The sequence below is a fragment of the Cygnus atratus genome, chromosome 1 (assembly GCF_013377495.2).
Source record: "Cygnus atratus isolate AKBS03 ecotype Queensland, Australia chromosome 1, CAtr_DNAZoo_HiC_assembly, whole genome shotgun sequence".
Lineage (NCBI taxonomy): Eukaryota > Metazoa > Chordata > Aves > Anseriformes > Anatidae > Cygnus > Cygnus atratus.
The window spans coordinates 144,538,535-144,826,892 of NC_066362.1; the positions used below are offsets into that span (position 1 = coordinate 144,538,535).

Consider the following 288,358-nt stretch of genomic DNA (forward strand, 5'->3'; position numbering starts at 1 on the left):
CGACTCAAAATCTGCTGGTCGGTGCAGAATGCAAGATTAATTTTATGCTGCTTGTAGGCGTCAAAGACAGAGATAAGAAAGAGCAAAAAACTTTCTCCTTTGTTTTTGGGTTCTTTTTATCAGATTCCTAAAGGGCTCAAAAGTTACAAGAAAACACTGCAGAAAGGTAGCTGTGATTTACTTCACAGCTTCCATCTCTGTTTTTACTGAAGGAGGTTTTTCTTTCTGTATTAATATATATATATCTCAGACTTCTCAGGTTGAAAAAATGTCATCATCATTTAAATATATACACATTTGTAATCAAATGGCTACTTGCTTATGGTTTTTAGTAATATTCTCCCTGTTTTCAGGTAGGTAATATAACACATCACCTCCACATACATATATAGTGGCAGTAACCTTTGCTCTTGAGCTTCCGTGTTTTGCTACAGATTTGGCCTGATTTTGCATTAATTAAAAAATAAAGAATCTGCTGATTCAAAGGAAAATACCGCAGTGAACCAAATCTGGGTTATATTTGGCTGGTGAGGAAACAGAGGATGACGCCGGATGTGGAGGTGACCAGGACGTTCCATCCCAGCTTTCCTTCCTCATTTAACTTTTCTTTGGCTGCTCTGGCTAGAAATGATGCACGAGGGCTGGAACAACAGTAGGTAGGGAGGTTTTTCCTTGCCAGCCCCTCTGACACAGTAGCAGAGCGATTACAATTCCTCCATCTTCCTTCCTGCAGGCTCCTTCCTTCCCATCCCGGGGACGTTCTTTCTCCTGATGCCCACTCTCTTCCCCCATTAGCCAGTTTCCTACCTCTTAACCCCGCAGGGCAGGGCAGGCGGAAGTCTTGCACGGGCACCACGTGCTGCATCATCTGCTCCTGAGACACCCCTGGTCCTGCCTATTTGTGCACACAGCTGTGTGCACAAATGTGTGCCACCCCATTCACCTGGCCCAGCCGTCTCTGCCTGTGGGAAAGAAGATGCTGCACTGGCAATAAAATCGGGATGGTTTTTATAGGTGCTGTTTGCAAAGTCCCCGTAGAAGTTAGCTTGTAAATTGGAGAGCTGTAACAATACTTCAGGGTGACAAATTCTGTAGTGTCTTCCTGCAGCCCAGCAAACCCGAGTGCTTCCCCGCAGCGTGGTTCATATGTTTGTTCAGACACGGGCTTTTCATCTGTAGAAAAGCAAAAGAATAATTGGACCTCTTGCTGGCAAGGATGTGGCATCCACAAATGGGATTTTGAGCACCAGACTCACTGACTTGAGAACCTCGGCCTTGAACTCCATGGTTGTCTGTCTGCAGACTTCAGTAAATGTGCCTGAATTTGCAGAATCAAGTGGCTGGGCCCAGCTGAATTTCTTTTACATTTAAGAGCAGAGTTTGAATTCTTCTACCAGAGCTCCTTGCTTGGCAAACTAGCAGGCTTGTACTGAAATGCAAACGGACCTTCAAGAAGCGTGTGTGAATGGAGAGCGTGGAGTCGGGTGCAAAGGTGACCCTCAGCCGAATGCGACAGCAGCCCTTCAGCTGGATTTCCTTGGGTCGGTGGTGGAGAGTTTGAAACGTAGGGCAATTAAGCTGACTTCAGTGAGGTTAGCAGTAAGAGTCAAACCTGAGTGTTAGGGAGGAACAAAGATCCTCATTGTTACGGCTTTATTACAACATTTGTGGTGTTTCCTTCCTTCCTTCCTTCCTTCCTTCCTTCCTTCTTCCTTTCTTTCTTTCTTTCTTTCTTTTTTTTTTCTTTCTTTCTTTCTTTCTTTCTTTCTTTCTTTCTTTCTTTCTTTCTTTCTTTTTTTCTTTCTTTCTTTCTTTCTTTCTTTCTTTTTCTCTTTCTTTCTTTCTTTCTTTCTTTCTTTCTTTCTTTTTTTCTTTCTTTCTTTCTTTTTTTCTTTCTTTCTTTCTTTCTTTCTTTCTTTCTTTCTTTCTTTCTTTCTTTCTTTTTCTTTCTTTCTCTTCCTTCAAGTTCCTGCCGGGCCATCAAGTGAAAACCCTTCAAGAGGGGATTTCTTAGCTTCATTAAGAGCAAACTGGAAAACGTGAGCGCTACATGTTCTGTAACTACAAAGCTAAAAAAAAGGTTAACAATTCAGTTTTCAGTGTAACAGATTTTAATTCAATATTACAATCACAACACTTTTGGAAAGCCTGATTAATTGTTTTAAACTACCAGCAATATGGATGCAGCTTGTTATTCCTGCTTACATCCAGGGCCTGGAAATCCGGATGAATACTTTTCTCCTGAAATCATAAAAACTCTGTTTTTCAAAAAAACCAAACTGACAGAAAATAATAATTTGGGAATATTTAAGTAATGTTCCATTTCTGTATTGTGATAAATTTAAAGAAATAATGATGAATACCCTCAAATTTGGTGTTTGTCCAGTTAAAAGGGGGGTGGGGTGGTGAATACCAGATTACTCATTTCTCACTTGGACAAGCCCTGCTTGTGTCTATAGTCGTAACTTTGCCATGGAAACCAGCAGGGATTATTGAGTGGTGACAGTTCTTGCCGTGCTCCATGTGTTTCTGCTGACCCTTAGGAGAGCTGTTTTGGTGTCAAATACTGCCAGGGGGTGAGTAACCATTTCCCACTTTACCGAAGGAGTTTGTGGCTTTACTTCTTCCTTGCATCAGCTGGGGCCTTAAACGTAAATTCATCTTCAGTGACCTGCTTCAGCTCATTAACCCAGTGGAAAACTATTCCCCTCTCCTTTTTAAAAACAAAACAAAACCCACAATCTTTTCTTTTGTCATGGTTTCTTCATATAAGGTTTTTGTATCCAAACCAATTGCAATCAAGGCTGTTGGCCTGGATTTGCAGTAGTTGAGAACAGAAGCAGAATTTGGCCCTCAGATTAGCATTTCTGGTAACTCAACACATATTTTTTTTTCATAATAGTACTTTAATTCTGTTTTGTTTCAAGTGTTTGGCTTACAATCATACTGGTGTTTCAGTAGCAAAGTGTTTCAACTTTGGAGCCAGGGATTTGAAGACAGTAACATACCTGCTTAATTATAAGGTGGTAGCATTCAGTCAAACATTTTAGGTTATTATCATCCAACACGAAGCTTTTAAAGAAGAAAAGGACACAGGAATTCAGGACGCAGTTCTCTTTCAATCCATATAACTTGTTAAGGACAGCTTGTCCCTTACAGAATGCCCTGAAATCCAACCTGGAACCATGCAAAGTGGGACGCTTTGTGAGTGTTTGATTTCAGCCATAAGGGCGCAGGACATTTTCATTAAAAAAAAATAAAAATAGAATTGTTATGAAAGCTGAGCTGGCCTCTTCCTTCTGCTATTGAAGGGAGCTTTGATTCACTGAATTACTGTCCTTTTGGCTCACGTTTAAAGGGTGCGTTACCTTCTTTTAGAAACAAACCTCCGTGGGATGGAGCTGCTGACTTGTGCTTGCCTGGTGTGACCGCTGCAACAGGCACGAAGGACCAGCTTGCCTGTCCTGGCACTCTCCTGTCATGGCTGGTGGCAAGAGATGAGCTCCAGCCAGCGGGTGCTCGCCCCGTCTGCGCCAGATCTGGGTGTACTCGACACGTCTGGGGCATGTATCGCCACAGCTACTGTGGGGCAAACAAGGATCCTCTCTCACCTTTGGCACAGGTACTCGGGTAAAATGAAGCTTTTCTCTGTAGTGTGATGGCATTTGGGGTCCTGCCATGGGAAGCTGTGAATTTTCTGAAGTGTGGAGACCCCAGTTCTATGGCACATTCACTGGCTGCAGGAGCTGTAATTCCTTCCATCGGTTCAGTACGATAAAGGTACAGTTTTATATTTCAGAATTTCACAAAAGAAGTTGCCATCACCAGTGCTTCAGACGTTATTCGCTGAACTGGATTGCAGATGAGAAAGGAGAAAACATCACAGAAAGCATTCCCAAGTTCCAGGAGGTAAACAGTTATCGCTGGGATGCCTGTTTAGAAAGTTGGCAGCCTCCAGGATGATTACAGCCGAAATCCTACTTCAAATAAAGCGAGAGCTGATATTTATTCCTTCCTGCTTGGTTTCATTTGATACATCTCCTGAGAGAACTGGGGCCACCTTGCGCGTCTATGCTGAGCTCAGTTTGTGATTTTAATACATATTTTCTTTTGAAGAATTAAAGAAATAACAATAATAATACAGAATTTATGTTCCAGAACATAAGTTTCTGTCCCCTGACCAGTGAATCATTGATGGTCTAAGAGGGGTAGCTTGTAGCACGCAGAGAGCCGATGGGTCACGCGGTGCTGTTTCTCCTTTCAAGCTGCTAAATCCCATTAAAAGGGAAGCTAGAAACAAATCTTGTGTATTTTTAGTATTTTCTCTCTGGGAATGTAATTACTGTGACTGACACAAAAATTGCATGAAATCATGACGAAGGAAGGAAGTGGCTGTGCTGGGAGGGTGCTGCTCCACCGAGTCTTCTCCCTCATAGGAAGAGGCTCAGGGCCTTCAGGGAGCCTCTGAAGACATTTCAAAGCCCTCACTCTGAAGTATTTGTTGTCATCCAGCTGGGTCTTCACTGGGAAGTCTTCGGGTACTAAGATGAAAGTCATCACGTGGCGAAACAAAAGCCCTAATCTTACGCAGATTAATTTATTAGTTACGCTACAGTTCCTCGGTGATGGTCCTCTTCCCAGTAAGGCTCCTCTCTTGTCAGCTTTTCTAAATGCAAAGTAGTTTTTTGGTAATTATAAGAGGAAATGGCTTTAACCCCTGTTTGCTTTATGCTTTTTTTCCACTCTACTGAAAACACAGCGTGTTTAATAGCTACACTCTTACTTAAAACCACAGTATCGTAAGATGGATGGCTCCTCCACCTGCTTTGCCCAGGCACCCCAGCTGGTGCTGGATTTCTGCTCACAATTTCTGCTGTGGTAGCTGCATAGTTGAAAAGTTACCGACCTCACAAGTCCAGTCTTCTCTGTTGGTAGAAGTTATCACCCGCGTAGGAGCAGTATTTTTACTTGAACCACAGAACTCAAAGTGTGCGGACGCGAAGGGTTGCGGTCCCCAGAAGGACTCGCAGTCCCCTGTTGTGCTGGTCCACCATGCCAGAAAAGGAAGGACTTCCAGAACAAGGGCAAAGCAGAAGGCTGAGGACAGCAGCATTTCCAAATGCCATAGTAAGCCAAGAGGGAGTATGAGTAAGAGCCCTTTGCTACTTCCTAAATTGCTTTCACAGGAGACTACTGGAATAATGCTATTTCTGGAGCAGCGTCCTGTTCTCATTGATCTTTTCCCTTTCCACGATGGACGTGATGTCTTTCTTTTTCCCTCATCTTACTTTTCACACCTTCTTCTTTCAGCTGCTTTTCTCTTTTTCTGTCTTGTTCAGGTGTTTTCTTCTTAAATGGCTCTTTCTGCCAGAAAAGAGAAAAATCAGGAATAAGGAACCTGACAGTGCTTTGACATGATAACCCTCCATGATTTATTTTCAGGATTATTCCCTTGGCAGCAGAGCTCAGTTAGCAATTACAGGTGACAAGCGTTTGTTGGTGATGTTGCTCTTCTCCTTTTCGAGAGCAAAGGAAGGGAATTCTTCCTTTCTCGTGCTCCTTAGAGCTGCCTGAGCCACCAGAGTCGGAGCAATTTCCGTTGGGCAGGCCAGTGGGCAAGCTGGTTCGGTTAACATATTTATTCAGTAAAGAATGTCACTTTACTTTTTTTTTTCTTTATCTCCTGCTATTATAGCATATCTACAACCAGGAAAAAAATTTCAATTGCAACAGAGGGAGAGAAGAATGGTTGATGAGAAGAAGCAGGACTTGTCATTGTCATTTATTAAAGATTGACCCTGGACTGGTGAACTATAAAAGCGTAGAGAGATCACAATTTTAAATTAACACAATTTTAAATTAACACAATTTATTGCAGATCTTGCCAAATACTTCCAGTGATCCTATTTTGGCTACAACTTTACTGTATTTCGTCTGTTCAGCTGAAGAACTCTGTGGAAGGTATCTCCATCAGGCTTGCTTATTTATCTTTTACATGTCGTTCAAAATGGCTCAACCATTTCTGAAGTGGGGACTTGGAAAAAGGGTTTTCTAGGGACTACTTCTTACGGATGCTTCTATTACCTATTAATTATGGAGCACAGATGTAACAGATGATATGGGGAAGGTTGCAGGATGTGTTTACTTCTCTATGAGATTTTGTTTATGCATTTATGAAAATGTGCCAAACTCAAAATCCGGCCAAAATAGAAATCCCTGAAAAAAAATCTTAAAACCATAATTCTTATACTTTCTAACTATGGAACACCTGGCATTACCACGTTACTATTTTTAATGTAATTCTTTGGTTTGTAATGATACCTCCGTAGTAATTATCTCTGCCGAATATTTTCTATTATAGAAGTCTCTTTTAGTTGCTTATTTCATTGTTGCGACTTAACTGTTTGGGTTGACACTTCCTATACTTGCTTTCTGCCTCAGACTGAATAGTTTGGGGAAGCTTTAGTATAAGTGATGTAGCTGCATTCAAGAATGGTCTCAGGACAGAAGATGGTGAGAAGTTCTGTTTCTTGTTTGCAATGCTAAACATTTTTTTTTGCATTTTCCTTCAACTGTCTTGCCTCTCCTGAGCAAATAAATCCTCTGGAATTAGAATTAGGACCAAATCCTATGGCAAAAGGATAGTCCTGGGATGGAAGAAATACCACTTACTGTCCTCAGGAAGCCTCAGAGAGATGTGGGTGAGCTACATCTTTGAAAATCTTTTTACATATGTTCAGAAAGTACAGGCCTCAGAAAGATTTAATTCAGTGGCCCCAGGCTAGCGGTAAAGGGCCGGGCAGTGGATGAGGGGGCCGAGCCCATGTGGGGTCATCCTCAGTATGGCAGAGGCCATACCTCCCAAATCACCGCGTACCGCCTGGAGGCCCAGCAGCCCAAGGTGATGCAGAGGATGGGTAAAGACAGAGCTGATGCCATCTCCCTGCCTGGCGGGCAGTGCTGCAGCTTCCCTCTGGTTTTTGAGGAAAGCTGGGAGTCTGTGAGTTGGCAGGCTCAAAGCCAGGGAGTTTGGACATGGAAAGTTAAAAAGACGATAGGTTTGATCAATTTTCTTTTTCTGGGAAAGCTTGCTAATGCCACATAAAACTGTTTTTATTTATTTATTTTTTTATTATTATTTTAAAAATTTATTTATTATCATAAATGTTGCTACAGTGTTTGGCTTTTTCTCTCGGGGAGCTGTTAAGTCACTGCTTTAATGAATGAATGAGTTAATTCATTGATTTCTATTTCTGAGAGCTGTCTTTCTGCGGTGGAGGGTCTGACTGTAGAAACTGCAGCACTTAAGATCACATAATAAAGTCTGAAAACCACTCTGGGATTCGCCTGATAAAGGGGGCTGTGTAAATTAGAGGCTGCTGATGGTGCAGCAGTAACTCTCTCGCGCAAAAGCACAGCAAGACGCACCCTACGGACACTTCCCATCCAGAAATAACCAGGAAGGAAAGAAGAGGAGCTGGGGGCTACCTTTCGGCTCTGCGATTTACACTGCCCACAGGGATGTCTCGCCATGTTGGCCATGTATTTTTCAGCTCGTTGCCAGTCCTCGTGCCACGTCCAAACTCGATAGCGAGGCTCAGACTTTGTAACCCTACCCAGAATGGCACGGTTCTCTTGGGTCACTCTCCGCTTCTCCTGCTTTCGTTTTTCTCTGTTTAAACTAGTGGGGGAAAAACACATAAACAGAATCAAACTTCTCATCAATTGCTCACGTTCCCACGCCTGGGAAGCCAGAATATGAAACATCTGTCCATCTTGTGTCAGAGGAACACTTGCCTAAGCTGTTAGACCTCTCCTACAGGGACTTTCTCCTCCGTGATCTGCATTAACCAACCCTTACAACCCAATCCTTTTGTCCTCTGTAAGAGGACAGGTTTTTGGTCTTCCAAATGGAGCCCTGCCTATACGGAGCTCTGGTACATTTTACAGGAGGAAAAATGCTAGTTTTAATCTTGTACCTTGAATAAATGCCAGCCCTCCGGTTTTGGAATTGCTTTAGTGTAGGGGAGGGCATGGCTGGTGTCCGAGATGCTTAATGATCTGTTCCAGTTGCTTTGGTTTATGCCTTTGATTTGTTTACAAACCTGATGAAGCAACTTGGGAAATACAAAGATAACCAAGATAAGCATGCTGTCTCAAAACTCCTTGGAAGCCTTCTATGGTTTCTTAGACTGTAATTTCCCAGGCAGCTAAGCTGATCTCATAGCAGCTTCCTGCCACCAGAAAAGGAACGGCTTGCTCTTTCCCCTTCTCTCCCTGCTCATCTCCCCGCTGCTGCCAGCTGTGTGGTCTTCTCTCTCCCTTGCGGCAGCCCTGGAATTCATCATTTGTCTCTGCAGAAAGTGGCAGAAAAGCTATCCAGGTTTGTTTGCTTTTGTTGGGTTAGTTTTCTGCTGCTTTCTCAAGTTTAATTAGTGGTGGAGAGGTCTGATGAAAACCAGAGTTGATCCAAAGAAAACAACGCGAGTCTGCCACTTGAATCAGGAAGGGAGAGAAGGATTGAAAAGGGGGAGCATGCTCTTCCCCTTCCATATCTTAGGGGATCGTACCTCCGGCAGTATAGTTAACTGATGCTTGTCGATGCCTGCACTGATCTGGATATTAGTCACTAGGGACAAGTGCGTGATGTGCAAGACGTGATGTGGATTTGCAGGATATGGCCATGACAAACTCTATTTCAAATCGTTTCTGCCTTTCCAAGGAACTGTGCAAACGTCAGGATATTCGTGACCATGAGGCTCAGCGAGTTCGACCTAGGTCACTGGCACATGAGCTGCGTTTTGCCATCTGGAGGCACTTTAGGACCTGATGAGCAGCCAGTATGTCATGAAGTAGTCTGTAAATGAATCACAAGAGGTAACAACCACCACCTAAGCTGTATAAACCATTCTCTGTTGTACCATCCGGATTTTTCCTTCGCTTCAGGAGCCTGTCCCTGCTGTTGACTAGTTTACTGTACCCTTTTAGGGGTGTGAATTGCCTTGTGAATCCAAAACATGTAAGCTGGTTCTCCCTAGTGATAAGCCTTCAAGGTGTCTTTTGCTTAGTCTCCTCTGAACGGTAAATTATATCTTGATTTCTCTGCTTCCTGCTCCAACTTTTTTTTTTTTTAAATTTTAATTCTATTTTTTGCTCTGTTTTAATATCATCTCTGAGCTTTGGATCTCCCTCTTTCCAGTGGTGTCTGTAGGAACAACTGGCAAAGTCAGCAGCAATGACTCACTTAGCAGCAACAACAGCTTTGCTGAGACATAATAGGTTTGCTTCATTTATTTCCCTTAAAGTAGGGCAACGTTCTCTCCCTCTTCCTTTTTTTTTTTCTTTGCATTCCCTCAGTTGTTAAACTGAAAAACTAATTTAAAGGCATCTTCTCCTCAACAGAGGGTAGGAGGAAAATGACCTGGCATTGGATTTAGTGCGACAGGGCAAGCAAGTGGCATGCTGAAGTGCTGATTATACCTAAGGCTGCCTTTTAAAATACACGTCCTCACAGAGCAGTTTGTCCTTAGCTATGCTAGTCCCTGGGAAGGTAACTTGATAGCTAAATAGAGATAGTGCTGCTGATGTTACCTTTTGGCCTCGTAATCATTTTTGCTGTCGATTTGTCCTTTGGTTCTCATGATGCAGGACACCTTCTCCAGCAGCAAACGGTTGTATCTCCTGATGACCGAAAGCCGATCTTCCTCCAACTTTGCATACAGAAGGAATGAAGAAATGCTTCTGTTTGTACAAGGCCATAGCAAACAGCAGGGATGTATTGTGTGTGCCTGATTTGTGCTAGCATTGAGAGAACCTCTCTTTCACCATTGTACTGGTGACCCAATGAGAAAAGACCCATTGCAATACTGTGGATTTGACCCTAAAACACTTCCCTCCGATCACATCAAATGCATTTCATCAGTGTAAGCACAATTTCTAAAATTATTTGCCAGTGTATACTGGTCATTGTTATCATTTGTGTCTACAGCAGTGTTCACAGACTCTCACCAGGATCTAGGATTGTGATGGACACTGTACAGGAACATAATGGGACTCATCAGACTCCTCTGAAGTCAACGGGAGTCTTTTTGTTACCTTCAGTGGGCCTTTGGAGCATACTAATTCACTCTTCTGTTTTCCCTTTTTTTATCAGATTGGATTCTGGGCACTGCAAAGATGTAGCGTGTCCTGTATAAACTGACTCATCCTGCTCTGATAGTTCTGAATGGCTGATCTTAGAGTTGTAAGTTACTGTAAGTTACTACTACTAGATGTAGTGCATCTGCCTCATGCACTAGGGTTTGTACTCAAAGCAGGCCAGGTACTGTAGTACACTGCCATGCTGTAGTATAAACGTCCCTAAAAGTGGTGCATTAAGTAATCCCATCAGGCTCTGAGTTACCCTGGGGAGAACGATTGTAAGGAAGACAACTGGTTACTGGCAGGTTGCAGCCCTAGAAGATTTTTTTTTTCTTTATAGAGCACATTGGGAAGAAGCAGGATGAGAAAGAGATCAGGTCTCACTTCCAGGTAGCAGGACCTGTAGTTCAGAGGAACACGCCTAAGAATAGAGGGTTCCTATTTTTCTGTTTTGCCTTTTTTTTTTTTTTTAATTATTAACATGGGGACTGCCGTTGTTGGTGGTGATTATGTACACATGCAATTTTCCATTTTCAGAGGAACTTTGTCAGTGTTATTTTTGCAGTTATAGGAAAAATATAACGACAGCAATTGAATCCACACCCTAATATAGCATATGATTTTATGCACAGGGAAGAAGCGAATTGTTTTGATAGTGAAATGATTTTAAGGTGCCTGGGGATTATTATGTCACACAGTGAGACGATAAACTATTTTAAGGAAAGTAATTCTGAAGTCCTTACGTGGGCTCTGCTCCCGCTGCCTGCGGGGCACTGTGCCGTAAATTAAGCCTGTGACTGGGTTTAGCTGCACGTATTTTTTGCCGTGCTTGTTTTTTTTTTAATTATTATTTTTTAATTGTTGTTATTTCCTTAGTTAATTAGGTAACAAATTTATTTTCCACTCTCATCTTTTAATAAAAATTTGCCTCTTGGGAGCAGTAAGCTTGTGAATGATAACTGCCAGTCAAGGTTACCCATTGTTATTTCTTGTGCTTTGAATATGTTAACATCCTATTAATCAGTTCATTGCTCTGCGTGCATCATGATGATTGGGTTATTCCTGTTACATGAAAATAAAAATTGTGATTTTTTTCGTGGTTGTGCAAAGTTATCTTTAAAAAGGATACTCGAATACTTTACTACTTGTCAGTCTGAAGCAGTTTGCTGAAATCAATAATCAAAAAGATAAAATAATGTGTATTATGTGTACTTAATACAGCATGCTACCCATGGATCCTGATAGTCCTGTTGCAGCAGTCACTGCAAGGAGAAAAAAAATGGCTCTGAAATTTAGCCCATCTGGTGGTCTCTTTGTTTGCATTGAGAGGAGACTCGAAGGTAAGCCTGCTGGTGCTCAGGGAAATATCCGATACAAACCTTCAGCTTCCCTAACTTCAGATGGAGGTGGCTGCATGTTGCAGGGGCACTCGTATCCACTAAGGGTTTTGCCGCTTGGATCTGCAACAGAACAGGAATGTTTATCCATTTTTTGTTGGAAATACCCTCGCATATCATTACAGGAAATCTTTTAATTGCCTTGTTCTGTTTTGCTAGCCAGCAGTAACACTGCTAAACATATGATTCATTATATCAGCAAAGCCAGACTTGCCCAGAAGGAGAGTAGTGGGAAATTAAAATGGTAAAGGCAGCTGTTGGAAAGCCTGCGGGAGATGCAGAATGCTCTTTGTGTTGGAGAAACGTAAAAAGACATGCAGTCAGGTTACACTGGTGGTGATGTTACGATAAAGACTGTCTAGGAGAAGGCAGGCAGTTTTTGTTAGGCATCCAGCAGAAAAAAATAAATAAAGTTAGTAGTAAAAAGCCCCAGGTTTGCTGAGCTGTGCAGAGTCTTCCAAGGGGATGCAAATTCAGGATGCTGACAGCAAGAAGCGAGCAATATTGGAAAAGGACTTCTTGTGTTGAAAGTGTTGGTGGATACTTGATGGAGTTGGGAGTTCAGTGGCACAATAATAATATTAATCTCCAGCCTGACCCAAGCAGCCACGCAGCACCTGGGGAGGAGGAATAATCTGTGAGTGCTCTTGGGCTGAAGAAACCACATGGAAGAAGTGATGGTGATGGGGAGTGGAGAGAGACAAGGTTTATGGGAGAGACCGCTCTGGCTGGGGTCCTGCAGGGAGCCAGACTGGAAGGATGCTGTGGCTTTGCTGCTGCTACCTCTTCTGCTTCTTCGGGCACTCTGAGTAACTGTTCTATCAAATTACATTAAAATAAAATTAATTTTAAGGGGACGTGCAATTTGTTAATGTATCAGTCAGTGGAAAACAGCAGTGTGAAGAGTAGCACGTGATAACTATGCGAGCTGTGATTTTAATGTACAGATATGCAATTTGTTTCAAACTTGGAACAGCAAAAGGTGCTTTTAGAAACAAAATTCACTCTGTGGAGTTCATATCAGTGTAATTTCACTTTCTGGGAAGTGATATGATTAACTTCTCTCCTGTCCTTATAGGCACAAGTGTAAAAAGTAAAAGCAGGTATTTTTTAAGCCCGCCATAATCTGTGTTGAGGCACTTCCATGGTGTTTTGGGGCTATTTTATATTAAATTCTATGCAGGATGTTGCAGAGAGGAGACAAAGCTCTGGTTTTTCCCCCAACCTTTTCTTCCGTTAAGAAAATAAAATGATTCCGGCTGAAATTATTTGCTCTTGTGCACATGAAAAACACGCTGGTGCTTCCTGCTGGCTTCAGATACCCTGGCACAAAGGTACCGGTGCTCCAGCAGCTGGCATTCACCAGGGCAAGCTTGAATTTGTGCCAGCCGTCGGCTCGGTGAAACTCCGGGCAGCGGGTGCGGGAGCTGAGGAGCCCGCTCCTCGGCCGCTGCTCGACTCGGGCACGGTTCCCAAAACCTGGGAAATCGAGTAGCTGTGCTTGGGGACCAGCAAGCCTCTCGAGGCTAACTCGCGCAGAAGGAAGTGGAATTATTTATTTCAATATGGTCAATTCGGTTAGGAAAAATATCTCGAGTTCAGTTCCCTGCCTCGTCTCTAACTTTTTTCCACCTGCGAGTCAAATTAGGGGAACAATGGAGGGAAGGAAGGAAGGAAGATATTTTTATCCAGTTAATGAAACAGACACGGTCTGGAAATAATGAAGCACTATTTCTTCGTATTAAAGCTAATTACATTGCGATACAATCTTCCTAAGGTAGCAATTCAGTTGAATCATCACTGATGGCACTCACTACTTAGGGATTTTCGAAAGGGAGCAGTCCTGCGTTACGGGGCAGAGGACTGCCCAAATTTTTTTTACTTCTGAATTTGGTGAACATCATTCGGATAATTTTAGATGGACACAAAAAAGCGCAACTATATTTGCAGGATATTCTCAGAACGTGTCTCTTGTAACTTGCAGCTGATCACCAGCTTCCGTAACAGTACTAAGAAGGAATCGGGATGAGCTGGAGCTTTTTGGGACAAACTTATTCTTTCAGGAAAGTCTCCTCTGTGTATCAAGCAGTCGTACCTACCCTTTTCTTGTGCTCTTCGTACTTTGCTGTGTCCCATTTTAGCTGAAGATATTTGCTGCCACATGGTAAAATCGGCTGGTAGGCTCGATGCATCTCGTACAACATAAAGTATCACCGAATCTGGGCTTTGCGGAAAAAAAAATAAATAAAAAAGCGTGAGTAATATCAGGCCGAGCCTTCCTAAAGCAAAGCCCTGGAGACTTGTGGTATGTTTGTAGCCGGTCATGTGGTGGTTGTCATGGCATTTCTGCTAAGAAAAAGAATGAATAGCTGGTGGTAGCTTTTCAAACAATACATTTAACGAACAGCAAACAGGAGCTGAACATTACAGCAGAGCACTCCGAAGAGTATTCTGTTGGTGCATAGAATAGATGACCGAGCACACTTCGCTCACCAGCCCTGCCTCCCGTTGTTTAGGGAAAGGCGGCGGTGCGAGCTGTTCATAATGCTTCATACAGCACTGTACATGTGCGAAGGGCTGTGTAATAGGCCGTATTTCCCGAGCTTTTAATTGAAAGGCATGCCTCAGTAATGCGCTGAGCACACCCACGGCACGAGGTGTCATCGCTCGTGCCTCAATAACTTGTGTAAAACATTCTTTTTTTCACCGATAAATATGCACTGTGCAAAAGCCACAGCAAATGTGTTTATAGCAAAATGTTTCTGTTTTTTAATGGCCTTTTCTCCTTTATCCATGTGCTGTCTGACTGCTAACGAGTTATGGAAGGCTCAAACCAACTTGCCGAGGCCAGTCATTTACAGAGGTGACCACTGGCTCTCATGAGGGGCTGTTTTGAATTTCCCTCTTCGTTGGTTGTGTTCGGCAGGGAGCCAAGGGGGCAAAGATGTTTCCTCAGGCCCACACAAACCTGGAAAAGTTTCTTCTGCTCCTTCCAGCTCAGCTTGGCCTCCTCCAAAGCTGGGCCTGAGCTGGCATGATGTACTTGAGGTTTGGCTGGCAGAACCAAAACTCACACTGGTCTGCACCGGGACGGACCACGGGCAGCCCGTTTTAGCACAAGGCTCTTCGTGTCGGGCGCTCTTACACGTAGCATTTCGTGTGGGTTCAAGAGAAGAGCAACCCTTCTATCTCCTCACTAGCCAAGGTAACTATCGCTGCAGTCAGGGCCAGTGCTCTCTCGAATCCTTATCTTGATTAAATGTGGTGTTTTGGTAACAAAGCGAGGTTGGATACGAGGGGCTGTGCTTTTCTTAAAGTTGCTGTGAATTGGTGCTTAAACGACAGGAGCAGACATGACGTTAAAGCCTTGATGCATACTAATTTTGATCTGTAAAGCCAACACTTAATTTTCAGACGAACGATGGAAGGAGTTGAAGAGTGTTTTCTTCCATCTGCTGGGGTTTTTGTTATTTTCCCGTTGAAGTAGCAGGAAGACGTGAAGAATATCAGTAAAATAATAGACTGTCGAGAGTTGAAATGCATCTCCTCAAATATGTCCAAAATCTAACCGTACACAGTAATACAACATTGTATTTCACCCTTGAACAAGTGGAAATACTTAGGCCCTCGTTTGTTTGGCAGGGTCTCAGCCTCTGTCTTTTAAAAATGGTACGTGTCTAATGACCTGCTATGGAGAGATCCAAAGGGTAGCGCCATCAAAGGATTCTTTTGATTGATTTTGATGAATCCCTTAAAAAAATAGGGAAAACTTAGCTCCTTATGTTGATAGCAGCATGGCCCATCAAGGAATTGAAATCACTGGAAATAGTTTCTCTGCTGTTTCCGAATTAAAGTTTGTGACAGCAGGGAAGTGGCTTTAAACTTCCTTGGTGGTTGCCTGTTGTCTCTCTGCCCTCAAGAGCTGCGGACCGTGTATGTGTTCATTCAAACTTGGTTTTGGGTGGGGTTTTGTCGGTGGTTGTTTTTGTTGATGGTAGTTTTTGTTTTGTTTGGGGCTAAGGAAAGCAAAATACGACATTTTCAAAACTGGCTGTCTTCCCGTCCAGCTACCCAAGGTCCAGGAGGTCTTTTCTGTCAGGGGATGATGCTGGAAGACAGGATCAGCCGTGCAGTACCTCAATTTCTAATGTCATGGTCTAAATATAGCTTCAGCCAACCTGAGGGGATTCTTCAGCATTTCACTGCTTACTGAAAGCAGACTCATGAAGTATCCTTAACAAACCAGAGGACTGGACCTATGATCTCTACAAGATGAAGCAGATATTTATGAAACGTTTGCTCTGTAAATTCTACAATTGTATCAAGTAATGGCCATGGGAATTTCCATGTTCTGTGCAAGACTTGCATATGGTTTCTTGATAGCAAAGGTACTTGCTGAAGGACAGATGAGAAATAAATAGATAATGAACATAAGATTTTTGCAAAAAATGCATTTTCCAGTGTATCGAGACACGTATACATGCAGCTTTCACACCTAGCATAGAGAATTGTGTATCTGCAGCATAAAATCAAGGTGGTCAATAGCAGTCTGCCTCTTGAACATGGCCGTCTTGGGGTGTGCTGAGCTCCTTTCCTGAGATCTCAGCACCCTACGGCTCTCATAGGTTTCTGGTCTCTTTTTTAATCTCCTTTTTTTTTGTTTTTGTCTGATTTTTGAGCAAACCTCTTCATGTAATATGTAAGGCTGTAAGCTCTGCAGGGTGATATCAATGCTAGGATTTTGAATATTGACCTAGGTCTCTTTGGATTCTCTTGCAAGGTTAGTGAGGTGCTGCCCCTTCCCCTCCCGCTGCCTTTGCAGAAGAAGCGATGGGCTGGCTCAGGAGCTGCAGCAGCTGCTTACGCTTATGGCCAGATACAGAAAAAGCTAAAGATGATGTTCGTCTCCCACTGCTCCCCCAGCATGCACCGTGCCTTTGGAGATACTATTGTTAACTGTGAGCAGAAGTGCCTTTTCTGTTGTTTGCTTTGACCTTTGTATATATAGTAAGAAAATGTAAGAGTTTGAGCATACATTTTCTGAAATGTAAAGGTTTTCTGTAGATATAAAGAGGAATATATATATATATTATTGACAGCTTTCCTGTTTGTTTTAAAGTCATGACAATTCCTCGCTTTACTTTATGTCTTAATGTGACCAACTTTGGCCACGTGCACGGACTGATCTACGTGATTGAAGTCACTCATGGGTGTGCTTGAGGGCCCAGTCTCCATTCATTCACTGCCTTTCCCTCGACAGGCATTTGGAGGTGCTGAGAGAAGCCAAAACATTCTCCTGCCAGTTCAGCGTGTTACCTGATAGGATCCAAAGCGGTGACTTTGACCCTGCAAACACACACCCTTATCATATAACCCATAAGCAAACCACCCGACTGAGCGGCTGAGGAGTCCATCTGTAGTCAGGGGGATAAAAAAAGCAGCTGCAAAAAGCTGCTGGGGGAGAGGGACCCGCTCTGTCCCTGGGTGCCATGTACCTGGGCGCCTCCATCTCGTGTCCTCGTGCACGCGTGTGCAGCAGAGCGAGCCCCCTGCGGGGTGGCACCAGCGCTCGCTGTGCGAAGGGAGGGCTCGGGAGGGCCGCTGCGATACAAAAGCCGATTTGCCAGATGCTTCCTTTATGTTTGACCCTTTATGGAAGCTTTGAGCAGGAACTAATTTGGGGCTGGGGAAAAAAAAAAAAAAGTTTGTTTCCCACTTACTGTCTGAGAAATTGAGAGGAGGGAAAGGGGGGTGGGAAGAGAGGAAGAGGAATGGAAAAACATTGCTGTAATTAAAATGAGTTTTATTTGTATATTTATAGGACGTTGGTAGACACCTACCTGGCTTTCAATCTTTTGGACAATGTTTGCTAAGATCCAGCACACTTTTCTGTGCATCTGTAGGTGGGGGCACAGCAGAAGGCACGTGTTGTGGGAGTGGGCTGTGGTTTGTGCTCGCTGCTGGGAAGCAACCCGCTGCAAGAAGACCTCAGGCAGGTCCGTCTGTCCGTCCATCCTGCGGGAGGCTGGCGGGGGCAGATGTCAGTGTTAATCCTTGCTGATGTGTTGCTCCGTATTTTAGATTTTGCTAAATACTGTTAGATACTGCTTATACTCCACCTTCCTGCTCTGAACATCTGACTGCTTTATGGAGGTTAAAACAAGTCAGTGGAGAAAATTAGGAATTAATTATAATTTTATTAGGTGCTTGGACGTGAGTATTATTTGGCAGAGTGCTTCTCTTCTTCTCTTTCATTCTCCACTCCATCCCACAGACCTGGATAGCCTTCAGAAATCACTTGTATCCCAGTCTTCATTTTTGATTCTCCTTCTTTGGCCCTAGAAATAACTGAAAGATACCCAGGGAAAGGCACCGTGTTTCCCTGAATGCAAGCACTATCTAAACATGAACCCTTGGCTGTTCTCCTAGACCTGCTAGGCACAAGGAAGTCATCTGCTTAAGGGCCTGGGTATGATTTTTTTGGGGAAAAAAAAAGGCTGCAACTCTAACCCAGCTGTAGCTGCCTCCCTCTCCCTGCTGGCGTGGGGAGACCTGCCAAGTGCAAGTCACACCAGTGCCTTCAGTCCCCTCCTCGGCCGGTCGGGTGCAATAACCCAGCTCACCGACGGGAACTGCTGGTCTTACCTGTGTGTCCTGCCCCAGCCAGCCCGCTCCACATGAGCCAGAGAGGCAGGCGAGTCCTGCAGCGCTGCCTTTGGGTTTGCCCTCTGGCTTACTTGGACTCCTTGCTCTGGTTTTACTGGCATGGAGGCAGCAAGCTGCAAGGTTCTGGCGCTCGGAGAAATACCTCATCCAGATCCAAACCCTCTCTCTCTTTCTTTATTTTTAATTTATTTATTTTTTTGAGTGAGAGCAGATGTCTTGGACAGGCAGGTTTTGTTCCCCTTAAGGGTGCTGTGGGCCGGCCACACAGCCAGAAGGCCCTGCCTCTTCAGACGGAGCTCGAAGCCAGTGCTAGATCATCCTGGGTAGGGGAAGAAACCCTTTGGGAGCATGGTGCAAGAGGACCGACCACTGTGCCACTGAGAACACGGTGGCAAGAGCCCTACGGCAGGTTGAGATCCTAGTAGCCAGCTGCTTCAATTTCGGCTTGTACATCTTTCTTTCTGGTCAGATACAGAAAATAACATTATTCTCTGCAGATTCAATATCTGTTTGTTGAAACAGTGTCAAGTTATGGCTTCTACGTGAATGCACACAAAGCCTCCCGTACAACTTAACCTTTCCCACTGGGTGCAAGAGGAACCTGCTCCTGGGTGTAAGGAGGATATTTTGCTCTCTGACATCTGTGCGTGCTTGATGAGTGACCAGACCTTGCGTCTGTGGGCCTAAGCCGAGATATCACAGCTATTTCCAGCAGGTGGCAGATGATAATCGTGCTAGTAACTGAATCTGGGTACAAATGATGTGTTTTCCAGACTGTTTACTCAGATATTGACTTAAATATACACATTATATAGTGGCTACAAATGTGTTTCCAACATCAATAAAATCAGATTGCATAATTGGAGTGGATTGGTAGTTACCCGTGATAATATGTAATTAAATACTTGGGAATCGAGCGTGGTATGATTTTTTTTTTAAAAATTCAGCTTTGATTTTTTTTATCTCCCAGATCAGAGAAATTGCTTCTATTCCAAAAACCTCCAAATAACCATCTGGCTAATTGTGTTCCGTGGTGTAAGATTATCTTTGCTCATGCACTGTGATGGGAGAGAGCTCCTCTGCGCAGTCATGCCTGGATAATTAGCTTGAAAGAATCACATGCTAGAAACGAGGTGCCAAATTGTGCTGTGTTGTCTTTCTTAGGTAGCACCTCACCGACAGCGTTCCCTGCTCGGGCGGCCCTACCGACAGAGCAAGGTATGTTTCAGCTTAGCAGCCCCTAATGAGGACCGGATTTCGCTCCTCTTGCCCTTGTTGGAAGTTACTCACGCACATGAGTAATCCCAGGGAGCTGAATGGGAGCTATTCACCGAGGAGAGCCAGCCCGGCGTTCACACGCTGACCCGCCAGCGTTGACTTCAATGGGATTTTTGACCAAATGGAAGACAACAGGATCTGACCCACGGTAGATGTGTGACTACATGGAAAAGGCTATTAAAAGCTCAGAGCTGCGCGTGGGGTAGCTGCGTTACTCACGGCGCTGGCTGTGCGTAAATTAGGCAGGGCTTCTCCCAGTCCATATAAACTTCACAGCATCTGTCGTGTATCTTACTTGTACCACAAAACTGGGGCATATCTGGGCAGAGGAGTGTTTGTTTTATGGGTGTTTCCAGGTAGATGCTGGCAGTATAATCCCAGCGGCTTCCCTCTGGGTGCTGTAAACCCCCCTGGGGTCCATAGGAGGGAGAAGCTGGGCTAAGAGCTCTCCTTACAGCCCACTTGGAAGAGATACTACTGGTGCCGCTAAATTAAGGGAGCTTGAAGCTTTGCCTGGGAGTTGGAGAATGAGGATAAAGTCCTGTGTTGTCAAACTAATCCTCATAAAGAACAGAGAAGACTGCAGATGAGTTGATGACAGGTAAACAGAGGAGATATGGAAGTGATGGTTACGGCTGCCAATATGCAGCGACTTGTGAAATATGAGCATTTATGTCCCTGTTTGCATAACCACATATTTATTGTAAACAGCAGCACCCACTATTAAAAAAAAAAGGCAGGAAGTCCCATTGCTGCTCAGTTTTCTTTTTCTCAAGATTATTTGCTGCTTTCACTTAGAGCAGTTTGACAAGGAGCTAATGTGGGAGATGAGAATGGATGCCTACTTACTCAACTGCAGTAAAATTCACATTTCATTTTTGTGCAGAATCACTGGGTTTTTTTTTGTTATTTTTTATTTTTTATTCCTGTAAGGTTTTAATGCAATTTTATTACATTATCATCTTTTATAGAAAAAGAAAGGGATTTGTTCCTTAATAGGAAAGCAAAGTTTATGGGCTCAAATAAAGCAGATAGGAGCCAGAACACAATGCCTCTACCAGTTGAACTCGGAGGTATTTCGTGTTGGTAAACCTCATCAGGATCCTGAACGTTCTGTGCTGGCCGGCTGCAATGACTTGGATTTTTACAAGGTTACATTTTTTAGAAGGACACCGGGCTGACAGATTTTTAGAAGTGATGAACAAGAATTAGAAGAGCAAAGTGTTCTTTTTTTTTTTTTTTTTAAAGTGATTAAAAACCATACATCATGAAAATGAGTTGTATTGTCTCAGCTATTGTAACAAACAGTTCTCACTGGTCCCTTTTTCCTGTAACTAAAGCCATTTTCTTTCCCCTTTCTGGCCTCTTCCTGGCCCAGTGTTCCAGCAACAACCAGCAAAAATGTGAGACTTTTTGTAAAGGCAAGTAGTAGGAAGAACAGGTAGACCTGCTTTTCCTTCAGCACCCATTTTCAGGGACCATCGTGGAGATCTTTGCTTTCTGTACGTGTAGTAACTGCAGTGCAAAGCCCAATTTTTCTGCTTCTGATGCACAGGTCTATTTTTATCCCATATATGCCCATATATATCCCATATATGCCCATACATATCCCGTATGTGTGTATGGCATGCACAGAGCTCGGTAACAGCCGGTAGTTTCCCCATTTCCTATCTTTCTCCTTCAATTAAACTTTGTCACTTCCGTACTTTTGTGAAATCCGTGTTTTCTCATGTCAGTGTTGCTGACTCCCTTGCTAATTAAAACCCTGTCATCATCCTCTTCCTTTCCTTCTTTCATTTAGCGTAATGGCCAAAGCATTTCTCTTTGCCAGACTGATCATACAGGCTATTTCTTTCCTCTTTCTTCATTCCTCCATCGTTAAGTCAGATGCAAACTCCTAATCTGTAGAAACACCCATAATCACAGGCTGATTCTTAATTTCCTACTTTCATGGGTTCATTATATTTCTGCCATACTCTCTGTGCCTGAAGCCTGGGGGAAGGACTGCAGCACTTTCCGGACCAGTCGGTTCTACGACTTCTGGAGCAGATTTTTTATTATTATTATTTATTTTTTTTACTTTTTTACTTCTGGAGCCAGGCAGCTGTAGGTCAAATCTTATATTCCCCTATGTTCCATATATCCACACTTCTCTCAAGACCAATATCTTGGTAGTATATTATTATTAAGAGATCTTGACAAAAAGACTAAAAAATCAATTTAGATGCATTATTATCAGATTACTCTGATTTGATATTGTCACCGCTTAACATAATCAAGTTTAAAACCATAAACAGTGAATATCTGCTGTAAAAGACAACTTCTTTGCCACTGCCATTTATTTATTGTTTACCCCCCTGCTATTTTCTGTTTGTTTGTTTATCTTTGTTTTTCTTTTCTGATAGCGTTCTGGAGATGTAGGACTTCACTATAATAGTATGGCAACAAAAGCATGTTCTTTGGAAAAAAGTCAGTATGATGTTCAGTGTCACTGATGCGGTCAGTAGGATGTTAGGAATTACTAGAAAAGGAAAAAAGACCAAAGAAATGAAGAATCATCATGCCATTCCATCCACTGGTGGCATCCCCCTATCTGAATGCTACTTATGTTTCTTGTTCTCTGCACCTTAAATAATGATAACTGTAGTGACAAAGATAGAAGGTGATCAGAGTCTTCTGTAAAAGAAAAATAACGAGGCTTTCAGGTCAGAGAAGATGTGTTTGGGAATGAAAAGTAAGTATAGAAATGGCCTACAAGTTCATGACTGGAGCAGGCGAATATAAATGACTTGGTTATTGGCCAACAAACACGTAAAGACACAGAGAAGAAGCATCTTTTCGTACAGTTCACAGTTAAATTGGGGAGCTTGTTCTGGGAAGGCAAAAACTGTAAATAAATTCAAAAAGTGATCGCATACACTCACAAGAAAAGCTCTCTCACGAGCTGCTAAGGTAAATATGCAAAAACAACCTTAGATGAAGAAATGGTTAATCTATAGGTTACTGAAAGCTAGGTGGCAGGCTGGCCATCTATTGGGAAGCACCTGACAAAATGGAGCCCTGTGGGCTGTGCTGCTCAAAAGGGCCATGGTTTCCCCAGCTAAAAGTGCTCGTCGTGTTGACAATGTGTTAGCCTTTGAGACTTTCTTTTTTTTTTTTTTTTTCCCAGATTAAAATGATTTGTAGTTCTATAGCATAATGCAGATGTACAGCATAAAACACTTCACATAAGCAAGGGAGTTGCCACTGTTGCCACTTCATTTATGGGAAAATGAACTGCACATAAATTTCCCTAAAATTGTTTAGCAACTCAGGGGCATAATTGAGAGTAGATTCATGAGGTTTCCATTAGCCTCTCTATTAATTGTGCGCTTTATTTTCTCTCTATCTCCAGAGCACTTTATCTTTTCCTTTAAATGAAAACATCCCTGATGTGGTTTTGGGTTTTTGTTTGTTTTAATGCCCCATTCCTTTTTTTGGTTTTGTCTTGTTTTGAATGAAAGTTTGGTAATGCAGGTGCTATGGGCTGATCTGGTATGAGCCTTTTGCTTTCGAGCGTTCATAATAAGAAGAACCTACAGAAATGTCAAGAAGCCATAATACCACATAAATATAGGTAGCAACTTCGTGGTACCCAGAGGGATAATAGGTTCATATTTTGTTAGTTTCTTGCGTAATGCAAAAGGAGATTAGCAAGCTTCTTATATTCTGTTTCCTCCCGAGAGAAAGCTATCATGAAGATCAAGAGAGGAAATGATTTCCTTGCCTGGCACAAATGAGTCACAGAAAATGACCTTCTTTGTAGTCTAATTTAGACCCAAGAATCCTCTGAAGAGCTGATAATATAAACCCATATGGCTTGGATGAAGAAAAGTTGGAAGAGATATAGTCATTAACAGACTCATCCACATCTTAAAAAGCAGCATTTCGCTTTGCCTGGATTTTTTGATCAAACTGCTAGCAGCTGCAAACCTCATGTTGCACGCACATGTTATCTGTAATACGCAGATACACATGTGATATGCTGGTGTTGAGGTTTTATTTCAACAATGGAGATATTGACAAAGGAATGCACATTCCTTGGCTGCTTCTTTCATGCATTTAGTGTCTTTAAAAATACATATTCATGCAGTTTTGAAACATTGATTTCATTTATGTTGTTGGACTACACCGCGTGTAGGTTTGGAGGCAGATGTTTGTTACAGCGGAAGCAAAAAGCTTTTTAGCCTTCTGTCAAGAAAACAGAGAGAACAGAAAATAAACTAACACCCTGATACACAGAAGCACTGTCAAAGAGCTTCAGGAAAAAAAAGGGCTGGTAGGAAACCAGAAGAGGAGCTGGACAGCGCAGTGAGCTGTAAGTTGCAACAATTTGTAGGTTCTCGTGTGGAGAAGCTGAATTATTCCGTAGTGAAGAGTGTAAGAAGGTGCCAGCCTTTTTTTTATATACTTTCTCTCTCTATTTTTTTTTTAATTACCAGGGTGGGTTTTTCTGTAGGCATTTTGATAGTTTCTTTTATGCTGAAGTGCAGAAGTTGGTGGCACTTGACTGTTTTAGAGAAAAAGCTGTCTCTTGTTTAATTTTGCCACAGCCTCCGTGGACATATCCACGCTCTTGGTAAAGCAAGGCCATCCCGAAAAACAGCCTTTGCACTACCCCTTAAGCGAGCCTGGAAGCGTAGCCTCGGGTAAGCACACAGCCCTAAAGCTGCCCAACGCGCCCCTGTGACCCAGATGCACCTTTGGATTGGGATCCTTTCCTTTCAGGCTGCTTATGATCGTGAGCAAGGCATTTCAAAGTGTCATAGCTGAAGGGCCTCTTGCTTTTCATAATAAAAAAATGGGAGTCGTGACAGGTTTTGTTTCTCTTTTTTACCAATGACTGTGGTACACCACACACCCTCATAAGCACCACTGCTAGCAAAGAGAGTTGCAAGCAACACCTAAGGTCAGGGTGTGAAGGGGGCAACCATCACTCTAGGCAACAGTGTGAATTTGTCCTGGGTCAAAATTTACGAGTTCTGACTGCAAATTTGGGTGCACAAGAAGGGGTGGGAAGTTTATGTATTGTCTGGTTTTGTGAAGATAGAATAAATGGGTTATAGGTAGATAGATCATTTCTTTGCTGGACATAAAGGAGATAGGAGTGCCATGGCTATCTGAGAAGAGCACAACTGCAAATTGGGAAGGATAGTCCATCTGCTGAGAGTAACTCTTACAGCAGCAAATGCTGGGAACAGAATTGATTTTTTGTAATGACTATTTTGGGGTCAACTTTCTGCAGATGAAAAAAGCTTTGACTGGAAAATGAGGTCAATTGAAGTCTTTATGTACCAAAGGCAAGCACAGCAATCAAAGAGAAGTAAAATATTTTATCTGGGATGTCTATAATATTTAGAGCAAGGAAACAGGTTTCTCCCCAATCTTGTTCGGGAAGACTTATCAGTTCCCAGTATCAGCATGTAGAAGAAGGGTTTTTTTTTTGATTACTGAATCATCACAGGTACAAAGATAGCTTTTTTTTTTTTCTTCTTTTTTCTTTTTTTTTTTTTAAGAGGTCTGTGAGCTCCATTTGTGAGCTTGATTGGAGTCAGGTTATAGAGATCCTGACAATAGGGAAAGCAAATCCACTTGCTTATAGCCAAAATGTTTATTTCTGCCTGTGTACAGCATTGTGCATAAGAGTTGTTTGTTCTTCTTCAGTGAGGTGACTCTGGGCCCACATTTATTTTGTGCAAACATGTTCAAGATGTGTGCATGTGTGGTGAAGGAGCAAAATCAGCAACTGCTGTGTATCCCCTTTTATTTGTGAGCATGTACTGAGTGTTAAAGCAGGCCTGTAGAACATGCATTTTCTAAAACTGTTTGCTTGCTGCATCCAGCATCTAAGAGGCAAGAACAGGATGGCCAGTGAGTGTCCTCGTTAAAATGTGAGCTATTTTATCAGTGTACTTGCAGCTCCTGTTCAGGCTGGAAGGTGAGACAAAAATAGGGGAGGTAGAAGGATCGTGACAGGTGGAATTGGGATTAAAACGGGAAAATGCTAGAGAGAGATGAGGGTATCACAGGGGGATACAAAGGACCAGCAGGCAGAGGAGCTCAGGCATTGCAGTGAGCTGGAAGCATTAGGGGGAAGACGATATATGTGGTAGGTCCGACTGGGATAACGTAAAGGAGGGTACAGCAGACATTGGGCATATTGCAGCTGGGAGGAGGGAATTATGGCAGGGATGTTGGCAAGTGGCAAGCCTGTGCTTTATTACATCCCTTCAGAGCCTCGTGCTATAAAAATATTTTTGCCAAATGATCGACGTTGCTTGGCTATGCAGCCAGCGAGCGCACAGTAAGGCAGGCAGCTCCTGGCGATAACTCATGGCTCCCCTTGCTAGCTGTGAGCTGCAAAACCCACACGCCTCAGGCTTTCCTATAAGCTGACCTCCACGGCCGCTGTAGCTCCTTCTTGAGTTGTCATTTGCTCTTCTAGCTCGCCTGGACAACTTCTCCCCTACAGACTGCCTAAGAATTTACTTGGGATCTCCCCCACAGACTGTATACCTTGTGGGATTTACTTGGGATCTGCCTTCTGATTTCTTGCTGTGCTTTGACAGTTTGCTTCCACTTAGTATATATGTATATATTCTTAATATACAAGGTGTATATTCTTAATATATGTGAAGTTGTCCTTAACCTGCTTGCCTTTCTCTCCTGAAATTCACAGCTAGGGCGGGAAGGCACTTAGTGGTGGGTTTGTTTGCTTGTGCTTGGCTTTTATTTCCATTTTTTTCTTCCCTGCGGGCTGGAGAAGCAGCCTTTGGCTGCGCTTCTCCGCTGAGCTGGAGGGCGAGGCGAGGGGGCCGGTGAGGGGGAGAGGGCTGAGGTGGACGTGGCTGAGGGGACTCAGGGCTGAGGAGACTCAGGGCTGAGGGGGCACAGGGCTGAGGGGGAGCCCGCGGCCCCCTGCCGGCGGCGGCGGGCTGAGCGGCAGGCAGCGGCCCAATGAGCGGCGCCGCCGGCCGCCCGCTGGCCAATGAGGCGGCGGCGGCGGGGCGGGGGGCGGGCGCTGGCGGCGGGCGCCGCGCCGCGCTGCGCTCGGCTCGGTTGGGCTCCGCTCGGCTCCGCTGCCGGCCCCGCGCTGCCCGCCGCTGCCCCCCGGGGAGCAGGAGCAGGAGGAAGAGGAGGAGGAGGAGGAGGAGGAGGAAGAGCGCTGCGGCGGCACCATGGCGGTGGAGGAAGAGGGGCTGCGGGTCTTCCAGAGCGTCAGGATTAAAATCGGTGAGGTGCCCGCGGGGGCAGTGCGGTGCCTCGCTGCGGGGCACGCTTTCAGGGCAGGCAGCACGGGCGCGTCCCAAAGGCGGCGGCGGGCGGGGGGGGGGGGGGGGGGGGTTCGGGGTGGGAATTTTTTTCGGGAAAAAATTGGCTAATGGGGTTTGTGGGCGGGAGGGGGGATCGGGGGGGCGAGCAGCGGGCAGCGGCTCGGGGCTGAGCTCGTGGAGGCGCTGCCGAGAGTTAACGCGGGTGCGGGGTAGTGAGGACGGGGGTGAGGACGGGTTTCAGCGGGGGGTGCGAGGAGGAGAAGCCCCTCTCCCGGCTCCTCGGGGGCGGCGAGGCGAGGCTGCGGTGGCGGGATGCCGGCTGCGGCCGGCCGTGCCGCTGGGCTGCGGCAGGGGGCGGTAAGCGGTGCGGGCACGGCGCCCCGCCGCTGCCTGCCGCCTGCCGGGGGGCTCCTCGGCACCCCCGGCCGGGCTGAGGGGGCGGGTGCCCCGAAGTCGGGCGGTGTCCCGCAGCTGGGTGCCTTCTGTGGTGTTTTCCTCCTCGGTCCGCTTGGGTTCGGCGTGCCCTCCGAGCGGTCGGGCTCACCAGCCACTTTCCGTCCTTCCGAAGAGCGTTTTGCGGCCGGGTTCTGACTGATCTCCGGCTTTCAGATAGATCCTTTCCTTGCCTGTGTGCAGCCTCTCTGCTGCAGCCCGTGAGTGGGGGCCCCAGCACGTAAGTACGCTCGGTGTCAGCCCGAAGCAGTGCAGGACTGATGCCCTGAAGGATCAGTGCCAACGCGCCGCCAGATCGGGGTGGAGCACCCGCGGCGGCACCCCTTTCTTTACGGGGAGGCTGAGGCAGCCCGGAGGATCCAGGCTGTCCGCAAGGTTGGTAGCCCAGAAGCGCTTGGATGCCCTGGTGTCGTATTATTGCCGTGGCTGGGTCCTGCGCTTCCAAGAAGCTGCAGGTAAATGCAGGTGTTTTATGCCACCGGTGTTACTTGCTCTTCTAGGACTGATGGGCCGCATTTTTAGGTAGATGGGGAATAATATCCCAGATTTTCCCAATGCTTCCCCGTTCTGAATAGTGCTGGTTTTAGCCTTGCTTGGATTTGGCTCGAGCCGTCTGTTTCATCTGCTGAAAACGTGAACCCTGAGCTGCTTAGGAGCCCGCCTTTCCCTCGTCTGTTTCCCACTGCCACCGGTGGGCTGTTTCCAAAAAAATGCCCCATTGAGACACGGAGGTCGCGGAGCAGCAGTACGAACTCTGCCGCGGCAGTGTTAGGAGGGTTTGTTCCTGCGCCACCTCTTGTCCAATTTCTGGTTTCTTCTGTGGTTTGTTGAATTGAAAGAACTCGGTGCCTGGCTACTTCTGCTCACGTCTGTTGCGAGGAAGTGACATACTGTGAAAAGCAAAAAGTAATGCCTGCGCTAAGGACCGCGCTCTTCAGATGTCTATTCGAAATTGATTTATTTTGGCTTCCCTTCGCTGAAACCGTTGTCCTCTTGTCTTTTTCTCCGTAATTGAAAATTATTTTTGCCGGAATTCCTTATGCGTAAACAAAACAATGTGTCATGTAAGACTAAACAAACACTTCCTATAAGATTGCCACTTTGAGGAAGTGTGCAGTGCTGATATTTCCATGAGTCAGTGTTTCAAAACCTGCAAGGAAACAACATAGGACTCTATGCCTGGTGATTGGCTGGAAAAACTACAAAGAGAGTGCTTCTGCTTGACAACATGACTGGGGTTGTGCTGTTAATAGTATTTAGTAAACATACTGTACTTAATTGCTCCTTTTTTCTCCTTAAATGGCATCAGCTAGTAAGCTTTCAGTTGAAAAAATTAAGGCTCACGTTCAGCGTTTCGTCAGGAAGGCTAGCGGGGAACTTTCTGGCAGGTTGTACTTCGTGCATTGATTTGTACTTGGACATCTGAAGAAACTGCTCACTTGTGAATTCTTGCAGTAAAGTAATGGGCTTTCTGTGTCCTCAGAAATCTTGAATTCTTGTCTCTAGGGGTAGGAGGCTCTGCTCTAAAACTGTTTCTAGCTGTGGCTAGGCTTGTCATATAGGTTTAACTCTCCCATAGCTTTGCAAGAATCTGTGGTACAGGAGGAAGCTGCCCTTGACAAGGCTGATGGAGCCCCCCGTTTACTGAATGGGACCCGTTTGCTCATCGTTTGGTTCATCTCGGAGGTCACAGTGGTCCCCCTGATACAGCACAAGTGCTCACAGCAGTTTAAGATGCTCACCAGCTTGTAAAGCTCCTTGGAAAGGGCCACGAATGGACCTTGGTGGTTGCAGGTGTTGAGGTCACAGTCTAAAATGTGGGGCTTCTGGCAGCCTAGACTCTCCATAGTGCTACGTGTGATCAGAGACATGAAGCTGTAAATTTTTTGTGATAAACGTTGGCTACTACCATGTATAGGCTGGTGCTGCATTCGCAACTTATCCCTTTTCAAAGGATAAAACCGAAAATCTCATTTATGTTGTGCCGGTCCTGGTGACTAGATGAGGATTGTTTGTCTGTAGACTGTGCTGCCTCTTTGGCTCTTAGTTTTGCTGTGCCTTCTTTGCTAATTCATAGAGAGCTGTGTGGTTTAAGACGTTGTGAAAGGAATTAAGCTTTTCTGTGGGAAGCTGAGAGTCTTAGGTGAAATCAGGCAATGAGTATTTGCTTAAGTGCTAGTGTACTAGTCCTTAAGCAGATTGATTGCCAAGAGAGAAAGTAGTTACTGCCCTTCCACCATTAAGCTTGGTACAGAATAAATGTTTGGGAGGATTGCCTCTCTGCATTTCTGTGAGGGTAAGGAGGGGCTATCTTGTCTCTGAAAAACTTCAGGCCTCCCTCAGTCTGATAATTCTAAGGCTGATCAGGGAAATCCATTTTGCCGTGAGAAGATGTCCTTCTTAATGTTGTCTGTTGGGATTTAGTGCCTTGTCTTCAGTGGTTACTCATGGAAGTAAGTAAGTGCAACTAAACGTGCTCACCGCGTAATGCTGTAAAAGGATTTATCCCCACTTAAATGGGGCATAAGGTTGTTGCACAGATATTTTTAGAATAAGTGAGTTTTCCCACTTACGTCTTTCTATATATAGACAAATATCGTAGTCAACAATTATTTAGGAATTGAAAGATCTTTCTTATTAAGATGTCAGTGATCTTTTAGTGTTTCAAAGTTAGTGGAGCAACAAGTAAAGAAAGGAAGAAAAGTTATTTGCATCTCACCCTGAATATATTCGCGACTTCTCAAGATTGTTTCTGCACCTTAAGAAGTTAACAAGTACAGTTTAAACTGATGCTGTGTAGGTAAAATAAAGTGGCAAATTGCACTGTTATTAATTGTAATGCTAAAGTCTATTTAAGGCTCGAGCCTGACAGACTCTAGAGGGTGCAGAATAGATTATGCAGATTTTTCACCACTGCTTTAATATTTCAACTCAGCAGGGGTTGGTAGCTGTTGTGTTGGGCGTGCTGAGTGGAAAAGACCTGGGACCAGTGCTGTCCCTCGAGAAGGGAGTGCTGCCATCACTCTTCATGTGTCAGGAACAGCCGTTCTTGGAGCGAGTGTGGAGACCAAAGCAGAGTTTCTCCAAGTCAGAGAAAGAAACCAAGGTAGCAGTGGAAAATACTTCAGTGAACTTGGTTTTTGAAGAAATGGAAGATGCTTGCATTTGGGGTTGCCAGCCTGACATGACATTATCCATGAATTAATCATTTTTTACTTAAAAGAAAGTTTATATATGGAATCACAGAATCATTAGGGTTGGAAGAGCCCTCCAAGATCACCTGGTCCAACCATCCCCCTACCACCAATGTCACCCACTGAACCATGTCCCTGAGCACCACGTCCAACCTCTCCTTGAACACCCCCAGGGACGGTGACTCCACCACCTCCCTGGGCAACCCGTCCCAGTGCCTGACTGCTCTTTCTGAGAAGAAATGGCTCCTCAGTTCCAGCCTAAAGACAGTGACTTGGCTTTTAGAGTGTGTGGAGATAAATACTCATGAGTGAAACCATTAAACGTATGCTCAAAGCCTCTGATACCAGGAAGCAATTTTTTTTCCCCCCCTGTTTTGGAATTAATACATTTGGAAAAAAAAAAAAAGCGTTCTCTAATCTCTGCCACGAGAGCTAATAGTGTTTTCTTGCCTTCTCATGGAGGTGATTATCTGCTGGTCAAAGTACCAAATGCTCTTACATCAGGACGTTATGTAAGTGCTGGATGCCTTAGCTTTACGGTTTCCCAGCAAACGCTCTTGAAAACTTTTAACTTCGTTGAAACACTCTCCATTCTCTTAAAAAAAATGGCTGAAAATGCATTCTCTATTCCTTAAATTTGCTAAATCACTGGGTCCTGTGTTTGTGGGTCTCTCTTCGTCCTGATGCTGACCTCCCTGGGTCCCGTGCACGGCCCTGGGGCTGTCTTGGCACGGGTGGGTGCCCCAGGCTCAGCTCCTGGACACCTTCACCCAGGTTGGTTTGTGGCTCCTGGTGAAGGAAGGCTTTCCATGCAAACACTGAAAGGGGTTTTCAGCCTACAGCAAGACTAGAAAATACAATCTTAAAACAAAAAACTTCTAAAATACCATTGGTTTTGTACATCAGGTTAAAATTCGTAAAGCAGATGGGCACAGTGGACTGCGGATGGACCTTCAGGTATTCCCTCTGTCCTTTCTCCATCCGTGACCGATGAGGGACCTACGGATGTCCATTGTAGAAGTACAAATTCTGTTTGAATTCTGTTTGAAGTTCTGTTGAAGGCAGCACTTACACTTCAGTGAGAGCCGAATTAAATCTCCGAGTAGCTCACGTAGCAATTCCTCTCTTGGGGAGGAGCGGAAGGATGAGGCAAAATCCACTTAGGGTTGTTAAAGGGTACTTAATACCTTTAATTTTGTGACAATTCACTTGTGGGTAAATCCTCTGCAAACTGGTGGTTGGAGAATAAATCTTACACTTTTCCTGTGTGCGAGAGGAAGAGGCCTGGAATAAAGACAGAGGACTGTAGCCTTTGCTGAATACGGGAAAAGATGTAAAAAGATGTAAAAATCACACGGTTAGGTTACTCGTAATCATTTCAACCCAGCAAGTGTTTAGCCATGTATGTCGAGGAAAAATGAATGTTTGTGTGCTGGTGGACTGGTAATGCATCTGGGGAGCAAGTCAGCCAAATCAGCCAAGGCATATATTAATTTTAATTAAAACATGCACTAAGACTGCTTTATGTCTTAAGGTTGGGTTTTTGAACCTTCTAGTACCGGGGGTTTATCTGTCTTGGGGCAGAATCAAGGAGAAGGTTGAGAGGTGGTGGAGGTGGTAACAGGTTATGTTTTATTAAACCTAAAAGCTGGTTGCACGTTCTGGATGGCTATCTTAGCTTCTCATTTTAACAACATTTACTGAAATTTACAAAGTGTCTTTGGCTTCTTCAGCCTAGTGGACTGGTGACCGTATTTAGGATCCCACTAAAAGCTTTGTTTCGGAATAAAACCAAAACAAATCCAGCTTCCTTCCTCCCCCTTCCTAACCTCTACCAAGGGAAAGCAACTTCCCTGAAACTTCAGATGTTGTTTTCCTCCTATAGAAGAACTTTTCTGGGTGAAAGTTTTGCAAAACAAAATGTGAATCTTTAAAATTACGAAGAGCTGGATTTTCTTTCCCCCCTATTTTCATTTCTCGAATTTTTCATGGATCATTGCCAAGTGTTAAATACTTTACAGATTTAGTGGAAAGTGTGAGGGCTTTGGGTTTTCCTTTTATTTTTCTCCCTTTTTCTGTCTGAAAGGGAAAAAAGGCGTAGCATATCTGTATTTTTGAGGTCTTCCAAGGAAAGAACGAAAATATTGAAGACTTCATAGGCTGGTCTGACTTGCTCTCCTTCTGAGTTTGGTCGGGAGTGCCGCTCTTCAGATTTACCTTCTGGACCTCAGATATCTTCTTTAACCTTTTTCGTTCTGGCTAGAGACTCAGCATTTGCTGGTTGTTCCCTCTCCCCTGGGGAGCACTGGGACAAAATGCAGATCCCTTCAGTAGCCCAGCGACTGTGCCTTGCTGTTCCCTACTTGCTGGGGTGTGTAACCGTGTGGCTGCATCACCAGTATCCAAAAAGGATTCGTAGGATGTGATGGGGAATTGCGGCAGTGCCAAAGGGGAGGAAGGTTCGTGTCTGTGTGAACGGCTGGTGGGTTTCAGCAGGTAGCGCCCATTGCAATGTTCAGTGTGTGCCAGTGTTAGTGGACAAACATTAGATGAAACTTCTCATTTTAGCCACGTGCAACATATTTCTAAAAATCCTTGAAGTTCAGTTGGGAAGACCAAGTATTTTTGCAATAACGGGAGGAGGGGGACTCTGCTAATAATGTAGGTCTACGTCCCGTAAGATGTGACCTTGAACTTTTTTTTTTTTTTTCACAATGACTTTAGGAGGAAATGCACGTTTGTCATCGTACTTGTTACTCAAAGGCATTTCAAAATCCATTTAAAAGAAATCTGCCTTGCAAGGCCCGAGCTGGTGTTTCAAAAAAGGAACTTCAGGCTTCGGAGACCTTGGGTTACATAAAGAGCAGAAGCGTTTGAACTCGTGAAGGATTTTCGTTTCCCAGGGTCTTACCACTCTTTATTTTCTAATTTGGAACTGGAGGAATGAAGTTTGAGTGACTGCTAACTGATTTGCCTTGCGTTTAAGTTTCACAGGGCTCTAACAGTCCGAGTATTGAACGACTGAGAACTTGAAGCACTCAGTTTACAGTCGTGCTTCTGTTACGGCTGCCTCTGTGGAGTTCTTGTGTTTAAAAAAGCAGCTCCAACAAGCCAGATGCTCTGACACTGGGGTTTTAAACTCCTTAAAAATAAGAGAGAGGCGACGAAGTTTGTTTTTCCTACTGTTTCCAATTTCTTCTAAAAATATTTCTGTTTACAAATTGTTTACAGCTACTTACTTTTGTTCGAGAGCTCCAGAAGAAAACGGTTAGCGGGAGCCTTTTACAAGGCCTTAGCTGACTGTTGCTTGTATTTCCCAGCTGGTGTTGGAGTACATCTGGAATCTATGAAATTCCTTTCTTTGTTCCTCATTTCCTGTCTCATTCAGGACTACGCTGCAGCTCTCTGAAAGCTATGGCTCTTAGGATCTTCTCCCGAGCTGTGTGTTTCAAAGCATTTCCCAAGTTCCTGAAGGTGGCTGTAAGTTCCTTGTGTCTTAACAGCGTAATTGAACCGTGTCCTGAAACTCCTAAGACGGGCAGTTTCAGTGTTTGGACGACAAATAGTTTCACTGGTTTTTCTGGCAGTCGTTCAGCTCGGAGAATTGTAGGAAGGAGGGTGTTAGGAAGAGCAGAAAAATCTGCTAGATGGTATAAAAGCTCCCTTTCTTCGCCGCTCTCTCTTCCCCCCCGGAACAATCACCGGCTTGTGATACAAAACGAGATCTATTTTGCAGGAGACACGGGGTGTGACATTTTACAGTTGCTTTCAGAGTCTGGCTGGAGGAGCTGGTGGCTGCTGCCGAGCACAGGGACACAGCCTCGGAAAATCGAGCTCGGGGAGCGTGACAAAATGTGAGAGCCATGTGTGCCTGAAACAAAAACAAGCCGTTCCCCAGCCCGGCAGTGTTTAAATTAAAGACTCACTGGCGTGAATTGCATTGTTGCAATTCGCCTAGCAGCGGCCGAGCGAGAGGGAACGCGGCCGTCTAACAGAATTGCGCTTATTTTTGGCAAGACCGCTTGTTGTTTTTTTTTCTAACCAACAAAGCATCTGACAAAAAATGCGTTTTTATGAATGCTCACATCCTGAAGCTATCGGAGCGGCTGGCCAAGTTCTCCAGAGCAAGAGGAAGCCCTCTGTCATCCAGTGGTTGCCGCCACCTGCCAGCTGTGACATCTCCGAGGTAGAGACGAGCTGCTGCCTGCTAGCTGCACCCGCGTCGGATCTGTTGTGGTAGGATGCCCGTTCAAAGCCTTCTTCGTGAGACACCTGCTGCTGGATGCAGCTTGCATTGCGAGCCTTGCTCCTCCTCTTTATACACGCACCGGCTGTTTTCCCTTCCATTTTTGAGCGGTAGAGGATCTCTGAAATGGCAGCAGTTGCCCTCACGGAGAACTTTAATTTTGAGCTGCCTCTTTTATGCAATTTAGCAGATAGAAACAAGTACCACTGTAGCACTGTGAGACCTGTCAGGTCTCTAGAGATTGGATTTTCAGATTTGCCAACGCCAGTTTCTTTTTTATCTTCTGATTTTTTTTTTAAATGTCACTAACAGAAAGTATATCATTGATTACATTAAAAGCCTTGTAAATACGTGTAGCTTCACATTATATTTATTCCATGTTCTTCTAAGTAAACCCCAAGAATTGCTGCTTGTCTTCCCCAAAGTTTGCAAAAGTAGTGGAAGAACTGTGAATCCAGCAGTTGGCTGAAATACATCTTTCAGCAGAGCGTGTGGGTGCGGTGTAAGGTGGCACATCTCCTTTTGTAAGGTTCTCAGGTCTTCTGCAGCTGTATAAAAGTGACAGTACTGCTCAGTGTGGCTGTGAACTGGGTAAAACTGAAGTTATTTTGCTCTGTAGGTGATTATCGTTTCTTACGGGCTGTGTTGTGCTCTGTTTTAGGGAGGCAGAAAGCTTGCACCTGCCCTGTTCAAGTCATAGAGGAGTAGTGCTCCTGTAAGATTTATGCCCCGCACTGACCAGCATTAAGGTCCTTCTCGTGGTCTGGGCAGACTCTCAGTAGCCTAGACCCAGCCTGGTCATAGAGACCTCCTTCAGGCCATGTTTCCCTGCTGCACTGAGACCTTGACTCTACTCTTGCCTGCTTCCAGAGATCAGGAGGAGTTGGGTTTTGCCTCCATAAACACGGTGGTGAAGTTTGGACCTCCCTTTCCCTTTCCCTTTCCCTTTCCCTTTCCCTTTCCCTTTCCCTTTCCCTTTCCCTTTCCCTTTCCCTTTCCCTTTCCCTTTCCCTTTCCCTTTCCCTTTCCCTTTCCCTTTCCCTTTCCCTTTCCCTTTCCCTTTCCCTTTCCCTTTCCCTTTCCCTTTCCCTTTCCCTTTCCCTTTCCCTTTCCCTTTCCCTTTCCCTTTCCCTTTCCCTTTCCCTTTCCCTAAAATTGCTTGAGAGGAGGGGGAAGGAAAGCCAAGAAACAACTAATTTTTATTCAGACCCATACTCCTTGCTGTCTGTCTTTGAGCAGTGAGGCAGGAGCTTTTGACAGGGAATAAAAAGTGCCTGGGGGAATTTGGGATGTTGGGATAGAGCAAAGTAAGTTCAGTGCAAATGAAGCTCTAGCAGGCTGATAATCAGTTTGCTTTGACACCTGCTTTTGTGACAGCGTTCCAGAAAGATGTGGGTTTGAAAGTAAAAAATAAAAAATTAACTGAACGACTGTTTTAAGTCAACTTCAGGACTGAATGTAACTAATCTCTGTAACAGTCTAGGTGGAAATGTTATTGCTATTAGAGTTCTGTGGTAACACCAACGAATTTTTGGTGTGCTGTTGCCCTGCTTCTGGTAACGGGAGTAGGTAATGTGGTCCTTCAGGTAACAGAAAGTTGGTATTTCATCCTCTTGAATGTAGGCTTTTCTTTCTTGTACAAAGCAAATCTCTGGAACTGGGAGAGTATTTTTCTCCTAGTTCCGCGACATCTTACTTAGGTATAATTGAACCATGTCAAAATTGCGTTTTTATTTTATTTTATTTTTATTGTTTGTGTCTCTTTGTGCCAGTTGCTTTAAGGTGGGGTCCCTAATTCAGCACTACCTTGCAGACTGCATTGGGAGCGCCGCGGGAGCACACGGTCTGCTTAACAGACCACGCACAGTGCCAAAACGAAATATCTTCTCCAAAAAGGGCTTAGATCTGAACGCGAGCTTAAATGTCTGTGAGTTAGTGCCAGGCTGCAGGGATGCCAAAAATCCTCTTGTAGTGCAGGGGCTTAACTAGGTGCTTCAGAATACGATCCAAAAAAGCCTCTACCTGTGGGGGTGACGTGCCTGGAGGAAATACTGAACGCAGGGCTCAGCCTGAGCTCCTGCTGCTCTCCAGAGCTCCAGCGTGCGAGTGGGAGAGCGCTGCCACCCGCCCCCGAGAGCACTACGGCGGGACCCCGGAGCTGTGCTTTGAAGGTGGGATTTGGTTCCCTTCACGCTTCTGGAGGAGGCGGTGGTGGTGATTTATTGCTGCCTTTGTTGTTCCCTAGGCCAAGTATTTGATGGTCTTGGGTGTCATGCCCAAAACGCTGATGTATTTTGCAGCGTGTGCGTCCCGTAGGGTGTCAGGCTGGGCTATTTGCGGTGGGGCAGCTGGGGCTCGGACAGAAGGAAAGCACGATGGAGCGTTCTGCTCATAAATTTGGATTCAATATTTTGTATTTATGTCATTGTTTTGGACATGGATGCACGTTTCTAAGTGTCTGGTGGTGGCTTTTTGTCTGTCTTGCCCTCTCAATTCTCCCCCAAAGTTAAAATTTACACAGTGAATGAGGCAGAGCATGCCTCAGAGTGTCTTGTGCTGTGCATCTAGAAAATCCTGGGAGGAGCATGCTCTTCACCTGCTGCAGGCATCCTCTGAAGAGAAGAAGCCTGTTTGTGTTGGTCAGCAGCCCCGATAAGGTTTCCTGCTTCTCTGCCCTAAGTTGGTGCACTTGAAAGTGCCTGTGCCGGCGTGCTGAGCACTCAGAGCTGCCTGGGGAGCAGGCTGTGGGAAGGATGAGCCGCAGCCCACCCACCGTGCGCTAGATTGCTGGCTTTGTGGTGCTTCGGATGTTGGATGATAGCTTTCTGTGGAGAACATGAGATTAACGCTAAAATAGGCCAGCATGGGATGAGGGTGACGACAGCAGAAAGCTGCGAAACATCGTTTTGAGCCAGTGGGTTGGCTTCATTTTAATCGGGATTTTATTTATTTATTTATTTAAACAGATATTAAAGTTCCTGGAACAGAATAGCATCTTATCAAGAACATGCTTAAAGTGTTTCTTGGAGGAGTGGAGCATTTACTTGGCTGTTGATGGAGGGGAACGTGGATTTTTTTGCAAGGCCGTGGACTGAGAGCTTCTGGGGGAGAGGGGGAAGGATGTTGAGGCTTTTCTAAACTAAAACACAAGAAGGTGCTGCTGCAAGTCTTCCGTGGTATTGTTGGTGTCTCTGAAAGGCCTTCAGTTCACCCAGACTTCAGGATCACGTCAGCATTTTATAGGCTTAGCCATGCTCAGTGTACTCATGCTGCTGTTGGCTTGCACTCTCTGAATAATCCAGACTAGATGATTCAGCCCCAAGCCTTCAAGACATGAAACAGTAAGCTTGACCTGGCCCACTTAGTTCATTTTATAGTCTTCTCAGGTCTCTATGTTTTTTTCCTCAGTTCATTAATTCCATAATTAACCTTAATAAGTTTTTATACTAATTATTTGAAAGGCAGCCTGATTTGGGAAAGTCACCGAAGCACTTAGCTGCTGATCTGCCTGTAAGGCTGCCCAGGCAGTCATCTGAGATGATGTGATGCTCTCAGACGCGTATCGTCATTCCCATCTATGAGCCACTCTGGGGCCACGAGGGGTTTGCGTTGCCTACCCCCTGTGCTGAGCATCCAGGAGCTTCCAAAATCAAACACGTGAAACTGAGGGCTACCACCGTGACGTCTACAAACACACGGGACTGGGTACCCCTGTTTCACTATGGCAGTCCTTTCTGCCTACCTCGTCTGCTGTGCAGCTTCCCCCTGCTGAGAGGTGAGGGGCAGGTGCCCCACGGACAGGTCTCCCAGCTGGAATGGACCTGCCTTGGTCAAGCCCAGGGTGGTGAGAGAGCCCTGCTGCCATGGGGAGGGACAGCAGAGGGCAAGGAGGATCCTGTTTCTCTGCCTGGCCAAGTCCTGCTTCCTTCCTTTCGAGATCCTGTTCTTGTCAATCTGCACTTTGAGTCAAATGCCTCACGGGAGGGCTCTCGCAGTGGAAGCCCTGCCAGGCATGTTCAGTACCACGGAAATGAGATGCAGTGCCAGAGCAAGGAGCTCTCACAAGGATCAGAAAGGCCCCCGATTTCTGTTTTTTTTTTGGATTTTTGTTTTGTCTTTATGAAATCCCTGTTCTAAGGGCTGCCTAATCCTCCTTTACACCTTTGACACCTGCAGGACCAGCAGACTTCTCCTGGGTCCATGGAGCTGCTTCAGCCGAAGCACTTGAGGAGAGTAGGAAGAGTTTAGGAGAAAACAATCTTAGTGACCGTTTGGGTCTGAAGAATAGAAACTAAGGAGGAAGCTATTATTAAGAAACCAGTACTAAATTGGTTGCTTTCCCTTTTCTTCCCCAGTGTGCCTCCCTCCCCTGACGGGCCTCAGTCAGGCCCTTCCTGCTCTTCTGCGGGGTTTAACACCCGCTATCGCCCTTCTGTGGGCTGGCAGCAATGCGATTTATGGCTTTGTGCTGCCACACAAAGATCCCCATGCAGGCGTAGAGCATGGGTTTGTGTGAGTGGAGAACACCTACTGCAGCTTCTCTTCGACTTGCTTGGAGCCTGAACAATGCAGAGGAGTCTGCTGTAGCCTTAAGAATAAATCTGTCTTTGTACTCAAGCTGCTTCCCCGTCTGAGGAGCTGCTGGTCACTTCTGTTTTGAATACAACCTTTTGCTTAGCCCCGACAATGTAGCCCCGTCCTGGATAGCAGTGATTAAATACTGGAGCAGTTCTTGTGCCCTTAGTACCTGCACTCCCAGTGCCCCGCTGAAGTCAAGTCGCAGGTCAGGACCAGTGAGGTAAAAGGCTGCAAACTTGAGAGGAAGGAGTGGGGAGCTGGGGGTCGGCCTCTTCTCACAGGTAACCAGTGATAGGACTGGAGGGAATGGCCTCAAGTTGCGCCAGGGGAGGTTCAGGTCAGAAATGAGGAGCCATTTCTTCTCAGAAAGAGCAGTCAGGCACTGGGACGGGTTGCCCAGGGAGGTGGTGGAGTCACCGTCCCTGGGGGTGTTCAAGGAGAGGTTGGACGTGGTGCTTAGGGACATGGTTCAGTGGGTGACATTGGTGGTAGGGGGGTGGTTGGACCAGGTGATCTTGGAGGGCTCTTCCAACCCTAATGATTCTGTGCGGGGCCCAAAGGTGAGAGCCTGATCTGACACGCAGCTCCCAGGTGGAGAAAGGGGCCTAGTGAAGCTTCGTCCTCCGGGGCTTCTCTCACAGCTCCGGTCCCAACAGATCAGTGCTGATGGAGCTTCACCATCACAGCTGGCCTCCAGCTGAGGCCCTCAGCCCCCTGAGGGGTCAGGGAGAACTGGCCTTCAGGTCCTGGCCCCTCTCTGGTGGCAGCCAGCTCTTTGTTTAGCCCCTCACCCATCAAATCTTGCCACTCCTGGTGCGGGGGTAGCTGTGGTGGGAATCCCGAGGGGTGGAAAGGGGAAGTGCAGCTGCAATAACAGAAAACGGGGCCGCAGTTTTGTAACGCTAACTGTGGCAATAAAACGCATCCTGTGTGCCGGGGCAGGCAGCCTCCAACTGTGATTCTCGAGGTCGCTGTGACTGGCTTTGTGAGGAGAGCATTGCCAGGGCCCTCTGTGGGTAAAGGGGGGTGTGGGAGGCACGAGGTATTAGGTAGCTATTGCGACAATATGTAACTGATTGCTAAGTGCACTGCTGGGATGGCAGGAAAACAAATTCTCGTGAAGACTGGCTAACCTTTTGCAGCTGCGTTTTGTCCCTACATTCATCCATGTATTTTGGCTCCTGTCTAGCTCTCGCTCTGTGACATTTTTAGTGATTTATTCTTCTTCCCTTTTTCTGCGGTTTGAAAGCCATGTCCGATTTTGTGAAGTTTCTGGTGCGTGTTCCTACTTCTTTCCAGGCTGTGGCAAGTCTGCTCTTACATCATGTCAGCACCACGCTGGCGATTAGCAGAAGGGAACTATTAGCGTAATGGCCCTTTTGTTTCTCCTCTCTTCTCTCCTCCCCTACCCCAGACAGAGAGTAGCAAGGCTTTTTTTAGGCGTTTCTGCAGTGTTTCAGTGGGAGCTGTGCTGAGGGAGTTCTCACAACAGGCAGTGCATGCAAAATGCTGTAGTCTGAATGCGTAGTGTGGAAGATTCACTTCAGAAATTATCAGATGCTATTAAATATATTTGACCTTTGGTCTGTATCGATAAATTGCTCTGATGTTTATCCTCACTTAAGATGCAGGGTAAGTCTGCGCTGTGTGAGTTTAGTAATCTCTTGCTGCAGACCTTAATGTCTTGCTGTATACTTAGGGTTATCTTGTTTGTGTAAGAGCAGGGCAATGACAGAGTCAAGCAAAGAAGTAAGGAGACAGCACTTGGATAGGAAAAAGCTTTTCACTATCGCCACATAAAGAATGTGGCAGAGGATCTCCCTAAACCAAGAAGCAGGAAGAGAGAATTAGCAGCGTACAAGCCGTTATTGACCATTCCTTCCCAGAGTGGCCTTCCCAGCAGTACTGGGGCTTTTTGTGAGCTCTTTCCCTGAAGTGCAGTTCTGCTTCTGGCACTGTCTGGGTTCGTTTAGGTGCTCCTTCCAGCTGAAGGGCACAGCCAGGAGGTGGAAGTGGAGAGAGCCGAAAGGACAAGCTTATCTGGTTAAGTGGCTTTTTCCTCCCTGCTGGGAAGACCGCAGAGCTGTGCTATCTCTTCATTAGATGTCTTCCGTTGGGTGTGAGCTATTTGTAATTTGCACTTCTTAATGATAACAAGCGAGAGAACTTTATTTGAGATAGCCCACATGATATAGGCAATTGTCATCAAGCATTTCTAATGGGGATCTGTCAGGGGAGGGAAGGAATGAGGAAAGAAGCTTGTTGTTAAATGGGTGTCCTTTTTCCTGTAAGCACTGTAGCTGGTTAAAGCTCCTTTATGCAACTGGAGTCCTTGGCAGATGGTTCGAGGTGGTTATTTTGCAGGTCTTAGCTGTACGTGTGCCCTGTCTCTTTCCTTCTGAATATAGGCTTGACTGGCAGCATACCTCTGCTTCTGGAAGAAAAGAAGGTAGGTAGGGTCTGTGCTTAAAATTAGAAAGCTTCTAATCTACGAGACAGGCTTTGGATAAAGTTGTTTACATCTTCCATGCCTTTACAAAAAGAAACAAGCTGAAGGAGGAGGAGGTACCATGTAATCTGGTCTGGAAGTGGGACTGATAGTGGGGAATGGAAGTCTCAACACCACTTGAGTTCCACAGTTGGCAGGAGCATAAGGATTTGTGGGGTTTTAGCTCTGCAATGTGGACATGCGTCAAGTTGGGTTAGCCATGCCAGCGGGAGTTACACAACTCAGTTGGAATGGCAGACTGTTGGACGGAGGATATCCCGTGAATTTGAGAATGAAGCTTGTGGATGATAAATGCCAAGGCAAGAGTTAATTTAATACCCGCTTTCCATAAATAGAGGGAGTTGATTCATACAGTCATGGTTAGAGAATACATGAGCATGTCTGAGGCTTCACTGTCCTCTTGCTTGAGATCCCAAATGCGCTATATCAAGTGCTGATCAGGCTGCAGAATTTGATCATCTTCTACCCCTAGAATGGAGGTCACAAGGACGAAATGGTGCAGGAGGAAGTGTCTTTGTCTCTGTAATTCTTCTCTTCACAGCTTGGATTTTAGTACTTCAGAAAATTTCACTGTTCTGGACACTTCACATTTACTTATGATCCAGTACAAAAATTAAAGATTAGCAGCATGTGATATTTCATAATGCTTATAGAAGGAAAAAAACCCTCTCTGTTCTGTAACTCAGACAAAGCTGTATGCAAAAGCAGCAGAATAAGTATTGGCGGAAATGAAATCAAAGTTAAAACGTTAGCTGAACAAAGCTTCCGATTTTAAAGTTGCTCGAAAGTTGTGTTTTTAAGGGTTTTTATACATCTCTATATAATGTATGGGCATACTATATATCTGCATCATATTATAATTACATAATAGTAATGTATGATCAGACAATTTATATACGTAGTACATATTATAAGGACATATTATATGTTATTTATAATAAAGTATATATGCAGATTTATGTATATATATATTTACCACAAGCTCTGCAGTTTTGAGGCATATTTGCTACAGATTACTACAGTGAAACAGTATATGTGGAAGACCAGAGCCTGAGTTACAGCAGCAATGATATGGTTGAGTTTATCCAGAGAAGAGTTTACGACTATCTTCATCTTTGTTTTTAAATGTGCTAGCTGTTTGGCATGCCTTGGCTCTTTTTATCTTCTTAGGGATGAACAGGTAGGTACGTGAACACCAAGGCTAAGTTTTCTTTTGGATGAATTTTGCTGACTGACAGTTCTGGTTATTTACACCCTGGTTGTCTAGAAATGGTGTTAGGATGGGCAGCGGAGACTCACCTGCTGTGTTTGTGGAGTAGGAGAACAGAAATGGAGGCAGCTCTGCAGATCTTCAGTGGGGTTTGGAGAGGTGCTGGGACTGGCAGATACTACTTTGTTCAAAAAATGAATTCCTCTGCATTGCTTAAAAAAAAAGACACAATCGAAAGTTCTTTAGTGCGTACCAAACCAAGTAGTTACTTCCGGGACACAGTCTGCCCACAAAAATGGTGAAGTGTAGCTTTTTTTCCTGTACTCCTCAAAACGTGAGTCCAGTATGTTGGTAGGACTTGCAGCTTGGGCTTTTCTGAAAAGAAAAAAGAAACCCTTCACTCTACCCTAAACTTTGTTTCCTTAAAGCGTGGGGTGAGAAGCATAGCTTGCGTTCCTATCCGAAATTTTTCATCCTGCTCTTCAGAGGTCCTGTTGAAGGAGCAACCAGTTGAGTACTCGCTGTTGCCTGTCAAGAAATGCTGCTGTTTTGGTAGGAATTTTTAGAAACTTTCAAACAGTTGTTTCGACATGTGGTGGCTCAACAATATAGTCTCCCTCAGCCTGTGTTTAAAATGTAATAGCGATGTATTTATAGTTTCTTCGGTTCTGCTCATAAGGAATGTGCGTGAAGTGCAGTTGTTGGGCTGCCAGCCCGACAAATAAGATCCCCTGGTTAGGTTCACAAGGATAATTCGTATGGCTTTAAATGTTTTCCATGCTATTTTCCATCCTTATGAATCTCGAACATGAATACTGAAAAGAATACGCCCATCTTTTGCACACCCCTAATTGCCCTGTCTTAGGGCTGGCAGACTTCGCGGGTGGTTGGGAGAGATGATAAACCGTGTCCTGAGTGTCCTGGTGGGGAATCTGGAGCAGCAGCCGTGTCATCTAGGGTGCTGTGCAGCCTGCAATTTCTCTGTGCAGTTTGATGCATTCTTTGTTCCGCCCTGTGTTAATTATGCTATCAAGCTGTTGTATATTCTGCTAGCAAAATAACATTTGGCAGCGATTTTTTTATTTTTATTTTTTAACTATCCCATTTGGAAATGCATGAGTGGAAGAAATCCTGTACGAGTGCCATGTTTTGGAGTTAATTTTTAAAAATTATCGAGCTCTTGTTATGTTGCCATCTGTTTTCCCCTAGCCTGAAGAGGAAACAGCTGTTGTGAATAATCTCAAGACCGTATTTTTAATAAAGTCTAATAGGTCTGCTTACCTTCGGCTTGCATGTGCGCACCAGAGTGAATAACGGCTTCCATTTAGGAAGAAAACGTGGTTTTCTGGTAGGAACCCTGATGAGTTTTGGTTTGGCAGCACAGTGATGCTTCTGGGGGCTCTCCATCCTAGCAGGGCGCCCTAACTGGTGGTGGCTGCTCCCTGCTGCCTCTGTCCTCCCGATGTGGTGGCTGGGGGCAACTGGCTGGGCTTGTCTGTGGCTAGCAAAAGCTGCCTGATGGCTCTGCTCTTGCCTTCAGTGCTCTGGTCAAGCGGAGGTGACAGCTAGCTGCCTCTGACCTAAGGAACGCACTGGCCTCCTTGGCTGGCACAGCAAGGGCACCAAGAAACGGGGAGAAAACCACTCGATTCTCACATGGAGAGGTGAGTAGGGTATGGGCACGCTTGATGTGGCCGGCAGATGATTCCCTTGTGGGTTTCCTGGTGGTATTCTAGATTTCACGTTGGTGGGGAGCGAGGGACCTCATGAAAGAGATGCTGCAGTCAGAGTGGTGGCTGCGATTCAGCGGCATTAAAGGGAAGGGTAAATGAAAGTAGACGAGTTGACTGTCAGAGAAACCCTCGTGAAAACATGTTTTAATTGCTCTGTTTGAGCTTAAACAGTGCAGCGTGGACAAGACTTAGCACTGTTTTGCACAGAGAGGGGGCCTTCAGTCATTCCTAGCTGAGTATCTTATTAGGTCTGGAAATACACGGTGGATAAATAGTTATTTGGAGGTATTTGAGAGGGCTCAACAGTAAAGCGAGTGGAGGAGAGTAACTGGCAAAGAGCATAATGTGGTGCCGGGGTGGTGTAGAGCTGAAGCAAGCCATGGGCTTTCCTTGGGAGCCTCTTCCTTGCTAGAGCTGCCGGGTGCGGAGCTCTGCTCCGGCTGAATCTGCTCTGCAAAATGGGTTCGTGGAGCACACGTGAGCCTACGTGGGGGAATTTGGGCAGCGAGCAGCCAGCTGGCTTATGGTGGCTTGAAAGTGAGTGGCTGTGAAACTACAGGGTTATGGAAACGACTGAGGAAATGTCTCCTGCCTGCTGGAACCCCCCGTCTAACCTTTTTGGGGCCCGAAGGAGCGTGCTGGAGTTCAAGCGAGTCGGAGGCACTGACTTGCAATTCATTTAATGTTAAAAATGAGGTATAATGCTTGCCTTTGAGCTTCCTTGCCAATTTTATGTGATTAGTGTTTGCTATCTTCCTCTAGAGGAATATCCTATATGTGCCAAGAACAGAGTATTACACAAACCTGTTCTATTTGGCTTTCAAAGGAGAGAAGTTCAGATTAATGCCTGCAAAAACTCTGAAGGAAACATGCAAATAACGGTGACCCAGGATGCTGTCACCCAAGTGGATGTGTCTTTTAAACAGAGTTCTTTTGGCTTATCTTTGTGGGCAATTCCTTTGGTTGAAAAGCAAACTTGGATTTGTTCTCCTGCTTGCAGGTGTATCCTCTGCTTCGCTTCGGAGCTTGCAGTGGGAGTGCTTCAGTTTCAGAGCAAGTTAGACCTGGAGCCAAGAAACGAGTGATTTCTCTTGTGGAAGCAGCCACTAATCAAGTGACGTGCAAAAGTCAAAAAAAAAAATAACACGTTTTCCTGTGCTGAAGGCTTTAATGTTCATATTCAGTTTGCCTTCCGGGAAGGTGGCGTCTTGCTTCAGACCTGGTGAATCTCTTGCTGGTGGTGGCTAGAGCGTGGCTGTTTGGGATGCGAAGGAGTACGTAGGGGTGATCTTACACCTTGCTGGGAACCCGTGCTTCTGATCTGAGCGCCTTTGCCTCTTCGCTTGGAGTTGCTCTGCCCCAGCATTTTGGTACAGCGTGCCTCGGGCAGCTTCCCGTGCAGGGCAAGACACATCCGAGTGATTTCTGTCGTGAAGCCTTCTTTGCCAATTTGTTTTCTGACTGCTCCGGTACCTTTTCCATGCCCGAATCATTGTTCTTTGTCCAGTAAAGCCTTTGGGAGCTATTTCCCCTCTCTTTATGCATGTGGCAGTGCTGCTGGGAGCATATACTGCCAGCAATAAGATATTTCCTCTCTTGGTTACTGGGAGCTATTCGACTGCCTTACCTTTTGGTAAACGGGCCAGATGCTTTCCCTCTCCTGCTCTGTGTCGGTGTGCCCTGGTTTGTGCCTGGTTTTTCTCCCCGTGTGCTGTCACAGAAGTAGGTGAGAGGCTTCGGAGATGTGGCGAGTGTTGATCTTCGCTCGCTGCACGAGTGCCCGTTGGTGTAAGGCGTGTTAAGGGTTAGCTTCCCTGGCCTCCCTGTAGCTCGCCCCCAAATGCAGCTCCTGCAACGTGTCAGGCGGTTGCACTAGCAAATCCTGAAACGCGGTAACTCCAGTGCAGTCCCTCAGCTGAGGAGCCGAAGCAGTGTTTCGAATACAAAGTGCTGCCGATGGGAGGGAGGTGGCGCGAGCGCAGGAGTGAGCTGGCTGGCTTGTTATGCACGAGCACAGATGGAGTCTGCAGCAGGGCTGGGATGGAGCCCAGATCTTGAGCTGAAGGAGCGAACTTCTTGCATGGCAACACAAACTTCTTGCACAGAAGAGCTCCGCAGTTTTCTGTTGCTTTGTGAAAACAAGCAGGACCGTTTTTGAAACTATATGGGCATGAGTCAAGGGGTAACTGAAGCTAAAGGGCTTTTCATCCTTGGTGATTTTCCTAAAGAAGCTTTGGGCTCTGCAGCTAGCCGAGTGTCTGGTGTGGGCATCCCCGTCCCCCAGCATTAAAAGCACTGACCACAGCACGCACACGGATTTGTGTCTCTGTGGCCTGTAACTTCTCTTCTACCCTACAAGGTAAAAGTGGCACCTTTTTACCCAGCAAATAGCCTTCGGACATGCATGCCTATTTACACCCTTCAAGTTTTACAGCTGCTTTTTGTAAACGTCGGGGAGAAACTTTCCCGCTGTCAGTGGAAGTGCGTGATGTAACCCAGAAATCAACCTTGGCTTACGCACGAGTATCAGAAGCGTTCCCTGACTCCTGTCTGCCGTTCTGCTGTAAGCCACGAATTCACACAGGGGGCTGGGGACATTATTTAATGACAAGTGGATGTGGCACAGGTAGAATTTGGCCAGTAGAGTCTTATTGACACTGCATGTGACACCATAGCTTCACTTGACCCTCTGAATAAATGCGATGGACTTGTTGCTTTGTACTTTAAAATGAGTGTTAAAACTAGTATGTGCTATATCTGCAAGGAGAACGTGGTGTGTATTATATCACGTCTGTTGAGCTCTGGAAAGGAGAATGTTGACTTAATGCGTGGGGGCAGCTTTTATCCCTGTTTGCCCTCTTGATGTGTTCTGTAAACTGCTGAGGACAGGGCTGATCTAGGTTTTGTATCTAGCTTTTGGTGACATGCAGCTGTGGGCTTAAAGCTCTGAGTTTTTAGGATGGATTGTGTTGTCCTTGCTAGTCACTGGGTTGAGGAATAAACTTGACTGCAGTGGTGACTCCACCTGTGTGTCTCTAAAGCAAACCATTGCTCCTAACTAGCTGTATAGCCTTAAGACTGAAGTTGGACCTTGGTTTGATCTGGAAAAGCTTTCAGGGTAAGACTTAAAATGAGCATCAGCAGTTCCATGCATACTTTGTATTGCGTCATCTTTGGGTGTGCTGTGCATTTATACCTCCGTCCTATGAAATATCCTTCACCGGTCCTTCCCTTTTTGAAGCTGGAGCTTGCCTTTTCAGTTACAAACCCTTGAGCAGACTCAAGCATTTCAAGAAAGAGAACATCATCTCCACTTGCGCAGATCTCACTGCATTCAGACCTTTGCTATTGAAGATGTCAAAGCAGGTTTGTGCTGTCATGGACAGATTTATGGGGCTGGTTGCGCTCCTAAAAATGCAAGTTTGTGTGTGTATTTCAGAACGGCTGCCAGTTGTCCCTCCTGTACATGGTTTTTGAGTTCCCTCACTTCTGTATAGGTAATTGAATTGTGCTTTGTCACTGGCTGTAAGTATGCAAAATACTTGACGTTTCCAGAGTGCTTTACAGACAGTAAGCCTTGCTCACCCCTTCTTCTGCAGCTGATGTGACTAACTCGTAAACTGAAACTGGAAGGATAAAAGAAAACTGACATTGATTGAGTTTCATTACATTAGCACTTCACATAGCTTAGAAAAAGCAGGTCACTTTCCCTTTTTAATACCCCGCTTTATACTTTGCATAAAAAACCAACAGCTGGATTGTAGACATTTCGTGGAAAGTTAAAATCTGTATTTACAGGGAAATTTATAATCACGCGAGGGTTTTAAGACATTACAAGGGAAAATTGTACTCATGGCTTAGACGTTTTGTGAAAATCTCAACTGCATATACTAATAACATGCTTTGGGTGCACATCTACGCTAACTTCTGAACCCCGTGGTTTTGGTCACTATTTTAAAAATAAATGACTGGGCTCAGCTCGGCTTTGTTTTTCTGCGCTATTGTGCCTGCGTAATCTACACTCGGTGCTGAGGAGTGAAGAAGTAAACATTTTTGTCCTCTTCCCGCAGCTATTGAGGTTGGATAATCCAGCATTTGGTTCTCATCACGTTGCCTCCGCGATGAGTCATTCGCTCTTGGTTGGGTTTGTTCCTCAGACCAAGATTCATGTGATGTTCCCGCTCTCAGGGAGATCAGATTAGTCACTGCTTGAAACCTCGTTTAAGAAATAAATTGTACCGCAGGTCCATGCCTTGCTTACCAGTTACATGTTGTGTTTTTTTTTTTCTTTTTCTGTCCCGTTTGCCTCCTCTTGCTGTTTGAGTTCAGCAGCATCGTTATATTGAGAAATGGTTTTTAGTCACGGTGATTGATACGTTATTGGAGTCCCACTGAAATGAGCATGTTAAATTCAGGACTCTTTTGGTACTAGCATGGAATCAACTATAAGGCAGGTGAATTTGTAACAGCTCGGTGTGCTAAGATAAATCAAGCTTACAATTGGACTCCCTTCATTTTACTGGTAAGGACAACAAAAAATGCATTGCAGTCGGAGCGGTGGCATGAACTTTGTGATATAAATTTTAAAAAAGTGGTAATAACAAGAGTGTTTAATCCTCCCTACATTCTTACAGTGATACTTGAATCAAACAAGAAGTATTTGGGACAAAAACTCTCCCTGCAGAAATCTTGGTGCCTGGAAATGTTTGACGGAGCTGAGATCCAATGGAGGATGCGGGCGATGTTAGGGCAGTGGCAGAGTTTCCAGTCCCTGTTGTAAGACGTGTTGTTATGAAGGCTCTCAAACTCCTTTGTTTTGGTACCGTAAGATTTTAGGGCTGGTGGTTCCTTGTGGGAAGTAGCAGCCTGAAAGACTAGCTCTGCCGAAAACGTGATGCGACTAGATGGCGAGTAGGAAGAGAGAGGACAACATGTGCTGTGGGGTTGGTTGTAAACACTCAACGTGGGCTCTGACGGCAGCTGGCTGGGCTCCCTGGCTAGTCAACGGGCAGCAAGAGGAACTCCTCCAAAGAGTAATTCAGAAAAACAAAGTTGTGTTCGTGCTCCGAATCCTTTCGTGGGAAGATGTGAACAGTTGAATGGTGCGAACGTGGCCGGGAGCAACATCAGTTTTGTGCCTGTAAAAGCAGTAAGGGCTGCGATAGGGTGGAGGATTGGAAGTTGCTGAAATAATGGTTATTAATAATGGCTAAACACTGTCACGGTTCACAGATGAAAGTCTGAGAAGAAGGAAAGATGAGTTAATGTTCCACATTAAGCTTGGATTCTGGCTCTTGAACAGCATCATTTTCCATCTTCCAGGTTGCTGACGGTGTTTTGATAAGAAAAATCCATGAATTAGGCAAAGGTGCAGACCACTGGGGTAGAAAATGAGATTATGAGTTCAAACAGGGGTTATTTTCTGTAGCTTTTGGTGAGTCCTTGTTGTGCCTCCAGTTCTCAGTTGATTTTTGCAGACACTCACAACCGTTACAAGTTTTAATTCAGATTACCAGCTTTCCTCTCATTCGTTGTGAAACAGATGCATGTAGTGTCTGAGCAGAGATATTACAAAATTCAACTTTGGATGAACTTCGTGGGTGTGGATGAGCGACTCGTAGGGAATGCCCGGCTTCCAAAAGTCATCGGCAGTTTTGAAAAATGCTCAGCCTCTGGGTGAGTACGTACACACACTGCTTCTTCAGGCTTTCTCTTTGAGCCCTGCTCCCCTTTCTACAAGAATAACCACTGCGACGGAACAAGCCTGTGTTTCTTCGAAATTCATTTGCCTTTACTTCATTGGCTTCTTCTGGAAGACGATCGGACCGTGTGTTTTGGCAGGTGCTCTTCTGGTGCCGAGATGAGTGTGCTGGGCCAAAGCTTCAGCTGAAGTGAGTCAGGTTGTGTGCTGTGAGATGGGGCTCTGGCCCTGTGACTTCAGGTCAGGCAAAAGAAACCAAACGCTTTGGCACCCTGTTGTGCACCTTAACTTGATCTGCAGGAAAGATTCTCCCCCCAGCCACCACCACGCAGCAGGCTGGGAGCTTGCAGCATGCTTTTTAGTTTGTTTTTCCCCAGTTTTGCTTGCCCAGTCAGTCCCGTACACTGCACAAGATTTGTGGGTGGAACGTTATAGCTCATAACTAAAAGTTAGCAGGTACATGATAAGCTCACAGCTCTGACATTTTCAGAGACTTAAGCTCAAGGCTGTTCATGCGCACATATTTTAGACTTGCGTGGGCTTTAGCACTGTGAAGAGTGGACGCTGTTGGGAAAGGAGGAGCAAACTGCTCCATTACACTAACTCACAAGCAAAAGGGCTTAGTAATACTTTCCAATTTGTATAAAACTGAAAGAATTTAAATATTTTTGATGTATTTTTTTCTCCTTCCAGAATGGAGTAGCCTGTTTGGATCTAAAGTTGTTTACAGTACTTTTTTGCTTTCCCTGTGACATACAGTAGATAACTGCTCCTTTGTTACTCCAGCGTCCACATGTCTGAAAGTATTTTAGGATGTTCTTAAAACTTCTCTTGCTAAACACCGCTTCCGGCCATCAGTGTGTTCCTTTAACATCGTCGTCTCGTTTTTCTCCCGCTGAGGAAATCTGCAGTTGCCTTTTGTCTCAAAGGTGCTTTGGCAGGGTGGAAATAGGGCTTGCCCTCTATAGCTCAGCTTGCTAGTTAAACAGTCTGGCTGCTGTTAACCCTGTTAAAGGAGCACCAGATGGAAGATGTTGAGTGAGCACTAATGGGGGAATAATATTCCATGCAAGAAGCCAGGGAGAACACTGATTGTTTTTTCTTAAAAGTGAAAATAATAAATAGTCATGTATATATAATAATGTCAAACTGGAAATTGAAAATACTAAGAGATGAGCTGAACATCGTATGTGGTGCTCTTGTAAGGAGAGATGGCAAAGCTCATTTTGAGAGAGGGCTTTTAGCTTCTTCTGATTTGTGAAGAAAAGGTACTTTAATAAAGTCATGCCGAAATACCCCCATTTTTCTTCAAGTACGCTTCGTATGTGAACTGGCAAAGCATTTCTGTCCTCTGGAAGGAAGAAACAATTAAGAATTTGAGCAGACAGAATCACACAGAAGTGCTTGCACTTTGGAGCTAAGCTCCTGCCTGAAGTTACTGCAGCGTGCTTGATCCTCGTGCAGCCCTGGCAGGGGAGCTCCCGTTGGGCTTCTCGGGGGAATTGTGCTGGTGGGCTTGTGGGGTGGCAAAGCGGTAGGACAGCTCAGCACAGCAGAGCTTTTGGAGGACACCCGCAAAGAGCAAGCACAGAAGACATCCTTTCCTTCCCATGCGTAGGTCAGTCCGTCTCCCTTCAACTGCATTTTCCAACCCCAAATTCAATTTCAGCAACAAGTCGGGAATCTTACGCTGATGGGTTGTTTTAAAAATAAATCTCTGCCGAGTCCGCTGACACGGCAAATTGAATGTTTAGGATCTCGGATGGCAGCAGTCCAGTTCTATCAGCGTGTGGCTCTTCTGGAGCTGGTTGTTTTTAGAAATGCGTGTGGCAAACTGCATGGTGGCAGTAGTTAAGGCAGCCTGGGCTTCGGAGTGGGGGCACGTTGTCCTTTTTCTCCCCACAGTGAAATCAACGGGTCTGTAGGTCAGTTGCAGTGGGTCCCTGCTAATTTGCAGTCTCAGAGTTTAATTGCACAGCATCGCAAACTGACAAGTGATCAATTTGTTAGTCAAGCTCAAGCACTTCTAACCAGCTTGAAATGTAGAAAGGAGAGGTGAGACTGCAAGCTAGCAAGAAGAAATTAGCATCTACCTAAAATCTTGTGTGTTGTCAGCATGCTTCTGTGCAATGCAGGTATTTGACAGTGGAAATAAATCTTCCATTTACTGGAAGAAGTGCTTTGTAGATGAAGATGCAGTAACTAAAGCAAAACAAATATTGTGAATGATTTATGTAATGCCTTAATCAGAGCACCGCGTTCAGTACCAAGGCGTCTCTGCGATACAGCATTTGTCAGCCAAGATGACAACTAGAAATTTTAGACTCTTCTTGAATTAATATTTTCATTCAACCCCCCAAATAAGCATATAGTTCGAGAGCTGCTTATGTCCTCGCTTTTTTTAAAAAATAAAGGATTTCTTCTTTTTTTTTTTTTCCTTACACACAATGCTCTTTGTGCATGAAGGAATGCCTGGGGCGTAGGTGGACTAACAGTATCAAGACCATGTCAAGCTGTAATTAGGTGTAGTCTTGCCTGTTACTGGGCTTACAGGAAGCTGCTAATTACTGCAGGAGGATGTTTCTGGGTTTGGGTCTTTACAGGGAAAATGAATTTGACCTCTGTATAGCAAAGTACCTGTTTTCACTGGTTTTGAGGAAAGGCTGAAGTTAAGCAAGCTGGGGAGGAGATTTCAAAAACTTTCTCTTTCCCTCCTGATAGTAAATATTGTAATGGGAAGTGTTGTGTGTATGAAGGAAGATGCTCTTTGCTCGGTTAATTCCTGAATTTTTGGGACTTTTTAAGATTGCCTTGAACTGCTGCGCTCTGAGTCACTCCGTTTCTCAATAGCAAGATTTTCTTTTGTTTTTGAACACTGTAAGGTCAAATGGCCAAAACGATCTCCATCTAAAGTTGATGCTGTGAAACTTCCAGTTAGTGAAGGCATTTCTAACCGAGCAGTTGTAAAGTAAGAGCAATTGTGGACAACAGAGCCATTCATTAGAGGAAACAGTTAGGGTTTCTTAACATCGCCGCTAAAGCTCCAACTCCCCAGCAATTACTCCTTTTTGTTATTAGCTTTTAATCTAAGCAAGACAGAGCCATTGACAGATTCATCTTTTTCATGTTACTGTAAAAGCTTTTAGCCGCTTGCTGTTGGTGATAGAAGTGATTAATGGCTGGGAAGAGAGGGCATTATGCCTTTTTCAGTGCTTGCTTTTTTTTTCCCACACAGCTGTGGCTTTCTGATGTACACCAAAAGGAAAAAAAAAAAAAAGGAATACACAGATGTATTAAACTGTCCTTTTTTGGTCATCTGGATTTTGGTTTTGTGTGCAAATCAAGTAAATGAAGAAGGGTAAGGGCAGACACTTACTTTGACAAACTTTTGCTCATGCTGATGTATTTGAGACCATTTCTTTTTTTTTCTTAGTGATGAGCAGGCTCCTCACTCAAAAGCGACCACCCCAAGATAGTTACACCAGAATGCAGAATCGCTGAAAAGGGAGCGGTTGAACCGATGTTGGATTTCGGTCACGTTTTGTTTGATGTTGTAAATCATTTGCTTACATTTCCTGTCTCATACTGTTCTTCTAAAAATAGCTGGAAGTGCTAGCTGCTCGCCCAGCACCGCTCCGGGATGGAGCAGCCTGTGCAAAGCTTCTTCTCTCCGCGGCTCTGCCCCTCCTGCAGCCTCTGTTCTCCCCCATGGCCTCCCACAACAGATGTTCAGTGACTTCAGCTTTGCTGAGAGAAGGTCTTTAATAACTTTAGGAAGCTGATTTCTTTTTGGTAAGAAATAGTAACAAAAAATAACAGCACGAGCCACCAGTCCAAGTGAAGGTCGTGATTCAGAGGCGCAGAACAACCTGTAGCCAACCCCTATGTTACTGAAACTGGTAGGAAAAAAACCTCAAGAGCCTCCAGTGAACACAGCTGGGAAGTCACATGTTTTGATCCAAAATATCATCTTCAAAATACAAGCTGGGTTGAAAAGCAGTAGATGGAGAACTGACTCTAAGATTGTATCGACAGCGGTAAAGGGGCCGCTTGGTTCCTGCATCTGTTTTTCTGCAGAAATACAAGAAAGGCTCCTCAAAGAAACTTGGAGTGCTTACCTCAGCATGCAACAGGAAAGCTGTGAATTTGGATGAAAACTCCTTGATCACCTCTTTCCTGGCAGTATCCCACTTTAAAACGATCTCTTCAAGTGTCCTTTTACACAAAATAGCTTCCATTTTGTTAGAAAGCAGCTGGACTCGTACATTTTTTTTGTTTTGTGGGATTAAGTTACCATCCCAAGGGAATCTTCAGAGAAACTCGATTCCCCATGTTTAACATATATTGGCAAGTAGCATGCGACCCGTTACATTAATGAGATGAGGAGTTTTTCTTCTCTTGTACAAAATCAAATCAGCTTGCAGTTCCTCATTTTGAGAGCAGCTCTTGTGGAACTTTTCTCCCCGGCTCTGGGATTTGGTTAACAGCCCTTGTGCTGCGGGCACTTCAGTGTTTGATATCGTTACAGGATCTTTTGAGCCCCCTCAGTGTTCACTGCCTTGTACAAGAAAAGCCAGGATGTCAGCCTGGAGCTTCTCATTGCTCTCCAACGAGAATACCCTCAGCTGCTTCTGTTATGCCCAGGACTGCAAAAACAAGGTATTTGGAGGGTTTGTTGGACCTTCAGGGCTGCAGAAGGCCTGGAAATTGGTGGTGTAGAACTGAGATGTTTACACACAAACAGGAAAGAGGGAATTTGGATATCTGCCATTCTGAGCCATAGGTCTGAAACTATCCCCTGTGGGGGCTTGTTACAGGTTATAGAAATCCCTGTAATTTTCTGCCTTGAAACAGGTTTCAGATCAGAGGAAGATCTCAGTGAAGGCTTCTAACCGGTATAGCGTAAGTTTAGGGAAACGAGTGCACGGCACTGGTGGCACCACACCTTGAATATTGTGTTCAGTTTTGGGCCTGTCACTAGAAGAAGGCCATTGAGATGTTTAAGCATGGGCAGAGAAGAGCGGTGAAGCTGGTGAAGGGACTAGAAAGCAAGGCACGTGAGGAGGAGCTGAGGGACCTGGGCCTGTTTAGTCTGGAGAAAAGGAGGCCGAGGGGAGACCTCATTGCTCTTGGCAACTACCTGAAAGGAGGCTGCAGCAGCAGGGACGGTGTTGGTCTCTTTTCTTAAGTGGTAGGTGATAGGATGTGAGGCAAAGGCCTCAAGTTGCTCCAGGGGAGGTTTAGGTGGGATGTCAGGAAGAATTTCTTCACGGAGAGGGTGGATAGGCCATCCTGTGGTGGAGTGGAGTCACCGTCTCTGGAGGTATTTGAGACATGTAGACATAGCACCAAGGGATGAGGTTTAGTGGTGGGACTCGCTAGGACAGGTTGATGGTTGGACTTGGTGGTCTTGAAGGCCTTTTCTAGCCTCGAACATTCATGATCCACAACAACTCCACTGTAAGTACTAGGTCTAAGTAAGTGTAAGTAGTCTTTGGCAATGAGATATCATCTTGTATCAGCACAGGTCTTTGATTTAGTGCCAAAGGGTTTGGGGTTTCCTCATGATGCCCTCATCTATAAGGTTGTAATTAATACAGCGTGCTTTGTTTCCTTGCTGAAGCAGTGGTGTGGTATCACCTTGTTCTGGGGTTGTTGCACGGGCCCAGCTCATCAATATTGTTTTGTGGAGGAAGGGCTTGCCCTGAGTTTTCTAACATAAGCGTCATTTCTCACTGAAAGAGGCTGGCAGGCAAGGGCTTACATTAAGAACAGGTCGTCTAAAAATCTCATTTTCCAGGTCACCAAAATCCGTTCACAGATGGCTATTTTTGACCTGGTTTAGAAATCTAATGCAATCTGTCTCTTCGTCAGAGCAAAGCATGCGTGTACACCCGCATAAATGGCTACGGTTTAAGCAAAGAGAGATTCTTGGGCAGATAGAGTATTTCTAATCACATCTGTTTTAAAACAAATCTCATTTTATTAATATATGAGTATCTGATGAGGCAAATTGATGAATTCGGTGGTTTTATTTTATTTTCAGGCTGAGTGACCTATATAGATACACGTGAAGGGAGAGAACATCTTTTGACACTTGGCATATGTTGCCCAAAAAGCATACATTGATTTTAGCTTATTAAAAAAGTACACTAGAGTACACTTACGTAACTCTGTAGTCGTACACTGTGTGTATCTGTCTGTGGGACTTCACATGTGATTTTCATTGCCTTTTCCTATCTGGAAAGGCAAAAATAAACATTTTCCCTTTGTGATGTGTACACGGTATATCTACATGTAAGAATTATGTGCAAACAGAATTGTATACTCTGCTTTCAAACATCGTTAACTTTAGATTAGTTCAGTAGAAAGAATGGTTTCCTATGTAAACAGAAGCTTTCCAACCCTTTTAATATTAAAAGGGCTTATTTTTTCAGTGTATCCCTGTTGTGGTGTTGTAGTCACCTCTCCCTTTACCTTCCACCTCGCCCCCCAGAATCACACCTTGTACGAAAATGATGAACTGCTTGCTGTCATTGAGTAGTATTATATTTTTAATTAAACTTACAGTAAATATTAATTATAAATTTGCTGACATCCTAATGTTTTACGTATATGCTGGGATTATTCTGATAGAGAATGAGATTTGTGTGTGTACGCATTTTCCTTTTTCTGTTTTTGCTTGTTTAGTGGATGTTGAAGGAATGATGCTTTTTTTCAGAAGAAAGAAAACTTGAAGAGTGCTTGAGATAGTGTGTTTTTGTTCCTCACCCCATTAACCAGCGTCTTTATCACTGTAGAGAGCTTAGGGTAAAATGGGAGCAGTTTTTCATTCTTGGCGTACATCGTTGCTCTGTTTTTGTTCTTGACATGCTTGCCCAAGAGCTTGTTTGGAGAGTGGTTCCTGAACATGGCAGGAACAAAATGAATTGTTGTTGCCGGTTTAGATATGTTGCCCTTTTCAGATTTTTCTTTTATTTTTCCTGTACTGAAGTCTCTGTGTTTTCCCTGAAGTCAAATGCTGCAGTATGGAAAGCTCAGCTGCTTTTACCAAGTTTATTTTTTGGATGTGGGTTTTTTGTTTGACTTTTTAAGTACTTTTTTCTTTGAAGTGATTCTGCTGTGACATTTTGAAAAAATCAAATATGTTGCAGCTGGAAGACAGTAAGGTAAATTTGTTGACACAAGGTTTTTACTAACGTGCTCAGATTGGCAGCTATGTGCAGGTGACCCAATGCCAATACTGAGAAGCATAGGACCAGCAAATTTTGTTTCAAAAGGGAGAAATAATGTCTGTCTGTCATGCGTTTTCTTCTCTTCAGAAAGTTACACGTAGGGAAATACTCCAAAGCAAAAGTGACACATTGCCAAGCATTTAAATTCAGTGAAAAATACCAGGTGCTTCAGGGAGTTTAAGATGTCAAAATTGTAAGGAAATGTATTCATACATGTACGTATATGTTTGTTTCTTCGTAGAAACATCTTCAAACCTTTTCTTGTTTTCACCAGTTATGCTCCCAAGCATCTAAGCAGTGCCCTTCTCTATCGTATTTGCAGGAGAGCCCCTTTTTCTTGCTTCCTTTTATTGCTGGTGTCTTAGTAGGGCAGGAACATACAACGTTGGAAGAAACGAGGAAGATGAATACAGATCTAAGTCTTTTCCTTCTTCTTGTTCCAGCCTTTCGAGTACCCTGCGCCTTGCTGTGCCACAGCAGTCCATTTTGAGCCTGTAGTAATCCATTCATGAGGAGAAAATAGCACGTCAGTGAGGTATTCAGAATGGAACAGTCTATCCTTTAAAGACTTGTCCAAAATACCCCATGGTAACTATTAGCAAAGCTAAGTTTAGCTACGCAAAGTTCAAATACTTGGTGCTAAGCTGAGCACAGTTCAGTTAGGACCATCTATATTAGAAGTGTACAGTACCAGGGATAGAGGGAAAACTCTTGCAAACTTAAATTGGTTATTTTATTTCTAGGCCTTCCGAATGGAAGCCTTATGCCCCGAAACGAAGTGCATATATTTTAGATTGTCAAGGTCTTAGACATCTAAAGAAATATTTTGTTTCTTGTTAGCAGAAGACAGGAGGTCTTAAAGGTGGGTGTTTTGACCTTTTGTCTGCAAACCCTCCCTCCAGTCTCTATCGTGCTGGTGCCTCACAAAGAGGAAGACAGAATGGAGCTGCCTCTTGAAAATACAGTTGGTGAAGATGCCTACTCTACACAGATAGGTTAAACGAGGGAATTCTTGCCCAAATTAATTGATCTCATTAGATTTTGTAGTTGAAAATATGGAAATGGTGCATGACTATATCAAGTGTTTTGGCCTTTCTTTTTTTTTTTTTTTCTTAATTTCAATAGCAGCAGGACCAAGAAATACTGACCAAATTGTTCAGCTTTGTTGCGGATAGCAAAGCTGTGCCATAGAGGGAACGTTTTTGTCTTGGCGGAATCTGAGGAGCAACTGAAGCTCTTAACAGAGCGCGTTTGTTGACATAAAATGTCTGGCTAGAGAGTTAGTCTTTAGCTGTGCTTGAAAGCTTGACAAGTTTTTCTTTCTCAACTGCTCAGTGCTGGAGGAATCTAAACAGCCATTGGTTGCTGTCAGTGTTGGGGAGAAACCACATTTTTATGCAAGCTCCTTCTCAAGTCAGTAACGTGATTAATACATTGGGTTGGTCAATTAATCCCTTGTTCTGGCCTCCGTGGCATTTCAGGGCCTTTTACAGTCATTTCTTTCTTCCAACTGGAAAAAATGTCTTCTCCCTCTGTCTTTCTCCCTGTGTGTCCCATTTTCTAATTGTGGTGGTGATCTTTCATTTGCTTTACAGACTGCGTAGGCAGTCGTTTGCTGGTGACACTGGTATCCTCCTTTGCACTGCATTTGTTTTAATATTGCGGGGTTTCCTTCTGCAAGTCTGCTAACACAGAGAAGGATTGAGCTTTAAAATAGGGTTCTTACAGAGCACTCTTGAGGCGATGAAGTATTGGCTTTGAGCACTGAAATGCCTATCGTGTGGCATCAGAGAGCATCAAGAACGTGGAATCCAGGAGTAGTTTTGTGTGCACATTGGCGGTTGAAGTAGGAAGTGGGAAAAGTGCAGAAAAAGGGAAAGTGTGTTATTTTTCCTTAATTTTGACCTTGAAAAGTTTTGACCAGCTGTCTTGGAAGAGCTGGGAGAGTAGCACGGCAGCCCCAGGTGAAGACTTCCTGACCACTCCTCGATTGAAACTCTTCCTGTCGACAGGGATCCTCACCCAGTCATCCAGAAAAGAGCCTGATTTCATGTGATTTTAGTGTGAAAACACAGCATTTTGGATGTTCAGGGCCTGGGGAGAAAAGACAGACGCTCAGAGCTCAGCCTGTTTGATATGCAATTTGCTCAAATGCAGATAACGAGTAAAAGCTGGAGGTTTACCACAGCAGACTAGACTCCGGTGCAGGTTGTACAAAAGCCATCAGTAATACTTGATATATTTTTGGCCAGAGCTGCTGCAGTTGAACTGTTGATTACACTTCAGCTGAATTTAAAGCCACGCCGGGCACGCTAAGAGATGTTCCAGTCACACCTTTGAATTACGTGGAGCCAGCTTTTTAAACACCGTGTCTCGCAGCTCTGAAGGAAGTGGGAAGAAAGCTTTCAAGTTGCATCAGCTGAGTTGGGAGTGGACTTACGCAGAAGTGCTCTGAAGTGAGCATTGATACATGAAGTATTGTTTTCGTGCACTTACCAATGCCTCTTTGTATGTTCTGTGGTTAGCTTTAGAAAGCGTGTGCGATCACCCATACCTGGACAGTCTGTGAGAAGTGTGGATGCGTGGATTTTCTAAGGGCATGCCATGACAGAAGTGTGTGCAAGAGGTCGTGTATGGAAGACGTGAAGTCCTGTGTCATTTCATGCTCGTCCTTGAAAGCTGAGGATGCTGGTGGGCTTGATATTTCTTTGCTGCAGCCCTTCAGTGTTGACATGCACATTGCATCAGATTCGCTGTTAAACAAAGCTGCAGAAGGGAAAAAGTACATTTTGACTGAGGACAGATTTGTAACATGCGAGATGGTTCTGTTAATAGTAAAGCTGTTTGGGAGCTGGAGACTGGGAAAGGCATGTGCCTAGTGAGATGCGCTTAGGCTGAACCGCAGACATCTGATAAAAAGTTATATTTGTTACTGTCAAGTTATATTTGTTACTGTCATTTGGAGTTCCTTTCCCTATTGGCAGACAAACTTTTGTTCTCTTGGTGTGTGCTTCTTTCGTTTTATTTATTTATTTTTTTTATTTTTACTCCATGTATTATTACCAGGAGAGAACAGTGTAGTTCCCATGGCATCTGCTAATAGTCTCTGGCCAGGGAAAAAGTGAAGGTGAATAAGACCACGCGCGTTGTGGCCTTAGCGTGCTATCAGAGTACTAGGTTTCATCCCTAGAATGAAAAACACTCATCCAGGTAATGCTAAGGTGCTTCAGCAAAGCCGTGGGGAGCCATACCCAGTTTTAAAACATTTATTTTGAAGGGTATTCAACTTTCATGGTACCTTTGTGTGAGGACCTTAGGCTGCTTCATCAGTGCTAGGTGCCTCATCCAAGTGCTCGGATGTCCAGTGTGCGGTGTATGGCTGCTCGTGCCAACTGCAGTGACTATTTTCCATCTCAACATCCGGGCGAGCAAAGGAGCTGGGGATCAGCCCTCATTTGCTGTCTTCTGATAACGTCTTTAGGATAAAATCAATGGGCTGTATCTGGAAGCTCTATTACCACGTTATTGTGCTCTGGGTATCTTTCTGGCGGACTAATTAAAAGCAAAAATTCGGAAGGAAGCAATACCCACCCAAACACATGCAAATAGAGCGGGGGCAACAAACTGTTGAATTGTTGCAGATCTTGGTTCCTGCTGAGCTCTGAACTCCGTGGCTGTCGGGAGCTGCTGCCTTGGAAACAGAATGCCCTGCTCGGTTTAATAGAGACTGATCGCTTGGGAAGAAAAATATAACATAGCATTTTGCTTTAGCCGTGTTGCTGATGCTGCATTAGTTGATAGCTGACGTATATGTTTAACTTCTTAATATGTAATCGTGTTTTGTTTTTTCTTTCTTGTCTTTAGGCGAAGCCAAAAATCTTCCTACGTATCCGGGGCCAAACAAGATGAGGGATTGCTACTGTACTGTAAACCTGGACCAGGAGGAGGTTTTCAGGACCAAAATAGTGGAGAAGTCATTATGGTAATAAATACATGCATACACGTGTTTTGTTAACTCTTCTCAATACTCTAGACTATTTTTCTGCTTCCTGTGTTTGTGTAATGTGCCATAGATACTTTTTAGGGGAGTTCAGGGGGTGCATGGTCATTTTTCCACTTTTAAGAACTCTCTGTTGGTAAAAGTGTTAGTGTCATGATTCCGATCTGTGTATATGGGAAAACGTCTTCACCGAGGCAAGCCATATAAACTGTTCTCCAAAGAATGTACAGCTGGTGCTCCTTTCTTTCTGCAGTATTTGTTTTGAGCTTCCCTAAGCTCTTTAGTTCTGAACTCTGTTTTGCAGCTGTGTGTAAAGTTTTGCATTGGTCTAGCTACCCTAATGGCTGAAGTTAGGGATTTTTTTCTGTCATGCAGCTGCAACTAATGCAAACAGGTATCTGTTGTTCCAGCCTCTCCTTATCTTGGATGCTTCCTGTGAGATTATAGTAGCTAAACGTAGAAAGAAACAGAACAAGAAGAGTGTAGCAAAAGTTAGAACACTTTCTCCTGGAAATCCCCCTAGATTAAAAATCTAAAGGGAACAAGGCTGGGCATATACAATACGTGTATGCTCTGACAAATGAAATTCTTGATAATGCTTTTTTGTTGCGGGTAAAGTAGCAGCAGGGAAAAGTCACTTTTATCTTACGAGATAAAGTGGGAAAAGAGTGAGAGTTGAGTAGTATAGTTAGGAATCTATTATTTGTCTTGTTATTGCAAAGAATTTACTCTGGGAAATAGAGTAAATAATTCCCCCCCAGTCTCCAAGTACCTAACACACTTAAGAATGTTAGTCTGAGTAGCTTGAAGTGGAATTTAGTCCCTTAAGTCGCTTTTTCTCTCGCATATATTTTTCCCCTTTAAGTCTTTATTCCTTAGCTTATTTTCTGATGTGGTGTACTGGTGTCCATAATTGCGACTTCTGATTCTTGAGGTATTTAGATTGGCTGAAGATAATTATAGGAAGTGTTTTTCTATGATGATGCCAACACTTCCCTGTTTGTAGTGTACCTAATTAACAAAAAAAAAAGAAAAGTGAAAAGCCATTGACTCTATGCTTTTTACAATAACTGACGTGCAATGTCCCTGAACCAGTTGTTCCTCCAGAACTGACTTCATAACTCGTTTAAATTCAGTCCTGATTCAAGTGACTGTAGCCCCACTGCTCACAACCAGGAGCCGCACAGTGGGTGTTTTTGCTTGCTGATCATTAAAGTCCTTCACTGGGAGGACGAAGGTGGGGGGGAGAGGGCTGTACGATACTAATTGATGTCATTTCCTTGAACTAACCCAATTATTTTTCTATTGAGAAAATAACTTTCAGTAGTAGGCATAAGCAACAAGTGTAATTCTTGTAGTGGGAAAAATTCCATCTGCCTTTAGATATCATTAAAAAGCTTGAGGAGGTGTGCTGAGGCTGTGCAGAAACTGGAAGGTTTCTGGTTTCCTGTGGAGCTGAGTTCTTTTCATCATTTGCGGTGAATTCAGTGCAGAGCAACACAACGGTCAGAGGTCAGGAGAACATAACTGATGAGGAAAGGTTAAAAGATAGGAGCTGTTTAATCTGGAGAAGAGGGATGAGAGTTGATATAAACATGTAAATAAAAAAAAAATGAGAGAGGGGGAATTGCTCTGTATGTCCAGTATGGATATTGCAAGTAATAATGGACTTAGATTGCAGTGGGGAAGGAAGTTTAGGTTAGTTTTGTTGTGCAGAAAAGCTTCCTATTAAAGATTCTGAAGCACTGGGGTAGATTCCTGTGTTTATGGCTGAAGTCTTTAAACAGGTCATATGTAACCGATGACTAAAGGGTTGACTAACGATGATCTTCATGGTCACTATTTCTTCTCCCAGTGAATTCCTCTCTTCAGTGGTTGTCTGTGAGCTTCTATTTGCAAGTACTGTTTCTGAAATACATGCTTCTTCAGTCCTTGAATATCCACACCTGAATTCTGCATGTATCCAAATTTTTTTTTTCATCAAAAAATAACAAACCGACAGAAATCCCAGATACATCAATGACTAAATTGAGATATATTCCCAATCTGTTGATGGGGATTGCTCTCATTTAGTGAGGCACATGTAAAAAGCTGCATAATACTTTATATGATTATGTTTAAATGTATTTAAACTTCCAGAGGAAGGCATTTTTCAAACGATTTCAGACCGTGCTATGGGTAACCTGTTGTTTTTTGTAAGACTCTCGGATGAGCGCACAGCTGAGAAGCCAGTAACGCTGTTACGTTCTTTAATACTTGTTTGTAAATGGATTCAGCCCATTGAGTACCGGTGAATTACTGGCCCAGGCAAGGTTTATGTGCCCGAAGGCCCGTGTAATTTGTGTGCAGCAGAGGAATACCTGCTGCTCTCATGTACAGTGCTCGCGAGGCACTCGCACATGCATTAAGTGAAGCCTGTGCTGGGTGCCTCTTCCTGCGGTGTCGCTGCTGTGATACACGAGGTGAGCTGGGAGCAGGGATATGAATCTGGTCCAAAGCATGGCTAAAATAGCCGAGTCCTGCCTGGCCACCTGTGTGGCTGGCACACAAGGCCATGCTGTCCGTGCCCATCTTCTGTTCCCGTCACTTCGTGGCTGACATGGGGTTGGCTTGCTCTGGTCACAGGCCGCCAAAGTAAGCTTTAAGTGTTTGCGTTTTCACTCATAGTGGTAACTCCCCTGTCTTTTATTTAGCTCAAAAATTGATTTTCATATAGTCTGGAAAGTAGAATCTTTTGTGTGAATGTCTAAATCGAAAGGTGCTTCGTGTGCAGCTCTAGTGTTTCTGAAATAGCATCTTCTCATACAGATTTATTTGTCCTGGGGAAGCCAGTCTTTTCCAGCATGTCTGCATAAAATGAGTTTGTTTTTTTTTTTTTATCTGCATGAGAAGACTTGTAATTAAAGTCACATTAAAACACTGTCTTCCGTACTTAGGGATTCGATGAGTACATGCTTTTTTTTTTTTCTTTCCCCTTCTCATTAAGCTTCTGTTAAGCACTGCAGAAATCTATGTTTCTCCAGGCAGCCCTTCACCTGATGTGAAGTTTAAATACGTTTCTTAAATGTGAGGGAGAACACAGGTCCTTCTCCTTCCCAGAAGGACTTGGATGAATGACCAATTCTGGTTTGCATGGGATACCCGTGGCAGAGCCTTCAGCCTCTGACTCACGATCTCCTGCGTTTTACGCTGGGACAGTGTAAGAAGTTACCTCCCTGAGCTCTGTCCTAATCTTCTGCAACATGTTTTTATTTTATCGGGCTGTGGCAGAGGCATGGGAAGACAGCTGAGAGCAGTAACCTCTTAAATCAACGAAACATAAATCATGCAGAGCTTTAAGAACTGAACCAGCACATCCTGTTGCCCGGTCCAGTGCCCTTACCAGCGCTTTCCGTGAGCCTGGTGCCCTTTATCTAAGTTTGTATCTTAAAAACTGACAGCAGCCAGCATGGTGAACCTTAACTTCTCTGTTCAGCAGTCAGGTGGGACTCATAAATTACAATCAGGAACTTAAGTCATTCCTGCCATCTAGCCTCTCTTGGCTCCAGTTAAGCTGGTGGTGGCACTGGTGCCTTGAGGGCTGCTGTGAGGATTGCTTGGTAGCATCTGACTGAAGGAAATGGGGGTTATGACATGGGCTGGTCTTTCTATGAAATCACAGAGCAATGTGAAAGTCCTCTTTATGTTCAGAGTCATCCGGCTTCCCTGGGGATCTTTGGACAAGCACGATTAGCACGTGGGTCGGTCAGAGCAAGCTCTCCAGGTTCCCAGGAAGAGAATCTCGAACTCTTCAAGCAGCACTGTTTTCATAAACTACTTGGCACGAGCCTTTAGGAAATTCTGAGAAGGTCACATGCAAGTCATAAGATACGAGGGAGAGGGCAGTTAGAGCTGGGATTTAATGCAATTTTCTGTTTTGTATGGTCAATATTTATATTGCTATCATAAATAAAGGCGCTGAATATAATTGGATCCATTCCACTGAACCTAGCAGAGATGTATGTGAAGTCAATCACAGGTTTTATGTCCTAAGGAATGTGTGAGATTTTTCTTTTTTAAAAAATGCATAGATCTACAACTTTTCTTTAGGTCTGAGCTGCAAGTAAACAGCCTGACAGGAATTCTGCCTGTTAATCTCCTTTGCTGAAACAACTACTTACCTTTCCCAGAGAGCAGCCCCAGACTTGAGGCTCCACCGTCCAGGGCTTGTTCTAACTGCAGGTCGTCCCTGAGGATAAATTTTCTTGGCCTGCTGGCATTAAGACTGACTTTGCCTTTGCTGTTTGCATCAGATGTTTCCATTCACTTAAAGGGCAGTGTCAGCTGCAACAGGAAATCAAGGCAGCTTCTCAAATCATAGGTGAAGAATGGAAGGAATGTGACATCTCTAAATTTGTTTCAAGGATATGAATAAAGGCAAAAACCGTCGCACGTTAAGAATCAAATGGCAGACGCTGTGTGCTTTAGAGAGATGAGCCAAGCATCTTGAGTCTGTCATTATTTAGTTCTCGGCTATTTCACCAAGGAATTTTTCACCTGCTAAACATAGTGATCAAAGCCTGAATGAAACAGAAAATGAAGCCAGAGGCACTTTCTCCACCCGCAGTCTTTTTTTTTTTCTTTTACCTCCCTATAGTCACCAGTGAAGGAAAGTGTGCTTGTGAGCGTACAGTGAACAGTGCTGTAAATTCATAGCCAAGGCTGTTCTCTTCAACAGGAGGATGTTGTGTCTTTGTCTCAGTCTCAGATCTGGTAACAAATTCAGTCAGTAACTCTCAGAACTTTCTCTAAGCGATTCTGCTGCCATATTTAATGTTTTTTAATTCCAGGCTTGCTCGAACACTGTATTTTCCTATCTTTGGAGTCCGTGGCTGCATAGCTAAACTTCTCTTGTGTTCTGATAACATCTTGGCTGCAGGCCAGTTCTCAAATTTTAAACACATAGCTGTTTCCCTTAGTTGGAGCGTGGCCAAGATTAGCCGTCCTGTCTGAGTTAGCTCCATTAGCTGCTTCCATCTCCTGAAGTTGCCAGCTCACCTCCTTGAAATAACAGCTTTCCCCAGCCCAGAGGTGATGCACGGGGTGCTGCAGCACATCGTCTGCTCTCCACATGCTCTGTAGCTCCTCTCCCACACTCAGTGTGCTGTCAGCCTCTGGGGTCTGCCATCATCTGTGCTCAATTGCATCTGACTGTGGCTTCAAATTCCTAGTATCAATGGATTTCAGTTCTGAAGCATCCCAAGGCTTTAAGGGAACGGGGTAGGATGGGTATGGATGCAACTTCAGCCCAGTTGGGGATATTATTGAAGGCGAGGACTGCACGGCTGTGTAGGGAAGTAAGACAGCTGGGAAGAGCGCCAGGAAGGGAAGCAAGACTTAATGGACAGAGGAGAGTGAAGTGAGCCTTGAGACCCAAGGCAGGGTTTATGAATGAGAGCGTTTATTCACACGAAAAGCCACCCATGTGAGTAACAATTGTTGGTGTTGTAGGCTGCTTCGAGTGATTTAAAAAAAAAATAATAATGCAGCTGTAATGTGACTTCTGTTGTTTGTGTGTGTCGTCTTACAGAATATTTTGGGAGGTGACTAGGGGCCAAGCGGCTGCTGCTTAAAGTTATCATAATCCCTGTAAGCCTCGTTGAGCCAAACCAGCAACTGTCAAGTGCGGATGATAACTATAGCTAGTGTGTTTGTGTCTCTGCTCTGATATTAGGGTAGAGAAAACGCATACCACTTTACTTGTTTCTCTGTGTAGCAGGGGTGTTTGTGGCTATAGCACAGCACTGTCCATCTCTGCACAAGGACACGAGGAACAATTTGCTTGGGCTCAGCAGATGTCTGGAAGACTGCAGCCTGCGCTCTCACAATGGCCATGGGGGATATGTTTGGATTTAGGTGTTGCCTTGTGTGCCATATACTTCCTGCTGCAAGTAGCCTGCCAAATCTGTGCTGCAAATACACAACTTCTTAAAAATACCTCGTGCTGTAAGGAAGCTACTGTGACATCTGCCAACTTTGGCTCTTAAAGAGCCTGTCTTACTTGCCTGCCTTCTCGTAGCTCCCTGTCTAGTAGGAGACTGAAGTGTATTCAGATTTTATTTGGCTTGCTGTATCTGCTCTGAATAAACCTTCTCTTCTCCTTCCCCCCACCCCATCCCTTTACATAGGCTGCAAAGCATAGCATAAGATGTATTAGCCAAGCAGCAGAAAAACCTTAGCAGAAGAAACAAACAAACGTACTCCTTTGTGCAGACTGATTTTGCTTCCAGCTCACACTGAGATGTGAACTCTGGTCTTCAGTTCACGCAACAGAATGAATCCAGTATTTCTAAACCATTTAAAACAGTCAGAGGATGTGGAGTTGTCTGTGGCATGTTAATAGTCCTTACTTACAAGCTCAAAAGCAGTTTAGAAAAAAAAAATTGATATACAAAGAATTTTGGTTTGAAGGGTTTCATTATTATTCATCATGCAACCCTTTCACTTCATCCACTGAAGTACCAGTGCCAAACAAAAACAAAACTACTTCAGTGAATCCTCAAATATTGAGAAACAAGCACGAGGTTTTGCAACGCAGCCTAAAACTAAAGAAATGCTTCTACTTTGAGATTTACTTTGTGAAGTTAACCTCCCAGTTAATACTATTTGCAGTGATTTCGGTAGATACGTGAGGGTATGGAATTAAAGTTGCAACTTTGCCTCTGGAGGTTAGTAAAACAGCTAAAAGTGAACAAAATTAGATTATTATTTTTTTTTTTTTTCAGAAAAAGTCCCCATTCATCGTGTTTGAAATTAGAATTCTCTTCCGTATTTGCTTTCATTCTACTTGGTTTACACAGTAATTTCTCTTCTCCTTCCCAGTCTCCTCCTTGAAAATATCCATTGCCAAAATATACATCGGAGGACATTCAGAAATAGATACCTTAGAATGGGAAGGGCTTGAAGTTGGATAGTTTTATGAGGGAAACAGGACTTGGAGGGAACTTTCTGTTTTTGATTTCCTGGTATTCCTGCTCCCTGGAGCATTCAGAACAAGTAAGTGCTTGGTGAGCGGAGAACATGCTTGAAGGTCCAAATCCATTTGGCTATTCTTGATGGTTTTCTTTTCTTTTTTTCTTTTTTTTCCACAACAAAGCTTTACATCTCTTCTGTCTCAGCAGATGTGGAAGCTCCTAGGGAAAGTGCCCTGAGGAGGGACCAGGTAGTGTATGTGTCTGTGGAAGGTGCTGTATGAAAGATGTAAACTGTTCTAAATTCAGTGCTCTTCACTGAAGAAGCTAGGTTTGAAAATGCTTCTATATTCAGCTTGGAAGAAGGCTGATTTGCCCTTACAGTGGACGTCAACTGCTTCTGTCCTTGCAAAATCCTAACCTCAGCAGCTCTTTCACCACTTGATTGAAGTCTTAGAAGAACCTGAAATAACGGCAACACTGGTGTTGGCCACGACGTGTTGATGTGCAGCCTACCTGATGTGCAACCTGCGCTGTAAGGCTGAGGAAGGGCCCCCTCACTATTCATCCTCCTCCCTGAATGAATAACGTTTCTCCTGAGAATAGGGTTAATCTCCAGTGAAAGCTTAACTCAGGACAGAATCACAGAATCATCTAGGTTGGAAGAGACCTCCATGATCACCGAGTCCAACCTCTGACCTAACACCAACAAGTCCTCCACTAAACCACATCACTAAGCTCTACATCTATACGTCTTTTAAAGACCTGAACTCCTTTGGTTCAGAAAGGTTCTTGAGTTTTCAGCAGGGCTTTTGTAGTATTTTTTGTAGTATTTGTTTTGGAGGATCTTGTCAGAAGATGGAGGGCTGTGTGGGCAGAGGCTGCTGCTTTTCGTTAATTGCCACGTCAAAATAAAAGCACTCACTGGAGCTGTTGGGGCAGAGGGGTCAGGGAGGGAGGCATTTACATGTTCTTTCAGAAGAAAAAATTCAGGAGCCCTGGGGCTCATGCTTACAATAAGTTGGCTTGGGAAATAAATCATGGGGTTTGACTGCTGCAACCTCTTGCTCGTCATGTGGGTGGGAGACAAGGCCAGTACTGTTCTGAAGAGATACATGGGAGATGAGCACACATTTAACTGGAAGCTCAAAGCGTTCATGTGGTGACTTTTGATTCCTTCAAGAAGAAGATTCTGTTTCTGCATAGCTCCACAAGGTTGGGGCAGAAGAGGATCAGATTTATCTCCCTGTTTCCTTACAGTTTTAACTTCTCTGGGGAGTTACCCAGTGGAAAGTGAGTGTATTTGGGTTGGAGATCTGCTTGCTTTCATTAGAATCACAGAATCATTAGGGTTGGAAAAGACCTCCAAGATCACCTGGTCCAACCATCCCCCTACCACCAATGTCACCCACTGAACCATGTCCCTAAGCACCAGGTCCAACCTCTCCTTGAACACCTCCAGGGACGGTGACGCCACCACCTCCCTGGGCAACCCGTCCCAGTGCCTGACTGCTCTTTCTGAGAAGAAATGGCTCCTCATTTCCAACCTGAGCCTCCCCTGGTGCAACTTGAGGCCATTCCTGCAATGCAGCGTGACTCGGGGGTGTTACCTGAGTGATGGAAGGCTGCAAATCTACAAGGGCTACAAGGTCTTGGAGGGTTAAAACCGAGCACAGAACAAAGCTTCTCTTCTGTGGGCAGCAGCTGTGAGTAGCACATTGCATGAGAAGTACCAGCCCGCGGGCGCTGCTCGGACTAATAAGCCTTGTGCCCAACCGTAGTAACAAGATGTGGTCTCGCCATGGCTAGGGCAGACTTGATAACATTTCTTTTGTTAATTAGTCTCTTTCGGATAGCATGCATTGGACCAGACACTTCCTGTTGTCCAGTCTGCTTTTCCAAATGTCATGGGTGTTTTGCTGGGGTGTGGTCTTAGATATCTTCTGCCCCTGGCCAGCGCTTGTGACAATGATTAGCAGGGGACTTGCCAAAGGACCCAGCTGATGTCTCTTTCCTGCTCCTTCTGCCAGGATCAGTTGAGCTGAATTAAAGCAAGCTTTATAGTATTTACGCGTGTGTTTTTTCCAGCATACTGAAGCTTCACTAATATGGTTGATAGAGAAACGTGTATATATAATCCACAGTTCATTAAGTATCATCTCATACAAAGGTCATTAGTGAGTAAATTCATCTGTCGTGTTCTTCCAGCAGAAAGGGCAATGTTATGGCTGAACAGACTATTAGGGCTCGGAACAATGCAAGTATATATATATATATATATATATATATATATATATATTTGCATGTATAGAGCACTGAATATATGGGCAGTGTTTAAGCATTTGTCTAGCCCCACTGGGTTAAGCCTGTGCTTGAAAACGTGTGCCATGTGCACAGAGCGAGGCATTTGGGGCTGCCAGCAGAAACGTGGCTGCTGGGACAGTCGGGCAGCCCTCGGTTTAGTAGAAGCTGCTGAGTTCTTGATTCCAAATAAAATCTCTCGGAGGAGAATATGACCTAACACAGAGTGCTGACTTGGTAGCTGGGATGAATATAACAGTCAAACCAGCTGCCATTTCCAGCCGTTAGATATTTCTCCCATTCTCACATAGATTCTTCTCCCATCCTCGCAGTGGGGATAACTTCGTGGGTCTCAGTGCCTTGGCTTACGCCTGGATGCATTTATTTCAAGGAATGGGAGACTATTTCAGTGGGGAAACGTGACCCATGGGTGCATCTTGGGCTTCAGTGTTCATCCAGCATGTGTTCTTCCGTGTGGCTGGGGGAGTAGTGGCTCCACCATAACGTTCTGTGTCTTGAGTGATGTCTCTGGACTTCATGTGGCAAGTATCTCTTCAAACACAGTGGTTAGCTGATTTGCGGTGCCTGCGTGCTTTGAGATTTGCCATCTAGCTTGTGAGGCAATGAGGGAATTTGGGGGCAGTGTATTTTTACTGTAGGCAGAAATGCAAGCAAAAGTGTACGGGTGATGTAAAATTCCTTTTGCTGCGGTTTCCCAAAAGACACCAAGGAAATGACCTCTGCTGACAAGAGGCTGAAAAATCAAAAGTTAATGCAGGGACACTTAAACTTCTGTCTATGTAATTTTCTAACACCAAAAGCCTTCAGTAATGATCTCCCATGGCTGTGCTTAGCCGAGACAATAAGGAGGTCTGTATTTAAGGGGGGAAGAAAAACCTGCTGGCTTTGAGCTTGTTAAAATGAGAGATTTATTTTTAAGTCTACCTCTGCCATGCTTGCTGTATTTGTCTGTATGACTCAAATGGCATCCACCAATTTAGATCTACTTAAGCATGAGTGACTTGGAATTAGAAATCTGTGGTAAAATGGTAGGCCTGTTGATGAATAAATAGTGTTGATGTATGCTTATAGCTCTTAGAAATAATTCCTTAACCATGTAATTGGACAGAGAGAAACTGAAAGGGTTGCTATTAGGAGTCAGAGACTTTATTTTCTGGTTAAATTGGTAGGATCCAAAGAAAGCCCCCTAAATCTCTAAAGAGCTTTTCATGCTGAGATAATGTGTTTGTTTTTTTTTTTTCTTAAAAACCTTGTCTTACTGTAAAAAAAACAACAGAAACAACCCATATTCTATAGAATTCCAGGAAGCAAGAATAGAAACACAAATGCAGGGCTCCCAGGTCACAAGTGTCATGTCAACTCCAAGGCTTAGTTACTATCACTTGACTGCATCTGGCTTTAAATTTAATACTTTGGAGGGGATGAGAAAAGAGGTGATGGCTGCAGGTATTAAAATAAACAAAATCCTTTTAAAATATGTATATATTACTTGATCTGTGCTATATTTTGCTCATCCTGATCATCTGTATGCTTTTGTGACCTCTGTTGTACATTAAGCACTGTGTGGCAGCAGGGACCTCTTTCCATTTTTGAGGCAGGGTGTATTAACAAATAATGGTGTCTCTGCCCTCTTTCTTTAGGGCTTTCTGTTTCTCCAAATAAAAATAAGTACCTGCTCCTTTTCGTACAGTAGGAAATCTTGTTCTGTGGGCAGTTAAGGTGGGAAGAGCAGGAGGTGTGCTTGAAGGTGCACCTGCATGGGAGGGAGTGAGCATCGCGGTCCAGAGAGACGTTCTGGGTGTGAAATGTAAGCACGCTGGCTCCTCCGGGATACCAACACTAATTTCTTTCTTTTTGTGTGTGTGTGTGTATGTGTGTGTTTATGTGTGTGTTTTTTTACCCAGCCCCTTCTATGGAGAAGACTTTTACTGTGAAATTCCTCGGACCTTTCGCCATCTGTCATTTTATATTTTTGACAGAGATGTTTTTCGAAGGGATTCCATCATAGGTATGTGTTCATAAATTACTATTTTCCTTATAGCTTACTTCTCTTGGACTTGTAACTGTTGGATCATAAATAGTCTTAAGAGTTTGGGTCTTGATATGGCTGAAAGTGACAATGGTAAGTAATGCTCTGTATTTTTCTTCCTGTCAAACAACAAAAGTACCTTCAGTATTACATACTGTAAAGAAGGCTGGCAGATAAATGCTGTTATGACAGCAAATACAGGTAGCAGTTTAATTGAAATAGACAGTGAAGCTCCATTTAAACGTTGGCAACATCATTTGTTACTGTATATTTTTTAATATGCAAGGCTTTCAGTCATGCTGTACTCTAGGGCTCACTATATTCACCTGCATGAAATACTGTTAAATGATGACTACAGTAATCACATGCAGAGTAATAGATACTGTTCATAGGTACAGCACAATGACAGATGAATTTTATAAACAGTGTTAGAGCAAGCTGTTGCTTACTCTGGGCAGACCTTTGCCAGATATTATTTGCCTTGCATTTCACTTGTGGCAAACTCCATAACACTCAGTTCATCTCTTTAGGGATAAAAGTCTTGTTAAAAACAAAACAAAACAAAACAAAAGTTGGGAAGTTTAATAATTATTTTTGAGCGGAACAGTTTCCATTTTAAGTCACTTTAATGGTTTGGGGTTTTTCTGTTGTTTTTTGTTTGTTTTGGTTTTTGTTTTGTTGTGGGGCTTTTTTTTCAGTTTCTCATCTTTTAATTTTGAGGTTGTGTTTGACTCATTTTTTTAAAAAATTCCAATATAACGTGACTACAGCTGTCATTATGTGTTTATGCTTTGTCAGAACTTGTATTGAGGAAATTATCTAATGTTGAGCGATAGTTTATGTAATACTGTAAAATGCATTATCTTAACGGGCATAAAATGGTGGTGCTGATCTCTTCGTATGTACCTTTACATTACACTAGTATGTCATACAGTTGCTATTTTTTTCCTTTCTTTAATTTTTGTTTTATGTTTTGTATTTATTTTTTGTTTTATTTTTGTTACACGTGAGTTAGGAAATTCTGTGTCCCTAAAGGAGCACATCTGTGTACAGAATCTAGCAAACTTTTTTTTTTTTTTTTTTTTTTTTAATAAAAAGACCTACTTGGTCAAGGACATGGTTTTTGAGAACCTGGTAAGAGCCTTAGCTTTGAATTTTTCTTTTTTTTTGGATTTTGCATTTAACGTTACAGCGAGAATTTGACTTGTGGTTTTATTCACTGTCCTGTGTCAGGTGTTGTATAGCCCGATTCAAAGTTTCCACCAACTTTGCTGAGTTTTGAATTAACCTTCATTAAACGAATTTTTAAACAAGAAATTGTTCTGTTTTATTTAATGCCTTAGTCTGCTGTCAGGTATTCCATTCTTTTCAGATACAGCAACTTACTTTAAGCTGAGGTTTCCTCTTAGTTGTGTATCTTAATGTGTATTTATTTAAAACAAGTAAATATATATTTCCTTCAGTCACTAACAAATGGTAATTACCATGATTTTTAAGGACTTCCTTGTTTCCTGATCTGTTTAGATTCTGCTGAATTTCCAAAGTAAAACTGACAGTTGAACCAAACTTCCCAGTTGGTAGGTTGAATTACTTAAGCATTAGATTACTTTTTGATTTAAACTGGAAAATTAGGAATGCTTATTAAGTTTCTTTCAAGCTTGTAACTTTTTTTTTTTCTTGAGGCAGGGAGTTACACTTACTCTTTTGGTGTGTTAAGCCAATCTGGAATTACCTAAATGGGTTTCTTAACACTTGTAAAATTTGTGTTTCTTTCTGAGAAAAAGAGCACAAGACACACAGTGAAAGATCTTAAAGGCAGAACTACAGGTAAATACAGCGCAGTAACAGACAAAGCTGTGGGGCCAAAGCACTTTCCTTAGGAAGCAAGAATTTCATCTTCCAGGTATCATGAAATAATTCAGCTTTGCTCTGCAGAACTATGTGGCAGCAACTTAAACTACCCATTCCTGAGAAAACGCTGTTACACAGCCAGAATCCACAGCTGTGTCCAGATACACGTGTACTCTGCAGGAGAAGCATTAGGTAAAGCACTAGGGTGGAGGTGAGATCATTGAGAACTGATGTTTAGCTCTGGCATATGCGTGCTGGGGAGGAAGGGGGTCAGGTTCTGATTTTTTTGAGGGAGCTTTTGGAAAGCTTTTTGGTCTCGCTGATCTCCAGTTTCCTGTAATATGAAAGCAATACCTCCTTTCTTTCAGCTGCTCAGCTTTTTGTTGTTGAATTTGCCTTATCTCCCGTGTGTGACTAGTTTCCTGTAGCTGCAATGTCCTACAAACTGGCAGGCTGTGGACTGGGATTTTTCTTGGTAAGGGTTTTACTCTCTCTCTCCGAACAGGGGTCTTTGAACACTTGACACAAGCCAGACCCATGAAATTGTTGGTAGAGAAGTGCAAATTGTTTCCTTTTCACCATGTTCTCTAAGTTCCTGTTTTAATAATCAAGCTCTGACACTGGAGGGGAATTCTTCAGGAGCTGCTGGAGTAATCTCACCCTAAAGCTTCTGGGAGTAGTTCATGGAAGGAAAGACTTGCAGAAGATACAGAGGGGCCTTTGTTTGGATTTTTGAATGATCGATCTGGTGGTTTTTTCCACTACCTCTTCAGGAAAAAGAGGTAGTGTGCTTGCAACGTGGGATTTTTTTTTCAAGTTTTTTAAATTTATTTTTGTATGCATTGCAGAACCCGTATGTAGGCGGACTGATTTGTTACTCCCCTGATGTAGCACTAAAAGGCAAAACTCCAGCGTTACCAATCTACATTGACATTTTACAGTGCATATAGCTATTGTAGTCCGAGTCTTCCCTATTCTTCCCCTACTTTTCTCCTCTCTCCTTATCACAGGTGTATTTTGAAGAGCATTTCAAAGATGTGGAAGTGTTATCAAAAGCCAAAAGGCAGTGGAGAGAAGAACAAATTGTAGAGTTACTGTCACCTTGTGATATTAATTCTATAACTTTTGCTTGTAATTGGAAATGCTCTGGAAAGAGAGCAGTGCTCTGGAGTAACTGCAAGTGGTTATTTTCAGTAATTCATAATGAGCAGGAATCATCAGCAGCAAAGCTAAGCAGTGGAGTTTTTGTGATGACAGCAACTCTTACATAGGAACAAAGTGCATAACGTTTAAAAGGAATAGCTGCTCTACATGTATCATTTCAACTTAGTCTTAAGAGACCTTTTCTTGAAGAGGCTTGAGCAAGGGAGGTTAGGAAGAGGTCCCTACTGAAACAGTTTGGTTAGCGTAGTGCTAGAATGAGCTCGTTTCCACTGAACTGCTCAGTTCTCCAAAGAGGGGCCCTTTGTTTGCATTACAGAGATTTCTTGTTATATTATGTCATCATGAGACACTTCTGCTGAAAAAAATGTGGTTATCCATGCTCATCCAGCAGTGAACTTTCTCAGAGAAGGGAATTGGGGGCCGTGTCTTCCTTCCAGGGAGAATAATTTTAAGTTCAGATGTTACTGAGCTCGTGAATTTGCCTGTGTTTCCTGTGTGATATGGTACATTTAAGACATCTGTTTGCATTGTTTGTTTGGCTGGTTTTGAGGGGGGTTTCGAGAGAGAAAGAGAGAGAACACAGTGTGCATGTGTGATAAAATGGTGAGAATTTGACAAGTAGCTATTTTTTTTGAAGATGGCTGGCTAGCAAAGTTCCTTTTGAGTCACTATTTAGTATTGCCAAAACTTTCTCTTGGTGTTGTAATACTGATTTCCAGGTTGACTGGAGCTCAGAGCAGGCACAATCTTATTTATTCAAATGTGAAGTACAAGTTTGTGATGGTAAAAACATCCGAAATGCAACTCAAATGTGTGACAGATGAGAATGCTCAAGCCACCAAAAACGGAAAGAGTGGGGGCGAGAAAATGAAAAACAAGAACCCCCGAAACCTCTGACAGAAACTTCCGAGGAGAACCAAACAAATTCAGAAACTGGAACCCGTGTAGCAGATATGTTTTTGGAACAGACTGTAGTGTTGTGGCATACAGGATGGGAGGGTTGTTCAGATAAAGATATCTTTGAGTTTGCATGTTTGTTTATTACATTTGCATTTTCCTAGTGACAATTTGCTAAGTCATGTAGGATTTTGGTTAGCTAAACGTACAGCTCTGGAACAACCGTGTCTTGGAAGAACCTTGGGTGCCAGTCGAGGTGTAAACTTAATGAAGAAATGCACATCTCAGTGGATCTGAAATATAATTAATCTTTTTTAGCTAAAACATGAAGTATACAGTCACTGTGGAAAGAAATCAGCCTTAAGTTTACCGTTGATAATGTGTGCCTTGACTGTTACTGCCTGGAGTTTAATATAGTGATTTATATAGTGTGTGGAGATGCTTTGAGTAGGAAATGTACTCCTGAAAGTAATGGAAATCCCATTTAAATTTACATATTCTTTCTACTTCCAAATTATCAAGTAGGAATTGTAGGCCAATTTAATTGAACATGTGTCTGTATAATAAATGGCATAGCTATTTCCATCAAGTCGTTACAAGGAAAAAAACATTGACGAGATGGCATTAGCTTGAAAAACTGGCGATTGGTGTCTTCACCAATGACGGGGAAGACAAGATATCACCATGTGGAAGCAGCAGAAGGAATATTAGGACAGTAATGCTGTTAAATACAGCAAATGTAAAAATGTGTTCTGTAACAATTATATTTTAATATTTAGTTTGGGGCTTTTTAGAGGTGTTAAATGAGACTAAAATGTGGCAAGCTGTTCCAATGCATTGGGACAGAAGGCTTTTCTTACCCTTTAATGATTGAGCTAGATTTACCGAAGAAAACCATCTCCACGATATGCCCTCAGCTGCTATTCTCCTAGGTGTGTAATGAACACTTCAGAGGCGCGAGACCGTGACCTTGAGTATGTAGATCAGTTAAAAACAGGAAATGTGCCACACCAAGTTGTTTAACGCTGCATTGAAAACATAGTTAATATCATCTGGCCTTCAGGTGATAAGTATACAATTATTTATCCTCAACTTAAATCCCAAATCACGTGCCCATCGCACTTCGTAAGTGTGGGTTACTCCTGACAGAGGGGTTTGCAGTCCTGGTGGGGGGGGAATGGCACTGAAAAAGACACGGGTGCCACATGCCTGAGCTCTTCAGTGAAGGGGCAGACGGCCAGTGAGGGGCAAACTAATAAGTCATTTTGTTAATTACATTTCCTATAACTCACTGCTCTAAGTCATCTTTATAGGGGTTATTAGGTGTGCTGTACAACAAATTGAAACTCTTGAGGCCACTGTGTCCTGTCAGGTTATAACTGTTTTCCTGCTTAATGCTAGATGAGCTGAAGCAAATAAGGCAATAGAACAAATTTGCCTGCAGAGGTAATTAAACTTAGCTGCTCTGGACTAAATTAGATGAAACCAAATCGTAGCTCACAGACATTCTTACAGAATGAAAACAGCCTGGAATTGAAAATTGTTTGAGGTGACTGTACCTTTGTTAATGAGTGCTACCAAAGCTGAGGAAGTGTATTCGTTGAGTTGCCATCATTTATTACCCAAGGCCCAAACAAAGCATCTATTGTTATTAGGTAATTGTTGCCAAATATGGATGAAACATCACCATTTGATTATTTTATTCGATTTAAAGGAAAAGTGAAAAAGGTTTCTCTGCTAAACTATGCTTCTTGCTAGGTAAGTAGAGGAAAGATCTTCAAATACAACACAAAACAGAGATCAATACTGTAATAAAAAACTGTGTTCCTCTAATTCTTTCACCCCTAACTATGGCTTAGGCAGAAGTCAAAACTTGGTTTACTGTTTCCATGCCATACTGTTGGATGACATGGAAAAGATATCTACTCAGTATGGTATAAATATAGCTACTAATGAAATAAAGGAAACAGATGACCGTGTCCCACAATGACAAGTCTCGAGAAGCTATAAACTAGAATTATAAAGAGAAGATTCTCTACGGTTCCATAGAGAGCCTAAAATAAATACTTTCTGCACAGAATAATTTGTTGGGCTGCACTCACAATATGTTTTAACATAATGGATGATGACAAAAGCAGGAAAACAAAGTCGAGCTTTCAAAAAATACATATTTTCCTTTTTCCTGCTACAAGTACTCATATTATAAACAAAATTACTGAGCATAATGTGCTAGAACCTTGACTGTTCTTTTACACAGCCTCCATCCTTATCAAATGACAGTGTTAATAGTGTCTGTATTTGGGATATAATCAGATTTATCCTCCCATCACAAGCTTACTTCTGGCTGCTATAGTTTGAGCTGGGCTTGCTGTGTTTTCTTCAGTACTTGACTCATCTCCAGACCAGAAGCTATTAAACAGTGTCTGTTGGGTTTATGTCTTGCTTGAGCTAAGTACAGACAGGGCCTGTGAAGTTAATGCAATAGCAGTGGCTGCCGGTTGCAGTACCTGGAAGGGTCTGATGATGGAGGAAATGGTTGTCCAGTGCAGGCAGCGTGCTCAGGGGTTTGAGTGCCTGTGCTAAGGCAGACGACAGTGACTGCTGTCCCACTGGGATGAGCCATGGGCTAGCTATACCTCTTTTCTCAAACGTAGGTACATTTAAAGGGCCAGATAGCAGCTGGCAGAGAGCTGATAGCAAAGCTGTGGTTATGTAGGTCTTCATTTTTAATGGGGAGGGAGAGGAGAAATTGTGATATAAGCCAGGAGAGATCTTTAGGATTGTGGCCAGCAAAACTAATGTTAGAGGGTAGTCATAATCTATGCAATGTATTACCTTGTTGCTTAAGGTTGGAAGCTAAGTTTTAATCACAAGCCTACTTTTCTTTGCCTTACTGTTCAAGATAAATCCCAAGGAGGGGAAAATGGGTGGTGGAAGTGATGTATTCTTCCATTTGCACGAGTTATTCAAAAACAGATGAAACTGGGGTTATGAATATAGTACACCTCAGTCCTGTATGTAGGATGCACCGCTGCTGTGTTGGAAGTGTTCTGCCATTGTCACCACTAATTCGTACAATGGCAGCAGATGGTCTGGTAGTGCTTGTGCTTCATGGGGCACTGCACCCAAGCTAGGAAGGAGCCATTTTGCTGCTTTTGAGCCTCTGAGACCTTCTCATGCCCCTAATTCCCATCGTTACCTTTCTGATCCTCAACTAGGTAGTTATTTTTTTTTTCAGTCTTTTTCCATGTTGTGGGAGGGCTAAGCAGATTTGTGCTGTTCTTGAACAAGGCAGGCATGTGCCCCTTTTTGTCTTAGAAAGTTTCTGTTGTTTTATTTGGTGACAAATAATATTTCACATGCACAGTGACAAAATTCCGCAGTCCGTAGTGGAATAGTAGTACTTGGTTGGAGATTTCAAGGTGATGGAAGTCTTGTAAGCCTTTCACAGGCTAAAATGTTGATTGAAATCAATTCTTATTTGTCCTTAGTCTTCCCAGCTACTGAAAGTGATTCTCCTTGTGCACCTTCATACCAGTTATTTTAAATGAATTCAGTGATATGCTGGGTCTGTGCACTTACTATGCTAGCACAATGCAACTTCTGATCTGGCTTCCATGACCTCTTACTGCCTGATATTGCAGCACATAGGAGGCAAAGTAATCTCTGCTTGGACCTGAGAGATGACTGAATTAATTAGGCATTTGGGACCTTGTAACATGTGACTCGGACCTAACCCTTTGCTAGAGATCGTATATGTGATAACAATACTGCAGCTAGTGTTAATGGAGGATGGTGTATTAAAAACTATTGCATTTTATTGCTTCAGCTCACTTGGCAGTTGTTTCCAAAGTTTCATGGTTTTCAACGTTTAAGTGTCCCAAGATAAATTAAAGATAAGATTCTGGAGCTCCTGAAATGCTATCTTTACAGGGTTCTGTGAAATAAATGTCAGGTGGTTTTTCAAGTAGAGCCTTGTGCCCTTTTAAAATGACAAACTCCAGTCTTAGTGCTGTCTGACTTCTTTTTCTGCAAAGGAATGTATCTTTTATTAGTCTAGGAGCTGACATAAATTTTCAGATCCCTCAGCTGTGAAGCAAACACTCTACAAACCAGCAAACAAGTATTAAAAGGTGAGGTATAATCCTCAAGTTGGTGCCTAGTCCTTTCATTGCCAGCAGGTAGCCCAGAGAGGAGGTAGCTGTGACTGGATGGAGAGTGCCAGAGGCAAGTTATAACTCCGTGCTAGTCTTTGTATGGAAATGTTAAGCCCTGAATTAAGCTAATATGTGTCCCAGGACAAGCTACTGGCCTGCATTGGTTCACCTGGGAGGAGCATTTGAAAGTCCATCGAGGGAAGGGACAGGCATAAAGCATGCAGCATTCTCACGACACCTTCTCAAGTGGTGAGGCCAGAAATCGGCACCTGTCTCTGCTGCATATTTCTGCCTGCGTGCCCAAATTACTGACCTCCTGCCGTCCCCTGCCTTCCCGCTGTGTCAACGTGACTGAGCGGGGAAGCTGTCAGACAGGTCAGTTGAAGTGATCTGTGTGTTAAAAATGAAAACAACACCCACGCATGACCCCAGAAACTTACTTGCTCCTCCCTTCTCCTCCTCCAGAATGTTTATTTACATTTTTTGGTGTTCTTAAAGTTGACTCCATTTCCTCAACGGTTTCGGGGCACAGGGACAGAGGTGTACAGGTGGGGAAAGCAGGAGGCTTTGCACCCTTGGGACCATAAAGGGCCCTTTTGTAGTAACTTCATTCACCCGTGCCCTGGCCCTGTGTTTGGCAGAACAGCTTGCTGGTGGTTTGGTTTCTTCTGAAGGAGAGAGGGGGTTGGGTTTGGCATTCACGTTTGCTTTGAACACAGGGTGTAGGATTTAAATATGCCACTGCAGGTCTGTTCAGTGTGAATTTGGGGGATATAGGGAAAACACTGCCAAGTGGGTGACAGAAGTGTGGAAGTGTGTGTGTGGATTGCCTCACATTGCCCCAGCCTGAGGACTCGATGAGTGTCAGACCTGGAAAATGGATTAGTTCAGATGAGAAGAATGCTTTTACCTAATCTTTGCTGGTATTATTGCTGAGCAGATTACTTGCTTTAAAAATCACGCAACTTAACTACGTTTTGAAGTAACACCGTATATCACTCAGCATGCTCTTCTGTTTCCTGCCTGCTCCCAGACGCTGTCTAAAAGCTTTAAGTAACAGAGCCGGGCTTTCCGCAGCCCTGGGTGGCTCTGAGGAAACCGGCATTAGTGGCTGCTTGCCTCAGAGATGAGCTCTGGAGTCTAGCACTGCCGCCTGGCAGCAGCCCAAGTTTTGCGAAGGAGCACTGTGCTATGGGGTCGAGCTGGGGAGCGAGCCGAAGAGCCTCTGAGAGGAAAAGTCCTCTAGATGAGAGGCGGTAAACCTTGCCGACCTCTGGCGTCAGGTTTATCTTCAAGGAGAGCTGTGGGCCTTTACCGGGCGGTATCGGTTCAAATGACAGGTGCCGACAGCTTGTGCTTTTTGGCCTAGAGTTAACCTAATTCTTCCAAGTCTTGAAGTTGTCTGAGGCTGAGTGGCTGTGGTGAAGAGGGCAGGGCCCGGTGGCATTCAGTGATGCCAGAGCCTGGAGTGGCTGAGCGTATGGACGTGGCCTCTGCAGGCCGAGAGTTACAAATCCTGCAGGCTGCTACCTTATGTAGACAATCATTTAACAGGACAGATAAAACAGTCTGCCCTATCAGTAATATGCTCTTACACGTGTTTAGACTAGCCAAAGCGTTGGCCATTTCTTTACCCCCGCCAACACACACACGTGCACTTTATCCCACTGGATTTTTCTTCTCTGCGGATCGCTTGGTCTACAGCGAAAAACCCTGGATCCCAGCCAGCCCGGTCAATAAGTTTCACTCATTAATAAGAATTGCTTGTGTGCAGAGCAAACAGTGCTGTTCAAACAGTTTCCTAATCAAAACAGTTGTGCCACCAGGTTAACCCTCTTGGAGCTAGAGGCGTGTGTTGCTGTCTCCAAAGCTGCGGTTACCTCCTGATCATACAGTCAGACCCGGCTGGGTTGGTTTTGCAGTCCTGGGTTTAGAGAGCAGTGGGACCCCCTGCTGAAAGAGGGGTCACTGGTAACACCTTTTCTGCTGTGTAAAGGTGCTGATGTCGCTGAAATTGTCCTTCGGCTTACCACAAGGAATGTGCCTGCAAGAGAGGTGACTGAATAAAAGTGATGGAAAGATGCAGGTGGCACAGTCTGTGGTGTGCGTTACCTTGCGGTCGGGTGGAGGATTTCTGCGAGAGACTGAAGGGTACAGCAAGCAGTGAAAGTAAACAATTTCAGATAAGGTCCACAGCAATTATTGGAAGGTCATGGATTTAAGCATAGCCCTCTGAAAAATGTTTTAGAGAACCTACAACAGGAAAACAACAACAACAACAACAAACAACAGAGAAACTGCCCACATACTGCTGTGGTTGGAGAATAAAAGCAATAGCTGTGAAAATACCCAGCCATCAGTACGGAGGTTCTTAGCAGAGTAACTTCACCTCTTCTGTTCAGCACAGTTAAAATGTCTTATGGTTTATTTACCCTTTCTGCCATATTACATTGTAGGTTTGTGTAATTTAGTTACTCTTTTTCTAAGAAGTTTCAATCACTAGCTCTGCACATCCAGTGAAGAGCCTGGCAATGAATCTGCTCTGTGTTAATCTCTAGTTTAATGCTTGCAAGGAGATGGATCTGGTAATCTCCAAAGGACAAGAAGGGGGAGGAGAGCGCCGAGGGCAGAGGGAGCAAGACTTGGCAGCGGTGGCTCAGAAGCTCTGCAGAAGCCAGAGCAGAAATCCTGGCAGATGCTGCAGAGGGCAGCTGTGGAAGGATGGCAGAGCTGTTCAGAAACCGGGCCTGCAAGTCTGGAAAGTGTCACTAGAAGCAGCCTGAGGGTGAGAGGAGAACGCAATGCAGCAGCAGCTACCACAGAGAGCATGGGAGCAGCCCAGCAGGCAGGAGGGCTGGGGGAGCCCTCCAAGCACAGCTAAAGGCAAAGGCCAAAATTTCAGGGGACAGAGTTGTGTAATGCTAAACTTACAGTTGGGACTCCTAGAAGGTCTCGATTTCAGAAGGGAGAATGCTTTGTGTTTGTGATTTTCGTAGTTCATCATGTGGATGATGTAAACGTGTTCTAGTAACATTTGCTGAGGTGATGTGTTATGATCCCTGGCCAAACTGCATGGATTTGGGGAGCCTTCAAAACCCATGTTCTACTAAGACTGTGTCAGTCATATTTTGTCCAGCAGGATTTGGTTAAAGAAAGTCCGTGTTTCTGTAGCGATGCAGTGGTTGTGAACCGTATGTGAGCAACTCTCTCAAGCAGAGAGGTCTGCTACCAAACCACGCTGCTGAAAAGTGGCTTTCTCGAGCCTCACAAACATCTCTGGCTGTCCTGGATTCTTTCATTTTGAACATGCTGCTTTCCTCGGTGCCTGGGGAACCACCCAGCCCAAAGCTGCTTTCGGAGGAGCACGTGATCCTCAGGCATGCCATGCTCTGCTTTGTATATACAAAGAAAGAAGCTTGGAAAAAGTTTCGTTACCTCTCGGAGAGTGCTTTACGTAATGCCTGAGAGGCTGGCAAGATGAAAGTTTTAGCTTTATGTACAAGTTAGCCCGTAGCATGCATATACATTAGTTCATGGCATAAAACTGGCTGCTGTTGCTATAACTACCAAAAAAGCTAATTGGGTAGAGGTAAGGGGGTTTGAAAAAGGTCAGGGGAAAAGCTCTGCTGTGTTTTCTGTCTGAACAGAGGTGGTACGTGAGTGGTATCACTCGGATGGTTCTGGGCTGTGGGATACGAGCTCTGCGAGGCTTTGAGTGAGCTCAGTCAGTAGATCTCCTACCACTTAGAGTGGCGAAGTGACCGGACCTCAAAATGCAGGTCTGGGAATCAGCTGTGACTTGATCTCTAGTTGCTGCACTTCTACAAAAATATAATAAAGAGCCTCATCCTGAAATGTTGTTTACAATAACCCCATGCTCGGAAGTTTCTTCTGGGATTGTTACAGGCATCTACCTCAAACATCTGAAACAAACAGTTTTCAAACTTTTCCCACCACAAGTTTAACTGTAATGTTATATCAAAAAAAGTAATAGTGGTATTTTTACTATAAGCATACTTGCAAACTCATCCACACAGTGCTCAGTGCTTCAGTCTGTTAAGTGAGTATGATGTTAGGAATTTCAGTCTTTCACAATATGAAGTGGAAAAAACTGTTCATCTGAAAGAATTAAGTATTGTGTTTAAAAAAAAAAAAAAGTATGCCCTGAAGAAATCTTTCCTTTATCTGAAGCCTTTCTTGAATAGGATAGTCCTTTAATCATTGTTTTAAAACCTGTTTTTGATTGAAATGTATTTTTGGGGAGCTATAGCATGTCTTAAACTGTGCTTCTGATTTGTTTTGTTTCCAGGAAAGGTAGCTATACAGAAGGAAGATCTGCAGAAGTATCATAACAGAGACACCTGGTTTCAACTCCAGCATGTTGATGCTGATTCAGAAGTACAGGTGAGATTACCTTGGCAAAGGAGCATTTGTAACAGTGCCATGGTAGCTTCGTGGGTTCCATGGCTCGAGGTGTGTTGTGTCCCTGCCGAAGGGAAGTATTGCTCATTAGTGTGGTTTAGGTTTCATTGGTATTTGCAATTTCTGAGGGTATTTGTGTGTAGGGTGAATTACGAGTGTGCTTAAGTCAACAAAGGCTGGGATTCTGCCTGCAGAAATAATTAAAACTATGTGAACTACCAGAGTCACTGATACAAAGAGGGGTGTGGTTGTCTGCTAGGTATCAAATAACTTCAAAACTATAAATAACTGTTGATTCCACATGGAGCTGAACCACCTTGAAAATAGTATCTGTGCAGTACTGTCTTTAATTATGTAGGCAGGTTGTCACAGGAATGGCAGCAAGTACATCTCAGACAAAAAAACCGCAACAGAACAACAAAAAACTTGCCAGATTTCTAGGCCCTGCTCCAAACCATGGGAATGCTAATGATAGTATCACTTTAGCTCAATGTAGGGTTTGGTACTTTGCAGATTTTGGTACACAGTGTGACTCCTTTTTTTTTCTACTTAGCCTCTTTTGAAGCAGGCTCTAATTTCTATTACAGTGTCAGGTCTTGTGAAAACAGTCATTATAACAAAACAAGAAATTAAAATGACGTAGCTGGATATCAAGTGAATACAAATCAGATACTTAACTGTTTTATTTTCTATTAAAAAAAAAAACAACAAAACACACACACAAAAACCCACAACGCTTTTGAAACACAGTATTTGCTTAGGAGCTTGGATACTGTCTGACCTGTTCAACAATCTCCAATAAATGCAGGGGGAAATGCTGCTTAGGTAACTGAGGTAGGGTTAGAAATAATGTGCTGGCTTTTCAGTCTGCAAGCAAGTCTGTCCGTACTAGGTCAGAAAATGACACATGCATTGCACATCCATTCCAATATGTAGTGCGGTTACGTATAGTGAAGCATTTGTGAAAATATATTCAAGACTAGTTTTTTCATTTATTTGGAGTGAGAAATAACATACTGTTGTGCATGTGATCCAAAGAAGGCTTCCTGACAGCCTGTTCAGTCTGTAACATTCTCTTGTAAAACATTGATCCTCTTTAATGCCACATTTTGATGCCAGTGGTGATTGAAAGGCTTTTAATAGCCTTTTAACACTGAAGTCTGTTCTGTTTACCCTTGTCTCCCTTTCCTCTTATCCCAAAGCCTCTTATGACAGTGACTTTAAAACAGTAGATGTAGTGTTTATTTCCTGCAGGATATGAAAACTTTCCCTTTATAATTTATCAGTTGAAGAAGGTCAATATTTGGATAAGCTTCTGCATAGTTTATTTTGGTATAATATTTACACAGAGTGAGCTTGTGGAAGCTTTTTAGACCCAGGGTACTTTCTAGGACAGCATTGGTAATTTAGGCTGTGAACTGAAAGGTTTGCAAACAGTTCTACCTTTTTGGAGAGATGACGAGCACGATGTTTGCTCGAAAAGCATGTTCTCTGTTTGTAATTGCACAGTTCATCACTTCCACAGTTCATCACTTCCACTGTTTGTATCTTTACAAGAGCACAACGTTAAAAGCTCCTTCTGGGCTACATGATAAACATTTATTACAACTAGTATAAATACGAATAGCCCTCTGATTTTATCCATTTACTTAAATGTTCCACAGTCTTTATGTTAAGTAGTCTGTACAAGGGCTTTATGTTTCCCATAATAGTGCGAGCAGATTGGTAAATATTTTGTGGGAATTCTTATACATGGGAAGATAGACGAATGAAAGTGTATTTTTGTTTGTCTTTTATACTTGTGGTATCTCAGTTGTATCTTGTTTTTCTAAACATTTACTTTTTCATTCGTAAGAGCAAAAAGAATATTTGTAGTAAGTATGGATTGTTACTCAGTTTTTCTCCAAATTTAAGGAAATTATTTGAGACATTTTAAGAGTTTAACATTTGCAATGAATCGTGCAAATACTAGTAACCAAAAAACAAATTTCTTGTGCCAGCTATCCGTCTATCATTCTAGCAATTATCCTAATTGGCCACATATCTAGTGGATTAAGCATTGAGCCATGTGCCAGGGAATGCCTGCATCTTACTTCTGTTTTTGCTAGTCAGTGGCCTTAATGCTATTTTCCATGTCATAAATACTGTTTTCCATGTCATAGAGCACTTTGTGGCTATTCAGTTATGCATCACAGCACTGCACTGAGGCAAGCGACTGTCCCTACTGTCAACTCAATACTTTGAACAGAATGAGAAATAAGTATCAAAAAGAACGTGACTTGCTTGAGGTCAGAGTGGGTAATTAATAAATAAACGGACAAACAAAAACAAGCAAACAAAGAACAGACAAACCAGATTGGCTTCTGATTCTTTCTAATCATTAGGCCGTGATATGAAAGAAACTGAGCGACAGTGTTAAGCCCATAGAGAACTGTTCTTTACCATATGCAAAGCCTGAAAATGTCCAGGTTTTAAGCAAGACCAACCAGCCCAGTCGGAAATTGCGAATCAGCTTACAATCAGTGGATTATGGAAATATTAATGAAACATTAATGATCTTGGGTGCCTTGGTTCCCAGATGCCCAGTTCTGGGATACATTTGGCCGTATTTTTGAGAACAGAAGGATTGACTTGAAATTATGGAAAATAGCATTTCTGATGTAAGAACTGGTATTTTTAGCTGGCTGTCTGCAGTTTAATGTGTGTAATTAAAATTTCGGTACTGACATGGTTTGGACCTCACTTAGGAGGTTCAGAAATGGTACAAATTTTTCAGATGGAAATACTGGTTTTTTTTTTCATATATATAGAGGGGCTAGTATGTGAAGATTACTCTCTTTTTTTTACAAATGCAGAACAGTAAAAATTAGTGTTAATAGAAGTTGAGTGCATTTATTTATATTTTTGTGCTATTTTCTCAAATTTTATTCAGAAGCTACAACTAATTATTCCGATGCTGTAATCAAAATTATGTGGTAATGTGAAACACCATTGGACATAGTTACTGAGATGCTTAGCTTGAGGCTTTGCATTCAGTCTTACGGCTTTCCAACACTGCTAATTCTTACTAACTTGTAAAGATGTTTTGTATTGTCAGGAGTGCGAGCTGAGGCTGTGACTTGATAAACCTTATTGTAGATGAAAATATTACTGACAGCAGGACTACGTGAATCAACAACTTGCACAGTTTTGTTGTTGGATGCCTTAATGCCACATCCATTTGTTGCTTGACAGCAAGACATAACCAAGTCCTGCATGACTTCTTATCTTGAAGGAAAAAGAGGGCATTGTCCTTCTAGGCAAAGAGTGGCCAAGAAGCCTGGCATCTCGCCCCTGCCCCTGTTCAACGTGGTGCACAGTCCCGCACCGAGTGGTAGAGATGTTGTCCAGCTCCCCAGTCCACAGGTGCAGATTGAGCATTACCTACTCACACGTCCTTTGTGGCTTTGGTTCAGCCTCTGGTTCAACGTTCACCATCTGTTCTAGCAAACTAGCTCGTTGAGATCAGCGTGATCGGAGGCACCTGAATTTCCCTTCATTTGGGTAGGTGTGTAACAACAGCCACCAGAACACAGCGGTGTGTAGTTCAGCAGTGGACAGTAGTCACCCCTTGGGGTCACGAGGATTTTATTCTCTTAGTAAATCAGTGCCCCTGCAGCTCACTGGCTGTTTTTGCTCTGGATAGTTTTATAAACCTGTATTGCATCTTCTGCTACGGTCCTGTCAGTGCATATTCCACATGCAATTTAGGTATAACCTGGGTGATCAGACTGTTTTACTGCAAGTGGTTTAAGTTCAAGCTGCTCTGTGGAGCATGAACTATTAAAGTTCAGCAAAATGACATTTGTTTGGCATATGAATGTGAAATTATATGATTTCTGAACATTCATTTTTTTAAATATACTAAAACATATTAAATGCTGTCTGGAAGATTTATTATACAGAGTGTGGAATGAAACTCGACAGGAGCTGTTAAATGCATAATTCATGGCTTACTTTTCCACACTGGAAAACTTGTTCTGAAAGAATGAAGCTGTAACCAGGTGGGTTTGTGTGCATTTAGTTACAGGAGTTTTAAGTTCCCATCTTGTGCTGGAGCCTGCCGGCTCCTCACTGGGATGCTACCATGCCCAGGACTAAATACGCAGTCTCTGACAGCACAAATGCTCAAGCGTTTCTGTGGAAAGTAAAGCCATTGAACCATTACTGAAAATGTTCATAATCTATCTCAATGCAAAAATTAAGGGCAGAGGGATTTGCAACAGAAGACAGAACTTGCTCAGCTGTTTAAGCTCAGTAAGAGCGTGATCTTGCATGCTTTCCATGGGATGTGTCTCTTTTCCACTAGTCGTGTGTCTTTCAGGATTTGCTGTTTCCTCATTTTCCTGCTTTTTGAGAACTGGAAGCAAAACTTGCCATGCTGCCGTGTGTACATCTCTCTCGAATGACTGCCTTTCCTTCACATGCAGGGCTTTATTTGACAATAACTGATTCAGGTGTTTGCCTGGGGCAGTAGATGACAGGTGCTCCCTATGTCCATATGTTCTCAGTGGAGCCTAAGCCCAAGTGCACATCCAGCCTTCAAAAGGCCTTTTCTGCTTTTGAGCAGGTTTGTTTGTTTATTTTTTTTTCCACAGCAACTTCAGCCCTCCACAGTTAACTTTGTTTGGTGGAATTCGAGCTTTGCAACCCAAATACCTTTTGTGTACATGTAATCAGCGAGTGGTTAAAGATCCAGAAACATTCTGATTAATATCAAAACGCACGAGCATATTCCAAACCATGTAGTCTGTGTATGCCAAACAGGGGGAGAAATAAAAGGAGAGTCAGTTATATTCTGACGTGTTTTCCTGTGCAGGCTCTTGCTTTCAAATGTTCCTGTTTTCAAGTGTCCTTTGAGTTGCTTCCTCCACAGCAATGACAAATGTAAAATGGTCACATTCGCTCGCAACTGAGTTCTCAGTATTAACTTTGAGAGTATTTAACCTGAGTTCTCAGTATGAACCATGAGAGCTTTTCCAAAGCTCAGTCTTAGGTAAAATTCGTTGTTGGGGGAGTGGAGCAAAAAAAAACCTGACATAAAAGCTTGAAAATTGCTCATTTCCCCTTCTTCCTCGTAAGAGCTTTGATATGTCTGAAACATACCTATTTAGCTATCAACTTAAACAAAAAATACAAACTTGCATGTAAAGGGCAGATAACCAGCACCGAGGAAGCAGATTGTCTCAATTTTAACCTTCTGTACTCAAAGTTCTTTGTGAAAAAATTACCAATGTTAAGAAATGCTTTCTTCAGACACCAGAATCCCTTCCTTCTTCTTCTGCTCCGTTAGCATTTTGCTTACACAGGCCTTTGATTATTGTTGAAGTGTGCCTGTTCTTGGGTGTGAAGCCATACATCCGTTGGTGGACCTTACAGCGTTAGTGGAACTCATTGCTTGCAGGTATGTTTAGAGAGTGCCCCTACAATCAATCCTTTTGTCTTGCTGGAAGTCACTGCTGGCTCTGAAATGCTTTCTGTATTTTAGCTAGAAGGATATATTCGAGGCGTTCTGTGCTGCTCAGAAAAACTCTACTCCTTTGTCAGCACCTTCCCACTGAATGCAGGATCTGTATTCCCCGTGTCAGGCTTCGTGAATGAAACCCTGCCCTTGCCAGGGTGGGAGGTTTGCCACGACTTCAGCAGAGCCAGGATTTCACCACAAGCTTTTGAATTAGCTCTCCTAAATTCAGTCCTGTTTGACAGTTAGAGAAGTTTATCCCAGATCTCCAGAGGAAGCTAGAAATTGGTTGCTCTGTTGTTTTCTTTTGCCCTCCCTTCATAATATTGTGGAAGTTGCCATGGTCTTTCCCATATCTGTCTGCTTCCTGTTCTATAAAAAGCATTGATTTGTATATGTGTAGAGCAAACTGTACTGAACTTGAACGGCTCTGATGTTCATTGTTATTTTCTGAAATACACGGGTTCGAAAATAAACTAGGTTGAACAAATTGTCTTCAGGAGCAACTGTACAGGGTGATAGCCCTCCGGTGACTGACAGAAATATCTGCTCTGTTAAACAATTAAGAGCACTGCATGCCCACTGTCCAACACTGCATTAGCTGTGTTCCTGTAGGTATTTAAATGCTTCTAGCATGAAGATGAGTCACTGACACATTTTGTGTAACCCACTGTAAGCACAGCTACATGCAAATTTGAAAAAGAAGAAGCTGCTTCCAGGTTTGGTATCAGCTTTCCACCACATACAGGAAATAAATGGGTGTTACCCTCTTTTTTTTTTGTGAACAGTGGCTTTTAGGTTTCCCTCTTTCAGTTGTTTTGAAATGATATGAAATCTCTGTTTTGATAGAGTGAGAAGATTCTCAAGGCTACGTGCCTACTGATAAAATTATTTCGGAGAACTGACGCGTGTGTCAACACTGGCGAATGTTTCATAATAATGTTTGTGATAATCAAAAAGACTGCTAATTGACCAGATCCTGCTTTGTGGCAAGGCCTCCTCCTTCCCACACGAATGTAAGGGTGTTCAGTGCTCAGAGGGGTAAGACAGTCTATCCCAGTTTGGTTTGTTGCTTCTAAAAAGCTAGCCTGAAATAATAGAGTGAAATAAAGAGCACCTACTGCTGAATACTAAATTCACGTTGTTTCAGAGTTCTTTGTGCATTTACTAGAGCTTGGGATACAGCCCAGGGGTTCCTAGTGTTTGTTAGTGGTTTTTTTTTTAACTTTTTCCCTGAAAAATCGGATCACATCTGCCTTGAGTTAGATCAGATGTCGCATCCGAAGTGGCATTCAGTCGCTGGGCCACGTGATGTGTGTTAGGTTCCAGCCCAAAACGTGTGCACGTAACCGCACCAAGAAATGTCTCCTAGGGGTGTCCTGGTGACTTGAGGAACGCTGCCTGTAAGGTCCACCACTTGTTAAAAATGCTCAAAGTGGCTCATGCCAGCACAGCAGAACTCTGTCAAAGCAATAACCTCAGGATAATCTGCTGTCGTGTGTTTTCTTTCCTACTTCCACATGCTGTGTTTAAATGAAACCACAAATTTGCAACTGCTGGAAACGTGAGACAAGTAAGTAGTGTGTGTATGCTTGCTGTACAACTGCCTTCTGGTGTTTCAGTCTGCAGTAGCTTATAGTTTCCAAGGAAAATGAAATTGTGTAGACAAACTTTTCCTGTACCTATCAAAACAGAACTTTGATTGTGATTTTTTTTCTTTTTTCCTTTGCATGCTTACAATTAGCCTCCCTTTTATTTTTGAGACAGCGGTGTGGAGTAGTTCTTCCTGATACCTGTTAGTATTACGAGTATCTTAACAAGACTGGAACATGATTCTATTATTTTTTTTTTTAGTAAAGGCAATATTTAACAAGCAGTTATTTTTTTTCTTAATAAGGCCTTTTAAAAGTTTTGTTTGTTACTGACTTCCTTTTGAGTACTTGCTCCTTGCCTACATGAAATTGAATCTGCTGATGACTTCTTTGATCAAGAATGGAAAAGTAGAACCTGTCTGTTCCCATGATGGTGTTTTGGATGTAATTAGGAAGGACATCTGACCTATGAACCCACCCATACATATTGCTCCGTGTGTATGAAAAAGGAAGTGTTATTCAGCAATTGGGTTGGCACTCCTTCAGCAGCTTGTTCCTTGAAAAAATCCTACTCTTCCAAATGTGAAGGGTACGCTAATGAACATCTCTGCTTCTAGGAATATTCTGATTTATTTTTATGTAAATGCTTTAGTCATTAATGCATTCTGCTTCAAAACTGTCAAACATCCAGCTGCTTCTCTGAGTTTGCTTGCTGTGCTAAAGGGGAAAGTAAAACTTTGTGGTTAGGACACAGGCCTGGGACTCATCCCAGATTCAGTCCCTGGCTCCACAACAGGGATTCTCTCTGAACAGAACCAAGCCACAGTGTTTCAGCTGAAAATGGGGGCACCGTGCTTTTTATCCTGCCCCGTTATCTGATATTTCCTGCTTGTAAATGCTGTCATCAAATGTGGGTGCCTAATACAATTGGAGGCTCTAGGTAATATCACACTAGTTCTTTTAATAATTAAAATATTGTTGTTGTTTAGTTGTGTAGTCTGGGGAAGAGGAGGCTCAGGGGAGACCTCATTGCTCTCTACAGCTACCTGAAAGGAAGGAGTGGGGAGCTGGGGGTCAGCCTCTTCTCACAGGTAACCAGTGATAGGACTGGAGGGAATGGCCTCAAGCTGCGCCTGGGGAGGTTCAGGTTGGAACTGAGGAGCCATTTCTTCTCAGAAAGAGCAGTCAGGCACTGGGACGGGTTGCCCAGGGAGGTGGTGGAGTCTCCGTCCCTGGGGGTGTTCAAGGAGAGGTTGGGCCTGGTGCTTAGGGACATGGTTCAGTGGGTGACATTGGTGGTAGGGGGATGGTTGGACCAGGTGATCTTGCAGGGCTCTTCCAACCCTAATGATTCCATATGAATGTCTTTGGTGTTGTAAGTAAATTGTTAAATTGTTAAATTTTGTTAAATTGTAAGTAAATATTTTAGCAGCTTCTTGCTTCTTTGGTGCATTTAGTCTAGTATAGATGATCAGTTGACCCTCCGTTGGTTAGATGAGGTCTTGATTTTATAATCCTGATTTATTGCACAGTTTTCTGTCTTCTCTTTGAGAAGTGCATTACCCAGTATATCATAAACCAGTGAATGACACTGTGAAGGAATGCTCTCAGACACAGGGTTTGATTTTTGGGTGGTCCTGTGTGGAGCCAGGAGCTGGACTCGATGATCTGTGTGGGTCCCTTCCAACTCTTCCATGATTCCAAGGAGAAAATTTGTTCAGATGAATCCATATGTACTGCCTAATGGTAGAGTTGACTTGGGAAAAAGCGTTCAGTTTACGTAGGAGTTACATTTTCTGTGAATTAAACCTGCGAGTATGCTGCTGTAGCCTTATTTTAATGTATTTGTGTAACTGAGCTTTTAACTGGAAGTGATGAGGTATTCTGGGAATAGTCGGCGGGGCTGCCAGTCCAAGTGATCCCGTGACCTTTGTTTTGCTGTCTGAAGCTTTGAGTCACTTTCTGAGCAGCTGGCCGCTCGCTAAGTCTTCAGAAGAGAAAAATGAGAGCTACAAGAAGAATTGGCTTTCAGCCCAAAGGAGGCTGCACTATATTTTGTTCTTAATGTAGCTGGGAAAATGTGCGAGGTACTGCTGACTTGAGAGCATTTTTGGAGCTTAATTTATAAAGTAGGGAGCTTTCATCTTAATTACTCAGTTTGAGTGAGATCTATCAAACTGGCACTGTAAATTAAGTTTACATTCAGGCTCACCTAAGTGTATTGAAGCATTCTTTCTTTCCTGAGAGAGACCAGTCTTGCCTTTGTTTAAGATCAGTGGAAGCATTTCTCTAAAAACATCTTTACCTTCTTGGTGTTTTTCTAGAAGGGTATATTTTCTGTAAAGTTCCTAAATCTCATTTCATGTTTCTTAACTCCTTCAAAACTCATACCAGTGTTGATTTCTCTAATAAAGGAAATATGTAGGATATCAACAAGGATGGCAGCAGTGGTTTTACAGGTTGATGATCTAAATTTATTCTCCAGAGGTCCATTGTTTAGCTCCTACATTAAAATATGTGGAAGAGAGAACATGGAAATTAAAGGGGAACGCCGTAAAATAAAGCCATAAAACTGCCCTTTGTAACTTGATTTCTCAGCTGATGGTGTGCTTAGCCTCTCTTACGGCCTGTACAATGGTCACTGGAGCAAGACTGAGTTTGAAAGAGGTGGGTCTAGAAGTGGCTTTATGCATTTGTGCAGGGAAATGCTTCCCTCGCCCATAAGGATAGGCTTAGGGTTGGGAGGAAATGACAGATGTTGAGATTTGGGTACACTGATGGGGTAAAGGAGGGGATTCGTTTCTCAGCGAAACAGACATGAAGAGTCAGCAGTCAGAGCCAAATTCAATATGGGATTTCATTTTATATAACTCAGAGGAATCTTTTTTCTTGTTTTCTGGATGAACACCAGTGCCATCTGCCAAGTGGACTGGAAGGGCCCGTGTTCCAGCCCCTGGACGGAAAAAAAAAAGGCTATGGACTCAGTACTGAATGTGCAAATGGCTGACAGAGGTTTGAAGGATGAAAGTGCAGTCAGAATGGTCCCTAGGAGGGGGTTTGCAAGGAAGGGGAGAGGGAATGGCTGTCGCAGTAAGAAACTTTATCATTCATTGATTTCTTCATGACAAGCATTCCGGCACTGGCTTCAGAGTTTGTTTGTACTACTAAGTGTAGGAGTGTCGGGGAATGAGCTTGAACCCAACTTCTGAGCATTCATGCTGTTATTGCACTCCCTGCTCTGCTTTGGACTGCTTTCACCAGCTTTTGTCCAGACAAAAGTGTGGAGGAAGTTGAACGTAATGGCATAGAGCAACTTGGTTTGATCTTCACTCCCTTCTGTTAGGCGGGATGGACATCCTTTGGCAAGAGTTCTGGTGATGTGGAGAAAGAGGAAAGGTCAAATCTGGAAGATATTATGAAAGGACTTTTGCATGAGTCGAGACAAACTGAGTCAATAATGACACCCACATTAGAGCTCTGACTAACTAGCGGGGTGGGTTTTAGGGTCCTTTGGTAAAAAAAAAAAAAAAAAAAGGTGGAGAGGAGGTAGTTATGAAGGTAAATGACTCAATTTTGGCCAACGTGATTTACAAATTACTATGTGGCAGCATTGAAATGTTAGAATACATCAATAACAAAATTTATTTTACTATAGATGTTGTAAGAGTTTTTGCCAGTGCTTGTGTTTTGGAACATAATAGAGTTAATGAGAGTAATGCAGTTTGTATTCATGATCACCTTTATTTTCCTGGCATATCTGAGCATAGATTTTTGACCCAAGTCACAATAAAGTCAATGTGATGGTGAGGAGTTGAAGACTGCATAACAGTAGATGCTATGAATGCTGGTGACATGTTGGACATTTATTTTTCTTTAGTTGCCCAGTGTAGTTTTACTGATACTGGTCTCAAAGTTTATCGTCATAACTTTATAGCTATTAGCCCGTTCAGTTTTCCAGACTTCAAAGCATAGAGGTATTTCTTTATAACGCACCGATGTGATACTTTTTCAGTGGTTGCGTGGGATATCTTAGCTTGGTGTTTCAAATGCTAAATATAAATAAAGCGACAAGAAAACATTTTTGTTCCAGACCACAGAAACTCCATATCAGTCAACTAGTAAAACACGCAGAGAGAGATAAGATAATGGGGGAGTAATTATGCACTGCAACTGAGTGAAATGTCTACTTATCTGGATTCTTTAGCAAGTGAAATAGCTCACCTGTACAACTGTTAACTAGTCTTTAAACTCCTTCTGTAATTGCTCGTGTTAACTGACTTGCTTTGTTTTAAGCTGGAATGGGGTGGCTGGCTTTGCATAACACCGATTTTTCATGTGTTTTTTTTTTTTTGTTTGTTTGTTTCAGGGAAAGGTCCACCTTGAGCTGAGACTGAGTGAAGTCATAACAGACACTGGTGTCGTCTGCCATAAACTCGCAACACGGTAGGATTTAAAGTGTAACTGCAGAGTGATGAGAAACATAACAGTTAAATATAGTGTGCAGTGCCTCATTTAAAAATAGTTGGAGGGATCAAAACATTGACTGGAAATTAAATGTTCTTATGCTCTGAACTTATTTACTAATTGTCCTTAATCAGTGGTATCCTTAAAAATTTATAGGATGAGATGTTTTTTCATTCTCCTTTTCTCCCTATAATCTACATAATTTTCTTCCTAATACTTTTAGATGAAACAATTTGGCAATTGTTTCAATAGAAAAATGCTCTCCTAGTGAAGTTCTGACCAGCCCTGTTTTCAGACCGGTACGTGACATTGCTTCGTTATTGCCTTTGCCGAAGCTTTGTCAATAAGCTGTTGTGGTAGTCTTTACAGCTGGGACCTGTTAACAAGTGTACGAGAGCCACGTGGTTGATCTCCATCCTTCTAGGCTCGCTAGAGGCTCACTAGGTTGGTGAGGAGGTGCTGGAGTATGCAATCTTTGCATGCCTGTGCATATATCCTCTAGCCATCCAGTCCCACCAGAGCTCTGTGAGTAGGTGTCTTTGAAATATTTCTCCCGGCAGTCTGATGATTTTAAAAAACTGTGGTGAGGCATAGTGAATGGCAGGCATGGTCTGGTGAAAGTTGCTGTGTAGGCTCTGATCTCCAGTGAATTTATTAACCAGGGCACAGAGCCACTTGAACAGAGCTGTACCTCCTTCAGGTCAGAAGCTATGTCAGAATGGCTCTGCAGCACTTGAAGGGCCCAGCCTTCACTTAACTGCTACCCAAGGACACTTTTTGTCATTTTTTTGGCAAATTGCCATTGTGCAATTTGCATATGACCAAGTGATGATGATCAAATGCGTTCTGAGAAACCAGGTTCAAACCTGCAACTACCAAGTCCTAGGCCAGCATCTTTTGTTGGAGTGTCATTTCTGTAGCCATAGGTCCTCAGGCTTTGCAGAAGAGGGGAAAATACGAAGTGGAAAAAGATGGTTTATTGTCTTTCTACCCTGCTCTGTGTCTGCTGTGTGAGAGAACATATGTGTATGGGACATACAGGACATTGGGCTTATCATTAGGCTTTAGCCTTTCTGAAGGTGTGCAATGCACTCCTTAGCGATATAATACCGCAGCAAAGGCCTCTGCCTATATCTTCTGAACTCCAACTGTGAGGTAAAAGCCTGTGATGTCTGGTTCTCTGCCAACACTTCAACAGGAACATCCTTCCACTCTCCCCACGGTCTGTTTTGAATAGTTAGGTGATGCACTGAAGGACCTTCAGAAGTGTTTGCCTCGCTTCGTTTTGTTCTGAGGGAGTACGCCATACTACAGCCAGCTTTCTTTTAAAGGTTTTGTCTTCAGTCAAATAAGATCTGGTGGCATTGTAATCCCAGTGCTTTTTTTTTCAGTGAAATTCTTGAAATGCTACAAATAGGTGTCAGAAAAGGTCCTTCTTAACATGTTACACATACAGCTTCTTGCTTCATGAAAAGCAATAAGGTAATGTCGACCTTTACACTGTGGCAGTGTGCAGTGTTTTTCTCTATCTTTCTATTCATTTGACCAGACAGGTTTTAAATCTTTATTCATATTCTTGCTGCTGTGGCCTTGATTTGAAGATTATTCCTTTCACTCTGTACAATACAAAGGAAATACCTAGATTGGCTTGTGAAGCATTCTGCAACTTTGATGTGGGAGGTATTGTTCGGTAAATACAATGTGTTAGTTCAAATGTGTAGACAATTTTTGAGGTCTTAAGCGCTGAATTGTAATGCTCAGAGTTTTTCTTGATTTAAAGCTAGCTCTTGGCTCTTAGAAACAACCTGAAAATCAGAGCCCAAGCAATCTTTTGTCTGCTGAAGTCAACTTTTCCGCTGTCTTCTGCTTTCTGCAGCCTACCTGAGCACTGTGTTTGGCTCTGGCCAATTTCCACAGCTATTTGTGATAGATACAGAAGCTGTAGATAAGGGAAATCAGAAGTAGAAATATTTCTAGAATATGTAGTTCCATTGGTGCAGGTTTTTATGGCAGTGGGTCTTAGAAGTGAGAAAGCAAAAGGGAAGAAGAAAGAAAAGGTATGGGGAATGATAACAGGAAAAAAACCCGCTACATTTAAATGTAGTCTGGCAATTTCTTCATCCTGCACCTTCTGTTTAGGAAGGTACACAGCAAACTGCATCTCTGTAACATTTTTCTACACTATCTGAAATCTCATTCAGGTTTGTTCATAGGCAGTTTGGCTCTAGTGTGTAGGCATGTAAGAAAAGACAGCAGTAATTAAGCAATGCTTGACTGAATGTCTGTGAAGCCAGAAGTTGCCAGTGAGAAGAATGGCACAGGTGGGTGAGGCAGAACCTTTGTTTCAGGTAGTTCATTAATGCAAAGTAGAGGCTGGGTGAATTAGAGGAGGGCAGCTACCAACTGAACTTTGTGAAAATAACTGATTCTTTTTTTTGTGGACAGCTTCTGAGTTTATTGCAGTGAACAAGTAAGACAAAACTGTAAAAGCATGAGCAAGAACTTGTAAATTGTCATCCTGTGGACTCCCTTGATTTCCTTTTTTTTTCCCTTAAATTAATTTGGAGACTCTTCGCTGCAGAAAGATGAATGCTATCCTGCAAATTGGCACATAGATATAGCCAATTAAACAATTTGGGTCTGCAAGGAGAACAGAAACTACTTCCAGTGGGCAGCTTTCAGTTTAAAAGCACGTATGTGGGCTGAATGGAAACTAGGACTAATTGGAAGCTTTTTTTTTTTTTTTTTTTTGCCTGTCCAGAAAATGAATAAAGATGGGGTTTCTTACCAGCCAGTGCACAGCTCAGGTCTTCAGTACTGTGCCCTCTGTGCCTGCAGGCATTGCCACCACCTCTGTATTCCAGAAAGCCTCAGCAGCAGCTGAAGCCTTGCTCAGCCAGTCTGCAGCCCTGTGGAGCACTGGGAACAGTCAGCTGGATGGGAAAACTCATCGGAATGGGAAGGCAAATTAAAATTGCAAAGTGCTGAGCTCTTGAACGTTAAGTAGTAGATTATTTAAAATGCTAAAGGTATGTGATCTTCCTTAGCCTCTGCAGAGGAAGCGGAAAAAAAAAAAGAGTTTAACAACTGTTACCTAATAGCTTCTCCCTAGGAAGCATTCAGTACTTCCATTTAGCCCTAAACCAGTAAGCTGCTGTGCTTCATCAGAGCCCTTCAGAGGCCCTAGATCTCTGCCAGCTGCTACAGCACCATCTCCCAGACTGAATCTCTGCAAAAGAGCTAATGATGAGAAGCATTAGTGAATTTACAAGTTAGCCTGACAATACAGATGCAGGCAGCGCATTCCGACTTGTGTCCCCAGGCGGCTCCTGCTGTCATCCCCTGTAAAAACCAGAACTCTCCCTTTTTGCATCCTTCATCTGGGAGCGCTTTGCTACGTGTGGTTTCCCTCTGTGGAATTGCTGCAAAACCTGGTGGTTCGAGTGAGTGAGCGGGACAGTGTCAGCTGGGTCTCTGGGAGTCTCTCGTGTCCCTGTTACAGGACTTGGGGTGCAGAGTTTTGATAGAATAGTTCTGGAAGGGACCTTCAGGGATCATCTAGTCCAAATGATGTACGTTCGTGTCGTATAGAGAGAGGATGCCTACAGCTTAGCAAGCACAGCCCTTTGCCAAAGTGCTTATCAGATAAAAGAAAACGTGGACTTTGCAGCCTGGTACCTTCATGTAACTATTTACACTATGGCTGTGCCATAAAGTGAGTCATCATGAGTACACAGGGTGCTAGGGAAAAGTCTTATTCCTTAGGGTCTGTTCTCCTCCTCTGTAGGGTCTGGTTCTCCATGCTCTGTCCTTCACTCTCAGAAGATCTCGAGTTGTCTTCCTCCATGCTATTTACAGCTACAGCCTTCCCGGCCCTCTGCACGGTCAGCAGGGATCAGGGAAAGGTGCTCCTTCTGCAGCCATGCTAGGCCGAAGAGTTTGAGCTAAGTCTTGAACAGTGTGTACACAGATAGCCTTCCTGCTTCACAACAGTAGGTGCTCAGAAGGAAGCCCTGGATCTTCTGGAAAGCTTTCCCCACCATCTTCAGAGCAGATTCTGTGCAGCACACTTGGCTTTAACACAGAAGGGTGGTCCCCCAGAGGCTTTAAGACCTCTGAGCTCATTGAGACACGGTTCTGTCACCTCACAGAGCAACAAACGCTAGGATCAGTGGATATGTACACATTTTTATCTAATTAATAAAAAGGAGGGATCCATATATACTGTTTAATATAAAGAGAGGGGTTCCTGCAGATAACTTTGTAGAAATCTGTAGGCTTCACATGGGTTATGCTAGCAGGGGAAACATTTGGAAGCGGCGTTCTGTATTTAGCACGATGACATCTGACTGCCAGAATGCCGAAAGGAGCGGGCCGCTGAGCTCCTGGTGAAAGTCAGCGTGAGCTGGGAGCCTGGCTCCCCGATCTTCCTCTGTGAATTCCAGCCTGGGTGTGTAATTAGTCACATTTAAATGTCTGCGTTTATTCAGTGTCCCCAGCTGCTCCTTCAAGTGTTGTCTTATGTCTTGTCTCCGAGGTTTAAAAAAGCTCAGAAACATCTGCTCTGGAGAGCTTTCCCCCAGCTCTGCTCCTCCTTTTGTTCTTTCTCCCCCATGGTAAAACTCCACAGCTGCAGCAGCCACCACTGTCTTGCATATGCAGTTTATGTACAGTTTTCCAGAGCGATGCATGAGTCTGCAAAGACATTAGCAATGCCAAAGTTTTATTTGATAAATGAAGCATTCGTGGCCCTGGTGCGGAGGCGGGGCTGCTCGGCATTAATTTATGAATTAAATGTAAACGCTGTGCAACTCTCTTGAGAGCTCTGTGAGATGCCTTCTGACCATGCGGAACAGAGTTAAACGGGCTGTTTGCGAGGGCAAGCAGGAAAGGAAACAATAAGCAGATACTACATCTCTAAGATAAACACTTCAAGGGTCATTAAGAGAGCGGCGACTGAGCTGTGGGTATTGAAGAGCTTTGAAAGCCCTTCTGGAGAGGAAGGTAAGGAGGAAGGAGTCATTTGTCAAGCATGGTTAAAGCAGAAGGTCTCTGCTTAGGGTTGGGCGTGCCGGGACGTGGTGGTGGCTCCCCAGCCTTGTCCACCATGCGAGTAGAGCACACACCATGCGGTGGGCAGCACCTGACTTGGCTTTCTAACTGCTCACGTGAGCGTTGCTGGGAAGTGGTGTGGGCAGCCCATTGCTCACAGATGGGCAACCAATGCCCTAAAACCAGCCTGACTTGAAACTGTTTAAACTAAACTGCTTAAAATTCTCTTGCACGAAGTGACATTCCTCATGTTAACGTAAATGGTGCTCTCTTCTGAAAATTCGAGTCTCCGTGTTTTGCTAGTCACAGTTCCTGAAGGGCAAAGCCACGTGTGTCGTGTCTAGTTGGAGGCGCTGAGATAAAGGCTATTCCTGTTTGTGGATTAGCAGTCTGAATCCTAATTTAAGAGTTAGAGGAAAACATGATCCCATCTTGACCAGCGAAGGTTTGCTGTTGTCACCAGTGATTGCATTTGCAGACACCTTGAAAAACTACGGGAGTACAGCTAGTCCTTCAGACCTTTGTATAAAATTAAAACAGACAGGCATCATCTTTGAGTCATCCGAGAATTTTTCTTTACTAATTAGGTTGCTTCCTGCTTTTCTTGTTTATGTTGGAGCTGGTTTACTTTCCTTCAGATAACTATCTTCATCGGTTCCCGGGAAGAAGTAAAGAAAGTATCAACAGGCTTGGATCGGTGAGGGACTCTGAAATGCACAGCTATAATGTGTCTATGACACGGAAGACGGGTGCTGCGCCGTCCAGTATTCTTCTTTCCCAAATTGGAAGAATTCATTAGAATTCTGTTCAAAGTCAGTCCGTGAGCCACCTTGCCACATGGGTTTGATGATTCTGGGTTTAGAGAACATATGCTTGTGTGCTGCTTTAGATGCATTTCTACTCCTTTGCAGAGAAATACAGCCTGCAGCCAGCTTTGAACTCGCTTCAGGGTCAAATGAAGCTTATTTTCCTGCTTGAATTATGAGCTGAATCAGCTAGGAGAAAATGGTATTGCTGACTACAAGCAAGATAGTTTAATGTATGTGTTGATCAGTGCACCCCACAGGATTTTGAAGAAAATCAACTTTTGTTTGCTGCTGGTAAGGAATACTAATGAGGGTGTAAAGTAGTTTCAAGGCTTAATTTTCAATAAATGTATGCATCCATTAAAATGCATCACAGTCTCCTTTCTCTAGAGAGCATACCCTGCATCAAGCTATGCCTTTTCCTGCAGGATGGCATCTTGGTCGTGCTTTTAATCCTGTATGCATTTCATAACAAACTCATGGGGGAAAATTGCTCACAGATGAAACCGTATCGTTTCTGGTATTTTATCACGTAGTGCTGCAATGCTGTGGGTTTGGGGGAGTAGGGAGGGAAGAGAGAAGGAATTCATATGTATTGTTAGCACAATACATGGATTTTCCTTTCTCCCAGCTCTTGTGGTGTTGAGGTTAAACTGCCTGCCGTCCAAGTAGTTCTCTCCCCTTTGCTCCTCTATCCCCACCAGAACTTGTCTCGACTGTTTTGTAGCCTAAACCATATTAAAATTGTTCACTCTCCATCAAACCACCCCACATCTATAAATATCACCTCTTACTGCTGCCGAATTTCCCACTAAATGAAATTTCTGCTTCACCCTTCTTTCTTTTTTTTTGCTTTATTGAGTACTTCTTCGGTGCTTCTCCTCTGTTGCTGAAATTCTTTCAGTTTACTCAAGAGCAGGTATCTTCATCTGCAACCCTAATTAAGAGCAACATCTTTGATTAGGGCTCTTGGCAGTAGTCCACCTCAGGCAGAGCATGTTTTAAGACGCTCCCCATTTTGAGATCGAATTGTCGCGTGACTCCGCGGGATACGTCTAGGACCGATTTTGTAATGCAAGACTGGAATGTGACTATTCCAAGTCAGTCTATTTCAGCAGTAAGTGCCACTTTTTAAATAACACGAGGGGACTTCCCGTTTTAGCTAGAGTAAACATAGCCAGGGATTATACATTGAGGCAGATTGTTCAAGCATAAATCCTGCTAATAAGTGATTTTTAACTTTGAACTGAACTCGAGGTCACAGTGTTAGGGTGGACTGGGGCTGATGTTCTAGGGTAAAATAGTGAGCTGTCTTGCAACATGACCTATATCAAAAGTTTCTTTGACGTACACAGTATTTAGCGTAATACGAAGGTAAATTTATGTGCTGCTTCATTCCGAATGATTGTTGGAATTCTGTGGCAGGTACCATCCAAAACCAATGCTAGCAAAGCTTCTAGAGGAATCACAGAATGGCCGAGGTTGGAAGGACCTCTGAAAATCACCCAGCCCAACCCCTCTGCTGAGCAGGATCACCTAGAGCACGTTGCGCAGGATGGCATCCAGGCAGGGTTTGAATATCTCCAGAGAAGGAGACCCCACAGCCTCTCTGGGCAACCTGTTCCAGTGCTCTGTCACCCTCACAGTAAAGAAGTGCCCCCTCATATTGAGGCAGAACCTCCTGCGCTTCAGTTTGTGCCCGTTGCCTCTCGTCCTTTCATTGGACACAACTAGAAAGAGCCTGGAAGGAGCAATGTGGCAGGATATGATGAAACGTAGAAATCACACTTTTCTCTGAAAGTGTTTTGTCTGTTGCTGCAAGAGCAGCACTTGCAAGGTAGCAGCACAGGGAGCTGAGGGCATCAAAGTAAGATCAGTAATAGGGGAAGCTGCAGGGTGAAGGGGAAGTCACAGGTGTTGAAGTTGTTTTTTTTGTTTTGTTTTGTTTTTTAGTAAGTATAAAGAGAGTTAAGACAGTACACAATACATAGGAAACACCCTTCATTAGCTCTATTCTTCACGGAACTATTTGTTGAGAGGAAACCATTGCAAGAAATCTGCCTGTGTATGTGACAATAATGAGAAAATACCTCCATCGCCGTGAGCTAGAAATGGTGTGCATGTTGCTGGGTACACTGTTGCACTGGGAGCTTAGCTGGTTATGTACTGTGACCGAGAGCTGGTATCACCAGCTGTCTCCTGCATTGTTTTGTTGGTTTTGGTCTTCTTGGTGTAGACCTTTGTCATGGATGCCATTTTCTGGCATTGTCAGAGTTTGATTATGAAATACTTTAGCTGTGTTGATAATTACATATTTGAAATGTGCCAAGCACTTGTAAGCTGGAGAGATTAAGTCTTTTAGTGTGTTTTTTTTTTTAATATAATAACACTTTTAGATCAGTTGCTTTTGCTGTCCCACTCTTCTCACTGTGCGCGGTAGTTTGCTGGTTCCTCCTCGTTTTGCTCCCTGAAATAAAACGAGAAAAGGGAAATGCTTTGAAAGAAAATGCAAGGCACCCTTTGAAGAAGAACAGAAATTGGCAAGGGGGCTGTGCTCTTGGAGGCGGCAGCGCCTGCAATTAATTTTAACTCATTCTGCGGTTGACTCGCTTCCAAGCTGATGGTTTTGTAGTAATTTTGAATGAGCTTCAAACAGAAGCAATAATTCGGTTTAGGCTCTGCACAACTGCAGATGTCCCAGCTGCGCTTGGCGTTGCCCTTGTCGTTTGACAGTCTCTGCTCAGTCTGATGGCCCAGTTTCCTGCCCTGCTAGCCTAACCACACTGGTGAGAGGCGTGATGGCAGGATCTCGCCGTGTGGGCACCGGCGGGTGAGCCAAAGGCTCCAGAGATTCACTGAACCTCTGTCATCTGCAGCCCTTTCCTCCCTGGGGATCTCTCCTGGGGATCTCTTCTCTGCCCAGCCAGAGGATTTATCAAAATGCATAAAACCAGGGTATCTCATGACATCTCTGCCACTCTTTCATGTTTTGTGGGAATCACCAGCTGATTCCCAAAAAATCACTGTGGGGGGTTTGGCTAAATATAGACAAATACGCTTTTCTCAGAGCCTGTATCTTTAGGATGCCCTGCTAAAAAGGATCCTGTTAACTTGAAAGAGTCTCTGGAAGAGCTACAAGAAGACCTGAAGACCTGGTAAATGTGCCTTACAGTGACAGTGTTTGATTTATGCAAGAAAAACCTCTAAGTGATGAAACCCTGGCATGTACTGTATTCAGAGGAGGGCCCTTCTGATTGTATGATATACTTATTCTTACCAGAGTGATACTCAATGGTTGGGAGCTGAAGGCTAATCTAGTGGGAAACAAGTATTAAAGCACTTTTTTTTTTTTTATTTCATTATCATTAATCAGCGAACAATTTCCTGTAGAACATTGTGAGGATGTTTTAATCATTGCAAGTCCTTTGAGTTTGGTCTGGATTTATATCAAGTAGGTGCTCTGGGGATGCTGTAGACATCATGAGCTCAGCACACAACTTCAGTTGAGAGATTTCATCGCTGTAATGAAGGAGGTCAGACTATGTGATTCAGATGTTTCCTTTTGGTCCCAGAATACAAGGAGAAGCTTAATGCAAGTATGAACCGTTTGTGTAATAACTGGGCTTATAAAGCTGGTGCGGGCTACTAATTACAGCTGGTTCTACCAGAGTGCCTACCTGACCATGCCCTCATTTGCATCTTGTTTTGCCTTGAGAAGATGTAAAGTGACAAGACACTGTAAACTTCTTTTAAAGAGAGCCTGCTTTGCATTGTGTCTCATCACCGCGGATCTCAGCGCTGCACAAACAACCATATAACCACATTTTGGGAAGCAGAGCCGCCTTTGGGATGGACTGTCACAGGTTTTAGCTGAGCTTAAGATATGACTGCCCTTTCAGGGTAGAAAGAACGGTGTGCCAGCAGAAACTGTCCATGATACATGTAATGCATTGCTCCTCCTAAAATAACCAAGTTTACTGGTATTTTAGGAGGTTTCACTGCTAATGGGATAGGGGATAGGCTGTAGGAGGAACACAGGGTACCAACAATCATACCAGTATATACCAGTACCGATCAGAAGAAGGGACAGCAGTTGATCTGTGAAAGTGTTAGGCTAGCTCTGAAAAGCTGCACGTGTTTCGCCTTGTGTGAGATGTTTCAGTGCATCTGAATTTTATTAATTTTAGCATAATCAAGTGTCACAATGAAGTAAGTGGCCTTGAAGGACCAGGGAAACAATTTAAATTAAGTCAACGTTTTGTGACAGCTGTTTTTTACATGAATGGTTTATGAACCTCTATGTGATCTCACTTCTTGCCAAATCAGAGACATTAAGGATTTTTTTTTTAAAGTTAATTTCATGGGAAAGTTTATTCCAAACTGTGTCTTCCGATGCCTGTGATGCTTGTGCTTCTTGGAACGAATAGCTCCATCTGCCTTACTGTAAAAATGGAGACAAATGGAACTTAGCAAGCCTGATCTGGGGGTTGCTGTTTGGATAACTAGAGAAGACTCCGCAGTTCTGCTTGAACATATTTAATGTGCTTTATTTTTTAATAAAAAAGTGGTTCTTGAGGATACAATTTTACTGTTAAGTACCCAATACTCTATGACTTGCTTTTTCTTTTTTTTTTCTCTCCCCTGCTTGGTTACTGCATAGTCTGTAACCACAGTGGGATATGTTAAGGTCTTTTTAGTTTCCTAAACCTGGACAGCATCAAGGTATCAATATTATTTCTCGAATTCTACTTAGAAGAGAGCACTGTGCCGTAAGTTACGTAACCTTAGTCCAGTTCTCTTATCAAAATGAATTTGGTGCCTCAGCGTTACTTTGGGACCTGGTTGGCAACTTAACTGTCCTCAGGTTTCAGCAGTGGTGATGAATCAGCCTAATTTGAATTCCTTGATGCAAGTACTGCATCTGCAGGGAAGATCAAAACCCTTTAATTATAGGTACTGTTAATCAAGATCACAGATTTATCTGATTATTCATATAAATGAATGCCAAAAGTTGTTCTGAACTGTTTAAAATTATGTTTTTAAAGTATTAAAAGTTAGCACCTCCCTGAGGTGAGCCAAGGCATGTCCAATGCAGAAGGTTGTAGCCTCCATGCAGTTCGAAGGCACTTTTGTTTGCTTTTCAGATCCACGAATAACTACTAATTTTGTTTTTAACTCTGAGCTATTCGATCTTTTCATTTAGAAAGATATATTTGCTGCTATCATACATCTAATTAGAAATAAAAATGGTGTGGGAATCCGTGTAAAAGAGTCATCAGGGCTTTATTTAGTAGAGAAAACATTATCCTTGGACTAGGTAGTGATGAGAAGAAGCTTGCTGGGCTTTCACTCTGTCACTGCTTTTGTTTAAACCCTCTCATTCCCTTGCCTTTCCTCCCTGTGCTCTCCCTTGTGCCCTGCTGCCACCCCAAGAATTGCTGAGATTGGATCCAGCTGGGTTATTGTGCCCCGTGGTTGAAGTGTGTTGGTGGCACGACGTTTAGATGCTTCCCTCCAATCTGCTGTACTTCGTGCTCGACCAGTTATTGCAGATGAAGGTCTATTAAGGTTGCTCACCAGCGTGTCAAAAATGTTACGTACGACATTACCGCCTATGGCCGACCTGGGATAGCTGCTTGGCTTGCCTGTCCTCAGCCCTTAGGAGGAAATCCTTACTCACCGGTTAGAGAGGGAAGGGAGCCTTTGGGTAAGTTAAGGGTATGCTGCTCCTGTTGTGCTCTTTTTTTGTTGTTTCTTATAGCTGAAAATTTCCGTCCCTGTCTCCCACAAGGTGCCTCATTTTCTTCTGTCTTGAGTTCTGTAAAGCTTCTGGTTTTAGTCTCTTCCCTCTTTCTTAACTTTACTTACCACATAGTCAGGTCCCTGCCAGTAGGCTCAAAAGCTTTTTATTTGGGAGCTTCCTAAATTGCCTTTTTGGTAATGTTTGCCTTGCCACATATCACACTTAATCTCCGAAATAATTCCAGTCATCCCCAAACTAGCTTCTTCATTTTGTCATCCTTCATTTCATAACATTATCAGTCTGTCCAGTGGTGGGAGATGTTTGTGGCCGTGGTTCGATGGCGGAGGGGAAAATGGGCATGTTCATGCAGCTCGTTTTGTTTGCTGATGTGCTCATGCATGTACACAGTGACACGCCTGCATGTCCTGAACTGCAATTGTGCCAAGTGCACGCAGTTCCTTCCTGGCAGCAGATTAAACTTGAGCAGAGCTCTACTCGGAGGTCATCGGGTTTGCTTTCCATAAACCCTGCAAGCAGCACACAGGGCATCATCCTGAGACCAGCCTGTGTTTCCAAGCAAAGGAAAAGAGCATGGGAGACTTTGGTGTCACCGTCCAGCTTCGTTATACAGGCCCTAACAGCCTTCGTGGGTCTCAGACTTGCACGCTGTGTTTTGGTCTTTGATCTTCTTTCTTCCCTTACGTGTCTGTACAGACAGTATCTCACTTCTTCCATCTGATACTGCCTTGGGCCACAGTCAGCTGAGCTATCACTGCTGACTAGGCTTTAATCATTTGCTGCATATCCTAATAGCTGTCGCTTTGTGCTGTCCTCCTCTTGCAGCCCTCACCATGCTGCCTTAACACAAATGCTTCTGCAGCTCCCTTGACGTGTTGACCCGCTCCTTGGCTTCCTGCCATGCTGTATCAAATCGAGATTTCTTCCCTTTCCTTAAAAGAACCAATATAGTGCTGTCCTTAAAGCAAATTCATCCTTTCCTGATAGCATTTACTGTTTTGTGTTGCCGTTCCCTTACAATTTTTACATCCTTCTTGCTTTGCTGCAACTTGTGTTTGGGTCTTCTATCTCCTCTGAAAATCATAACGTTGATAGCAATAACTCCTATATAGAGTTGCTCCTATACTATAGTTGCTAGAAATAACTCCTTCCCCTTACCATTTTCCTTTGCTCTCCCATAGCTCAGCGCTTGCTCCCTGTTAATAATTAAGGCTGCAAGTCAGAGACCAAGGCAGGAGGAAATGATGATGTGAGTGCCAGTAAGAGTCACTAAATCAGTGCAATTCATAATTTCAGCAAGCTTGTGTCTTTGTTGAAGCCCTCAGGGTCCTGTCACCGAAGATAATTTAACCCTTTTTTTTTTTTTTTTAATTTAACTAAGAATTTTTCTGAAGTGGCTTTTACGAAACTTAGAGCTCTTGTGTGATTGACTCATAAACAGGATGAGCTGCTCATGAATTAACTCCTTGTCCTTTGAGAGCGGCAGGGCTAACACCCTCTTTTTCTTCGGTTTTCTTTATTTGGTACAGAGTACAGATGGTACTCTGTAAATGTGTGTTTTCACAAGTCCTTCCACAACTCTTACTGGGAAGCGATTTCGATGGTTTGAACTGCAGGACAGCTCCCCATATTAATAGCAGAGGAAAATCCATGTGATTTTAAATTATTGAGAAATATTTAGACTTCTACCGACATGGTAATTTTTTTGCAGCTTGTTTGAAGTGATAGTGGTTTGAGGGATATGTATGTATTGACAGGATTTCTTTATAATTAATGAGACGGTTTTTGCACTGCCTCCAGTTTTCCCATAATATCTCTAATATTATTCACTTGGGGAAGTGGGGGCTGCACTCATTAGCTTTCATTTGCTTTCTAGTTATTATCGGTTGGCTTTGTACAAACATTTGTTCCTGTTTTGCTGTAAGATGTCCTCAGCAAATATCTGGGAAAGAAATTGTTGCTCGAGCCCAAACAATCAATTCCCCTTCCTCTGCCGTGCCTGAAGGAAATCACCGCTAGCAGTCGTGTGCTGAGGAGAGGCGTGCGTGCGTGCGTGCCACGAGTGCTGCACCCACCGAGCTTCCCAGTTAAGGCCAAAAGCTGATCCGGGTGTTGTGAGAGGCTGCAAAAGCTGTGTGGGCCAGCTCAGGAAGGAACCTGGGGTAATGCAAGTTAAGAATCTGTTTAAATGCTTTTTCTCGATTATAACTGTTACAAACTTATCTGGGAGTAGGCAAGAAAAGGCAGTCCTAGTGTGGGGTTGCAGCTGTCATCTCAGAATTTCAGGGTTTCTGTTGTGCTTTTGGTGTGGAGGCCTCAGAGAGCATTTCAGAGAGGAAAACCAAAATAGTTGCCTGCACAGCCTGTTCCTGTGACTTGGATAAGCTCTATCGAGATTTCAAAAGCTGCAATGGGGGTGGTTTTGAGCGTTTAATGTATGCTGTGTAGAAGTGTTTCAGAGCCCATGTATCAAATGCAGTACAACCTTTATTTTAAGTGAATACACATGGGGTGAAGTGCTTGTCCTAGGTACAGTTTTGCCATTTATTTGGAAAGAACAAGATTTCATTTAGTGCCACAGATCTGTGTGGCAAAGTGAGTTGTCACATGAATGGCAAAAAAGTAGCTCCAGCTAAGCTTTAATCCTCTCGGAGGTTAAGGGGATGGCATGGGTTTTACTGTTTGTAAGCCAGAACGTGTTTGTTCACCAAAAACTCAACAGAACTCCCTATGGGAGAGTGCTTTCCTGGAGGCAAGTAAAAGAGATGGAAGGGCAGACTGGAGAGAGGCTGTGGGGCTGAGGATTCGTTCTGTTAAAGATTAGAGAGAGAGAGAGAAATAAATGCACGGGGGAAATGGCTTGAAAAATTACAATAATAAAGCAAATACTGATGTACTTTGTTCAATATTGCTCTATCTGCTGGGACTTTGTCCCGTCCTTTCCCCAGTTCTTTCTTCCAGGCACAACCAGTGGTCACCAGACACTCCGTGGTGCTGTAACATAATTGTGTCTGAGCAGGACGTACGACGAAGGTGAACCAGGGCACATCTCTGTGGGACGTAAATAATTATTTCCAATATATTAGAACCGCTTCCAGAGGCAGCTGGTCCCTTCCCAGCGCAAAAAGCACGCTGGTGAAAAGAATACTAAGAAACTGTGTGTGAAATGAGCTTTGGTGCAAGCAGATCACTTCCAAAAGTCAAGCGATAGGTACTTTTGAATCATTTATTCCTACTGTTAACTTACCAGGAGTGGACACAATCTTGTGGCTTCAAGTGTTCATCCAGAGGACAAAGGCTGGGCTCTTATGTCGATGCAGTACTGTCAGCATCCTTATTTCCTGAGGACAGCGTCGAAGCAGAGCCCATGTATGGGTTGGTAGAGAAATTTTCACGATGTTGGGACATTATCGTAGTGTTTTTGACGATGGAGGCAGAGTGTAATTTATCACCAGGATTGAGTAAATTGTGAAAATGTATGCCTTCCTCCAGAGGATCTAGGCCACTCGGTCAGCACAGTGGCAAAAAAGGTAGTGCATTTGTTCTGTCCTGAATGAAGACCCAGTAGATTACTGCTGGGAAGCGAGCAGTTGCAACATTTGGTCAGACCAAAGCCCAGGAAGCTGTGAGTATGTCTGATGAGGAATTACAAGAACAGTCATGCGGTGATACACTCTGCTGGCCTCTAGAAATTTATGGTTCGGGGACTTCCCAAGCTAGATGTAGCGCCTTTGTGCCCGGTAGTGGTGGATGCAGACACATCCCCTTTGAAACACACGAATATGATCGGCTTAGCAAGGTCCTGGCCCCAGGCAGATCAAGGAGGAGGCCGTGGAGCAGTTCCTGCTGGCAGTGGCAGGAAGAAGGTGGTGCTGTCTGAGAGCAGCAGCCGTGTGCTGGCACAGATATGAGGCTGGCCAAGGTACTTTTGGGAGTCTGGCATGCAGCATTACCTCAATATTACCCTTAGACCACTGGTGAGGAGTGAGGGGCTCAGGTCGTGATGCAAGTCTGCACCGAAAGAAAAGGACATCCAAGAGTGAACTGAATGCGAGGTGTTTGGTTACCCCAGAAAGACCAAGTACTCAGAATAGTACGTACGTTACAAGATGACCCTACAGTCAGTAGGAAAAAAAAAAGAGATGCAGCAAGACCTAAGCAGATAAGTCGCGTAGCCAGAACTGGGGAAGGTGCCGTACCAAACAAGTACCCAGCACAGAGATTTATCTCAGGAACCTTGTGTCTCAGGAACAATTTGGGAAGAAGGAATGGGAAGGCTGTAGTGTTCCTTAGGTTGAGCTGAGCATGGCTAGGTACGCTGGAAGTACCTTGGGGTACCGTTTCTTGAGGAAGTGGTTTAGTTTGGAAAGTCTCAAGTACGGCTACGTCCCTTCTGACTTCTTTTCTCTGCGCCTGGCCTTGCACTGGTTGCGCGTTCTGGCTCACGAGGATGCCGATGACACACATGCATCCTCGACTGATCAGAAAGCCTGTAATTTTCAAGTAATTTTTGTGATTCCAAGGAAGGGGTGGGGAACGCCCACAGGCTTGGATCCCCCCTGATGTTGCTTGCCTGCGTTACGCCTGTTCCTGAAGTACGGTTGTGCAGGGGCCGTCTCGGAGCCTACAGCCTACAGCTCTTGGTTGGCAGCCCAGAGGCAGGAGGAGTGCCTGAGCAGCTGTGAGTGCCTTAGTCTTTGGTGAAAAACCTTCTTTTTCTTTCAAACTGTCTACCCCTGCCTCCCTCTCAGCTTCTGTAATCATGTAATTTAAAGGCGAGGGGACGTGCTCGTGGCGTGTTTGGGTCTGAGGTTTTCTTTTGCCCTCTGGGAATCTTCCGTAGCGTATGTGCTCTTGTGAAGGCTTGGTTGTGAACCACACTGAAAACTGAAATCTCTTGTTCCTTGAAACCTGTTAATTTTATCAACCACAAGCAAAATATAGCCAGGCAGCTGCATTAAGAGCTTTCCCATACGAACCACCACCAGCCTTATACCCAGCCACGCTGGCCGTGAGGGATAGCTAGCTCTGTCCCAGCTGGGCTCTAGGCAGAGGATGATCAGAAACTACCGGTTGGGCACAAAAGGCTCTAGCAGCCGCCAGACATTTTCGCTCTGGGGGCTGATGAGTCAACGTGTAATTCTTGAATCAGCTTGATTGCCTAGGCTTTTTTTTTATTATTATTATCCAAGTACACGTATATTAAATTAATTCTGCAGATGATTAGAGCAAGAGCTCTAATCATTTTTACTGGCTTTTTTCCACCGCTTCCTAGTCTGTACACCCCTTTTGTAGAGAAAGTATTATATGCTGCTTTTCATTTTTTCCCATATAATCCAGATCTGGACTATCAGTATTAACAGTGATACCCACATGGGAGAACTGGAGCTCCATTTTATTCTGTCTCTCAGTAGCTGTAGCTTTGTTCTAGCTCTTTCCCTGCTTGCAAATGAAAGCAAATATTTTGGTACCAGGTTGGGAGGGGAGGGGTGTTAATCTACCCAACAGCTCTCCCGTGACTGAAGAAAATGACCATAACGAAAGCAGGTCTGGAATTAAAACTGCTAGGTTCCTGCAGCTAACGAGACTGTGTTAACATGAGTACATCAGGCTTGGGTTTTGCTGAATTTTATCTCCGCACAATACTTAGTAAGATACAAGAACCAGAATGGAGCTCTCTCCAGACATGGCCTTCCTTCCTCAAAGTCCTGAGTCATCAGTCTTTGCCTGCTTTCTCCAACACCCGCACACAATAACTCTTTTTAGATTACCTGAAGGGCTTTGGATACAGTTTGTGTCAGCGTCTGTTTCCTGTTTTTTCCACGTTTTGTTTCTTTCAAGGTTGCTTTTGCTTTTCTTGTTCCCACTGCACACAAAGAAACGTCTTACTCTAAGTCGTCCTGACTACAAGAGTATTCTGTTTTCGTTGTTTTGCTTTTTTGGTTGGTTTGGTTCTCATTTTTGTTTCCCAGAGAACGTAAAAAACTACCCTACTGTTTTAAACACAGCTCTGGTCTAGCCTACTGCTCTTCCTGATATTTGCTGGTGAGTGATGCTTCAAATGGTTGTGTTTTAATAGCTCCCCCCAAACCTCCCCTGCGTTATTTGTGTATATTCTTCTGGCCTCCATGACATCTGGTGGCAAGAAGTTTCACAATCTCATTATGCGTTGTGTGGAAAAAGTACTTCCTTTTGTTTATTTTAAACCTGCTGCCTGGTAATTTCATTGCGTGCCCCCTAATGCTTGTTTTGCGAGGAAACGTCCTGCCCATCATTCATGATTTGATAAGCTGTTCATGAATGGATAACTTCTGTCTTCTGCGTTAGATAGCACAAGCGCGAGAGCGCGAGATGAGGAGCCATGCTGTTGTATTTCTCCGTAAGAGCACACCCAACTCGAGAGGCAAGTGCCCAGGGATTCGTGTGGCTGTGTTCTCCCTGACCAGCTAATGACACTGCTTGGCATTTTAAGCATCGGGGACGGCTGAAGTGGTAGCAGCAGAGCTCTGCCCACAAAAACACAAAGATTTCTTCAACATGGCAGTATTAGAACAGACCCTGTCACTGTCGATGTGTATAGTTCTGGTACCCTTTTGTGTGCCTGTGGATAACTTCACACTTCCCAGCATTCAGATTCACCCGTGATTTTATTGTGCAGTGATTTTTATCGTCTACATGTCCTCAACTTCGGATCACGCTGCCTGGCAGCGCTTTCTATTGTCTGCATGTTCTGGGAGGGCTGCTTTTATTAAAACAGGAATAATACTCTCTCTGAACATGCTTTCACTGTGTTTAACTTTCAAATGGTTCTTCCTGTATGGATAAGAGCGGGCTTGGAAGCCATTCATGAACAGTAGAAAGTTGGCTGCCTGCTCTGAAGCCATTGAGTGAGGATTTCATTTCAAGGAACTGACAGGCTGCCCTGAGGAAGCAGTGGAAGGGGTGTGGGGTTTGGTGCTGACACGTGGTGAACAATTCTTCCCTTCACATGTGAATGTGTTTAAGCCATGTTTGCTATCTAGAAGAACGACCAGCAGTCGTGCTGGAGCTTACTGACCAAGCGTTTCTGCTGCAAACGTAGCCGTGTTGGGGCGAAGAGAAGCCATCTCTCCTGTACTCACAAGAAAATCAAGCTGGAACTGACTCTTCTTAAAGGCTTTCTGCTGCTCCTTGTGGGTTTTCCTCCTGCACGTCTAGCTACTCCACCAGAAGGGTTTGTGGAGCTTGCAGATTTCATTTCTGGCTGGTGCAGGGATGGAATTTGTGGCCTGAATTGTGCTGTTTGCGCGGCAGCACCCTGCAATGTCACATACCTGCTAAGCCAGGCGTATACGAAAGAGGCTTCTAACTTCTGTCTGTGCGGGAGGTAACCTTGTAGTGAACTAATACAATCCAGAAATAAAAGCTGCAGAGTGCCTGCGTAATCCAAGGTTTTCATAACTTTCTCTGTGGTTTCGATCTGTGATTTCACGGGAGTATCCACAATAAGGAACACATTTCTCGTGTGCGCTGGTATTAGTGAATCAGCAATGAGAAGAAGGGCCATCTAGGTCAACAACTGAGTTATTATGTTCTCTGCATATCGGGGCTGTGCAAATGGGAAGCTTGTGAGCGAGTGCATTAGTGGGAACCCTTCATTCAGCCAGGTATTTAGCCTTCATTCTGTGAATAGGTCTGGGAATCCAACGTAAATGAAACGTACCACTTCAGCTGCCTGCATGTGCCACCTTAGTGGGATCTTCAGGCTTTGTGTACTTTCTAGGGCTGTGTGAACCTATCTAGATTGGTTTAGGGCAGAACCTCCTCTGGCACAAACCAGATTGCTATATTGGTGCAGAACATGAAATTTTTCATCCCCTTATGCAGAGTAAGTAAAAACCCGGTGGTTAAGCCCTGTTTGAAGTCCATGCCGTATGTTACAAAATATTTTCTTTGTGAATAAAATTGCGGAGCACTATCTGTTACTGAATTTTTGTCTTTTTTTTTTGTATCAAAGTTGCTGTCATTGAAAGCAGTAAAACAAATCTTTTCTTGCTGGTTTATTTTATTGTATAAAATAAGAAAATCTTATTTTCTTGCACACCGAGAAGTGTGCAAGGTATTTCACCCTGCAAGTATAGTGCTGATCTCCTGTGCAAAGAGCTTCAGAGTTTGTCTTCATCAAAATTTTCCAGTTTTAATCGTTTAAACACATCAGACCACCAGGCTTACCTGGTTGAAGCAGAACTTGTTTCAGGAGGGAGAGCCCTGGCAATTGGCCTCTCTGCTTTTATTTCCAGTCGGTGCTGCTGCATTCCTCAGGAGGTTTTAGCTTATGAAACATTTTTTCAATGGTTTGTTGATGTTGTTTTCTGCCAAAGAGATTTTGAAATGAGAGCGCTGAAGTGCAAATTTCTCACCTTGGCTTGCAACAGAAACTAATTTGTTCCATTTTGTCCCTCCAGTGTGTTCTCTTGACTCCTTCAGTGCAGAGCTGCTGAATGTATTTCTGCTTTCAATTTTGTTATTTAAAAGTTGTATGGAGAAAGTTGGATATGTCATGCTGACTCTTGGTCCATAGTTAACCCACCTTAACAAATAAGCCCGTGCCAAATCTTGTCAAAAACACAGAGGCCTTCATAGACATGATTCTGATGAATTATTTGACTACTGCAGGGGTCTATGTCTGTGATTTTCTTCTTAATCCTTTGTTACAGAAGCAAGTTCTGGCTATTACCATTTTTGGTGAATAAATTGTTACAGAAATTTCAAGTGGTGACAGTTCCCATCTTGACAGCATACTCTTTTTTCATGAAACTTAAGCTGTCGTACTTGCATAATAAGAGTCCTTCAAGTTAAGGTTCCTCTGTAATTTTACAGTATTTTTGACCCTGTTAAAGTTAGTATTTGAGACGCAGTTTCAAGTTTAGGTATAAATTAAAGACTTGTTCTTAGTGGCATTGCAATTCTGTAGTAATAACTGTTGTGAAAATGGAACAGGCTAAAGATGCATTGCTTTTTATTTTCTCTCCCATCTCTTCCTATTTTATTGATTTGTTTGTCTGCACTTGTTTTTGTTTTCTAGAGTTCTCGAATGCCAAGGCCTGCCCATCGTGAATGGGCAATGTGATCCCTATGCCACCGTTACCTTAGCCGGACCTTCCAGGCAAGTATTGCACGTGCAACAGCTCCCATTTCATAAGGATGGTTTCTCTTTCCTTGTCTAGAAATGGCCATTCTCAGATGGACGGAATATTTAGGCACCACTGAAATATATTAATTATTTGTGTGTACATGTATGAACCACTGAAGTATACTAGAGTAAGTAATTTGAGGCTTACTTCAGTTTTCATTTATGTGTTGGTCTGAATAATTAGAATATCCTGGAGTATGTAATTTGTGGTTAGGTTTAATTTGTGCATCTTCTCACCTCACAGTTGGAGGCCAGTTTTTGAGCAAATTTATTGCCTAATTTTGGGCAGGGGAGAGAAGAAAAAGCTGAATACATCAACGTCTTGCAGAATTTGCACATTAGTTTGTGAATATTTAGGGTCTTGTCACTTTCAATTTGTGGCAAATTAATGGGAGTGTAGGAAACTCTAGGTGGTTCAGTTCTGTAGTTCACTATACGTGGACATAATAGTGTGAATAAAATTTGGAATGTGGTTTTAGTAATTAGATTCTGCGTAACAATCTTCAGTTTAAATACTGGATTAAATTTTCTGGTCCTGTTACAAAATTTCCCATGCTGTTGGATGCCACAGTTTTGTTTCTAGTTATGTAGAGTGTCATCTTTTTTGTCTGTGCCATGTTAGAAAAAGGAAAGCTCTCTTGTGACCTCAAAAAGTCAGATTTTGTAGCATAGGCTACAAAAACTATAATATTTTACAATAGCTTCTTAAAAATGCCATAAATAAGACGCGTTCTTGACAAATACCTTGCACACAGAGGAGTCTTTGAGACTGGTCTGGATTCCTCATCTTTTCCTGGGTGTGTTATGTCTTACGTCCTGTAATGAGCTGTGTGTTTGGATTGTATGCTTTGACATTTTAAGCATGTAACTCGTTTCAGATGGTGCTTGCTGTTTATAACTGGAACTGTTACGGAGATTTTGTGACTAATGCTGGTATCCTTGAATGTCCAAACTTCCCTCTCTTCGCTCCCCCTCCCCTGCCCAGTCTGGGTAACGTAGGACAACTGATAACGTGTTCCCCTTTAAAATGAGGCTCTATCCCATTCCTATCTGGTTTTGTTGGGTTTTTTTTTGTTTGTTTGTTTTGGCTGGGAGAGATACCTCCTATCTTCTGCAGGCAGCGCGCAGCATATGCCCATCCAGTGCATTAATTGCCCAATAACCGTGTTTGCCTTAATCATCTGCTCTACGTCCCGCTTCCCAGTCCCCTCCCCGATGGGCTTATCCGTAAATAGCTTGATTGGCAAGTGTGACTGACGAGATGGGATAGGCAGGCTGCCCCACGTCCTGCAGGCAATTAGCATCTCTCTTCTCTCTCATCTCCTCCTAGGAATAGTGAGGCCGTTTTAATCTGTGCATCGGTCTGCTCTCTGGATTTTACAATGCCTCTCCTTTGGGGAGTGGGAAAGCTGCTTTCTGCTGCTGGATTTTATGCGATGCCGAGCATAAAAACGTCAAACAAATGTGCTGCTGTTTGTTCTGTAGTGTGTACTTACCGAGCCAACAGATTTCTCAACTGGAGCTGTTTCTGTGGCTGTATTATAGGTGGGGAAGCAGTGTGTGCTGGTGGGCTGGTCCATTCAAGTCACACAGGAAATATGTAGCAGCACTGGGAATTTAACACAGTTTTGCTTGCCCATTGTATAAGAATACCTATTGTTGTCCAGTCGATAAAAACAGTTACAAGCTATCTAAGCAGCTTTCCTGCGTGAGAAATAGGGAGTAGATTTTGGGATGAGATGATTAATAGGTCAGTTTTCCACATGGTTGATGCAGCTCTCCATCTGTGGCTGTTTTATCTGTGCCTTCTTATTACCGGAGAGCTTTAGGGGAAGACATGACACAGGATCATCCAGTCCTTCTCACAGAGCTTTTCACTTGTAGGTATCTAGAACAAATCAAGGATAGGTTCATAGCATTTGGAAATCATCAAAGAGCTGTTGACTGGCCGATGTGAAGCACATTGGCTGCCCTTAGCCCTATACCAAGCAGTTAGATTTCTGTATTCTAAACTGCAGACACAGGTGGATGCTGCTGCCCAGAGAGGAATGGACGGGCAGTGCTAAATGTTGTCAGGCCTCTTCCGCAGTGAGTGGTTTGAGGGAGGTCTGCCATGTGTCGTTCCTGCAGAACAATAGGAATTAGAGGCTTCTGCTCAGCACTGATGTTTACACTGATAATGTTTACTAGGAGATGGTGGGTCTGCAGGGGATGAGTGATATATAGCAATTAAAATACGGCTTCTTAAGCTTACAGAAAGTAAAGCTAAAAAAAAAAAAAAAGGCTTGAAGTACTTGTATGCTGAACTGTTCCTTTGAAAAACTTCATTTTTTGCTGAGAAAATCAATTTTTTTTTCCTGATTGGTTTAACACCACTGAAAAGCATGCATTGATTCCTCAGGCCAAGATTATAAAATAGACAATACAGAAATATCTCCATCAGTCCTTACGTCTCCTGTGGTTTTAGGGTATGAGAAATTCTTGTGTTCACTTTCCCCCCCCCAGATATTGCTGGTCAAAGCCCCATTCCTGCAAATCACTTTGTACAGTTGTAAGATGCTGCTGGATCAAGAAAGTGATAAAATCAGGGTTCAAGGACCTAGTTTAAGAAAGGATAGCAAACTGTGATTAGTGCCACTTGAGAGAAATAGGCATGCAGTGAATCTCTCCCTTAAACGTGTGCGAGTGTGTGTGCCTTGCTGTGCTGGAGGCACATGGCATTCTGGCTTTATCAAATGTGTTCCTCGGTGGCTCTGTTCTGGGATCGCACTTCTGCTAATGTTTTCTCACACTCTTTTTCTTTCCTTTATTCAGATCGGAAGCCAAAAAGACTAAAGTTAAAAAGAAGACCAACAATCCCCATTTTGATGAAGTGTTTTATTTTGAGGTTGGTATTTCAAAGGAACGGGTGATAAGCTGAAATACTACACTGTAGATAGTTGGCACGGCATCCTGTTCCATGGTGTGCCAGCTGTCTTCTTTGAAGGCTGTTTGAAAGCACAGCACAGGGGAAAGAAGTATCCAGGATCAGACTGGCTGCCTGCTGAGGCAGCACGGTGTTGCTTCAGCCCAGGTGCTCCGAAGGAGAAGCTTGAAGGTGGGCACTTCTCCTGAGCAGCAGGCTTTGCACTTGATCAAAACTCAGCCCAGATGGGTTTTGAAAAAGGACAGTTAAGAATGGGATTTTAAAAAGACGTGTGCATATATGTATGCTTTTTTAGCCTGTGGTTTTGTAGCTGTTCCACCCTTCTTCCCCAAACAATGGGAGGAAGGTTATCTCATGGGAATGCAGTAGAGGAAAAACGTATTTAAAACTGGATGTTTCAGCTGTCTACCAGTCTGCTGCAATACCAGTGGGTGAAACCTCTAAGCTTTATTTAACACAGAATATTTTCAACGAGTCCAGTTAAGACAAAGTATAACTCATAAAAGTGCTCATTTTGGTTCTTTTGGCAAAAGTAGCAGTAATTGTGGTGTGTCCGTATGTATATGTGCATGTGTTTATAATTTGCAATTTTTCATTCTGTCTGCAAAGTATGTGTATCTTTCTCTTTTCCTCTTGGACATTTTAGTCTTGGTCTATGCTGAACTGTTCTATTTTGATAGATACCTCAAAAACATATCTGGCATAACTGAGTGAAAAGCCAGAACAGGACAATGCAGCTGGCGTATCACTGGAAAGCCCTTTTCGTTCGTGTGTCTTGCATCATCCATGTTACATCCTCATCAGAAGTTGTTGCTGGCATAGGAAGGACACCTAGGGATGTGATTTCTAGAGCCACTTCGGGGACACAGGCACCCGTGTCAGAAAGGAGATGTGAGGAGAGCGTGCTGCTGCGTCATGCAGATCTGAAGTACAGGCATCCTTCTTGCAGTGCCAGTCAGGGGTCTTACTGCTGTCATCCTCCTTGCTCTGCAGACTACTGTGACAGTTGTACCAACCGATCTGAAGTCTGCCATACCAGCAGCAGTGTGCTCTTGTTGCTGTGACATTTAGATTGGAGGAACAGATACTCAAGTTCTTTGTTGGCAGGAGCGCTTTCTCACCACCCATCTGGGTGGAAGCCCTGCAGGTTGGCCAGGGAAGCTATCTCAGGTAATCTTTCCTCTGGTAATCCATCAAATCTCTTCCTAGGGTGTAAGTTCACTGCAGCCTTACCTTTGGCTAGCGGTGAGCCTTCATGCCTGACTGCGTGCAGCTACGGAGGTGCTGCACCGGCGTGGGTGGGGTGGGAGAGATCCCATGGCACTGAGTACTGAAACCCACTGTGCTGGCTGTGCTCAGGATTTCAGTCTGTCACCTTGCCCAGAGCTGCAGCCTTTGGCAGTGACACGGGAGGGATGCTCTATGTAGATAAACCAGAAGGGGCTTCCTCATTCTTAATGTAGGCGGTTGTGGAGGTGTCTGACAGCGAGAGCTTTTTAATGAGCCTAATTGAGGAATTCAGCCTGTCTACCACAGAGCTTCACCTGTCTGATTCCTCTGCCTTCTGTGTGCTGCAGGAGCAGTGAACATTTGGTGTTTAAACACTGAACTTGGCAGGTGGTGCCAGACGGGGAGAGGAAGGAGAGAAACAGAAAGCACCTTCCAAGCGGAGTTGTGGAAGGGGGCGCGTGGCTTGCTTAGCTTGACTTTATCCTAAGAGCCAGGTTGCACGCAAGTATTGTTCTTCTAAGTTGGAGTAAAAGGGTTTCTGTATGGGTAAGAACAGAGCTTGGGCAGTATCCGAATCAGCCAGAATAATCCTACCCCCAGCGCAGACAGAGCCATCATAAATTTATGTCATCTTGAGTAGTTAGTACAGACCAGGCTCAGTGTCTCCAAGGGACAAGGTTCAGCAGCACTGCTACGACTGGGAAATGCATTCACTAACGAGATGTGGGCAGGCCTGTAGCTAACCCGATTCCTGTGGAGCTGCACAGATTCGGGCTGTTGACAGACATGTCATTTACTGCTTCCAAACAGCTTCCTCAGCTTTCCTGCAGTCTGCTAGCACAGCAATTGGCCAGGACTCCAAGGAAGAAGAGAAATCTGTAAAACGTCAGTGAAGAGATGCTTTCCTTTCTACAACAAAGTCACGTAGGTTTAAGGTGCTAAATGGAAAATAGCTTATGATCGGTTTGAGAAATCTAAGGGCTTATTTAAAGGGTGCTACGAGCGAAACTTGCACCTGATGGTTTGGAGCCGTTTTCACCACCACTCCAGCTGCAGCACGGTGAAGGGGCTCGGAGCTACAGGAAAATCTCCCTCTTACGGGAACTGAATAAGATAGTGCTGGGGACCTGTCTGCAAACCTGCATGTGCTGGAAAAAAAAAAAAGGGCAACTGATAAAGAGCTTGTCAGCTTTGCCATGTCAGTCCCTGTCTTTAGGCAGAGTTTTACACCCTTTCTTGTAAAATGGTACAGGGCAGCTTGCTGGGCACTGTGGGCTGACAGTTCCCTAATACCTAATTCCATCCTTGGAACTGATGGACCTCATAGAGCTATCTTTCCAGCATTTAGTTTAATCTGCACACTAAGCAGTCACACAAGCGAACAGACAGACCTTGTGCATACAGGCTCCAGCAAAACTTCTCAGAAAAGTGTTTCACTTATGGCACAGCCCTTTTGAGTACACTTATGCTGTGACTTTTTATAACAACTCATGTCTTACAGGTAATAAAAACTGAAGTTTACTTCCCTATTCAGAACTACACCATCAGCTTCACAATGGTAAAAGAAAAGTAAATCATTTTCAATTAAGTAGGATGATTTCTTGAAGCCACAGTGAAGATGGTTGCAATAGCAGGGTGAGAAAATTTGTGCTGAGCTGCTGAAGTTATATGATTTATTTAAATCATGATGTTAGCCTCACAGGTGCATTTGATTCAATTATAGGCTAGAGCATTTGGTCTCCAATGCTGCTAATCACCTGGAAAATGGAGCCAGTGGTCACACACACAAGACTGTTACACGTCACATGCTGAAGATTCTTTGGTTTCTCTCTTTCTGTGCACCTACATCTTTGCCTCCCTTGTTTGTACCATCCTCATCTGACGTACAGTACAAAACCAAGTAGTCAAAGTTACAATAAAAGCCAGTTTTTGTGAGTGGGAAGCATTAAGCCACAAGAGTATTTAAACCTACAATAAGGTTGAGCTTCTGTGTGCAACCAGGAGCTGAACCCACACATCATACGCACTTGCGTTTGATCAGTTCCTGCTGTGGTTTCAGCTGGGTGGGGTGGCCTTGTTCTCAAGTTTCTGACACGCTCTGAAAAAATACAAATATCAAAGTCTTTTTTTTTTTAAATCTTGCTAGAAAAGAAATTTTAAGAAATGTTTGTACAAAAGCTTTCTTTTGCTAATGCTCTACACTTGCAGCTATCTTCCCATTATTTTCTACCTATGCTAAACTCAGAGTACTGTAGTAATATTAAAGAAATCCTTTCTCTGATAAATAAAGTGTGGTGTATGTAGTTATTCTTGAATATGGTTGTTACTGCTTCTGTATAGTGAGGAGTCTGTTCAGTCAACAGGTTTGTTGCCATGCATGAATGTTTTCAGAACCAGGACTGAAGACACTGTTGATAGTAGATGACAGCAGTCTTCCAGAGCTTTGTATAAGTAACTCAGAAATGCTTTTGTATCAGTTCAATTTGTTAAAGATTCCTCTTTTTTATTAGGTTACAAGACCCAGTAGCTACAACAAGAAATCCCATTTTGATATTGAAGATGTTGATGAAGTTGACAAAATGGAGATTAGGTGAGAACATTTTCCACTAACGAATTTGTCTTCCAAAGCTGTGCACCTTTGTAGTAGACTCTTCTTTCAAAATGATGAGCATGGTTTCAATGTTGATAACTCAAGAGGAATCTTCCATGACTGTGTCTGTTCATTTACCTGCATGGTCCTGTAGATCATATCTGAATTTGTGACAGTTCTGCTGTGGGAGAGATGGTCATTACTTTCCTTGGTATCATGTGTGCGTGTATGCTAATGTGCATTTGCCGTTAAGCTCAGATTTTTCTGTCTGGGTTCCCCTTCCCTCCCTCCCTCAGTTTCCCAAGAGAGCTCAGGAGCTCTGTGATGCTCTCAGTTGAAGGATCTGTTTTTTTTTTTTTTCATCGCTTAATTTTGGTAACCCAGATAAGGTCCTCCTTCCCTGAAAGGAAACTCTTGAGTTCAGAGTTTCTCTGGGGTGAGGCAGTTTCCCTTCTCTTTTCCCCGCCAGACAGGCAAGGGAAGGCAGAATGGCAGCGTTCTTGTGAGGCTGGGTATGACCCATTGCACAGGAAAGAAGCAGCTCTGATTTCAAAACCAAAACAACCCCTTGACTTACTACTGTCTTAAAACTTGCTGAGGCCTGTCAACAATGTCTGTGGGAATGGGTGAATAGAAAGAGTGGGGAGGAATCAATAGGGGGTGCAAAGCTTTGAGATACCACGTGTGGGGTACCATCACAGACTTGAAACTTAGAGATTTAGGCCGCCTGGTGATGGGGATGCACAGTAGGTGAAAACTGCTGTATCCACATCAAGTGACGTGGTATTTCCCCTCTCCTGTACTCTCTAGGATTTGGAGGAAGAAGGGTTGAGGAAGAATGGTGGCCTCCCTTCCGCCCCTTTCTCCCCAGGTGTCCCTGCTGGAGAAGCAGGGAGGGCTTCTCTCTCTAAATAGTCCCTAGGGCCTTCACAAACAGGGCTGGCAGTAAGCAAAAGAGGGGAGACAAGGCAGGAAGAACAATACTTACTCCAAACAGGGAAGATGCATTTATGGTAATGATGGAGGAGGGCTGCCATATTACCCTCTGCTTTGACACTCAGCTGCTGGTTCATGTAGCCTGTTACTGTGGTACCACAGCACTGTGTGAGGCTTGTAAATTAGTAGTTGGGAAAAGCTTAAGCACGTAAATAATAAATGAAAGTAGATAAAGAGTTAGTTTTCGTCCGGCAAACTCTTTGCTCGGAGGGTTTGTCCCATACAGGACAGAGTGTTTTTGTTTCCATCTCGGGCCCCCCTCCCACCCCCCCCTCTCTTCCTTCGGCCTGTTCAGTCAGAGTTGGATTGCCCCCGTGCCCTCTAGCTGGATCGCACAATTAATGGGTTCGGGGGTTTGTTTTCTTTTTCCCTCCTGAGAAAATACCATTCCACAGGGTACAGAGGAGGCTCAGTCTCTCATGGTTTTTCTCTACAGCTATGAAAGTTGCTCTTTTCTGAGTGGGTGTAGGAAGTTGAGGCAGGGCATATCAACACTAAAGGACCAGATGTTCTGGTGAAATTCATTGTTTCTCCTCCCCCTCTCTGTTGTTCTTTTTTTCTTTCTGTGACTAGAGTCTGACCATTTCAGAATAACACTTGCCATGCTTTTGCCTTTTAAAAAGCTTGGGAAACAGTAATCTGTTAGACGCTCGGGTTGGTGTATAATATGTTTTTTAATGCTGCTTATTCTTTTTGCTCCAAGCATCCAAAACAATAATGTCAGAATTTGCATGCCTGCTTTGCTTATTGTGTAGTGTGAGATCTACCTTGAGTTCTTAGTTCCTCTCCTGCAGAGTCTTTATACTGTGGGTTTGGTTTTTTTAGGTTGTTGGGGTGTCTTTTTTTGTTTGTTTGTTTGTTTTCTGTAACTGAAGTTGCTGTACTGGTACAGCCTTTGGAAGTGTGTGAGGCTGTGTGTGTTTGAAAGTGTTATTGGTAGTGTGCGTCTTGAAAAAATTTGGATAAACTAGAAACCAGGAGCCTGTAAATACTTGGTAAATGCTAAGTTTGACTCTGTGTAAATAAGCTTCTAAAGATTCCATCTCCTCCTGAATCTGCATCTGAGCCATTTGAATTAGTAAGATAGTAATGAACCTGATATGGAGAAAGAGGAGAGAAGGTAGAGTTCTCAGAGATTTTTCCTTGTGGGGAATTGTTGCCCTGCAGAAATACTCTCAAAATATCAGAGTTTGAAGAACTTAAACCAGTAGACCTGCAGTGTGAGCTGTTGGTATGTCTAGCATATGAAACTTGATGCATGAGACTCTGTTGAGAGATACAGGGCTCAGGGGATTTGGAAGTGACGTCCTCTGCACTTGCATAAGGTAAGGTAAACCTTTAGCAGGACTATCAAGCCTCATTCCTTGACAAGCCTACTGTGACTTGCTGGAGACTAGGAAGGTGGTGTAAATATGTCCATAATTAGATGACTTTGCACCTTACCCAAATTACAGTTACAGTTCTCCTAAAAGTCTCAGTTATTCAAAAACCTGTATATTTTCTGCATATAGCTTTTTTTCCCCAAGCTTAAGGCCCATTTTTAGTTGAGCTTGTTTTAAAATGAAAGTGCCTCACAAAGGAAACCTTAAAATATGTACAGAAACATCTGTCCTAGAGTTTGAAATCCTTACTCTGAGGTGGGTATTGCAGCATTTATCCACAACGGCCAAGTTAGATGCCAGTACTTCTACTCCGAATCTCAGTGCAGTTGTTTTACATCCTAGTGTTAAAGAGCACATGAAAGGGAAGGAAGTGTCATCTAGTCAGCCATACCAGAACTTCCATGTGTGAGGGACAGAGTGCTGGAAATTGTGTAGATTTCAGACAATGCACACGTTATAGGGTGGTAAAGTTTCTGAGTATCTGTACAGAAATACCTTAGGTGCAACAGATTTGTAAGCTTGACAAGTGATTCTTCCCAGAAGCTAGAGGAGGGGAAGGACTGTGAGGAAATTCAGCCTCAGTCTGTAATGCTGCTGCTTATGCTGCTGATAAATCCAGACAAGGCTGAGACTAGAAGTGTGGAGTCCTTAAATGTCTGTGCAGTTTTTTCCTCTGGTCTTCATTTTATCTGTATTTTTCATTATCTGGGATATCCAGAGAGCCCCTGGATCTTTATCAGTATCGGTATTTGGAAACAATACAAATGAGGAAAAGGTAGTCTAGGTGATTTTTGGTGCTGTTTAATGGAGGTGAATTGCAAGACTCCAGAGATCCAACGTTGTCTCTTGACTGCTGGGAAACCCATATAGTACAGTTTTGGAACTTTATAACTCATGGGCTTGGGGGGGGGGGGGGGGGGGGGGGGGGTGCGGAATTGAAAACAAATTTCTATCCATCTATGTGTTTATTTATGAGGAATTTCCTAAAATTATGTTTTTATTACAGAGTTGATCTTTGGAATGCCAGTAACTTGAAGTTTGGAGACGAGTTTCTAGGAGAACTGAGGCTTCCTTTGAAATTTCTCCGACAGTCTAGCTCTTATGAAGCATGGTACTTGACATTTTTCTTTTGGAGTGTATAAGTAGAAACATATGTCTTCTGTGAAGTCTTTGAATAATTACTGCTATGTGATAAAGTTTAAATGGATTTAATTTGTATCTAATTTTTTTTTTGTAAGCAAGCCAGAATAATCCTAGCAAATGTAAGAACAAGAAGTTGTGATGATATGATTAGAGATTTCAGTCTGCCTCTCTGTTGTGTGTGGGAGTTCTAATACTTTGACTCCATGATATTATTTACTGCAGTTCAGGAGCAATGGTATAATTTTATGAATATGTGATTTTTTTATATATCATACATAAATCTTAATGTTCAGAACTTTCCACGTTGCAGTTGGTGCAAAATAGACTGGCAAACATGATTAAAAAAATCTGAGTCAGAACTCTCAAGAAATGTGATAGGTATATAGAGGTTGTGTGTATCTTTAGCTTTTCTATATGTTCATGTATAGCCTGAGATAATTTTGTGTTTCAGCACAAACTTTGTCTTTTTTTCTTTGCATATCAGGTATTTCCTGCAGCCCAGAGATAATGGAAACAAGTCTTTGAAACCTGATGACCTTGGTTCCTTAAGGTTAAATGTGGTTTACACTGAGGACCATGTTTTTTCCTCAGACTATTACAGTCCACTTAGAGATCTCCTGCTAAAATCTGCAGATGTTGAGGTAATTTGCTTGCACTGCTGGTTGTTTACCTATGGATCATCCTCACAGGGGTCTCCCTGAACGTTGGTTACAATCTTGTTGGCACCATAGGTGTGTAACTACCAGAATATTCATCATCTTCCTTCTTCCATGCGAGGGTCTTGTTAAGCTCTGCATATCCTTCATACTTGTTTTCTGTCCTTGCAGAAAAGATCTTTATCTGCCTACAGTATGGTGGGTGAAGGCACACCCAGGAACACCAGTGGTTTTAAAAAGCAGCATATTCTCTGTGGCTTTCTAATTTTACATAGGAAAATGCAAAGTAAACTAAAGTTTGATCGATTGGTTTTCCTTTACTAGAGAGGAACAGGTTTACTTGTACAATTTAAAAACAAAACAAAATGACAAAAACAAAACAACCCCAAACCAAGAACTAACTCTGAAATGTGAGAGGGATGGACCACATCTGCCATTGTGTATAGTTTTAGCAGTTGGTTTGGATTTGGGGTTGTTTGTTTGTTTGTTTCAGTACAAGAACTGGGTTCTGTTCTTACTGGGACTTGAAAATGAGAAGGTTTAGAGTTCTTCCTCTTCGGTTGCTTCCCAGGCAACAGTCACATTCAGTGAAAAGTTGGCTATTAAAAATGAGGGAAAAATACCGTAGCGCAATAGTTTTTAAATTGCTGCCCTCTTGTGATCAAAACTTAAAGCCAACAAAAACCAGGATGTGAGGCCCAACCGTGTTATGTACAGGCATGTTTAAGTAACTGGCTGCTGCAACTGTTTTGTGGGGTTATGTACCAAGGAGCTAAGGGGAAAAGAAGGGAATTATGCTTGTGCTATAATGATCTCTCAAAGGTTTTATTTCTTTCCGCTGTTCAGCCTGTTTCAGCATCAGCTGCACACATTTTGGGTGAAGTTTGCAGAGAAAAACAGGAAGCAGCCATACCTCTTGTCAGGCTTTTCTTACACTATGGCAGAATTGTGCCTTTCATAAGTGCCATTGCGAACGCTGAAGTGAAGAGAACTCAGTAAGTACCACTGAACCACTTGCTATTAACATACCTACTCTGTGTTGGCTAGTGTTAGGATCTTCCACTCAGTTTCTGGAACTGTATGCAATTTCAAAAGAAACTGTTGGAGTTGCTCCTGTTCTTCCCAGCTGGTGTCAGAGTTTTTTACAGAAGCTCTGAAAATCTGTTGTGCTTGGTTTGAGGAGGAATTCCCATCGTGTTTTGCAAGGTCTACTTGCAAAACTGTTTTAAGGTCTGAGAGCAGGGATTTTGTGTGTTCTCTGTCTTGATTGTTTGATGATAACTTTAAAATTCTACGTTATCTTCAACTGTTCATATGAAATCATCTCAGCTTTATAGTGTGCTAATAAGCCATCTAGTGCTGAGTAGAAGTGTTTGCTGAATTTGTTCAAAACAAAAGGCAAGTTTCTTCCTAGACATGAATATTTAAGGCAAGCTGTGTGACTAATCTTTCCAATTAGAGGTCTGAGGAACGAAGATGGGATTGGATCTGGCAGTGGATGGCAGAAAACAGAATCTTTTATCACTTTTTATAAGTCCCTTGTTTGACTTACTGGTGTGCTGACAGTTTAGCAATGTAAGATACAGCATTTCCACCAAGCAGGTCCTAAAGAACATACGTTGCAACAAGCCTTGTGCCTGCTTAACCGTGCTCTTGACTGACAGTAGCAGAGATGATTGGGAACCAAGGGGAATGGCAGATATTAACTCTAAAGTAACAGTTCCTCGGTACCAAATAAAGTCTTTGTATGGGTTGGCTTTTTTCAGAGTCTTAGAGTGTTTTTCCTCATGTAGGCAGGTGTATTTTTCTATGCTGAAGGTTGGCAGAAACAGTTTGGTTGATACAGTATGAGGAAATTTGCTGCTCTGTAGTCAGTCACATTCCTGTGATAAGACAGCAAATATGTGTTTTCAAGACTTTCAGGTGTTTGTAACAGGCAGGGAGCTTACTTCTTTATTTAAAAAATAAATAAAATCCAGCAAAGTAATTCATCCTGTAACGTATGAGTTCATATCCAAGTTTGATCTGCTGTCCGTAGGCACAGTTTTTGATCATACAGGTGTAGATGGTAGTGTTGATTACGTACATGTCTGCATAACTGAAATTGATATGCAAGGAATTGCATGTGCAAAATTAATTGAATATGTAATTTTCAATTGCATTCTCAAAATGCAAGTAATACTTTAAAAAAAGTGCATGTGACAGTGCAAATAGGTAGTCTTAACAAATTGCAGTAGCCGTGTCTGGTACAAGAAGAATTCTGTGGAGGCGGGTCGTTCAGGAAGATACGAAAGTCTGCAGAGCATCAGCTATCCATGCAGTTCTTTGCCCAGAATTGGGATCTGAACTATGTTTAACGGTATTATCACAGAACAGTGCTGGAAGCCAGAAAGGATGGCTGTGTCATTGGAGCTGGTGTTTTCATCTCTCTTCCAGTTTAAACGTACATATTTTGTAGGAGGTCACTTGTAATGTCCAGTGTTGTTGCAAGACTTGAGTCACCCCCTCCTTCCCTTACTGAAATTAATGCTGTTCAGTAGCGTGTGAAAGCAGGTGCAGCTTGCCTCACTGGTATTGCAAACCCTTTTGATTTGAGCCTGCATTGTTGCCATGTGTTCGGATGGTGCACTGAGGCTTCTACACACTATTCTAATACAAAAAAGATGATCTTTGGTCCCTCAGGACTTAATATGACTGCTGCTTTTCTGTTACAACCTGGGAGTGCACTAAATGCTACATGACTGCATTTACTGACAGGCTGGTGTTGAAAGGAATTTTTGTTTGTGTGTTGAAAACATATTTCCATCACCTTTCACTGCTTCTATTTCTGCATGTTAGCAGTTTATTACAAAGAGACTAAATTACAGAAAATTGTTCACTTCCAGAGATCCAAACACCATTTTCAGAGGAAACTCATTAACTTCCAAGTGCATTGATGAGACAATGAAACTGGCAGGGATGCATTATCTGCAAGTTACACTAAAGCCAATTATAGATGAGGTAAGAGCAGTTTAGACTGTTTATTTGACTTGAAATGTCACTGCAAAAGGCCTTCAGGGAGCAAGTACTGTTTATTCCTTCTCGTTTTAAGGTGACTTGTAGGAATAACACTTACAAGCCTGTTTCTACATTAAAATCTTGTGTTAGTTTAGCCAAAGCTGAGTCACCCAGTTCAGCAACAGTTGCATTGTATTAAAGTTAATGAATTTAGACAAATGGAAACTTCCAAATTATTCCATTTCATAAAATCTATTGTGTATTGTTTCTGAGAAGTTAATAAACTAATAACTTAGATGAACAAATAATATTTCTATAGCAGAAAGCTGCTGGGAAGCTCTAAGTAATACATTTCATCTAGTGGCTTTAAATGAATAAAATTATTCTTAGATAATTGTGTATGTGATGTATGTGTTGTGGAAATGGTTTATTATCTGTCCGGTCCAGAACGGTGGGTGTGGGGTTCTTCGTGCAGTAATTGAGCAATGCTTTCAGACCACAGACTTCCTTTAAATGATTTGACAATTTCTTCAGCTGTCGTTTTACTGTTTCATTAAAAAAAACAAAACAAAAAAAATGTTTTTGAAGAATATAGATATACTTTCAAAGTTGGCTCTTTTGGCAAAATAGGACTTTTCTTGAACAGTCTTGCCTGAGAGTGTCTGATCAATTCTTCATCTCAGTTGAAAGAAAAGGTAGAATAAATTAGTGATACCTTTTGGAAAAAAAAAATGAAGATCACTTGTAATTTACCTTTGATGCTTTGTCAAGAAAAAAGTACAAATTATACTGTTGGCTTTTTATCCGAAAATCAGATGAGGCATTTTACAAAACTTTTCCAGCTTGAAGGTAAACTAATATATTAATTGCTCAATATTTTTTTTCTAGATCTGCCAGGTACATAAACCTTGTGAAATTGATCCCGTGAAATTAAAAGATGGTGAAAACTTGGAAAATAACAGGGTATGCATTAGATTTTGAAGATAGGATCTCTGTTTACACTGTCTTGTGTAGCTTAGGTCTTCAGACATTTAATGTTGCAAATAAATCTGTCATTTATTAGAATACATTGGAAGCTTTCTTAACATCAAAAATTGTGTGTAATTATTTTATGTCAGTTCTGCATTACGCTATAAATACAGTATCTGTCAAATGTTACATTCCCTGCCTTCCTGAAAGATTAAGGCTTGATGACAAATGGCCGAATATTCAGTGTTAACGTTGGGAGCAAGGATAACTTAGCCTGTGGCTTCAGTGATGTCATAGAAAACAGGGCTGTGAAAAGAAATAATATGTCATGCAACCACATCACTCGATGTTTTTGATAGGGATAACATTTTTACTCTTAAATATGTGCATTTATTGAAGAGAGTATCACTGAGCATGAGATTGTTTTGCAAGTATATGATGTTGGAAGTGAGAATCTCTTAATGATGCCATTATGAATAAAACCAGGAATAATACTGCTTTCCACAACAGAAAATGGTACCAATTTTGTCATAATCATTGTATTTTTCAGGAAAATCTGAGGCAGTATGTTGATCGCATTTTTACTGTAATTACTAAGTCTGGTGTAAGCTGTCCTACAGTGATGTGTGATATTTTCTTTTCACTGAGAGAATCAGCTGCCAAACGTTTTCAAGGTGAGTTTTTCTGTATTGCTTCATTTTGTATCTCTGATAGCTTTTAAACGTAGGTGTAATCTAGAAGTCTGCATGGTCCGTGATAGATTTAGTCATTGAACATGATATTATCCCAAGTACAGTTTGGGGTGTGGTTTTTTTCCTGATTATAAATGCTGTTTTTTCCTTGATTATTCATTCCATGAAAAACAGCACTTCTGATGATTATGAGTTTTTCTTAAATATTCAAAGGAAAACAATATTTTAAAAGAGTTTATGTTGGTGTATATTTATGGTTTCAGTATTTACGAAGTATGCTGTTTTTAAATGTTCCATTTTTCATAATGGCTCATTCTGCGGGCTCCATGCAACCGAATTATTTTCTTCTCATACATCAACTTGTAATAAAGGCCAATTTATTGGAGTCATTGCAAGCTCATAGTCCTGGGAGACCCATGTGCTGCAAAGTTTTTTTTGGCTGTCAAGAGAGCTCTTTCCACTGCCTCCTAGTTGTTTCGGCTCTGTGAGAATGGGTGGGCAATATCAAACTAGGATCAAGCAAAACAACTAACCTATGTACTTTCATGGAAGGAAGCAGATTAGAATAATGATTTAACTTGTAGATAGGTACATTTCCAGCACACGTTTGAGTTAGCTTTCTGAAGGCATTCTGGCAATTGCAGAAGGCTTTAAAGGAGGGATTATTGAAATACTCAGTAGAAATATATATTATTTTTTTTCAATAGGTGACCTGGATGTGAGGTATACAGCTGTCAGCAGCTTTATTTTCCTGAGATTCTTTGCTCCTGCCATTCTTTCTCCAAACCTCTTTCAGCTTACACCACACCATCCTGTAAGTATTGTATCAATTTTTTCGAGCTGTGTATATGGTTCTGTCACTGCAGTCAGTCTAGCAAGATTCTTTCTTCAATTCTTTTAATAGCCTCTAGGAGAAATAGCTTTGTTAGTTCAAAGATCTGCTATGTCTGTCTTGCATATGGAGAATGACTGTATGTGAAGAATTTGGGAGGTATGGGAGGAACAGTGAACTTTAAGGTCAAACAAGGTAGATGGTCTCATTTTTACTGCCTTACATTAATGCTAGGTTGATTGTCAGCAACAATTGGAGATGTTTTGGATGTTAAGCAACTTATCCAAAACTTTCAGTAGTTGTTTTTACTGGGAGTGGAGAGGACCTGAACAGAAAGTCTTTAAGATAGACTTTAGTTTTGCAAGTGATTAGTTTTCAGAAAACCAAGGCAATGGGGTAGCTTAAGCTCTTTAGCTTTGGGAGTGATTGGTCTTCAGAGAACCAAAAGCAATGAGGTGGCTAAAGAGTTGAAAACCTTTAAAAGAAGCAATGCTTTTCCTATAGTGTTTTATTGGGCCTTTTCTAATTTTATGTTAATTTTCTACAAGGAGAATAAGAAACAGGATGTTTTATATATCCAATCCATACTATACTGTTGTTCTCTTTGCTAGGACCCTCAGACTTCTCGAACTTTGACACTTATCTCTAAGACCATTCAAACACTGGGCAGCCTATCAAAATCTAAATCTGTAAGTATGTCTTTTTCATTTAAAGGTTTAATTCAGGAAAGTGATTTCTTTTTCAAAGCTTTTATCACTCATTTTAATTAAGCCTTTAAAATTCTTGAGTAGCACTAGTTTTAGGCAAAACTACTTTCATCTGCTTTGATTATAAGCCTCACATGCTCACAGGAAAAATAAGCCTGTCTTAATCTGAACTACATTTTAGTAAAGCAAAATTGTGTGCCCAGCCTAGAAGACTGTTCCAGGGCTTTTCATTCGTTCCTTCTGGAAGAACAGATAGTGATCAGGAAAACCTGTGAAATTCTCTATTTGCATCTGATACATGATAGCAGCTCTACAGGGTTTTTCAGATTGTCTCCGCATTTTAAAGCCTTAATTGATAAGAATATCCCAGTAAAGGGAAAGGCAGTGCTTTTCCTTTCATACCGGTTCTGTTTATTGCCAGTCATTGGTGAAATGAGATCTGCATGCCTGTGCTCTGTACTTCTAAATGAAGTAAAACTTGTTTAAATAAGGTACCAAACTGCTATATCTGGTGATAATTTGGGGTTGCTGGTGGTCTAGTTACGATTAACACAGGCAATTGTAGATGAATTTGTACCTCAATTAAGAGTCCTTTGAGGCAATAGAATTCATACACTTTTTGTCAGCTGTTAGGACCAGGATTAAAAGCCAAAGCAGAAGCTTGAAGCTTTTGAATAATGCATTATTAACTGTATTAATTGAGCATCTGGGATGTGTTCTATTACCATTTGAAATAAGAATTTGGTACTCCTGAGTGTGTGCTGTACAATGGGAAAGTAGCTTTTTGTTTATTTTACCTCTGGCCAGAAAGACAAAACTCCTGTCTGCGGTGGTTTGTCTCATTGTCTGCTACTGTTAACAACAATATTTTAGGTATAAACTGTATTACGATATGCATGGTTTTGGTTTTGTATTTCAGGCTAATTTCAAGGAATCCTACATGGCTTCTTTTTATGACTATTTCAATGAGCAGAAATACGCAGATGCAGTAAAAAATGTACGTAATGTAAATGTTCTGAATCATCCTTGCGTGTTGTTGGAGCTGATGCTCAAACCTAGAATGTACTGTTTGTGAACTAGGGTGTGTGTACTGGAAAAGGCAGGCTCCCAATTATTGTAGTTTTGAGAATGCATTAAATTATGTCCGTGCCAATATTATAATCTCTTTGGGTCTGCTTCTATTTAATAATTAGGTTGGATCAATAAGCTGCTGCTTATTGCTCGAGTCATGGGCATGCTTCATAGGACGCTGCAGGTCTGTCTGAAAATTGCTTAATCCAAAAGAAATTGAAAGATACGTGTAACAAAGGAGAAACAGGAAAAGAAGGGCTGGTCATCTGCAGCTTTTCTGCTTAGGAGCATTTGTGCTATTTTTAGTTTACAGCCCAGGAAACCTCCCGGATTCCTCAAGTATCTGCCAGTACCCTTCTGTTTAACGACTTTTACAGTATGTCCTTGTAGCACCATGTTGGACTAACGTTAAAGATTTTAATTTGGGTAGTGCTGTACTGTCATTTTATTTATGCTTTTTGTTCACCTTTTAGTTTCTAGATTTAATTTCATCTTCAGGAAGGAGAGATCACAAGAGCATAGAGCAACCTATATTGCTTAAAGAAGGGTAAGCATGCATGTGAAACAAAACCCTCTGAATGTGTGCTTGCTGCAATTCTAAGGCAGCTATCTTTTACCCCACCCCTATTCCATCTGTGTGTTCAGAAAAGAACGTAGGGCAATGATTGTATTGCTGTTTCTACTCTCTGTGGCTGCTGTAGTTGATTTTAACATCCTTTTGTTTGTTTTAAACACCTTATATTAAGTGTGTTTTGAAATATATGGAGGAAAAAGAAGCCTGTAGACCTTAATTAGCACAGTTAATGCAAAATAAATTTAAATCAGCCCTGTGTTAAGATCAAGTTTTATTTTTCTTTTTTTTAAACCACAGTGAACAAAAGCTGTAAAATTTCACTGTGAATGCTGATACTGAATATCTTAGTGAGGGCAAAGCCTGCAAATAGGATATGCTTTTGCTGCCCTTTAAAACACATATGCTAATCAGGGCCACTTTGAAGAAAATTTGTGTTACATTTGGAACAGTTTCTGGTTTTAGTACCTTTCTGTTTTACGGAACCATGTTCTATATGCCATACTAGTTTTAGAGACTAAACGTTGGCATTTTTTGTGTTAAAAAATGAGTTAAGATCATCTAAGTGCACTGTTCTTTGGGCTGGGAGGAGGAAAGTAAAAATCCAAATTCCTCCAGTCAGAACTTAGTAAGCTGAACTCTTGCTGAAAGTAAGCTTTCATTGTAGCTCTAAGTCACGTAAAAATTAGATTTTCAGTAAAAACATGACTGCCGCTTCCAGTTAGCCTCAGCAGTTCAGTTCTCTGATGAGGGTCTGTCCCTAGAAGCAAGTTTGTCTGTTTTAATTCTGTACATTTATCATTCTTTAGTTTCTGAAAAGAATTGTATCGTTTGTAACATTTTCCCTCTAACTCTAAAACATTATTTTTTTTTCTGCCTCTGTCTTTCTTTTGCTCCTGTCTGATTTTTTTCTGTCTTTTCTTGCTCGGCCTGTGGCTGCTGTTGTAAGGACTCTTAAACTAACAGTAAAGAAAGTTGATGGTAATAGTTCGTGCAGGTAAGATGGTAGGGGCAGTTGGTGCTTTGCTGTAGCTACCGGCTGACAGCATGTCCTTCCTTCACAGCAGTAGACTTGTCTGACTTAACTTCGGGAAGGAAGTAGTCTGTTTAACAATCCTGAAATGCCTGTGTAAAACCAGCAGAAAACATTTAAACATTTTGTTATTTATTTCTTACATGTTGACCGAGTCCTTTTTTTTTTTTCCTCCTTAAAACAAAAACCTGCTGAAAGTAGAGAATTAGGGACTTTTATCTGTAGGGAGAGGCTCCGAGAAGCACTGAAATTTGCATAATATTCAGTGTATACATCCTGAAGAATTCACTGTAGTTAAGTAGAAATCACAAGTAGTTAAGAAGTTGCACTTCAAGTAGCATTCATGTAACTCGTTCTCAAGGCTGCAGAGTAGGCTTCAGCTACTTCAGTCTTTCGGGATGTTTGCATTATTGCCATGCCGTGTCATGGAGAGTGGGTGGGAATTTTCACAGCCTTTTGTTTGATTATTCTCCAGATTCATTGGCTGGTTAGTGGGGTGTCTCCTTGTCTTTGCAATGCTTTTATTTGATTTCCTTTTCTTTTTTTTTTTTTTTTTTAATCTATCCTTCTATTAAGAGTTTCTAGATGGAAAGCTATAGCGTATGTACTTTTCAATGGATGCGTAGTACCAAAGATTTTAGTCACTGGCACTTGGGTTTGCTGGCATTGGTCATGCCATCACTGCTTGGTAGCTGTCTGCCTGGTTCTTTGCAAAAGGAGGAGAACTCCAAGGAGAACCAGTCCTGCCATTCTTGTGGGTGAAAGCTGCATGCTGGTGCTTCCAAGCAAAGCTAAGGCAGATCCAAAGTCAGGTCCACCATAACCACAAGAAGAAAAAGTTTCTCTGGCCATCCAGCCCTGGAATGGGGTTCATCTTCAACTGTTTGTTTTTTTCCTTCATGCTTCTGACTGTTTGCTCTGACTTCTCACACATTCTGCTAATATTAGAAACATTTTTTTTAAATTGGCCTTGAAACTTCAGTGGTTTTGAACACTTGACACCTATCTGTGGGAAATCAAAGCACATTCTTCCCTCAGCTATGTCAGCTCTGAAAAATTTAATTAGAAATTAAATAATACTGCTCTTAGCTCTGCAGTACGGAGTTCGCATTTCTCAGATAGGGAAGCTTAGTAGGAGTCTTCACTTCTAAGTCACCTTTTAAGTGTTGGCATGAAAAAAAAAAAAGAGAAACCAACTTGCAGAGCATATTGTCCACCCCAAGGATATCTGCTCTTCCCTTGAAATTTGTTTTAACCTTGAAATATACAAAGACTGCCACCCCACCAGTGGGGCCTGGTAATGATCTGAATAATATGGTTGTATTAAATCTTTCTCATGGAATCCAAGAACAAGGACTGAGACAGCAAATGACCATTTTAAAAATGGGATGAGTGTGTAACTATAACTGAATAACAAAATATATCTTTTGCTCTATACAGTGCTTGTCAGCTTTTGCCCATACTGCTTGGAATGGGCAGCAGGCACCAGCCCAGCTGGTCACAAAATAGTTAAAGTCTGAAGGAACTTGGTTTTCTGTTTGAGCTTTGAACAGCCCTGCTGTTCAGTTGGATGCAATGCAATTGTTTCTGACTGAAGATACCCAAAGCAAGAAATAGGATTGGCTGTTCGACGCATTTTAGCTCTGCTATTGAAAATCTTCAACCAAATCACTCGCTGTTCAATCTGTATGCTCTTTGTGCTGTGTAGCGCTTTCCTACGTGATAAAAACTACTCTGTAGTAAGTAGTTTTTACTGCCTCCATTGTACAATTCTGTATTTCGCACAATAGTTAATGTGTAGAGTAGCTGTTATCAAATCCCTACTGCATATGCATACACATTTTACACCAAAAGTGAGGCCGAGCAGTATGAAGTCACCAGGCTTTCCAAAGTCACCTTGAAACTTTTGGATTGATTTAGTGGTTAGGAAGGCGGCGGATGCATCACAGTTCCTTGTAAGCTAATTCAAGTTTGAAATTAATTAAAACTGACAACTCACTAAACGAATGCCTCTCCTCTGCCAAAAAAAAGGGGGTTGTCCTAGCTTTCAATCATCAAATTGCTTTGAATTGCTTATTGAGAACCCATTTCTAACTGCAGCATCAATGTGCAATTGCAAATGGCGTTGTGGAGCATCCTGATTTTTTCTGAAGCATGAGAGTGACTAAAGCATGGCAAGACACAATCCCTGTGCTCCAGAAGCCTTACACTTACCTTTAATAATTAAACATACTCTAAACATTTTGAGCTTAAAAAAAAAGAAAACTGGTAGAGTTGTGTCAGGCTTAACAGAACCTTTTTCTGCTGTAGTAGGAAATCCTTTAGCTGGGTTTGGAACAGAGGAAAGAGCACATGCTGCAGTTCAGCTAATTAACTAGAGTCCCTGTATCCACTACAAATCAAGCTACTTGTCTTGCTCCATATCTAGATCTGGAAAAAGGACAGGCTTAACTAACTGATGCACTAAGCCTATCCAAATGTGACTTTCCTTTCCTTGTCAAGACAAGGCCTCAATAATGAGAAAACATGTATGCATATATATATATATGCACGTGAGTGTAAATTCTGGTCTGTTGTAACAACCATTGTCCTGTTTACTAGGTTCATGATCAAGAGAGCACAAGGAAGAAAACGATTTGGTATGAAAAACTTCAAGAAGAGATGGTTTCGCCTGACAAATCATGAGTTCACCTATCAGAAAAGCAAAGGTAACAAAGGTTTGCCAGGCTTTTATTTTTAAACCATACTTTAAAGTGAAGATTAAATACGAAGATAATGTAAGAACTGAACACTGATACCTAATCCGTAACTGTAGAAGGCACGGCGCAGAGAAGTTTGTCAGCCTTTATTTTCTTCCCCTTTTTTGAGTATATCTGTACTGACTGCTAGAGTAGGCTCTTGGATAGCCCAAGATGATATAAATTAGCAGAATATTTGATAGTTTTTGTTTAATATTAATTATTAGCATTATCTGTAGGTTTCACAGTTACCTAGGAAATTGTCTTAGGAAACAAAACTCAGGGGCTCAAATATTTTACCCTGGGATTTGGATTTGGATTGAATATTGTCAGGTGCATTTCTGCTAGTTCTTATAAATTCTGCAGCATTAGCACAACTGACTGCAGTCAGGGATTTGCAGCTTTGAACCTGCAAATATTTGTTCACTTAATGCTGCCTAATATCAAGAATTTTGCTTTTCACAAATCGTTTCTGTTGGTTCAGTAGTAGGCACCAAGTATCACTCCCTTCTATCAAATAAATAAATTTGGGGTGAGAAAGATGAGGAAAGATGCTCAGATCATACTGGTCATCATTTCACACTCAGCTTTGGAATCTTACGTCACCACCATCAAAATACTTCAGCTCGCCTGATAAGAATGATTTCTTTCACCTCCTCAGTAAATATTCTGTGTCCTGCTGCAGCAGTCAGTTTCTCAGAGATTTGCTAGCATAATGTAGTGCTGCTGAAAGCAGAAATGAAATTAAGGTAATGCTTCAGGACCATGCTGGTAAATCCCTGCTGAGGGAAAGATTTTTTTTCTATGCAGTCAACATGATCTTCAAAGGAACTGAATCAGCCCTAAGAAGTAAGGGCAGAGGGTGAAGTTGAATTTTGAATAAGTTGCTCAGCGTCTATGTATTCGTTCTGCAGGTGATCACCCTCTGTGTAGCATTCCAATTGAAAACATTTTGGCAGTGGAAAGACTGGAGGAGGAATCCTTTAAAATGAAAAATGTAAGTAGGTCATCTTCATTAACTTACTTATTAGGCTGGTCTGGATCCATCAGCCTAATTGCCTTTTTCCCTTTTGTAACGTGGATTGGGTTTCTATTGAAAGATGTACAACCACAGCTGCTTGTTCTGTATATAGTAGCAGGAGTTTCCAAAAGTACAGCCCATTCAGATTCTTATCAGTCCAGTCAGCAGTCCTTGGGTTTCGTGATCCGCAGCACACTCAGTACTGACCACTGCTGATCAGCTGTCTGGGCTCCACAGTGTTGGGCACAGGTAAGGTAATCGAGTCCCTGCCCTGTCTGTCAGACCTCTCTGCTGGGAAGGAACTGACTGCTTGTGCTTGTGAACGATTACAGGCATACACTTGAGATAAAACTTACTGTGTATGGAGAGGAGCTGAGCTCTAATTCTGATTAACTCTTCAGTGAAAACATTCCTTAACTTACGCTGAGTCTGCTGGGCTAAAATGCATTCAGAATCTCTCCTTATTTAAAAGACTTATTATAGGGAAAATATCCCGTTATTGTTAACAATAGAAGATAGTATTGTGAGCATGAACAGAAACTGTGCCGTTTTTTGGCTGCTTGAAGTCAGTATTACCTAGGAAATGAAGGTGACTACGTCCATTCCAGAAAGTAAGGTTCAGAATCTTTCCATAAGCAGTAGAAAATACCATTGTCACCTTCTCCTGGTGACGTTTATGTTCCCATTTATCTTGCCATACATAAATAGAAAGCTGCAGCAAGAACAGAATTCTCAAGACACCACAGCAGATGTATTTGCGATGGATATTCCATCGTGGGTACTAAGTGTGATTAAAGATACATGTTTTCTATAAATATTCTCTGTGTATCTGTGCTCTGAATTGTACCAAATCTATTTTTATTACTCTGATAAAGCTGCGTGTCTGGCAGTAAGGCTAGTAAGGCTGTGCATCGCCTTTCAAGCGGCCTTCATCTTCCTTAAGCACACTTTGGCCTAGAGAGTGCCTCTGAGTATTTCTCAGGTCTTCTGTGTTGTATGAGAAGCAACTGGTGGTTTTGATAGTGTAAAGGTCTTGCGACCACTCGAAATTCTTGGCTTAGTTGTTGCCATATGCTAGTTCACTTAGCTTGGTGTCCCCTTACACAAAGCCATACCCCTTAAGTCTGTCCCTTTGTTGTAATGCAGCAGGCTCCATTTACCCCTTCAGGACATTGAAATTCTCTTCCCTGTAGCTGTGTGTTAACAGAGAGTTGAGCTGCACACTGCCATCTTCCTCTTTCCTTCCTTCCCCATTCCCCAAACTCAGATTGCCAGTCATGTCCTGAAAAGTCTTATTAAAAGGCCTCTTTGTGCATTTTGGCAGTGCTGGACTGACACTAGCAGCTCATCCACGGCTGTTACGTGGAGGCCTTTGTGCCTTTCTAATTACTGTCTAGTGTCTGTGGGGATACTAAATCCAGGGAAATGACTGTTGGAGCTTCTGTTTCCTGCTGTAAGTGATGTTGTAATTACAAGACAGCTGTTCATTCGCAAATTAGCAAGTATATTTGCAAGCAGTTTTGAAGGATGTGCACCTGAAAGTGTACCAAGGGAAGGAGAGATGGTGCCTGGTGCCAGCCTGCAACATTCTCCTGACCTGCCAGGTGCAGAATTCAGGCCAATATTTCAGCTCTTTGTAATACACCAAGGTGAATCTCAGTTTTCTTAGAATATCCTGAGTTGGAAGAGACCCATGGCGATCATAGAATCCAACTCCTGGCTCTACACAGGACCAACCCACACCCCCAAAATTGATGTTTTATGCCTTTTTGTTTTTCTTTCTGAAGTAGAAGAGAAGAACCAGCTGTTTGGAAAATAATATTGCAAATTATGTGGGCAGTGCAATGACTAATGGCTTGAATAATCAAATGGGAAAGTAGAATGGGAAAAGGATAATTTAAGAATATCTGACAGAGGAAAAACCATTAAAATTAAGTATTTGCAGAAGGTAAAGGAAATGATAAGTGTTCATCATCAGCGTAATCAAGCAGTAAGGCTGGACATCAGAAACTTGCCTCTTCAAGGGGAAGAAAATGAAGGCAATTATGCCATCTTGGAGAAGAAGCAGTTTTGGACAGGCAGGGGAAACTTTATTTTAGATTTTGAGTGCCCAAGCCATAAGGCAGAATTAACATGTAGCAATTCGAACCACCCCCAGGCAATTAAAGAGAATCAGAGAAAATGCATTGCTGTGATTTGCTAATTGCAGCTGTGGTTGGATGCAGAAGTGTGGAAGTTACTAAAACGAAAGAATCGTGCTGAAGTAAGTGTTAAAAAGACTACAGATAAAGCAAAGTTAAAGTTACAGTTAAAGCAAAGCCGTCCCAAAGGTCAGATCCAGATTCTCATTTTTAGTCTTTCCTGCCTCCTTCTGACTAGCATTTCCTTTCAGCCCTGCATTGCTTCCTTCTGCCAGCCATCCAAAACTTAGAGCTGCGACATTACTAAAATTGTGTCCCCGAGGCTTGCGGAGGCCCAACCAGCAAGTTGATATTAGCTGCTTATAAATCATCACCTCAAGGAACAGTATCTTATTCCTTGTACCAGGTGAAAGGTCTTGTTGTTTTAAGGGCACATTCGCTTTCTTGATTTTGTGTTGAACTGTATTTATTGGCGCGTTCTGCACGCTGTTTTTACTTCAGTAAATCCATCGGTCTGAGCCCAGTCCTAGGTTCGCCAACTCAGTCGGGTGGTTTATTCTGTGGTTGACTTCTCTGTTTGCAGATGTTCCAGGTGATCCAGCCTGAAAGAAGAGTCCTGTATATCCAAGCAAATAACTGTGTGGAGGCCAAGGACTGGATCGATATACTCACCAAAGTCAGCCAGTGCAACAAGAAACGCCTCACGGTCTACCACCCCTCCGCCTACCTTAACGGCCACTGGCTTTGCTGTAAAGCTACTGCAGATAACACTCCTGGCTGCACACCCTGCACAGGGTAAGGATCGGTACCGTGCCGCTGCTCTGGATACTGCCAGGGCCACGTGTGTCAGTGCGCCAGACGTGCAGGCAGTGTCGTGTTTTCAAAGGCCCTTTTTGGTGTCACTTCTGATGCTGTCAGTATCTGCAAACCTCGGTCAAAATGTTGAAATTTTTAGAGTTCAAAACATTGATAAGAGTTGACCGTGGGATAAAATATTTTCATTCTGATCGTCTACCATTAGTAAATATGCCAGACATCCCTTCAATGTTTTGTTTGTAAATTTCTGAAACAAAGATCTGCTTCTGGATTTAATTCTAAACTGATCTTTTCTGAGGAGGCTACTCAGGGTCTCTGTTAAATGAAGAGGTACAGTCTGCTTCCCAGGAAACTATTTTCGTCTAAACTGAGAGAAGCAACAAGTCTGCAGTGGTAGTTAGTCTCAGAATAGAAGACCTGTATAGCTGGGAATTCAGTGCTTTGGCTCCTCCATCTGGTTATAATAGATTAATTCACCAAAATGTTTGGCTACAGGTACAGTCTTCTCTTTCAAGTCAGAGCGAAAGCACGCTGGATAAATCCAGGCATTAAGAAGTTTGAACTTGGCTACCTTTTCTCTTGGGAACAGTAGGAAGTTTTGTGCTCCGTTCCATATATTTTGTTGGCTTTCATGAGTACTTGCTTTTCAACATGGAAGTCACATATTTTCATCCTCGTTAAGTGTTTTTTTGTGCCATAATACACCGTTTAACATCTAACTTCTGCCTCTCTTCCTGACCCTTACAGAGGCCTGCCAGCAAATATACAACTGGATATAGATGGAGATAGAGAAACTGAGCGCATCTACTCTCTTTTCAACTTGTATATGCCAAAATTGGAGAAAATGCAAGGTAAGGGGGAAAGATCTTTGCACCTCTGACACCTAGCAAGGCAAAAATACCTTTGAAAAATTGGATGTTTCAATTAGACCAACCTTGCGGATCAAATCCTGATTAACCGTTACTTAACGTTTCCCCTTCTGCTGCCTTGAGGCAGTTTTATGGATTATTTTTGTAGCAGCGTGCAGCCTCATAGTCTGTACAAAGTTCTTTGCATAATAAACAGTTGTTTGAAATACGGTCTTAACCGCAGCATCCTAAAATAGCATGGTCGGAGAGCATAACTTGGATGCTCTGAATTGACAAATCGGAGCGTGGACTAAACCAGAAGTTTACTGAACCCGAAAAGAAGCACAAGCAAAGTTGAGGTGTCGGTGGAACATGGGTTTATATTACCAGAAGCCACGTGCACATTCCCTGATTCAGATCCCCAGAACAGGCTGGATCCAAACGGATTCCCTCGACAGGCTCTTCCGGAATTATCAACAAAAGATGACCTTTGGGTGTCCGGAGTGAGGAGGAGTGAAGTTTGGGCTGAGAAACCCTTAAGAGCTAGGGGGAACGAAGATGCGATATAAAGGATAAAAGAAAGAAGAGACAGCAGAGGAAGTTAATACTGGTAGGCATGCCAAGGAAAGTATCTGGTGTACGCAGTGCCAGACGTAAAATCCCAGTTTAGCACAGGGAGTGGCAGGGAAGCCTTCGCTGTGGCACTGATCTTTAAATAGCACTGTTTTATAATACGAGATAAGTTGGCGGTGTCAAACGCGGATTGGAAAGCACTTTAATCCAGTCCTGGCCACCAGGCAATTGCAAACTGAAGATCCTCCACCACTTCCGAGCTGTCTGAACCAGTGCCCAGCCTGCCCCTGTTCCGAATCCTCCCTGCCAGAGCCAGCGTCCAGTTTCAGCGTCAGGGGAAAGGACGCGGGCCTGGCGCAGGCAGTGCAGCAAGGGGAAGGTAACTCGACAGCTGAGACTGGAAGAGCAGCACAGCTAGAAAGCTAAGGCGAAAGAGTAAAATTCTCTCTTCCTAACGTGCTCACCTACAATGCCAAAGCAGATCACATAATGAATGTGTTGCAATTGTCCATGTAAGCAGCGTCCTGATGTCTTAGCCAGGAAGGCTCCCTGGTAGGGTAAGAAGGTAATATTACGACTTGCCCTTCTTAGAATATTTCCTTAAGCAGGCAGCAATCATGGCATATTGTCCTTGTGCTTGTTGTGCAAATCTTTTGGGGGTAAAGTTGTAAAAACATCTTCCGTGACTACTTCAGACTGAAAGTGTTTTGAATTTGGTCTGCTGCGAAGTGCCATACGTGCTGCTCAGCTGCTGCGCGTGAATGTAACCTGTCCTTCTGACACAAAAACACTAGATGTCATACAGCCCAGTCCTGCAGCGAAGGGGCAGAGTTAGGCCTGGCTCAGAGTTGCCCAGATGTTTGCATGGTACTGCTAGCGGTAATTTGGGTAAAAGCGCTGCCTGTGCAGCAGAGGACAGCTTTGCACAAAGGCAGGCCTGCTCCCCTTTCCTTGTGAGACTAGGAGGCAGGAATGGGCATGAGCCAGCCTCTGTGCCTGCAAACAGCCCAGCAAAAGGACAGGGACCTGCTCCTTCTGCTCTTGCTGTCAGCGTTGGCCTCGGTTCTGTGGTAGTTCTACTGAATCAAACCGAGGAGAATTGCTGGCCTGCGTGGACCCCAGACTGAGTATTTTTAGTCTGCTTGTCCCACTTTTCCTTTTCTCCTACCTGCCTGATACCTATTCCTGTACTTTTTATTTTTCCCCAGAGGCCTGCGGCAGCAAATCTGTGTATGATGGACCCGAAGAGGAAGAATATTCTACATTCATCATTGATGACCCTAAAGAGACATATAAAACACTAAAGCTGATTATTGAAGGTGTTGGAACTTTAGAGCAGGAGCACGCTCAGTATAAGAGGGATAAATTTAAGAAGACAAAGTATGGAAGCCAGTAAGTATGGGTTGTCACAACAGGTTAACAGTCCCAGGAAATGATATTTCCCTTGCTTGTGTTCTGGCCTTCACATTCATGTTCAGAAAAGATCCTGAAAATACCTACAAAGTAAGATTTTGACTTCGGATATCACAATATTTTAAATATTTAAAGCAGAAGGAATTTTTAAATGCTTATTTTTCAGTTCATAAAAGAAACTCATAAAAATAAGTGTGATTATTTTTTATTTTGAGCCCATGCTCATGAAACGTGCAGTAAATACCAGAAGGGACGTGTATTTATGGGTTTGTTTTTGAGTGTTGGTTTAAAGGTGCGAAGAATGTACAGCCACATGACCTTAGTTTGTGTCCACATAAATAAAGGAGTGCTCTTCGCATCTCTGACAAAATAAATAAATAAATAAAAGCAGGGAACAATTCAGCAATCAGTCAGTTCTTCCAGTTCAAGGAAGGTGCAGTATATAATTACAACTTTGATAATCAAACTTAAGGTTTTGTCTGTTTCTTTCTGTTCTGACATTCTGGTTCCTTGGTAGAAAATTCTCTATATAATCTGTTGTTGTTGTTGTTAACTCTAGAGAACATCCCATTGGTGACAAGAGCTTCCAGACTTACATCAGGCAGCAGTCAGAGATCTCAGCGCATTCCATATGAAGTGCAAAGGACACCACAGACAGTGCTGAAGGGTTGATCGGTGAAGCTGAACAGCAAAACAAAAGGGAAGCCACACATGTAGCAAAACGTATGGATAAGTGTCAAGCTTACAAACTTGGAGACTTGCTAAACATACTGTCTTTTCAAGAAACTGTTCTAATAGTTGCTATGCACTTTATTCATCTGGTTATTGACAGATGATGAAACTCTGCCTTCTAGGCAGTTGTTGTCATGTGTATTTTTAAATTTGCTTTGGTTTCTTGGAATCTAGTGATCAGTTCAATGATCAAGGTGTGTGGACTTCATCTTGACAACTCCCATGCAACTCCTTACGTTTCAGAAACCAAGCGTGCTGCTAATATGCAGCATTTTCTAGAATTGTTGTTTGTTACTGTTTTTGTTCCTGATTAATGTATATTATGCCACACCCCGCGTGCTCTCTTAGGAACAGCTTAGTAACACTTGGCTTTTAATGCCTGCATTTAGAACAGAAGCAGAGGGAAAAAAACCTCTGGTGTAATCTCTTTCATTGTAGCTTGTATTATGAGCAGGCCAAGGAGCAGACCTTTTGTTTTTACAGCAGCATAATGTTTTGCTAAATGTGCACAGTTTTTAATAGAAATTCAGATCTGAATGGTACTCTTGATATTTTTGAGATACAAAGTCATTTCTCCAGACACAGTCGGCAGACTTTGGTTCTGAAGATGAAATCTCAGTGGTGTAATAGAACTGACTCTCATAAATGTGAGCAAGAAAGAAACGAACTAATGTCAGAGCTACTTGTCTCTTTTTATACAGTCCAACAGTGGCAATGTTTGAAAGTCTGCCAGCCGAAAGGTGAAGTGAGCTGATTTTGATGACCTTTTTACTGCCGCAGCACGAAGGCTGAATGGAACACGGGTCTGGCAGCTGAGACACGCTGAGTCCCAGGCACAAAAGCTGTCAAGATGGCTTTTATGTGAAAGGATGTTTAAGCACTGGAGTCCACGTTATCCTAGTACCACTTGCTTTTCTGGAAAATAGATTTCTAGCTTTCCCAAACTGTTTTTAAATACTTTTTTTTTTTTTTGAGAGAGAGAGAGACCTGTTAAAGGATACTTAGTGTATTAACACATGTAAAGGTAACTTGTTATTGTTCTGAGTGTATTAAAAACAGAATGAGCTGTGTATCTCACTAATACCAACACAAGTCGTTAGGGAGGGGAATAAAGATCTGCTAAATATAAGATATATATTTATGTAAGCCGTTTAGTTGTACTCAGTAACTTTCCTCTGTATAAGGGTCTGATTTACAAAACGTCTAGCTTTGATGTCGCGGAAGCCTGCATGATGGACTTGAAGCTTCTGTGGGCTGGAAGCTAGTTCTGGTTTGAAGCTGAATTGGGACAGAAAGCATTCACCTGTCAGTTTAATGTGAAGGTATCTGTATCTTTGCTTAAGGTCTTACGGAGTAACTCTCAACTGTGTCCTTGCACCCGATGTGATTTGAGATGGCTGAATTACCTTGAATGCCTCTGTTTCTTAGTGATGCTCTTAGGAATGAGGTTTTCTTTTTGTTTGAGTATATAGTAGACCACCTCCTAGCAGACAATAAACGATCTTTTATTCGTCTTCGCCCAGCAGACTGGGGAAAGGGAAATAACGCGTCGCAGAGGTGCATTTTGGACTCTGAGCTTTTCGCTGCCATGAACTGCAATTTTTAACCTGTATTTGTAACTTAATATTGTTTATAAAATACTAATGACCTGTTATGTGTGTTCTACTTGCCAATTAAAAGAAATGTTTTATTTCTGAAGGCTGCGTGTGCATTTGGAGTCTGTTTAGGTTCCTAATGGTCACCGGGGGTGCTGTTGGCTGGCACAGCGTCAGCTGTTTGGAGTTGGGCTGTGGATGGAGATCCTTGTGAGTGCACACCAAGGTCTGCCGGGCTGCTGAGTCCCATCTTCACTTCTTCCCATCTCCACCCCTTCCTTTGCGTCAGCGTGGCATCGCAGTGAACCAGATTGGGTACCTGAGCCCACCATAAACTGATCTAGCAATGAAAACAGTTTTTGCCCAGCTACAGATCGGCCTTTTCAACTGGTTCCTTGTGTTATCACATAGTTGCTGGTGCATGGAGCATGCCACTGTGTTTGCAGTAGTTTTCTTTAGTGTCTGCTGAAAGTTTCCAGAATTTATCAGTCCTCCCTGGAGACTCACGTGAATGAAGCTTTGGCTCTGAGATGTTCTCTGACGAGCTGCACTTCACCGTCACCCAAACAGACACGTGCATTTCTGAGAAACGTCTGGAGAAAGCCTTCTGCAGACACACACCAGCTGAGTGACAGTAGTGGTTTAGCAGGTAGACCACAGCTGAAAAAGAAAACCAAGCTGACGGTGGACAGCACGACACCGGCCTCTTTATGAAGGTGAACTTGACCACAATATGCAAGTGTGTGTTTCTGCCGAGGAATTTTCAACCATTCTATAAAAACGAGGTTTTTAGTAAATCTGGTAGTACACTGACACAGGATTTGTAAGAAATCAGAAGATCTATAAATGCGGAATTACTGTAACACTGTTCTCAGGTCTGTCTGCTTTCCACTCGATCTCATTCAGTGTGTACAAAGATTTCCTGCTAACCTGTCTTGGCTTGCTGCTGCTTATTCCTTGCAGTGATGTTTCCGTCTATCGTATAGGCTCTGATTTTCCCACTCCAGTTTGGGTCCCCCCCATCTGTTGGACACGAAGAGGCGCGGACGTGATGGCTCTCTATTGCAGAGCTGGCCCACGCTGTCATCCATCCCTTTTTCCTACAGCACATCTGCAGCCTGCAGCAAGGTTAGTGATCACAAAGCTTTAGATCCAGGGAGGCACAGCTGGCGCCCAGGAGAGTCAGAAACTTTAACCAGTGGAATCGTGGAGACCGAGAGAGCTTAAAATGAGCATCTTGATTTCCAGGTACTGCATTAGGGCACAGTGCAGCCCCCTTGCTGTCTGGTTTCTGTGTTTGAGTTTCCTAAGGTGATTTTCAGCACTCAGATTCTTAGCCTTGGCAAACATCTGGAAATCTTTTTCTAAAGAGCACAAATTGCTTGGTGTCATTCAGCAGAGACCAGCCATAGTTCATTCTTGTGGAGGTTCTCCTGGTGTCACACAGCCACGCCAGTGTTTAAGTCAACGGGAAATCTTTGGAAGATGCTTTTCTATGGCATGACACAGTTGGTTGATGAGAGGGTTGTGTTAAAAACAGGTTTTTCCCCAGAAGTACACAGCAAATCCTGCTGCTGAGACGGATGATTTGATAGGGACAACCGAGACAGCATCCCTTATATGTGGGAATAAAGGGGAGGAAAAAAGGAAAGAAAAAGGAAAGCATTTCTTGTCAGGTCAGTTTTCTTTTCTCCTCTCTTGTCCTATATCCCAGCTTGAAAGGCAAAAATGATTCTTGATAGAAAAAAGAAACCAGCCTGTTCTCTGCGGGGACTCCTGATGCCAGGGAAGAATCTCATGCCTGTTTTCTCCACAGCTGGCACCAGAGCAGGGCTTGCGTGCTGACAGGATTCAAGAGGCCCTGGTCTGTCCCCATTCCTGCTCAGAGGAGGCGATGTATCTGGCCAGGCAGATCTCTGTGTGCATTTCAGAAATAAAGAATTCTGAATGGGCCATTCGGTGACGCTGCACACCTGAGGAATGAATATTCCTGTTAGGTTTTCCAAAGGCAATGGACAGGAGCTCAGCTGGCAGATAACTCGCGTGTCTGTGCGAGATGCTGATTTGGGGCTGAGAGGGCTGGCTCTGCGATGTAGCTCTCAGACACCTGTTTTGACACGATTCCCAGATCCAGCCCTTCTCTGCAACACTCTGCACTATCACAAGGAGGTAATTTCAATTTGTAATCCTGTATGGCTGTATAAGAAGCTGGCCTGGGTACCAGCAGCAGTGCGAACCCTGCCAGACCCTGTTATAAGCTTCAGGAAACGACTGCAGCGGGAGGCGTAGGGCGACGTGCTGCCAGGGGCTGGGGTGCTGGGTACTGCCTGGAGATAAAGGGCAGCAGCTTTTCCTGAGCCACCTCCTGTATTTGCTGCTGCTGGAGGCAAAGACTAGCAAGCTGACAGGAGATTTGCTTCTGGCTCTGTCCAGAAGACCAGAAGAAGCCATCGTGGAGCAAACAATCGTTTTGGGTTCCTAAAATAACCGAAGATAAAGCAGGTTCCTGGGATTCATCCTGAGGCTAGAAACCGGCTTCTTACCTGAAGACAATAAAGTCTTGCCGGAGGTGGGAATGGTGCAGGGTGGCCATCAGGTACCAGAGGTTTGGATAAATCACAAGGGCAGTTTGGATAGGTGGAAGGGTCTGTTTCTCTGGGGATGGAAACTGAAGCTGTAGCAGCCGTGGTTGTGTGGAGAAATCTGAACAGAATGAAGGAAGAGCATTTCACGAATTACAGGGGAAAAGAAGGGGAGATGTTCACTCGATGAAAACAGCAGCTGTGCTCAAAAAAAAAAAAAGAAGAAAATGAGACCACGAAACGCTTTGTGTTTTGCTTTCTTTAGCACGGTTTTCTGTGCTGTAGCTCGGCTGTAATTCCTGCTTCTCTGCAGAAGCCCCGCTCTTGGCAGCTGTGACATCCTATGCCTGTGATGGAAATGACTGGAGAGGCTCGCAGCTGAGGAAAGCAACTTTAAAAATAGCCGGGCTCATCCGTGATGTCTGGAGATGCACGCGCTCCGTCTCCTGCTGCGGCGCGGTGCGATGAGGGCAGCGCCGTGGTCTTCGTTAGTCAGAAGCGGGCTCTCCTTTGCAGGGGACGGGGAAGGCTGCTCCTGCGAGCGTGGTTGTGCGTGACTGACAGCGCTCCGCTGCCGAACCAGTCAGTCCCTGACGTGCTCAGTGGCACCCGCAGGAAACAAGCTCTGTGCCCCAAGTCAACTCGGAGACAACCCCGAGACGAAGGAGACGGGATCCGGCCCTCCGAAGGTGCCTCCTGCCTGTGGTGCCACGGGGACTCCTCGGGCCGCTAGGTGGGGGTGCTCTCACGCAGGATCTGTCCCGCAGCCCCACGGCACTGCTCAGCACCGCTCTCCTTTGCCGTGCTCCCAACCTGGAGAAGCTGGTGAGAGCCCTTCTGTGAGCGTCAGCACTGGCCCTGCGCCCTTCTGCCTCACCTGGCGCGACGTGGTGGGCCCAGGTGGGGTGCGAGCGCTCGCTGCCTTCCTCCTGCACTCACCTCAGCACGCTCTGTGGGCTCGTACTGGCTCCTTGTGTTCGTGCTGCTGCAGCAGGTGGACAAAACCTGGTCGGGTACAATCTCTGCTCCCTCAAGGGGCTTATTCTGCCCTCTTTTCCAACACGGGAAGGGAAGCCTGCCCGGCTGGGTGAGCTGCACATCCTTATCATTAAATTGTGCTGGAGAACAGCTGCCTACTGACCCCCTCAGTGCCACCGGTGATTCCCGTGGCTGCTCGGTGCGGATCAGATATCTTTTTGTTTGCACCGTGCGCTTTTCCCTGGGAGCCGCCTTGGGGCAGGGCTGGCTGGAGGTGTGCTGGCCGAGCTGGCTGCTCGTGGCACGGGACGCTTGCCCTGGCTGGCTGCTGGTGCTGCAGCACCCGACCGTTGGCCACGAGGGCTGACGAGGACCAGCTGAGAAGCAGATGCTAATTAAAACTGGAAAGCAGAGCTTCAGCCTGGTTTGCTCATACATCGCTTCACCCAGAGGACAAACACCTGTTAACATGACACAGTGGTCAGTGAGGATGGAGGGGCTACGTCTCAGCCCAAACCGCTACTTGGGTTCCTGCTGCCGGTCTGTCTCACGCTTGTTTTCTGTAGGCTAAATGTCCCCGTGCTCTTTCACCAGGGGATTTTTATAACAGAAAGCGACAGTTTCGGTGGGAAGTGCTGGGGAAATGCAGGAAGTTCGTCTCGCAGCAGAGAAGTGAGTGTGTGCCCAGGCTGCTCTTCTCAGCATGCAAAAGCCTGTGAGAGGGAGAAGAGGCCAGCGTTAAACATGCTATCCCTTCTTCTGCCATCTGCTTTGGTTTTCCTATGATAGGCAGAGGTGAGATTGCACCAGAAGATTTCCGCTCAGCAGCAAGTAAAGAGGCCATGGCCCGCTAACAACAGCTCTCCGCGTACCTCACATGTTTCCAAAGGCTGTGGAAGCTCTCCTGGGCTAAAACTCGGCAGAAAGCTTTTCCCCGAATGCAAAGCTCTCCAGGTTTAGCAACTGAAAAGGACAAGAGAAATTTTATTTCCAGGAAACCTGCTGGAGCATAAATCTTTGCCCTTGATGCCCTCAGTACCTCGCTGCTTTCATGGGCGAGTGAGAGCAGAGCTGTGCGTTCTACGAGCAGGCTGGGTTTTGCTTTAAACACTCAGCATGACGCACTGGATAAATCTTTCCCTTGGGCAGTGAGAGCCCCACAGCCAACGCTCACCATCCTGATGTACTTCAGGCTGCTCCGTGGGATCCAGAATGTCCTGGTAGTCATCCATACTGAAGAGAGACGTGTGATTTGGGAAGAGGACTAAGGTCTTCCCAAGCTGGGCAGGTACATGGGAAGCAGCGCTGAATGACTGCCTTCTGAAGGACCCAGCAGTGGAGAGCTTCTGGGGCTTCCTTCAGCTCGCTCAGGAAAAAGGATCAGGATGGTGGCCCTGAGAGACTTTTTTAGTACAGCGAGTGAATACAAGGTGTACATCAGCCCAAGAGGCACACATATTTTTCTTTTGGTAAATGGGTTTAAAGAAACATTATCCCCAGGGTTTTGAGCTCTCGGCAAACAAAGGGAGAGTTAAATTCAGTGATGGGGTGGTTGTTGTTTTGCCCCCAAGCAATCCCCCAGCACCCTGTCTCCTCCTCTCCTCTATCCTACTCTCCTGCCTGAGGTCTTTGAGAGATGCATGGGGAGCACGTCCACCCTCTCCACCAGATACAAAGGAAGGACCAAGCCAGCCACAGACTCCTTCCTGAGCTGCACTGTTGCCACTGTGAGCCCAAATTCAGTAGAGCCAGATGTAGGAAAATAGCCTGATAGGGGACATTTATGCCCCCTCAACATAGACATGCATTCAGTGATGCCACTCACTGCCTCTGCTGCCCACACCAGCCACCTATCAGCTGCATCAGGGGAAGCTGCTGCAGTGTTTCAGCTGGAGGGTTGTTTTTCCCCGAGGTGTTTGGAGGGTTGGAAGGAATCAGTGCGAGATTTTCACTTGGCTCTTTGCTGAGAGTGATCTGAAGACGCTCTCTCTGTCAAGGGTAGAAATTGTGAAAGAAATGACAGCGCTGCCTTCCTCCACAGCCTCCCACTGAACCCTCTCACAGACCGGCTGCCAGAGGGCTGAGGGGCCTGAGCAGCAGTGCTGACCCCGAGGGCTGCCCCTTAGTCTGCTGCGATGGAGGTCTGTCTGCAGCACAGCTGCTCCAGCTCAGGCTGAGACACCCAAAAAGTATTCCAAGGTCACCATAGCTTTCCTACCCATCAGCCTTGCTTCCACGTCAGCAGCCCTGTGGTGCTTTCTGGAGTTCATTTTCCATCTTAAAAAGCATAAGGCTAAGTATTTGAGGGGCTGGCTAAAACCCCCCGTCTCCACCGTGGTTCTCTGGTTGCATTTCCCCCTCCCTGCCCTGCCCCTATCAATGGGACTGAAAAGTTTTCTTCCAGGTTATTTGGGTACAGCTTCTCACGCTCGTGGGAAACCTTGATATATTCCTCAAAAGCACATTGCTATCTCTTGCTGCAACCAAAGCAGTCCATGCTGATGTCAAACCAACTGTATATCAGCCACACCATTAACATAGACTGAGTAGTGCTGCTCGGGGACGTACATCTCACCAGACCCCAGTGCAGTCTGCATCCCTAGAAACTCTTCCTTCTCCTGATGCAAATGTCTTCCAGGACTGGAGAATTTCACCCCACGTTCATGCAGCCTTCTTGAAATGCGAGGGGCAGCGCTGCTCTTACCGCCCCTGAATAGCTCTAATCAGCCTTGCAGCTGCCGATGGAAAGAGCTTTTCACAAGGCAGCCTTTCTTTTTCTATTCTTCTCCCTGAGATCATTTTTCCCGGAGGAAACGTGTCATTCACAGCGCTGGGCTTGCAGGGGGCCGGCCAGGCGTCTCTGCAGGCTGGATTTCCTCACCCTATTCTGAGCGACCGATCTGCTTGGCAACTGCCTGCAAAAAAACAAGGCTGAGAGGCTGCCATGGAGGAAAGTGGACGTCCTGTAGGCCATTATCTGATGTTTTCCAGACGACGTCTCTGTCTGGCAGCAAGCTGCACTCCTCTCCGATCCTTCAGCATCTTCAAAAGGCGGATAAAGTAATTGGGCCCACTTCTCCAGGGGCAGGTTTGCCAATTCTTCTGTTTCCAACTATTTCATCACGGGCCTAACTAGCAACCACGTTAACCCCTTGGGCTACGGCCTGGAGCTAGGAGCTCCCGGCCTGCTGCCCATTCGAGCTTGTAAATTTTATTTCAAGCCCTTGCTTTCCACTTCCCTGCCCTCTGAGCCTGTCCAGCTTTGTGTGTTCGTCCCCCTGCCATGGGGAGCTGTGCAGACAGGATCAGCTCAGGGCCAGCAGCTCGCCAGCACTGGGGCACCGTGCTGAAAGGCACGATGTGAGCATTCTCAGTCAGACGCTGGATGTCATGTAGGAGCCTAGAGGGGGAAAGAAAAGACCAAGAAACACAGGCATGGCCTGACTCATCAGCACAACTTAATCAGCGCAGTGGTTAACCCGATCTCTTGTTCTCCTCAATGAAAAATGAAGGCTTGTGCCTCTGGAAGCACCGCTTGTGAGATTGAGGCAGATTAGTTTTGGGTTGTGCTGTGAGTAGCTCAACGGTGCTACCTCATGGCCAGAGGGAAAACTACTTTGGCCTCCTGGTCTCACTTTAAATTTTGTTATTTCTCTTGCAAGTGGCCGCCAGGGATTCGCTGACCTCTGGAGTGAGAGGCTTACTCTGAAAGGTCTTGTGCTGCTGGACGCACACTCCGGGCACACCCACTGTAACAACCAGCATACACTGGGATATTTGGGGGGGAGGAGGGAGACTTAAAAGTTGCTTGAGCAAGTTCACCAAGGACTTTTGTCAAATATGAAGTCTCTGCTTGTCCCTCTTCCACTATCTGGAGCGGTGCCGTGTGCGTGACACGCACCCACCCCAGACGGGGAGCACAGGGACCGCTTCTTCACTCTGTGGCCCAGATACTGCTAAAGGAAAGCTGACCAGCGACCCATCCTGAGGCCAGAGCCCTGTGTCAGGCGGGTTCAGCCCACAGGGGTTGCTTTCACACCGTATCACACCTGGCCGGGGTCTCCTCTGAACCACAGGTGGTGCCTCTTCGGCCCAAAGACGCTTTTTTGTGTTGCTGTCTCCTTTCAGCACACGGGGCCAGAAACAACATGAGGCCCTGTGGTGCTGTACAGCCAGAAAACGAAGGTACGAGTGTGGAACCCCCCTTTCGATGCTTTTATGAGCTAGTTGTGGTTGCTGCAGAGGCACAGCCTGTGGCAACCAGAGAGCTGAAACCTGTGGAGAGAAGCCTGGTGTGGCTCCCCACCAACCGAGACTGGCTGCTGCTGTTCCGGGGGCAGCCATCACCTCTCCTTCATCCAGTTACCTGTTGTGAGACCCCTGTCAGGAGATCTTCTCCCAAGAGCAGCAGACAGGGCAATCATTGCTCACCTTGCGCACAAGGGATCACCTCTGGTGGCTGGAAGCCTCCTTGGGGGGGGTCCTGTGAAAGAGCAGAGCAGCATCTTGCCAAACCAGTGCAATACACACAGCGTTGGGTCTGATATGAGGCAAGATTTTGGGATCCTGGTGACAGAGACATGCCAGGTATGTAGGAGGAGAAAACAGTCACTGTTTAGGGGATGGCTGTGTTGAGACGAGCCTTCTCCAACTGGTGTCCCGCAGCTGCTTTCGTTCTGGGATGTGGCACACACGGTTTGTCAGCTGAGCTGGGCTAGAGAATGATCCCACTGAGGTCCACAGCTGAGTATCTGTAACAAACTGTTGAAACTCTTAATTTACCATATGCTTTTGTTTTCCAGCACGTAGGAGCTAGATGGGGTAGACGACTGTGTGTCAATATCACCATTTTCCTTGGAGCTGGTTTGGAGAACACTTCCTCCTGTGAGGGGTTCCGATTTTTCTATCAGTCTTTCCATCGATGTCAAAAATACGAGGTGGCTGGGCCCAGAGCAATCTGAATTCGCGAGCAACCCTCCGAGCAGGCACACACAGCAGGAGCTGTTATGAGCAGGAACAGGTCTGAGGACAAAGCACCAGCTGCTTTGGCACTCATCGCTTTGGCAGGAGGTAAGCAAGCGCTCCTGTTTATCAGGCACCTCGTGGTATATCGCAGAAGTGGCAGACAGCCCCAAGCCCTGGAGATGCTCGCCCCGATCCAGAGGCTGCTGGAGCATCAGCACCAGAAGTCAGGACCCATAGAGGGCAGGGAAAGGTGCCCATGCAGCTAAACACGAACGGAGGCTTATTCCGCCCAGGGAGGCTCCTCCCCTCCCTGCTTTTGGGACCTCGAAGGAGCTTTCAGTGACCTACAGGAGAATTTACACGATCTCCCAGCGCTGTTTACTTCCTGCCCGTGGCTTCACATGGTTTCCAAGAATCCCACAAGCACGCGTGACATGTCCGAGCTGCCACCGGGCAGGAGAGGTGCTGGCTCTTCAAGCCTGTGCAGGCAGCGAGAGAGAGGAGCCCGGCCAAATTACTTTCTTGGCAAGGTTTTCTTTCAAAAAAAATAATTCAGAAATATAAATTTTAAACTGAGACGTTTAAGTCATTAGAAAGCCCCATGGAAGAGCATCGGTATTGCTCAGGGGGCAACACGAGGCTGGTATTTGGAGCAGAAAACTTCACTCTTCTGGGAGGACTATGATACTGTTCGCTTGACTTCTTTTTTTTTTTTCTGTGGCGTTGATGTGTGCTAATTGTGCTGTGCTTTCACAAGTGCAAAATTCTGACAGCCCCAGCTTAAGAAAATGCAACACTAAACCTTAGATTTCAAAATCTGATCCAGCTGCTCTTGGCATAAAAAAAAAAATGCTCAGGATGTTAAAGTTGAGAAAGGGTCTCTCCTGTTTTCTCTGTTTGTCTGTTTTTATGTGTTCACAGCTACTGAAACACAACTGCGTGTTCCATGACTGTGTGTGCACGCAAGCTGTCTGGGTGTGCAGATGCATCTTTGTTTCCCACCCACCGTCTGCCAGCAGGGCCTATTGCATACCCTCAGCCGAGCGATAGTCAAAACAAACCAGGTGTGGTATTGCATGTAAAAATAAAAATAAAGAAATAAAATAAAATAAAGCCCACAGGATAAACCACACTGCACAAGCAGCCAGAAATACAAACAGTGTGTTCTTCAGCACTGCTTGCCAATGTCTCACACGTCTCTGACTCCTAATGCATGGGTTCCCTGTAGTTACTTCCACTGACAATAGCTCTTCTTTTCTTAGCTGCCTTTCCTGGATCTTTTAAAGGTGATCATCCTCTGAAAGCCATCACCCTCTGGAAGAGACCTATTTAGATGAGATGCTGCTTGACCCAGGCGTACTAGCTGCAATGCTGCAGAATAAAGGTCTCACCCGTGGGAGCTGGAAATCCCATTTTTCAAGACTGTTCCAGCTGTTACCTACACCAGCAACTTCCAGAGAAGGAAGAAAATAGTTTTAAAATATTTTTTCTGATTTCTTTTGTGAAGCAGAAAAAGCATCCAGGGGAAGTGTCCTATGCTAGAGGGCATGAAGCTAGCACAGCCAGGCTCTATCAGTGAGTCTCCAGCAATTAAAAAGACTTTTCTTGTTATATTCCCTGTCTGTGCTGTGACGAATTCATGTGTGGTGCTGCCCAAGGACAGCTTTGGCCACTTCTTCAAGCACACAGAGCCGTCACACTTTCTCGCAGCCCAGCAACGTTGGGCTGCATTGTGATGGACCAGTGGGAGCAAGCCTTCGGAAGCTTTTTGGTATTTTGGCTGAGGAACAGCGGGTGACTGTCCTTTCTCTTTTGGTTTTTACATCAGCAAAACTCCCTTTTCAAACTGCTGCTGCCCCTGCAATGCTCAATGAGGAAAACCCCTCTCAGAGCCTCCAGCTTTCTCTCCCGGCCCCAATTCTTGCGATTTGGTATGCAGTGTTTTCAGCAAACCATCAGCTAGGGTTGAGGCATATTCCTGTTAGCATGAGAGCTGACATCTTGCTCACCTTCTTCCCCTGGACACTACACTTACGTGCGTGATGATCACTTTGAGATGTCATCCCAGCTCATGGCTTGTGTTCCAAGTTCATTGTAGATACTCAAAATCAGATCAGATATTCAAAATCGGCAGATTTTACAGCCTAAATCTCCAAAAAGCTGCCATCCCTTCAGGTATTGTTCTGACATCAACTCCCTCATAATCTCCTTTGAATCTTTTTGAATCTCTCTCTGGGAAGCTCGCAGAGATGATGCCAAAAACAAATGTGGTGGGATATATGAACTCAAACCAAAACATAAACAGAGGAGGAGTGGCAGAAAAAGCCTAGAAAATACAACAAAGATTGAGAGACCTACATACTGATGAAAAATTGAACGTCCAAAACTCTTTCAGCCACAAAAACCTACACAGTGAGAGGGACTGGCAGATCAAGTAACGTAAAGAATATAAGGAAAACCCATCAGTTAGCCTTCATCCAAAGTACATTGCAGTACCCGAGACAGATGAACAGCACTGTGTTTTTAGGAGCATAAAGTGTGAAATCTCTTGACGCAACAGTCCCTACCAGTGGCAGCTGTGCCAGACACACCGCCAAGCCTCTCTTTCTACTGTACATCCATTTATCATCCACTACTGCTTTACATTTTTATCCTTTTACCAGATGTTCTTTGCATACCTTACAGACACTCACAGTACTGTCAACCCCCCCCGCCCCTTGCAAATCTCCATCCTGCCTGTGCATCCCATTTGGTTTCAGAAACGAGTTGGGGAAAACCGTGGGGAAAGAAAAAGCATGCCATGGGCAAGCAAAAATGCATGAACAGAGAGACCTCCCGCTCAGCAAATGCTTTGTCTGCCAGTTGATGGGGGAGTGCTGCAGGGACGTATGCTCACCTGTTCCTACACTCTTTCCCTGCATCTTCTAGCGGCTGTGCCAGCAATGGTATTGGGCTGGATGGACGTTGATTTGACATGTTTCAACCATTCTGACGTGCCCAAGAATAGCGTGGATATCCAGCCCCCTCTTGTCCATGTTATTTCCAGTAGGTCTTTCCCAGAGCCCCGGTACGAGACCCTCTCCCCTGGTTCAGAAGTCCTTTCAGCCTCCCTTCCCTTGCGAGAGGGCATTTCTTTGCCAGGGGCTCTTGCCAGCTCTCCCAAGTGGGAGAGTTCTTCAGCCTGCCGATCACTTCAAAGCTTCAAACCGCTTTTCTGGGTATTTTTCATATGATTATTTTCAAATTACTGCCCTGTATGAAAGCTATTGCTCCACTCATTCTTTGAAACACTGTGACAGTTCCGGGAATATGGGTGATGCAAAGAAGTTTCTGAACCAGAGGCACATCAGTCATAGACAAAGCTCACAAAAACTTTAGGTCCAAGGGGGAAAAATGCTCCTTGAAAACCTCTCCCCTTCCTCCCTGTGCCAGGATCATCGCTGCTGTGAGGGGTTGTCTGATGCCCATCCTGGGCACACTGCTGCTGTCTAATATCCACCCTGGGCACATCAGGATCTGCTCTTCCTACTCAGTACCCTGGTTCCTGGTGCATACTAGATTTCTTCACAGGCTTGAGAAGGTCTGGCTTTGGGAATATTTCTGGCCTCTTTTCTTTCCTCTGCCAGAGTACCTCCAGGCCACCTTTGGACACCCCAAATACAGGTCCTGTGAGAGCAGCCAGGAAAATGGATGCCCTACACTGCAGACAGGCAACTGCTCTAGGCTTGTTGCTGGTGGTCACTGAAGTTTAAGCCACTTGATCAAAGTTGAGAGCACTTTTCTTCTGCTTTTCAAATTCTTTGTTCTACTGCAGGACAGAAGTGAGGCTTCCCAAAGTTTTCCGTGAGAGCTCCTTGTTCCCAGCAGAGATAATACCTCTAAGGAAAACACAGATTCAAACCAGTTCAGAGATGTTAATCATTTCCGTGTAGACGAATTCCCCTCTGGATGAGAAATGCAATGGCTACAGGAGTAAGGACTCCGTGCTGCCTGCACCCTCTTGACTGGCTCAGGTGGTTTCCTTCAGGTCACGGCAGGAAACTGCAACCCTGCAAGAGGGCACAGTGCTGGGCTCTTACCTGTGGGAGATCCTGGAGGTTGGTCAGGAGAGAGTCCTCAGGCTGCCTTCATATGTACACCAAGTATAAAAGAAACATGGAAAATAAGGACATGCTTGACTGCAGCATGTAAATGCATTTGTATCTTCAGCAATTGTATTGAGAAAGGTCATTAATCTTCGGCAGATTTTATTAGGACTAAGCTGTCTTCTGTGAAAAATTGTTTGTCTTTCCCTTGTTCAGTTACCAGATGCAATACTTAGCAAAATTCCCTCCATACCTGTGGGTTGGCAGCTGCAGTGGACTGTGTTCCCCTCCATCTGCATGACTTTTGGGTCATTTGGCAGGTTTCAAGTCTGAGCCCTTTTTTTAAAGATGTGCAACACAGCTGATTCCCTCCGGGCTAAGAAGTGTCTAAAAAAAACATCCTTCCAAATTTGTACTTAGTATTACTGCTGCCGTCAGCTTTATTTCCATGTGTAGTTTCATTTATACTCACTAAAGTGACCTTTCCCCTTATCACATTCAAGTGAAACAGGCAGCAGTCCAGGTTATGACAAGGTGTTAACTGCCCAGCATTTCCTCAGCACCAGACAGTCACCGCTCACCTGCCTTAAAACATGTAGCTAATTCTCAGATAAAGCCCAAGCGAGCAGCCTGCAAGGGTCATCCATGGAAGGTGCCTTCATGACCGTGTCACGCATGCAGCACCATCACAGGTGCCTTGCAGAGCCGTGCGGATGAATACTGGAACCGAGACCTCTCGGTGAGTCCAAGTGAAGTGGTGCCACGTGGATGTAAAAACAGGAAAGAGAAGTTTTAGCCAATGTACGTGTTCTCCCTCCCCCATTGTGAAAACTGGATCTGGTGCATCTTCTGTCTTGGACTGGAGAAAGCCCAAAGGTGATGGGAGCATCTCAGTCTCACTGGTCCCATTCCACACACCACCATCTCACTCCTCTGCTCCCTGAGGAGGTGAAGGATTGGCTGGTTTGAGTTTAAGCTTAACTTAGCAAAAAATGGCCTTTTGTCATGAAAGACCATTCTGTTCATCTCACTGTTGCAAAATCAGCTCTGCTTGGGCCAAAAGGCAGCGTCCCACCGAACGACACCATTTAAAACTGTAGGAAAACCAAGCTCATGATGTACCTTAAGCTCTGTTTGTGAGCTGATTATTTTTGCAAAACACAATATTATTTCCTACTAAGGACAGAATCTGCTTTTTTTGTTTTGTTTTGTTTTGTTTTGTCTCTTGTGCTAATTGTGCTTTGTTTTGCTGCATGCTTGTGGCTCTTTGTCCTGTGCTCTTATTTTCATATTGCCCCTCTTGGCAAAGGCACTGGGTCTGTGGTGCCGAGTATTTATCTTCAGCTCCCTGATAGCTGTGGTTTTCTAGTATCTGTTATGGTCCTGAGAGGAGAGAAAACGCTAATACCTACGGGGTGAAGTCACAGCTCTGTGGACAGCGATGGCAGCATTCCCACTGGCTTCACCCCGGCCGCGCGTGGGGGGCAGCTTATCTTCATGGCCTCCTGCCTCACGGCCGGGTGAGGAGCCACAGAAATGTCCCTTTGGTTCTGCCTCAACTCGGCCCCAAAAGAAAGGGGAAGGAGGTCTGGCTCCTGGGCAGGGCTACTCCCCTCTTTAAACCCTCAACAATGGCTTTTGTTTCTTTTTGTCCCCTGATTAGCTATACCAATGGTGATAGCGAGGCTTGGCTCCCTCTCCTTGGGCTGGGAGGAGGCTGCCTGTAAGTGCCTTGATGGTGGCGAAGGGCCTCTGAGTCTGAGACCTTCCCCCTTGGCCAAGCTCTTCTCATCGTGTGGAAGAAGCAGTCAGCAAAGAAGAACAGGACTGGAAGGAAAAAATGAAGCTTTTCTGTCTGGGATTTTTTTTTCTTCATTTCTGAGGTCTTCTCTGCATGCAGCCAGCAATTAAACTGTGCAGGAGACAGGAAAGACCCTGTTGCAGAAAAATTTTCAGTGATGTCTGTACCTAAATATGATTTTTTCCAAATGGGATAGAAATGTGACTTCCAAAATAACTGTCTCCACCCTTCATTCCCTATAGTCCATGCCCCCATATCCAGTGTGGTATGTGATACCTCAGTCTTCAGCATCCCAGTCCTTCACCCAGGACAGTTTGTGTGAACGTAAATCAAACAACGGTTTTAGAGAGCTAATATCTTCTCTAGTCAGCTATTTTGGTACTTTTGGTAAGATTATAGCCATTCACCAGTTTGTAGGATACAGTTTCATGATCAGCTCAAGCAAGTTTGCATGGCTGCTGAAGACATAAATTATTAAATTGCTGGGACTCCATTTGCCACATCCATAAAAAGTTTATCGCCCCAGCCTTGAATGATCAGCATTTTCTCCTGTTTATCCCTGTGTCGTGCAGCTCTAGGCATCCCATCTGTTGCAGAGTTGTTTGCCCTCCACTGCAAGAGTCGGGATTTCACCTTTACTTTTTGCATGGACAAGCAGAAGGACCGATCACAACCTGCAGTTCAGGCTGTATTTCTGCAATGCCACTGAAGGGTCAGTCCCTCCAAAGCGGGTATTCCTCTTCTGGGCCTGGGGCTTGTGAGGTTGAACATCAAAATCAGACAGAGTGAAAAAAGATTATTTAGGAATGGGAGCATCCAGGACCAGGTGATGCCCAGCCATCACCTCTACTGGGGGTTAGGGCCTACACCCTCAGCTCCACATTGTAGACCTGTGCATCTGGGCAGACAGGGCGTCTGTGTGGACACACCTGAAAAGCCACCTTTAACCTCACAGGGCATTTTGGCACTTACTGCTGGAGAACGGGTCTTTTTGGCACCTAAAACGCACGTGCGAGCGTGCTACCTAAATTAGGCAAACTGGATCCCATCCCTTCCTCCTGTGCTTTCTTCGGCAGATGTTTTCAGTGAGACAGTGAGGTAGGAGGCGGCTTGCACGGCTCTCTTTGCTGGAAACCATAAGGTTAAATACCGTAAACTGTTGGCCAAAGCAGGCCAGAGCCTCCTATGGGACCAATCCTGCCCTCGCTGAAGTCAGTGGGAACTTTGTCTGATTTTGCTGGCTGTTGTGAATTATTGTTTAAGTTATTGCATCATTTGGGGATTGAATTTACCGCATCCATAAAGAGTTTATTATCCTGTGCTGGAATGACAGCAATCATATTTTCTATTCTATCATTGCACTGCTAGGCTTTTAAAATTACAACCTATCATCTCTTGTGTACAGGGACTTCTTGCCATTTATTACCATAAAATCAGGATTTCAGCCATATTTTAGCACTGAGGGTTGGAAGGACTGATCTCAAATTGCAGTTCATGTTTTACCGCTTAAGACTCTACGGCTTGGACCTTGTCTACCCACTCGGAAAAGATGAGATTTGCGCACAACCAGCTCACCTGGGTGGCTGATACTGAAGTGGGAAAGATGCTACTTGTGGGAAAGGTACCTGTTTGACCTGACTCTGTGACTGGTGTGCCTCGCATCTTCACTGTTTTCCAGAAATGAAGCATAGTGACTTGGGAGGGTTCGTGCCCTGGACGATATATATCTGCATATATATAAATGTAATGGAAAAATGAGATACAGGCACTTGTTCCTCTCCTGTGCTTTTGTTGAAAATTATCTCATCCTTTAATCACTGACATTGAAGGGCCTGATCCAAAAACCTCACTGGGACAAAGTGGAATTTTACTAGGCTTTGAAAAAGGCTTCTAGTAAGTATGAAACCTTGGAGAGACTGGGTAATAATCCAGCATTTTATCCAAAGGAGGGTTATCCCACTGGGCGCCCTGGGCTAGCAACCCCTGCTGGGCAGGACCTGAAGCCAGAGCACCTCCTGAGGGTGTGATTCTCCTATACAGTACCTCTGCCTTGTGGGTGTTTAATTTTTGTGTTATTTGCTCATATTTTGGCATTGCTGCAAAAACTTTCCTGGCCTTTGAAACGTGAAGATGTGTACCACACAAAGAATAAATCAATAATCTGGGTCGAGACTCGTCATGAGCTGGGCTTGTCTGGAGTTGCCTCCTGGCAACCATTTAAATTAACTTCTTTTAACACATCTGTCATTGCACTTCATAGAGCCCAGAAAAACGTTTGCAAACACAAGGAGGTGCAGCTTTGCACCTGATGTGTCCTCTGCATGTCAAGAAAGCTTGTCACGAAAAGGCAAGTGCTGGCAGCAGACACTCGCTTCCCTTGTGTTCAGCACTGCATGAAAGCATTTTGTGGCTTCAGAGCAAAGGCCTGGAAGGTTATCAGGAGAAAAAAATAACTCTCTGGGTGGGTTAGTTGTGGCACTCCTACTTCAGGGGCAGGGCACACAGGAACACTGGTTGAAGTGACTGAGCCAAGGGCATGAGGCTGTTTTTTTCCTTGACTGAACTCCAGCTCTTCTGCCTCTGGCCCCCAAGAGTCCTTTCTGAAGGTCCTTTCAGCGACGCGTTGGCAGTGAGATATGTGTGTGTGCTTGTGTGTGCTTGTGTCCTTCCAACTTCAGCAAGACTCTCAGGCAGCAACTCTGAGAAGCAGCAGGCATCAAGGGGAGCGGGTGATGTTAAGAAACTTGTAGGCATCAAGCCCTAACCAAGGTGGACATCACCAGGCACTTGCTGGTTACCTCTTCCCTTGGGGATCAGCACTCACAGTTTCAGGAATGGCACAGCTGGGAAGGAGCAAACACCCAGGCCTAGCAAAAGAGGACATTTCCTGACGGTATTAAAGCTTAAGCTCAGAAAGTGTATTCAGATTTTTAGTTTCTATGGTTACAGGCAAAGTTTCTTCACATGATCACAGCAGCTCAAACATGCAAGTCCTTCCAGAGACAGTTTCATGCTGAAATTTTTGGCTCCATCAAAGAGAAAACTGGTTGGGTTCAAGCCCCCCCAAGACAAAAAGGGTTTTGTATATAGAACATTGAATCAAAATTATTGCTTTTCACACCTCTTTGCAATTAATTCTGGCAGAGATCTACCAGATCTTCAGCCTCCTGAGCCTTGTTTCTTTAAAAATCAAGCATGCCATGGTCAAGCCGCACTTCAAACTGCACTTTGACGAGTTTCAAAACGAGTGAAGCTGTGGTAGGAAAACCTCGAGAACAAATAGCACTTGAGTACAAGATAGTTTCCAAGAGTCCCCTACAACTGCTGTGCCTCTGGAGACTGTCTGCTACAGCAGGATGTGCCAAACTGGAAAATGGGGATGTAGGTTTCTACTGACCCCCATCCAAGCTCAGCACTCTTTGGGCCACAGTTTTTTATCTGGCTCATCCTTGCTTATTACTCTTGAAAAATACAATGAAACCTTCTAAGATAGTCTTAAAATAGCTCAAGTGTGACTCAAGCTCAGCAAAATCTTGTCATTTTAAGCTTAAAGAAAACGCTTTATCCTTAATTTGCTCTGTAACGTTCAAATCCACAAGATGAGGTGCTATTTGCACCACCAGCCCCGCGTGACTCTTCTGGGCCGGGGCCAGGAGCAGATCCAGGTTTCCATGGGTGGAGGCAGGGACCAGCATTTCATTTATTCAGCATTTGCTCCACAGCCAAGTCAAAGAGTGGAGGAAGCAACGTGCGGCTGGGCGAGGCATGCAGCCCTGTCACCACGTTTCGCCAATTTGCTGAAATTTTCAGCCATGCCCCTGAGTGCCCATGAGAGCCAAAGGGCGTACCATACCCAAAGCAATCAACTTTACCAGGGCTTGGTGGCAACCACGGGCAGCTTAGCCAGACCTCATGCTTCATACACTTCATTTTCTGGTCACTGAAGAAAAGACAAAATCACGAATGCCTCCTGAACAGGCATCAGCATTCAGAATAGCTGAGAGAGGTGAGCTGTAAACATCCCCCAAGCAGACAGGCACAAGCTGGGCATGGGGACATAGAGGCAATCGCTGTGACGCTGCTCAGCAAACGTGGCTAATCACTCTCGCATGTTTCCTCTAGGCAGCCTGGAGATTTCCATGAAGAGTCTGCTTTACAGTCTCCCTGAAGGGTAATTAGCAGCAATAAAAATGTTTTTGGAATTGCTGGCTGGTTTATAGCATGTGCAACATAGGAGAGCTTCGAATCCCAGCATCAGCTATGATGAGGCTTCACGCCTCCAAACCCACGAGCAGTCCAAATCAAAAGCCTGTGTTTGGCCTTTCCATCATGCAGCAGCAGCAGCCTGGGACATGCTGGGGAGGCGTTGCTGCAGGCAGGACAAATACAGAAAACCCAGACATTGTCTTTAACCACCGTCCAAATAAAAGAAGCAGAAATCTCCCTTGTGGAAACTGAATTCGGAGCTGTGCTCCTACGCAGAGACGGCTGGAGCCAGCAGGAGACAGTCATTTTGCATCTTTACTTATTTGAGGAAATTTTCAAGGGGAAGAAGCTCACTGTGATGGTGTTTCACTGACCAGGCTTGTGTCCTCTGCTGAACCCCTCAGCTGCCTCTTAACGTTCAGATTTCAAAATGTTCCCCATCTGCTCAGAGGTCCCTTCGATGAGCCAGGAGGGAAGAGCTTGAAAGGAGTGTGAGCTGCAGGACATGCGAGGGGCTCTCTGCTGAGTCCTACAGGCTTGCAGAGCTCCCAGCCAAGCTGCTTGTGCTGCTGGGGACTCGCCACCTTCACCTCTTGGGGACAGCGTGTTTTTCTTCCCAAGCAGATCAAAAGAAAGGGCTAAGGGAAATCCCATTAACTGTACCGTAACTGAAGATCTGGGGTTGTTGGTAATGAACATGCAAGAGTCGATGGCAATTGGTGATCCTGACTGAGCTCCACGTGTACTCTTTTCCTTGCTCCCTCCAGTGGATTTTGGGACTTGCATGTGCCAAACCCCAACACAGGCAGCTTTGAACCTGCGTCCTACATGTTATGGGCAGCACGTTACCACTGCCACCTTGACAGTGAAGGTAAATGTTATATGCAAGAGAGCTGTGACTAACAGTGAAACAGACTGTTTCTAAAGGTTTGCATGGAGATCTTTTCCCTTTAAAGCATTTTTAAACTGCACAATGTTTGGCGGTAGGTATATGAACAGTCAGCCATGACCACTACATTAGTATCGATTAGCTGGGAGTTGGTAGCTTGCTCAGTCATACGTTATCAGGAATCAAAGTCTGTGTGAGAAATCACTAGAGTGGTACAGTAAAAGTCTGATCCTACAAATTCATTGGGGCATTATAAAGTGTTGTGTTTAAAGACCTCTTGCTCTCAATCATTCTTTACTGCATTGTTATTCATATCTGTTAATGTCATATATATACATGGAAAAGAGAGGTTTCAATTCACAATTCAGAAATCAGTTGCAATTTTTCATTGATTGGAAAATATTTACCCATTAAAATCATCACTGAAATTATCCTCCTTTCACTAACTAATACCTCATTGTAAAACTGACTACTGGTTTGGCTTAGATGGATATTGTGAATCTCCTAATAAAATGATATGCATATACAAAGAGTTAGGAGTTCCTGCATGTATCCCGAATGAATAAGGCTTCATTTATATTCCTTCCGTTGGTGGCAAGGGCTAGTTTTAAAAAAAAAAAGGAGTTTTATTTTAAACCTGGTATATTAACAGTATTCAATATTAAATTACGCCCAAAGACTGCAAAATTATAGAGGAGACATTTTTCAGAAGAGATACAATGCCTGAATAATGTTCACAAGAGTGCTCTGAATGGAAATAAATTTCTGCAAGGAAAATATTTAGACAAAGGAATTGGTCCGTGTTTCTTGGCTTAAATTCCCAAATAATATTCTTACTCAAGTACTTTAAGAGCTTCAATGGGCCTCTGGTTGGCATTAAATGCTAAACATCAAGTGGGTTGTGCTTGAAACTGCATCAAATAGGTTTTGATCATTTACTGCAAGGCTGCTGCCTCTCTTTAGCTCATTATTGACAAAATTTACTTCTACAGGGATGGCTTTGGCAGCAGGTCACCTTCTGCTTTGCTGAGTTGATGCTTTGTCATCTAGCTATAACAAACGTTTTACAGATTTTAGGTTTGAATTGTTTCTAGCTCTACCCTGTGCCGGAGCTGACACTGGAGAGCAGGCCCTTCCTTCCCTCAGCACCACCCAGAGCATGTCCACCACCGTCCTTCATGTAGCACGTGGCCTCAGAACCTGCAAGGATACTGGGGATTTAGGGACCCTGAGGAGTCCTGAGCAGCCAGGCAACTCTGGACAGTCAACGGGACATGCTCGGAGCTCTCCCCTCCCTCCTGTTCAGGGAGAAGAGGATGGGCAGGCATCATCACCCAGCCCAGTCCAAACTCCAGTCTCATATTTCTGCCTGGGGCTAGGCTGGAAAAGGGGCTCACTCACACACATACAGAAATGGAGTCTGATTGCTTTTGGTCACTGAAGCCATGGACAGCGCGATGATGTGGCATGTACATCCCTGGCTAACCCTTGCCCCCCGTACTGGGGCATTGTGCAGAGCTGCTCTTCCCTCCTGGAGGGAGGAGGCTGCATTCCCAGCACATAATTGGGGGCCTCACCTCACCACCTCCACGCCTGGTCCTCTCCTTGTGAGAAGAGAAACCAATCCTGAGGATGAGGATGTGGACGAACAGATCTCTTTACTTTCACACAGCCTTGGGCTGATCAACCCAAGTCCTTCCAGGGAGAGCATGGCAGTGACAACCAGTGTGACCTTCAAAACAAACCTCTCCAGCACACCTCAGTGTTTCCCAGGACACACCTCTGCTGCTCTCCAGCCAAGCGTCCATGCACAGGGCTAACACAGTGTGCAAGAGCAGCCGGGGAAATCACACCTTGCCGGTTTGATGAGGGATCAAAATGTAATGAGCGGAAGTAGGTCAAGAAGTGTTGCCAGAGAGACCCAAGAGCGCACTGTTATTAAATACAAACCACCACCAAAGCTCTACAATGTTTGGTATGCACAGATGATGAGAAAGTAGTTGCTACTTGGCAATATCAGAGCTTGGAAGCTATCAGATGACGGCCTGTTTTTCCAAAGGCATTTCTCATTGAGGGATGCAAGCCATTCTCATAAAGTTAATATCTGCAGGCCAGCTCAGCCTGGGCTGAGCCAGATATGGGAGCCAGATCCCACTCATTTTCCTCGTGATTATAACATGAAAGAACAAAGGGCTATATCCTGCCATTGATACTTTTTCAGAACGCTCAATGGCATAGCTTGGAGCCCCAGATATAGATCAGTGGCAGGATGCAGTCATAATGCCCCAAGCTGAGCTACAAGAATGGTGTCTTCCTATTTCAGCTTAATATGAGATAGAACTTGCACATAATGAAGGCCAGATTTTACATTTGAACAAGTTGTCAAAGTATCTATTGCATCCTGATGAAGGAATTCTTGAATAGCAAATCCCAAACCCGGCACTGCAATAAATCTAGCAAATTTGTTATACTACACCATGCTGTGAAGTCTTTTCAAATCCTTTCAGCTCGGTCTTTGCAGGTATAAAATTTTGATTGAGACTGCAGATGGAGTTGTTACCAATAAAATGAGCCACCTTAAAAAATGATAGATGATGCTTCTCCATAGCACTCAGTAGGAGCTTTGCCATGTCTTTCAGTTTATGCAGGTCAAAAGCTCTGCAATGAAATTGTATTTTAGAGCTTGCTAGCTACCTATCAAATCAGTGAATGTCTATCTAGCCTTTCTTTATAGTATGTACATTACTGTGTGGATCAGTAAAAAAGTCAGCCACAGAGGTCTCAGATGAACAATATTTTTAGAAGCTAGCTTATTCTTCTACCAGCAGTTATTAGTCCAAACAACTCATGACAGCTCAATTTCTCTTCAAGCTTTTTCTGCCTCGCAGTTGGAGGTAGCGTTTCAAAATATCTGGAAGGGTGCTATTTGTTTTTCTTCCCAAATTCTCCGCAGTGATGTTGTGGATAACCACAAAAGTATCATCCACATTCCTTTATGGTAGTACATGGGGATATGATTTATTCAAAACCAGAGTGTACTTTAAACACGCGCCAAGTCAAAGCGCGCCGAGTCCCAGAATGGAGCCCTGGAGAATCCACCTCGGCTGTTGACAAACCTGGCTCCGAAAAGCAACGTCTCAGTCGTCCAAGATTAACAGGGTATGTGACAGCGCTGTGAAAAGCCTAGGAGGCTAGGGCAAACCAACCGGGCCATCTGGGACTGTTTAGCTGTTCTTACTGTGTGATACCATAACCTGGCGTGAAGGGCTGGAGCCTCCAGCAAAATCAGACATGACAAAATCTTCTGAGCTTAGTCAGAAACAATAATTATTCTTTTCTCTGCAAAGAAGCAGAAACCACTGACTTTTGCATATCTGAGAGCAGTTTGACAGATAGGAGTGGCTGGACAGCAATGTCTTTTTCTTACTGATCACCTTGAAATGCTGGGGAAAGAAGGGCTTTTTAGGCTTTATTGCAGAGTAAATATTTACAGCCACAGCACTGGTTCTTGTTCCTGTAAATGAGGTCACATCTACGTTGAAAATGAGGGCCAACTACTGAAGCAGTTGGGATCAGGCCCTCCCCTCCTGTGCAGTTTGGCCTATCTTCGGGCATGCAGTGTCCGGCTCACACAGGTCCCAGAAGAAGCTGTCAAAGATTAGGTGGCCCTGAGATGAAACACATAATATTGTAATAATCTCTCTTTTCCCTTTATGGAGGCAAACTGTGAACCGGGGAGTCTTTTGGTTAAAATCTCGGAGGGATATAACTGTTCCTCCTGCCTGCTGGGATGAGACAAACTCGCCCTGGTGCTACTACTCGTGACAGGGGCACATGGGGAATGGGAGCCCAGATGCCATAGCTACAGATCACCACACAGGCAGAAATACCGGTGGCGTTAGCAGGGCAGGAACCATGGGGACCAGATGCCCAGCATGATGCCCAGCATGATGCTCCAGTGCATGAGACGACAGCTCCTCTAAATTGGATCTGCTGCGATTGTCTGTGCCTGAGGGAATAGATGTTTGAAATTACACAATGAGGTAGCCTGAGGTAATGCTGGACTTACTTTTTTGCTGGGTCGCTGAAGGATAAGGGTTTGGGGACCCCAGGAGAAAGCTGAGTAACTCCTGCAAGTTCAGCTGAGCATACCTGGCACCTGCCAGATGAGAGGAACAAGTCTGATACCATCATACGGGATATCCCTGAGAGCAAACTTCCCTTGAACTTATAGCCATGTCCACCTCACTGTGGGTCAGCTGGGCAAACCTAAATCTTCTTTTACATGTTGCTTCTTTAAGACTTCTGTGAGCGTCCCCTGTAAACACCGCCCCATAAATGCTGTCATTCAGGGTTAATTTTTGCTGTAGGTTTAAGAGAAGGTAAGCTCAGGACTGCCTGTGGAACAACAGATGAAAGTGCTCCTCAGAAGAGGTGTAGGTCCTCCCCCAGGCTGTCAACTTCCCTGTCACCTGGGGGGTAGGGTTGGGGTTCTGGTTTGGTAACATTTTTTCCCTCCCTCTATGGGGTGCACATGACTACCCACAATGCAAGATAATGATGCCTCGAGCAGCCTTTTTTTAATTTCATTTTCCACTGACACCTTCATGTAAAAGATAGCCTCCGGCTTGCATATGCTGAATGGTGCAAAAATTCAAGCAATGCCCTAAACTTTGTGACTTAGGACTGCTGAAAAGTAATAGGAGGGGAAAAGATCCCAGAAAGAACCCAGCTGGTCCTGGTGTCAGGAGAACCAATGAAGTCTGGTTTCTGCATCCTATGACAATAACCCCAACAACTGCCTCTGCATTGTCTGTTCTTTTTTATTATTATTTTATTTTAATGACTATGCTTACTGCCTATCCCATATACAATTGAATTCATAAGTCATTAGTTTCAAAAAAGAAAAAACAGAAAGCCTAAGAGGGAAGAGACCTACAACTCTGAAATAAAAAAGGGGAAAGGAATATCTTCGTGTCTTTCCCAAGACTCCCAGCCTTTCCCCACAATATCTCCATTTCCTTCCCATGTCACCTATACCAGCCTGTGTCACCTCACCAGCTCTGCTGCCTGGTGCCATGCACATGCTGGCTGTTGCAACACAGCTGGTAATGATGGAGATTTCCCTCTTTTTCCTTTCATGATATCTTTTATTTGAATTTTTCTCCTCTACATGGCTGCTGATCTTGTAAGCATGTGGTATCTATGAAATTGCTACCTGCAGCCATGTCTAACCAAAACTGGCAAGGGTTTGTGTGCCAGAATTGGTTTGAAAGGAGGTTAAAGATAGAAAGGCACTATGGCTGCGCAGGTCACACTGCATTTAGAAATCAGGCTAATACATACTTTAATATTTTTGTGTGTAAGAGCTTTTGTCTTTAAATAACTGCTGTTCCAGAATTCTGTTTTCTTTGGCTGCTTTAATTATAGTATTGCAGATTTTTCTTCCCCTCATTTGACTCTTTTGCTTACTGTACTTCGCTGGATTCCCTCATGCATGTGGGAGAATGTGTTAGCTGCTAAAAGACTGTCCTTTGGATGAGCAGTGATCCTTGATTTGTAAGCTTGTCTAGTCATTAAGGACTGACCTGTAGGATTTATGCAGAGCTGGACTGCTGGGAGAACAGCTCTCCACTTTACAGCCATGAAATCTGCAAAACAAATTGTGAGATCAAAACCTGCATTCAGCCTTAAAAGCCAAAGTTAACACAAGGTGAAATCCCAGAGGCATGAACTCAGAAAAAAAAAAAAAAAAGATTTGGAAAGCAGCAAAGCCTAGGGGCATCTGAACACAGCACAGAGATGAGTGACTCAGATACAGGCTTTTAAAGTGTTGTAGTAGCAGAAACATGAGCCAGATGGTAGTGTCCCTTGATTATGCATGTCTGAGATTTGGGACATAGCTCCCCTCCCCTGTGTATGCTTCTGGGGAAACCACTCTGCAGATGGGATGGGTGAAACTCCTCCTGGTGCAGTCCCTCAGGTGGTGGGATATTGTCCCAGTAATCCTCCTGCTGAAGAAATGGAAAGCTTTCAAAACCCACTGCAGAGCATTATCCTGTTTTGGCCAGGATGATGGGCAGAAGGAGAGCCTGACTGGTCTTTATGGTCTGTAACTATTGTCCTAACATTACGTGGGAGAACAGTCCCACAGCAGGAATTTTATGGTGCTAGTTTCAGCCAAAATGTGTGTTGCAGGTCTCGCTTGGTCTGGTGACATAAAACAACTTCTGTTTATAAATTCCTCTGCGATTGCAGCATCACTGCCAGGACTGAAGGTGATTTCGGACCAAGTCAAGTCATCCTAGACTATACTAATACTGCTGTGTTTCTGGGATCAGTAGTCTACCTTTTTTTCCTCTGGCTTGGAACATGTGTGCTCCTCTTCCTGTGTCTTGTACAATCATGAAATTAGCCACCCAGCCCTTCAGATACATGCATGGCACACAGATATCACAAGCAAAACACTGTCTTGACAAATGCATCACTGAGTAGTGAACTAGCTTGGATTCCCTAAGTTTAAGTACTGAAGAGCCATATGTTTCATCAGGGTACTGAACTGCAGTATGAAAAAAAACATGGCCATTAACCCAATATCCTCCATGCCCATGTCAGAGCTCACTGCATTCAAAAGAAATTAAGAATTTTTGGAATTCTTGGAAAAATTTGGAATTTTTGGAATTTTTAAGAATTTCCCTAACTGCCATGAATATGCCATGAATATTGCTGTGGAGACTGTGGATGTTCAGCTTTTCCAGAGAAACAGAACTTGCCAGATAGCTCTTCACAGCTAAACTAAAGAGGGCCATGCCCCAACCACAAGAAGCACTGAAGAGCTATAGGTGTTGATGCTTATAGCTTTTAACAGTACAGGAGCCTTTCCACCTGACAGCAGAGGTTTAACTAAGCAGTACATGCCTCTGAAGCCTATAAACTGGCCACGTGTTTTATTTGTGGCTATGCCTTTTTGTTCAAATTGAATTTGGACAGAATTTTGCACTGATTTCCAGAAAATCTTGTTCTTCATCCTGCTGGAATTTTTAAGGAGATATTTGCCCAGCTGTCCACATGAGTGTCTCTTGTAATGTTTGATCCCTTGGAGAACAATCATGGATGAAATCGCACAAAATATTGTGCAATTCTGTTTTTCTCAATTAGGAGCTTGGAAATAACAAATATACTGGCATGTGATTTCAGCCCATTCCCTTCTTTCTTTGACTTCCTATGAAGAAGAAATAATATATTCATTTTCTGGAATATAGGAGCTGTGTCAGCCAGTATATTGACACATCTGTGAAACATACAGGCTCACTTCAAAACAATGTTTTCTCTCAGAAAGAAAATTGAACTAAATTTCTTCTTAAGTCATTGGCCAACCACGCAATGACAGGATGGGAATTTATCCTGCTTTTCACCAGATCTCTGCAGTCCTCAGATGACTGGAGCCCTTCGATGGCTCTGTGGGTACCCGGCACCTGATCGGCAGCATTGGGTTGCAGCTCCTCACCTCTGAGTTTGCCAAGAGCGGAGGGGAAGAGGCAGAGAGGAGGGCCAGGAAAAGGGGGTAGAACCAAAGAGTCTCCCCACAGCTGCCTGCACCTTCTCCTAGGAGGTATTTTGCAATTCCCACATGAGGAGACATCCCTCCTCCATTGGTGGACACCGCTTGAAGCAATGACAGGTCCCTTCTTGGGTGGCTCAGCAAGCTCACCATCCTCAGAGGCACCCCACGCCATGGCCATGCAGACACCAGCCCCCTTAGATCTGCCCAAAATACCTCCAACCCTGCATTCATCTATTCCCACCGGCAGCACTTGTTTCAGTTCTCCTTACTTTCCTCTGGCCGCTGTGGAAACTTGTTACCTGAGTCAAATGGCGTGAAGAAATAAATGGCCAGGGTGTCTGGGCTGCCGCATGGAGATTCCTTGCTCGCCTGTGAGGACGCACAGGCAGTCACTGCCGAGGCATTTCAGGAATGGAGAGAGATGAGGACTGAGAAGGAGGTGGGAGGATTATGTCTAGACAAGCAATTGATGATGGCGTTTGGCTTGCTGATTTTGCAGTTGTCTTCCTAATGGACTGGCAGGACTCTGTAGTGGGGCTTTTAAAAGCTCACAGAGGCCATATTTAGTCTATGGCTATTTTTTTTCATCCCAATGCTCAGTTTGCTTATAAAACATCACCAAATAACAAATCATTTAATCTTTTGTGAAGTCTACTCGTCCTCCCATTTAAGACACATTCTTCGAGCATCACAGTCTGATTATTAATGATCAAACTGGGAAAATGTTTGTGTTGCTAATATCGTACTTTGTCTGTTGAATAATGGAATAGAAATTGTGCTTGCATAAGGTAAGTATTCAAAATAAATCTGATTAGACAAGCCACACACATAGCCCACATGTTCATAGACTCCTGGATTGCTAGGAAAGGGGATTTCATCACCAGCCTGATTTCTGAACCAGCAAAACTCTGCCTACAGTTCATTACAAGGCTATTTAAAAAGCACTGACTTCTGCCTGAAAAGCCTGAGTGTTAGCAGAAGAAAATGGAGCTGAAATAACCCAGAGAAGAACCACAACCGCCTATTTACACAGTTCATCCACCCTAATTAGCCTCTCAATCTGACCAGCATATAGGAGCTGATGTAACAGTCCTGAAATCCACCACGGACGTAATTGAAACCTGGTGCAAAACTCGGCTTTTCTTACAGAGTGCTTGGGGAGTGTAACTGCGAAGTTTCAAAATTTTACAAGTATGTTCTATTGCTTGTCCTGTATAGTAAATAAAATGTTGAAAAACTGGCTTTCTCCTCAGGTTTGTTGGTTTTGTAATGATTCCAGTAACTACTACATCACTGAATATCTTTTAATACACTTGCACAGACATAAGAATTTATGATAAACAGATGGATTTGGAGAAAAAGTACAACTGCAGTAACTCACAGCCTTGTCTTTCCATGTTCAGCTGCATACTTCTTTATTATTATTCTCTGTATGCTTTTTTCCAACTGCCTGGATATGTGCTCCTAAAGAAACACACATTTTTTTCAACTTGGAACCATGCAAGTGTAGCAAGTAACCTAATAGGAATATATAGGTCACAATATTACAAAACTCACTAAACTCCAATTCAGTGATTTATGCTTTTACGATTACTTCATCACCACTAGCTGCTGTTGAAGGAGCCAAAAATGAATACAAATGATTATGGTTTGAAATAACAAAAAGGAAAGGTATTTTTCATGACCTAAACATCTATTCTAGATTAATTTTCTAAGACGCTATTCCCATTTATTTCCAGAAGGAAAATGTTATGTTTATTTTATTTCTGTTAAATCAAATAAATGAGCTATGCTCACTCGCTACCAAGGGGAGTATTTAGTACTATGATTAGTTCTCTTCAAGTCAGAAATACGCTTGCAGTGACCTGCAGAAGGGAGCACTTTGCTGTATAACAAAAATGGAAAAATTCTGCTGGCTCTGATGCACATAAGCAAGCTATGTCCCTCTTCAGGTGTACAAAATACAGATTACACTGTCTGTGACCTGCCACAGTACCCCTGTGTAATGTGTGTTGTGGTATCAGCTTTGTCAGGTCTGGTTTGGAGGGGACAGCAAATCATCAAGATGTCATTGGCAGGGATGGTTTGACAACAAGCGGCCATGCCTTTTTGCATTTTCAGTCCGTCTACTCTAAAAATTAACCTTGACTAGGGATGAAAGACCTAATCCAATGATGAGACATTATTTAATGTATATACTTCTTATTTGTATTTAATGTATATATTTTTCAGTGAGTTAATTGAGTGGATCAAATACAAAATGGCATTCAAACACACTCAGAGGACACCCAACTTGGCTTTCACCGAAGTCAGCAATTTTACCAGAGCAGAGGGATGGGAAGGCTGCAGAGCTTTGAAATCCTTCTCATGCAGTGCATCTTCAAACCATGGGCTTCAATTTGAAAGCCAAAAAAAATCAAATAACATCAAGCCATGAGGAATTTTTGTCTTTTGGTAAATACTAAATTATCATGTGCAGTCTGCTTTAACAAATATTTAAGCCCTGAGGAGGTACAGATGAAGGGATGACTTTTGGCATCAGCACTTGCTCTGCTTCCTCATCCCCAAATCGTGCATTATAGGAAGAATCTCAGGAGAAAATGACCTGTGCGAGAGCAAGAGGATCCTTAGAGACACCTTGTCCAGTGAAGGAGCAACACACCAGGTGGTATAACCTGGATTCCCTTCCATTCCTAGACATTTCTTTAGATCTACTCAAAGTAACTTCACTAATGACCGAAGGACCTTGTTCTCTGTGTTGAGAGACTTTAAAATAAGCAAGGTCTGCTTTAAAGCAGCTCATTTCCCATTCTTACATTTCACCCCTTCATCCAGCTTTTTAATACGGCCATCAGCGACTTGAGGTTGCTCAAAATGGAAACATGCATGATCCAAATATATATTATATATATAATATATATATCACTCAGTCCATCCCTTCTCTATTGTGTCATCCAGAAAGGACAAAGTCACCATGTGGAGGTCAAATGTGATGCCTGCCTATTGCCTATTGGAAAGTGCATTGAGACCATCTTGCTTATTTTGCATAATTTGCTCAATTCACATATCGTTAAACTTTCCATTAATTTCTGAATGGCTTTGAATTGGCAATTTCATTTCCTTATGAAAGGCTTTACAGGCAGACACAAACCAGCCATTTTTAAGTCTCAGAAAACAACAACAGCAAAACAAAACCAAGAAAACAAGGACAAAAGTATTAATTAGCACAGATTTCCCAAGGACAGGTTATGCCAAAATAAGGCAACGTCCTTCCAAGAGAAGGAAAGAGATTTATTTAATTTTTTTCCAACAGATTTGTAGATAGAGGAGGAGCAATATCTCTTCAATTTGGTAAGATATTGCAACCAGTTCACATGATGTCCTCATCATCTAGGTTACATAGAACATATCATAGAATAGTTTGGGTTGGAAGGGACCTTAAAGATCATCTAATTCCAAAACCCCTGCCAGGGGAAGGTACACCTCCCACCAGACCAGGTTGCTCGAAAATAATCAAGGGAAGTAAAAAAGTGGTTGGAGAACAGTATTCAGAATGTTATCAGTAATTCATGATCAGAATAGAAGGATGTGTGACATGGACATTTCCAAGGAGTCTTTTACTATTCAATACTTTCAAGAATAACTTGAATAATGCATTGAAGAGTATGCTTAGTACTTACTACTTCCAATTTTGTAGACCAGGCAGGAGAGCAAGCACTTTGGTGAACAGGATTGAAATTCAAAAAGATCTTGATAAATGAACATTACAATTTGAAAAAATAATTCAGTAAGGGGAATGTGAAGTTTCACAGTTAGGTTTGCAACTTCTAGTGGCTTGTAAGATGCAATGATTCAATATTGTCAAGCTGTTATGAAAAATAGTAGAATATGCTGGCCTGTACATGTCTCTTCTGCAGAACAGATGACACACTCCTCATTTTCTCCGGAGTCACGCACTGTGAGAGAAAAGAAAGTAAAATAGAGGCAGAAGGGGAAAGGGAAGTACATTTTGCATATTGCAGATGGATAAGAGGAAGAGGGGAGACAGCACAGTAAAACAAGTTTCAAAAGAGAATTAAGTAAGGATGAAAATAATGTTCCTTGTAAAGAAGGCAGAAGCTGAAAGCTTTGTGTTAAGGTACATTTTTTTTCAACAAAGGGTTGAAATATATTTCAATTTCAGATCTTTGCTTGCATTGTGAGAATGTCAGAAAGACCTTGATTTGTGTGTTCTGAGCCTGATTATTTCTATTGGCTTTGATGGAATACCAGTGGAAAGGCTGTCAGACAGAGGAGAACCCAACAATGAAGAAATTACCTCAATTTTGCTGGCATAACTAATTGTCATAGGTTTAGTAGAAACACATTTATCTCTTTTAGATGTTCTTTATTACTGGAGAATTATTTTTTTTTATAATGGGAGAAGTACATGTTTCTGTCACTTCATTTTTTTTGGATAGCAAGTCAACTTTAAAAACAAGAAGTCAAAAGAAAAATTAGCTGTTCAAAATGAAAAGATAGATCTGAACTTCATGACTAGTCAGAGGTCCCTGATCGCTGTCATAGAGGCAACTGAAAAGAGATGCTTGCTATATGCTGTCTGAAAAATAAAATGGCTTCAAAACCTTGCTATTTGACCATGACACTGACACGCAACTTCCATACCAATGTAAAGCCTTGTAGGAAAGGTTTTTGTGTCTGTGATGGAAGGAAGAGTTGGGAAATCAGTCGTTGCATACAGATGTTCAGGAGACTATGAAGACACAAACACATTTTAGCAATGCCCCAAACTCTACTGTTTCCCTCAACAACAACAAAAATTGCCTAAACAGTAGAGAGTTTCCTGGAGGACTTGAGGATTTCCCCTCCATAAAAAACAGATATAAATTTATCATTCTTTGTTTGTAGGAAAGAGAGTGCTTAGAATAATCCTAGGCGGTCACTGTTGTCTTCTGTAGATATAACTGACATTTCAGGTTATTTTGTTTTGTTTTTCAAATACTCTGCAGTCACAAAGACAAAACAAAAAGGACCCACAAAAACAAAAGAAGCAATTTTCAACCAGACAGGAATGTGTAAATATAAACAAGGTTTGCTGAAAACTTCAGTCGGTCCCATCTGCAGTTGCAGGGAGCCATAAGGTCTTTTGAGTCAAGACACACTGCATAGGTCTTGAGCCTACAAATAACAGCAACCCCGAGCACACTATTATTGCTGTTTGTAAGAATATCTTGATTTGATACTGGAATCTGATTCAGCATGTATGTTTCTATGCGTGTCCCAGCCTTTCCGCTTTAAGATGTGTCTGTGCCACACTACTCTCAAAGTCCCAGATAATGAGGAAAAAGGAAAAAGGAGTGGATGTAAACAAAGCTGAAGTCTTTCAAACTGGTCAGCTTCCCCTGGGCTTTTTTTTAATTATTATTTTTAATTATTTTCCTCACTGCAAACCCTTTGATTCCAGTTGTAGATTTCCCACAGATGAAGAAACAAAAGCATTTAGGTTTCCTACTGCTCTCACCCCTGTCACCATTATGCCAATGGGTGAGAGCAGATGTGATGCTGGGCACAGCAGTGCTGGCCTGCTGGTGTTATAACTGCATCCATGAAACACCTTACTAAGGTTGACTGTGTCAAAATCAAAAGATGTCTGAAGAGGTGTATTCTCCATGCCTACCTCCTGCCTCCGTGTCAGCTCTGAACTGCAGGAGTCAGCAGACTTGCTTGTGCTCGATGCTCCACTGCAGATGCCGCTGCCGCTGCTGCCTGACGCACGCCTCCATTCCTGCTCTTTCCACAGCGTCTTTCTGGATGCTATATCTAGCAGGTGGAGCCTGGCAAGCTGGGATGAGCTGTTTCAGTGTGGGTTCAATTGCCATGTCCCCACTGAAACAGCGAGCAACTTCTGTGCAATGCAATCTGCCTGTTGGTTTGTTTGGTTTAATTTTATTTCGGTTCTGCTCACAGAACTGCTGGTGTTCACAAGACTCAGTTTTAGATGTGACATGGACATGCCAACAAGCACACTAGGAAAATGATTATGCAGCTGGATATCCACATACTGTTTATCCTACCTTGTCCTACTGAGATGAGTCCCATCACAGCCTACTGCACACTAACAAATTTCTGAGACTTGGAGCCTTTTACCAGAGGTAAAGAGCTTTTTCCAACCTAAATTCTGTATGTTAACTAAAGAAATCCCCTGAAAGAGAAGTAGAGATTGCTTAGACTAAGCTTTTATATTCAGAGTCATAGATTCACAGAATAGTTTGGTTTGGAAGGGACTTTAAAGATTGGCTAGTTCCACCCCCCTGCCATGGGCAGGGACACCTCCCACCAGACCAAAGCCCCATCCAGCCTGGCCTTATATTGCTGAGTTTGTTTCTGAATGAGTTTTAAGATTCTTAGTAACATAGGCACTTTCTGCAGATTTCACCATACTTTCCATTCTTGATAAAAGAAGAGTGTTTGGTTTAGACTGTAAGCTCATTAGACAGCATTTAGATTCACAGGGTCTTTTTTGGTTACTTTCTTTTTTAATTTTAGGTTTTGAGGGTTGTTTACAAGAAAATATCCAGGAGTCAACCAAGAGCTTTAATGCCAGAAAGGCACTGAAATTCCATGTTCTTATTTAGGATCTGGATCTGGGAATCTAGACTTACAGCTCCACACCATGAAAGACCATAAGCAGCTTGGCTAAATTCATAAAGGACTTTTGGCATGCCTAAAGTAATACGCACTTGTGTGTGCTTTTCTGGACTGGGCCTAGTTCAGAAAGCCCAATAAAATATAACTTCATACCACTGTGGGACAATGTAATGAAATGCAAAGCACTGCTTCCTACCAGAGACTCATCGGTGATTGATCTCATTCAGAATCAATGCCTCTTGACTTTCAAGATCATGAATTTAAACTGTGACTCTCATATGTATGCTGGTAAACATATAAATGCTTATATATATATATAGTTATATATAGTATAGTATATAGGTATATAGTTATATATAGTATAGTGTTCCTTTAGACTTATATGTAGGCTACCAAGATACAGTCTTCTGTACGTTGCTTTTCAGGTTCCACACACATGGATGTCTGCAAGTGCTTCTTTTGCTAATTCTCATTTCCAACTGAACTGGACTTGAGGATCCACAGGTGATTTTGGGTGATGTCCAGAGACTGCTGGCAGTGAATGAGATGACTCTACCACCCTCTGTTCAGCCTTGAGGTCCCTTGGAACCTTCTGCAGAACACTGTATCGCCATCAGCACATTTGATGCGCATAAGGGTTAGCAAACACATCTTTTTCCTGCCATGCCAATGAACGTGAAAGCTTGTGAATCAGTATATGCTATTGGAAGGGGCTGTGTCTCACCAGCATCACTGAAATGGGTAGGCAGGAGCTGGGACTTCACATGCCAAAGCACATTTTTATGTGCAAACAAGGCCCCTTAGGGATAATCTGTGATGAAGTGACGCCTCAGGTCACAGCTCAGTCTCTGGGCAGGAAGATGGGCAGCAGGGTTCCGCCACAGCCTTACCAGAGACAGCCCTGAAGGCAGCTGAGCCTTCATTACTCTTTCACATTTCACAACCCATGCCCTGTTCTGGATATTCAGCCAAAGCTTTTCTTTCATAATCCCACATAACGCACCATCCTCACCTGTTAAGGGCGCTTGGATCTGCTCCTCGCGGAGATAATGGGGCGTTACAGCACAAAAACTGTCTCGGCCACCCAGAGCTATTTCATCTCTTCGTCTTGGAAAACCCCTTTGGCTCTTTGAATACTATCTTTGCAGCAATAAAATTTTATGCTCCTAACAAACCGAGCCAAAGCAAAGCTGTTATGCTGAAGACTGGATTATGGTGGTACTTCTGCTTTAAAGGTTATATATAATGGTCACTGCACTACTCGTACGTTTGGTTACTGCACCGTATCCCTTCTCTTCTAAGTATTTCTGTAGGTGCTGTTTTGCTCCTGGCCTGGTGTGCACCAGAATTATCTAGATACCTCAACTATCCATTTTTAGGATTCAAGGATGGAAGGATAACTGTGAAACTGCAGCAGGTATCTGGGGAGATAATCCTTGCCACTCCTCATGGCACAGTACAGCTTTATGCTTTTGCTTTGAGGACTTTATTTGTAGGAAGGAAGTCTGGTTTCCACCCCTCCCTTTGCCACTCTGGTGGACAAAGCCTTACAGCTCCCAGTGGCCAAAGATGACGGCTGATGGGAACTGCCACGAGGAGTCCTTGTGCCGATCTGAGGGCTCGCCTGATGAAATACTGATGTGTGCAACACAGACATCCACCTTGGAGTAATCTCTTCTTGGCTGATGATTGTGTATTCAGGGCATGAATCATTTCATCCCACAGCAGACATCTGAAACACCTCAGGCACACTGCACCCCTGAAGGTGTCTACATCCCTCTGCTTGCCATATAGCAAGCCAGGGGTGAGTGGATCAGACGTAAACGTCTGCTCCAGACATGTCTGAAGACAGGTGAGATGATTGCTTCCTCGCACATGCATTTCCCAGGCCAGGAGCTGGAGATGTGTCTCCCTGAGCCACCAGCCCAGCCCCGTGCCCATGTTTTGCAACAAACCTGGCTTCCGTGAGAGCCTTTGGCTGCCAGGCAGCCACTCGCTCTGCGCCTTGTGCCTTCTTCTCTGCTTTAGGAAATTCCAGCACAGAAAGCATTAGTTGGGCTTTCTGAGGAAGGCTTAATTTTATCTCCTCCTCCCACCCCCGCTCCCCACCACGGTAAGCAAAAATAGTTAAATGTTTGGGGTTTGGTTGCATGCATTGTTTATCCATACTTGCTCCTGCTTCTATGTTTAACAGAGGAAATAACTCGCTACGATAAAGTATCACTACACGCTGGTAACATCAGATAAGCAAAGCTGGACAAAAATGTTTGCTTTGGCACTTCTCCATTTTCTTTAATTTGGCCGGAGAACCCACTTTACTTCTGGAAATGTGAAGGCCCTGGTTACGTTTCACAGTAACACAAAGAGTTTCACAGTTTTTCTAGTTAAAGTCTACCTAAGACAAGGAGAAAAATCCCATCATTTCTTCCCCTCATGCACAATTGGCCTGGTAAGCATCAAGCTGCACATATCAAAAAATCACAGTGAATGGCATTCACGTTACTTTTTTGCCTTTCCAGAAAAAAAGAGCCTTTGCAATCTGCTTATCTGCCACAATCAGAAGGTGCACAACACCGATGCGATAAACACTTCAGGTTCAACACAGCGGAGAAAGAAGGGAGCACACCTAGAGGGAGGACATCTGCTCACCACGCTGCAAAGATCATCTTTACATCTTATGTACAAACTGGAAGTCTTAAATAGGCTGGATTTATTTCTTGGTTTCTTTTCCCACCCATCTCTCCATTCTCTTCCTCCCTATATAAAAACATTTATGCAATAAAAATATTTCTAGGGCACAATGTTAAAAAATACACACCTAATGATAATAAAAACTTTTAACTGGAAAACTTTAGTAAGAAAAGGTAAAGCTAATTTTCTAACCAGATAATGACGGAAGGATTTTTTTTTTCGGATATTGGGGTGTTTTCACTTGTAACAGAGTGACATAGTCAGCAGATTTCTGTTTAACACTGGCTCCTTAATGGGATACTTGAAAATTTTTTTCTTAGCTATAACCAGTGTGTAATTTCTGGGACTTAGAATTTGAATTTCTGGTTAAACAATGTAGAAGCCAGCTACAATTTCATGCAAGTCATGCCTTTTTGCGGTGCAGCGGGTGCCAAACCACGGCTGAAAGCAAAGCGATGACAGACAAAGGGAACCCACTGGCTAACTGGGTGGCTGCGTTTCGCTTGGGGAGAGTCCATACAAGCCATTTATCAGGAAATCGAGGGCAGAATCTGCAGCAAAGTCCAGTACCCGGTCCTATACACGATGTACAGGGAACGTGTTCATATTGCACAGTGAGCGGATAAAATGCTGAACAAAATCTAACACACCAGGTTCCCTGTTCCCTGCTGGGTGCCCTGCCCACGCGCTGCAGCCTCACCGTCCCTTTCCCTTGCAGACCCAGCTGGAGTCGGTGGTATCAAAACCACATTGCTTTCTGAACAATCACACCTCCACTTTTAACTTAAATTGGGTTGATACAGTCTAACATAAGGAAAATCTCTCGAAAGAAAAGAATAATTCTCTCTTTTTGTTTGTATGCTATCCTACCTATTCTTCTTCTCTCTTTGCCACAGAAATTTGGAGATGAAGTCCAACACTGGAAAGAAAAGATGGTATTGTAAACCCTGCACTTAAGAAAATAAAGCCAAATCCAGCTCTTCCGGGGTTTTACGTCTGAACTTCCTCACCTCCAGGCTTCAGCTTTCTGGTCTGTAAACAGGAATAATGCTTTCCTGTCTCAGAGCAGTATTGTAAGAAGCTTAAGTGATTCATGTTTGTTGGATGCTGGGACATGGCAATGTGTTTGAGGATATGGACATACGTACACATGCATGTTCCTGCATAGTTATGGATGGAGATGTGGACTTTTTTCTATTATTTTTGTGTATGCCTGCTGTTTTCTCTCTTTACCATATCACTATCTTCCTAGAACACAAAGCTTTGTTATAGGCAAGACTGGCTCAATATGTTTAAGTGAAGACCAGCTTGCACAGGAATGAAATGCTGCACTTTCTTGATGTATATTTCATGCTTATTTCAAGTGCCAATGCTAGAAAGTTTTGTATTTGACAACAGTAGCAGAACACAGGCTCAAAACAAGCTTTCCTTTGCAGTGTACTCTCATATTACCATATCTTCTGGAGCAATCTATAACTGAGAAGCGAAGCAACACTTCACCTAGGTCTCTTCCTCTGTAATTTTCTGCTTTAAATAACATGTTACTGAACAATGACATTTTGAACTTAAGCAAAAAAGGATCATCTTTCCTTTCTGTTGCCAGCACCCTCAGACACAGTTCACACAAGCTCCATGAGAAGCTCTTTGTCAGCCTGACTCCCACACCAAAGCCCACATCAATACCACCTTTTGTTCCAGGGCCGTGTAAGCCCTTCTGTATACCTCAGACCTTCTTTTTAGTGTTGTTTTTTTTTTTTTAATTATTTTTTTTAAAGTGTTCCCCTTTCATCCAGTTTTGGGAGATGGGAACTTCACAGCAGTCAGGCTGACCAACAACATGACATCTGGAAAACACTTTCCCCATTGATGGCAGGCTTGCAGCGTGATAACTCTGGCCCAACTTCCACTTCCATGTTGCTGTTAGAAGGCCTGATTCACTTCTTACTTCCTCCCAACCTGGACAGCTAGAATTTCCCTTCCAGAAACAAAACAAAACAAAACAGAACAAAACGAAACGCCACCTATTTCAGAATTAAGCTCAGAACTCTAGCTTTACTTACCCTGTAGAAATCCTCATTTTGTTGTTATTAAAAAAACAGAAGTCAGCACACTGGGTACTCTATCCTCCATTCAAATTTAATTTTTTAAATTATTTTCAAGTATTTATTTCTCTATTTATAAATGTATTTTTATACATATCTTTGCATGTACTTTCAGAAAACGACTTCTCAGTTTCTCAGACACATCTATGGCTTGTCCTGCTCTGGTCCCCTCCCCTCCACCGCTACCTTTTCCCCATCCTTCACACTTGCCAAAGGTTGCAGCATCACACCGACAAACCCTGTTGGAACAAGTAGCTAATCGATAAAAGATAACAGAAAGCCCTGTTGTATTTTGCAATGTGAACCTGCTGCAACTCTGCTGCAAATACCTGTGTCTTTTGAACACAAAATAATAAAGATTTAGTCCAGAGGGCAAAATGCCTTCTTCATCATATTTAGTAAATATGTTTTTAGCCACTGAATCCGTACAAACAGGATGGCAGGGGTGTGTGGGTACGTAATATGGCAACTAGCAACTTACTTCGGTTGAAGACTCTACATTTGTGGAATTTCATTTATGTTACCCCTTTTGTTTGCCTTTTCATTAGGGACAAATCAAGAATGGACACACTTGGCTTCAACAAGGGGATAGGTATTTCCTGCTGCTAATAGGAAAAAGGTGAGTGACAAAAACAAAGCACTACAGCACGGATCAGCACTGGAGTGTACCAATGACTTACCAGCTTTTTAACCTGCTTAAAATAAAACCCATCCGCAGGAGAAATGTTGATTGTGCCAAAAGGTGGAACCGTTTCTCCTTACTTTGCCAGTGATGAACTGTTACCCTGGTAAACAATGTGAGAGGGCTCCGAGCATTTGCCAGAGCCACATCTCGCGAAAACCAACCACGGCTTCCTCACTCACCATCCCTTTGCATCGTGGTACAGCTGGGAGTTTAGCCAGTGACTTCCAATAAGCCAACTTTTTTCCATCAACAAGCAGTTTTTAAGTTGCATCCTCATTGCTCCGCGTTAACGAGCACGATAAAGAATACATTGTGCTCTTCTGATAAGAAGCCCATTTCAAAGGCAGTAATGGAAATATCAGTACACTCCCTGCTGCTTCAGGGACAGCTCACGCTCACGTTATCTCTCCACACATCCATTCACCAGCTAGTGCTCCTCTTATCCCTGCTGGTATTTTGTAGGGCATAACACGTTGTACGGGCTTATATTTGTTCTTACTATTTGGCCACAATATTCTTTGACTCCTTATGTCACCACTGTACTTATATTTATTTCAGGCTTTATTCAATCAATTAAAATTCCCTAAAAAACAAGCTCAAGTGGAATGCATAAGAATAGAAACCATGAAGAAAACCCCCTAAGGGCCATAATACCTTAATATACAGCTGGCCTAATGAAAGACAAATCACATCCACTCACACTGTTGATGAAATACCTTGTGCCACTCAAAAGTTCCTTCATGTTCAGAGAGTGCGCTTTGGGATTCTGGCTTGTTGGACTCTTGTCTTCACCGTTAAGTCAGAAATGAGCTCCATATGTCTACACTGGGATGCCCCAAGCTGTTAACCCAGCACACGGTTATCCTATCCACAGGGATGAGAATCAGAATAATTAAGGTTGGAAATGAGCTCCAAGATTATCTGGTCCAGCCATCCCCCTACCACCAATGTCACCCACTAAACCATGTCCCTAAGCACCACCTCCAACCTTTCCTTGCACACCCCCAGGGACGGTGATGCCAGGGAAGAGAGAAAACATCTCCTTTTGCGTTGGTGCAATGCTTCAATGCGAGATTCAGTTATCTCAGCTGCAGAGGAGCACTCAGCAGGCAAAGCGGTGGCCCTGAGGAGAAGCTGATCCCTTGCAAGACTTACTCTTGTGGTCATTCAGTCCAGCATATATGTGGATGTCTGGGCATGACAAGGGCCGGCAGGAGGAGCCTTTCTCTTCTCCTCCCCAGACCCTCCAGCACAATGCCCCACTCTCAGAAAACGTGTCTTGGACTTCTTTTTGAAGAGAGATGCCAGCTACAGGGTCTGTTACGAAGTTCAGTTTGAGTAAATTACGTGTGAAAGGTAACTAACCTTTCTCCCATATCTTCCTCCGTGCATCCAGCTCCATTTCTTTATCCAAGTGCTTTTCTTTCCCTTTAGCCTATATTTGCTTAGTCTTTCCATCCATTCCTTCCTCTAGCAAAATTAAGTATATTTTGAAAATTAACACACACTATTTGCTCAGAAGAGTTAAATGGTATAAAGGGACTTTTCCTGCGTTTGTTTTTTATTAGGAAATGTTTAATTCGAACACGCTGGATAAGAGGTATTTATGCCATTAGCATTATTAGAGATCTCTTCGTGAAATTTCACATCCTCCCTCAAAAACATTGGCCTAATCTAAACAATCGTACATGGCTGTGTGGTTCCAGCAAGGATTTATATTTGGAAGAGGGGAGAAGGGAGCGATTTTTCATATTTATCCAGGGATCTGAGAAAAGCCTGAATGAAACCATGGGTTCTTCTAATAGCTTTCAGTTCAAGTTTCTCAGCTTTCTGACAGATCTTTTTTCATCCCTGTCCTCATTCTACACCAAACTGTATCTGTGAATAAGGTTTCACACACGCATTAGTACAACCTTTCAGTGGAGCTGCACGACCACCCGTTGTTATGCTGAGAGCCTTGAAATCTTCTTAGAAGGCTCACATCCCTTTTTTTTTTAACTCTTTCAGCCTGCTCTTCTTGACAGTGCAAACACTTCACACTTTTGGTTTGCTTTGATTCATTTCCCACCCAGACATTAAGTGCAGCTGACACGTTTCAAGCTCTATTTTTAAAAAGGAAATCAAGGGCTGTGCTAAAAGCCCAGCTCTTCTGCATCAGTAGTTGTCTCAGGATCCTCTGGGGCTGTCCTTAACTGGGTAATGCATGTGCAAAGGCAGGTGTGTGGTAAAGGAACTGGGCTTCCTCGTCAAAGCAGCTAACTCCCCAGTCCAATGGCTGGATCCCGGGGGTCCAAGAGAGATTTTCCCGAAACGGAGGAAAGCAAAGCCATTCTTTTTAAAGAAGTGAAAAGCAGACTGAGTTACGCAAGGACCTCCTGCCGTTCCTCCTCCTTATCTGCAACCTCTTCTTCAGCTTGGGGCAGGAGATTCGCTGCTTTTGCTTGGTGCCATTTAGTCCGAGGGATGGCCAGTGCAGGACGGTGGTGCATCGTGCCTGGGAGTTTGCACAGCTCCTCGCTTGCAGTAGAGGGAGTGCCACTGCCTAGGTTAGCATGTGGGTTTGCTGGTGCCTTAAGCCATTTTCAGTCACAATTCTGACCTCTAATGAAAGGAAATCCCACTGAGCTGGAACCAAGGCAGACACGGAGGAGATGGCAGTTCAGAGCTTCCCATCCTTGAAAACTCCATTAAATTGCCTGGCGTCAGGCTTGCTAGGCAGCAGCTCCCCAAGATCTTCATGTGCTGAGCGCACTGGCATGTGCCCAGCCTGCAGGGCAGTCGGGGGAAGGATCCTGGAAACAGCTTTCCTACCCTCACAGGGGTTAAGCATGTTGTCTTCCACAGCCATCTATGCTATAAAATATTCTGATGTAATCAGGATCAATCAAAATATTCTCATGTAATCTCACATCCTTTTACTCCTCCTACTTGTAGAAGGAGGGAAGGAGGGAAGGAAGGAGGGAAGGAACAAGGAAGGAAGGAAGGAAGTTGCAGGAACTTTTCTTGTTTATAACTAATTTTGCTGCACTCCATAGCAATGACTTCTCTCTAACCTCTTCTCTCTAACACCTTCTTGCGGTATTTTTTTATCACTTTTCTCAAGTGATATATTAAGTCTGTGATATTTGGAGCATATTTCTTATTAGTAGTGCCAGTAATCAATAGAATCTAACCCTACAAGTTCAGATTTACATCTGGAAATCTCTGTGCCAAGATAACACTACTTGAAAGTTAAGAGGGGGTCGAAAATGATCATGTGCTGAGAGTACAAGCAGTTCCTGTAATGTTCTTTAAGTATTTTCTGCAGTATTTTTCTATCCTGACTTTTACATTCCCTGAGACCTTGCGGCAGTAGCTGAGATCAGATGGCATTAACCTGTGAATCCTGAAGAAAACGAAGCTTTGCTTTGTGTAACTCACTGCTTAAATCTGCCTTAAATCCCACGGCGCCAGAAGAATGGAAGGTGGAAAATGTGACTGTTACAAGGACCTCAGGGCACGTCCAAGTCAGTTTTTGAGGTCTGCGCCAAGCAACTTACTGGAAACTATAATAAAGAGTAGGATTGATAGCCTCAATGACATGTTGGAGAAGAATCAGCATTACACGTCAAGGAGGAAATCATGTTTTTCAAATCCATTAGAGGTTCAAGGAGTGACTTCTTTATGTGGAGAAGGATGATTCTGATAATATTATATACCTGAATTTTCAAAAAGCTTTTGACCTGGTCTTTCGCCATAGTGTCCTTATGAATAAAAGGATAAAAAACTGACTAAAAGAAAGGAAAGTCACCATTAGATTACACAATATAAAGCAGTTTCCAGAACCCACAAAAATCTCTGCTGCTTAACATATTCAGAAACTTTATGGAGAAGTTCACCGCCATGATGACAGTTTGCAGATCACACAAAATTCCTCTGAACAGTTGAGCTTAAGCTGGCAATCAAGAATTGTGAAAGACTCTTAGAAAAAGGAAGACTTTTCTGCTGGCTTAGTGAGCTGAATTGGTTTGCTGAGAGGAGGTCAGATCGGTGACAAAACCTTACAAAGGGTGGGCAGAAAATTGTGCATCCAGGGATGGGGGAGAAGTGTAGAGGGAAGGAAGAGTGGGATGACCTGTTTTGGTAGCAAGTAGCTGTTAGCTTAGCTTGGCACTATCGCTTGATAGCACTTTTAAAGTGGCAGGGTGATAAAAGACAAATGAAAAGTAATATATGTACATACAAAGTGATGCTCCCACAGAAGGCAACCCTCACCGTATGTATCCATGGCAAAACAGCATCTCCACTCAGGAAAGAGGTCTCAGACCTTTTGTTCATAGCTCTTTGAAAATAACAGGTCTGGAGGTAAAAAGGAACCCATTGAAATAGTAAGGAAAAAAAACAGAGACAAAAGCAGCACAGTGACATTGCTTAAATACAGTAAATCTTGAATGTAGTTTTGCATCTTGCATGTAGTTTTGTCCACTTCAACTGAAGAGAAATATAAGTGGAAAAGAGAAGAAGAAAGATGAAAACAAAGATGGGGAATGCTGACTCAGTATGAGAAGTACAGGCTGCAGTCCTACAGCAACCTATGTAGTTACTGCTGCAGTGGCACTCTTCATCATTCCTTTGCCCTTTCCCAGAGATGATTCAGCACAGTAACCTGGCAGAAAATATACACATACTAAAAAGGGTGGAGAGCTCCTGCCACGTGAGTGAAATGAAGAGGCACAGCCCCATAGCTGGACATGGACAGGGGGACACACAATCGAGGGAGGTGGAGGGCAGGACTGTGGCAGCCGATCAGAATTAGAATTAAATATTGTTGCTGGGTTGCTCTGATCAGGTTTGCTGCATGCCAGCACAAGAAGCAGATGTGGCAAGAGGACAGGAACATATAGCTGGTGGGACTGCTGCTTTCAGCAATGCCAGTGTTTTGGGAACTATGTCCCAAACAGACCAAAGCTCTACTGCTTAGGAAAGGAGATGGTTCAGAGAGCATATGACAGAAGTCTATCAGGTGACACAGTGAAGACAAAAAGGACATGATAATTCACTCTTAGAAGACAGAACTTCAAGGTACCTTATGGAATTATTAGGCACTGGATTTAAAATTGTTGGGAAAAAGCTCCTGTCTAGACTTTGCGTACATCTGGGACCTTGCTGCCACTCCTAGAGGCCAGAAGTACAAATGGATCCAAAAGCTATTTGACAAATTGATGGAGAAGTACATTTGTCAGCATGACAGTGACCACAATTTTTACCCAAGGGAGCTCCTCCTCTGCCCTTCAGATGCTGAAAACAGAAAGAAAAGAGCACTCAGTGCTGGTTTATATTTTGTATCTCTCATGTGTCAGCACTTGGCCATTGCCAGGCAGAGGACACCAGCCTAGGGGTGCTTCCTTTGAGCTAGTAGGCTGCCGCTTGTGTTTCTATTTAATTTACTTCAACTATATGTCATGTAAATATATTGTTTATGTTAGTTATATTCTATATGCCACAAATTGTTGTGGAGACACAAAGTGTCTATTAGATATACCAAAATACTAAAATTACGTTGGAAAAATTCATGGAATCATAGAATCATAAAATCATAGAATGGCTTGGGTTGGAAGGGACCCTAAAGCCCATCCAGTTCCACCCCCCTGCCACGGGCAGGGACACCTCCCACCAGCCCAGGCTGCCCAAAGCCCCATCCAGCCTGGCCTTGAACACCTCCAGGGATGGGGCATCCACAGCTTCTCTGAGCAACCTATGCCAGGGCCTCACCACCCTCTAGAATTTCTTCCTTATATCTAATCTAAACCGAATATTTTAGACTAAAACCGTTACCACTGCAGCTCTGGGGGTCTCCAGGTGCAGCCCCGAGCTCTGACCCTACAAGCCCCCGTCACAGGGAGCGCGGGGTGTGGAGAAGGGCTGGCAGAGCGGCATGTGGCGCGGTCGTGCAGCGCCTCCCCACCCCTCACCTCACGCGCCTATCCTAAAACCCTACTGTAAACCCCATATTTAACCGTGAAGAAAATACACCGGGAAGGCTGGGGGGGTGGGGTGGGGTGGGGGGGCACGTTTCTCATCTCAGGCAGAGCCGATCCGGCCCTGGCGCTGCCTTCCACCTTTGTGGAGGGGAGGAGAGAGGAGGGGAGGAGGGAGGGAGGGATGGAGGGAGGGGACGGGGGTGTCCCGCGGCTCGGCGGCTCGGGGAGCGATTGGGTAGGATGGGCGAGCGGCTCCCTGCTGGGCTCGGCAGGCTCCGCGATCCCACAGCAGCGCCCGCCCCGAGCCGCTCCGAGCCGCTCCGCTCCGCCACCGGCCCCGGCCCCGGCCCCGGCCCCGGCCCCGGCCGCCGCCATGGCGCAGCCCGCGGCGCCCTTGGGTGCCGCCCTGCTGCTCGTCCTGCTGGCGGCGGACTCCTCGCAGAGTGAGTACCCCCCCAGGGGGGCTGGGGACGCGGGGACACGGGGACAACCCCCTCCCGGTGCCGCAAGGCTGCTCACCGCTGCCTCCCTTCTTCCTCCTCCTCGTCCTCCTGCCGCCGGCTCAGCCGTGCTGCTGCGCGCCCCCGAGGCTGCCCAGTTCCTGCGGCAGAGGCAGCGGCGAGCCTACCAGATCTTCGAGGAGACCAAGCAAGGGCACCTGGAGAGGGAGTGCGTGGAGGAGCACTGCAGCAAGGAGGAGGCCCGGGAGGTCTTCGAGAACGACCCCGAGACGGTAAGGTGGGGACACGCGGGGCAAGAGACCCCGCAAGAGACCCCTGGTAGAAAGCAGCCAGGTGAGACCGCTGCAGCCCCCCGGCCTGGGCGCCTCGCCGCCCTGCTTTCCTCCCCCTGCCATCCCAGGCGGGTCGGAAGCCCAGCTGATGCCTTCACGAGGCAGTATGCCTGAGCAGAGGTGTCTCGGAGGAGGTATGGCAGCCCCTCGGGTCACGTTTAGCTTGGTTAGCAGGTTTTCAGAGCGGTGGGTTCAGAAGCTGTCACCACGAAAGCAGGGGAGCACGTGTACGGGGATGCGGTGCTGCTGTGCACCCCAGGCTGGGGATGCTGGCTGTAGATCCGCAGTTACACCTGCACCAAGAGCCAGCTTCTTTGCTCTTCCTGCAGCTGACCGCCACTTTGGATGGTGCATGGATGCCGCCGAGTTGCTTTACGAAGCTCAGCTCGCTCACCCAGTTACCCTTCACCCCCTCTCCGCCCTGCCTCGAGTCTCATATTCTCCTTGCAGAGGTGACCCAGCACGGATTTAGCAGGGACAAGTGGTTTTCCATGGGGCTCAGATGGAAGCCCGATGCTGTGCAGAGCTTTCCTGCTAATGGTGCGGAGCCTCCGGGAGATGACAGGACGGAGGGAGCGCGTGTGCGCGTGTTTGTACACAGGGCACACGCACTGGAGGCGAGGGAGGGACTGTGGAGCAGATGTGTTATGTTTCGGTCGGACAAGTCTTGACATGTGTGCTTCGTTAGGCAGCTCCGTGCTGGGTACGCGGTGCAGCAGGTCCGTGTTACAAGGCGGTAAGGACGGCAAAGAGCTTTTCCTCCTGACAGTCCTTATGTCGCGGAGCTGACAGTGTAAATATCCACTACACAGGACAAGTGTGGGAAAAGCCTCCCAAATGGGATTTTGTGGCGTTCAGGAAAAAAGGTGGTGTGAGGTCACCAGCTTTGCAAACTGGCTTCTGACCAAGGAAGCTGCCAGAGGTGGGTGACGTGGGGTGCACTGATAGATCAGTTTAGAGGATGACAGACTGTAAATGTGTCAGGAGTTTTTAGCTATACTTGGTACTTATTTTGTATATTAGAAAAAAAGCATACAGTTCTCCTACTGTAATGAAAAGAATTAAGTCATTTGGGTTTGATGTCTAACAGAAATTGTCTAAGATCCAGACATGCCATCTGAGCATGTTCTGCTGGACAAATAAAACTTCCTGTCATTGCAAAGGATTTTAATTTTTGTGCATTCCCTTCATTACTGTTGCTAAGTGTCTAGTTCTGGAAACCTCTGAAGAAATACCACTGAAGCTGGATGAGCTTCTAGCGTCTGTGCCCTCTTGCTTATTTTACATGCAAAATTTTTTTTTTTACATTACACCAAAATACTGTATTTTGTAGTGGTACAACTCCCACCTTCTCTTCTGAGACACAGAGCTCCCAAGAGCTTCCTACAGGCAGTACATCTGTAGAGCTTGCTACAGGCAGCTCCTTGGTGTCACACTGCTTGAATTTCCCTGGGAAGCAGCTGTGGCACCTCCTGCCAGGGGGGCTGACGGCCCTTCCTATCTGTTCTCATGGCTGTTCATTAGCAGTTTTCTAATAAGTAGTGGCAGAGGCCATGTGCACGAGATATTGTTATTGTTATAAACACTGGAAGCCTTCAGGGCTTTGTAAGGCATAGATGACTACTCTTCTGGCACTATCTGTGGCATTGATGAACAGAGTATTTTCCTCACTGACTTCATCTTTTCACATCTCCTTGCCATGCATCTGAGGTAACGGAGGTCTCCCTTAAACGCTGGGGAGTTAACACGTTGCCATCTCCCTGATGCTGCATTTACACCCAGTCCTGTCGACTGATAGAAGAAGGAAGCGAGCTGAGAGAGAGCTGACTGAGGAATGATGAAAACCGTTGAAAAACCAAGGCCTAGCAGTTTGAGGAGTTACGGTATCTGCCTTCACGCTTCAGCGTATCGTCAGGTTGCAGCTGGACCATGTTGGTTAAGCGAGGACTTTTTATTGACTGGGGAAATGCACAGATTACTGTTGACAGCTGTTGATTTCTTGTGTGTAGGAGGGCTGAAATTTTCGTCTCTGCTGGCTTAATGTGGTCGCAGAGGTTGACTGCTGAGGTCATATCAGAAAGAAAGAGCTGCAGCACTTCTTGTCTTGCATTGAGCCCTGTGGATAACCTCGTGGTGGGCCAGCCATGGGGAACACATCCGCATGTTGCTCATCTTATTGTCAGGTCTGCTCACATCTCCTGATTTTTAGGCTGTAAAGCTCCAGATGAGCATGAATGTAGCCACTTGGGTATTTGCTGTGCTATGGGACTGCTTCTCCATTTGACCTGAAGAAGGGCTCATGGTGCGAGCACAGCAGCTTTGTCTCTCATCCCTGGTTGCCCATCAGATGGTCTAACAAAACATATGGGTCTTCCTTACAAACCATGCTGTTCTTACTTCTACAGTTGCGTGAAGGGAATTTTGAGGCCTAATTTCAAGACTGTGCTGGGTCTGGCTGGGATGGAGTTCATTTTCTTCATAGCAGCTCGTATGGTGCCATGTTGTAGATCTGTGACCAGAACAATGCTGGTAGCACCCCGCTGTTTCAGCTGTTGATGAACAGGGCTGGCACAGCGTCAAGGCCTTCTCTTCATGGCTTTCAGCCCCTCTGTGAACAGGCTGGGGGTGTGCAAGAGGCTGGCAGGGGGCACAGCCAGGCAGGTAACCCAGACTGGCCAAAGAGCCAAGTAGCATCATGATCAGCACTACGATGGGAGAGGAATTGGGGTCAGGGAGGCTGGCCCTCTTTTGCTTAGCATCTGGCTAGGTGTCAGTCTGTCTGGCGGTGGTGGGTCACTTGTTCTATTTTCTTTCTCTCTTCTCCCACTTACTTCTCTTTCACTTACTAAGCAGTTTTTATCTGGACCCCCAAGTTTTCTTGCTTTTGCTCTTCTTTTCCTCTTCCCCTGCCCTGTTGCAGGGAGGGAACTGGGTGAGCAGCCGTGTGGTCCTTGGCTGCCTGCCAGGGTTAACTCACCTCAAAGACCTATGACTTCGGATTGTGATGTGAAATTACATTAACTGGTTCAGTCAGGCAGCTCCAGAAGTTTAGGTAAGATGAAGCAAAGCTGCAGGACAGCTTGCATGATGCATCTCAGGTAAAACCAGGGCTTGATCCAGCCAGTGGTAACACCTTGCCAAGAACAGCATGGCAAGGCACGTCCTTACTGGACGGGCCACCATATAGGAATGAAATGGCACGTGCCTGTACCAGAGCACCCTTCTTCTGTGTCAGGCTTTCACTGATCCAGCGACCAGCTTTTTGAAGGGACATCTGCAGAAGAAGGGCATTTTCTTAAACCTGCCACATGTACAATTACTTGCATCAGCTGCTAATAATAGCGTGTTAGGTGGGGCTAAATGGCCATTCATTTGCAGGCCAACGCAGCTTTTGTCTTTTATGTTACGGAAAATATAAATATCAGCTCACCCAGACTGGAGGAAGGAAGATCAATTGAAACATTTTTAGATTGTGGGGTTTTATTTAGGAGACAGAACAAAACTCAGTCTGTGCTAGTTGTATGACTATACATGGTAAAAACAAGTGTGAGCCAAGGCTAATGAGTCTTGCAGCCTATCTTTTCCATGGAGCTGATTATAACATCCTTAGGTATTACTGCAGGATTCTGGGAAGGTTCCTGTGTTTTAATGTCTTTTAGGCTAGGGGTACCAAGCCAAGCAGGAAAATGAAAAGACACTATGTTGGGAAAAAATAAGGGTGGAAAGCATGTTCATGGGAGGTATGAACCTATTATGTTTCTAAATGCAGCCTATTAAAAAGATATTCTAGGCGTGATGGACGGGTGAAGTTACAAAATATCTTGGATGTGGAGATAAGGATGTTATCTCTTCTCAAATGTTGATGAGGCCTTATAAAAAGCAGTGCTGCAGAAATATTTGACCTTGGTATGCAGTCAAGGTATTACAGCTTGTTAACTGACTGATAAACTGCTCTGGAATTTGGTTGACCTGTTCTAAAAATGCGGCTATCCGAGCATGTAAAACAAAGGGCAGAAGGGAACGTGGCTGCTGGTGTTCTTGGAAAACGCTGGATTTCACTACAGAGTAAATACAGCAAAACAGGGACCTTGTGCAAGGATTTTCTCTGTTTTGAAAGGCTCAGCATAGTGAAGATGTTTGAGTGCAGCCTCATCATTACGGACCACGGTTTATCAGTACAGCATCTGTTTGCCACCGCTTGTCGTATTTGCTGCTGTTAGTGTTGAAGAGCTGTTGGTCTGTCTGCAGTCTGCCATTGAAATTGCCACGGTGAACGCTTTGAAAGCAGTCAGGCCCACCAAGAAATGCTGATGCAGGACAGCCTGGCCACCTGTGTGTGCTGTTTATGGATTTGCCCCACAACAGGGCATCACGGAAATGTTTTCCAGATGTTTTTCTTATATGTGCAAAATGAACGTCTGATTCAAAGGCATGCGCATGAAAAGTTCTGTTGCTTTCTGAGGGACTTGCATCCAAACTGATGTTAAAATCCGTGTTTTGTCAGGTGTAGAAAGCACTGGCATAGAACTGCAGAATAACTTAGGCTGAAAGGGATGCAGGAGGTCTCTTGTCCGGTCCCCCACTCTCAGCAGGGTCAGCAGTGAGACCTGACCAGGCTACTTGGGGAGTTTTGCAGTCATGGCTTGAAAATTGCTGATCCTAACAAAACATCCAGCAATGCCAGCAATCTTTCTTCTGGGCTGGGTTTATCAAGAATCTGAAATGCAGATGAAGCAATGTGTGGAGTATAACAGTCAGTTTGGGTTGGTTTTCACGATGCTACCAGGTCACTGTTTTTATTTCTTGTTCTGTTACGTGGCATGGTCATGGTAGCACAGATGGGCTGCATACATTGACTAGAGTAGTCCCGACTTTACTCTGATCTTGTAGGAAGAATGCACGGCAAGCAATATTTAGGTCTTATTTCTCAGAACACCAAGATAGATGCACATTTGTAAATACTAATAACAAAAGTATGAAGGCATGTAGGAGGAGAGTTAAGTGGGAAAGTTAAGCAGTGTAAAATTTCTTTGAGTAATTTAGTGAATGTTGTGTTGTCTAGACATGAATAACACTGATATCATCTCTAAATAGAGATGTCATCATCCCTGCGTAGAATATTTCTTTCTATATGCAGGCAAAAATCTGGGTTTATTTGCAGCAAAAATTCTTGCCGATGTATATCGATTTGTTACGGCATTTTGGCAGAGTGTGGAGGAAGAGCTGGATTTCTAACTGGTATAGATTTTTATATCTCTTCTTCTTGCAGAATTCATCTGAGAGAGGGAAAGAGTTACCAGAGAGCTCTGTGCTTGATGATTTAACCTGCTTGGATTCAGTGTATGGAAGAATGGATTCCTAGGCACAGTGCTACCTCTTTAATAGATTTTGAGAAAGAACACATGAGGACGTTTAGACTTTTGTCCAGGAATGACTTGAAGGAGAGAAGAAGGAAGTAGAAAAGTTTGAGTGTCCAGCTTTATGCCACAGTGGCATAGCAGCTCTCTGCTGGGATGAGATCTGGGGATGCACCAGGTTCTCCCTTCCCTCTCTTCCTTCTCCCTGTAGTTTTTTATACAGGAAACACAGGATAGAAGAGATACCAAGCTTTAGTGGGCCTAACTGATCTGGAAGACGGACTGGGACAGTGGAGCAAGATGCATCTGTGTTTGTGACGGTGTGGCCACAGTGTTTGCTTAAGGTAGTGGAGTTTGGTAGCAGGAGGGTGACAAAAGTACTCTGGCCTGCCTTAGGAGGCAGTCGTTAGCTAAAGGCTGCATTATCAAAGGTTATTCAGAAGGGCGAGCGAAGTTTGCTGCTGGCGGAAGCAGACAAAGCTCCATCAACTCTGCTGGACTTGTGCCCACTTGATCTTAATCTGTTTCCACTTGTATGAATTGAGCCCAGGAGTTCAGAATAGGACTGGAAATACTGAAACACCCCATCATGGAAGTACTCCACACTACAGTGCCCATGGAGCAGGAGGGGAGGAGCAAGCGAAAACAATAGTGGCTGATACTACACCAAGGGGCTGTTTGAAGCTAGCATGGAAAAAGATGCTAAGAATGGTAAAATGGAGCAGGGAGATTGTACAGGTTTGGGGCAAGGAGCAGGATAATGGAAAAAGCAGATAAGGTTTGGGTAAGTCAGAGTTTTTTAGCAGAATACAATAGGCTTTAATAAACGTGTGAGAGATGAAGAAAGCCAATTAAATAAATTAAGAGAACAGTCTTGTGGTTATGGGCTTTCTTTGTTTTCTTTTTAAATTAAAAAATGAGGAACAGCCTACCAGGAATTAAGAGACTATGTTAGTACAGCTGCTTGAGAATCAGGTAAGGGAAACATTGAAACTGTACAAACTGGCAGTTGCGGTTCATGTGCGCTCCAAACTCTAAATGAACTTAATGAATTATGAGCAATTACTTTCCAATAGGCGTGAAGAACAAGAACGGAGCCAGCATCAGAGGTTCAGAAGAAACTGAGAAGGGACATGGCAAGGGCGGTGCGTGCTGCACGACTGCTCTGGAGGCTGCAGGACGAAGAGCATGGGTATGAAGAGGGGAAAGTGTCAGGGCAGGACAGCTAAAAAAGCAGCAGCAGAAACATTCGTTTTCTCATAGTTCAGTCCACGATGAAGTAATTCAGCAAGCGCTAAGTGACCAAAACCGCGGCAATTTGAAAACAGAACCTGTCGAAAGAGTGGGAAGGGATACTTCCTGTTCACTTCTCCTCCATTCACACTGCTTTTCAGTAACTTTAGTCTCTATTTGTTAGCTCAGCTGATCTAGTTGTTTTAAGCAACCCCCTTGCCTCCTTGTTCATCCTCTTTGCACAGCAACTAGTGCAACTGCATGGACTGATCTCCAGAACTGATTTTAGGGAAAGCAGTCTGGAGAGAAAAACGATCATTTTGCAGCTGGATGAGTTCCCCAGCCCAGCTCACTGTGCAGCTTCACAAAGGATTGCACTGACATGGTGGGAGAAGCAAAAAGGGTTGTCACAGCTCATGCTGTTGAAGAAATGAATGAAGAACCAAGCTCTGGAGAATCTGACTGAAGTTTTTCAGAAGGTCTGCCTTCTGTATCTGTACCTCTATCACTGTTTTGTTTTAACTTGCTGTTCTAGAGGCTCTTTACACATGCAGAATGCCTGTTGGGAAGTTCCCTTATTTATTGTTTGGGGTTTTCTTCCTGTTCCTTTGAGCAACAGCAGCGGGACCCACAGGAGGAGTGAAGTTGGAAAGTGAGGTGGAAACCCAGGAAGAGGGGCAAGTGTTGGTGTTGTCTTCATTCTGCATCATGTTACACTACCAGTCAGGACATTGGGGTGCACAAATGAAGAGATAAAAGGAGAACGTATCATGGTTGCACTGTACAAAATCACGTGCATCCGGAGAGCTACCACATTTGGCTGACCACTGGAACAACGAGGCCCAGTTCAGTTCCAAGAAAACGTGTGGGACAGGAACAGAAAAGCAAAAGTTATTTAGTTATTAAAATAATGAACAGGAAAGTGTAAGATCGGATTCTGTCACAAGGGCCTAATGTTGTCTCAGATGTCACTTCCCCATTCCTGCTTCCATATCCACACTAAGGGAAAATCCGGCGGTGCCTTAGAGTGCCTGAATGTTGTTGCTGTGAGTTGCAACAGCTGCATTTATGCAAAATCCTAATAAACAATTTACAATACCATTAGGATACAGGAAGGGGGGAAAAATACACTGTTTTCTCACTTCACTGGATGAAATGTTACAGAAGCTGTAAGAGAGATCACAAACATTTAAATCACATTGGATGGGATGTATAATCTGTTTTATTTTAAATACAGCAAATAATTGCAAAGTAATGACACAATATAGTGTCATGGAGAGAGTCATGGAGTGTCACATAGTGTCAAGGAGTATGTTAGGGTTTTTTTCAGATTCACTTTTGTTTAATTTGCCTGAAGTTTATAAGCGAGCGTTAGTTGAACCACACTTAGAAGTATTATAACTATTGCAATGAGGATTCAAACCAGCAACACTGAGGGATGATCTGTTCTCAGATTGGGATCCTCTTTTCAAATTGCACATTAATACAGCTGGAGGGAAAGTAGACTTTAAATCTTGAAGCAATGGAGAAAACCTCAAGGCATTTGTGATTGGAGGGCATTCAGAATAATTTTAAAGCATGCAACCCACTCATTGGAAACACTATTCCAGTGATTTTTCTTGGAATATTAGGTCCTCAGCACTGGTTACATTGATTTCACGTTGTTATTGTCCAATCAAGCCCTGCCTCAGGCTGCATATAGAAATAATCTCCCTGTGTGCCCTACAAATGTCAAGTATCTGTGTTTTGTTTGGCTGGACATACATGAACATTTTTTTCCCTTCTTTTCTTTCCTTTCATTACTTTTTTTTCCTGTGATTGTTCGTTCTAATCATTGCTGGGTTTTTCCTCATCGCAGTGCAACATCTTTTGCTGAGGTGGGAAAAACAGTCCTGCTTCTCAGAGGGTGAGGAAAGCTGTGGTAATAGATCATTTTTATTTCCAGTCTTCAAGATTGTACAGGGGTGCCTCATCTCTATGAAACAGGGGTACTACTAGTGATGCTAGAGAGGGTGGTTGTGTTTGGAAGGATCAGCAACTCAAGGGAAGGGGCACTCAGAGCCTTCGTGCATCAGAGTAGCTGGGCTGTGTGAAAGCGATGCTGTGCATCCAGACCCAAAATCTCAAAGCTGCCCTAACCAACTTAGCTGTGGTCGTGTTTGAGGCTGCTGTTGGACCGTAACATGACCTACTTGGTTCTCTAGGCCCTCGCTTGCTGGATTGTGGGGAGAAGCTCTCATTGTTCTTTGCATGGAGAATGCATATTGCTCCAAAGCAAAACAGGAGGCAAACTGACCTGGTTGAGTGTAGAACTCCTCACATGGAGAGGGAACACTTGCGCAAGCCACATGTTATTGACAGGAACTTAATTTCTATACCTAGTGTTTCTGTAGAGTTAAAGTTGTGAATTGTAGGACTGGTTCATTACATTGTTTGGGAGGTAGGCCTAATCATTCAGCATGAGATTTGCTATGCAGCTAAAGACTATTGCCCAATTTAAAAAACAATGCAGAGCGCTCTTGAGCATTAATGAGATTTGCATTCCCAAGTTATAGCAGTTAAGCAATGGTTGGTATAAATGCACACCCAAGTTAAATAATAACTTATAGACAATTATGTTTGGCCATTTCTTTGCAGGCCTGCAGCGTGGAAACACAAAGTGTATTTATAAACAAAGAGGTCGTGCCATGCCCATGTCAAACATCCAGTACTGAAAGGAGAAAAAGGGAGAGTCGCTATATGGAAATGAGAACAGGGCATGATGCGGGAGCTGTCACTGCAGCCTAAGAGCTGACATGACATGCATGTCAGCTACGAGTTACTCAGCAAATGCTCTACAAAAGCCGCAGTTGTGCTGAAGACAAATTTTGTGCTGGTAGGCAAAGCCATGTGCTCTGACACGGGCATTGTTTTTCTGCATTTTATTTCTGGAGGCAAATTTTCTTTGAAAAGCAGAGCTGCAAAGGCAAAATTAGTTGGACATGTGCCTTTCCATGCTTCTCTAGTGTCTGAAGGAGGCCTGAATTTGGTGTAGCTTTTGTTAGCTCTGCTTTCCATAATATCAGCAACTTGGGAGTTGCCAGAGACTGAGCAGCCTGTCTGCACTAAGCAAATGCTTTTTAGAAATTACCATTGCTAATGCAAGTCGATGAGATCCGGCAGCGCCGCAGTCCTTGTGTAGATGGTTATCTGCTGCTGCTGCTGCAGCTCAGACAAGGCTTTGATTGGGTTCAGCCCCGATCGGGATTACCTGACCTGGTACTCAAACAAAACAAACAGAAGCAGTTGGCAGGCCCTTCTGGCTGAGGTTCCCAGCCTTGCCAATTGCTTTAAGCAATAGTGAGAACATTTTGCTGGTGTAGACAGGGTCATTGTTATGGTTTCAGAAGGGCTATTTATATACCGTGACTCGTGTAAGGGCTGTTTGATTGCATGTTCTTCCATCTTCTCTAAAAATGCAGCAGGACGAGCGCATACCCTGTATAATTTCACTAAGTTTTGGATTTTAGCACTAAGAGAAAGTTTGGCCGTTGAGCTGAAAAGAGATCGTGAGCTTAGGGTAGGTTTCCTTTGGCAGGCAAACTGACACTGGTACTTCAGCTCCACAGCCCTGTGACAAATCCGTACCTTCAGGTTACTGCTCTTGAAATTACACTTGAAATAACACAACATGACATAAAACAAAATTAAATTCAATCAAATTAAAGAAAGCAAACTGAACAACCTGGAGTTTTGTGGTTTGGTGGCGGTGGCTTGCCTTGCTTTGTTCTCTTTGCAGACATTATAGACTTACGCTCTCTTTTCATTTTAGATACCCACACTAAGTGTTGTAGCGACTGCGTTATAAGGCTAGCTGTGGGTGTGGGTGGGAGAGGAACTTCTTAGCCCCCTGAAAAACTGTTTGGTGTCACTCTACCGTGAAACAAAATAGTGCACGCCTAGGTCTTGCACTACTGTTGAATGCTGGAACCCACCATCGTGTTTAATACATCAAAAGGTGTGTCTTTACTTCTGTAGCATGCACTTGTGTTTGTGTGGCAAGGGTGGGGACTGTAGTGCTTAAATCTGTTAAATCTCACAGCTCTGCCTCCTGGACAGGAAAGAAAAGGTCTCTTGAAGTGAGCTGCAATCAGCAGGCACGAACCTGTCTGGAGGGACAGGCCCCGTGCCATATTTTCTACTTGGCTGTGAGGCTGGAGCCTTGCAGATGTGAGGCAATTCCTGGTCTCTGCTGTTTCTCCCTCTCGACCTGAGGCCTCAGCCGAGCTGTGCTGCTGGTGGCAGACAGCTCGTCACCTGGAACCCTCGCTGCATGTGGGCCTGCACGCTGCAGGTCTTCAGGGGCCAGGCCCTTGAAAACTGAAGCATCTGAGATCCCAGTCCTGTGGCAGTGAGGGTGCGTAGGGCCACCAGAAGCAGGGGTGGAAGTCCATGGAGGAGTTCTTGCTTGGGACAGGCACAGAGGGAGGCTGGAGCTGTCGAAAATGCCTCTCTCGAGGGCTGCCCTCTTACAGAGGTTGGCGCTCCTGTGAGGCACTGACCGGGAGCACCTTTTTGTCTTCCTCTTGTCTGCACTGAGGTGTTACTGCTGGATGGTGTGCTTGGAGAGCTTGGTGAGATCAGCACAGGAGGGAAAGGCAAATGTTTTTCCCTGTCTCACAATTTCTCCTGCATTTTGTTCCTGTGAATCCTGAGTGCCTTTCTGGATGTCGAGATGCTTGGTGAGCCTGAAATGTAAGGTGACTAGCTGAGAAATTGGCCAAATAGCTACAAGGAATCTTCTTGTTAGCAGGCTTCTTGTTAGCAAGCCTCAGAGCATTTTTCCTGGCATTTTTCTTGGATCCTGAAAATAGAAACGAAGACTTCTGGTGGAGGAAAGATGACTTTTACTAGGGACCTGATCTATGGAAGGCTGAGGGATTTCATCTTCCCCAACATCTGTGGGCCATTAAGACTTAATACAGCGCAGAAGTCTGAAAAGGCATTGTAGAGTTGAGTGCTCACACTGGAAATAATGCAAGTCTGGCTGTCTTTCTGTGCAAGTTAGGCACAAGCTGAATTTTTAACCGGGCAATCTTCTGATCAGTGCTGTTTGCTTGTTCGCTTGTTTTAAAGAGGCTTCTACGTAGAATTTAAGCAAGTTCCTTTTCCCAAGGTGGAAGATTATTCATCCTTCATTTTTGATTAATCTTTTTGGCTGAATGGAAATACGTTGTCATATTTCCAGAAGCCTGTTGTAATGAAAATTGATTAGGGAGAAAAGTGAAAAGTTAATCACACAGGAACGAGGAATGTTAGAACCTGTGATCACTTTGCTTTGTTTCAGAGTAGTATTATTTATATAGTATTAGGTCCTGTAGATCTGGAGAAGTGTTACTGATCAGAAAGTAGCTTTGTGTAATTATAAGGGAATGAGGAAGATAGGGAAAGAGAGGCTAAGTTTCTGTTAATAGCCTCCCATTGAAGTTGCTTACCTCTGCTACCTGCCTAATGAAATGCAGCTCGTGGTGGCACGGCGTCTTGGGGTTTCACTCTGCTGCTGTTTGAGCAGATGGGGAGCAACGGCAGAGGCTCTGGGTATTCTGTTTGCTAACACGGCAAACTGGCATCAATCAATGTCCTCTGAGTTTGCCTTTGGAAGGTTATTTGTGTGATGAAAATAGGTAGCTACCTTGGTCTTTCCGATAAGAATACAGTCTATACAACTTTTCCAGCACTCAGCTCATTCATCACAGATAAAAGAGAAAATTGAGTTTTTTGCCTTCGACATCACTGACTTCGAGGAGGTAGGCTGGCAGCCATGCATACGAAGGCTCCTACTTCTAAATACATCTGCACATTTTTGTGATGTGTATTGGATAAAGGACAAAAAATGAAAAAATATTAGGAATGTAGTGAGTTCTGAGCTCCTCACTCAGTTTGTTAACCCAAACGGATATTACAAAGCTCAGCCTCAAAGGATGCTAAGCCTATTACCCTCTTGTTGGAATTGAAAATTAAGTTAAGCGTGGGCTACTGCTTCTTTATAGAGGTTTTCATGATTTAAGCTGAATATTTGCATGGTGCATTTCAGTAACTGGAGCGTATTTGCCAGAAGTGATTGATTTTTCTGGAGGATGACAGTAAGGCAAAACTTTTAGTTTATATGACCTTGTCAACCGATTGATTTCATTAGACTGTCCAGGTCAAATAGAATTGCAGTGTGTGTCTGTCGCTGTGGCGTGTACGTGTCTGTATATGCGCATGAGCTTATCCAAACATCTGTAGTAAGAGGAGAAAATAAAATAGTTTCTAATCTTGCACTTGTATGGCCAAAATTAATTTTGTAGAATACAGGATATTTACTGTCCCAGTCTCACTGCAGATATGGTGTTTTGTGGAAATTGCTTATCTTGTGTGAAAGAGAATGACAATATGTATGCAGTTTAATAATTAGCTGAGAAATGGCTTAATTTAACCAAAAAAGTTAAGCACTGATGCAGCCCATGAATTTTCCCTCATTGCGTGCCTCAATTACAACTTGAACAGCCCTTGAACTAGTGCCTTATACATCATGAAATCCAATCTGAAGTGACGTCGGAAAGTAACCTTTTTCAAGGTGATGAGTTTTCACATTTTCTAAGAACGTGGTTTAATGATCAGCTCGTGCCAACTTCCCACCCTTCCACGCAGCACAGCTGCATTTTCCTGTTCTTGCCCTGTGCTGGTGCAAGCAATCCCATAGCTGGCAAGGTCTCAACGGGATGAATACTTTCATGGTACTTTGATCTCTGCCTTCCCCCTGCTTGCAACTGCTCCGCACTCCCTTCTCTGGGCGGCCAGCTTCCATGAAGAGATGTAGTGGGGAGCATGGCAGTGGGTGCTGTTAGTAGGGTGCTCGCTGTTGTAAAAGCAAGGCATACCCTTTTATTTTAGTGGTTATGGTGTCACGGTGCTGCCTGTGCTCTGCAGCAGCAGAGGGACCCCAAGGAGGCAGGGGGTGACTAAACCATTCTGTACCTTCCCTCTGGTTTCTGTGCCTAGATCCCTCTTCCTCCCTGTACCTCACGGTGAGCACCTTTGCCTCTGGGACAGTGGGTAAGTGGCTGCGTGCTAGCGACAGGTCAGCCGTCTGGCCATGCACTGAGGCTGGAGCTAATAATGCTTCTCGCCTTTCCCATGGGACAAACCGTGTCTGTAACACTGTGTTTCTTCTGGCTCTGAATAAAAGAAATGAGGATGTTTGTGTTTGGATCTTGTTAAACAACTGCCACGCAAGACCACCAAACTAACAGCAGCTGTTAAATATTAGTAGGATGACAATAGAAACAAATATTATTCAATAAATCTTTGCTTTTTTTTTCCCTCCTACAGGAATATTTTTACCCGAAATACTTGGGTGAGTTGCAGCTTTTACTTTTACTTTGTGGCAGCGTTGGTATGTGGTGCCTAACACTGGAGTGTGTCGCAGCTGAAGCTTCTGCTGAGGAAAGTGGTGGATGTGGGACTGCAATAAGCATGCACTTCTAACTTTTAAGACAGACTCCACATTCCTGATGTCATTTTGAGGGCTGTTTTTCACTTACGTATAGATTTGCATACAGAGATTCTGCATGTTAAAATGTTGATCTTGCATTTATTGTCTGTAGCTTGCAGCATTAGTAAATAATTTAGTCTTTTATCTTCCCCCCTTCTTAGTTAGCTTAGCTATTAACTAATCTCCTTATTTTAAAAAGTGCCTTTACTGATAGATCCCCTGGCTTTTTCTACTGGCTACATCATAGTCATGCCACCATACTGTTTTCTATCTGTGTTTAATACATAGCTCTTCAAATCAGTAATGCCAACAATTTTACAAAGCTCCATGTGCTTTTTAGATTCAAAAGAGATTTAATAGGTCAAATCTGAGTAGCTACTAATATGCTTTTAGAATCATCATAGCTCTGGCAAAATGATTATTCCCTTCAAATAGCTTATAATTCTACTGTACATCAGAGCTAAAATATTTTTATGAACTTAAGAAGTTTAAGGCATTTCGGAGATTATAACATTGCATAGATTTTGCATTCACCTTCCAAAACCTTGCTTAATGAAACATCAGCAGGCTAGCTATCATTTTGCATGCTTTGAACAGCTGCTACATGGTCATTATAATAACGACTATTTCATTTTCTGTTCTTCAGCTTGTATTCAAAAATATGGGTCACCGTATACAAGAAGTCCAGATTTCCTTACGTGCGTTCACAGTAAGCACTTTTGTTTCATATATTGTAGTTAAATGTTCTCTCATTATACCTGAAGTAGTGGAACCAGCTCGGTTACCTACATTTTGGATAGTATTTTAGTAATGTTCTTCCTATTCTCTATGCCTGACACTCCATACTGATTGTTCTTTGTGAGCAACAAAACAAGGCTTTTCTGCTTGTAGAAGCTATTGCCTTCACTCACTCATCATTCAGTTGTTTGGTGTTTTGTGATGCAAGACATTTCTTTCTCACCAGTTTCTCAAGGTCTGAATAAACTGAGAAGCAAGAGTGACAAGGAATAGAATTTACCATAAGGTTGTACTGTGTGCTTGGCCTTTCATCTTCTTTTTTCTTGAATGCTAACTTTGGCTCACCCCTGTTAAGTAATCTTAAATAAAGCTTACAGTCAAGCCCAAGTTTGTCAGGCTTTTGACAACTTTAAGTAAGGAGGTCATTTTCACTCATTGTGTGGTTGTGGTTTAAGTATTACAACATTTAAAAATCCAGATCAATCCAGAAGTCAATCTGATATCTGTGTAGAAGGGAGAGAGGTATTTGTTCATCACTGACACCAGAGATTGGATTTTCAGTAACTCTGCTAAGACCTTTCCAGTTCCTTCTTAGAGCTTAGCAGTGCTAAAGATACAAACCACATAAATATTCTGTTGTTAGAGATTCTAAATACGCTCTGGAAGCAGATCAGCTAAGATGGGGAGAAAACCATGTGCGTGCGTATTTATTTTCATGTTTACCCCTGTGGTGCAGTCTTTTACTACGATCAAGTTTCATCAGTCTCATGTTCATACCAGCTCTACCAAACTCTACCAAAGCAGGATCAGGATTTAGTCAAGATGTTTAGACAGATGTTAGAGTCCTCTGAACTGGGAACTCTTGGACCTGAAGTACCATCGTGGTGTGCAAGCTAGCTCAAAGTGGGACGTGAGGCTGGATGCTTCCTTTTGCTTCTGCGTGTGGCACGGCATAAAGGTGGGAGCTGCTGCTGAAAATGGTGGTATCAACTGGGAACACTCTGAACAGCTGATTAGTGTTTCAGAAACAAAAGTCTAAAGGGCAATGATGTTTTCTGTGCATTGAAAAAAATGAAAGCTGAATAATTGTTTTTAGGGATGCAGTCCATTGGAAATGCAGCGGTTTAGCAATAAAATTATAATATTTTCCCCCATTAAAATACTAAAATATTTTTAAGTGGCTGAGTTTTGGCTAGCCATTGTTAATTCACAGGAGAAGGAGCCTGAAATGCGCTTGGAAGAATTACAGACTTTGTGCTTAGCTGATTCCAGCATGTCTCTTATTTTTCACAGATGCTGCCAAAAAGGCTATGTAGCTCTTTGGGCTTGTGCCTGTGAGACACATTTAAGTGTTGTGTTTCTTAACATTCATCTTCTATTCTCAAAACAAGGTAGTAGAAGGCTCTTTTAATCTGGCATTACAAAGACATTGCACAACCCAAGGGCTGGAGGGTGATAGTAGACTAGTTTATGCTGGAAATAAGGTACAAATTTTAACAGTGGTAGTCATTAGGCAGCTTAGTGGGGCATTTGAGGATTCTCTGTCTCACAAGATCTTTAGGTCGGGGCTACAGGTAGGGTTCAGCTGCAGATTCGGACAGGTAGATGCAGGTGTTCCCAGCATAGGTGCCTACATGAGATGTAGGTCCTGTTGTAGTCAGTAGAGAGTTCATCTGTAGTCGGCAGCTCTAGGGTGATGTCACTGACAAAGCTGTGGCTGCTCTAGGGAGAGCTGAATCACTTTATGGACTGTTTATGGTACCAACTAGATCTCCACTGACTGCATTCACAGTTTAGATACTTGCTACACACCTAGATACTTGCTTAACACATAGATACCTATATTTTGGTCTGCAGAACTGGATCTTTTTCTAAAAGAGGTGTTGTGGGTCAGCTAGGAATTAGGGATTTGGTTCTGCAAGAGTTTGGAAAATGCTACAGTATTTTTTGGAAATGAGTTTACATCTGACCTTAAAAATACAGTAAGATTTTTGTTATGTTGTGAGTGTCTGCTTTTTAATAGTGAGTGTCATAGTTTTCACGACCTAGCATTTTCCAAATGAAGTTCTAATTTGCACCATTTATGAATACCAAAATACAAGTTCAGAATACAGAATAATGAACTGGAAGCAGCAGTCCGTGTACTTAGGTGAAGTCTTGTTTCCATATGGACTTAAAGAAATGGAACTTATGTTTCTATTCTCTGTCTTAATTTATGAGCTATACACCCCCAGTGGTGTGTCAGCTGGACAGTGGTGTACCTGGGGCTATTCTGGCAGGTGCTGTTGCAGGCAGCCCACGTGGCTGTGGCGTCTTTTGTGTGGCCTGAAGTCTGCCTTGTCTGTGGCTTTGCCCCAGCTCTGCACAGCTAGAGTGGTGAGGAAGAAAGGTAATTAGGCTTTGGTTGCGGTGAGTGGATGATTATTTCTGTGAGGATCTTAGACTTGTGTATGCATGTTTTTCCTGAAGAGTTTTCTCAGGCACTAGGGTCTAGATGAAATACTGAGAATATGTGTTCCTTTGGCAGGATTGTGGTGATATTCCATCCCAGATCAGCCCTCTGGTTCTCTCCTCCTTGTCCACCATAAAGCATTTTGCTGAGTCTCAGGATGAATTCTTACCTGTTCAATGGCATTCAATGGTTCAACCCCTTAGCTAGGGGCTGAAGCTGCGCTAGTTACAGAGGAGGAAAGCCTGAAGTGATGGAATGTCTGGAGCCATGCTATATTTTGGATGAAATCACATCCAGAAATGTATATTCTTTCAGTTGTGGATATTTGTGATTTTTTTATATGACCTTTTCTAGAGCTTCTTTCTTCTCTTCCTCTATTTTGTCTTGCTTGATTCAGCCTACTCTATTAACCATTGCCAATCAATACCCTACAGAGAAAGGAATGGCAAAAACTTTTATATTGTACATTGTGATAAATGGAAAGCAAGAAATTAGTGTTCCATGGTCACCTGGATAACCTGCAGCACTGATGTGCTGCTAACTTTTGCTTTCAGATAATTCAGTGAGAGTGCAAGGTTTAGAAACAGTGTATGTTCATGTAGTGTAGAGAAGGCCGTCCTTTGGGGTTGTATTAATGAGATGTGCAGTGCAGCCCATGGTAAGAGTCTGTCTATTTTTTCCTGACATTTATAACATAAATGTTATCCAAGCCTAGAGTATATTCTCTTGTCTTATTTTTCTGTCCAACATAGCACCAGTCTTAACAGCTGCCCAAAACACAACCCAGAAGTCCAAAAGGCCCTGGGCGCAAACTGGCCCCCAGGAGGCTCCCTCTGAGCCCCAGGCAGCCCTTCTGTGCTGTGCGGGTGAGGAGCCCCGGCACAGGCTGCCCAGAGAGGCTGTGGGGTCTCCTCCTTGGAGGCCTTCCAAAGCCGCCTGGAGATGGGCCTGGGCAGCCTGCGCTGGGTGGCCCTGCTGGGGCAGGCCTTGGGCCTGGTGGCCTCCAGAAGGCCCTGACAGCCTCAATCAATCTCTGTGACTGAAATCTGAGGCAGACAGTGCAATGATTTGTCATTTAAGCTGATATATTTTGGCTGATCAGTGGACATAGTTCTTGGCCCTGTGCAGAGGGCTGCTGTTAATTAGGTGCTCTAAATTTACCTGTCGGCTCCGCTTTTTGTGAAGTCTTCCTTTGGTCTGGGCTGAGCGGGGTTTCTGCTGAGTTGTAAGGATGTGTTGCCAAGACTGTACGATTGTAGAAGGCTTTGCTAATGACAGTAATTCTTCTTCTAAAGGCTGCTGCTGCTGCAGCTGTGACAACTCCAATGTCTCATGCACCAAAAGGACTGGTAGAAGCATTGCTTTATAGCTATGCCAGCCCCACTCCGGCAGAGTTGGTCAGGCACGAGAAACATCCACATCTTTTCATCAGAAGAAAAGCCTGGACATCCCATGTTCATGTCTTAGGACTTTCTTATCCAATGCATCTCATGTGCTAGTGTGCACAGAGAGCAAGTGACTTGGAACTGCTGCAGTGTGGGAGGTCAGCCCCAGCGTGAATATGCATTCATTCAGGTTTGCTGAGGCTCTCGTTAGGTTCAAATGTTCTCTGTAGAAGCTGGCATTCATGACAGACTGGACTGTGACTGAAGTTGGCCTGAGTATAGAAGGTCTGCAGAAGTGCCTCATCTCTCCTGAACCCCATTTCTTGGAGGGTGTATGTAAAAGACCCTCTGACTAGGTGAGCTTTGCAATCTGCAGAAGGAGCTTCTGCGCTGCTCCTTCTGGTTAAGGTTGTGGAAACAGTTAATATGCTTATAGTTTTTGAACATCACTGATCTAGACCACCCATATAACAGATACTACACGAGAGCTGCCAACTCATTTTTTTATGGGGACAAGGGAATCCTCTGTTCCTTCCTTCACTTAGCTATTGAATTAGTGTTTAGCAATTCTTATACTGTTAAGACATTGATGTTTCTTTTTTGTTCTCATTCAGTGTAATAGAAAAGCCTGAACTGGATAGCTCAGATACAAACCTTTCCTAACAACAAATCTACCAGCGTTGGTGAGATCCTCAGTTAAATTACCAAAAGTAAACAAAAAGAGAACCCATCCTTCTTTGAGTGCTTAGCTGCTGCCTGCTTTCTATTTTCACCAGAAGTAGGAAGAGTAGAATTAACTTGATTTTAAAAGAGCTACTTCGAATTTTTCTTTCAGGATGTGCCCTTCAAGTATGGGGGTAGAAGCTCACTACCTTTTGCAATGAAATGAATTCCACTGCATGCTCCTGGCATAGCTCATTTGGCATGTTAGCAATAAGCATTAGCTTCCAGGTTTCCCAGGTGTATTTCTGATAGTGATTTCCCATTAGTGTTTAAGGGTCTTGGTTTTTAATAAGGTTGAAACACCTTTTCATTATTGACCTCTATGCACTGTTGTTTGTTTTGTTTGTTTGTTTTTATTCCTTCTGTAAATCAGATTTGCCAAACCAGTGTTCTCCTGATCCTTGTTACAAAGAGGGAACTGTCAAATGTGAAGATCTCAAGGGGGACTTCTATTGTGAATGCAAACGTGGCTGGCAGGGAGAAATATGTGACAAAGGTAATATACATTTTGTTATCTTTCAGATCTATAACAGCAATGTGTTGGTTTTTGCTGTATTTTCAAATGATCACTGATACTGTGCTGCCCAACTCAAAAGTCATGGTATTGAACTTGCATTATACACAGCTCATATTTTTGTGCTTTTGGGAATCATATAACCATGCCTGAATACATTTTCCAGATTACTTTAATGGATTTCAGCATGGTCTTGACAAAGAAATCAGAGAGGTTATGCCCCATCTTTCTTCCCCACCCCTCTGAAGGGGTCACCAGAAATTAAGCTGTAGTGGCACCTCAACTGATGCCATTAACCCCAATGTAACAGATGACAAATTGCAGAGCCTGAGGAGCTGGCCTGTGTTCCCATTCCTCTCCAACGGGAACAGAGACTTTCAGCACACAGTTGGAGTCTTCTGCTGCTGATGCACAAACTGGTGAAATTAGTCTGTTAAAGACTCCTCAGTAGTGGGATCTTATTCCAAGTCCACTTGCATCCCACTGTGTATTCCCATCAACTCCAAAGAGAATATTCAGGCAGAATATTTGTGCAGGACATTCCTTCCCTCCTCTTGTTATCTTCTTTCTGTTTTTTTCTGCCTGCAAGTCTTGTCAGGGCCACTGCTTTTGTGCCTGCCAAAATTAAGTAGTTGCCAGGAATCACATTCAGACAGTCCAGACTTGTGGCCACCAGGAGAGCAGGAGATCCACACACTGTATTTCTGATGTGAATATTGTGGAGAAGTTACAGGATCACTCACAAGCAGCTTATTTAAGCAGCTGAGGCAGTCTGTACACTGGTAAGTTTGTATACTGATCCATCAGTATGCAAACAGGCTTGAGAGCTCAGCAGTCAGTCAGTCTGAAGCGTACCCCCTCTTTTTCTTGCAAAGTGCCATGAAATTTTCTGTCCTACCAATCAGATGACTCTGGAGTTCCATGTACAAACAGGACATCAGAAGCAGGTAGGGCACATAGAGATCCATGCTCTCAATTTAACAGGCTTTTGCTTCAGTGGAGCACAGTGTAGCTCACAGCACTCAACAGCTGTGAACTTGGAATTTTGTGTGTTCTTTCATTCTCAGTAGTAGTGACGATATCTTTCGTGTATTTAAGGCTTTCACCCCAAAGTTACATGCCATTGTATCATCTTAAAAGTTAGTTGCAATATAAAATATGCTAGTTATAAGTAGTTTGCTTCTGTAAACAAACTCTTCTTCTTCACCTCCACAGTGGCTAAAGATACTCTGTGCATTCTCCAAACTGAGAGGGAGGTACTCAGTTACAGTTTGTTCTCTGCCTTTTCTATTATCAAATGAAAAACTTGAGCTGATGCACTTGAAATGTTTGAATGAAATCTCTGTACATTTTGTAATCGTCAGGTTGCAGATGTGATAGTGTTTCTTGTTTGCTCTTTCTCCTTCCCAGCTCCTACCCCACTCTCACTCCCCAGGTCAGATGCAGGGGTGAGAAGCTGACTGCAATACTTTCTTTTGCTGCAGATATTGATGAATGCAAAGTGCAGCACGGTGGCTGTAACCAGATCTGTCTCAACAAGCTCGGCAGCTACCGTTGCTCATGCTACAGTGGTTATGTCCTTAAAGACAGCAAAACATGTGAAGGTAAGCTTTCCTGGCCCTCTCAGTGTGCTTCAGCTGGTGCTTGGCGACTTGGGACTGTACGTTGGCGAGCTGGGCTGTGCTGAGCAGCCCTCTCCTACTTCCCAGCCCCAGCTGGGAAGCTGCTGGGGCTGGGATAGTACTGGGTGCTCACGCCAGTACCAAGTGCCTGGGTTCCTCAGTGGTCCCACCACGCTGCTTTCCAGTGTCTCAACACAGCCCTGATTCACCAGGGTTTGTGGCTGGTGTTGTGCTAAACTGGTGTAGCTGATTGGTCCTTGTATCCCAACACTGAGAGGAGGAAGGGCTGCCCGGATGCATCATTATGCATCTTTCCAGTCTCGTGGTGTTGTAGTATATGAGATATTTGTTTTTATTTTATGCACTTCTTGTTTTATTTTTCTGTATCTGAATATGTGCAGCTGCAGGTAATGAATTGGGGTAGATAAAGACAGATAAATTCCCTGCCACTAAATATTAATAGCTGCAGAAAGGCCCTAATGAAGGCAGGCAACTATTTTACATAGCATCTGGGAATGGAGAATGAGGATCTGAAATAACTGCCTGAAATGGTGGAATGAATTTACATATCCAGAGCTTAAGCAACTGACATTTAAAAGTGTTGAGAAACTGCGTGCTGAGACATAGACTCATTAATGATCACTTTTTTTTATCTCGTGACAAACATGCAAGTCTGTGTATATAACTCTTACGGATACGATAACACAGTTCTGAGCGATTTGTATACCTGACCTGAACAACCTGTTAATGCTATCAGAAAAAAAAAGAGCAGGATTTTACTTCTGTGCCACTTCCACTGTTTAAAGTGATGATTGTACAGATTACATGGTATCCACTTCTAATGCGCACAGCCGCTCAGATGAGCCAACATCACCTTTGAATTGCCCCCTCGTGCCAGCTGGCATGAACAGGTGGACAGCAAGTGGGCTTGCAATTATAGTTGCTATTGCGTGTATGTGTGTTAGTATAGTACTGTTTATAAGAACACTGTGAACATAGCATACATGATTTGTATCCGATGTGTGGCCATCAGGTTGCTGATGTTAATATCAGATATGACTAATGCTAGCTAGTGTCAGTGCACTTTACTGCTTTTGTACATTTTGACAGTTTCTTCCTGCTTTTTCCTATCATTAGGTGTGCACACTAAAACATTATGTTTGCCAGTTGATTTGTAGACTAGGTTACACAGCATATGAGATAGATTACTTCTCTCACACATGGGAAAATCACCAAGTGTAACTGTGGTCTGAACATGTAATAGAAAGCAAAAGTAAATATGAAACTCTCAATATACTGCGAATGTTTTGATAACACTAGGATTTTGCTGGGTATTAGTTAACATGTTAGGAAAATATTTGTTTTATGGGCCTCCAGTTCCAGTCCATTGCCTGCCTTTGTAGTGAAACCCCACAACACCTCTTAAACAAGACTTGTTCTCTGTGACAATCTGGACTGCCTCAATTCCCCTTTACCACTACAGATCAGCAGATTTGGATGTCAGTTTTGTGAATGTGTGAAAAAACAGAGTTGTTTGCTTGTTTGCAGAAATCTTGGCTTTTCCACAGGCTGAGTGCTGCTTCTGTGTTTTATTAAAAAACATACTGCTTTTCCTAATTTCCTGATGGCTGCTTTTTATCCCACAGTTTCAGCCCCCTGAACTGACTGGGTTTTCATGGGCTTGCTTTGTTTTGTTTTATGGTTTTCCTCTAGGCTTGCTTTGCATTGTTTTTTCCAATAGTGGTTGATGGCTTAGAGAAAGAAAGAACAGCTGGTTTTGAAAGCCTGAAGTCATCCCTTATAGCTAGCTGCGCGATAAAGGTAGATTCTTAAAGACACTCTTTTTTCATTTACCAAAATCGTAGAGGGATCACTTGACTCTGAGCCCACTCCCGGGTGCAAACATTGAAGTGATTATACTCATCTGAAGTAGTGTTGTTTAATTGCTTGTTTTGCAGACATAGATGAGTGTGCAGCATCAGCAGACATCTGTGGAGAAGCTCGCTGTAAAAATCTGATAAGCTCATATGAGTGTCTTTGTGATGCAGGCTACAAGTACAGTGAGTTGAGAAAGACTTGTGATGGTAAGCTCATGAAATAACAGCATATTAACGTTTCTTACATGGTCTAAAGCTATTAAAAAAATGACCAGAAATTTAACTTTAGGCTTCAGTAAAATCCATTTTCTTAATCTTACTTATTGCCTTTCACTAGTTGTGAGCAACACACTGAGTTTGCAGTGATTTTTGATGACTTTAATCGACTATATGACTGAGATTTCTTGGATTTATGAGAAGTACAAGATTTGGTGGAAGCATCTGTATATATTGCTGTCTTTCTTTGTAGGACAAGAAGAGTTACAGCGCAGTAGCTGTTGTTCTGTCAAAACCTGTCTTGTGGTATTACTCAGAACTAGGAGTTTAATATGCGTTGGAACCATGTACAGCTCTGCTGGCTGCACTGCCTGCAAGCTTTCTCAACTGAGTACGTTTTGAAAGCATTCCAAAACTAGCATTATGCCTTGTCATTTGTCTAAGTTAATGCACTGACTAGAATCACACACTCACCAGCCCTACTGAGCCCTATGTGTTTATCTGTGCCTGGAAAGATCTCTGTGGGCCATCACAGTTTGTTTCCCTGCATTTGCTGGTGAAGCGGATAAAAACATGCTGAAGGATTAAGAAAATACCAAGTGACAAAATCAGTTTTCATTTGTCTGTTAAGGATCCATCTGGTGAGTAGCAGTGAAGCAAGCAGCCCCTGCTAACCTGAGCTACAGGAGCAGGAGACAGCACAGGAGTAGCAGAAGGGGCCTTCAGAGAGGAAATCTTGTCTGGAAGGTAAAGCCCAGGGCTCTGAACCAGCAGATAAGGAGTTGAGTTCTGCATCCAGCCCTCCTACTCACTTGCTGAGTGTGTTTGGGCAGCAGGAATCTGTGTGTGAAAATAGGTTTGCGCAGATGCTAGTGCTAACTCTTCTCTCCTGTAAAGGTGTGGTATAGGGTAGGTACTGGCTATGGAACACTTGAGCACACTCAAGTGGAGAGTGCTACAAAACAGCACTAATAACTCTTTTTTTCCACAGACAATTAATGTTCAAACAAACCCAACGGCTGTTTTCTCCTTTCTTTGCTGGTTTTGTGTAGATATAAATGAATGCGAACAACAGCTCTGTGAACAGACCTGTGTCAACTCACCAGGGAGTTACACCTGTCACTGTGATGGCAGAGGGGGAGTAAAACTTGCCCAGGACATGAATACATGTGAGGTACGTTAGTCTTCCTTCGTTGCTGTAACTGCAGAACAGACCTTCAGTTTACGCTGCGTCTGAGAATAACCGATGAAGCTCTGGACCAAAGCCATTTGAGCTGAGACCAGCAGGAGGGAGTCAGAGGGCCAAGGCCATGTGTGCTGGGGACAGTAGCTCTCCCGGAAAGATAGAAGGGTCTTGTTGGCCCATTATGGGAGTACGTTTTTTCGTAGTCTCTCTTCTCATGCTCCTCCTGTCCCCATTCCAAAAAGAGCAAGTTAAGAAGCAGCGCTTGCACTTTACACTTCCATGGTCCAGGCTTTTGAGGTGGATGGGCTTCAGTGGCAAAGGCTGCTTCTGCATAAGCCAACCAAGAGCAAGTTCTTAGCATATCTCGTGTTGCAGGCACTAAGATGCAGTAGAAAAGCTTATGCTGTGTCTTGTGAGCGTGATCTCATTTTGCAGCAGGAAAGCATTCTGCCAAGGTGAATAGGAGGGAAGGAAAAAGGAAATGTTCTCAGGACCAAAGCAGCAGTATTTTGAGAGTATAACCATTAAAGTGCCCTAGCCTACTATATGTAGAGCAATTATATGTTTGAGAAAAGACAAGAAAGCGTATTGCTAGATTCTCATTCAGTTGTGTGAGGAGAATAAGCATTCAAAAAATGTGTTTTGGTTATAGAACATAATACCATGTGTGCCTTTTGCTGTTGCAAAAAGCGTTAAGTCCTTATACCTGGGGAGGATGTTCAGTGGGACTCCTGTCATCAGACTGCGCTTTAAAAGGAAACAACCAACAAGGTGAGGACAATTTTGAAGGACAGTCAAATGTGCTGGCCAGCTTTGATGCATGCAATGGAGTTAAGTCATTAAAATAACGAGTATTGCTGTGATCATGTTTAGTTGTTCGGGTTATGGAGTACTTTACGGGAAACATTATCCAAACCAGTAACTGGGAAAGGCAGTCTTGACCACAGAGCTCATAAGATAATTACTGAAGCACAATAATGTATTTTTTACTATTGATGCCATTTTAAGGTCCATCCTCACAGCTTAAGCTTTTGAAAGTGCATTAAAAGCTAGTGTGTTCTAACAGAGCTGTATAGCTTCTAGAGTTGATGCTATCTGTATGGAAAGTACTCTGTGGTTTTTGAACTCTGCATAACTTAATTTATTTCTTGACACCTGTGTGGTCAGACTTGTGGCTGAGTTCGACTTTAGAACCTTTGATCCTGAAGGTATCCTTTTCTTTGCTGGAGGCCATCAAGACAGCACATGGGTAGTCTTGGCTTTGCGCAAGGGACGGTTAGAGCTGCAGCTGAAATACAACGGAATAGGCCGCGTGACCGGCAGCGGACCACTTATCAACCATGGCATGTGGCAGACGGTGAGTATGGACCACTTCCGAGAGCTTACCTTTCCTTTCTTGTTCCTGCTGAACCCTGTTAAGCATAGTTAGACTTCGTCTGTCTTCATATTTTTGAGAAGATGCTTTTCCAACCTATTCATTCAATAGTCAGAGCATCTGCATGCACACCGGTACATTATCCGTGCTAAGGTGAGAACAGGAAGTTTTTCCTAAGAAGCTGGATTACACTTTATGTCCAGCAAAACTAAGCAACATCACTGGATTGCATGATGCTACCATAAACAGACACAGCGCCTCCAAGATGCAGCAGCGCTGAGCTGACTTTACGTTAGTATGAGAAGATGTCCTCAGGGCAGCGTTAGCAGGCAGCAAGCAGAAGATCTCTTAAGGAAGTCTCCAAGGGTGGTTTGTTTTGTGTATGGTGTGCGTATTTGGTTTTATTTGTTTAGTAGCAGAGCTCAGCTCTGAACCTTTACAAATTTATTATGCTACAGTATATATTTTTATATTCTTCAGATTTGTTTATAAATAAAATACTCTATTTCCCTTGTAAAGATATTGGGGTCTGTTAGAAACTGTGTAGATCTCTGCTTGCTAACAAAATAATCCCAGCAGTCTCATGAGAAGACGCACTGCACCTTGGAGCTTGTAAGGGTTCATGTTCTTGGCTCTCTCTCAGAATGTCTCTGGTGTTTCTGGGGCGTTACCTTTTGTGACAGGATCATAAAAACTATCTTACAGTATGATCTACAACAGATCAGCATTATATATGCATATTCTCACTTGTGCCTTCCCCCCCCGCTTCTTCTTGTCTTATTTAATTAGAACTGTGGCCTTTAAGTTGATGTGTCTGTTGGGCAGTGGGTGGGAATTTCTCGGTTAACTTACACAGGAGACAAATACAGATGCTGGTAACTGTGAGTCATTTTCTGTTTAAATTTTTTTAGCATTAAAAATCAGAATTATACATTAAAGAAAAAAAGCACAGTGGGAAAAATTTTGTTTCTAATGTATAAATAAAGAAGTTCTTGAGTGCATACATTGTCAGCTACTGACATTTGGTAATATTTCCAGCAGATGAGGTGATGTTTAATTCAGTTCCTCTACTGTCACTGAAACAACTTTAGATTCCAAATGGAGAGCTGTAGAGATTCAGCAAAGCTGTAGATAAAATGTGTGACATGCTGTATCTTGGCAGGTAGGAATAGCCTTGAGGCAATTCTTACTAAATTAAAGATTTGTCCTGCTAATTTGAAATATGGTGACTGTAATTGCCTGCACAGGGAGGATGGTAATAGAAGATGAATCACAAAAAGCTGTTATTACCAAGCCAAACCATTTAACATAGGAGTGTAAACTTGTTAAGTGCTGGACCTCATTATGAAGTAATTACAAACTTTCCCATACTGGTTGTGGGAGAGATATCAGAAACGTATTTTCTTTCTTCAAGTAATAATACAAAAATGCTCAAACGCTTGGGAGTTACAGGGTAAACAGTGCAAAGGCTGTGTTTGCTTCCTGCAGGGAGAGAAGGCAGTATGATAAAAGCAATTATCATTTTTAGGCGGTGAGTACAATTGCTGGTCTCCTGCCAGCCATCAGTTCCAGGGCTCTTATCCCCACGTACCGTCATACCTAAGAAGTTGCCTGGCTGAGTTGCTGCAGCAACGCACTCGGTGTGTGTTTTGGTAGAGATTGTGTATGTCCCCTGGAAACTCTACCCCAGGGTTTCTCCCATGAAGGAGAAAGCTCCGAGGGAGCTGGGGTTGTTCAGCCTGGAGAAGAGAAGGCTCCAGGGAGACCTTACAGCGGCCTTCCAGTACCTGAAGGGAGCTACAGGAAAGCTGAAGAGGGACTCTTGGTCAGGGAGTGGAGTGATAGGACAAGGGGGAATGGCTTTAAACTAAAAAATGGTTGGTGGAGTGCTTGCTTGGAGCAGGTCTGCTCTGATGGACATCCCCCAAAGCTAAACTTGTGATGTTGTGCCTGATACTGGTTGAAGGCAGAAGGAACTAAAGGAGCCTTTAGTCTCCTTGCTCCATGGTTGACTCCCCTCAGAGGCTTGGGATGCTGCTTGCATTGCTGGGGTGCTGCTGGGTGCTCCTTTCTCTGCTCTGGTGTCTTATCCCTTGCCTCCACCTTGCAGGTAGTTTGTCCTCTTCTGCTTAACATCCAGTGTCAGCCCTGTCTCTAAATACCATTTAATCAATAAGTCTGACCCATACAACTTTGAACCTCAAGTGTGGACTTCTGTGTACTTTTCAACCTCGCCTTCTGTGAAACATAACCCAAACCTTCAGAGGTCACAGTCCAGACTCAAGTGCAACTTGCGAGCTTTACTCTGGGTGTCCGTGTACACAGGATCAAGCCCTTAGTTTTTGTTAGACCTAGATACTGATGGTAACTTTGTAGGTGTTGGGAGAAAACAGTAATTTTACAATTTAACTTTCAGGAGATGGGAAAAAAAGGCTATTTAAAAGGAAATTACAATAAAAAGCGCAAGTTTTTGGTCTCTTCAACAACAGTTGCATCATTTTATGAAAATGTGAAGGCATTTTCAAAAGTTCAGGCCAGCATTTCTACCTGGGTATATTCTGGTGTTGATCTTGCCTAATCTATTTTTAGGTGATCATTCCCAGCAGTGAAAGCACAAACAAGCAAGCCTCAGGAAAAGCTTTTAATACAGCGTTGTAAATATAATCCAGCCGAAAGAAGTGCCACATATGAACTGGTGAAAGTAGAGAATGCACTTGCTTTCTGTTTGTTTTGCATTTCCCCCCCCCCAAATTACCATTTTGTCTTCTTTTCAGTGTTTAATTTAGCGCTAGACTGAAGACAGTACGTTTAGCACAGATAATAACCTCCGTGCACTGTTAAATGTCCAAGCTTGAGGTTAAGCAATCGCAAGCAGATCTGTAACTCGGCTTTCACCCTGCGGCTGCCTGTAGCCCAGTCCCGTTGCCGTGCTGCCCGCTTGCTTCTCAGCCGAAAGCAGACAGGGCTGTGCACTGTGAGCTAGCCAGGGCAGGAGTCCAACACACAAAACTGCCTGCCTTTATGATTACACTGTATGGGAGCACTGAGCTACGAGACCTGCCCGCCTGGGAGTCTCCACACAGACTGCGGCAGGCAGCGGCTGGTTGCTCCTCGCAGCAGGAGGAGGGAACTGCAGCAGTCCGCTCGCTGCCGAAAGGCTTCCCCGTTTGGTCTGTGGGCGCTGGTGGCGCACCAGCTAGTGAGCTTCGGGTGTACGGAGCCACAGCTGAAACTGCCAGAGGGCAGCTTGAAGTAGGCAGAATGTAATTTCCTCAACTGGCATTTGTTAAGGGGCGTTAACCCCTTCTCCTGTGGAAGTTTCCACTGATTAGTGGTGTGGGTCTTTTGTATATTAACGATCAGAAGCAGTTAAGAACAGAAGCTATTTGTTTAAACATATAATCAAAATGCATGCCAATGCTTTAAATACAATCTAGTAAAATTGTAGAAGCCCTGGTGGCCCTGCAGGTTGAAGGTGCCCTTCACAGGGCAAGCACCGCAGGCTTTGCTGCAGCCAGCTCTCCCCGTTCCTGCTTGTTCTGTGTCTGCCCACGGTCTGTGCTAGGAGCCTCAGGATACAGGCACCCGAATGGGTTTTTAGTCAGATAGCCAGTGTACCTAGTGCAGTTTGGCTGTAGCTGCTGGGCTGCTGATGTTCCCCGCCCTCTGAGTGGACTTCGCAGCCTGCCTTTTCCCAAAAAAAGTCTGTTTGAGACTGCGTTGTGTGTCTCTATTGAACACAGAGCAGTGGCGTAGATGCTGCTTCAAATGAGCACACTTAGGGCAAGTAAATTCATGTCATAGAGGATACAGCATGGAGCAACACATCAGATGCAAGCAGTGTTTTAACAGCGTAAACCAGGCTGCACTGGAACCCACAGGAGAAGGAAGAAGGTTGATATTCTGTGAATAATCTCTTCAACTCTCAAATTTCCTTTATCTTCATCACCACAGACTGCAGTCCAAAGGGAGTGTCCAGGTATAAACCTGCTCAACCCTGCTGTCCTTTATGTTACAGCCACAGAGAGAGAGCCCAGCACGGATGATGGAAACAGTTTGGGGGTGGTCACTCTCAAAATGCACACGGAAATTGTGGGAAGAACAAGTGTAAAGTGCCACTGAAATAGGTACTCGGTTCTGCTCAGTGGCGCTCTGACAGAGGGTTTCAAACCCAGTCTCTGGGTTTACACCCAGGGAACAGAGCTGCACAGATGATGAGTGGGTAGGTGGGATATCTGCCATGTAGTGGGAAGAAGGAGGGCTGTGTTGAAGGTTGTGGACTGGCGGATGTGTGCTCCTTTCTTCCCTACAAGATGAAAGAAGTTGACTTCCTCTGCGGCCACAAGACGTCCTGTTGGCAGCAGAAGGCAGGTCCCATGGCAGCAGAGTCCAGTTGGCTGCTTCGTAGTGTTTGTGCAGCCTGGCCTCTTGCTTTCTAGCGAGGCACCTCGTCGTAGATCATTGTTCCCACGTGACACCACAAGTACAGCGATGCCATTAAAAATTACAACTAATTTTTTGCATTTTAGTGGGGATATAATCTTCCTAACAGTAGTTCTTGGGAGACATGGAGGTAAAATTTGCAGGGACCTTCTGAGAGAAAAAAATATTGCCTATTGGACATTTTTATTACCCTCTCAAATGTAACAACATCTTCTGTTGTTCTTTTTTCAGGGGTCAGTACTCAAAGACTAGACTTGTTGTGGCTGGAAGGCTTCTGTGTTATCCTTCGCTGAGCCAACAAAAGACAGCCTCTTATCTGTCCTTCTGGCTTTTCCTTTCACATGCTGTCGCAATAGGAAGTTTCTCATTAATAACTTGTTACTGCATTTAGATTTTGCTTAGAGCAAGCTGCATAAGTCACGTAGTTCATTCATTCATTCATCTGTGCTTCTGTTTTGAAGTAGCTGGGCTGTCTTTGCCACTAGGGCAACTCCAGGTTGCTTTCTAAAGACTTGAATATCGAGGTGGAATGTAGCTTAAAAGGTAAACAAAAGAGGCTTGGGGACAGAAAATATTTCTGCATAGTAGGGATTTTGCTAGTAGTGTCTGTCCTGTACTTGAGGCTGTGTGTCTTTTTATACTAAAATTATCTATTTACAATTTTACTTCTTCAGATCTCTGTTGAAGAACTCGAGAGAAGCTTGGTTATAAAGGTCAACAGGGATGCAGTTATGAAAATAGCTGTCTCAGGTGATCTGTTTACTCTAGACAAAGGACTGTATCAGCTGAACCTGACAGTAGGAGGCATTCCTTTCAAAACAAAGGACCTTGTTCTACCAGTAAGTATAGCATCAGCACTTACATTGTTTTGCATGCCTGAAGGGCTTGATTTCATCTTGTCTTGGGGTGATGTGGGTCCCTCCTGAGAGCAGTTCAGCCTGCCCTGACACAGGTGGCATTATCACCTCCTGGATACAGATTTCTCTCCACTGACTATAGAGGGAGCCTAAGCCAGTAGCAAAGGTGAGACTCCTGATTTTTTGATTGATAAGGTTGGGTGAGATGTATCCCACCCTTGGCCTGCAGAATTAGGACACAGCAAAGCTGGAGAGTGTGGCAGAGCCCTAGGAACTAATGGTGATCATGCTGGCTTGGAGATCTGGAGTGGCCCTGGCATGTCAGTGGACACGCTGCTGAGTGAGGGTAACATTGTGCCCAGTAGGTCTTGGATTGGTGTGGAGGGCAGTTTTTGCATTGTGACTGGGGTTTGAGCTTTGTGGGTATTCTATCACAGCTTTGTGCTCCTGGCTTTTACTCTTTTGGTTTTGTAAGACCCAAGGGAAAACAGGAGGCTGTTTTTCTTCACTTCTTCCTAATTCAAGCAGATAGAGCACACAAATGGAAGTTAAAGCGTCCTTTGGATGGGACTGGATGATTGCTGTGTTTCTGAAATAGCTGCTGCTCGGGCTATTTTGAACGTCCACCACACACGGAGTTGGCACCTTGAAACCAAAACTGGCATCCCCTTATTTTTAAATGAGGTGACGAGTTTGTGGCTCCATGACTGGGAGTGCAGCAGCTGAGGAAGGCTTCTGTTCCTCTCAGGAAGTCATTCAGGGCCAATGCTTGTCTGAAATGCTAAGCTAGGGGTGTGGTCTCCATATACGATTAAGGGCCAAAAACTCCTGAGGTTTTTATCCTGGCTCAGACACTTAATTCTGTCTGCTTCAGTTAATTTGGGATAATGGTTCTGATTTAGGTGCTTTTGCAAGGAGCCTTCTCTTTACATGCTGCCTCACATTTTAATGCTGGTGCAGGATAACAGCACAAGAAGCTGGAACAAACAAGGTGTGCACAGAGCAGGGTGCCCATCTCACGGCTCAGGCACCCCTCACTTAAACCGGAACACAACACCACCTACCATGAATCAGGTCCAACCTGTTGTGTGTCACAAAGGCTATTTGCAACGACACAAAGGATTTTGTTTTCCACGTTTGATATCGTAATATCCCCTGCGCCTGAAATCACTCATTCTTCACTGAATTGCAATTTAAGGTGTGAGGTACTGCTTTGTCTTCCTAGATAAACCCTCGACTGGATGGTTGCATGCGAGCATGGAACTGGCTGAATGGGGAGGACAGCACTATCCAAGAGACCATAAGGATGAATGAAAGGATGCAGTGCTTTTCTGTAGCAGGACGAGGGTCTTTCTATCCTGGTCGAGGTTTTGCTGTATTTAATCTTACTTACAGTAAGTACTTCATATTTTTATTGTCCTGCCATTAACTGTAATTGTTTAATGAACAGTTTGAAACTTGTATGCATGCCCAACTCAGTGTTGATTGATGCAGAAGCGACTGGCAGCTGTGGATGAGGAGGTATCAGCTGAACTTGTGGTTCATAGCAAAGGGGGGCCTGTGTATGATGGCTAGAGCCAATATGGACCTGGCCAGCACAGACGAGGTTCTCTCTGTGTGGTTCCACCAATGCATTTCACACCTGGGCTGGCTCCAGCTCATCTTTAGCCTTAAGGGCTTCCCTGTTCCTCTGTCAAGAGCGTAGCTGATTCCAGCCCTGACCACTGTCTTCTCCTGAACAAGGAGAGCTGAGAGCCGTAGTGCAGTATCTTGAGTTTATAATGGACAGAATATCTACGTTGCCTGTAGCAAAATGTCCAAGATCAGATTCACTTTTAATTGTTGGGTGGTATTCATAACACCTGGGACAAACACACTCAGCATATCACTGATAGAAGTTGAATGAAATTATCCTAGATAGAGTAATAATTAGTTTCAAACCACACTTGGCCATACTAATATAGCACTTAGAGAGACACGTTCTCTGAGTTCTGACTTATTCTGTTTGTTTATATGTGTGATCAACTGTCAATATTTTTAAACCTATACAATTCTCAACCATCTATTTGAGTTTTGTGTGCAAGTTCTCCTCTCCAGAAGCCTTCTTATGCACCATTATGTGGATTTTTCTGCTGTGCCATTATAAATGAGGGAGTATCAGATGTCTGTCATCATTTACCACACAGATTCAAAAGCTGCAATGTACAGACAATGCAGTATCTGAAGTGCAGATGAGAGCACTCCACAGAGATGAGTCCTCAGAACCTGCATTTTTATATCCGTTTTTCCTACAACAAATAATCCACCTTTGTGTTTGTTTTGTTTCGTTCTTTTTTGTTTGTTTTGTTTTGTTGTTGTTTTTGTTTGTTTGTTTGTTTTGTCTTTGTAATGGTAGCTTTATAAAGAACTTATTTATAGTATTCCAAAATGCAGTGAACCAGCATAGCTAATACTGCCATGCAGGGAGGCTGCAGAAGCAATGGTTTTTCTAGCTGGCATCAGATTTTGAATTACATGAATTACATACATCAGTAAGCAAGATGCCAGCAAGTTTAATTCCAAGTTCAACAGATGAGATGCAACATCCCATGCTTGTGATAGGGTGATGATCAGAAAGTGATTAGTCAGTGATCAATGTAGTATACTTATATGCTTTTTCAGTTTAATACAGGCTTTTATAGAAGTGTATGTCAGATGTGGACTTAGATTACTCATGGCCTTTTGGCAGTCAAGTACCATGTAAAAATTGGGTGCCCTATGTTGCAGCAGTTCTTCGAATGTGATGGATTGACAGCCATGGGAATTTGAATCTCGTTGTGATAAAAAGCTTAACCTTGTGTTTTGACTTCTGAAAGGCAACAGAATGCAGAAGGTAAAAAAGAGGGAACTGATGCCATTTTCTTCTCTGATTATATGTTCAGGTGCTTTAGCATTTTTTTGAGCAAAAGGAATGTGGCAGTCTCTCCACATGTTCATCCATCTATCCTCTTCTCCGGCCAGAAATTGCACATTCTACCATTTAACCTGATATTCTTACGTTTGTCTTGCTACTTTTTTTTGTTTTTTTTTTTCCTGTAGTGCAACCTTCTTCAGGAAATGAAACCAAGACAAGTTGGAAAATAGAACTAAACGCTGCAATTCAACCAGCAACAGACACTGGTGTGCTCTTTGCTCTGGTTACGGAAGAAGCATCTGTCCCTTTATCACTATCCCTGATTGACTATCACTCCACAAAGAAACTGAAACAACAGGTATAGATTAAGCATTTTTCTAGAGGAAGCTCCTTGCTGTTTCCTGGAACCTGAGAGTCATTATCAAGAAAGAGCTGTCAGGTTCCCTGCCTGCCTACTTATTTGGGCCCACCACTTCAGAACGTGGTCTGAGACTGGGCTGCTTGGCCAACACTGAAGTTCTGCCCCTGAGGGGGGTATGTGTTAGACGCTACTTGTGAGCTCTTTGCAAATGTGGCCTAGGTAAAAGATGGAACTGGTTTCTTGAATGCCAGCATATTTTGTTAGATTTTTCTGGCCTAGGAGCTGTTTAATGTCATAAACTGAGAATTTCCATCCTCTGGAGCTCTTCAGAAATAATCCCAAGGCAGACAAGAGACAAGTTAAGGTGTCACTCCAGATGCTGTGAAAGGTCAGTTATGATGGAGGGCTGAAGACACTAATCTAATTACATTCAGAATGAAGGGCTAAATTCTGGCATTACATGAGTATAAATAAGGAATAATTTCACTAAAACTCATCAGCCAACTTTTCATGTACAATAAACAGCAGCTATGGTGTACTTAACGTCCACCAAAACCTACTAAGAATTCTCTCATAGGAGAAAATGGTTACAAAAAGCAGTTAGTTCCCCTCATTCATAGTTTTTTCAATGCAAGTGAGTTCAGAATATGATCAGCAATAATAATAATAATGCTAATTTTCTCGTGGCTCTGCAAAATCTTCATAAACAAGGCCACAATGGGGTCATCCTAGCCCTGGATAAGTGTGGAGAGGTATATTTCAGCTCACTGCCTCTTTTTTTCTTCTTTCCCCTGCTGTCCAGTTTGTCATCTTGGCCTTGGAGCACACAGTTGTGTCCAGACTGGCAATAAATCTCTGTGATAAGAAGGAACACTCTGTGGACATCCTTGTCAAGAAGGACCAGTTATCCCTGAGGGTAGATGGGATGGCAGGAGAGAGTGAATTAAGCGCTTCTGAGTTAGAGGACGGCCTGTCCATCTTGGAGAGCTCTTTGCAATCAACAGTGAAGACGTATGTGGGAGGATTGCCAGGTGAGCATCTAGTTTCGTAGCATGAAATACAGAACCCCACCTCACTGAGCCGGCGGTCAGGAAAACTGTTCCCATTCGTTAAACCTAGGAGCTTCATTCTCTGTTTCTGCTTGAGCAGGCTTTGTCTGAGATGCAGACATGTGTGATCTCAACAGAAGTGAGGGTGTGCTTGATGTTTATTTGTTTTGTTTTGTTTTTCATCAATGATTGTGTCCTGAGGACAGGTGGAAGCAAAAATAGAAAGAGGAGGTTTTGCTTAGTCAGCAATAGGAATGATTTTTCTGAAGGGTAGCCGCAATGCCTTAACCATGGTAAGACCCATAGGACCTGTACCACAAGATCCTGCAGTTTTTACACAACTACACATTCATTAAGTTAGAACATGCAAGCTTTATGTTGTTACTTAAGCACTCCTTGTGAGGAGATCTCATCCGTTCTCCTCCATAGACTTTGTATATCCCATCACCTTTGATAGGAAGTTTCAGAATTGGTCCAAGAACCCACTGTGAGGGCTAAACATTTCATGCCATAGCACACAGCACCTAGCTTCCCAACCTGCCAAAAATATATGCACAGGTTTTCTGCCCTTTTGTCTCTAAAATCTAATCTCTCAGTCTGACTCCTGTCATAGACTCCTGAGTCACATTGCTTTGACTGAAGCTTGGAAAGCCCAATGTGCTGATTCTCCCTGGCCGATGTTCTCTTTGAGCTGAACACAGCAGTCCACAATTAATTTATTTCCTCCCAGCTGAAGATACTTAGAGCACAACCAGAGGCCTACCACAGTTTATAGCTTTGGTGGCTTTTCAGCTTCTTGAAAGAGATCAGTTTGCTCCTCTGTTGTGAGCCTGGAAGATCAAGCTTTCATCTGACTCATGAATTTTGGCCAAACTTTGGGGGTTTGTCTCTTTTTCTGGCTAAACTGGTTTATCAGTCCCTAGTGCTGAGGAATGCAATTAAGGAAACACTTGTGTTTGTGACACATAGCAGTCCACCCTATTTTGTTGCCAGCAGCTAAGCAAAATCTTGCCCTTACTCGCCCAAGCAAGGGAAAGGGAGCAGTGTTGGCCTCTCGGTAGGTTTTGAAGCAGTCAAGCTGGAACAGAGTGACTGAGGCGCAGTGTACGCTAGGGCACATGGCATGACTGTTGCCACCATGCATGCAAGCTTACAGAATATTTATGCCAGTGATGTAAATAGTTCATAGTCACACCTAAAAGGGGGAGGAGGGACGCTTTGGGGAGTTCACACGCTGGCAGGAACAAACAATGCTGAGTCCACAAATGTGGCCTTTTGCACTGTGTGACAGTGCCATTGTACAAGCAAGGGAAGTAACCTGCTTTCTTTCAAGTCGCTCTCGAATGCACAACTCAAAACCAACTCCATTCTGTAGCTGTCCTGAGTTGTCTGTGGTTGGCTCAGACTAACTGTACTGGGTGAAAGACGGTTTTTAATTACCTAGGACTAGGTGGGAAGTATCATAACTATTGCTCTCAGACCCAGCTGGCTTCTGTAGATTTAGCTGCTTTCACCCTTTGATCTGTTGTACTCATCAGCAGGACTTGCTGCCTCTGGTCTGCTTTTACCATCGAGTGGAACCCAGCGCTTGCGCTGAGAAGTGCTGTTCCTTGCCAGACGAATAAACATTTCAGCACTTTGGTTGGATTCATAACTCTGGGTTAAATAACTGTATCAAATGGTCAGATCTAAGGGAGTTTGGCTCATTCAGATTTTAGTAACGTTATTTTGTTTTTGTTTTTTTTCCCCTGCTTCTTTACCCTGTGGAAAAGAACCAATCACATTTAATCTCTTTATTCCATTTGCAATAAATAAATAAAGAATCCTGGGTCAAAATATGCATTATGTCCCATACTAAGTACAGGTAAGATTGCAGGTGTAGAAGTATTGTTTAGAGTTTGAGAGGCAAGAGGGAACTTATAGGCATTTACTAGCTTTTTATGGTATTTTCAATTTGGATAAATCCTGAACTATATAATTTATATGATGCATAGACATTTTTCCAGGCAATGTGTATACCAAGCTGGTAAATGAGCCTTTAAACAAGCCTTCTCAGTCTTTACAGGACCCCAGACAGATCCATTTCTAGTCACAACCGAAAAGTATGTATTTGACCCAATTTGCAATTGTAACATACAAAAAAAATCCTTTTTATATTTATGTTTGACAGTATCTTATAAATCCATCTCATCCAGCCCATGTTGTCCTTCGTTAAGCCGTGTGGCACACGTAACAGCAATCTGCATGATTCCTTAGATGAGTTCAAGCCATGAGGCCAACATTGTCAACTTTTCTGAGTCAAAATTTAGTTTAAATTCATGTGAGGTACCATAACACAGAGGCCCACTTCTTTGTAAGAGTCCAGTTATCTTAAGCAGACTCCAGAGATAAAATTTGGTAAACAGGGAGGAACAGGAAATAGCTGAAATCATTTGTTTAAGCAAGCTCCAAGCGATGGTGTTTTTCAGCCAGAAAGCTGAAAAATTTATAGTATCTATTTGTGGCTTACAAATCCCACACAAATACTCTTTCTCTCACTCAGTCCTGGAGTCTGCCTCAGTGTGAGCTGTGTTTGATTACATCAGTGTTGAATTTGGCCTGGCAGAACCCTTTAAATGGCATATAATCTCAGACCAACAGGACAACCTATTGTTCACGTCGTCCTTGCTTCAGTGTAGAGATAAGGGGCTTGCTTTGCTACCTGCCTCACTGGGAGGCTGCCTAATCTTTGAGACATTCCTTGCTTTCCATTGCACAACCAGCACAGCTGGGTCAGCTTTGGGTTGTAAGTAAGCTAATAACCTTCGGGGAAGGGTAGAGGACACGGTTCATGTTAAATTTTTGTTCGTTTATTTAAGGTCAGTGTGTAAGCGATGTTGCAGAAGTTAGTAATAGCCTTGACTAATTTCTCCTAGTCTGTTGGATTGTACTTAGTTTCTTCTTCCTTGCTATTTGTTTTCTGCCTCTCGTAAACTGATTTAAAGGATGTCACCAGTGGATCTCCATAGAAAAAAATGTGGCATTAGTCTTACCAACTCTGTATTGCAGCATCTTTCTGGTGAATGCCAGCAGCCTCCTCGTGCTGGTGATACTCGGCATAACCACAGAATGGGAAAGGTGGCTGCAGCAAGTGGTAGATGCTGGGTATAGGAGGAGCCTTCCTGTCGTGTTCATCCTATAATATCTTGGCAAATATTTTGGAGAGAGGAATGACATTACAGGAGGCTGTAACAACTCTTCTGAAGACCATATAGAGGGAGAGAAAGACCAACATAGTGGGAGAGAAACCATCGAGATGGAAAGCAGCGTGAACACGGTGTTTCTGGCGTGAGTGGAGTGAAGCCTCGCTGCTGGGCAGCAGCATGGTCTCGTCAGTGCTGGAAGCCTTGCACAGAGGCAGAGCAGCTGGGGAAGGGTGCAGTGCACAAGAGCAGAGGGCATTCTGCCTACGTTTGGGATCGTGCTCTTGTGTTCTGGTGAGAGGGGCAGGGGGAAGGCAGAAAGCCTGGCGCAGAGAAGGGGTCAGTTTGAATTTACTGATGATCATCGGAGCGTAGGTAGGACATGTGTTCGTGCAAAACAGGCCTCCAGAGATGCTTGTCTCCCCTTTGGCACAGATGTTCCTGTCACCTCCACTCCGGTCACGGCGTTCTACCACGGCTGCATGACTGTGAAGCTGAACAGCAAGGCACTGGACTTGGACGAGGCACTGTACAAGCACAGCGACATCACGTCACACTCTTGTCCTCCAGTTGAGGCGGGTCCGTAGGTACCACTGCAATGCGAAAGTTTTATACTAGGAAACTTTCAATGCTTTTCTTTTTTTTTTAAAGATATAAATTATTCAGACCTACCGCACTGCGTGTATAGTTTCTCTTAAACACTGAAGTTATGTAGGAGCTACTGATCCTTATGTCAGATTGATTATTGAAATACTCCTTTGCTTTGAGGTTTAAAGGTTGTAATATATTTGTAAATAGTTCAGAAGACTAATATTAAATAAGCCAAAAGTACAGAATATACCTAAATGAACGTCATGTTTAAAGTGTAAGAGACAGTTCTATCCAGAATGTGGAAAACCTGGTAATATATGAGTGTGGACTGGAAGAAAAATAATAATTCTGTATTATTTTTATTACCAACACTGCTTTCTGATTTGCAAAGTATGAGAGAATAAAATATTTACATACAAGTTTTTAATTTACCTGTACTCAAATTATTCTGTACTCCGCTATTTGGAGATGATGACTCAGGCTATGCCTGATGTGGAGATTACACTAGTGGTTGTTTTTTTTTGTTTGTTTCAATTTGTTTGGAGGCGGGGGGTTATGTGTTTGTGTCAGTATTACATATCCTTGGGCTGGAAAGCGTACGGTTGCTGCTATTATTATTGCTACAGTTTTTCTTTCTGGTACCACAGATAGAAGACTCAGTTGTGACCTTTAGAAAAACTCTTGGTCAACAGAGAATGGAAAAAAAACTGGGTCAGCAGGAAACAATTAGAAGAAAAGACTCATAAGCTGAAAGCCATATGGCTTTTGTGTCAATAACCACTGAAGCAAATGATGAGGTGTTGAGAATTGGGAATATTAAGTGGTGATGACATTTTTTTGCTGCTTAATTTTTAGGTTGGCTCATTCACCATGAGCCTAACGGGAGCACAGAGGCTTGTGATTCTGAGAGTTAGCCAGGCTGAATTGCAGTGCGGTGAGAATATGCTTGTGGGTTTACTTGGGAGAGGCTATAGAGCCATAAAGTGAACTTAACTTTCAAACTATCCTGGTGCTGCTGGGGCAGGCTTTGCCTAGCCTGCTTTGAGGCAGTTGAATCTTGCTTTATTTTTCCTTGCCTTCCAGTGGGTTAAAGAAACGAGAACGAGAGGTATGCCGTGGTGGATATCTGAACCCTGGGTGGCTAAGGTCACTATGCTTCACAGGGTTAATATGGAAAAGGTCTAATAGAACAGGGTTTTTTATAAACTGTTCCCAGCCATTCTACACCGTGTTTTGCCTAGTCAAATGCGGAGGTGATGGATTAACCTAATAAACCACACGCGACAAGGGAAGTGACCAAGGTGTGGAGATGTAACTGTCCCAGAGGAAAGAACAGAGGCAGGGCAAGACTATCCCAACTGTATCCCAGCTGACAAAAGTTTTTTACACTCAGGAATGACCAGATGCCAGTTTGGAAGGATAATTGCTAACTAGACAGTAATAACAGGGACAGACTCACTGGTGGACTGTGCATGGATAGGAAAACCCAGAAGTAGTTCTATGGGTTCACTTTTTGTTATTGAGCAAGGGATACTAAGTTATGTGCAGGAGTGCTTTCTGTTATAGTCAATGATTCTGGATCAACTTGGGATGTGATGGAGAACCTAAGAAACATCAGCTTATTATTCCAGTGAGAGCAGGGAATCCTGAGGGTATTGTGGTGGATAGCACTTCTTCTGTGTGGTGGTTTGTTTTCTGTTTGTTTTTCCTGGTTATTTTAGTACTTCACCAAAATACGTCTCCCATTCTTTTAACTTGGAGGAGCTCTAATGAAAACAGTACAAACTTGGATGGCACCTACTATTTCTTAAACCAAGTAGATGAAACAAACCCCGTTTTACTTTGTTCTTTTCAAAGGAAGCATGTTAGCAAAGCAGTCTTATGTCTAGCATTTTTTGTATAGTTTCTGTGGTAGATCCCAAAAAAATAACGTGGCATAAATGAATCACAAATATGTCTGACCTTTGTGTTAATGTAAGTGGTACTGTTTATGAAGCCAGATACTGGAAACGCGAATCTTGTGGTACATTGTGGTAGTCTGCAGTTTCAGGCTTAGTATTATGTGAAAAAGACTATAATTCATTTTTTTTAATAACAATCTAATTCAGAGCTGAAAATATCGCCAGGATTGTGCATATCTGTGCATATATGAGAAGACATTTTGCATAGACTACAACGAACTCCAACCAAAATGTGATTTAGAAGAAAAAGCCAGAGTTTGCAAGTCTGGAGAATTACAGAAAGGGAGTCAGGAGGGGAGGGCTTTTGTGTCAAGCTTGATTGATTTTAATACCCTAACACTGGAGGAAGAGGCAGCTACTTCTATGTATCATTGAGAAGAGGAAATAAAATGATAAGCATTCCTTCATTCCTCCTCAATCACTGTGTTTCAACCCAAGAGAAACACTGATTTCATTTTTGTTCTGTTTGCAGTCTAGGTGCTCAACTCAAAGGGACCAAGTCTGGGGTGTTTCTTTTTGACTCCAAAAGTGCCCAGAAATGAACCCAGGTGGTTCCCCAGGTAGTATTCATAGTAACTGAAAATAAGTCCATATGCAGTTCCACTCCTGTTCCACTCAGTGCATGATTAGGGTGATCGTGCTCTTCAAGCATGCATTTACACAAGAACTAAGTATTTTGGATGTGTTGAATTCATGAGTAGAAGTAAACAGCAGTCTCCCCTCTGACTTTGTTTCTCTTAACCTAGTTCATATCACTGACCCCGTCAACAGTACAAGTAAGGCACCTTGTCACCAACGTTAACATCACTGGCCTAAAACTTTGCATATCAGAAAAAGAAGATGGAATACAGTATGTTTTTTATGGTCCATATAAATTAACCTCTGACTTTATTTGTATTAGTTCTGAATCTGTTTTTTATACATAGAGGTACAGCACATGAATTAACAGAAATTCTTGAAAGGTGGAAAGTATTACGTAAAAGGATGATCATTCTTTGGTCTATTTTCAGCTGGTCTGACGGTGTCACTTCCTTTCAAAGGAAACTGTCAAGTAGGCTGGTTTTGTTTATATAGTGTTTCTTTATATTTCCATAATATGAAGCAGCCGCTTAAAAAGCTAATGAGAAATACCTTCCTTTCCTTGCTTTGCTCTTTGGCCTTTCAGAAAATATCTATAGCTTCGTTGCTGTCTAGACTGTAAGATCTACAGAGCAAGCAGCAGCACCACCCCTCTTCCAGGAGCAAAATGCAGTGGCGTGGTGCCGTAATCTGATGGGTTTTCGTGCCTGTGTAGCCACTCCTGCCACTAAATATGAAAGCCATGCTCTAAGAGGGATCTCAGCCAATATGATGTACAGAAAGGGGACAGGGTGCACACAACTTTGTTCCTGTCAAAGGCACTGTTACAAGTATTGCCACTTAGCCTTGTCGAAGTATTTCCAATTCTGTAAAATGGGAAAAAGTATGAAGGAATTCTGACCCTTCATCAGCTCTCTTTCAGTGGTTGCAGAATTACTGGACAAGACCTTGTTAAACTTAAATAACGGGTTCACAGGGAGTGGTTTTGGTTGTGATCCTCTTTTGACTAGAAAGGAATTAATTCCAACACGAAAGTGCAGATTAAACATCTGTCTGGAAATTGCACCTTTTGTGCGCTGTCATGACATTTTACTATGCAGACTAGACTGGCATGAAGTGCAAACTTAAAAAAAAAAATCCAGTAAAATTAACCTTTCGGTTTGAAACTTGAGGGAAGTATTTGGTAGGGTAGTTTTCCCTCTGTTTTTTTGGTTTTTCTGTTCTCATAAATATAACAGCCTTAGGTACAGTATAAATATACACAGTCAATTTTATTGCAAAATAATTGCCACACATTTTTTATTGGTACAACTCTTTCACCAAAAAAGGGTTCTTAAATAAATACTACAAGCAAACAAACACCGAGGCTCTTCCTACCCAAAGTGATTTACTCAGAGAGCTCCAGACTACCCACTCAGACAACACAGACTAAAACCCCTCTATACTGGTCTATGAAAGCAGAACACATATGCAGAGCGTTTTCTTCATTTCTCCTCTTGAAGAAAAATCACTCTGCAATGTATGGAGAAGGAAAAACTCACGGTAACCAGAAAGCAATACTGCATTTGACTGCAGGCAAACTAGGTGGTTACCTGTCACACTGCTGGTGATGTGCCTGCCCTGACATCTCCAGGTTTCTGCTCTGCTTGGTGAGATGTGGCTAAAAGCAGAGTGGCTGTGACACGCTCTGTGGTGGGTTCCTTGTTAAGTCTAGTGCCTGCGCAGCGCAGGGTTTCCAAAGGTTTCTTAAAAACAAAGAAGCCTACCAGCTACCTAAAATATATTTTTTGTCCTACGGTGCGTACGGTGGAGGCTTTTCTCCAGGCAAAAAGTAAGTCGGTGCATAGAGGGGTGGAGCATTGGGGGGAAGGCCGTAGTTGGAGCTGGACTGAGAAGGAGGCTGAGTTTCTTCTGATAAAGAAATGTCAGTAGATGATGTTCCTGGAAAATTGCTGGCAGGCTGTATATAGACAAAGAAAAACATTTCAATAAATGATTATGATCCTGTTTGTGGCTCTGATTTAAATGTTTACCATGTCAGTATTATGTCCCACGGTTAAATTTCTCATGCATTGCAGCACAACACTCACTTCAGTATTAGAGAATCTTTTTAAGGATAGCAATTACAGCGTGTGGTGAAAGAAGACAGATTCCACCTGTAATCCAAGTCATTTTTAATAGATATTGTGCATACAGCTAGACAACAGAACAGGAATTTCTGCAGAAGATGCTTTGGTTTCCCGGGTAAGGCATGGCACCCAACTGGCTGATTAAGTTACATATAGCTGCAAGTTTCTAGGCATCACTCTGAAATCTCAGAGTTGTAATACTTGCATAAAGGCAGGGTCTTATTGCTGTGCCAAATGCAGACTCCTTATAAGAGAAAATTTACAGGTAGGCATTCTTTAAAAGACCTCCCTGTAGGTCTTTCGCCTCGGCTGTCTCAGTTACAAGGAGGATTTGGCTGAAAGAGGCATGAAAAATAAGCAGCCCATGCTGAGTAACAACTAGGATTTATTAAAACAAAAGGATGCATCTAGGGACTATTGTTCTGGATAAAATCCTACCACTACTTTAAATCAAGTTTTGCCATTGATTTCAAGAGGGTCAGGATTTCACTCCTCCCCTCACATGCCAACACATGCCAGTCCATGGGCTCCACCAGAAGAGTTGGGCTCAGCTCCCTTCAAGTTCAGGCCTAAAATGCCTGGAATTTAAAAAAAAAAAAATAGTAAACATGGATCTATTTCAAGGGAAATGTAAAATCCAGGCAAGCAAACAATGCTGTCTTGGGTACTTACCATGCTAAAAAAATGAGTAGTCATCATTTACAAAGCCAGTACCAGGGCTGATACTTGGCTGGTGGCATCTCAGAGCTGCCCAGGGCTGCCAGGCCCCTTGCCACGGGGGGAACTTTGAAGAAAGGGAACTTTGTGACAGGAAGGTCGTTTATGCACCATAACTATGCAGGAGGCAGTGCAAGTATACCTATAGACCTGCTGGCTAGATCAGCTCCAAATGTAGTTATTGCTTTTTACAGTTCATTTTTTGTTTTGTTTTGTTTTGTTTTCACAACCCCAGCAGCCCCTGCACAGCTCATCATTTACCTGACCAGTTGGCAGGCCTCCTACCAAGACTGGCTGTGACTGACCTGTACCAGTAAGGGATGAGTGATTTTGTTACCACATGCCATGGTAAACAAATGAAATGCTGGTTACAACTTCGTCAAAATGCATTCCTGGTGTCACCTCTGTTTTTGTATTTGGCTGATTTCTGCTTGCGGACAAACTGTGAGGTAAACTAAGCTGGTTTGGCACCAGCTCAAGGTGTGATTTTGTTTTTTTTTAAGACTTTGTTTGCCTGTCCAGCAAGCAGTTATTCAGTGAGATACTGAATTCAGCAGAAGACTAAGAACAAACCTTAGTCTTAGTTGAGCTGAGCCACCACGTGTGACCCTGACTGGGGCAGGTGCAGGTCAGTGTGAAATGCAGGTGCTTAGGAATGATGTTTAGCCAAAGCAGGGAGCCAAAGGGAATGCTGAAAAGAGAGGTGTGTCATGGGGCCCGCCTCGCTGTACAGTTAGCAAGGTCACTGGAAAAGGAATGAGGCCTGAGGGTGAGATGCTGGCCTCCAGCTGGGCTTCACACGTGGACAGGATGCAGGGATGAGCTCCTGCTGGGGCTGGCCATCAGCACACTCAGTGTCACCTCAAACTGTGTGGGGCCTGCATGGGAGAGCTGCCCTGAGAGTGCCCCTGTGAGCTCTGTCACCCTCTGGGTACACAGCCAGGCTTCTGATCCACCTGGAATCAAAAACGTTATGCTTTGAGATGCCCATGGGCACCCTATCAGACCTCTGGGTGCTTTTCCAGAAGTACATGCGAGTCTCACATAGACCTTTGGCCAACAGCCAGCCTTTCATGGATGTCTTGCAAATATTAGGTCATCTCAGATGCTGTATCTTTAGACAACTGAGGGCTCAATGACATAGACATCTAAGTGCACAGCATAGAAACTGATTCCCACCCCCGGTCAGTGGAAGGGACTTTAGGGTGCATTCATACCATTCACTTCATGTATCTTTCACCTGTGATAATCCACATATGAGAAGTGCCTTGCTCTCTCTGTGGACTCTGAAGGATCGACCCGCTCGGGTGGAGTCTTTTACACTGTAGACATCTAGATCTTAATTCAGCTGTCCACATATGAGTGTCTAGCCCTTTTGGGATGTCATGGGGCATGCCAGATGTCTACACAGAGGTGGTACAGCGACTACAGGACCTGGACGCTCCTAGAGCAGCCTCAGGGGCCAGGTGGCTACTTGATTTCATTATCACACAGCACTAGATCCCTACATGTCAACAGCCCCTGTGTTTAGCCAGCTGAATCCCAGCCACAAAGCCTGTAGTTGCCTTAAGGACCAGAACCAGCTGAGCAGGGCTTGTGAAAGCCTGAATTCAGCAGCTAGGCACCAGGCCACTAGCTGCTTGGAGCACTTAGATGGGTTATGAAGGCCTCCAGCCCTATGGGTTCAGCCTACAGCTCTCAGTGGATGTGCATGTTATTTGAGCATCTGGCTGTTCCAAATCAGGCCTGCTTCTCACATTCACCCTTTTGTAACTTTGAGTAAGTTTATTACGATTTTTAACTCATAACTGTTCCATTATGCTGAATGCTGATGCAGAAATTGATTCTCTCTAAACTACAATGTAATTAGCTCATAGATGTAGTAAAGCTGCTTGACTTTTTTTTTTTTTCTTTTCCAAGAAAAGGATTAAGTGCTTTCCCTTTTGGAGCCCAGTGCTTCTTGCTAACCTCTCCTGGCTTGAGGACAGCTGGTGATGTCTGCCCCTGAGTGTTATGAAGGGGAGAGAAGACAAAGGAATGCGCTTCTTAGAAAAAGTAGAAATCTAGGGGGAAAAAAAGTGTTTATTTTGGAATGCAGTTAAGAATTTGGGGGTAAATATTTCTGTTTCTCAGTGGACACAGGACTGAACAATTACAATTGATCCTCAAGACTACTTACATGTATCTTTTCAGCCTCATTGCTTTCGTTCGTCTCTGTTTATCCCCTTCTCTATTCTTGGCTACATGCTAACTGAACTCTGCAGAACAGCACAGCTTTTCAGCTAAAAGCAAACAAAAAAAGATCTCCGTGTGTACTTTTTTTTCCTCTCAATCAGTGGTCTCCAAAAGTGCCTGGCCCCATTATCTTATTTATTAAAATGTGCCAAGGACTGTTCTTTGGCTGTGAAGCCAACTGGCACAGCACATATCACATCCATACAGCTGAACTCTTACCACCAAACCAGTGTGTGTCTCTGTATGCACACCACCTACCAGGAATGGTCCACTGTTCCTGCTGGCTCCTGACCCCTTCCTAGGTGTTGGTGGGAGACTATTAGATGGTCTGGGCCAAACCCATGCCAGGAGGATGCTAACAATTCACTGGTGTGGGTGGTCATTGTCCCTGAGGAGATGTGGCCTGGGAGGCTGTGAGGAGCTGGTCCACAGCCAGCTCGTGGTAAACATGCAGTGTTTTCTATTGAGAATTACAAATCGGTCTAACAGTAGACAGCCAAAGTGTAACAAGGCATTGGACTGAACAAACCAGCTTTATTGTGATTTAAAAACCTAAAAAATGCCAGCAATCTCTCTAGTGTCTCTACAGCTATTTACCAATTTTATTATTTATATATTATTTTTATAGTATAACCCTAATGTTCTTCATCTCACTTTGCCTGATCTGTGCTGCACTGTCCGAGCCCAGCCATGACGGTGACTGGTGCCTGTCGTGCCAGGCCCAAGGCCCCGCCATGGCTAGGAGCACTGCTGGCCTTCCAGCTCTGTGAGGGAGGGACACGGAGAGTTACAGCAACCAGCGTGGGCCTGCAGAGCACGTGTACTCTGAGTACAGACACCTAGATGTTGTTCAGGGGCAGAGACAAGTGTCCTAAAAGAGAAATTTTGAGTAACACCCATGTTAAGTAGGGAGCCACTGTGGCTGGCCAAGTATGCATGAGCATTTACCGTCCACAACAGTCCTCTCAGGACACAAGGCACCTAGCTCATGGGGCATGCTGCCAGGGACCTTCTGTGGAGGGAATTAGTCTAGCCTGTGCTCCACAGAGGGACCCTGGCAGTGGGACTGAAGGTGCCTTCTCCACTGAAGCTATTTGATAGCCAGCTGGAATAGGAGCAGGTGATCAAGGTTCAAACCCTTCACATAAAGGAGGGTCAAGAAGTGTCTTGTCACAAGGCTACTTAGGCCAAAAGAAAATCAAGCACCACCCTCAGCATCACTCACCGCTTTTTCCAGGCCAGCTCTGGGCTGGACTCACTGTGTTTAAAAGCAGCTGATGGACTGTGCCCCTAACCCCTCATTTATACACTTCTACAACATCCTGCGGCATTTGAATCTTCTTTGGTGTGTGAAAACAATTCCTCCTTCTGTCTTGTCTTGCCACCAAAAAGCTCTATCGGTACAACCAAAACTTAGTTATCACTAATATCCAGCCACAGTCCTTTCCATATCACTCAGTTTTACAGACCTCTTATTTCCTCCCCTTTCGTGTTTCCTTTCCGTCTGATGAGTCCTCATCTACTGATTCCCATATTTTGAGTAACATGGACAAAGGCTTGTAAACCTTTCTGACAAATCCTGTATAACTGATACTTCTTTGGCTTCCCCATATCCCTCTGCTCCTGCTTTACCTGGCCCTACATAAGGGCTGCTTTCACCTTTGTGACTGCCACAACACAGCTCTAATCCCACATAGGGATTCCTGGCCAACAGATAGAGTCCAAAGGACGACCAGAGAAAACTTGAGATCCAGGAACAGACCTACAAACTAGTCCCAGGCTAAATCATCCCAGAGGCAAGTCTGGGCATTGAAATCCAACTTCCTGACCTTGTTGCAGACCCTGCAGGAGCCAAGACCTACCACTGCAGAGTTTGTCCTGAGAAGCAGCTCAAGGTTTTCTGATGGAGTAAATGGCACCATTTTGTACTATACCTGAAGAGGCAACGGATAGGATGGATACGTAGAAATAGTTGCAGCAGAAGGACAAAACCCAGCATACGTCAGGATCTGCTGGGCAGGATTGTACAGGATCTGAGGAGGAGGTGCAGCACTGAAAGCAATTTGGGACATAGGTACCTGTTGAGCAAAGAAAACAACAATTTATCAGCACAGCGCAGAGGGGTCTGGTGCAGGAACTAGTCCCAACAGAAGTTACAAATAACTAACAACTTCCTATTTTCCAGCATAACGCCAGTACTACAAAAAAAAAAAAAAGTGACAGATATAATTAGAAGAGTGCGTATCTGGAGTGAATTTTCTGGCCAGAATTACACAGCTATTTTAATCTTCTTACCTTGGAAAAAAAGACTGCTGGTGCTTCCCTAGCACCAGTTACAGAAGCACTGGCAGGGCTCCAGACCAGAGACACCCTGAAAAGCACAGCATACAGCTCTAACCGCCTCATCTTATCCACTCCAGCAACCCTTCCTTCACACTTTGCTGCAGACTCTTTCCAATAGCAACTACCTGATGCCGTTGTGTCTTTTCTCACCACTTTCCTACACGGATCTGTGAAAACCTCTCTGTCCAGACCACTTGTTTGTCTTTCACAGCTTCCTCTCACTTGTGGAGTTTTCTGCTGGCTTTCCAATACCACTCCCTACATGCATATCTCATCTCTACTGCACAAAATCAGGATTCTCATCTGTATCAGAGTTGAACTGACTCCTTGATCATATTCCATGGCTCTACTGGCATGTCCCTTAACCACAATGTGAGATAAAATTTGCAGGAGGAAGTAATAGCTCATTTTAAACCAACCAATAAAATTAGGAAAAATCAACAACAAAACAACAACAACAAAAAAGCACAAACAAAATAGAAGGTTGAATGTGACACGGGACTTGTGTTCCTAAAACCCCGCGCTACATAACCATTTGCGAAGGACAACAGAACTCTGTGAACGATTTTCATGACCCTCTGCTCTGCAAATTAAGGCCAGCTCAGTGGTTTCTCTCCACTCTGTTGGTTTTTATTAGCAGATTCCTTCACATGAGAGCATGGAATTTTCTTTTTACTGAAATAATAAAAGATGGTGGTTGCAAGACACATACTGAAAGCAGCTGCCAGAATTTTTTTGGCATTTCCTTTCGGACTTATCTGTGAGAGACATGAACCACCGCATCCTTCAGAGATAGCATACATGTTGTGATTCAGGCAAGGGTGCATTAATTGTGATTTTACATGGAAAATGTCGTCTAGGTCACTGATGTAGCACATGAGGTTAAAGCAGAAGGCCTAGTTCATGTGAGAAGGCAAGTCTCTCATTTCAAGGTACTCTCCTCAAAACACTTCCTTTCTACCTGCCCTGAAGGGTGAATATGGTGAGAAGAAAGAGAGAAGCTGCCTTTCAGACAGCAGTAGCAAGAAGCAGCTCATGAGATTGCCTACGATCCAAAAGCTTCAGGCCAGCAACATGTCTCACCCTGGCTGGAGCAGGACCAGCAACCAGAACGTGTTCTTCCTTGGAGGAGGGAGGCTCTGGAGCAGCCATATCCCTCTGGCTACGGACATAAGGCAAGAAACACTTGTTTTGCACAACATGAAATACAGATTTCTGGTCTGAATCTGCTACCAACTTTCTGCTCTGGGACCTCTAAGGTATCTCTGTCCTTCCAGGAGTGCCTCTAAATCCTTTCATGTTCTCTCCACCAATAGCAGGAACATTCTCCCATTGCTAAGGACAAACATCACAACAGCCCTAGAAGACAGATTTGGGGAGTCAACCACTCCAAACCCACTCATCGAGCATCTTATTATCAGATTATCTGGTCTCACCCTGGAGCCAGTAATGACTTGCAGGTATTCATACAATCACAGAATCATTAGGGTTGGAAAAGCCCTCCAAGATCACCTGGTCCAACCATCCCCCTACCACCAATGTCACCACTGAACCATGTCCCTAAGCACCACGTCCAACCTCTCCTTGAACGCCCCCAGGGACGGTGACTCCACCACCTCCCTGGGCAACCCGTCCCAGTGCCTGACTGCTCTTTCTGAGAAGAAATGGCTCCTCATTTCTGACCTGAGCCTCCCCTGGCGCAACTTGAGGCCATTCCCTGTAGTCCTATATCAGGTATTCTAGTAGTGGTACTACATTTAATTAGTCATCTAAAACACAAGGGTAGGTGGAGATGTTTTAAACCAAAACATGCACCCAAGTCAAAGAGATAAGAAGCTGTTAACTGACTTGAGAGCACTGTCAGTGTAAGCATCTCCAGCCAGGGAGCAGCTCCACACAACGAATTTAACAGCAAATTGCAACTTCAGTTGCAGGAGTGCTAAGATATGAACATGTGGAAAGCAGCTCAGTAGAGGTTTATTTCAGCTTCCTTTTTTTTTGAGCAGGGTGAGGGAAGAGATAGGAATGATATTTCATCTGTCCAGATTCCCATGAGGACTCTGAGGAGGAAACTAATCAAATAAATAATAATAATTAAAAAAAAAAGCCAGCACACTCCCCCAGGACCAGAGGTTGTTCTGATTACTGCAACCCTAAACTTAGGGCAGGCAGATTCCTTGGCAAGGTGTGTCAGGAAAACATCCCCAAGTCATCAGCTGAATACCAGGGCAGGGAAGAGAGGTTTTAGATTAACTCTTTGTACTAGCAAGTGAAATTTTTCATGCGTTTATTTACCTCTCACGTAAGAAAAGATCAGGGCATTTTACCGTTTTGGACACTTTTATTTCCATTACATCTTAACCTGCTTTTTGTTAAAGGTGGCTTTAAGATAATTGCCCAGCCAGCATCCTATATCCAGGCTCACAGCAGATCTGAAAAGGAAGGTACTGTCACAAAGGCTGCAGCTCCCCCAGCGGATCACAGGGGACAGCCCCACAGGTGACCCAGGGGCCACCAAGAGCTGATACCCTGGGGTCAGGGAAGGATGAAGGGTTTCCCACTAAGCCAGCACAACTCTCTGGCACACAGCAAAGCCACGGCAAGCATGCCAAGGTCTGCACTGAATTTGTCACAAGAAAGAAACACGCAACAACCAAAACAACACTTTTTTTTTTCTTTTTTTTTTTTTTTTCTGTCCAGGAAACGTGATGGATTTAGAAGCAACTGCACTGTTTTGCAAACTCTCTTCTTTGCAGCGTGTTTCGGCTGCCAGCATTCCCAGAGATAAACATGCTGTTTTTTTGTTTGACTAGTCAGCCAGCCAGTTGTGTTTTCTGGAAGTCAACCTCAGAGCAATGCCCTGAGGCATTTCAGTGGGCTTTAAAGCTCCCCCTGGAAAATGCCAGTGAGCATATCTGTGGGAAGGTGACATCCTGAAAGAAAGTGAATTGTTCTCCCACACATTTCAAAGCTTTTTCTTATTTCAGTCCCATGCCCCCTTCTCTCTCCCTTCTGTTTGATGTTTTCTTGCCCTCCCCTTCTCTCCCCCACACTTTTCCCAAGAATTACTCCGTTAATAACGAAAGCAAGCAGCAGATCAACAAAACAGTTATGGTACATACCTCAAAAGGACCCTGAAAAAGCAAAGGAGCAAGAAATGGTCATTTCATTTTGGATTGCTTTTAGTAACACTTTCACAAACATAGCATGGTTCCTGTGCTAAGCTAATTGACACAAATTCATCCTTCCCCTTAGGCTAGTGAGTTTTTTTCCTTTTTTCTTTTCTTTTTTTTTTTTCCTTTTTTTCCTTTTTTTCCCCAATCCTGCTGCAGAGGTCTTATTAAACAGCTTATTCAGATCAGGTTTTAGGTTGGAGCCTCAGCAGACTCACGCCAGCCAAGTCCAGGGGGAAGCTGCTGCAAATTGCTTGCACGGCTTTTTGCCACCTGGTTGGAAGACCCAGAGCTTGACCTGGGACTCTGCTTCCCAGCACGGGGAATGCACCAGGTCACAGAGACTCCACCAGGTCACAGAGACTCCAGTTCTCCCAGGAACATCTCCTCGGCTTGGCATCCCTTGGGAGCAGTGCAGTGATATCTTCACAGCACTGAGATCAGCTGGGTTTGAGCTCACCCTGCTACAAAGCTTCAGTCCAAATCCTGTTTAAGCCTGGACTGACGTGAGCCATTACATGGGTGCAGCCTGGCTCTCCACAGCCTTCCACATCTCAGGGAAGCACTAGCAGCTCTGGCTCAAAAGCTCTTGGCTTCTTCCCAAAAGAAGAAGCACTGAAAAGCTTCTTTTTACTTGGCTGTGCAAGGCCCCAGAGGCTGGAGATGGTAATCCCAGGGCAGGACGCAGCTCTGAAACAAAATTTTACTTTCATCTTTTCATATGTAATTAAAGCTTGGCTCCTAGGGGCCCAAAAATTTTGTGTTCAGGGATGCAGGCTAAATGACATTTTAGTCACCTTACAGCTGAAGAACAAGAAAGAAAGGAAGAGGAAAGAACTTAGCAGCACTGGAAAGCTGCACTGCTCTATCAAGACTCATTTTAGATAGCACCTGCCTTCCCCTCCTCTTGCGGCTGCTCTTCCCTTCATTTCCCACCAGGGCTGCTTCTGTTTCCCTTCTGCCACTCCTCCTCTCCCAGGGAGGTGATGAATTAAGCTGGGAAAGCTGCTTCCCCTCTCAAGCAGCCACAGCTCTTCATGCCTAGCTGGCTGCAGTTTGCTCTCAGCTCCTTGCAAGAGTCCCCTCGCACAAAGCACGGGTCAGCTGCGCATCGCTTACATGCAAAGGCTCAGGAGGCTTGTTTGCCTTAGGCTAGAGAAAGGAGCAGTCCCAGCAAATGTTTGCAACTTAACAAAGGTGAATTTCAAGTAAAGGCCGTGGAGACTGCTCTGTGTGGAGGAGAAGGAGCACCACAGAGATGCTGGGTGGTTGGAGCAAGCCCTGGACACCCTCCAGTCTGACCGAGTCCTTGGCTCACTGGCTGCCAGCTCGGAGCAGTCCCTCTCCTCCAGTCTGTCCCCCTGGTGCACATCACCCTCAGTTCTCCTACTTTCTCTTCCCTGCTCCATCCCTATCTTCTTTTCTTTGACCTTTCTTTCTATTTAATTCTCTCCCCTCTCAACAGTCACCTGAAATACCATGGAATTAAGAAGACATTTGTTGCTACTACGCCTCCCTTCTGCTCCTGCATTTCAGCCCCATCCCCACACCTCTGTCTGTTTAGTTTGGAAGCTCTTTGGGGGAATAAATACCATCTACTCTTCTGAGTGCTAGTAAACTGGGAGCCTCTTGGCTGCTCTACCCCTCCTGGCACAGCCTCTTCTGAGTGCAGCAGCTTATATCTGGGTGGCACAGGGAGCAGTTAGAGAGTGGCGTTCCTTAGTGCAACAACAGAGGATTAATGTGACCCGAATACAACTATTTAAATAAAAACTTGACAGCTCCTTCAGAGTTAATTCCCATTCTTGGAAAAAGAGCTGCACAAATAGTCACACCTGGGAACTGCGCTTTACGTTACCTACAAACTAGCATGCTTTAAGCCTGTGCTGGCCCCCAGGTCCAGTGCTGAATTAGAAGAGAAAAAAAGATGTCAGTAAGTGAAGCGCCAGCATCTGTTCATGCAGATGCTTGTTTTTTTCCCCTCCACTCATGTATTGACCAGACCTGACCTACTTAGCTGTGAGCAGCTGGCAACTGCTTAGCCTAAATATGTGACTCCAGACTCCCAGACCACACAGGAAACATGTTTAAAGTGCCATGTTTTGTACACTCATGCTTCCTTGTTTTCTAACTTGCTTGATAACGTCAACAAGCACAGAAGTCACTACAGCAGGCAGAAGACCGCGAGCCTTACCATGTCTTTAAAGGCCCCGAGAATGGCTGCCGTGATGATCCCCAGGAACAACCCGATGATGTTCAGGACTGTGGAGGACCACAGCAGCCTGTACAGGTGAATCACGTCCTGGCAGCTGCTCACACCGAGAAATTCGTAGTAGCTGGAGGACTGCTCTGAGCTGAAAGGGAACGCAGATGGGGTCACGACGGTGCATTGCACGAAATAAAGAGCACCAGAGGATCTGAGTCCCTCCTGCTTAGTTTTCTCTTTGGCAAAGTACTTAATCCATACTCCCTCCTATGGGTGTGAACACTGCTCAGATGAACTGGAGAAAGCTCTGCTCAGCTAACATTAAACATGCAGACCTACTAATACCAACCCTAGTAGAGCTGGGACTCCTTTTTTGCAAAGGGTCTCTGAACACAGAGATAGTCCTGGTATACGGGTGCTGCCCTGGCCATTTAGCTACCAGCTAAAACATTTAACGTGGCTTTCTTTCCCACTTCACCTGGAAATCTGCTGGCATCTCCGACAGTGGGAAAGGCAAGTTGCTTAAGCATTAATTCAACCACAGGAAGGGAGGTTTTGCCAGCTGGCTACATTTGGTTATGGTGTCTGCAGTTCCAAATTAACAGATGCAACATAGTACAGTGTAAAGATGTGCCTTTAAACTATGGATTGTACTATCCAGAAAATTTTATTTCTTTATATTTCTACACTGCAATGGTTACTGTAAATCAGGCATGTCGTGAAGTCAATCCTCATTACCTCTCTGAAAGTGAGAAATATTCTACTGCAAAATTTGAAAACAATTTCCTGCAGTTCTTCCCAGTACCTGTCTTAATGCTGGCCCACTAATGAGCTCCTAGAGCAGCTGGAAAAGAGTTGGAAAGATTTTTTAAATGCCAAGTCTGGTTTTGCACTGTTAGGAAAGTGCCATCAGATTATGGTGGAAAGCAGAAGAGAGCAGTTTGTGAAATATTTTTCTGTTCCCCCTCCCCAGCACGTGAGGCAGGTGTGGGGACTGTGGTTAGGGAAAGCTCTGCAGAGGAAGGTAGCAGCATGGAGAAACCCACAACACTTCTGGGTAGGTCCAAGCCAAGCACGGTAATTTCTGGAAATGTCAAATCATTTGTTGTGGGGCATGGTTCTGGCACTGTGGATTTGCTATTGTCAAGTTCACTTGGGCCCTACTATATGAGCCCAGACGTCACTTAACTAAATAAAGCCACAGCTCCAGCTGCTATCAGGCTGAGGGTGTCTGACTTGCAATCCTGCCTGTGTACTGGTCTGTTGCACGGCTGACACCAAGTCACTTACTGGGACCATGACATCCTCCAGCTTCTCTTTGTCCATCCTATGTGCCGAGTCTGTAAAGCAGTGAGACTGCTTCTCTACTCTTCCCATAAGGTCTTGCTTTCCACTGAGGATTGCTTACACTGGCAGAACACACGTTTAATTATATCATTAAACACTGTCACAGCAATGATGAGTCTCTGATGTTTCCAACAAACCCCATGTATTAGAAAATTGGCACTGAGGAGATGGAGGAGGAGTTTTGATGTCGAACATCGAATTGTTCTGGTTGGAAAAGACCTCTAAGATCATCTAGTCCAACCTTTAACCCAGGACTAAAATCCACCACTAAACCATGCTACTAAGTTCTATATCTGCACGTTTCTTGAAGAGCTCCACAAGTGGTGACTCAACCACTTCCATGGGCAGCCTGTTTCAATGCTGTACAACTCTTTCAGTAAAGAAATTTCTCCCAATATCCAACCTAAACCTCGCCTGGTGCAACTTGAGGCCATTTCCCCCCATCTTGTCACTTGGTGCTTGGGAGAAGAGCCCAATCCCCACCTTTCTGGGGATTCCTGTTCTCTCCTTGTTGCTACATTGCGCTTCAAGCAAAAGAGTTTCAGTCAATTTATTTGGTAATTCTGAATGCTTTCACCCCTTTAAGACTCCTGTTCTTTTCTGTGTTGGGTTGGGCTGTGTTAATCCATTCCATAGAGCTGCACTCACCTCGTGTCTGTGTGCATGAGCAATATGCACAGAAGACTTCCCTCTAGTCCCAAATTTAAATTTACTTCTCTAATTTAGTTAGGTTCTGGGCAAAAACTACTCTTTCAAGCGGAAACCCTGTGTTTTACCTCATAGTGCCAGCCTCATTCTCATACACCAAAAACGTTCATGTCTCGTAGCATGCTAGCCAAAGTTTACAGAGGACTGAGGTTATTCAGAACTGGTGGCATGTGAAAAGGAGGAAGAAAAAAAAACATCAGGAGACATAGGAAGGAAGAAAGATGGGAAATACACAGAGGAAAAGGAAGAAGAGGGACTGTGGGTCAACTAGAGGTTTACAAAGGTTGCATGAGAGTGCATGATAGATGATACTGAGCTGTACAGAGTGAGTCAGGCAGAAGCTCAACCCTGGGAAATTCTCTCCAGCTTCTTGTTTATGGCAAGACACGATGCTGTTTGCAGTTGAAATCTCTGTGTGCCAGGTGGCCAGTCAGCTGTGTGAGTTCATTTCATCCATCTTCCACATTACAAACCCGTGGGCTTGGCTGTGATGTAGTTTTCCTAACCACCCTTGTACTCCTGATAAATCACCGCATGGCAACCCTGTGCTACCTTCTGCTGATCTCTGTAAGCATACCCAGACATTTCCTCACTTCTTATCTTCTGGCTTCTCATGCTTTAGTAATGATGAAGTCAAACGGACAGCTTCAGGAAACACAAGACCGTCTGTATCTATACTGGCAACTTAGTAAAAACCCATGCATATAGAGGCTATTGCTAACAAAAGAGCTCTGTGTTTGACCACCACATGATCTCTCTGTATGGACACTATGTTCCTATTTATTTTGTCTTTGGTAAAGTTTGTTAGAAAAAAATGATTAATTAAATCTAATGAGAAAACTGCATTGCAAGATCACAAGTAAATCTTGACAGGGCTATGCCTGAGTGGTTGACTTTGATAACACACCAAAAAGCTTATCAATATATTTTAAGAAAAAGATACTGAAATAATGGCAGCACTAACACATAGCCCCTGAGCTCTTCTCCACTGGCTTCAGTGACAGCAGAGCTGGATTGCTCAGCATACAAGTCCTCTGTGCTGCTTCTCCAGGCCTAAGGGCAAAACTCCCGTCTCTTAGGAGGAAGGACTACCAACCGAGGACTTCTCAGAGGCCGCCGGCTGCACACAGGTACTTACTTCTCACAGTTGTAGAGGTCACAGCAATAGCATGTGTTACTCTTTACTTTCAGCTGGCACTTGTTGTTTAAGGTATAACACGTCACCTGCCAAAAAGAAGAAACTGACTTTTAATCTCAGTGTTTCAGTGCAGCATACTGACCCCAAGAAGCAGCTACTGCAGCGTCAGGTTTTATGTGCTGTTGTGCTGTTGTGTTGGCTGGATGGTGTGCCAGGACTGCTGGAGTTTTCAGCAGCTTTGCTGCACTGCTCCATGCTATTTTGAAGACCCAGAGTCCACAGCAGATCCCTACAGCTGTGACACGGGGACCACGGGTCTTGAGGGATACACTACAGCAAGCCACTGCAGTGGATAAGAATACCACTCCATTATAGTGGGGAAATGGGCAAAAACGCCAATTTCTCTGAACAGCTTCTGGTAAATAGGAGCTCTTTCCTTTCAGTAACATCCTCCTGAAGAAGGAAGTAATTAAGAATAACAACAGCACCAATCTCCAAACCCACAAACAAAACCACTCAGAAAAGATCCAAGCACTCCAGCAAATAATTACCATTTACAGAGGCTCTTGGATATAAAACTTAAAAGATTTATTTGTGTGAGCAGGAATTACAGGCTCTAGATAAGTGTTGGAGCAATAAAGGTAGACACACGTAAGCCACTCTCCACGCAGACGAGAAATCATTTTAATGACTCCTTAGATGTGGTAAGGATATAGCACTTCTATGTGGCACTGTAGACCAACTGAAATACTTTATATACAAGGTTGGTGGGTTTTTTTTGTTTTTATTTATTTATTTATTTATTTATTCCTGAGATTTTTAGTTTACTGAGTTTGAAATCCTGGAGAACTGTCACATTTTAAAAGCTAGCAGGACAGAAAATACATTCTTGCTATAGTTTTTATTTTGATAGAAAGAATGTGCTGTAACAACTGAGAGGTATTTCGTTTGCAAAACGCATATAAAGCACATCATTGAACAGAAAATTCCTCACAATGAAAGAGTAGAAGTAGCTGCTCAAGAATACATGCCTGCTTTTGAAAAGCATCTGTCAGCCATTCTCACTCCTGCTCTGCCATGAATGCATTCCTCTGTGAGACAGTATCCAAAGATGTTACACCACGTTTCTCAGCTCCCAACTTTTGGATCTGCGCATCCTTTTTAGTGTGAAAACAGCCACTGTCATGTGTCTATACTTCTCACATGTTTGTTCCCGGCAGAAAGAAAAGTCTTACACACAGCACCTGAGAAATTTCATCTTGCTGCTGGTCTCAGACTTGCTACAGTTGTTGTCCTTAGCATGATTTGTTTGAGCAGTGGAAATTAGAGGGTGATAAAGCTAAAAAGAAGTTAAAATGATGATGCCTGAGGATTGCTTTGCTGCCCAGGACAAGGCTATACACATGGTTAGTTAGTCTCTACTGCAAATCAGCTGTTCTAACCCAAAGTGGAAGTTAGGTTATGAAAGGACGGTTCCAATATGAGTTGCAATCCAGAAATGGAGTTCACAGCCTGATACATGTCCCACTTGTCACAAGAGTATCTCAACCTGAGACATGACCTAATTTCATCAACCTCCTCCTCTTGTGTTTGAACGTACTGGAATTTCACACAAGGGCTTTGCTGACCTGAAGGCATAATCAGCTGTAGCCTTCCTCAGCCCGAGCTGCAATTTACTGCAGGAGAAGAGGGCACCAATGTCAACGACTATGTCAGATTAATCAGATCCAGCTCAGAAGTGACTGAAATAGCACACGTGGCTATTTCTTAAAGAATTTTGAAAACTGACCCTGGAGCTGACCATGCCAATGTACTTGCTGCCAAAGATATTTTGTTGTGATGCTCTAGTCCTTTTGCACTGAGTGGAACATAAGACCTTGGTTTTGACCCTCTGTATGTGGTCAAAATGGCCTAGGACCCACATAGACAAAAGTACCCTTTTCCATTATACATGGATGATAGGGATCTGAGTACTTTGTTACACGTAGTGGGTTGCTAAGAAGGTGGTTCTTTCTGATGCACTGCTTTGGGGATCACTTCTGATAGGAAATAAAAGCAGTTTTCCCCTCTCCAAGCATCATAAGGCCAGTTTGCCCCTTCTGGCTGCAGAAGGCTAGAAGGACCAAAGAGGGAGATTGGCAAGATTTTAGACATGTTTTTAGCTGCTTCTAGGCTGCAAGACATCCTGAATTTTTGGCCAAGGGAGTTACTGTAGTTGTCTATTTTTATCACTGCATTTTTAAAACATGCAAAGAGCAAGACACTCCTTTTTAGGAGATCAGTGGATAAACCAAAATAAACAAATTGCTGTGTGGTGTGAGCAAGGGTGGTGGAAACAGGCCATTTGTGGGTATCCTGCATGTCAAGACCTATTTTTTTCATTACAGTGACCACACATTTAGCTTTTTCAGGTTCTGGCTGTTTGTGCCTTGTCTATCCCCTCAGCACAATTGAAGAGATGTTCTCACCTCATAGTAATTGCAATGAAATCAAACTGTTTCTGTTATGAGCAAAGAAAAGAACTGAAAACAACAGACTCCATGAGCGATGGTGATCAAAAGGAAACTCACATTCAGTAAACAATCTGCCTTCCTGCTTAGGTGTTCGCCTGGACTGCGGAGCACGTCCCCTGCTCACCAGCTGGCTAACTTCAGGAAAGCCAAAGCCAAGTTCAAATGCCATGGATCATTAACTCTGAATTAGCACATGCTGACTCTAGATCAGCGGACAAGCAGACAGGAATGTTATTACAAACTAACTACACCTTAAAAAAGATAGGTTTGTAGGGGACTTTTTGCCCAGAATAGAGACGGGAGTTCAGGGTGGCCCATCTTGAGACATTGCCTGTATCTGCAGAGCTGGGGGAAGCTGTCTGGCCAGAAGCCCAAGGCTGGGGTTACCTGCAGGGAGATGTGCTCAGTGTGACCCCAGCTATGCGCTTTAATTAGAGGAATCAGAAGCATTCCTTGGGCCACGTCTCTGTCTGAGTGCACATGAACAATATAGACGAGGATAGAGTAAAACTTACAGGAAAGCGTGTTGTCACTGACCCTGGCTTGGTTTGGGCAGGTCTTTAAAGCAAGGAGGTCATTGAAACATTTTTGTCATGCATTTTCTGGAACCAACGACAGGGTGCCCTAGCAGCAAGATTTAAGCAGTATTAGCTGCTTAGCCTGGCGATAGACTTTGCTAACCTGTCTAGAATTATTAACAGTAACATTCCCCACACACTTTTTCACAGCAACGGGAGGAATGGTGATGAAGGACATCTGGCTTCTTGTAAGTTATAGAAGTGTTTGTTTTCCATCCCGCTCTGCCTGATTTCCTTTTCACTCCCACCAGTTTACCATAATAGCAAAGTGAAAAATAGGAGAGGAAACTAAATCTGGACTTCTCAGGAGGCTAGCCATTTGGGTATGGGCACTTTTCCTACCATGTTAATGTCCTTGCGATAATAAAAAACTGCATGCAAACCACTGACATTCTTGGCCTGTGCTGGATAAATACAGAGAATACTTGAAGTCTTCTGGGCAATGCAAATGGACTCTTTTAGATATTTCCTATACCACTTGAAGTCAACAAAATCCTCCTTAGAGAAAGATGCCAATGTGATAAATACATTCCAGACAGCTATTAAACAGTATGGATGGACTAGGAATTGTTCCAGTCCCAGAGTAGTGTGCTGGATACAAACACTGATGACGACTCAAAACCTCACTGGTTGTAATGATTTGCAATCATCGGAGGCTTGGACAGACGGGGAATCACTTGTGGGAGGAAAAAACAGTTGGGTTTCCATCAACCCATGACCTACATGCACAGAGACACTCTCAAATAGCTGCCTCCCTCCTCACCAGCCCCTCAATATACTACAGAAATGCACATGTGCTGAGGTGACTGCTTACCTCTGTCTGGTAGGCATCATACAGGAATCCTACTCCGCTTGAATAAAACTGGCACCTTCTGTTATACAAAGGTCTGGGTTCCTGTAAAGACAAAAACAGCCAGAAAAGTACTCGGTCTGGAGGAAGTTTGAAGGCATCATGTCTCATGTCCCCATGCCAGATGTTTACAGCTCTGCAGAGCTGGAGCCAAAGCGGACAGTCGGGTAAGCAGCTCGCACACTCCAGCGCTGGCTTCTTTCCAGAACAGATCTCCTCAGGGTTACATTTTCCTTCCTCACTCTGCCACTAAGCTATGCAAGAATCATTTAATTTTCTCTGTCTCAGTCACCCTTTTTGAGAGGACATCACCCCCCTAATTAAATACTTCCTTCCCCAGTGTCAAATAGCGTTGCTCTGTGAGAACGGTCCAGTCAAACTTTTTCCTGGTACAGTTTCTTACCCAGCACAAAGAATTACTTTGATGGGACCTTCTTTTAAAGGATTTCAGCAACGTCCACAGTGACAACAGGGCAAAATACCTAATACTTTAAGCATTCTGTTTACTACCTACACTTCAAAACAAAGAATAGTGAAGAAATGAAGGCATTCGGGGAAGTAATTTGCAATAAATTTGCTTTTGCCTACTTTCCTATTTATGATTATTGCAAAAGATGCATTCATTGCTCACAATTTATATTTTGGGTTGGGACAGTTTCCAAAAACTGATATAAAGGAAGGACACAATGAAATAGCCTTGGCTAGATGGAAGATGTGGGTTCCTGAACTTGGGGAATGGCCACTTGAAGGCTAGAGGGTGCACGCCTCAGCCAATTTCAGGACCCCACCATATTTGCCTAGGGAACATTTGATGGTTGAAGAGTTCTCTGTGATCAGCTGTATCTCCCAAAGCAAAGTGTGGGAGTAACTTATGTTGTTGAAGAAGTCGTTTTCAAGCTTTTGTCACTTATACAGTCCTCGGTCATGATCTATGACTTCAAAGCACTCAAATGCCACTGCCAATAGTCAGTGCCAAGAGAGAAGATGGAAATCCACTATCTGCTGTTTCCTCTTTCTACACTGATTTTCAAGCAAAGGAATACTTCAGTTTTTAGCAGAAATCTGTGTTGATTAACTTTCGCTGCATCAGCATGGGCTTTAAAAATTTTTGACCCATCCAGGACTAACCCAGGAACTGCAGAAAGAGCTGCACTACTTAAGATCACTTCTCAGTATTCAATCTTTGTTAGATAATGAAGTGTGAACTGCACAAATCTGCTGACCCAAAATACATAATCAGTAAAAAACCAGAGCTAGGCAGGAATGCAGGCAGTTCAATGAATAAAGGTCATCCATCAACTTGTTTGCCTTTCTGATTACTCTGGCAAACCTAAGAAAGTTTGGACACCAACTATGAAGGGTTAGGGAAAGGTTAGCTTCCTGCATCCAAAATATTTATTCGCATCACAAAAGTGTAAGAAAAAAATGCATTAGTAACTCTTTTTTCTCTAGAGAAAAAGTAAGTATCACACAAACAGCATGTCATGTCTTGAACTAGGACAACATTTTTCTACAGGCCTGGGAAAGCATTAGGCTTTAGCCATGACTTCTAGGGACAGATCTGGTTGGGAGGTCTAAAAAGATGCAGTTTCTCAGTCAGCACAGCAAGCATGGGATCAGCCAAAGGCTGTGCTGTCTTTTTTTTTTTTTTCAGAGTATCATCCATCCTCCAGCACTGATTCACCTATTGCATGGGGATGAAACAGGGATGAAATGAGAGAAGAGTGAGCAGTAGAAATGTCTTTTTCTACTGTAAGAAGCAAATTCATGAAAAACTGCTGTCCGTCATATTCACAACAACAACAAGCTTCAGTTTTATCCTGGAAAATCCTAGAAGGGGGAAATGGTCAAGGGCATGGGGGCCCAGGTGGTCCTGCTGATGAGGAGAATGGCTTGAGGAGAACTGGATGGATCTAGTGCGTCAACAACTGCTTGTGCATCTGGAGTTGGCAACAGGAATTTCACTTTTATGGCCATGGAACCATCTTCAACAACCAAGGGTTGCTTGGAAGAATCAGGATCTATGTGACTGACCAGGGCAACAACATTTTTACCTGCAGTCTAGTCAGCTGGTGAGGAGAGCTTTAAACTGAGAACAAAAGGGGAGGGAGATGAGAACCAGCAGTCGAGGAAGCAGTTTTCACACAGCTTTCCCACACCTCACACTTCCTTCCTCTTAAAAAAGAAATTGGTCCTTTTATTGGTTTGGTCTTTGAGGGAGAAGGCAAACGCAGATTTTATCTGGGTGTGCTTGTGGCTGGAAGCAGCACCGTCTCCAGGAGAGAGAGGTGATTGATTAAGTCATACCAGGTATTATTGCCTCATAGTGCTGTGCAGCAAAGGGATCAGAGCTGTTGACATGGCAGTAACCACTGTGAATGCAGTTAATACATCTGTATGCAGACATAGCAGACGTGTACATTCCTTCATCCACCTGAATGTGAAAAGCAAGCCTGCTGTGCTGCTATAGCCAGCTTTCTACATCCATCCTGTTCTTCTAAATGCATCCATATGTGAAGTCAGCCTGGTGATCCCAAATCAAAATAAATGAATGACGAGTGTGTAAAAATAACAAAGGTTAAATAACATTGACTTTATTCAGACACCCGCAGAACTCAACACCTAAAGCATGTAGCTTTTAAACACAGGCGCACTGGGGATACTGAAAGGCTGAATTGTTAAAAGCTTCAATTTGATTTCCATGTCTCAGATGTGCTACAGTTTGTCTGACTACTAAAGCACTTACATGAATAAGACACCACACAGACATTAAACAGTGTTTAAAAATTATCCAACAGCATGTCATGCTGCATTAGCACCCAGTGGATTTTATTGGCCTCTTTAAAAACAGAGCCAAATGAGACATGTTTCAAAGCTATGAAAGTATTCTTGATGGGACTGCTCAAATGGACTGCTCATAAAATACTTTGTACTTTTATATTGCTCACTACAGGCGGTGTATGAAAATAGGATAGCCACCAGTACTTGATTCTACTGCTTAGAGCAACACTGGTAGAGGCAGAGCTACTTTTCTATGCTATACATATATATAAGTGCATATATAGGTATATCTGCTTTTCACAGTGGCTTTAAAGTATACAGCAACAATATTTTCTAATATCCCTACTTATTATTATATATAAATAAATAAATGTAAATTAAACAACATATTCTAAAATATTCTAAACTTAAACTGATGGCAGTTTGACCATACCTGCCTGTTATATATAGATATACACACTCATACATAAATATGGCATTAGCATATAAAAAGACCTGAATATGCAAACACAGAGCAGAAAAGATGACTACCACTCGTATAAACATCAATGAACAAACCCAAGCTTGCAGCTACATTTCTGTACAGATTTCTTCCTCTTTGGCCAGCCTACTGGTGATTGGCTTCTATGTACTCCAGCAGAGTTTTAACTAGCAGATCTTTCCAGCCTGCCCATTTCTAGTTAAAAGGAGTTACTCAAAGAAGCAGAGAAGCGGAATGTGTTATTAATTATGCATTAATAAATTAATATTAGTGGGAAGTATTGCACAGCTCTAGCTCAAAACAGTGTTTAAGGAAGTTCCTGGTAAAATATGGTCATGTAATAGACTGTGCTGGGAAATAATTTTGAACTTGTGGCACTCTGTGAAAACTTGATGCACTGAAATAAAAAGAAGGCTTGCTGCTGAAATCAGCAGAAACAGGATTTGGCTTCAGCGCTGTATTAAAATCAGGCTACTGAAGAACACCCACACGCCTCTGGAATTTGACTGTCATGGCTCCTATGAGGCCTACAGCTGCTATTTTCAGAGTTATCAAAAGAAATCTGGACACCCAGTAATTCCCTTTAATTACAGGCAAATCAGAATTGCTCAGTCTTGAACCCTATGGAGGAAACTGTAGCTCTCCCTGATATTTTTGCATGTTTTTTATTTCCATTCTTGCTTGCATGTACAGTAGAACCTGGGAGTGATAAACAGACAGATAAGAAGGAAGGCTTTAGGCCAAGAAAGAGAAGATTAGGTCCAAATATAGAGGGGTTTGTTTGCGTTGGTTGCCTTCTTTTAAGAGCATACAATAAATTAAAAAAATTCTGATGGTGGGAGCATTGCAATACATTATTTGTGTAAGGAAAGTACTCTATGAACAGCATCTTTGGTGGACTGGATACAACGTCTTTGGGGGAGAGGTTGTGTGGCTTTTAACTGAGGTATGGAAAGTAGATTTTTCTATTCCAGTTTTTGTTTCCTTAGAGAACACACGTATTTTGGATAACATAAGGAAAATTCCACCTCCCTTATGCTTAAAACCGCTTTCTGAAAAGGGAGATATAGGATAAATTGAATCGACTGAAATTTATGCCACACTTTACATACACAAAATATAATCTTGTTAAGAATTCGCTGAAATAATGACATAGTGAGGTCTGTTTTTTTCCAATTACGGTATTTATTTAGTCTTAGCTTCCATGACTACATTGATAGGAAAGTAGATTAATCATTGCCAGGGGCTGTTCCCAGGCCTGAAACTTGATCATGTAGCCCAAAAACTTGCTAGAATTGGGCCTGTGATAGCTTTGGCCTAGGCAAGCTATCACTCTTCCAAAACAATCTTCTGGGCCTGGTTTGGTGGGCCAAGAACCATTCCCAATAAGCAATTTGGACATTCCCATGCTGTTTGTGACTCTAAGAGACTTTAACAGTAAGGACATGGGCTTTACCACACCAGTTGGCTTGGGGACCACAAAATGCTCCCAGGCACATTTGAAAGACTAATATAAAGAAAACTGATGAGTCCAAAATCAGACTGAGGCTTTTAGTGGTTCATTAACTTGAAGTTTCTTATTTTCTATTTGTTCCTAATACATTTTTTGCAGGTCCTTTTCATCTACAGCATGGCTAGCAGCGAACAGGAGAGGGAGCTGCCAAGATTTTTCAAGTTTTATCCTAAAAGCAAACCAAAATGCAGTTCTTCAGTGCCAGCTCAGCCCTGTGCCAGCAGCTGGGTGTTCTGGAGATTATTACTCCCTTCAGGATCAGGCTCTCTGCGAGCTTTATGGAAGCAGACATGCAAATATGAACAAACAGATGTTACTAGCAACCAGCCCTTATGCTTTTCTGGAGAGCAAGATGCAGCATAAGTATCTATCCACCTCACAGTGGCTGTCTGTACAATTATTTCTCAGTCTTTCAACAACATTCCCAACGAGATGGGTGTCTTTTGAGAAGGACCATGGCTAGGAGATACCAAGGATTCCCATGAATGATCAGTATAAGTACCTTCATGCTTTCATTCATGAACAAAAGAGGTTTTTTTGCATATTTTTTAAACATTATGAATAGCTTTCACACAGGTTGTGACAAGGTGGACATTAAGGAACATCTGAGTATAAGGCACAGGTCAGTATCCTCAATACGACAGCAAGAGGGTATCATCCACAAAAAAACAAAACATCATATATGTGCTCCTGAGCCTTGCAACTCCCACACGACACACACAATTATACCTCCTGAAATAAGAAGCAAGTTTTTTTTTCACTGTTGTTTTCAGCTTTTACTCATTGGCAGCTAAGTATGCAATTCATTTTTCAGTTTGCAGTTTCTGAAGCAGAAGAGGCTTTCAGAAAACCATTTATCTTGCATAATTTCACAATTTTAAGAAAAGGGCAGAAATAATAACCCTCTCCCCACCAGAATCTCCAATTCCAAATATTGAATCCACATCAGCTGGTGGAAAACTAATTACAATAACCATTTTAAACCGGTTAGCTTCTTATAGACCTGTATCCTCTCTTCTGCCTGGTAAAGTATCTCTAACCTCCTGGAAGACCAACAAAATGTCTTACCCATAATTCACAAGAAGTTAAACTTCTGTACACGTAGTTTACAGATAATTATTAAAAGAGTACTCCTCACATGCTGCACTGAAATCTATTTGTGTAAGTAACAGCATTACTTTCATAACCTTTTCACTTCAGAGAGCAGTTGGGAAAAGAAGGGAGCCCAACTGCAGAAGCCACTGTGCAGGATGGAAAATGTGCCCCCTTGGAAGGGCTGCCCATCATCACCACGGGGCTTTGTGGGCCTCTCTTCTCACCCTTCAGTGTCGGGGAATGCTCTTATAGGAGTGCCAGGCTGTGGCTTCAGGTCTTTGCTGCAATGGGATAAAAAAACATGCTCCTCAGTGCTGGGGATGCTAAGGGGGCTGGTACTTGAATCAGCCACAGCCTCTCCATCTCTCTCGCATTCACTAAAAAAATCAAAACCCTTAATAAATTGGCTGTAAGCAGATGGCTGACAGCAATTTGGAATGCCATGACTGTACAACCCCCCAGGTTTTTAAAAACTAGAACCCTGAAAGGAAATCCACATGCTATAAAACAAAGCTTTGAACACTATGGAGAGATGTCTAAAAGACAGCAACTGTTAAAAACAAACAAACAACAACAACAAAAAAAAAACGCTTGTTTGTTTGTTTTTGGTTTGGGTTTTGGGGAAGTACAACCAGTTATGGGAAAAAATTGAATTCTATATTTCCTACCTTCTTCATATTTTGACTATGCGTTGTGAGTCTCTCCTAGAGTTATTAGCAGTTTTTGTTTTTCACTGCCACCAAGCTCATCATCAGCTTTTGAATCCAAATGTCAGTGTAATTTTACTTCATCAAGTGGGACTCCAAATCTTGCCGTTTCTGCATTTCAGCAGTTTTCCTCCCCTGTGATATCAGTGTTTGCTTCCTACTTTTTCTTCTCTGTTTTGTCCTCTTGGGAGCATCGCCTTAACTAACAACATAGAAAGTCCCAGGCTGTCAAGGAGTATCCAGTGCATACTGGCTGGGATTTGGAAGGGTGAGCACAGAGACAAAGAGCCAACTGTTTCTGGACTTCCACAGACCGACTTCTGTGCACCAGCCTAGCCCTGAGGTTATGCTACTGCCCAAGGGCTGCAATGGATGGGAGCACCAGGAGCACAAGTTTTTCCTTCTGTCTAGACTGCACCACTACTGTAAGAAGACATTTGTGATCTCCTGGTGCAAACAATACATTCCCAGTTTTGTTTAGAGGCTTTGGAGGCAGTCAGGTCAGTATTTGTTTAAATACTTCAGGTGATGTCACGCCACGATGGCAATGCTGTGAGCTTCACTGTAGACTGCACTCACCTCTGCACTGACCTCTGCAGTCACCAGACTGCACTTACTTTGTCTTGTGCTTCTCTGTCTGCCTTGCATGAACTTAACTTAGGAGCAAAACTTCTTCCAGAAATGCTGGGCTCCAGTCTAGGGTCCTTGCCTGTCTCATCTGCTATTCAGAAATAATCCAACTCCAGCGCTGAAAATAGGAAAAGCAGCTGGCGTGGCTTAAACACTTCTTTACTCTCACAAACCAGATTTATTTCATGCTGTGCTTTCCAGGGGCTCTTTTTAGGATTTCTATATAATTTGAAAGACTAGATGCTACAGAATTCTCTTAATGCCAAGGAGCACTAGATATTCGCATGCACCTCTTTCAAACCAGCGAGCATTCAGAATACCTATATACCATCATAGTTGAAAAATACACATACATGGTTGAAAACTCATACGTGGATCCATCTCACTTTGTATTTCCTCAGTGATTTTTGTTCCACTTTAAATGTTTTGTACTGGTAGCCTCAGTTGCACTGTCCTTTATTTGGGAAAGTTTCTGGGCTGGTAGTACTGCTGCAGTTGAATAAATAGTCTTCAGATGCTGGAGCTGATCCACTGCTACATGATGTGCACAGACAGGTCTGTTCCATATGGATACAGTTCTGTTAGAAGGGGTTAAATCCTCTCCAAATAGGTTTTTGTTTTTGTTGTTTCAATGACTTTTGCCTATACTCTGCCTCGCATGAATGCAGGAGGAAAGGCCCATTGGTCTTCACAAGCATTCACAAGACAAGTAAAAGAAGCAAGAGCTGACATCCCTGCACATCACCTCAGAGGTTCAGCAGCTCGGGTGCTGATGCACGTCTGTGGCAGCAGGCAGAAAAGAGGTGTGTGCAGAGCTGCTGAGTGATGCCTTGCCTATTCACCTGAGCTCTGCTGTGTTGCAAACCCGTATGTCATCACAGGTGGTTCCTCTGGCTGTGCTGGAGAGCTGGGGCCACACAAGACTCCAAGGAGGAAGACAACTCCTACATTAATACATCAGATCTGTGATAAATCCAAGCCTGACACTAGAATACGGCTGCTTTTCTTTAGTCATGTTTTACTATCTAGTGTGTCTCAGGATGAGGCTGTAGACCTTCCAATGATACCTGCAAGAGCTACTTTGCACAGTTAAAAACTTAGATTTACCAATGGCTTTCACACAAGTTTCTAATGATGCAATTAGCTGATATTATTCAAAGCTGTAATTTTAGTTATTGCTTGATGCGGTTAGATATTTAATTACTTGTTATAGCTGATTACTTACATTGATTACATTACCTCAATTATAGGGTTTGTAATGTTAACTGATTGTTCTGTCTTGATTAAAATGATGTTGTGTCATATAAGTAATTAACTTTTCCACAAGAATGCAATGGCTGTTTATTCTGCTTCTGGTAACGTAACTCAGATATACGAAATACAACTCATCTCCTCCACTTTGCTTTAAAGCTTTTAGAATATATAACAAATATATGAATCTTTAGGTATACTACTGCAGGAAATGGCATTTTGCAAGACACTAACCTTTGCACAAATACTGACTATTTTGCCTACTGAAATGTAGGTTTTTTTTACATTTATAATGCTCTTTTGGATTTATTTTACTTTAAAGAGAAGGAAAAGAAGCTGCATTAAATGCCCTAGTTAGGCAGTGTATATATTGAATATATACATATTCCAAGAAAATGTTTGAGGCTTTATCAACGTTGCATAGGAACACTGTTGCTTTCAATTTTCAGGGCATGGCACACTACTGATAGGGACCTCTAAATAACCCCATTATAATCTAAGCAATGTAATAACAAATTTGAGTCTGATTTTTTTTCTCTGCTAGGTACTGAGCAGAAAACACAAGTATAGTAGGTGTTTATGCCCAGCAATTTGCCATCAAAGCTCCCTCTCATCTCTGTAAAAGGAAGTCCCCCTGCTGGCACTCATCACAGCACACAAGGGGCCAGACTGAAAGGGTCCATCCAAATGGATGGGACTGCAGGACCAGGCCCCAAAATATAAGAGAGTAAAAAGTCCATGCAAGAAGCCCCAGAAGGAATGGAAAGACAGAAGTTACAAAATCAAGATGGTCTAAACAATTAGTGTGAAATGATTCATGCATACCCTGATTGTTCAGGCACGATGAGCCTATCTCCATGGGCTTGTCATTTTGAAGCTTGCATGCACTTCAGAAGATCTGAGATGTTCAAATATATGGTGCTCGGTGCTCCAGAGGCAAAAAAAAACCTACTGGCTATACTGGTAAATGAGAGCATGGAGAGAACTGCACGGGGGCATACACACAAGGAGATTTGAGGCAGGTTCTGTAAAATTTTTTTAGAACTATGAGAGTTTTAAAGCATCATACACATATAGATAAGCATATTTTTTCAAACTTGAATTTCTCATCAAAGACTAAATAAATGTATTAGAAGTGTGAACTTTCATAACTTGCAACCTTGGTGTGACAGAGCAAAACTACAGAATACCTGGAAACCTAGTTATTGACACTATTTGCAGCTGGACAATCATCCACCCACAGAGAACAATTTCTGCTGCATTATATTATTATTCATACTAATCATGGTTTCTTCTTAAAAATGAAACAAATGAAACCTCTGGCCTTTTGAAACCTTTTGCAAGGGCAAAATGCAGCATACACTTAAATACCCTAAATTTTTACTCCGGTAGAATTTAAGGACTTCTACATGCTTTGCTTTGCTAATTCAGATCAATGTGAATAAACGGCACATTTTACCTTGTTCACTCCACTAGTTCTTGCACAGAGCAACTCAAAGCACTGGTCTTCTTTTGATAAATGACTGGAAAAAAATGACAAGTATGCCAATTTCCAGTCTGAACTCTGCAGGTAGTTACTACCTCTCCCCTCTACGTATCTTTGTAGCAGCTCTACTTTTTTTTTTCTTTTCTCTAGAATAGAAACATCTGCTGATAGTCTAGAGACATTTTTGAGAATAGGAAACAATGAAGGGAATTCTCTTCTGCTGGCAGCCCATAAGAGGGAAGTAGATGATGCTTTTCAGAGCAGACTGCAAGCCCTTTGCCCCAGGCACCACCTTTGGTAGGACTGAATTGTAATTAACCCGCTTTGTATGCTTTGCATAAATTCCAGCATGGCTACTGTTTTATAAGGAAGGTTAAAGATGGAAGTAGACAGTAAATCTCCCTTGATTCAAGCTGTTGATTCTACACTACTAAACAAATTCCACACAGAATTGAATTTTGGATGTCTAGGAGACAAAGAGCACTTTACAGATGCAGAAGAATATGATCTATGGAAACAAGAATACAAGGCTCATTTTAAATGTGGATCAAATCCAGCTCACTTCCCCCTACACTTACGGTATAATTATTTGCGTAAGAATCTCCCTCCATATCTTTAGAGTTGATTTAAAATACAATCAGTGGAGTTCGCATCTAACTACACTGAAATTTTTTTTTTTTTAAATAAAAAAATGATTTAATTTTCAAACCAAAGAAATGAAAAGTGACAGATTTGCTCTTGTCCCAGCTCACTGAAAATTCTGCCCTGTTGTGCACTGACATTGTGCTCACTTTGAGACAGGATCACGTAATTAAATGGAGCTGACACTTAACCATTTGTTTTCACATACTCAAAATGTGTGTGTCATTTCATTAATATTTTCCCAGAGTACAAACTACAGAAAAAGAGCAGTCTTTCTCCCTCACTATTGCAACTGTATAAGATGTTTTTTACTGTACCTTCAAGGAATTTTTACCGTAAAGCTGGTTTACTGCAGCTGGAATGACCAAACTAATGACATTAATGGGGAATCTCAATGTGGGCTGTTAGATCTCAAGAAGGGGAAGCAGTGGAGCAAGGTCTGTGTCCCCTGTGGGCTAGAAGAAGCTGGACTAGTCCTTGTTTTCCTCAATAGTGAAGGCTTTTGTCCTGTACTGTGGTGCAGATGAAGAGCTGGGAGGCCTGAGGCAGCTTGCTCTCTGGTCCTGTCCTGGGGCTGCAGAAAAGAAGGAGACCACACTGTAGATCTATAGAGATGCTGTTAGGAAAGGAACCAGGAATCTCTCTTTTTCCATCCCATTGACAGGAGAATTGCTCTTTGGCATCCAAACACAATGTATGTGCTGGCTAATAGTTCAGACATTTGTATGTGGTTGACACAATGCCAACTGTTCTCCCTCAGGAAAACAAGTCACAGCAGGGAAGAAAATGTGATTCTTAAGAATTTGCAACTCAGCTAAACTTGAAAGGAATTTCACGGAAAAAAGAAAAAAGAGCTGTATAACCAGAGGGCTTTGTCCCTGCCAATATGAGAGGCTCCGCAAACTAGAGGGAGTTCTCCAAAGAAAGGGTTGCAATTATATTTCTTACTGAAAAATATCTGGCAACCAAATTAAAGTACCATACCAGCTCCTCTGTAATATCAATATATTCAGGCTGTATGCATAGTATGCATGGCAAAAAACGGAGGAACATCAGACTGCAGATTCTTGAGAAAAATACCCTGAAGCCTTCCCCTGTCCCTTATACAGTGTAAGCTCTCCGTGTTCTAGCCTAGAAAACATTAGCTGGATGACAGTTTGGCTGACAAGCCCTTGTATGCATCCAATATACTCCTCACTGGGTTGTCTTGTGTGTTATCTGACACCTGAGGAATGGTGATTTTAGTAGAGATATTAGTTCAGTTATGGTCATGTCAAAGATTATGTTTCCTTTGCAGATTTGAAATCCAGAAAACCTGAATCAGAAATTTTGACCAGTGTTTTCAACTGTTTTTAATCTGTGAACCCTGAAATATCTTCCATCAAGGAACAGGTCCTGGCAACAAGAGAGTTTTTACCTGACCATAAAAATACTCCACAGGACCCTTCTTTTAAGACCCTGCTCTAGAATGACCTTCTGAAAGAGTAGTTTTGCCCCAAGATATCTGCATCAAGTTCATAGCTTCTGGATAAATTTTACGAGATCATGTAGAAAGAAACTTGGGATTTAAGGATGTCATTGATGGAGAAATATTCATACTCTTGACAAAGCTGTTTCCATAGTTTACTACCATCAAACCAGTGTCTACTTCATAGTTCCGATCTGTTTAACACTGACTTCAACTCAATGCACTTAACTGTGCTTTTGTGCGAGACTAAAGAGCCCTCTGTTATCAGATAACCTTTGATTATATAGATACCATATAGAGGCCAAGATCAATCTGAACTCCTTCCAAGTTGATAATGCTTTTTGTGACACACAGAGAAACACAAGAGCTGAAGTCAGTAATCTAGCAATACTCCCACAGGCTATACTTATATTGCCAAATAAAATCCAGGGACTGATTTTAAGTCCTGAGTTCAAATAGCCCCATCCACACTGCTCACACCCATGCAGCTTAGCGTTACCTCTCTAGAGCAGATTTGTTTTCAAGAGAGCTTGTGGGGGTGGTCTGAAACAGAACTGCAGTGGCAGCGAGCCATTAGACAGGGTTTTGGTGCTTCGATTTATTCCACAGACATGGCCACTAATACCTTACAAAATACCTGTCTTTATAGGTAACTCAGCTTCCTCTTGCTAGTGGGCATTAGTGTCCACTAACTCATGGGTTATGTTAGATCAGTTAGGTACAACACCTCCCTGGGAGATGACTTTCCATTTAGATTCTTTACCAAATTGATGTTTAATCCTTCCTTAGACCTACTGCTTTCCACTTTTCCCGTGGCTGCATACAAGGGCTAGATGTTCTTTTTCTTTACTTTGATCATTGTGTGTTGACTGAAAATATTTGCTAAGCAAAAAGGCATCCCAAAAGCCCTCCTTTCCCAGGAAAGTTCTTCTGACACACTAACCTACAAGAGCACCAATGTAACTGTGGTTGCTGTGGGGGAGATCTTTACCTGAAAGGAACTGATTTTGCTTGTTGAGTGTTTGCCTGAGCAGATGGCAATGAGAGATTCCAGGCTGTGATATGGCTGGAAGTACCTGACAACTGTAGATATCTGTAACTCATGCCAGGGCTCTTCAAATTATGCTGGAGACCTATCCAGCATGAGGAGCGCCACCATCTGAATTGTGAAGAGTATTTGTCCTTTGATTTAAAGTACATTCAATCGCATTTGGATGCATGAACATAACTGTTATGTCAATATGGTCATCTTGCAGTACAAAAGGGAAGTCTTGGAAGAATGGCTCAAGCTGGCTGCAAGAGTCCTCCTTTGCTCCAATCTTTAACTTAAGTCCATAAAAAAGAATAAATTTCCCTTTATAATTAATTGGTACTACAGGAACACAGTCAGTGCTTCCCATCTCAATGTCAGATGCAAGGTCTAATACTAGTAGTTAATACTGTGCAGTAGTTGACCATTGTCTTCAAAATGCACAGAATACAAACTTAAGCACTTTGTATTTAAGAAGTTAATCAATAAAATATTTTTTATCTTGGTGAACCACCAATGTAAACATCAGTACTGAACTAGTGCTGGTTTCCAGTTAGAAATTATTAGAGCTCACTCCACTATAAAAAAACCCACACCTTTATGGTATATGCTATGCCATGCTATTATATTAATGAGCCATACAGGATGGAAATGGAATTAAAAGTAATTAGCTGTAATTTTGCCTCATGTAGCAGCATGGAGAAAGTAAAATGCATTTAGTGTTCTTCTCCAGAGAAGCTAGCTAACTTAATTGCGATAAGAAATTACTTATTCTTTGAGTTGAGCTTTCTACTGCCAGTTGTCAAGGTAACAACTTCATTAGACATGAAATACAGCTATTTGTTTTTTCTTTAAATGAAAGGTCAACAGAGTTGTTCAGAACATTTTTAGATGGCTTTTTAAGAGATCTGCAGAGCCTGGCTTGAAGTGTGCAAGGCATTGGGGTAGGCATGAAGGTAAGACGTGTTGCAAGCCAGCTGAGTTTCTGTAATCTGCACAAGAAACTTCAAAGATGGGGAAAAGACTGACATTCTTGGCCATTGTATGTACAACCACCAGATGGTGCCATCAATTCTTGAGTGCGCACATGCAGCATCAGCCTCTTCTGTCGGGAAGTGGTAAGGAACCAGTAGCTTAGTGCTGCGTGGGCATCCCTGCCTGGGCTTCTGATTTAGAATCATGGAATCTCATGAGCTGGAAGGGATCCACAAGGACCATTGAGTCCAGCTCCTGGCTCCACACAGGACCACCCAAAAATCAAACCATATTTCTGAGAGTGCTGTCCAAATGCTTCTTGAACTCAAAAAAGCAGAAATCATCAGATCTTTATGTAATTTCAGGCTGTACTTCTTTGACTAACTAATGTCCCGAGCAGAGACCTCACAATGTTTGATTTTCAGTCACCACTGGATTCATTGCTTCCAACTTGGTTCTACACCGGATTTAAGATGAACCAAATGAACACTACAGCCAGAAGACCTGGTCCTGTCCTCCCTCCATTCTCAGCTACGCCTTCCAACCCTTGCCTTGGGTTGACACTGATTTCAGTGGGTCTGCCTGATAAACTGGATGGAGGGCCCATCCAAATGAGCCAACCTAGCAGGACAAACACACATCATGAGTCTTCCCGTCAGGCAGGCTCGTAAGTTTTAGTACATGAGGGGAGGCAGAAACATGAAAGCAGGGGGAGGTGGGTGCATCTTTTTGATAGCCAGCTTACTTAAAATCTCACATTTTTTTTTGACCTCAGACAGCTAACCTGAGCTACAGTACTCGGTAATCCATAAAACACTAAATATGCTGATGTTGCAACAAGGCAATCTAGTCTCACTGCCACCCATTGTCCTCCATGGCCATGGTGATTCAGTCTAAAGCCATAAAATACCATGTAACAGTATTTTACACATGCTTTCCGTGAGAAAATAGCAATGCCCATCTCCCTGATATGGGTACGTGGCTGTAGTGCAGAAAGCAGAGAGAACATATTGGCCAGCAGCAACGTGTATTTGTCCAGACCCCACAGCTGGAGCTCAACCATCCCAGACAGCTCATGTTCTAAACCACATGGGTGTGTGTAGACATCAGGACCGTCACACTGAGACTGCCAATGAATTCAAAGCAGAGGGATGGAGGCTGCCTGGCTCCAGAAGGGCAGCCAGTGCCCCCAGGGGAAAAAGGGTTGTACTTGCAGTGTTTCAGCCAGAACTGGGAGTTACAGTGCAAAATAGCCCTGATCTAAATCCTTTGGACAAGCTGAAGGAAGTGAAATCCACATTAGTCAAACGCTACATTTTGCTGGGGCTGGCTGGGCCTGCAGTTTTGTAACGTAGTTATTTATTCATTGGTTGGGGGCTGCCATATTGCTATTACTTAGTATGGCAGTTTTTGAGCTCTGCCAACAAGAGGTCAATTCACGTTAGCATCACCCAGATGAAAGACTCCATTTTCCCTTTCTCAGGTGTCTAAGCTTCCTAGAAAGTGAGTTTACATAAAGCCAGTTTTACTAAATAGCAATCTGAGTTAACATGCATAAGGATAAGACAAATATCTCAAGTTTAGTTTCTAGACCCCCAAATCTGTATGTAATTACTCAGCTGATATGCTTCAGCAGTCCACTGATTTAAGCTACACTTAAATCATTTGGGTAAAGATCCCACATGAGGACTATGTATTTTAGCCTCCTCTGGTTCAGCTGCAGGCCCAGGGCTTAGTTATCTTGGTATGTTCCATTTTAACTAATTCCTTAAACCACCCCTATTAAGAGGAAGAAGCCAGATCAGCCAAAAATGAAATGAAAAAATGAGACAACTGAAGTGGTTTTGCAGAAGGGGAGAGGAATCTAAGGGATAGTTTAGCACTGCGTGGTTTGATGTACATTTTAGATCTCATGACAGACAAACAATTCTGCCTTTTCACAGCACCCTCAACCCTCCTTATACATGTATCCCTTGAATATCTCCATGAGTTTTGTTAACTTCAGTGGAAGAGAATGACCCCTATGATAAAAGTACAGCTGGCACATAAAGTCAGAAAGAGTGCAAGAAGTGAGCCCAGGACTGGAGCCTACCTCTTTTTCTGTTCCAATTCTTGCACATTTCAAGTGTTGAGAACAGCTTGTGAGAATCTGCTATTGTAAATCAAAATACAATGTCTTGTCTCTGCTTCTAGGCAAGACTGGAATTTGAACCTTTGCCTGAAATGAGTGATGTCATTCCTGAGGCACCTAGCAGCCTCTCCTCTGTATACGTGCAGTCACATCAAAATGCTTCAGCTAGACAAGATTACTTATCATGTGTATTTACAGTATACAATTTCAAAGCCACTGCAACACACTTTTTTATCCTAGAGGCTCTAAAATTGAGGCCTTGCCTCCTTTGGAATAGCTACTGTTAACAGAATTCCTTATCCTACATCATCAAAAACCTGCAGGTGGTCTCATTTCTCCATTTCCAGACAAGTCTGAAGCAAGAATGAAAAACTCCCCAGATCTCCAAAAACAAACCAATCATTTGTGTGTTTTTGTTTGTTTGTTTGTTTCCAGTGAAGATCAGCAAATCCCCACTGATCTTGAGCAGGATAATTCTATGGATAAAGATTTTCCATTTTATCCTTTCTCTGCACCAATTTTCCCAACTTTTAACTTTCCATCAGTTTCCCAGTTTCTTATTTGTGGAGACTTAGAAAATTCTTGAATGGATTAGGGTCTATCTATGTGAAAATAAAGTTCTGAAATCACAAAACAACAAAGCAAGATGTTCTATTCTTCAGGCTCTTACAACATGATTTCCCTCCAGACAGCCCACTTCAGGCTTCACTCCTGATATGGTGCCTTATTGTAGTTTCCTCAACTTTCTGGTAATAATGTAATGAAGCAAGTTATACTATGTTGTCAGTTGCCTATAAAAACTGACCTGAAGTGCATCTGATTATGCTACCAATTTGTCACATTCACAACCAGAAGCTGTAAGTGGATTATAATCTTTCAAAGAGTCACCATCCATAACTGTATTTAAACATGCATTCAAAGATGTGTCCATCCAACCCACCCGGATAAGAAATACGGAGGCTGATGTTAGAAGGCCCCTGAAATAATGACTATTCCAGAGGAACACCTTGGAAGCACTACTAAGACATTTAACAATACAGTCGTTGGCCGAGGCTTTTACTGGACCTTACAGCTTTCTGTGGCAGAGAAGCCCAGCTCCAATAACAAAGGCACAAGACAGTGCACATGTGCAGCAGCTCTGAGCTGTAGATTTTTGCTATTCCTTCATTGCACCACATAAAACCAGACTCTTAAAAATCACACTCTTTTAAAAATCACTTTCTTTTAAAGCAGTTCATGCCTGACTATAAACCACATTAAAACAGAACTTCAGCTAAGAGGATGTAGCAGTAGTTAATGACAAGGTACATAAGGGTCATTATCAAAGACTTAAGCTTTATAAACAGAGAAAAATAAGCCCAGTTGATGATTAAAAGAAAGCCAAAAATGGTAATGAAATGCCGATTAATATAGCATCCAAATCTCTTTACTCCTTTCTGCTGGTGAAAAACTGAGAAATCTAATGCACCTTTAAAAATAGCTGAACCAGAACCTAAAATCCCTCGCTATATTCTGTCAGTTTTTGTACACTGTCAACGTAAAATCCTGCATCTGAGCTGGAATAACTCCAGGCAACAGCTCAGGCTGGCTAGGTAGCAGCTCAGCAAAACAAGATCTGAGGATCCTATGGAGAAGTTGAACAAATGCTGGCAAGGGCAACCCTGCAAGCAGTTATGGCCAACTTTATAGTGTGCTGCATTAGCAAAAGCATCACCTGTAGGCTGGATGAAGCAATTACTCCTTTCTGATGGAAAGTCATAGGGCCACATCTGAGTAGGGTGTCCAGTTTTAATCCCTCTCCCATATAAGAAAGACAGGCACCAGTTGCAGCTCAGACCAATGGAGCGTCAGTAGATGATGAATGGACTGGAGGACAGGATGTACCAGGACAGTATGAAGGCTTGTTCAGAGAAAAGAAAGAAAGGCTTAGGGGGATATTTGTTGCCGTACTGAACTACCTGAAGAATTGTTGCACAAAAGACAGAACCAAAGAAGTGTGTAGAGAAAGGATAATGGCAACAATCCTAAGTTGCAACATCACTGCTACATTTTCTGGTGTTCTCACTGGTGCTATCCTAAGGTATCCTTCATCTAAGGTATCCTTCATCTCTGCTGTTTTGTTTTGTTTTTTTAAGTAAATCTCCTCGAATACATCTGCCCCGATGTTGTCTGTGAAGTCCATTGAACAAGATCAAAAAGCAGTTCTTATAGTCAAGAAGAGAGGAACTTCCCCTGTCTGAGTCCCTGGTTTCACCTAGAGCTTTCGGGCACACCAGAGTCCCTTTTTATCTCATGCTTCAGGAAAATGTGACTGGCCACGTGTCAGTATTGATATTCCTTGATTCCCAGCTTGGTGCATAAAAAGATGATACAAAGCATTTGTCTCCACAGCTTAAAATGTCTGCTTACAGTTTTGGTTTCCATCATCTTCCCCATATCCTCAGGAACCTCTTGCAGGCAATTTCCTCACTTCATAACTGGATTTGTTGCTGATGGCTATTTTAGGACCTGTCTGAGGGATAACTGCAAAGTTAAGGATCGTGTGGCAATGGTCAAGTCTTGCAGTCATGGGTAGGAAGGCAGCAGATACTGCAGGGAATGTGCATGTGAGGTGGGACAGGGGGTGTCCCTGTGTGGTGACAGGAGGTTGCTGAGTCACCTCCATTAGCTGTTGCACAGCCAAGTTACTCATCTGCTAAAAAACAAAATGCCTCAAGCAAACACTAATGCAGATAATGGGTTACTGCGATCACCATATTTTTCAGAAATAACAACAGTGCACATTAGTTCTAACCTTGATTTGTTTCATTTGATTCTGGCCTTTTTTTTTTTTTTTTTTGAAAAGCGCAGCTGTAGGGACCAAGGGTGAGATTAACTTCACACAATAAATTACATCTGCATTATTTTTTAAATTAGCTACTACTATTTTAAATCAAACTACTTTTCTTTCAGTGTTTTTAATTTTATAAGTGCTGTGCTCCAGAGCTTTCTATTCAGCAAAGTGGTTTTAAATGAGTCTTAAATAATTTAAATATTTATTTTCTGAAATACGTTCCTTTCCGGGAAGACTTTTTGTCAATTTTATTCCTTCTTGAGAAGAAAATAAAACAGAGAAAGTATTTTCTTATTCCATCCACAGTGTTACAAGAGCAGGAGAAAATGTGCAACAGTAATAGTCTCCCATTTAACCACAGGCACACACTGAGAAAAATCTGTAACATCATGATTTGTCTTCTTAGCATCCCTCCTAGATCAAATGAAGTTAAAAATAAAGTGAAAAACGGAAGACATTTCTGATTCCAAATTGATGTGAAGGAGGATGTTGTATTTGTTGGACATCTGAAAACCAGCAATTCAGCTAGCATGTCCCCATCCAGGAGGAAAGGGACCTGGTTCATTGGTGTCAGTACAACAATACTGGAGACAGAAAAGTGAATGCTACCCAACTCCTTCTCATGACAACATTTTGGCTTTAATGTAGGCCCAAGCACATGCCAGCAGCATGGGGCAGCAGTCTGTCCTTTCCTTGAATGGAGGACACAGTTTAGTCCCATTCTCCAGCAGCTTCTACCCCCAAAGGCAGTGGCCAAAGTAGCAACAGAGAGATGTATTAAAAAAGACTCAGACCAAATATAAACAGATGGAAATGGATTTCTATGAAGCATGTCATGTCATGACTGCACCATCTCCGTGTCATTGGATTGTACATCTCCAGCACACTAAGGAGTGCCTAGGCAGTGACCAGCCCCTTCCAGTCTCCAGCTCCACACAGGCGACCCAGTCATGCCCACTCACTGACCTAACCAGATACAGAACTGCACCCAGGACTGCAAGATGACTTCTTGTTGCACCATTGCAATGACTTTGTGCCTTGTTCCTCCGCGATTACTCTCTGGCCCATATTCTCCCTGGACAGCACTGCAATGAACTGAATCGCTTTTAGTCCATAATGCCACATCAAGGGCATGTCATGACAGACAAAGAGGCCATGCAGCTATTCATGTTCCATAAGAGGATGCAAATATAAACTCTAGGTATTCTGTACGAGATTCTGTTTATTCAGATAGAAGGGTATGATAATATTCAAATATAATATTGCTGTTTGATTCAGATAGGAAGGAATGCTTAAGTAACATATGTGAAAGGAACTTAAAGCCAAAAGAGTGAAAACTGACACAGGAAATACCTGGGAAGACAAAAGGACTGATGTCTGTCTCTGTGTTTGAGATTCAGCACACATACTGACAAAAGAGCTCGCCTCCCAGAAGGTGATGGCACATCTAACCTCAGCAGCGTGGGGTTGTGGCTGCATAATTGCATCACAGTGATAAGGGCAGAGCGGCCACGGTGCCAGCGAGATGGCAGCACACCACAGGGAGGTCACGGGGCTCCCTGCACCACCCCAGCTATCAGGCTGATGGCAAGCAGAGCTGTTAACATAACCTCCTCCCTGCTCTTAGTGTAGATCGTGTGCTATACTATACACAAGGATGAGTACAAATCACATTATGCTTATATTCAGAATGGCATTGATCTTCTGAAAGCCCTGCAAAGGAATCAAGGGAGATTAAGAAGATACTACACAATAAAACTTGGTAGAAATACAAGTAAAAGCACTAAAAGTGTCAAAGTGGTGCTGAATAGTAGCTTATCTTATCATGTTAACGAGTCTGAGGTAAACTACAGCATTATGAGCCAACAGTGATTGAAAGAGAATAACCTGTCCCCTCAGGAAGCATGAGATTCAGAGATCTTTTCCAGAAAACCCAAGTTGTTAACATTTCTCTTCCTCTTCTAAAGTATGAACACTTTCTAATGATCACATCAAAGCAGGACAAAAATAAGCATGATTCCTGGAAAATTAGGAGATGGACCCAATATTTGAAAAAAATGGCAATGGTTTCCTGCGCCACAACAACTTAATTTTTGGCAGCAGGATATCTGAATACAAATCTGCTCCTTTCCTCTTTTAAGTACCTCCCATGGAAAGGTTCCCTGGGTTTATACTTCCATCCTAATCAGAGACAAAGTTATACCAGGTGTCATCCAATGCAACAGCAGTGCAAACCCAAGTAAAAGCGGGCCACATCAGCATCTGACAGTGTCTGTTTAGTACAAAACATGATTACAGTGTTTATTCAAGCTCATATTGCACAACCCACTTGTTTATACCAATAGATGTCTCCTTCCTTATGCAATGCACATGGGGTTTTCAAGCCCACATTTTGTTTAAAGTCTTCTTCAGTAACAGGAAAATAAAAACTGGTTTATAGCTTTATTCTCCAAGTGATCCTGAGCCTAATTATTCTGATGCATTTGAAAATTATGTATAGTTCTACTGAAGCCAGTGGTGTTATGCTACTCCTTCGTGAACATAAGCAGAAAGATCATCAGGACCATGGTATTTTATGTCAGTGAGGGGATCATGTACCATATTTGCTGTGCTAAGCAGCATACTGCATCTAAGTCCTAGTGCCTATTGAAACATACAGCTAATTATTTCCTGAGCTTTTCTGAAACCAAAGCTCTACTGAAAGGTTGGTTTTAGACTGATTTTAGGTGTTCTATTGCAAAAGATAGAAGAGCAAAAAATAAAATTAAAAAAAGTCTAATGTGTAAACTGGCATGTTCAAATGACCCCTCATTCCAGTCTGTCTTGTCCCTAGATTGATCCTTTTTGTTTAATATTTTAATGTGACCTCTGTGAGCAGAAAAAAATATATATATATATTTGTTCTAAGTTTGTGTAGCACTTACACAAGAAGGTCAGGAGAAAGACGCCTAGACTCACAGAAAGTAAAGAACTACTAGTAACACTACTGCTACTGCAGTACTGCAAATGTCTATAAATGTCCTTCTGAGGCAAAGATGGCAATATATTTGGAGAAAGACACACTGGAAATACTCATCACTCTAGTTAAATGACCCATCCTTTGATGTCAGGCAGATGGTGAAGTCTGAGTCATTTGAAACCCAGTAGTTACCCCTTCATGCTACTTCTAACCAAAGCCTGTCACTTCCTCTGCTGCCTGTGCTCCAACAAAATGTTCCCTTTGTGCTGTCGCAATCCACTTCTCTGCTAAAGATCCCAAGGGAACTTCTGGTGCTCATCACTGCTCGATGCATTCCAAATTCTGACCGTGCTCACAAATCCTATGTGCAAAAGGAAATAAAAGCTGGTGGTGACTGAAGTGTCTTCCCTTTATGCATTTTAGCAGACCTGTCATTACATCATTTTACATCACATCAGTATTTGGAGCTCCCTGAGAGATGAACAAGCAGTTGGCACCATCTCTGGGCACTCACATGATGGGCTTTCCTGTTGATCTTTTGCCAAAAGACATTTCTCCAACAAAGAAAACTATCAAGAAGCAATATGCTACTAGACATAAAACAGAAGAAAATGCTTTCCTGTCAGAAATGACGTAAGTAATCAAAAATGAAAGATGACAGAAAATCACTGTACTTACTATGTGTCGTGCTGCAAACACTCCATCAACTATTGCACAACAGAATGCTGCTACCACGCCAAAGCTGATAAATACAATGGAGGCTACCAACTGAGAAGAGAAAATCAGAGTGAGTAATGTTTTCAATATAATTCTTTAAGTAAAACAATCGCACTATTTTTTCTAGTATTTTTAAATGACATTTTCCCTTACTGTAATGCATGTCAAATCAATGTGGCAGGCTGCCAGATACACAGGAGAAAGAAAAAAAAAAAAAAAAACAGAAATTCTTGACACTGAGTTGACATAAAATCAAGTCTACTAGAAAAGCTTAAATCTTTCTTAAGAAAATTAGGTCAGTTGTAAGAGTTATTAAATTCAGTGGTGATTTCTTCTAAATCAACTTATTTAATAAAACAGCAGTGGTGTCCACAGGGAGCATGGCAAAAAGCCATGTTCCTGTTGGCTCACATCAGTCTCTACACTGGTAGGAATTCACGCATACTGATAAAGGCATTGTAATAAGTTAATACCTAGCCTGTGCACTCTCAGAAAACTTTTCTCATCCCACATATTTTATGACACCTTGAGCTGCAGCAAAGGTAGCTTAAAGCAGAGACTCATGGAAGTGGTACCCCTGGAAGGGCTGGGGCTCTCAGCCTGCCCCTCGGTGGCAAGGTGGGTAATGCAAAGGCCAGCAGAGCTCAGCCCATGTCACAGCTACAGCACAAACACCACGCTGTCTTTGTTAGCCTGCCAGCCCGCTTTGCTCAATAAATGTTATTAATTCTATATCAACAGCACTTTGGAAGGCAAAACACTTGGCCTCTCCCTTACCAACAGTCAATAGCTTTGTGGCTTGCCAGTGCTTCAACGGGTGTTCCTTCAGAGACTAATCAGAGTGCTGTTAGCACACATTTTTGATGGCACTGGCTCCTTTTGAGGGCATGTTTGAAGGATACAATGCTGTGAATGAAGTAAGAGGAGGTGGGTCCTGAAAGAGAAATGCCTGACAGGGCACTCTCCCCTGGTACTCATTTCCCCAGTGCTATCAGATCAGAGGGATTGCTTCATTCCTTCTTCCCTCTGATTAGAGGGTTAGTGACTCTGAGGACTCTGGACCTTGGGTTTAGACCATTGACACCTGCAGGATGTATGGGGAACCTAACATGCACTCTCTGGCTATATTTTTAATATAACTCAATATTTCTCTCTCCTATTCCTGGCATTGCTGTCGCAAAGTCACAAGAAGAACCCGCAGAAGCATCCTATATGGTATCTCAAGTCTAATTTACCACAGTATTGTTATAGTTAATAATTGCAATAGATTAAAAAATTCCTTTGAAAATTTACAGAACAGTGACCTTAATTGATAGATAATTGATAGAAGAGCACACTTGACAAGGGTTTCAGCTTAGAATTTGTTACTTACCAGTCATTAACTGCTCCTTCACAACATTTATTCCAGAAGTGCCCAGGTACAGATTACCAAAATCACAGCCATATAGTCCAGATATCCCCTCTGCATGTACAAAACCCATATCTGCATTACCTAAGTAATGTTTTTACATGCCTAAAACATGTAAGATATCAGAAAATGATGTAAAAAAAATGGACTCTTTTGCTAATGTTATACTAAGAATAGTGTAAAGTCAACAATGTCAATAGGGGACAGGGCACTCATGACTCTCAGGAGAATGTATATTAGGCAAATAAGAAGTTAGAATCATCAAATCCTAGAATCACTTAGGTTGGAAAAGACCTCTAAGATCATCAAGTCCAACCCTTAAACTAGCATTGCCATGCCTACCACTAAACCATGTCCCTAAGCACCGCATCTATATGTCTTTTAAATACTTTCAGAGATGCTGAATCAACCACTTCCCTGGGCAGCCTGTTCCAATGCCTAACAACCCTTTCAGCGGAGAAATTCTTCCTAATATCCAACCTAAATCTCCTCTGGCGCATCTTGAGGCCATTTCCTCTTGTCCTGTCACTTGCTGCTTGGGAGAAGAGACTCACCCCCACCTCGCTACAGCCTCCTTTGAGGTACCTGTAGAGAGCAATAAGGCCTCCCCTGAGCCTCCTTTTCTCCAGGCTTAACAACCCCAGCTCCCTCAGCTGCTCCTTGTAAGACTTGTTCTCTAGACAAGTTCTCTAGACTTCTTCGTAGCCGTTCTCTAGACGTGATCCAGCACCTCAATGCCCTTCTTGTAGTGAAGGTCCCAAAGCTGAACACAGTACCTGAAGTGTGGCCTCACCAGTGCCAAGTACAGAGGGGCAACCAGTTCCCCAATCCTGCTGGCCGCGCTGTTCCTGATACAAGACAGGATGCTCTTGGCTTACTTGGCCACCTGAGCACACTGCTGCCTCACATTCAACCAGCTATTGACCAATACCCCCAGGTCCCTTTCCACTGGGCAGCTTTCCAGCCACTCTTCCCCCAGCCTGTAGCGTTGCATGGGGTTGTTGTGCCCCAAGTGCAGGACCTGGCACTTAGCCTTGTTGAACTGCATACAGTTGGCTAAATTACAACCTCAGAAGCCCATAGCATTGGACATATGGTTCAAAGCAACATCAAACATTTGGAAATACGATCTTTCAGTGAATCAGCAAAAAGTACAACTTAAAAGCAGAAGGCCAAACTAGAATCACATCTTTCAAATGCTGTCTGATATACTCTTAATCTCTCACTAGTTTGTGGCTCACAGATTGCAACTTGTAATCACAGGTAGGCCAGCACTGACACAGGGACTGATGAGTGATCTGAATCCCCTGTGTGGGGAGGAGATGGGAAAGCAGAAGTGGCTGAGGCTGATGGTACTGGCTGATCTTGGGAACCTGCTGCACATCCCCTGCAACCAGCTCCCTTCTGCAGTAGTAAAGCTGAAGCCCTGAGAAACCACTGTTGGTTGCACCACCCTTCAACCTCTACTATCCCTTGTCTCTTCAGTATCACAGGTCATGTCTTGTGAACCTGGCTGTCTAAAAATCTTGGCATGAAATTCTTAAGATCAATAAGGCTGTGGGCTCCTTGCAGGGAGTTATTACCAATGCAGACTAGTGGGCTGTGCTGCCCTGTGGCAGGTACATTTGTTACAGTACCTGATCTCTTTATTTGAAAAAGCAGCAGTGTTTAAAAGTCCAGATTAAGTCATTATTGTCTGATACCCTTATCTTGTTTTTCAAGTCATAGCAGTCAATCACATAATTAGTGGGCTTAGCCAGGTGTTTCCAAATTGAGTGACCTCAGGATCAATTTACTGGAAATTGACCTCAAGGTGGCTTTTCATTTCACACATGAGCGATTTATTGATGATTTACAATCCCTAAACCAACATTTTCCACTCATGGGGAGAGTTTAAATCACCTAATAAGAGCATGCTGGCCTTTCAGTTTCACCATATAGCTCTAAGAGACCCATACAAAGGTGCACAGTAAATTGCAGGATGGACAGGAGCTATGGAGTTGACTTTGCTCTCCTCGGTCGTGTTGGTGAGCTTCTATCCATTCAAGGAGCTATGCAGAAGTCAGAGGTTGTCAGCCAGATTTTTATCCATGCCTATCAGCAACTACTTCAGTGAGCGGCCCCTCTGGAATTAAGAGGACCAGTTCTTGATGGAAGTAATATTTGTTGCAATGCAGAAGCTGCAGAATGTGCCGTTAGCTCAGCTGGGGTCCTTCTGACTTAAATTGGCTTACATATGTTTCAGAAAGATAAAAGAAGTAATAATACAATTACAACGCAAATAATTCCTTAAAATAAAATTAATTTGTATTCTCCCTCAAGCCTTCCATTGCTTTTTGAGACTATGAGAAACATATAAACAAAGAATAAAATAAATTACATCTAAAAACTGCAGCCAAGACAGCAAAATGAAGAGCTGTTGTAAATGCAAAAGATAACTTTGCTGAGTGGTGGATGATTGCTGGAGCTGTGAGTTTACCGAGCCCAGTTGCATCAAGGAAGAAAAGCAGTGCAGTTCATTTATATAGAGATAATTTTTGCTGATAGATAAAATAGCACGCTTAAAAAATAAATACTGATCCATCACATCATCCCATCTCCATTTTTAATAGCAGTGTGCTTTGTCAGGAAAACTATTCATTATTCATAACAATACATTTTTAACAGTTACTCAAGAAACACTTTTGCTCTTGCCGTTACACTGCTACGCGGCCAGGCTTCTCTACCCTGTGCGACGCGACGAGACACGCAGCCATCGTTGGTCCAGCAGACACAGAAAATCACACCAGTCCCCAGCACAAGCTAGAGGCTAGTACCCCAGTAGCTGTTTTAGATACCCCTGTGAAGTATCTCTGTGAGGCTCGCCAGGTCACGCTTCTGGCAGACACCTGGTTTCTTCACGGCTCTGGATTAGCCCCTACCTGCTTTCGGTCAAAATGCACAACTGTTCAGATAATGACCATCACTTCAGCACCAGATGCTTTCTGAGGTGCCTCATCCTCTGAATTTAGACTAAGTAGATCTGAAACTTTAGAAAAATCTATGGATTTTTGTTTTTTAAATCACCTTGATATCAAATGTAAGTTACATTATATCTAACAGACTCTCCTTTTTCATCCTAAATGGCTTTTTGCATTGCACAGCCTTTAATGCTTCCAAGTACTGTGCTCTTCACCAAGTCTCTCTGGGATTTCTTTCCGGACAGAGGAAGAATTACAATTATCCTCATCAATGTAAATTGAGAAACACTGTCAGCCAGTGCCTTTTGCTCTGAGAAGTGAAAGCTTTGCAACAGGCTATGTAAATGTTATGCCACAGGTTTATAAAGCCCTTTTTATCCCTATGCAGATTCAAGCAAACATATCTGGAAAAGAAATGGACCGGGCAGTTTGTTGTAGGCTATCCCTACCATTACATTCCCCAAAATAGAGTTTAGTTCCGTGGAGCTTTTGACTGGTTCAACTTCCCCACATCTCGAAGCTCAGAACTTAGTATAGGCTTAAATAAATTCACGGTTCTTTGCCTGTATGCTGAGGATGAAGAGGAGAAGTTTACAAAAACTGTTACCGATGCTAAACAGACACTGACTTTTCACACCTGGCACAAGCTCAGCCCCGAACCACATCTGGTACTATGGCAATGAAACAGGGCTGTAGATTAATAGCCTGCAAAGCTAAGATGAGAGAACTCATTGCACTGCATCTGAGATGCTGCTGTAAACCAAACGCTGCCTATGTTGTGAGGTGGGAGGGCATAAAAGTACATGTAATTGTGAGTTAATGCCTGCCCACCTGTTCTTTCCAAAGGCTGGTTCTCCAGTGGTAGCACCTCTGTAGCTGAGGCTCTGCTAGAGGGTTGTCACACCACAGGAGACAGGATTATGTCATGTTCGCTACTCATTAATGCCAATCCCAGTCATAGCACTAATTACAATGACACAAATTCCTAATGATGCAGACTTCTGTGATTGCCCAACCAATGGCCGAAGAACTACTTCCTCGACTGACATCCAGATGAAGGAGGGGAGAAAAAGAAAACATTAAATGCCTGTTTTAAGACCACCAGTGCTGATACAGCTCATGAAGACAAGGGCTGGGATCCCATCCATAAACACATAACTTGCTTCTGAATGTGAGACACCGAATAACGTAGCCTAGAGCAGACACCTTTATTACCAGGAAGGTGAGGCAGACGTCCTTGAAGGCCTTCAGATAGTGACACTACACACAAGATGTAGTCAGGCCTTTATATCCAGTCTTGTGTTTAGATCAAGTGGCCAAGTTAGAAATCTACAGCCTTTCCCCACTATCATCACTATTGAATTCATTAAGTCCAGTAATACATTGTTGATTATTATCAGCAACAACACAAGTGTTTGTTTCAGATTTTCTTCTCTCTTGCTCTTGTTAATAGCATCTCAGAGCTGTGCCTGTGTGACTGAAACGGCGTCTTGCTCTCTTGTCCTTAATTTGGTCCCGTTTTCCAGCCCTGTCTCCTGCTGCCTGTCCCAAAGGGGTGCATCCTTGCACACCAGCTCCGGTGCTTGCCTGAATACACAGCCAGCCAGTGTAATTCACTCATGAGGCAGAAAATTTGTTTGTTTCCCCAAGTGAGTAAATCCAGGTTGCTAAAAGGGGAGATGAGCACTAGACCTAGTGCAAATGGGAGGATGGGACCGTGTGACCAAGAGAGAAGGGAAGAAAGTAGAAGTCCTGCCAGCAACTATTAGGTTTTCTCACCTCTTTCATGTAATTTGCCCTCCTAGGGATTATTGAAGTAAAAGGTAGGTTTTAGCTGTAATGAATAAATAAGGACTGGATTGGTTGTGCTGTTTGTGGTCAAGAAGACTTTTGTTTTCCTGCCTGTGGAGAAGTTTGCTGTTTGCCAGTATTGTGTCAGGGTTAATTAGGAAGAACAGCAATGTGAAAAGGCGAGTTGGTGGAACGTGGGGAGGGGAAAGGTCTCATGAGGAATTTAAGCAAACTCGCATGCATAAAAGGGCAGAAGTAATTAGTTAAACAAATGTTGGTAAAGAATACAGAAACCACATGAGAGGTATCGATTATTATGCCAAGGAGAAAAAAACAAGATCAAAGTCCACTTTGAAAATAAAGGCAGCGTTTCCATTCAGAAAATTTTTTTTCTTGCCCCACATCCAGAATGGTAAAAGGCAGAATTCACAACATCTTTTGTTATTCTTTAGATTGGCACAGCTAATTCATGTCATACATAGGCATAGTTAATGAATATTGCTTTCTCTTTTTCTCCTCCAGTGGTCTTTTTGCTCAACTTGTGCAGATAATTCACTAACTTTGCAAGTCACAATGACAAGGGACTACAGAAGTGCCCACGGTCAGGAAATGTGCAGCAGGGTGACTTAACAGCCCCAGCTCTCCTCCAGCCCAAGAGAGCTTGTGTAGCACATTTGAGTCTGCTCTTTCCAGCTCCTCCAGGCATACAAAGAGATCTGGAGGAAAGGGACAGTTTCCTGGTCAGGTAAGCAAACTTCTTGAGTTACTGGGGACTTTACCTGTGACAATTGCTGTGACAGTTATGGAGATGGGAGGAATTAGCATTTGATCACATTGGCAACATGCCCAAGGATGTGCAATGGGTGTGCTGGGTCCAATGGCAGTAGGTGGTCCTGCTGTATGGCGCCCACACAGCGACCTCCCTAAGGACATAATGTCACATAACTGTCTGAACACGTTGACAAAGAGTAAAGACTTACATTAGTCACCAGGCAACATTACTGCTCTCCTTTACCTGTCTTTCTACTACTAGTACTGGATTCTCTGCTGTAGACGCCCTGTTATGGATACCTCTGCACATGCTCAGTGATTTCTTCCCAGCAAATTTCCCTGCACACTTTGACTAACCAGGTGTTTAAATGGCTTTGGCTCAGTTTCCTTCAGCTACGCGTTTTCAAAACTAATATTTTATTTAGGAGATGCACAGGCAAACCCCCCTCAACTTCTTCTTCCACCACTTTTGGCTTTCTTAATAGTATTCACAATCTAGCATGGGGGCACCCTGTTTCAGGAGCACCCATTTATTATTACTTCTGCATCCATCAGCACATTCATTACTGTTTCCCCACTTCCATTAGTCCTAAATTCTTGCTTTCATTTCAAAATCGTGGAGCCCTCCTTTACAACATCTTCACTACTGCCTTGTCGAACAGGAATAAAATGACATCACCATGAGTGTATCAGCCATTCCCAAGCAGCCCTCCTGTCATTTCTCTTCAGGACGTGAGAGCCCATGGTTCAAAACTGCCCCTTAATACTCTTGTTGTTAAGCTTCCTCACCAGGGTTTCGCAGCCAACCACGCACACGGCACCTCTCCCATTCTCCCTCCTCCCTCCCTGTCAGTCAGCAGCAGCTGAGCCACTCTCACTCTTTTTGAGAACAGCAACTTAACTCTTCTGCAACTCCGGTCACCTACAGAAGTGTAATGGAAGCATTTTGCGTTAACATTGCATTGTCCAAACAAAAACCTTGTATGCTAACTCAGTTCCCTAGTCTAGATCTCTCAAATGGTTTCACCCTCTAGAAATGCTTCCTTGAACTAAACCATAATTTACACCAATCCGCTTTCCATTAATTTTTCTGTAACGTATCTTGTCTTTTCTTCTAACCTGCTTAAAACATCTGAAGATACTGTTTCTGTGAAAGATGCTATATGAAATAAAGATTATTTTTCCCATATTTTCATCTTCAAGCAATGAAAGAACAGGAGGAATTCAATCACTAGCCCTTATGAAACATGAGCCAAAGATATTGAGAAG

The 288,358-nt window shown here is 43.5% G+C and overlaps 4 protein-coding genes across 9 annotated transcripts in view; 2 read left to right on the plus strand and 2 right to left on the minus strand.

The window, feature by feature from the left end:
• Positions 1-9,587: 9,587 nt before the first annotated feature.
• Positions 9,588-13,759, minus strand: CFAP97D2 (CFAP97 domain containing 2). The gene is made up of 3 exons (XM_050708349.1): positions 13,637-13,759; positions 11,520-11,600; positions 9,588-9,710 (listed from the first exon to the last, which is right to left on the minus strand). Exons 1-3 carry the CDS (start codon positions 13,739-13,741, stop codon positions 9,588-9,590), a joined length of 309 nt encoding a protein of 102 aa, XP_050564306.1. The 5' UTR covers positions 13,742-13,759.
• A 12,768-nt stretch (positions 13,760-26,527) lies between these two features.
• On the plus strand, positions 26,528-149,567 carry RASA3 (RAS p21 protein activator 3). 6 transcript variants are annotated; one of them, XM_035565576.1, is made up of 24 exons: positions 26,528-26,753; positions 61,518-61,635; positions 72,830-72,933; positions 85,333-85,427; positions 96,904-96,980; positions 117,685-117,765; positions 120,607-120,679; positions 124,459-124,538; positions 127,923-128,027; positions 128,544-128,700; positions 129,562-129,710; positions 131,601-131,715; positions 132,601-132,675; positions 133,232-133,355; positions 134,081-134,187; positions 134,817-134,894; positions 135,832-135,909; positions 136,457-136,530; positions 140,189-140,295; positions 141,240-141,322; positions 144,071-144,282; positions 145,051-145,154; positions 146,933-147,116; positions 147,697-149,567. In XM_035565576.1, exons 1-24 carry the CDS (start codon positions 26,699-26,701, stop codon positions 147,770-147,772), a joined length of 2,511 nt encoding a protein of 836 aa, XP_035421469.1. In that variant the 5' UTR covers positions 26,528-26,698; the 3' UTR covers positions 147,773-149,567. The 6 variants fall into 6 exon arrangements, with proteins under 6 accessions (XP_035421469.1, XP_050564297.1, XP_050564298.1 ...); XM_050708340.1 differs by having other exon boundaries at positions 26,541-26,753; positions 140,189-140,304; XM_050708341.1 differs by lacking the exon at positions 26,528-26,753 and adding an exon at positions 26,940-27,018.
• A 45,230-nt stretch (positions 149,568-194,797) lies between these two features.
• Positions 194,798-235,408, plus strand: GAS6 (growth arrest specific 6). The gene is made up of 15 exons (XM_035565574.1): positions 194,798-195,063; positions 195,187-195,353; positions 209,357-209,381; positions 210,166-210,228; positions 215,191-215,313; positions 216,816-216,935; positions 218,912-219,037; positions 220,099-220,220; positions 220,885-221,003; positions 221,400-221,589; positions 226,725-226,889; positions 228,133-228,301; positions 229,986-230,158; positions 230,964-231,192; positions 234,828-235,408. Exons 1-15 carry the CDS (start codon positions 194,802-194,804, stop codon positions 234,977-234,979), a joined length of 2,205 nt encoding a protein of 734 aa, XP_035421467.1. The 5' UTR covers positions 194,798-194,801; the 3' UTR covers positions 234,980-235,408.
• Positions 235,409-239,315: 3,907 nt separating this feature from the next.
• The window catches only part of TMEM255B (transmembrane protein 255B), a 71,503-nt gene continuing 22,460 nt past the window's right edge, over positions 239,316-288,358 (minus strand). The window contains exons 4-9 of the mRNA XM_035565586.1: positions 280,121-280,210; positions 257,425-257,505; positions 253,520-253,605; positions 250,315-250,474; positions 244,539-244,682; positions 239,316-239,483 (exon numbers count right to left, since the gene is read on the minus strand). Coding sequence (XP_035421479.1) covers positions 239,316-239,483; positions 244,539-244,682; positions 250,315-250,474; positions 253,520-253,605; positions 257,425-257,505; positions 280,121-280,210 — 729 coding nt within the window. The remainder of the gene's footprint in view (positions 239,484-244,538; positions 244,683-250,314; positions 250,475-253,519; positions 253,606-257,424; positions 257,506-280,120; positions 280,211-288,358) is intronic.

Bases quoted from the DNA above. Each gene is read 5' to 3' on its own strand.
- RASA3 (XM_050708340.1), top strand. From the start codon at position 26,699: ATGGCGGTGGAGGAAGAGGGGCTGCGGGTCTTCCAGAGCGTCAGGATT. The intron at 96,981-117,684 runs GTAGGATTTAAA...TTTGTTTTCTAG, and splicing joins TGCCATAAACTCGCAACACG to AGTTCTCGAATGCCAAGGCC. The intron at 117,766-120,606 runs GCAAGTATTGCA...TCCTTTATTCAG, and splicing joins ACCTTAGCCGGACCTTCCAG to ATCGGAAGCCAAAAAGACTA.
- GAS6 (XM_035565574.1), top strand. From the start codon at position 194,802: ATGGAGGGAGGGGACGGGGGTGTCCCGCGGCTCGGCGGCTCGGGGAGC. The intron at 220,221-220,884 runs GTACGTTAGTCT...TTTTGGTTATAG, and splicing joins AGGACATGAATACATGTGAG to AACATAATACCATGTGTGCC. The intron at 221,590-226,724 runs GTGAGTATGGAC...TTACTTCTTCAG, and splicing joins ACCATGGCATGTGGCAGACG to ATCTCTGTTGAAGAACTCGA.
- CFAP97D2 (XM_050708349.1), bottom strand. From the start codon at position 13,741: ATGTTGTACGAGATGCATCGAGCCTACCAGCCGATTTTACCATGTGGC. The intron at 11,601-13,636 runs GTAGGTACGACT...GTTCTGTTGCAG, and splicing joins ACGAAGAGCACAAGAAAAGG to ATCCAAGCGGCAAAACCCTT. The intron at 9,711-11,519 runs GTTTGTATCGGA...CTGTATGCAAAG, and splicing joins TGAAGTTAGGGAAGCTGAAG to TTGGAGGAAGATCGGCTTTC.